At 42.2% G+C, this 288,358-nt stretch overlaps 1 protein-coding gene across 3 annotated transcripts; it reads right to left on the reverse strand.

Moving 5' to 3' along the window:
- Positions 1-5,691: 5,691 nt before the first annotated feature.
- LOC137341719 (tyrosine-protein phosphatase non-receptor type 3-like) lies at positions 5,692-240,020 on the reverse strand. Of its 3 annotated transcripts, none has more exons than XM_068005156.1 (27): positions 239,831-240,020; positions 185,454-185,608; positions 155,959-156,066; positions 155,811-155,853; positions 154,217-154,286; positions 152,677-152,721; positions 143,738-143,790; positions 138,467-138,587; positions 137,859-137,946; positions 134,520-134,608; positions 131,780-131,843; positions 130,467-130,639; positions 128,557-128,691; positions 126,345-126,527; positions 90,053-90,076; positions 89,596-89,836; positions 77,745-77,828; positions 76,235-76,291; positions 71,089-71,245; positions 67,060-67,223; positions 55,812-55,902; positions 55,541-55,602; positions 52,014-52,160; positions 43,179-43,307; positions 18,705-18,856; positions 14,083-14,218; positions 5,692-6,281 (listed from the first exon to the last, which is right to left on the reverse strand). In XM_068005156.1, exons 2-27 carry the CDS (start codon positions 185,589-185,591, stop codon positions 6,192-6,194), a joined length of 2,844 nt encoding a protein of 947 aa, XP_067861257.1. In that variant the 5' UTR covers positions 185,592-185,608; positions 239,831-240,020; the 3' UTR covers positions 5,692-6,191. The 3 variants fall into 3 exon arrangements, with proteins under 3 accessions (XP_067861257.1, XP_067861248.1, XP_067861264.1); XM_068005147.1 differs by having other exon boundaries at positions 239,803-240,020; XM_068005163.1 differs by lacking the exon at positions 90,053-90,076 and having other exon boundaries at positions 239,803-240,020.
- Between the last annotated feature and the right edge of the window lie 48,338 nt (positions 240,021-288,358).

The raw sequence follows: 288,358 nt of genomic DNA on the forward strand, positions 1-288,358 counted from the left end.
AGCTCGAACTATAGGTATAAGATTTTGACCCTGTTAGGCTTTGATGCTCAGATAGATATTTGCATGCTCAACAAGGAAGGATGCAGTGCTGGATCTGGTCTGACGCAGGACAAGTAAGTAACTCAAAAGGTAGGAGAACACTTGGGAAATAGTGACCATAACCTAATTATTTCATATTGAAAATAGATAAAGAAAAAAGGAGTCCAATATAAACACCTGGAAATTAGTTAATTTCAATGGTAAGAAGGGGATCTAGCCCAGATTAACTGGCTGGATAAAAATACCTGATCAAACAGATGGGCAATGAGAAATACTGACTCTCAAGATGGAAAAGGTAAAGGCTAAATACATTCTGACTAGGAGTGAAGAGGGTAAATCAAATCTAAGGGTTCCATTGTTAAGTATGTTAGAGTAAACATGAGATTTAAAGTAGAGGCATATGATAAATATAAGGGGGATAATATAGAACACTGAGAATTCTAACTGTTACAGAAAGGAATCAAAATGACAGATGAGGAAGGCTAAGAGAGAGTATGAAAGAAGACTGACTGTCAATATAATGGGGAAATAATGAGGCTTTTATAAGCATATAAGGAAAAGGACAAAGAAGGAATGGGACCAATTAGATGAAAGGGTTTCTAGTGCTTCAGAAAGTGGAACTGGTAGAGATGCCTAATAAGTATTATGCATCGGTTTTTACAGAGGATTATCTGGATTATCAGAAAGAGATAAATGAGGCACTAAATATAGTTTTCCAAAAATCTTTGTAAATAGTTGTGCCAATGGACTGGAGTTTGACAAATATTACACACCTATTTAAGAAAAGAGGAAAAGGATAAAGCAAGAAATTATAGGACCGTTAGTCTTTACTTGGTGTGGGTAAATTCCTATAAGCCAATTTTCCATTACCAGCAAGGAGTGCTGCCCATTGGCCATGTACGTTGGGAAATTGCAGGCACAGCAGCCACGATTTTCTGCCCATTCATTTTAGTGGTATTAAAGAGAATGTAGCTGCATGGAGAGAGGTGGCTCGCAGACAGAAACAAAGAGTTGGGGTAAATGGGTGTTTTGTGGATTGGCAGTATAAATAGTGGTGGAACCCAGAGATCTAAGAACATAAGAACATAAGAAATAGGAGCAGGAGTAGGCCAATTGGCCCCTCGAGCCTGCTCCGCCATTCAATAAGATCATGGCTGATCTGATCCTAACCTCAAATCACCTCAGATCTGTGCTGGGACCTCTTTTGTTTTCCATTTATTGAAATGATTTGGACATAGGCACAAGAGGAATGATATTTAAGTTTGCTTATGATGCCATATTAGGGGCCATTGTAAACTGCGAGGAACATAAGACATTGCTGCAGGGATAGAGAGGTATTAGTGGAGCGACAGGAAATGTAGAGAAATGTGAAGTAGTATATTTTGGGGAAAGAACTAGGGAAGCAAATATGGCTAAATTATAAGCTTCTTAACATATTGGAGGAACAGAAAGATTTGGGGTTGTATATAGATCTCCAAAGATGGTAGTTCAGGTAGAAAAAGTTACAAAAAGGCTAATGGAAGTCTGGGTTTTATTCATAGAATCATAGAGCACAGAAGGAAGCCATTTGGCCCATCGTGCCAGTGCCAGCTCTCTGAAAGAGCTACCAATTAGTCCCACTCCCCCTGCTCTTTCCCCATAGCCCTGCAAATATTTCTTTTTTTAAGTAGAGATTGAATTCCCTTTTGAAAGTTTCTACTGAATCCGTTTCCACCACCTTTTCAGGCAATGCATTCCAGATCATAACAACTCGCTGAGTAAAGAAATTTCTCATCTCCCCCCTGGCTTTTTTGCAAATTACCTTAATCCATGTCCTCTGGTTACCAACCTTCCGAACATTTGAAACAGTTTCTCCCTACCTATTCTATCAAAACCCCTCATAATTTTGAACACCTCTATTAAATCTCCCCATAACCTTCTTTGCTCTAAGGACAATCCCAGCTTCTCTAGTCTCTCCTCATAACTAGTACCATCCGCAACCCTGGTACCATTCTAGTAAATTTCCTCTGCCTTGACGTCCTTTCTAAAGTGTGGTGCCCAGAATTGGACAATTTTCTAGCTGAGGTGATTTATAAAGGTTTAGCCTAACTTCCTTACATTGGTACTCTATGCCTCTGTTTATAAAGCCAAGGATCCCAGATGCTTTTTTAAAAATTAAAAACAGCTTTCATTGTTTCAAAGGAACAATGGATGCAAAAAAAAGGCAAATGGAATATTGGCCTTTATCACAGGTTGGAATACAACATTGAGGAAGTGATGTTTCAATTGTACATAACAGTGGTCAGACCCCATCTGGAGTACTGTGTTCAGTTTTGGGCACCTAACCTCAGAAAAGATATCCTTGAAGGGGGTACAGTGCAGATTCACCAGAATGATAGCAGAGCTAAGAGTTAAATTAATAGGACAGGTTGCATAAGCTTGGTTTGTATTATAGACCATAGAATTTAGAAGGTTGAGGGGTGATCTAATCGAGAACTTTAAATTGATAAAGGGATTTGATAGGGTAGATACAGCGGAACTATTTCCTCTGGTGAGGGAACAAGATGGCACAATCTTATCATTAGAGCTAGGCCATTTAGGAGTGATATCAGGAAGCCCTTTTTCACACAAACGTAGTGGGAATCTCTTCCCCAAAAGACTAGGGACGCTGGGTCAACTGAAATTTTCAAGACTGAGATCGACAGATTTTTTTTATTATTAGGTAAGGGTATCAAAGGATATGGAGCAAAGGCGGGTAAATGGAATTGAGGTACAGAAGAGCCATGATCTAATTAAAAGGCAGAACAAGGTCGAGGGGCTGAATGGCCTACTCTTGTTCCTATGAAATTATGTTGAATTTTGTTTTCTCTACAGTTGAAGTATTGCATGCAGCTCTGGACCCTCATTATAGGAAGGATGTTAGACTTATGGAAAGGAAATATTGAAGCTCCTGTTTTTTTTTCATGATTAATACTCTGTCCAAAGGTATTGCTACTATTAGGGGGCCTATAAACTACTCCCACAAGTGTTTTCTGCTCCTTATTTTTTCTAATTTCCACCCATATTGATTCTACTTCCTGATCTTCTGAGCCAAGATCCTTTCTCACCACAGTCCTTATGTCATCCTTTATTATTAGGGCTATGCCCCCTCCTTTTCCATTCTGCCTGTCTTTTCTAAATGTCATGTACCCTGGAATATTTAGTTCCCAACCTTGGTCACTTTGCAATCATGTCTCTGTAATGGCTATTAGGTCAAACCCATTTATCTCTATTTGTGCAATTAATTCATCTATCTTGTTACAAATGCTCCATGAATTCAGATAAATAGCCTTCAATTTTGACATTTTACCATTTTTTTCCTGCTTTGACCTTACTTGTTGTTGCATTATTATGGGTGAACTCTCTGTCCCTTCCTGCCACACTATGCTTATCTTCACCCAAGTCACTACACTGTTCTATTGTCTTAATTTTTCTCATTAGATTTCTAAATTTCCCCTCACCTGACCCCTCATTAAAGGGGCCACAGGATCCTGAAGATGGGACTGGTTTGTTAACTGAAGGCCTTGGCTGAGATGGAGGCCTGCAGCAGGTAAGTGATCGGAGGCCTCTACTATGCCCTCTCCCTCCATTAGGAGCATCTGGATCTAAACCTGTTGCTGCCCCAGGCCTACCACCATGGTTCACCTGGTGGTCCCAGAGTGGCAGGAACTGGGGGTGGATAGAAAGGAAATGGATTATGAATCTAAGATCCGCCAGCATTTGCACGTGGCGGGCGGGGAAAGAGTAGTGAGGTGGCAGTAGGCTACAGGATTGTGAAGGAAATTCCACATCTAACTGTGGTTTAAGGGCCAAAGGCAACATTGATTGATATATAAGTTACATATTACAAAGCAAACATGCTGCTCTGTGTATGAATACACTTTCTGAAAAACTTATCACAGCAGCAATTGTGCATTTGCATTTAAACTGTGGGGGTAAATAACACATACGTACTGAAACACAGGAAATATAGATTAAGTATACATAAGGGCAAACTAGTGATTCTGGCATAGTACTGTTTCCCCCAGTGCCCGGTGTAAATAACAAGAACTGCATAAGCTGTATTCCATCAAGTTATAAAACCAGGCATAGAATAATTTGGGGAGTATGGCACAGAACTGAACAGCATTAAAGACTGTGAGTGCTGTGATCTTTTAGAATGTAAATGATGAAATGTGAGTTTGTGTTGATTTATGAAAAGTTGCTCAGTACAGCACATAGTTATATGCCTCTGTACTTAGAATAGTTATTTGGTCAATAAGTCGCAAATGTTTGTCTTAATTGGCACTAATCCTACAGAGAAACCATCATATTTTCATAGCAATACTGCTTTATTCTATTGAACATTCTGGGTATTACTATGTAGAATAATTACAATTTAAGTAATTAAAAAAACACTCAAATGGAATGGAATTTTAAAATAGCTGAAACCATGAAATTAACAGACTACTTTCCTTTAGCAGCTGTGTACATAGTGTTTCATAGAACAGTTTTATGGGGTACGTTATAATCAGCTCCTCTGTATCCCATCCAAATAGTACTGCTCTCCCTTCTTTGGCCCATGAAGGGATGCTTTTCGATGTCAGAAACATTTAACATGTCTGCCATCAATGTTGCTTATGACTGGTCACCAGAAAGTGAGATTCAAATTTGGTAAATACATCTGTACCCCTGAGATGGGGATAGGGGCCTCACCTCTGAATAATGTTCTATTCAAAAGAACCACTGAGAACTGGAGAAATTCTCCCACTGAGAACCTGGTTACAAATGCAACTGGGCTTATAAGGCGAAGTTGTACAAAATTACAGCACTGAGGTGAAGAATTTTCTCAAACTTTGTCATTTTTTGCACATTGCACCACATACAAAATCTCATTGCAACATATTTCCCAATAAAGCTATGTCGCATTGAACTAAATTACAGATTTAGTTCATTCATAATTATCGGTTTTCTTCAGCCTCCCTCAGCCAGCTTTTAAATATTCAAAAATATAATCTACAAAACATTTAATTTAGCCTGAATAAATCTAATAATGTCACGTTTAACAATTTGAATCATCTTACTTTTCATTGTTCTCTCCTTCTGCCGGAAGTCCCGGACACTATGGTTTTGTATTAATTCTGTGGGGTGAGGCTGGTTCCATGACTGTTTCCCTCACCCTGAAAGCATTCAGCCTTCCATTTTGTGGCCTTAAGAACTGATTAAAAAAGAAGTTGTCCTATAAGGACAGACAGGCCTAAATACCAAATCAAAGCTGAGATTCAAAATTTGGATCCTGTACTAATACAGATACCAGGCCACCCTGTTTTGTATGAAGTTTTTTTGAAGGATCAATTGTGCTGCAGTATTACTGTTGTACTACTTAATTACACTTACTTACAATGCATGGTTAATTCATCAAATTTTAATCTAATCAGAAGGGTCAAATATGTAACTACAGTTGCTGTGTAGCTATAGATATCCATACATACATTTATACATTGTCTGTTTTGTATAAAGTTATACTGTACTGTCCTTCTACAGTATAGTTATTGGAAAACTGTAGTACTTTCCATTTCAAAGCTGTTCTGATTACATGGAACAAGATGTATTTAATCTGTGAATGAGATTAAATCAAAGTAATAAATAGTCCTAAATAATCAGACGTTAACTGTTTTTAACCAATATCTATTAGATGATTAAATGAAAACAAAAAGGTAGCAGCATTAACCAGAACCATTAAACATAATGTTTACTGCATTTCTGGCTTTTAAATGAGTCCATTGTTGTATACTGTATGTGTATCATGGATTAAATTTAACTGCTGTCAGCTTTTTAATTTTGAAATGCAGCCTGGTCCTTAGTAGTTTGTTGAAAAGATATTTTGCAATGACAAGGCAGACCAACAACAAACAAAAATTAATAACTTGAAAACATACCTGACAATGTACTAAAAGATAGTGTCTCTTTAACGAAGATATACAAATATATTCCTTATTTAAACATCAGTGTAAAGTGCCAGGCGTCAGGTGTGCTCAATCATCTAGCGGGTTTTCCCCTTAGATTTATGGAGCTGGCCAAGCACTGCGATGTACATTATATTTTCTGATTTGTTTCAATCCATGGAAACTAGTCTGAATTCTCTATCAGCGGTGCTAACTGGCAGCCTGGCATGCTTCCAATGGTCGAATTAAACCTTCCTCATACACACGTAGGATGGCTTCACATACAAATTTGTATTGACTCTGGAAGAAATGAAGTGTTATTTAAAATGTGCTTTCATCAAGTCAAACTAAAACATACAAGTGGATAACTATTAGCTTATTTATAGGAATATTAGAAATGGTTAATAGGAAATGGTTTTACTAATATATACGATTCCTAACATGTTCTTATTGTCCAGTCATTATTACAAACTGAAACATTTATAAAAACAAACTGCAGCATTAAAAACAATTCCATTATTTTAGGATAAGAGACATAAAATGAAAATTTTTTAGACAATCCTATTAAAAGCTATCAAAATGACTCTAGCTATAAGTCTTTCAATTTTCAGTTTTCTGTAGGCAGTGTGCTAACCTAAAAATGGTTGCAAGATACATCTGGTGGATATAAAATGTCCGTAAAAAAGTGAGTAACCATGCGATATTGATGAATGTAAAGGCAAATACAGTGCACATTGCTTTATGTGCTATGCACCATATCCACTTTTTACCACATTATACTAGTCCACTATTCTGGATGCACATTTACTGAATGCATAACGTGCACACCATGTATTCAGAAGACATAACTGAGCTTTCACTACACCAGGCAGGACACTCTTCACATGAATAATATAATGTTGTTAATTATGCAAGGGGAAGAGAGTGCCAAATTGGACTGAACATTCCAGAAATAGCTACAGTTCTATCCAATAGGTTGAGACACCACCATCCTGAAAAGCCCACTTTACGCATGAACTGAGGTTCAATTATCGGGGGTGAAATTCAACTTCAGTGGGGTTACAAAATGAGATGGCAGCGGATCAGCCACCTGTTAAACAGTTAATTGAAAGGAGAAGTGGGCGGGTTGTATAACGGGTGGCTGATCCGCCACACCTCATTTTGCAACGCTGCCGATGTTGAATTTCACCCCCACTGGCTCTGAGGAGAAAAACATGATGCTGGAGACAAAAATAACAAATGTATTTTACTTTACAGTAGAAACACAAATATTATAAACAAATAAAGCATTATTGTTCAGCAGATAACAGTAACTGCTCAATTTTACTGTTGTCACAATCGAAGGTAGTTTGTTGGAATGTAGAAACAATTAGATTTCTCAGTGAAATGTTTACCATCAACTTACTTATGTGCCAGAGATAAACAATGTTAATCAAACAGTATTATCTACATACCACTGTACAGGATACTTGCATATGACGAAGAAGTGCTATTATGCTTTCAGTAAGCAATTGTGCAAAAGTAAAATGATTTGGTATGATCACTGGTCATTCACTGAAATTTTTGAATCACTGTGAAGCGGTTAACAATGACAACAATTTGCATTCACGTAGCACCTTTAACACAAAGAATGTTCCAAGATGCTTCACAGATAGGCACATGGAAGATAGACACTGAGCCAAAAGCATGATCGAAGAGATGGGTTCTGAAAACAATTTTAATGGAGGAGAGAATTTTTTTAAAATATTCGTTCATGGGATATGGGCGTCGCTGGCAAGGTCAGCATTTACTGCCCATCCCTATTTGCCCTTGAGAAGGTAGTGGTGAGCCGCCTTCTTGAACCGCTGCAGTCTATGTGGTGAAGGTTCTCCCACAGTGCTATTAGGTAGGGAGCTCCAGGATTTTGACCCAGCGACGATGAAGGAATGGTGATATATTTCCAAGTTGGGATGGTATGTGACTTGGAGGGGAACGTGCAGGTGGTGTTGTTCCCATATGCCTGCTGCCTTTGTCCTTCTAGGTGGTAGACGTCGCAAGTTTGGGAGGTGCTGTCGAAGAAGCCTTGGCAAGTTGCTGCAGTGCATCCTGTAGATGATACACAATGCAGCCACGGTGCACCTGTGGTGAAGGGAGTGAATGTTTAGGGTGGTGGATGGGGTGCTAATCAAGCAGGCTGCTTTGTCCTGGATGGTGTCGAGCTTCTTGAGTGTTGTTGGAGTTGTACTCATCCAGGCAAGTGGAGAGTGTTCCATCACATTCCTGACTTGTGCCTTGTAGATGGTGGAAAGGCTTTGAGAAGTCAGATGGTAAGATACCCGCCACAGAATACCCAGTGTCTGTCCTGCTCTTGTAGCCACAGTATTTAAGTGGCTGGTCCAGTTAAGTTTCTGGTCAATGGTGACCCCCAGGATGTTGATGGTGGGGGATTTGGCGATGGTAATGCCTTTGAATGTCAAGGGGAGGTGGTTAGACAAACTCTTGTTGGAGATGGTCATTGCCTGGCACTTGTCTGGCACGAATGTTACTTGCCACTTATCAGCCCAAGCCTGGATGTTGTCCAGGTCATGCTGCATGCAGGCACAGACTGCTTCATTATCTAAGGGGTTGCAGAGGGAACTGAACACTCTGCAATCATCAGCGAGCATCCCCATTTCTGACCTTATGATGGAGGGAAGGTTATTGATGAAGCAGCTGAAGATGGTTGGGCCTAGGACACTGCCCTGAGGAACTTCTGCAGCAATGTCCTGGGGCTGAAATGATTGGCCTCCAACAACCACTACCATCTTCCTTTGTGCTAGGTACGACTCCAGCCACTGGAGAGTTTTCCCCCTGATTCCCATTGACTTTAATTTTACTAGGGCTCCTTGGTGACACACTCGGTCAAATGCTGCCTTGATGTCAAGGGCAGTCACTCTCACCTCACCTCTGGAATTCAGCTCTTTTGTCCATGTTTGGACCAAGGCTGTAATGAGGTCTGGAGCAGAGTGGTCTTGGCGGAACCCAAACTGAGCATCGGTGAGCAGGTTATTGGTAAGTGCCGCTTGATAGCACTGTCGACAACACCTTCCATCACTTTGCTGATGATCGAGAGTAGACTGATGGGGCGGTAATTGGCCAGATTGAATTTGTTGGAGGAATGGAAATGAATTCCAGAAAATAAGGCCCAGGCAGCTGAAGGCTATACCACCTACCGTGGAGGTGAAGGAGGGGATGCATAAGAGGCTGGAGTCAGAAGAATGGTGTGTTCGAGGATGAGGACAACTAGATTAGAATGCAGAGATAAGGTGATAGAAGGCCAAGGAGGGACTTAAAGATGGGGACAAGGATTTTAAATTCGAAGTGAGAGTAATGGGGAGCCAGTGTACATTAGCGAAAACAGGGGTGGTGGGTGAGCATAACTGTTGACTAAGATAGATACAGCAGAATTTTGGACAAGATGGAGTTTATGTAAAGAAAGAAAGACTTGCATTTATATAGCACTTTCATGACCTTGGGACATACCAAAGCGCTTTACAATCCATTGAAGTACTATTTAAAGTGTAGTCACTGTTGTAATGTAGGAAACACGCCAGCCAATTTGCACACAGACAGCAGTGTGATGACGACCAGATAATCTGCTTTAATGATGTTGATTGAAGGATAAATATTAGCCAGGACACCGGGGAGAACTCCCCTGCTGTGCCTCAAAATAGTGCCATGAGATCATTTACGTCCACCTGAGAGGGCAGACTGGGCCTCAGTTTAACGTCTCATCCAAAAGATGGCACCTCCAACAGTGCAGTACTCCCTCAATACTGCACTAGAGTGTGAGCCTAGTTTTTGTGCTCAAGTCCCTGGAGTGGGACTTGAACCCACAACCTTCAGACTCAGAAGCAAGGGTGCTACACCACTGAGCCACAGCTGACACCACAGCTGTAGAATGGAGAATTGGAGGACAGTATTAGAGCAGTCAAGTCTGGATGCAACGAAAGCGTGATTTCAGCGGCAGAGTGGCCAATGTTGTGGAGTTCAAAATAAGCGATCAGATGCAGAGAAAATGGGGTCTGAAGCACTGCTCAGGGTCAAACAAGATGCTAAGACTATGGATAGCCTGGTTCAGCCTGACAGAGTGCCTGAGGATAGACTGATAAGGAAGCGGAGTTAGTGGTAAGGGCCGAAGACGATGGCTTTGGTCTTCCCAATGTTGAATTAGTGGAAGGTAAGATGCATCGGAAGGTAAGATGTTGGACAAGCAGTCTTATAGCACAAAGGAGTAAAGGGGTCAAGAGAAGTGGTGGCAAGGGAGAGCTGGGTGTCACCAGTGTACATGTGGAATCTAACCCTACATCTAGAACTGATGTTGCCAAGGGGCAGCATGTAGGTAAAGAAGAGTAGGGACCTAAGGGTGGGGCTTTGGGGACTCAAAGTGATTATGCAGGGGTGGGAAGAGAAGCTATTGCTGGAGATGCTCTGGATATATTCAGATAAAGTGGAATGAAACCAAACGAGAAGTCCCTTGAAGCTGGACAATGGAGGACAGGCTTGGAGCAGGATGGTGGTCCACTGTGTCAAAAGCCTTGGTGAGGTTAAGCAATATGAGGAGGGATAATATACCATGGTCACAGTCATATGATATTGTACGGTCTGGTTGGGATGAAGTGGCACGCTTATTCATTAAAACAAAGACAGATGTTTTGCTTTTAGAGTTGGCATGAAGGCTAGGGAGATGTAGTGATTGAAGTTGTCAAAAGGGAGAGCTTTAATCTGAGGAATTTCCATTGCTGATGGCATGAAAGAATCCTTTAGGTCCTGATCCTCATGAGGCTCACATCCATGTTCCTCAGGCTCCACGGCATCCAGGGCCATCTCCTCCTGAGATTTCAATTCCATTCCTTTCTGAATAGTTAACTTGTGAAGGGCAAGCAACTATGATGTAAAATCTGCTCAGGGGAATACAGCAGAGCTCCTGCACATCTATCAAGCAAGCAAAACCTTCAATTCAAAACCTCTATAGTCCTCTCAATGACCATTCTAATTAATGAATGAGTAATTTGAGGTTGGCACTTGAAGTGTGGCCATGAGTCATGGAAGCAAGTTGTATGCCTAGTCACCCAGAAGCCAAACCGACATACAGCTTCCTGAACACGGCTGGGAGGCTGGACTGCCTCATGACAAAATGGTTGTGACAACTCCCTGCAAAATTTTCACCGATATGGAAAATTCATTGTAGCTGGTCACAAACAACTTGAACATTGAGGGAGTGATATCCCTTTCTCCATTGTGGATTCAAGACACACTTTAGACATTTCAGCACATAATCTAGGTCAACATTTCAGTGCAGTACACCTGTCCCTTGCACAAAAGGTCTTCAGATACCTGTTAAGAAACTCTGACCAGCTCCATGGAGGAGGACAGCTTGTTTTGCACTAATGTGGTGAACTGATTAACCACATACAGCTGGAGGAGGTCACTGAAATGGGGTGAGGCCACAGAGGGATTTAAAGGCTGGAACAAGGATTTTAAAATCAGGTAACAGGGCACAGGTGGTGTAATTTTCTGACTCTGTGTCTCTGGCAGGGAGTTCACCTGGCGAGATTGCTTATTGGAGATTCTGGCATGTGCTGTGCAGGATTTTCCAAACATTATTAAATGCTTGAAAAATTGTGTGCAGTAGATGCAAGAATTTTTGATGTGCACTGTTGTTGGGTGGGCTCCCTGTGAAGGAAAATGATCCCTAGGGAGCCAGTGGAGCATGGCACAGATGAGGGCGATAGGGGCTTGAGAATTTGTGTGGGTGAAGATGTGAGCTCTGGCATTCTGGATAAGTAAGTAACTTTAGGAGGTTGTGCAAGGACAGCATCAGAAAAGTGAAGTTTGGGTGATAAACGATTTGGATAAAGCGTTCGATAACAGTGGAGAGAGGCAGAGGCAGACAATGTCAACCAGCAACAGCTTCAAAAATCCAGCTGGGCTGTTAAAAAAGTGATCAGGGTAGCAACACCAGAATGGAGTGGAGCTGGATTATAATGGCACCACATCTGTGGAGACAGAAAGAACAAAATGCAAACCATTACTTAGAAGCGTAGATATTGGAACTAGAAACAGACAGCTGCTGATACCATTTATAGAAATGATTTACAAATATACATGAACTGCAACTGTGGTTTATTGTATTAGGATTTTCTGTGTGTACATCAGTGACTTTAAAGACTACAGCCCTGAAATTCTGTGGTGATTCTGCTGGTCACTCGCCGTAACTCTGACAGGAGACCAGCAGAACCCCTTGGAAAATGACTTTTCCATGGGTTTCCTGGCTGGGGCACAACTTCCATCCACCCCATAAAAAGCAAATGATGGCTAGGGAAGTAGCCAGGGATGGGCATCCCTAACTGGGAGTTCCTGCTCCTCAGTCAGGACCCAATGTTGTAACGGTGGTTGTTAATTCTTAGTGAGCGAAGGTGTACAGGCCTCAACAAGGGTATTCGTGGTTCCCACTGCGGAGGTCCAGCCAGACAATGGGCTTGGATCCCCAAAAAGATTTATTTTCCCAATATATTTATATCTTTGCTCGGGGGGTGTGGGAGATAGGGCCATTGTCAGGGTCAGGCAAGGCCTAAGCACGGGTGGGTGGGTGTCGGAGTTTCCGGCAGGCACGGTCAGGTGGCTGCAGGAGATGTGCCCAAAGTGGCACATGCACCCACCTGACTCATGCAGGTGAGGTGCCCTCCCACAGATCCTGCAAACTTCAGCACGGTCAATGGTCAAAGGAGTGATCCCAGTGTAAATGCCAGAATTAAGGCTGAGGAAGTTCGGAACCTACTTACTGATATGCTACTTTCATTACATTTATATCGCCGTCTTTTCAAGTATTGTTACAAAACTAGGAAATTGCACTCTAGGAGAAACAGTAACTTAAACTTACCAAACTTTTGGGATGCCAGGGTGGGATGTTTCACACTCCAGGATAAATTTGCTGTCTTGTCTTCTTATAGTTTTTCTTTGGTGGCTGTAAACTTGGTGATGTCCTTTAGATCTGTAGGCACTAAAATCCATTTTTTGGCCAACCTTTTGAATTTGTAAATTCTTTGACAATCCTTTGATGTTTGACAAAATTAGGGAACTTTAACTTTTTTTTTGCTATTATCGTCTATGCGCATGACCTTCCTTCAGGTGCTGGAATGTATGTCACAAAATAAGCATCTTGATAGTTGCAAAAATATTTCACAAAAGTAGATAATTTGGGGTTAAAGAAACAAGCCTGATGTTGTTCTCCTCTGGATTCCATTTTGCTCATTTATTGCCAGTACTTCTTATATCATCTGTTAAGTACCTGACTGAGGCAGTCAGTTTCAACACCTGAACATAGGTTTGAACAATGACAACTGACTTCTGATCAGTTGTCTTAGCTTACCGCTGGTGATAAATTAAGATTTTGATTTGTCAGAATGACAGCATTTTCATTTTATGCGATTGAAAGATGCTGTATGTCTGCAAGTCAGATTATTGGTATCATTCCCGCTAAGTGATTCCCAAAATTACCGTTGTGAATATTAGTCATGCTCCTCACAACAATCTGTTCAACTAATGACAGTTTAGGTTTGCAGTGCAATTCAGCGTTTTAGCTGACAACAGTGGTGCAAGGTTCCATAAACTCTTTTGAACATTACGGTTTGAATAAATAACTGCAGGTAATTTAAGGTGGTGCATCACATTGATGCACTAATGTAGTGCAGTTTAGTGTTGCCTTACAGTGTTAGGATGCAGCTTTATCATTTCCCGGAAGTTTTTGATCTTGGGGAGCAAAAAACAAAAAATGTGCATTTCTTGCACATCTCAAAACAACTGGTTATCATAATTGACAGGGGTAGAGAAGCAGGTTGCCTGCCCGCCCTCTCAGTCAGGGAATGGTACATGGTATAAATGGAGCATAAAAAAGGAAGCAAAAAATAAAAAATGTGTCTGATATATGTATCCGAGGGAAAGGGAAGATAATAAATTAGCCAAAAATTCACAACACAGAGCGCTAGCTTGAAAATTCACTTGAATGTTCCTTCTAGATCCTGAAATTTCATGAAAATAAATATCTTCGTTATTTCTTTCATACTTATCATCCAAATCTTACCGATGTCTGTACCATCATGGCTCGCTGGTCTCTTGTTGTTCTAACAATATCTAGTGGGTACACAGGTTGGCTGTTTTCAATTAAACACATTGCTGTCTCCATGGCAATGAGGACACCAGTTCGGCCAATTCCGGCACTGCAAAGAAATCAACAGAGATGAAATGAAGTGCGGATTAGAGGCAAAATAATGAACACAATCAAGCCTTAAGCATAACAGAGCAATTTATGTAAAACGTGACTGAATGTTTTTATATATGTAGATCACTCAAAGGCTTATAAGACTACATTCACACTACAACCTTCGCATTGGTGCAAAGTGGCTGCAAATTGCACTGATGCTGAAGTTGCATTGTATATACACCATAAGAAAATACCTCCCCCTTAATAGGTAATTTTGGGAGCAGATGCACCATTTGTACATGCATGTGACCAGCGTGGAAGTGGGGGCAGAGGTGTAGAAAATCCCAAGATTTCTCATCTTGTTTTTTTTAATGATTGGGCTGTGCTTGTATTATCGAAGGTTTGCACTGATGGTGTCTGATTAAACACTGAAAAATTATTTTATCTGTCCCAAGCTTTCTCCCAGGAGATTACATGACTAGTGGTGGGCAGGTGGGTACGTGTGCTGGTGGGAATGGGTACCAAATCGTGATGCTCCAGGCATCACGGTTCTTTGGGGCAGACTTGATAAACCAGCTGGCCTTTTCCTGCCTGTCAATTTCGTATGTGTGCCTTGGCCTGTATATTCTGGTGTTGGGGTGCAGTGGGAGTTTCAATCAACTCAGATGCAGCCTGATCTGCCTGGCATTCCTCTGTTGCTTTCTCCCCTTCTTCCTCCAAAAAACACAGATATAGGGGGAAGATATTATGGAACTTGGCACAAGGAGTAGAAAAATTTGCAACACAGTCTTTTCAAATACCTCGGTGGCAACAGGGGAAAAACAAGAAAAGCTTCAGTAATAGTCTAGTAATGCTGTAATCACAATATTCGTGTCTATTAATCAATCTCCCAATGGGGCACAGTGCCAACAACCCTAAGTGCCCAGTTTATATGGGTGGGAGTTAAGGAAGCAGTGTTAAATCATAGAATGATACAGCACAGGAGGCGGCCATTCGGCCCATCGTGCCTGTGCCAGCTCTTTGGAAAAAGCTATTCTTCAATTAGTCCCACTCCCCAGCTCTTTCTCCATAGCCCTGTAAATTTGTTCCCTTCAAGTATTTATCCAATTCCTTTTTGAAAGTTACTATTGAATCTGCTTCCACCACCCTTTCATATCACAACAACTTGCAGCGTAAAAGTTTTTTTTTCTCACGTTGCCTCTGATTCTTTTGCCAATCACCATAAATTACCGATGCTTTTGCCACTTGAAACATTTTCTCCTTATTTACTCTATCAAAACCATTCATGATCTTGAACACCTCTATCAAATCTCCTCTTAACCTCTGCTCTAAGGAGAACGACCCCAACTTCTCCAGTGTCTTCTCATAACCGAAGTCCCTCATCCCTGGTACCATTCTAGTAAATCTCTTCTGCACCCTCTCTAAAGCCTTGACATTCTTCCTAAAGTGTGGTGCCCAGAATTGAACACAATACTCCAGCTGAGGTCTAACCAGTATTTTATAAAGGTTTAGCATAACTTCCCTGCTTTTGTACTTTATGCCTCTATTAATAAAGCACAGGGTCCCATATTTTTTTTAAACAAAAACAGCCGTCTCAACTTGTCCTGCCACCTTCAAAGATTTGTGTACATACACCTCCAGATCTCTCGGTTCCTGCACCCCCTTTAAAATTGTACCATTTAGTTTATATGGTCTCTCCCCATTCTTCCTGCCAAAATATATCACTACACACTTCTCAGCGTTAAATTTCATCTGCCATGTGTTTGCCCATTTCACCAGTTTGTCTATGTCCACCTGAAGTCTGTTACTATCTTCCTCATTGTTTACTACATTTCTGAATTTCATGTCATCTGCAAACTTTGAAATTATACCCTTTATACCCAAGACCAGGTCATTAACATATCAAAAAGAGCAGTGGTCCTAAGACCGACCCCTAGGGAACAACACTGTATACTTCCCTCCAGTCTGAAAAATAACCAATCACTACTTTCTGTCCCCTAGCCAATTTCATATCCACGCTGCCACTGTCCCTTTAATCCCATGGACTTTAATTTTGCTAACAAGTCTATTATGTGGTACTTTATCAAATGCCTTTTGAAAGTTCATATACATATCAGCTGCACTACCCTCATCAACCATCTCTGTTACTTCATCAATGAACTCAATCAAGTTAATTAAACACAATTTGCTTTTAACAAATTCATGCTGACTTTCATTTATTAGCCCATACTTTTCCAAGTGCCAATTTATTTTGTCCTGGATTATTATCTCAAAGTTTCCCCACCACCGTTACACTGACTGACCTGTAATTGCCCGGTTTATCCCTCTCCCCTTCTTTGAACAGGGGTGTAACATTTGCAATCCTCCAGTCCTCTGACACCACTCCCATAGCTAAGGAGGATTGGAAGATTGTGGTCAGAGCCTCTGCAATTTCCACCCTCACTTCCCTCAGTAACTTAGGATGCATCCCATCTAGACCGGGTGACTTTTCTACTTTGAGTACTCCCAATCTTTAAAGATCTCCTCTTCATCTATTTTTATCCTATCCAATATCGCTACTACCTCCTCCTTTACTGCTACAATGGCAGCATCCTCTTTCGTGAAGACAGATGCGAAGTATTCATCTAGTGCCTCAGCCATACTCTCTGCCTCCATAAGATGATTTCCTTTTTGGTCCCTAATCAGCCCGACCCTTCCTTTGACTACACTTTTACTATTTATATGCTTATAAGACTTTTGGGTTCCCTTTTATATTGGCCGCCAATCTATTCTCATACCCTCTCTTTGCCCTTCTTATTCTCTTTTTTAATCTCCTCTGTACTTTCTGTATTCAGCCTGGTTCTCTACCGTATTATGAACCTTACATTTGTCATTAGGCTCCTTTATCTGTTTCATTTTAAACTCTATATATTTAGTCATCCAGTGAGCTCTAGCTTTGGATGCCCTTCTTTTCCCCCTCGTGGGAATGTGTCTACTCTGTACACGGACCATCACCTCCTTGAAGGCTTCCCATTGTTCAATTACTGTTGTGCCTACCAATTTGTGTTTCCAATCTCCTGGGCAAGATCCTTATTTAACTCACTGAAATTAGCTCTCCTCCAGTTAATTATTTTTACACTTGATTGTTCCTTGTCCTTTTCCATAACTACTCTAAACCTGATGATATTATGATCACTGTTCCCTAAATGCTCCCTGACTGAAACATGCTCCACTTGCCCCACTTCATTCCCCAGAACTGCTTCCTTCCTCGTTGGGCTGGAAATACATTGTTCAAGAAAGTTCTCTTGTACCCATTTCAGGAATTCCTCCTCCTCCTTGCCCTTTATACTGTTACTATCCCAGTCTATATTGAGACAATTGAAGTCCATTATCACTACTCTAGTTCTTGCATCTTTCTGTAATTTGCTCCTCTATCTCCTTCCCACAATTTGGTGGCCTATAGTATACATCCAGTAGCATAATAGCTCCTCTATTGTTCTTTGATCAACACTGCCACCCCCTGCCCCTTTTTCTCCTTCTCTATCTTTCCTGAATACCTTCTAGCCAGGAATATTAAGTTCCTAATCCTCCCCTTCTTTGAGCCAGGTCTCTGTTATTGCCACTATATCACTGTCCCATGTGGCGACTTGTGCCTGCAGCTCACCTACCTTATTGACCACGCTACATGAATTTACACAAATGCATTCCAAACCCATCTTAGACTGCTTCTCATTAGATCCCTGAGCGATCCCTCCTATTTCTGAACCATTCTATACTCTAATGCTATTTGTCTCTCCCAGTCCTGTGTATCTTGTTTCTTCTCTCTAATGTTTCATCCCAGTTCCCACCCCCCTGCTAACTTAGTTTAAACCCTCCCTCACAGCACGAGTTAACCTCTCCGCGAGGACATTAGTTCCAGCTCTGTTGATGGAAAAAATTGTGTAGGATGTCATTATGTACGAATGTGCATTCTCTCAGACTGGCGGGTGCATTCTGTACCACTTTAAAAACAAAACTGCAAAATCACAACGGGGGTAAAGTAGATAAGGGTCCAGAGTAATGTTTTCTCCAGTTGGGAATGACCATTTTACACACTGAAAAATTGGAAAATGTACCCGAGGTCTCCTGCATCACTTATCCTTGAAATGGCCAACCAAATCAATGAGATTTTACACCCACATGACGCTAGTTGCAAAAATTCACGCTTAATAGAAGCACTTAAAAACTACATCTCTATTAAACTTAAGAAACTTTAAAACAGCATTACACCAGCCAGCACTAATGTACTATTAAAAGATTTTTGATAAAAGCAATGGGATGTTGGTAATTAGGAAGGAAACCATAACCTGCTGCAGCAGATGTCATCATTCTCAACCTGAGGATAAGGCTTCATTATTGAGGCAGTAGAGGAGGTGTCAAGTATTCCTGCAGATCTACCTTGTAGCTGCAACCAGACTCAGCACGAGAGCCTTTTGTTCCCCAGCGTGCATAATTGTCTTCCCCGCTGAACAGAAAATAAGTACCTGCAATGAACAATAACTGCCTCATTGTCCCTTCCGATTCTTTTCTGTCTCACACAAGTCACAAAGTCAAAGAAATCCGTTGAGTCATCAGGAACACCGTGATCAGGCCATGCTACGTACTGAAGATGACTGACAACACGTTCCAGTCCCGTCTGCAGCATTAGAAAAACACAAAACAGTTCAAATTAATGATATTCTGACCATGTCTGGTAATCCATGAAAGTTATTTATGACTTATAAATACATAAGGAGCAAGAGAATAACTAAGGAAAGAGTAGAGCCTATTAGAAACCAAAAAACTAACCTATGTGTGGAGGTGGAAGATGTGGGTACAGTTCTTAATGAATACTTTGCGGCTGCCTTTACAAGAGAGGGGGACAATGCAGAGATTATGGTTAAGGAGGAGAAGTGTGAAATACTGGATGGGATAAACATAGTGAGAGTGGAAGTAGATAAATCGCCAGACCTGGATGAAATGTATCCCAGACTGTTAAGAAAAGCACGGGAGGAAATAGCTAAGGCTCTGACCATCATTTTCCAATCCTCCCTGGCTACAGGTGTGGTGCTGGAGGATTGGAGGACTGCTAATGTTGTACCATTGTTTAAAAAGGGAGAAAGGGATAGACCCAGTAATTTATAGGTCAATCAGTCTAACCTCGTGTGGGCAAATTATTGGAATCAATTCTGAGGGACAGCATAAATCGTCATTTAGAAAGGCAAGGGTTAATCAAGGACAGTCAGCATGGATTTGTTACAGGAAGGTCGTGTCTGACTAACTTGATTGAATTTTTTGAGGAGGTAACAAGGAGGGTCGATGAGGGCAACATGTTTGATATAGTGTACATGGATTTTAGCAAGGCTTTTGACAAGGTCCCACATGGCAGGCTGGTCAAAGAAGTAAAAGCCCATGGGATCCAAGGGAAAGTGACTAGTTGGATCCAAAATTGGCTCAGTGGCGGGAAGCAAAGGTCGATGGGTGTTTTTGCGACTGGAAGGCTGTTCTCAGTGGGGTTCCGCAGGGCTCAATACTAGGTCCCTTGCTTTTTGTGGTATATATTAATGATTTGGACTTGAATGTAGGGGGCATGATCAAGAAGTTTGCAGATGATACAAAAATTGGCCCTGTGGTTGATAGTGAGGAGGAAAGCTGTAGACTGCAGGAAGATATCAATGGGCTGATTAGGTGGGCAGAAAAGTGGCAAATGGAATTCAATCTGGAGAAGTGTGAGGTAATGCATTTGGGGAGGACAAATAAGGCAAGGGAATACACAATAAATGAGAGGATACTGAGAGGTGTAGAGGAAGTGAGGGACCTTGGAGTGTATGTCCACAGATCCCAGAAGATAACAGGACAGGTAGATAAGGTGGATAAAGCAGGCATACGGGATACTTTCCTTTATTAGCCGAGGCACAGAGTATAAGAACAGGGAGGTTATGCTAGAACTGTATAAAACAATGATTAGGTCACAGCTTGAGTACAACGTACAGTTCTGGTCATCACATTACAGGAAAGATGTGATTGCACCAGAGAGGGTACAGAGGAGATTCATGAGGATGTTACCAGGGCTGGAGAATTTTAGCTATGAGAAAAGATTGGATAGGCTGGGGTTGTTTTCTTTGGAACAAAAGAGGCTGACGGGAGATTTAATTGCGGAGTATAAAATTATGAGGGGCCTAGATAGAGTGGATAGGGAGGACCTATTTCCTTACCGGGGGGTCAGTGGCCGGGGGCATAGATTTAAAGTAATTGGTAGAAAGATTAGAGGGGAGCTGAGGAGAAATTTTCTCATCCAGGGGGTGGTGGGGGTCTGGAACTCACTGCCTGAAAGGGTCATAGAGGCAGAAACTGTCAACTCATTAAAAGGTACTTGGATGTGCACTTGAAGTGCCGTAATCTACAGGGCTACAGACCAAGTGCTGGAAAGTGGGATTAAGCTGGTTAGCTCTTTTTCGGCCAGCACGAACATGATGGGCCAAATGGCCTCCTGCGCCTATCTTTCTATGATTCTATGACTCCTGACTATCCGCCTCAGGTCAAGGTCTTAAATAAAAACAGAAAATGCTGGAAATATGCAGTTGATCTGTCAGCAACTGAAAAGAGAAAAGACGTTAATATTTCGGGTGGGACGCTTAGTCAGACCTGGTCAAAGGCTTGATAAAAGAAAAAGAAAAATCTTTATAACATATCCTTGGATTACTGAACTGTATAAGTATAACACATCCACATTATTGCAACAGGGTTTGTCCCTGAAATTGTTGTGTCCTGCTTTGCTGGCACAAGTTGTGGAGCAGAATCCTTCCATCTGCCCATGCCGAAAGATGTACACCCAATTTAAATTGTGGGGACAGGGCCACTTGCATGGCTGGGGTAGGTGCATCGTGCCTGCAAGGGCGTTTATGTGAAGCCCACCCCTAACTGCCGGTCAAATGTTGTTCTGACGGCAGAGAGGAGGCTGTGGTAGGACTTGATGAAAATCTTTTTACATCTTCTGCTTTCCAATGGAACAAACTGGTCTCTTGGGACGGCAATTAATCCCCTCTGGGATCGATTCCCTTTCTCTTGTAAAGATTGGGGCCTTCATGAGGACTTCAGGGAAACGCATGCCAGCTCCCAAATACCTAGATTTCCCGGGGCAGAAATAATCTTTCCTGCTCTCCCAAACCCAGGAATTTTGGGGCACTTGTCTCCAGGTTTAGGATAAGCAAGAACAGTGCAACAGAATGTTTCCTGGCAACATTCACAAAATAGGAAAAAAATAGCTCAACTTGATAGAAAGCATTGTAGAATGGTTTTCACCTGCACAAAAATAATGATTTCAAAAACAGAATGTATTACAAAATGGTTGATGCAATAGGGAGTTGAGATGCATTGAGATGATTATTGAAGGAAGCATGCAATCCATCTTCAGTTCAAAACAATTCATTATTAGAATCCAAATAAAGGATTACAGTGCACAAATCACTTATTCTCCTAATCCTTCGGAGATAGCAGAATTAATTACTTGGATTATTTCACACTTGTGCAGAAAAAAAAGCTTTCAGTGGTGATTTTTGTACTGCAAGCAAATAAAATGTTCTCAGCACAATCACCATGTCATAACTACACTTAGAAACTGCAGTTGAATCAATTATAGGTGCAATTTATAAGGCTGAGCTAATACATCAGAATTATAAAAGAACGGTCTACCTTAAATGCCTGATGCAATGAAATTCTAAGCTGCAGTGAATTAACTTTCCGCACACAAGTTATTGAAAGGATGAGATCACTTCAATAATATTTCTTGCACATTGTTTTCATAGGATGGATTTTATGTCCTGCAGTTGCCTGATTTTGTGCGATAGCATAGTGATCAGGAGTACAAGACTCCTCTCAAGACATCACCTCTCGGATGCCTCCTTACCAGGCTGAAAAGCCTATGTCTATCTAGTCCAATGGTGGAGTGACGGAAATCGGGCACATGAAACACTTTCCTGACATTTGCTCTCAATTGCCTTTCTCTCCTTTGCTGCATTTTACCAGGAGTGTCTGAAGGTCGGCGTCATTAATATTTTGGGGTTTTCTTTTCCAAATCCTTTCAATGGGTGCCTGTCTGCTCCTCCAGTAGAAAGCATTCTTCACAAACACCACAAAACCTTAGATAAACCATCTATGACAGTCAACTCAGGCTTGTATAAGGTTCTCCAGCCTTCTACTGGAATCTTCAGCCACCACTTGTTATGTAAAGGCTGCACCAGTAGTTTCCAACTCCCCACAACTCTGCTGCGTCACACCAGAGTTGCGCTACAGGAAAATTAGAGGATACTTAAGGAGTTGAGTCCAACAACAACTTGCATCTATATAGCGCCTTTAACGTAGTAAAATGTCTCATGACGCTTCACAGGAGCGTTAACAAGCCACATGGTGAGATATTAGGTCAGGTGACCAAAAGCTTGGTCAAAGAGGTAGGTTTTAAGGAGGGTCTTAAAGAACGAGAGGGAGCTAGAGAGCCAGAGAGGTTTAGGGAGGGAATTCCAGTGCTTTGGGCGTAGGCAGCTGAAGGCACAGCCGCCAATGGTAGAGCAATTAAAATCAGGGATGCGCAAGAGGCCAGAACTGGAGGAGCACAGAGATCTCGGAGAGTTGTAGGAGGTAACAAAGATAGGGAGGGGTAAGGCCATGAAAGGATTTGAACACGAGGCTGAGAGTTTTAAAATCGAGGCGTTGCCGGACCGGGAGCCAATGTCGGTCAGCGAGCACAGAGGTGATGGGTGAACGGGGCTTGGTGCAAGTTAGGATATGGGCAGCAGAGTTCTGGATGAACTCAAGTTTATGGAGGGTGGAATATGGAAGGCTAGCCAGGACAGCATTGGAATAGTCAAGTCTAGAGGTAACAAAGGCATGGATGAGGGTTTCAGCAGATGAGCTGAGGCAGGGGCAGAGGTGGGTGAAAATACGGAAGTGGAAGGAGTCGGTCTTGGTGATGGAGTGGATGTGGGGTCAGAAGCTCATTTCAGTATCAAATAGGACTCCAAGGCTGCAAATGGTCTGATTCAGCCTCAGACAGTGACCAGGGATAGGGATGCAGTCGGATGCAGAGTTTGTGGCGGGGACCAAAGAAAATGGCTTCAGTTTTCCCAATATTTGGTTGGAGGAAATTTCTACTCATCCAGTATTGGATGTCAGACAAGCAGTGCAACAAATCAGAGGCAGTGGAGGGGTCGAGATAGGTGGTGGTGAGGTAAAACTGGATGGCGTCAGCATACACGTGGAACCTTATGTTGTGTTTCAGATGATGTCGCCGATGGTCAACATGTAGATGAGAAATAGGAGGAGGCCATGGAGAGATCCTTGGGGGACTCCAGAGGTAACGGTGCGAGAGCATGAAGAGAAGCCACTGCAGGTGATTCTCTAGCTGCGACTGGATAAATAGGAATGGAACCAGGCGAGGGCAGTCGCACTCACCTGGACAACAGGCGTTGGAGGAGGATGTTGTGGTCAACCGTGTCAAAGGCTACAGACAGGTCAAGAAGGATGAGGAGGAATAGTTTATACAAGGTGAGGGCGCATAGGGTTGGGGGTAATATATTAGCATGGATAGAGGATTGGTTAACGGACAGAAAACAGAGAGTAGGAATAAACATTCTTGGGTGGGCAGTCTATAACTAGTGGGGTGCCGCAAGGATCAGTGCTTGGGCCTGAGCTATTTACAATCTATATTGATGACGGGACCGAATGTAATGCATCCAAGTTTGCTGATGATTCAAAGCTAGGTGGGAAAGTAAGCTGTGAGGAGGACACAGAGTCTGCAAAAGGATATGGACAGGTTAAGTGAGTGGGCAAGGAGGTGGCAGATGGAGTATAATGTGGGGAAATGTGAGGTTATTCACTTTGGTAGGAAGAATAGAAAAACAGAATTTTTTTAAATGGTGAAAAACTATTAAATGTTTGTGTTCAGAGGGATTTGAGTGTCCTTGTACATGAAACACAAAGTTAGCATGCAGGTACAGCAAGCAATTAGGAAGGCAAATGGTTTGTTGGCCTTTATTGCAAGGGGGGTAGAGTACAAGAGTAAGGAAGTCTTGCTGCAATTGTACACGGCTTTAGTGAGACCACACCTGGAGTACTGTGTACAGTTTTGGTCTCCTTATCTAAGGAAGGGTATACTTGTCTCAGAGGCGGTGCAACAAAGGTTCACTAGATTGATTCTTGGGATAAGAGGGTTGTCCTATGAGGAGAGATTGAGTAAAATGGGCCTATACTCTCTGGAGTTTAGAAGAATGAGAGGTGATCTCATTGAAACATACAAGATTCTGAGGGCCTGAGAGTAGATGCTGAGAGGCTGTTCCTCCTGGTTGAAGAGTCTAGAACTAGGGGCCATAGTCTCAGGATAAGGGTTTGGCCATTTAAGATTGAGATGAAGAGGAATTTCTTCACTCAGAGGGTTGTGAATCTTTGGAATTCTTCACCTCAGAGGGTTGTGGATGCTCAGTCGTTGAGTATATTCAAGAATGCGATCGATAGATTTTTGGATACCAAGGGAATCAAGGGATATGGAGATTGGGCGGGAAAGTGGAGTTAAGGTCGAACATCAGCCATGATTTTATTGAATGGCAGAGCAGGATCGAGGGGCCATATGGCCTACTGCTGCTCCGATTTCTTAAGTTCTTACCACGGACACAGTCACATAGGTTGTCATTTGTGATTTCGATAAGGGCCATTTCAGTACTGTGGGAGGGGCGGAAACCTGAATGAAGGGGATCAAACAGAGTTGCGGGAAAGATGGGCATGGATGTGGGAGGCAACTATACGTTTAAAGACTTGAGAGGAAAGAGAGGTTGGAGATGGGCGGTAGTTTGCAGGAACAGAGGGGTCAAGGGTAGGTTTTTTGAGGAGAGGGTGATGGTGGGGAGGGGAACGGTACTCGACGAGAGGGAACTGTTAACAATATCAGCTAACATGGGGCCAAGAAAGGATATTGGTTGGCCGCAGTTTGGTGGGTCACATGGACAAAATGAGCTCGGAGAGGGCATGAGGGGAGATAGGAGAGAAGCTAGAGAAAGATGTGAGTTCAAGGCTAGGGCAGGGGAGAATCTTAGGGGAAGTTTGGCTTGGTGGGCTAGGGGAAGGGAGGGAAGTGACAGATGGTCTCAATCTTAGTGACAAAAGTCCATGAGCTCCTCGTACATTTTGTTGGAGGTGAAAGTGGAGGGGATAGGGGAGAGGTGTTTAAGAAGAGGGTTTCTAATTGAGAAGGGAAGCTGGGGGTTTTCTTTGCATTCCAGGATGATCCTGGAATAGTGAGCAGTTTTGGCAGAGGAGAGCAGGAATCAATTGTGCTTAATGTGGTCCAGCCAGATCTGGCGATGTATGGCTGATCCACTTGTCTGCCATAAATGTTCAAGTCTACGTCACTTGGACATTTAAAAAAAAAAATTTGTTCGTGGGATGTGAACATTGCTGGCATGGCCAGCATTTATTGCCCATCCCTAACTACCCTTGAGAAGGTGATGGTGAGCCGCCTTCTTGAACTGCTGCAGTCTGTGTGAAGGTTCTCTCGCAGTGCTGTTTGGTAGGGAGTTCCAAGATTTTGACCCAGCGATGATGAAGGAACGGCAATATATTTCCAAGTCAGGATGGTGTGTGACTTGGAGGGGAACGTGCAGGTGGTGTCGTTCCCACGTGCCTACTGCTCTTATCCTTCTAGGTGGTAGAGGTCGCGGGTTTGGGAGGTGCTGTCGAAGAAGCCTTGGCGAGTTGCTGCAGTGCATCGGTAGTGAAGGGAGTGAATGTTTAGGGTGGTGGATGGGGTGCCAATCAAGTGGGCTGCTTTGTCCTGGATTGTGTTGAGCTTCTTGAGTGTTGTTGGAGCTGCACTCATCCAGGCAAGTGGAGAGTATTCCATCATACTCCTGACTTGTGCCTTGTAGATGGTGGAAAGGCTTTGGGGAGTCAGGAGGTGAGTCACTTGCCGCTGAATACCCAGCCTCTGACCTGCTCTTGTAGCCACAGTATTTATATGGCTGGTCCAGTTAAGTTTCTGGTCAATGGTGACACCCAGGATGTTGATGGTGGGGGATTCAACGATGGTAGTGTCGTTGAATGTCTTGCTGGAGATATGATATGGAGATGCCGGTGATGGACTGGGGTTGACAATTGTAAACAATTTTACAACACCAAGTTATAGTCCAACGATTTTATTTGAAATTTACAAGCTTTCGGAGGCTTCCTCCTTCCTCAGGTAAATGTCAGGAACTCCTCGAAGCCTACGCATTTATAAATCACAGAACAATACATGGTGATTACAGATAGTCTTTGCAACTGCCCGTTGCCAAGGCAATCACAGAGTTCAGACAGAAAGGTGTTACCTACAGAGCCCCCGAATATACAGTCAACAAAAAAAAACAGAAAAAAAAGAGGCAGAAACATCCAGAAGGCAGAGAAAGCCAGCAAATGACCAGTTATATTAAAAACAGATAGCTTTTGTTCGCTGGTGGGGTTACACGTAGCGTGACATGAACCCAAGATCCCGGTTGAGGCCGTCCTCATGGGTGCGGAACTTGGCGATCAATTTCTGCTCGACGATTTTGCGTTGTCGTGTGTCTCGAAGGCCGTCTTGGAGTACGCTTACCCGAAGGTCGGTGGCTGAATGTCCCTGACTGCTGAAGTGTTCCCCGACTGGGAGGGAACCCTCCTGTTTGGCGATTGTTGCGCGGTGTCCGTTCATCCGTTGTCACAGCGTCTGCATGGTCTCGCCAATGTACCATGCTCTGGGGCATCCTTTCCTGCAACGTATGAGGTAGACAACGTTGGCCGAGTCACAGGAGTATGAACCATGCACCTGGTGGGTGGTGTCCTCTCGTGTGATGGTGGTATCTGTGTCGATGATCTGGCATGTCTTGCAGAGGTTACCGTGGCAGGGTTGTGTGGTGTCGTGGACGCTGTTCTCCTGAAAGCTGGGTAATTTGCTGCGAACGAAAGTCTGTTTGAGGTTGGGTGGCTGTTTAAAGGCGAGTAGTGGAGGTGTGGGGATGGCCATAGCGAGGTGTTCGTCATCATTGATGACATGTTGAAAGCTGCGGAGAACATGGCGTAGTTTCTCCGCTCCGGGGAAGTACTGGACGACGAAGGGTACTCTGTTGGTTGCGTCCCGTGATAGTCTTCTGATGAGGTCTATGCGATTTTTCGCTGTGGCCCGTCGAAACTGTCGATCGATGAGTCGAGCGTCATATCCCGTTCTTACTAGGGCGTCTTTCAGCGTCTGTAGGTGTCCATCGCATTCCTCCTTGTCTGAGCAGACCCTGTGTATTCGCAGGGCCTGTCCATAGGGGATGGCCTCTTTGACGTGGTTAGGGTGGAAGCTGGAAAAGTGGAGCATTGTGAGGTTGTCCGTGGGCTTGCGGTAGAGTGAGGTGCTGAGGTGCCTGTCTTTGATGGAGATTCGTGTGTCCAAGAAAGAAACTGATTCTGAGGAGTAGTCCATGGTGAGCTTGATGGTGGGATGGAACTTGTTGATGTTATAGTGTAGTCTCTTTAGTGATTCTTCGCCGTGGGTCCATAGAAAGAAAATGTCGTCGATGTATCTGGTGTATAGCGTTGGTTGGAGGTCCTGTGCATTGAAGAAGTCCTGCTCGAACTTGTGCATGAAAATGTTGGCGTATTGGGGTGTGAATTTGGTCCCCATGGCTGTTCCGTGTGTTTGGGTAAAGAACTGGTTATCGAAGGTGAAGACATTGTGATCCAGGATGAAGCGGATGAGTTGTAGGATGGCGTCTGGAGATTGGCTGTTGTTGGTGTTGAGTATTGATGCTGTCGCAGCGATGCCGTCATCGTGGGGGATACTGGTGTAGAGTGCCGAGACGTCCACCGTGGTGAGAAGTGTTCCTGGTTCAACTGGTCCGTGGGTGCTGAGTTTTTGCAGGAAGTCTGTAGTGTCGCGACAGAAGCTGGGGGTTCCCTGTACGATGGGTTTCAGGATGCCCTCGATGTATCCAGAGAGGTTCTCACACAGGGTTCCGTTGCCTGATACGATAGGACGTCCGGGTGTGTTGGCTTTGTGTATCTTTGGGAGGCAGTAGAAGTCTCCCACGCGGGAAGTACGTGGGATGAGAGTGCGTAGGATGCTTTGAAGGTCTGGATCGAAGGTCGTGATCAGTTTGTTGAGCTGGTGGGTGTGTTCTTTGGTCGGATCTGCGGGTAACCGTCTGTAGTGTTCCTGGTTGTCCAGTTGTCGGTATGCTTCTTTGCAATAGTCCGTTCTGTTCTGTATGACTATGGCTCCTCCTTTGTCCGCTGGTTTGATGACGATGTTGCGGTTGGTCTTGAGAGCGTTGATGGCGTTTGCGTTGTGCTCGGGTGACATTCTGGACTGTCTTCTGAGTGCGCCTGATGAATCTGGCATTGACGCATTTCCTGACAGTTTGGGCATGTCAAGCTGAGGGCAGCGACCCTCCGGAGGAGTCCAGTTGCCTTCCGGATGTTTCTGCCTCTCTGTTTTTTTTTCTGTTTGTTTTTTTTTGTTGACTGTATATTCGGGGGCTCTGTCGGTAACACCTCTCTGTCTGAACACTGTGATTGCCTTGGCAACGGGCAGTTGCAAAGACTATCTGTAATCACCATGTATTGTTCTGTGATTTATAAATGCGTAGGCTTCGAGGAGTTCCTGACATTTACCTGAGGAAGGAGGAAGCCTCCGAAAGCTTGTAAATTTCAAATAAAATCGTTGGAATATAACTTGGTGTTGTAAAATTGTTTACAATTGCTGGAGATAGTCATTGCCTGGCACTTGTCTGGCACGAATGTTACTTGCCACTTATCAGCCCAAGCTTGGATGTTGTCTTGCTACATGCGGGCACGGACTGCTTCATTATCTGTGGGGTTGCGAATGGAACTGAACACTGTGCAATCATCAGCGAACATCCCCATTTCTGACCTTATGATGGAGGGAAGGTCATTGATGAAGCAGCTGAAGATGGTTCGGCCTAGGACACTGCCCTGAGGAACTCCTGCAGCATTGTCCTGGGGCTGAGATGATTGACCTCCAACAACCACTACCACCTTCCTTTGTGCTAGGTACAACTCCAGCCACTAGAGAGTTTTCTCACTGATTCCCATTGACTTCAATTTTACTAGGGCTCCTTGGTGCCACACTCGGTCAAATGCTGCCTTGATGTCAAGGGCAGTCACTCTCACCACACTTCTGGAATTCAGCTCTTTTGTCCATCTTTGGACCAAGTCTGTAATGAGGTCTGGAGCCGAGTGATCCTGGCGGAACCCAAAATGAGCATCGGTGAGCAGGTTATTGGTGAGTAAGTGCCGCTTGATAGCACTGTCGATGACACCTTCCATCACTTTGCTGATGATTGAGAATAGACTGATGGGGCGGTAATTGGCCGGATTGGATTTGTCCTGCTTTTTGTGGACAGGACATATCTGGGCAATTTTCCACTTTGTCGAGTATATGCCAGTGTTGTAGCTGTACTGGAACAGTGTGGCTAGAGGCGCGGTTAGTTCTGGAGCACAAGTCTTCAGCACCACAGCCGGGGTGTTGTCGGGGCCCATAACCTTTGTTGTATCCAGTGCACTCAGCCATTTCTTAATATCACGTGGAGTGAATCGAATTGGCTGAAGACTGGCTTCTGTGATGGTGGGAATATCAGGAGGAGGCGGAGATGGATCATCCACTCGGCACTTCTGTTGAAGATGGTTGCAAATGCTTCAGCCTGGTCTTTTGCATTCACGTGCTGGACTCTGCCATCATCGAGGATGGGGATGTTTACAGAGCCACCTCCTCCCGTTAGTTGTTGAATTGTCCACCACCATTCACAACTGGATGTGGCAGGACTGCACAGCTTTGATCTGATCCGTTGCTTGTGGAATCGCTTAGCTCTGTCTATTACATGTTGCTTCCGCTGTTTAGCATGCATGTAGTCCTGAGTTGTAGCTTCACCAGGTTGGCACCTCATTTTTAGGTACGCCTGGTGCTGCTCCTGGCATGCTGTTCTGCACTCCTCATTGAACCAGGGTTGATCCCTTGGCTTGTTGGTAATGGTAGAGTGAGGAATATGCCGGGCCACGAGGTTACAGATTGTGCTGGAATACAAATCTGCTGCTGCCCCACAGCACCTCATGGATGCCCAGTTTTGAGCTGCTAGATCTGTGCTGAATCTATCCCATTTAGCACGGTGGTAGTGCCACACAACACGTTGGATGTTGTCCTCAGTGTGAAGACAGGACGTCGTCTCCACAAGGACTGTGCGGTGGTCACTCCTACCAATACTGTCATGAACAGATGCATCTGCGACAGGTAGATTGGTGAGGACGAGGTCAAGTAGGTTTCTCCCTCCTGTTGGTTCGCTCACTATCTGCCACAGGCCCAGTCTGGCAGCTATGTCCTTCAGGACTCGACCAGCTCGGTCTGTAGTGGTGCTACCGAGCCACTCATGGTGATGGACATTGAAGTTCCCCCCCCACCCCACACAAAAGTACATTCTGTGCCCTTGCTACCCTCAGTGCTTCCTCCAAGTGGTGCTCAACATGATTCATCAGCTGAGAGAGGGCGGTGGTGGTAATCAGCAGGAAGTTTCCTTGCCCATAGTTTGACCTGATGCCATGATATTTGATAGGGTCTGGAGTCTATGTTGAGGACTCCCAGGGCCACTCCCTCCTTACTGTATCACTGTACTGCCACCTCTGGTGGGTCTGCCCTGCCAGTGGGACAGGACATACCTGGGGATGGTGATGGAAGAGTCTGGGATGTTGGCTGAAAGGTATGATTCTGTGAGTATGACTATGTCAGGCTGTTGCTTGACTAGTCTGTGGGACAGCTCTCCCAATTTTGGCACAAGTCCCCAGATGTTAGTGAGGACGACTTTGCAGGGTCGACTGGGTTTGGTTTGCCTTTGTCGTGTCCGGAGCCTGGTGGTCCTTTGCCGGGTGGTCCATCAGTTTTATTTTTATTATGACTTTTCGTAGCGAGATTGTACACTGAGTGGCTTACGAGGCCATTTCTGAGGGCGATTAAGACTCAACCACATCTGGAGTAACATATAGGCCAGACGGCAGGTTTCCTTCCCTAAGGGCCTGAGTGATCCAGATGGGTTTTTATGACAATCCAGTAGTTTTATGGCCACCATTACTGATACTAGTTTTTTTATTCCAGATTTTATTTAATTAATTGAATTTAAATTCCCCAGCTGCCGTGGCGGGATTTGAACTCATGACTTCGGATTATTAGTCCAGACCTCTGGATTACTAGTCCAGTAATATAACCACTATGCTACTGTGCCTGGGAGTGGAGATGAGGGCTGTACCATAAAGCACAAGCAGGGTGAGGGAGCATTGGTTTTAATGGGGATAAGGGCATTACAGGGGAAGGTGAAGGTGTGATTGAGCAAATCGGAAGCTGCAGAAATGTTACGGTGAATGGAGGGCCAAAGGCTAGTTGGGAATTTGAAAGTGCCGTTCTAAGAGACTTGGGAGAAGAGTTATCTCCAGGCACAGAAGTGGGGATGGGAGGAGGAAAGGGGATGTGAGTGGAGATGGCCATATCTCTGATTGACACAATGGGAGTAAGAGGCTATGTGAGATGGCAAGGTCAAGGGGGTGGCTGTGAACATGTGAAAGGGAGTTTATATGGAGTGAGAGATTAAGGGAGAATAGGAGGGCATAATGAATTGAGATGGAGCTTGAGTCCACTATTTGCAGCAGGGCTTGGGCTGCATCTCTGAGATGCAAAACTGGCAAAAATAGCACTATATTTTTGGGGCCATGGTCTTTTCTGGCCTTGAGATTTTCTGTTCTCACGAGACTCCTGCAGTCTTCATTATTCCACTGAGATGTTAACATACAGACTTCCATCAAGTCAACTGAACACCACCTTCTGAGGAATGCTGGAGTACCAGCAAGCAGCATTGCGGTTGATGTACAGCATCATCCTGGGGATGGCACCTCCTTTAAGGATCCCTCTCATACCCAGTCAGAAAGCGGTGTATTAAGTCTTAAATATTACATCACTGCATCAGGTATTTCCTGTGGACATCTGTATGTGTTTTAAGATTTCCAGTTATGTAGCGACTGCAACATTATTTGATTTCCACAGTGCTGATAACCAAAAATTTTTCCACTGTTGTAAAAGTTTTCAGTATTGTTTGGAATAAAATTTCTACACGCATCTAGTTTTCATTTCATTTCTCTTTTTCTTAACCATGATGTGCTTTTTTCCCCATTTCACATAAAAATTGCACATAGCCCCAACTTGGCAATGTAGCTGCGTAAAATGTATTGACTCCTGGGCTCCTCTGAGACCCTCCGTTCAACAGTGAACACTAATTTACATACAATAGGATGATTTCAGTTATTTATAGTTTTTTTCTCAAAGTTACTTTTCCTTTTACATAGAATGTAGAGCACAGAAATAGGCCATTCAGCCCAATTGTTCTATGCCAGTGTTTATGCTCCACACAAGCCTCTTCCCAACCTACTTCATCTCACCCGATCAACATAATCTTCTATTTCTTTCTCTGTCATGTAATTATCTAGCTGCCTCTTGAATGCATCTATGCTACTCGCCTCAACTACTCCATGTGGTATCAAGTTCCACATTCTCACCATTCTCTGGGCTATAATGTTTCAAAAATTAATTTGCAAAAATTAGTAATATTACAAAAGAGCAAAGTTTCCAACTAAAAAATGTTTTGGTTCATTTTATATGGCAATATCAGATTGTTGTGCATTATTCTTATACATGACACAGTGATGCCTTTGTGTATATTGAACCAGTCACCTAAATGGTACCTAATTAATTTGTTGATCAACAAATTTTTAATGCATAAATTTAAGGCATCTTTAACAGTGAAGTGTCACCAAATCTCAAAATATTGCCTCTTTCTAGAATTTAATGACATTAGTACATAAGGTCTACTCCAGCATCTAATTTTGTCCTAAAATAGGTGATAATCATTATATTTGACCCTTAACCACAAATTACGATTATTCGATGATTCCATATGTATCCAAATTACATGAATATGAGATTTATTCTTCCACATGGAATTTTTTTTTTAACATCCATGAATAGCAGCTTCATTATGACTTTACAACAAAGATGTGCCCTTGTCTGAAATAAAATACATAACTACTAATTGCAGTACTCTATAAAGATGTATTTATGATCAGATAACACCATATATGTCCATTTTGTAGTGACTAATGCAGTTTGCAAGTTTTGCACATATTCACCTAATATTGATGGGTATTTTCCAGTTAAGGAAATGACAGTCTATCACAGGTTATAGCTTTCATGAGCTAACAATAAAACCAAGTTTCAGACTATTATCAGCAGCTGTCACCATCACATACATGCAAATAGAGCTATTGACACTGCTGCAGGTTAATTATAAATTACCAAATCACTCCTGTAATTTAATATTAACTGCCACATATTTGAAGATATTGATGCTCTTTCAAAACATAAGTGTACATTTATAGATTGCAGAGAGGCAAGTACTAACAGGCTCTTTAAAGCTCACTGCTCTCATTTTGTACTGAGTAATGGAATTCCAATTATACCTGAACATTTTAGATTCGAAATATACTTCCATCTATGCAATCATCAGCCATGGGGATTCTATGTGCTAAAAAGGAATTTTTTCTCATTTTCTGAATACTTTGAAATTCAACATTAGCTTATTGTGAAGCAATTAGATGAGCAAAATATGAAAATATGTCAATGTGAAAGTACAACGATCAAGAATCATGCCAGCTGAATCAGAATAATTTAGTTCACTCTGTCCATCGACAAGACTTCAGGTGGAGAGAGTTTGACAGAGCAAGGAAGTCTAATACTAGTTGCATTAGTGCACTTCAGTTATTAATCTTATAAATCTTTCGTATTTTTTCTTTCCTTTTCTTTGTCTTTTCCCCTTGTTCCTTTTACCCCTCTGAGCAGCGCTACAACAAAAGCATCTATGGCCGCACAATAGGACATTTCTAAACTCCTAAAACAGGTGGAGGACTTAAAATATTTATTGGATTTTGCTGACTTCTTCTGTAAGTTTGCAGGTAAGTTACTTTCCTCAGTTGCTGCATCTAATACATTTACTACACCTGATCCTGGTTATTCCCCCATTGATTTTCTATACAGAGTGAATTGGACAGTTCCCAGGCGCTGAAGATACTTTGCGGATTAGCAGCACTTAATCAGATATTTCCACCTCTTAACCTCCAACAACTATACAACAAACCAAAAAGGACTACTGAAACTGCTGGTAACTCAAAGCTAAATGAAGCAAGAAGGTGGGTAATTGTGCCTTGCTTGTTAGTGACTCCATAGTCAGATATACAGGTAGTGTATTGTGCAGAGGTAAGTCATTCACCAAGGCAGTTGCGTGCTTTCCAGGAGCTAAGATTAAGGAGATAGATAGCAGGGTTGATGCCTTGATGAAGTGGGGGTGGTAAGGAAATTGTGATGGCTTTGCATGTAGGTACAAATATCATGGATAGAAACCTATCTTCTTAAAGCAGAATTACCACAAAATGATCAGTAAATTTAAGGATGAAGGTGTCAGAGTTGTGGTCTCTGGTTGTTACCTGATATTGCATCAGAAACTAACAGCAGGATCACTAGCTTCAAAGATTGGCTGGAGGCTCTGAACAAAAAGGAGAAACTGCTACTTGTGGACAACTGGAGAATATTTGCTGGAAAGATTAATCCTTTAAACAATTTGGAGCTGAAAGATTGATCCTGAATGTAGAAAGAACAATTGGGAGATATTTAAACTACTTGGAATTTGGGGTAATAAATGGACTCTGTGGAGACTTAGACCTGGGGATCAGCTGCTGATAGTAAAATCTTATCTAGTTCTAATCACAGAGAACAAGGTAATTTATATAAGTGAATCTAAATTCTTAAGACGCTTCTATGTAAATACTAGAAGTATTAGAAATGAAATGTTGGAGTGGCAGGCATATGCCTTTACCAGGAGATAGATATTATAAGTATCTCTGAAACGTGGTCTTAATGGTAATTTTGAAATTCAGCTGAAAGGATGGAGGGGATTCCAAAAGGATAATAGGTCAAAAAATAGCAGACAAAACCATCTATTAAAAAAATAGTTGCAATTGAGGAGGAGGCTACTGGTCAACAGAAAGGATCTGAAGGTGCAGCTGGAAACTAAGAAGACTATACATAGGTTGTACAAGGCACAGTACAGCTGCACTGGGGAGTTTTGAGTCTAGTTCTGATCCCTACACATATCGACGCACTTCATGGAAGAGGACACAAATAACTTCCCAGAAATGCTAGGGAATCAAGGGACTAGTGAGAAGGAGGAATTAAAAGGAAATTAGTATTAGTAAAATAAGTGCTGGAGAAATTAATGGGACTGAAAGACGATAAATCCCCAGGGCCTGATAATCTGCATCCCAGAGTAATAAAAGAGGTAGCCATGGAAATAGTGGATGCATTGGTTGTCATCTTCCAAAATTCTATAGATTATGGAACAGTTCCTGCAGATTGAAGGGTGGCAAATGTAACCCCACTATTTAAAAAGGAGGGAGAGAAAAGAGGGAACTACAGACCGGTTAGCCTAACATCAGTAGTAGGGAAAATGCTAGAGTCTATTATAAAGGATGTGATAACAGGACACTTAGAAAATATCAAGGGATTAGACAAAGTCAACATGGATTTATGAAAGGGAAATCATGTTTGACAAACCTGCTGGAGTTTTTTGAGGATGTAACTGGTAGGATAGATAAGGGAGAACCAGTGGATGTGGTTTATTTGGATTTTCAGAAGGCCTTTGATAAAGTTCCACATAAGAGGTTAGTGTGCAAAATTAAAGCACATGGGATTGGCAGTGAAAATAGGTTAACAGACAGGAAACAGAGAGTAGGAATAAATGGGTCTTTTTCAGGGTGGCAGGCAGTGACTAGTGGGGTACCGCAGGGATCAGTGCTTGGGCCCCAGCTATTCACAATATATAATCAATGCTTTGGATGAAGGAACCAAATGTAATATTTCCAAGTTTGCTGACGACACAAAACTAGGTGGGATTGTGAGTTGTGAGGAGGATGCAAAGAGGCTTCAAGGTGATTTAGACAAGTTGAGCGAGTGAGCAAATGCATGGCAGATGCAGTATAACGTGGATAAATGTGAAGTTATCCATTTCGGAAGGAAAAACAGAAAGGCAGAGTATTATTTAAATGGTGATAGATTGGGAAATGTTGATGTTCAAAGGGACCTGGGTGTCCTTGAACACCAGTCACTGAAAGCAAACATGTAGGTGCAGCAAGCAGTTAGGAAGGCAAATGGTATGTTGGCCTTTATTGCAAGAGGATTTGAGTACAGGAGCAAGGATGTCTTCCTGCAGTTATACCGGGCCATGGTGAGACCACACCTGGAGTAGTGTGCGTAGTTTTGGTCTCCTTACCTAAGAAAGGATATACTTGCCATAGAGGGAGTGCAGTGAAGTTTCACCAGACTGACTCCTGGGATGGCAGGACTGTCGTATGAGTATGGCTCGGCCTGTATTCACTTGAATTTAGAAGGAATGAGAGGGGATCTGATTGAAACACACAAAATTCTGACAGGGCTAGACAGACTAGATGCAGGGAGGGTGTTTCCTGTGGCTGGGGGGGGGGGGGGGTCCAGAACGAGGGGTCACAGTCTCAGGATACAGGGTAGGACATTTGGGACTGAGATGAGGAGAAATTTCTTCACTCAGAGGGTGGTGAACCTGTAGAATTCTCTACCACAGAAGGCTGTGGAGGCCAAGTCACTGAATATATTTAAGAAGGGGCTAGATAGATTTCTAGACACAAAAGGCATCAAGGGGTATGGGGAGAGCGCAGGAATGGTGTATTGAGATAGTGGATCAGCCATGATCATATTGAATGGTTGAGCAGGCTCGAAGTGCCTACTCCTGCTCCTATTTTCTATAGGAAGGTGATTAAAATAATACTAGTCTTAGGGCTCTTAGTTATCAGCATAAGCTCACGCAGTTGGGCCTATTTTACTTTTAGATAAAATGTAAGCTTACAGGAGATATGATTGAGATTGTTGGAAAGATGAAGGAGTTAAGATTCTGTCCAGTTAGATAGGTTATTTGCAATTGGAGAACTCAGAGGCACGTATACAAAATACAAACGCAAGGAGTGAGATTAAATATGAGCAAGTTTTTTTTCTCCAGAGAGTTATTGTACTCTGGAAGATTACTGAAGCATGCCATGAGTCTGGACTCCCAGCAGTTCTTCAAATAAGAATTGGACAAGTTCCGGAGAGAGGACATTTCAAATTATAAAGGGTAAGTTATAAGTTAGTTAGTTGAAATTAGAAGGACTTATGGACTACCACAGTATCCTGGCCTTCTGCTTGATTGCCTTAGAGGTTGGAGAGGAATTTCCCAGTTTTTTTTAAATTAGTCCCAGATTGTGTGTCTTTTTTTTTGCCTTTTCCCAAAAGATTGAGAGATTGGGGCTGGGGGTCACTGGTGTTTGTGACTGCACCATGTCTGGATATGGTAAGAAGCATAATGATCTTTTCCCGTAGAAGAAAAAGAGTAGTCAAGGGTAATGTGGTCCTTTTAAAAACAGAAGCGGGTAACATGGCAAATTAAAATAAGGAAATGGCAGACTTGTTGAATAATTACTTTGTGTCAAGTCTTCACATTAGAGGAAGAGGATAATACCTGACATTCCAGGGAAACTAATAATGAATCAAAGGCTGGAACTCACGAAAGTTAACCTAAGCAGGAAAACAGTATTAGAAAAAAATTATGGCACTAAAGACAAATTTCCAGGACCTTTCAATTCTGGGCACCATACTTTAGGATGGATGTCAAGGCCTTAGAGAGGATGCAGAAGAGATTTACTAGAATGGTACCAGGGATGAGGGACTTCAATTATGTACAGAGACTGGAGAAGCTGGGGTTGTTCTCCTTAGAGCAGAGGAGGTTAAGCGGAGATTTGATAGAAAATAATGAATGGTTTTGATGGAGTAAATAAGGAGAAATTATTTCCAGTGGCAAAAGGGTCGATAACCAGAGGACACAGATTTAAGGTGATTGGCAAAAGAACCAGAGGCGATATGAGGACTTCTTTTTTACGCAGTGAGTTATTTTGATCTGGTATGCACTGCTTGAAATTGTGGTGGAAGCAGGTTCAATAATAACTTTCAAAAGCGAAATGGATAAATACCTGAAGGGGAAAAAAATGACAGGGCTATGCAAAAGGAGCATGGAGTGGGACTAATTGGATAGCTCTTTCAAAGAGCAGGCAGAATGGGCTAAATGGTCTCCTTCTGTGATGTATCATTATATGATTCTATGACCTGATGATTTCCACCGCAGGATATTAAAGGAATTAGGTGAGGAAATTGCAATGCTTTAGCATAATCTTCCAAAGCTTTCTCGATACAGGAATTGTCCCTTTAGAATGGAAAATTGCAAATGTAACACCATTATTTAAGAAAGGTGTGAGACAGAAACCAGGAAATTATAGACCTGTTAATCTAATATCTGTTGTGGGGAAGTTATTGAAATCTATAATTAAGGGGAGGGTGACTGAGCACTTAGAGAAATTTGAACTGATGACAGAGCCAACATGCATTTGCGAAGGGTAGGTCATGTCTAACGAACCTAACTGAATTTTTTGAGGAAGTAACTGAAGTAGTAGACAGGGGAGAATGTCTATGGGTGTAGTTATGTGGACTTCCAGAAGGCATTCGATAAGGGTCCACAGAAGAGACTGTTAGCTAAAATTAAAGCTCATGGAATTGAAAGCAAATTATTGACCTGGTTAGGAGATTGGTTGGCGGTAGAGAATAGGGATAATGGGTACGTACTCGAATTGAAAGGAAGTGACTAATGGTGTCGCACAAGGATTTATGCTGGGGCCTCATCTATTCACTATATTTATTAATGACTTTAGATGACACAATAGAGAGCCATATATCCAAGTTTACCGATGACACACAGATCTGTGGCATTGTAAGTAGTATAGACGGGAGCATAATATTACAAAGAGAAATGGACAGATTCATTGATTCGGCAAAGCTGTGACAGATGGATTTCAACGCAGTTAAGTGTGAGATCATCTAGTTTGGACCAAAATAGGATAGATCTGAGTATTTTTTTAAAAAGCTAGGCAAAGTGGAGGTCAAGAGATTTAGGGTCCATGTACACAGATCACTAAAATGTAATGATCAGGTACAAAAAATAATCAAAAAGGCTAATGGAACGTTAGCTTTTATATCTAAAGGGCTAGACTATAAAGGGGAGGAAGTTTTGCTACAGCTATACAAAGCCCTGGTTAGACCATATCTGGAGTACTGTGTACAGTTCTGGACACCACACCTTAGAAAGGACATATTGGCCTTGGAAGGAGTGCAGCGCCAATTTACCAGTATGTTACCTGGGCTCTAAGAGGTCAATTATGAGGAGAGATTACATAAACAAGGCTCATGTTCCCTGGAATATAGAAGGTTAAAGGGTGATATGATTGAGGTTTTAGGATTTTGAAAGGAATTGATACGGTAGGTTGAGAGAGACTTATTCCGCTGGTTGGTTGGGGGGGTATTGGGGAGGAGGGGGTGGGGAAGAGTCTAGGGTGAGGAGACTTAACCTTAAAAGGCCATTCAGGAGAGAAGTTAGGAATGCAAAGGGTGGTAGAAGTATGGAACTCTCTCCCACAAAAAGCAGTAGCTTCTAGCTCAATTAATAATTTTAACTCTGAAATCGATAAGATTTTTTCTAGCCAAGGGTATTAAGGGATATGGAGTCATGTCAGGTAAATGGAGTTAGCATACAGAGCAGCCATGATCTCAATGAATGGCAGAACAGGCTCGAGGGGCTGAAAGGAACATAGGAACAGGAGTGGGCCAAATAGTGGCACAAGAGGAAGGGAAAAAGTTAGCACAAAATCAAGGGTACCAAATTGGAAAAGGGCAGATTTTAGAATGATGAGCAATGAGCTAACTGAGGTGAGATGGGGAAAAAAAATCTGGCACACAGGACTGCAGATCAACAATGGAAGATTTTTAAAAAGGAGATTTCAATGTACAGAATAAATATTTACCATTTAAAAAAACCCACTTCAAGTGTCAGAATACCACAGAAAGAAACAAATTAAAATTGAAAATGAGGGTATGTAGGGCTAACAGGTATAATAAGAAAATAAGGAAAAAGTTGAAGAAAGGGATAAAGGCGGCAAATAGGGAGTATGAGGAGAAAATCTCAAAAGAGATCACGTATTCTACAAATAGCTCAGTAGAAAGAGAACTGTTAAATGTGAGATGGGACCCTTGAGAGATGAAGGTAGTGAGTTAGAAGATAAGCATTGTTACATTTGCTACCTTCCAATCCACTGGGACCGTTCAAGAATCCAGGGAATTTAGGAAGATCACGACCAGTGCATCCACTATCTCTGCAGCCACCTCTTTCAGAACCCTAGGATGTAGGCAGTCAGGTCCAGGGGATTTAATAGGCTTTTAGTCCCTCGGGTAGTGAGTTAGTAGAAGATAAGCAGCAATTGGCAGGGATACTTACCAAGTACTTTGCTTCAATATTTACAAAAGAGAAAGATATTGGGAGGAGCTAAATCCTGAACTGGTTAAATGTGAGAGGAGATAAAATTACTGCTTAATATTTTACCATCAATGTGAAGTGAAACCACTTTGCCTCAAAGCTATGACTGTCGTGTAAATGCAGCCTTAAACTCAACAACAGCAAATTAACTTTTCTGATATTTTGATTCATGAAGAACATCTATCGATCTAGAGTATAAAAAATTGTTGAGTTTTTGAAGCTGTTGCTATCTGCCAATCTAACCAAGTTGTTTACTTCTGGTGGTCCATAAAATATGCAAACTGTGTTTGCAACATCGCTAGTCTGCCAGGAATTGGCTGGTATTACTGAGTATTGTTACTGTTTGTTACAAGCTTCTTCCAGTGTTTAAAATAACAAGAACTTACTCAAATTACATTTTAGCAAATTTTTCTATTTGATTTCATTTAATTTATTACTTTGCTTATTTATCCCATTTACCTTCCATTTCATTTTGGGCTGCAGGGCTCTGCAATTGCTTGGTGTTATCATGTCAAAGTTCAACCCATTTCATTTTAAAATTTCTTCATCCAAATTTTTCCATTTATGTCTCTTTTTACATCAAGTCTTTTTCTGTCTTTTTAAGGTCAGCAATCCTGATCTATTTTACATATGATGCAAAAACAACTGCAGCCTTTTCAAAAATATTCTCTTTCATGATACACACTACTGGTCCCTACTAGTATTCTCAAATATTCCAAACCAATATTTATCTCATGTTTTTCAAGAACAGTGGCACAGGAGGCAAACTATTTCATTTCAATTCCTTTTTCCTTCTAGGATCAGACTGTGGAAACTGCTTGATATGATTGCAGTGGGTACCCAATCCTCAACTGGTTTTAATCTAATTTTTATTCATCTTTTTGATTATTTTTAAAAAATTACTTTGCTTGCTCTAATCTGATTTTGTAAAAGACATCCATCTCACAGTGTTTTTAAATGGAGAGATTTAAGAAAAATATTTACATTTTATAGGTGTAGCAACTTAAGGAAGCACAACATTAATTCATTTATCCTTTTAATTCAAGACCTTTTTCTGAATTAGAACTTGGATAATTCCATTTCATTTTTATTTATCTTTTTAAGAGAGGCAAGATTGAAGTTCAATTTATTTAAATCTTTTCTTTGGTTTGTGTTTTGCAGTTATTCCCAAATCTCCCTAGCCTAAACCATATGCATTAGAAACTTGGGGGTGGGGGGGGGGGGGGCGCGATGTTAATCCTATCCACCCAGCTGAAACTGGGCTGTTGGGCAGTTAAAATAGCCCAAGTTACTTACCCGCCAAAAGGCTGCTAGGAACTTGCCATTCCAAATTTAATCTGCTCTACTGAGTAGGCAGCAAGCACACCCACCCAAAGCCAGCGAGTTCCTTCTTTTCTTATGTACGTATGTTACATATTACATATGGGTCCTGATGATGTCAATTTTAACTGGTAGCCTGTAGCTTTACCGCCAGATGAAGACAGCAGGAATAGGAGCCGGGGCCAGAACAGGCACAAATTGGTAAATTGTTTTACTTTCCTTGTGGGACTACGAGGAACAGGAGTTTTTCTCTGAGCTCCACAATGAAATTAGGCCACCCCTGTTGCGGACTCCCTCTTCCCGAACCCGAGATTCCCGTAAGATGGTCCTGGAAGCTGATCCTGCCACCTATCTTGTGTCGGCAGGCAGCCTCCGGCCCATGCAGTTTTCTGCCGCTACCTGACGGTTCTGGATATGAAGTCAGCCGGTGGGATTTAAATGAAGCCTAGGTGTTAAAATAGCCTCACTTCTGGAGCACTGGGTCACCCCACTACCCATCCGAAGTTAAAATCGGGGCCTATACTGATGAAAAATTTGTTCAAATTGTACAAACAGTTGGTACTTTTTAAGTGAGTGAAAGGCACTCAGTCATCTAGACGAAAGAAACAAAAGATGGTTACTTCTGAGTCAATGCTAGAAGGAACTCAGTGAAATGAACTGTATAATTCCCTGTGCTGCTGGTAAGGGGGCCATTACTTGGCAACAGAACAGCCACTTCAGCAATACATTGTTTCCAAAACAATCACATTTCTTTTTAAAGGTCAACATAATTAAATCACATGTACTTCAATACTCTAATACAAAAATATGGTTTGTAAGACAACTCTTATGACAAGATCTCTTAGCTTTCAATCTGCGGAAGGGCACAAACCCAAAACACCATAACCTGTCTTTTCTCCACAGATTTTGACTGACCTGCTGTGTATTTCTGGAATTTCCTGTTTTTATTTACAATTTTGAGCATTTGCAGTTTTTCCTTTTATCCTATGACAACACTGGATTTAGCAAAGGGATAAGCAATGCATTCTGAAATAAACACAGTTGTAGGCAAAAGACAGCGTTTTTTTTCACAATCTAGGAATAAGTGACTCCTACCTCTAAATTAGTAAGTGTCATTTCTCTGAAAACATAGGCAATGCTACAATCCTCTGAGTGACATGTGACCTGAAAGCTGCCATATTTGCATACTTCTGGTGGATCTGGCCAATACTGGTGGCATTTCACCTGTGACATAAAAGCAAACCAAAAACAAAGGTCATCTAAAAAAACAAGAGTGAAGAAGCTCTCAAAAATAATCTGAAATAAATTAAAAATGATAAATTAAATTGAGATGTAATAATACATAATAACATTTATTCCTAATTATTAAAAATACCAGAAAACATTAAAACAGAACATGTAATAAGAAATAAAACATTATAATCTCTTGTGGTTACAGTTAATCTTAGTGGTCAACTACAGATTACATGATTAATCTTCAGAAATGTCACAATTATTAATCCATTTATCTGATCATCGTTCATCAAAAACATGGAGTGCATCAATAGCTGGTGTCTACTTCAGCCAAACAAAGTTTTCATACAACATCCACGCTTATCAAGGACAGCTGGCTATATCGGGCAAATGGTACTAACCATTTGTCATCACCATAGGCATCAATTACAAAGGCGCCGCATAAAACGTATTAAGCACGCTGGCTATTTCATGCAGTTGAGTACTTACCGATTTAAAGATACCACTGATTTCAGGCAAAGTCAGATCTTCAAGCAGCTGCAAACAGCTGATTAAAGCTGCCCAAAGTCTCCACTTTCCAACTGCCTCCAGTAGTTGTTAAGTTCATGCGAACAGCTGATGGAGACTTTGGGCAGCTTCATTCAGATGGTTTTACCATCCATTGGACACTGCGGGCAAATTGCGTTAGCACGAGTGGGACTGCATATTATAAATCCTATTTGTGGCATTAACTTCCTGTTTACACCAAGCTTACTTTCTGTGTCATATAGGTTTTCTTTTATAAAAACATAAGAACATAAGAAATAGGAGCAGGAGCAGGCCAATCGGCGCCTCGAGCCTGCTCCGCCATTCAATAAGATCATGGCTGATCTGATCCTAACCTCAAATCTAAATTCATGTCCAATTTCCTGCCCGCTCCCCATAACCCCTAATTCCCTTTACTTCTAGGAAACTGTCTATTTCTGTTTTAAATTTATTTAAGTTTATTTATTAAGTTATTTATTAAATATGAGAAGGTTTACAATCGAAAAACCTTACACCTACATTTTAAAATGAAAAAACTATCAACTTTTCACTGTCACAGTATGAACAATCATAATGCTTTTGAAAAAATTCTGATCTATTTTTTCCTCAGTAACTAAAATTTCTAATGCCCAAAATAACATTTTAAACAAAATTTAAAAAAATCTAAATAAATTACATATTTCACAATAACATGATTAAATTTACCCATTGAATAGCCTTTTTTGTCATGTAATACCTTCATTACAGTTTATACTTCAAGGTCACAACCTGTCTCAAAAGCCTGGGCATGGACTAGATGGCTCTGTAGCTGTTCCAGCACACTCCCATTTTAACTTCAGCAGTAGTATGCTGGAATGTCCAGAAAATAGGCCAAGATCCCGATGTCGGGTCCTCACCTAATGCTGAAGTTTTCTCAATTGCCTGAGAACCCTATTCATGAGCCTGAGGAGTGAAAATTAGTCAGTTTTCCTGGTAATGCTACTTGGCATAACACCCTTGTTCTTACTAAACCTCTAATCCACTAAGAAACATCATGGGAGACCTTCTAATATAAGTAAATGATAAAGATGCCATGGAGTAGTGAGGTATCAGTTCATATCCATGATAGCTCCACATGCTAAGTTATTGTTTGTGCCCATGGCACCATAAGGAAAAGCTATATGCATGGGAATGTGGGGGGAAAACAGATTAACCAACAATCAAGGATGATATAATTCCCAGGGCTTTTCTGGTAGCTTGTTTAAAAATAGCATTGGCGGAGTCTTGAGAGTAAAACAAAACCGGAGCCAGGGAGAAATTTCAAGGTTGTATTTTCACCATGGGATTGGGTGAGTTTTGAATTGTTTAAGCTTCGCTCTTGTGGTTTAGGATTTCTTCTGGACTTCTGGGTGTAATCTTAACTTTTATCATCAGGCGAAAAATGGGCGATAGCGAATCGGCAGCATGGAAAAGAAAATCAGATGAGGTGTAAAGCTGATTCGTTATTACCCGTTTGTCGTCCGGTGATAAAAGTTAAAATCACCCCTCTGTGTTTTAATCATTATTCTCAATATAATACAGAAACATTATAAACCAGTTTTTCAAAAAGGTAAAGATTCCCAATGCAACATTGTTTTTATTTTTTAATCCTGTTGCAACCTTTTTCCTGTAATCTTAGATGTTCCTTGTGATGTGAAGCTGCACACGGCTAAATCTGAACTCAAACTCATGTGGGTGGGGGTAGATGGCATGTATTTTAAATATGTTGCATACAGACAGTAACTGGGCCTTCAAGTTTGTAATTACAAGATATTGTGTACCAGTGATTACAATCAAATTCTGTCACTGGGTTGACAGTTCATGGTTTATACATACCCCAAAATGTATGGTTTGTGAGAGGCTGTATTTATTCCCTCCCTATTATCAAAATATTCAGGTCCTAAAAACATGTAGATTCCTTTACTGCTGTAATATCTTATTTCAACCACTACATGATGCTAGTAACCCACGTAGATAATCTCACACGTCTCGTGGTAGAAGCAAAACTTCAATGTTACACATTTCCTTGATATATTTTGCTGGCCCTGATTTCCTTTCCCTCTCTCCTCAAAAGATGAACAGATCTTATGCCCAGAATGGCAGTATTTTGAATTTCTCTTTCAAGAATTTCTTCTTGTAAGATTAGAATACAACCTTGAAATTGTTCCCCAGCCTCTCTATTGCTTTTGATTTCTAGCTTCCCCCAATGCCATTTTCAACCAGCTACTGGAAAAGGCCTGGGAATGACATTCTGATGGCTTTCTGCTTGATTTCTCCATCCACTCTTGTGCAACTGTATCTCTATGGCAGCATGGCTATAAACAGGAACTTGGCATGTAAGAACATTTACATTTTGGGGTTTATCAGTTAATCAGTCCAATATCTAGGTACATTTAGTAAAACCCACAAATATTTACCACTATATTCTACCTTACTGGAAAATATCAGTCTACCAAGTGAGCACCTTGTCTTCTGTAAGTAGATGAATGTACACCATCCGTCCAAGGCTTTGGTGACAAACCAATAAAACAAATTTATTTAATATTAAGCAGGTAAATGAATAGTAATCAGTACAAACAGTACATTTAGTAGTTAGAACCTTTACTATTCTCAAAGTGTCAAAACAACTAAGTCGCTTCTTCTGCTCAAGATAACTTTGATCCTTGAAACAGACACTGAATTCCTACATGGCAAATCATTACCATTGAGCCTCTGCCTAGCTCAGTACCTCTGCCGGGTTCAAAGTGACCGCTTGCTGGCGTAAAGTCAGGTATATAATTACTGAAACAAGGTTTCATTAAATAAATTGAATCCCTCATAACTACATTGGATTTACTGCCTCTAATAGTATTCAGAGTCATTGCCTGTGGATCAACCATGGACCTCCTGTAGGTCAGTAGAGTTAAAACAAATAGCTTGATCATTTAAACATTGACATAATCAAGCTACAGCTATTACTATCCAAGTAGAATGATGACAATGAAATCACACAGACCAAGGCCCTCCTGTACGATACGAGAACTCTTCCTTGTCCTGCGGTGCAAAAATTAGCCAGACTGTATTGTGTATTCCTGTAGCTTAGAGAAGCTATTTCCTCTGGTGGGGGAATCCAGGATAGGGGGGTAGAATCTTAAAATTAGAGCTAAGCCATTCAGAAGTGAAATCAGGAAGCACTTTTTCACTAAGGGTAGTGAAAGTGTGGAAATCTCTCCCACAAAAAGCTGGGGATGCTAGGTCAATTGAAATTTTCAGGACTAAGAGTGACAGATTTTGATTAGGTAAGGGTATCAAGGGATATGGATCAAAGACGGGTAAATGGAGTTGAGGTACAGATCAGCCATGATTTAGTTGAATGGCGGAACAGGCGCGAGGGGCTGAATCGCCTACTCCTGTTCCTAGGAATCAATATGAACCTTGTGTGTGGCTTGACCAGCAAGACAGAATCTGACAACTAATCAAAGACAAAAATGTTTAATTTTGTCACAGTGGATGGGAACCAATGCTCCCTTACTCCACACAGCAAAGTGGGCACTTCAGTTCTAAAACATTTGAATTAACAGATAACATTGAACTAAGAGTAGACTATATATTATATTTCAAATGCTTGAGTATGTGCATTAATTCCCTGTTGTAAAAACATTACCAAAAAGCATGACAATTTTAAAAATACAATTGAAATCGGAAGGTAAATATTTCCAATGAGGATTTTCGTTTGTGAATAGTTGCCTGTCATGAAGCAGTAGCAGGTTCTGGCCACTACTATGTGGCAGGAGTTTCTCAACTTTATCTTGCTTTTCTCTTTGCAGGTAAGGGTTTAAATTTTTCATTTTTAAACTTTTTATATTTTAAACTTACATCATTGGTCACTTCCAAGCCTCATGTTTTGGACCAGCTGCTGCTTCCTATTTGTTCTCCACTGCCTCTCCTGGCCTTCCCCAGAGCTGCTGTTCTTCATCTCCTGCCCCATTCTTATTGCTTCCAGTGCCCTGCTGAATTTAAATGATTGTCCCAGCCTTTCTTTTCTCCTCCCCATGCTCCCTGCTCTGCCTCCTACTTAACAAATCTCTCCACTTCCTCCACATCCCATTCCCTCCCACCTATTTGCCACCCTCAATTTGAAACAGATATTGGGCCCCATGCCCCGCCTCCTCCAAGTCCAAGGCCCTCCCACTGTTCGCCCCCTGCTTGTACAGGCCATTTCGGACACCAGACACATCACCAGCATGGGAGACATATCTGAGCCATAAGTTAGAGTGGCCTCAATTTGAAATTGGTATTGGGCCCTGTTCCTCCGGCATTTTCTTCAGCCCTTTTAGTCACACCCCTCCCTCTCTGTATTTTTTCTTCGTTCTATTGATCATTTCAGCCATCAGACAGACCACTGTCTCAGCAAAGAGGCCTGTGCCACAAAAAAAAGTCACTTCACACAAAGAAAATTCTCAGAGGAAAAATGAATGTCAAAAACACATATACACACAAAAAAACTGAACACAAACAGATTAAGGCCAAAACAGATGGGGACAGATTTACCTAAAAAAGATACCTACAGTGACAAAGAAATGCAGATACAAAGAAGGCTGAGACACTGACAAACTCAAAAATGGAAACACATGAAGGACACAGAAAGCGACAGAACAGTATCAGAGACACAGACGGTAAACTGATCATGTGCACATCACTGCAAAAAGACACATTGACAACACACAGACAAGACACAAAACAGTCCTTACTCAAGTCCCTCTGATTTACCATGAGCAACACTATGGGGAATCCACTAGTGCCCATGTTTGTGTGTGCATTTATGTGAGTGTGCATGTAAGCATGCGAGCATGCCTTTAACAGAGTGAAATGTTCCACGGTGCTTTACAAAGTGGGAGTTAAGAGCAGAACTATAGAGAAGAAGCATGGGAGATATATAGAGGCATGATTGTGAGGTAGAAAAATGTAACAAGTCAGGAGGGTTTAGGAAAAAAAATCAACACTGTGGGGACAAGATGGCTAAAGGCTCTGCAATGAATGATGACATGGTATGTGTTGAATCTATTACTTCCAGGTCTCTTGCAGCCTCTTCCCTATCCAGTTGAACATTATTCATGAATTCCATCCCCATTTTATTTTCCTTCCAAAATGTTAACATCTTCACTTATCTGTATTGAACTTAACCTGCCATTGTTCTGCTGACTTGCAAATTTTGTCTCTGTCCTTCATCAGACTTGACTGCCCCTTCTCCAGCTTAGTATCATCTTTAAAACTCCCAAGGGAGAGGCTGAAGGAGTTCAGGGAGTAATTCAACATTTACCATATTGGCATTCATTGCCGAGCCTTCAAACACCTCACCCCACGCTCTGGAATTTTCTTCCTACTTCTTTGTACTTATAGGATAGGTGGAGGCAACTGAGTTCTCAAAATACTGAAGAACAGAATATTTTGGGGCAGCAAATTTAAAATTGTACATACTTCTTCCAAATGATGTCCCCCAATTGATATAATTTAATCAAAAGAAATTATAGGAGAAAAAAAGGACACATGGATTTACCATATTCAATAGGCAAACCACATCACCACTTCCTCTAAAACTACCTCAATAGTTACTCTCCTCTCCCCCTCAGATGCGCCTACCCTCTAACCACCTTCTCCAATTCTCTATCTCTAATCTCCTCCCCAGTTTAGATGGGCCTTCTTTCCTCACTCCCCACTCAATTCATGCTGGCACCTTTCATCCCCGTCACTATGATTTACATTGAAGATTATTATACATCTAAGATTTGTGACTGAGCTATAAACCATTATAAAACCAAATTACTATTCTAGTTCTTCACATTATGTGCAGAACCAGGGAAATGCAATGTAATCATAAAGTATTAATAGTGTGTTAGCATGTTTACAATTGGCCAGCAGTGATTTCCATGGAGACGGCTAATTATACTAGTGTAAGCAAACCCAGAACAATCAGCAGGAAGGAAATGGGATCACGGGTATCATTCTTAATGCCACTTCACTTTAGTTGCACAGGTTAAAGGCCACTCACTTATTTTGGTTTTAATATAATGTCTTATCTGTTAATAATAACACTTGTCACCGTGGGCTTCCACTTTGTATCAGATGGCCCAGGGAATATTTTCCAACGTAAGTATTCTAAAATAAAGAAAATCTCCTTTACAAGGAACAAAATAGTATGTATTTTGAAGCACTCTTGCTACTGAAAACTATAAATCTGGAATGCACATGTGAAAACAAATCCTATTGGTGAAGTTAGCTCTAGAAATGAAATTCTCTGTGCTTGAGCTTGTGAAAAAAAGAGCACCACATAGCAAAGTTAATGTGGAATCTAAGTTTAAACAACACTTCTACTCCCATTTTGGCAGTTTTGCAATTATACTACTTCTGAAATGTAAGATTCTAATGCAGTATAATCTATCAATTTAAAATTGTGTGCCTGGTGCACATTATCGGGCAGAAGGTATCTTTGGTGCATGGGAAAAATCCACAAGGTGTGAAGCATGGCAATTCACTTTTAGCGAATGCAAATTCTATACCACTATCTAGTAAAAAAAATTCCATTCACTAAAAAGCAACCAGGAATCATCAAACAAGCAATCCAATCTCTTGGAAAAGCTTTTGAAAGTCCTTTGAGCATCCTACCCATCACTATATACATCAAAAAAAAGCATTTCTAAAATAATGGCCACAATTTTGCTGTCATAATAAAGATGAGGCTAATAGCACTCACTGTTATCTACGCGCAAATGCTATAGCAACTTCAGGCGCCGGGCAGTTGCGTGCTTAAACTCAAAAATCCGAAAATTGCTGTCCGAATTGCGCCAATCTGCCGTTAGCTTTGCAAAAACGGCATTTCATTGTCTGCCTCACCATTGAAATGCATTGAACAGCGTGAAGTTGCTGTATTTGTGGGTAGAGACGAACTAAATTCGCCACAGTCATTTAAGTGAAGTCATTTCAAGTCAAAGTACCGTTTTCACAACACAAGTGTTAATTACTGCCAGTCAATTTCTCTGGCACTATTACAAGTGTGCAGTCTCATTCCTTCAGGTTTTAATTGTCGTTGATTTAAAAAAATGTAAAATGTAACTTTTTAAAAAAAACTTCTCCTTTCTGTCTCACTTTTCTCTCTCAACCAATCATTTTTCCCCCTCTCTATTTCTCTTTCTGTACTTGATTTGAGAGTGAATTCACCCACTCTAATTTACACTTCCTTCTCAGTCCTTGCGCTGTAATTTCACAATCCTTCAATCTGATTGGTTAAGGAGATACACAGTTGCTTGCCCTGTTCACTCAAATCCCAGATGCCTGTTTCCCTCGCTGCAACGTTATCAGCTCGTACTTTCAGCAACTTGCCACGCAAAACCTTTAAAAACCTGAATATGCATGAGCAAGTCTAACTACCGGCAAACACCGTTAGATGCCCTGCTGCAGTAAAATCTGGGCCAATAAAACATTCTACAACCTGTCCATGCCAGCAGTGGAGCCTTACAATTACTCAATGTTTACTTTAGCTAGTTAAACCATCTTTCTAATGGAGCTGCTTCCAGCAGATTCTTGGAATAGGTACATTGATTTTCTTTTCCCACCAACTTTTCCCCTCCTCTTTTCTTTCCCTTCTTGCTCGAGGATGATTCCATGAGTGCTGGTTGCTCTGATACCTTGCCCAAATGGCCATTAATTGAGTCTGCAACTTGAAAGGGAGTATCAGGAGGAATTCTGCCACAGGAGTTCTCATTTGATGACCAGACATGTGAAATTCCAGCAATTTACTGCACAATTGGGAGCAAGAATCCTGACTTACATTTCACTCCTAACACAGGGTGCTGATGCCAATTATAGCTCCCCCCTACTGCTGCTTTGGCTGATAGCAATTAACCTAGCGTAGACTAGGGATCAAACCTGGGACTTTCCTGTTCTGTCTAGCTCAGCTACTCACTCAATAAACATGCTGAATGATTGGGAAAGCCTTTAGACTTACAGCTGAACAAAATGACTGAGATCCCATTAATAAATGTCTTCCATAATTGATTTGAATAACACTCCTTGATTTGGATGTCATATGAATGTCAATCATCTTGAATAGTCATGATCTCACTAGAATAACATCTTTCTATTTTACGACTTCAAATGTGAAAATGTCGAAGCACTTACCCGTCCCCGTTCTGTCAGTGTTGTTAGCATGACAATTAAAGACGATCCTTGCTCCCACACAGTTTGCCAAAAATGTGGACAGGTATGCGGAAGTGGACCTTGGGAAGCTATGTACTTATTTAAGATACTGGTACAGCAGATTTCCATCTGCAGAGGAAGCAAAAATAAAGCCTTAGAGCAATGCAGTTTATGTTAGTACAGTTATCAACTTTTCCCATTCTAATAGTTCACACATTAAACTTGGTAAGTTTGACATTTTTCCATTTTAAAGCTAAAACTGAAAATAGTGGAAATTATTTTTTTCCCAAAAATTGTTCCCTTCCATTTTTTAATGCCTTGCCAGAGACTGAGCCTTCAGTAGTAAGTGTTGGAAGTGGAATGGAGATAGAGAAAGCTGCTACAAGGTCCTCTTCCTCCCTCAGAGCCATTACCATTGCTCTCCGGGCCTACAGCCATCCTCTCCATGGCAGCCCTGGGAAGTGGCAGTAACACAAGTGGATGGGAGGGAAACCGTGCCCTGCCTGCCCCCACAACCATTTACAAGCAGTGGGCGAGGAAAGCTTAGCTAGCAGCAGTCCTGGTGGGATAGGGATGTTCCAGTTCACCGTCCGCATCTTCTGTCATTCTCTGCTACGATGAATTCCCCCATGTAGTACATAGCTGAGCAAATAAGTGAGCCAATGTCATTGCCTTATATGTGCTTAATTAATTACATCCTAGGCTTCAAATGTCATCTCCTGTTTCTGTGCCACTTAGGGTTACATACGATGTTGTCCAGGGGCTCTGGTGTAATGGGAGACCATTCTTGGATCCTGGGCTTAAAGTGCAGAACAATTAAAATGAGCATGAATATTGAGCACTTGAGTGAAGGCTATGTGCTCAACAAAGTTAAAGTTGAACTGCAAATAATGCCACGGTGATAGGACACAGGCTGCCCGTTACATGCTAAATTCTGTACCTCAGCCAAACTGCTTAGGGAAATTAGAAGAAGGAAGGTTTGAAAGAATAAAGTATTATTTATGGCACCCTCATACATTTCCTTACACTACTACTCAATGAACAGCAGTATTATTAAATTGAATGTCTTCTTGGTAGCAGTATGATACTTGCTGCAGATGTCATCTGAATGAAGTGAGAAAAAATAATTAATAACATTGGTGGAGGAGCAAAGAGAAAGAAAACCAAAAGGTTCTATACTGAGACCTGTATGCTTGCTAAGTGAATGGTGTTGCAAAGGTGGTTACAACCCTCCAAGATCTCTGCGTCCCTCCAATTCTTGCCTCTTGCGCACCCCGATTTTAATCGCTCCTCCATTGGCGGCTGTGCCTTCAGCTGCCTAGGCCCTAAGCTCTGGAATCCCATCCCTAAACCTCTCCGCGCTCCCCTCCTTTAAGGCGGTCCTTAAAACCTACCTCTTTGACCAAGCTTTTGGTCACCTGTTCCAATATTCCCTTATGTGGCTCAGTGTCAAATTTTGTTTGAAAATCACTGTGAAGCGCCTTGGGATATTTTACTACGTTAAAGGCATTATATAAATGCAAGTTGCTGCTGTTATAAAATACCATTCCATAATTATTCATTGCCTGCTGCTGAAGTATAGATCTAAGATAACAGAATAATAGTAATAGACTACAAGAGGACATAGACAGGCTGGTGGAATGGGCAGACACATGGCAGATTAAATTTAACACCAAGAAGTGCGAAGTGATACATTTCGGCAGGAAGAATGAGGAGAGGCAATATAAACTAAATGATACAATTCTCAAGGGGGTGCAGGAACAGAGGGACCTGGGGGTATATGTGTACAAATCTTTGAAGGTGGCAGGGCAATTAAAAAGCATACGGGATCCTGGGCTTTATAAATGGAGGCACAGAGTGCAAAAGCAAGGAAGTAATGTTGAACTTTTATAAAACACTCGTTCGGCCACAACTGGAGTGTTGTGTCCAATTCTGTGCACTGCACTTTAGGAAAAATGTGAAGGCCTTCGAGAGGTTGCAGAAGAAGTTTACTAGAATGGTTCCAGGGATGGGGGACTTCAGTTACACGGAATGACTGGAGAAGCTGGGGTTGCTCTCCTTAGAGCAGAGAAGGAGAAGAGAAGATTTGATAGGAGTGTTCAAAATCATGAAGGGTTTAGATAAAGTAAATAAAGAGAAACTGTTCCCACTGGCGGACAGGTCGAGAACCCAGAGGACACAGATTTAAGATGATCAGCAAAAGAACCAAAGGCGACATGAGGAAAAACTTTTTTACGCAGTGAGTAGTTATAATCTGGAATGCGCTGCCTGAAAAGATGATGGAAGCAGATTCAATCGTGGCTTTCAAAAAGGAAATGGATAAATACTCGAAGGGAAAAAAAACTTGCAGGGCCACGGGGAAAGAGCAGGGTGGCGGGACTAAAACTGGATTGCTCTTACAGTCGGCATGGGCTCAATGGGCCAAATGGCCGCCTCCTGTGCTGTAACCATTCTACGCTTCAAATTCTTTGAAGAAAGGTTATTATAGGTGTTAGCTGAATTACAGACACAGTGATGCCTATAAAGATATACAGACAAGGAAACACCATCAATAATGTAGTTCAGACCTCAAAAAACAGAATTTAATCCAAGTGCACATAATATTCAAAATCCTTTCCCAAAATTTACGCTAAAAAACAAATGACTTGTTGGTCACGCACCCGAGTAACATTAAGGATCACTGGCATGAGAAATCTTGACATATCTCCAACCCTATTGAAAATTATTAGACTTTAGCATTAATTTCTTCTAGTGATTAGAATGGTAAACTGTACCTTACCCCAGAGCAGACTTTGATCCTTTTTCTTACGGGTACACCCAAAAGATAATTTTGGAGACTATCATTTCAGATGCATTCATTCATACAGTCATATCCATATCTTTGCTGACCTATCCCTATTTATAATTCAGGCAATATCATAAAGAGGATTTTTTTTTATTCCAAGGACTCTTGCAATTTCTTAAATTGGCCCATAGGATTATGCAAGAAAAAAATTCCTCTGGTTTTCTCTCTGGAAAGGATCTCCTTGTTGTAGTGCATTTAATAAAGGAATTCAGAAGAACAAAAGATTGTAACTGCTCTCTATACTCTGTGCTTATGCTGTCAGTGCTTCAGTGCTACATGCCACCTATATTGAATTATCTTTGTACAAGGTCTGATAGGTCAGTTTGACTGCATACTGGCAGGCAGGTCATGAGTTAGTCCCTCCATGCTGATTGATGTAGTGGACTACTAGATTATTGTCAACTCATACGCATACTGATTTGACCTGTATTTAAGACTGGGAATGTTCCAGAGTCAACCTTACAACCTCAATTCCAGACGGATGGTATGTCACATGGACTATTCCTACTCTACCATTGCCCTGGAAGAGATAAGCTCATGCAACATGCACCAAGACTGGGGCCTTCCTGGGCTGTACGACTCAGTACCACTAAATGATACTTTTACTCACACAGCTAGCTATCAGTACGTTTTGTTCAATCACATCAAGAACTTTAATACTCACATTTACATAATTGGCATTAATATAATCTTCTGATCCATCCAATACAACTCTTGTAACATCATCTGTACAAAAGGAAAAAAGATGAAATCCAAGATTTCCAAGAAGTGGTTCTCAAACTTTTTTTCTTTGATATTTAATTGCAATCAAGAAAATTCAGATTTAGGGTTGAGTGTTTTGTTTCTAGTTCACTGAAAAATAAAGCAATGACTTTCGAGTTTTACGAGCAAATGCAATATTATCTACACAAATAAGCCAAGCATACAGCACTCACATGGCAATACATCTTTGTATCTGTTTTTGTCCATATTTTGTGGCATCTTTGCACATGTGATAGCTAATCCAGGTTTTTTCCTGTACAGTTGCTAGAAAATTAAGATGAAAAGTATTAGCACCCACTTGACTGCTTTTATTTGTTCTTTTTCCAATATTAAGCTTGCTGATAGGTTCAGCATTTTTCCTACTGTGGATCCTTCATTTTTTTCCCAACCTTTCAGTATAAGACACAACGGTGTTGCCCTCAGGGATGCCCTTTTACCATGCTTTGAAGAGGAAGAAAAGGCTGAGGAGAAGCAATGCATAGGCACCTTGTTCTGAGCCTCCCCTTTCATCATAAGTTGCAGTCCTGGCTCTTCTATAGGCAGATATCTCCCCACAGGCTAGACCTGTCTGTATCATCTTACTGACAAACATTAAAATCCTTTTACCCTACCATGTTGCTGACTGCCTTGTGGTTTGTCATGTTCAGACTAAACGTGTTAAGTCTTAGACAGCAAAGCTCCTATCCCACTGCAAATCAATCCAACAAATTGGATAATTAATAAATGCTTATATTTACAAGGAATGTCTATTACTAAGACTGGTCTGTTATCAGGGTCAAATTAGCACTGTGAAAGCCCAATCATCCGCATCTATCAGACAGTTTCAAGCTAGTGTAAGGAAAAGGTTAATTAGACTGCACTGCAGTCTATTAATGTTACACTACTATTGATTTCTCTTTATATTGTAGTAATGTTAGCCCTTGCCTGGAGGTCAATTTAAAGTACTATTGGGCCATTGAACCAGGGCTGACCCTGCAGCAATGGTCAGTTTCAAGATGAAGTAATAAGACGCTTAATTAAAGACCACCACTGAATCATTTGATAACAGTGTGGAAAAATAGTTTGTTCTGCAAAGGAAAACATTTGGGTATACATCACCCTTTTTAATTGGGGTTTCTGTAGAAGCAGGATTTTGACTGGTAAGAAATGGTACTGAATCAAAGACAGACTTATAATTGAAGTTTTCACTTAATGGAATAGCAATTATATGTAACAAGAGTGAAACTATCGATAAGGTAACAAGGTAAGGAAGCTGTACCCGTCTGCAGAAAAAAAGAACCTGTTAAGTAAAGAAAACTGAAGTTATTGATAAGGGATAAGTCAATTAAATTCTCCTTACATGGAGTGTATTTTAACTTTTATATAATTATGTAATGCAGAATTGTGTGGATTGTCACGTGGAGTGAATAAGAGAAATGTATCAAAGTTGGCTGCTTGTAATGAGTATTTGGATTCGTAAAGGCTTAAGATACTCAGCTCAGAATTGTAACAAGTTTAAATCCCCAAACAACCATCATTAGGTCTGGTTGTAAGTACTACCTTTAGGTGTATGTTTAAGTACTATTGCATGTGCTGTATACATAATTTTCATTACTTAGCACCTTACTGATTGGAGGAGTAAATTATAAATAAGAACCCCTCCTCAAAGATTGGCAGTCAAATCTGTAATTGAACAGTGGGCAACCTTTAAAGAGGAGATGGTTCGGGGACAGTCTAGGCACATTCCCACGAGGCTGAAAGGTAGGGCAACTAAAGCCAGAGCTCCCTGGATGACAAAAGAGATTGTAAGATGAAATGGAAAAAAGGGGCGTATGACAGATGTCAGGTTGATAACACAAGTGAGAACCAGATAGAATATAGAAAGTTCAGAGGGGAAGTGAAAAAGGAAATAAGAGGGGCAAAGAGAGAGTATGAGATTAGACTGGCGGCCAACATAAAAAGGAAATCCAAAAGTCTTCGACAGGCATGTAAACAGTAAACAGGTAGTAAGAGGAGGGTGGGGCCAATTAGGGACCATAAAGGAGAGCTACTCGTGGAGGCAGAGGAGATGACCGAGGTACTAAATGAGTTCTTTGCATCCGTCTTTACCAAGGAAGAAGATGCTGCCAGAGTCTCAGTAAAGGAAGATATAGTTGAGATACTGGATGGGCTAAAAATTGATAAAGAAGAGGTACTTGAAAGGCTAGCTGTACTTAAAGTAGATAAGTCACCTGGTCCGGATGGGTTGCATCCTAGGTTGCTGAGGGAAGTAAGGGTGGAAATTGCGGAGGTACTGGCCATAATCTTCCAAACATCCGTAGATACTGGGGTGGTGCCAGAGGACTGGAGAATTGCAAATGTTCACCTTGTTCAAAAAAGGGTGCAAGGATAAACCCAGCAACTATAGGCCAGTCAGTTTAACCTCACTTTTAGAAACGATAATCTAGGACAGAATTAACAGTCCCTTGGACGAGGGTGGGTTGATTAGGGAAAGCCAGCATGGATTTGTTAAACGTAAATCGTGTTTAACTAACCTGATAAGAGTTTTTTGATGAGGTAACGGAGAGGGTAGATGAAGACATTGCAGTTGATGTGGTGTATATGGACTTTCAATAAGTGTTTGATAAAGTGCCGCATGGTAAGCTTATCATTAAAACTGCGGCCCATGGAATAAGGGGGCAGTAGCAATATTGATACAGAATTAGCTAAGGGACAGGATACAGAGTAGCGGTGAACGGTTGTTTTCCGGACGGGAGGAAGGTGTACAGTGGTGTTCCCCAGGGGTCAGTGCTGGACCACTGCTTTTCTTGATATATATTAATGGCTTGGACTTGGGTGCACAGGGCACAATTTCAAAATTTGTAGATGACACAAAACTTGGAAGGGTAGTGAACAGTTAGAAGGATAGTGATAAATTTCAAGAGGTTACAGACAGACTGGTCGAATGGGTGGACACAGGGCAGATGAAAATTAACGCAGAAAAATGCAAAGTGATACATTTCGGTAGGAAGAATGAGGAGAGGCAATATAAACTAGAGGGCACAATAGGAGAGGCAATATAAACTAGAGGGCACAATTCTAGAAAGGGTACAGGAACAGAGAGATCTGGGGGTATATGCGCACAAATCGTTGAAGGTGGCAGGCCAGGTTGAGAAAGCAGTTAAAAAAGCATGCGGGATCCTGGGCTTTATAAATAGAGGCAGAGAGTACAAAAATATGGCAGTCACGATGAACCTTTATAAAACACTGGTTCGGCCACAACTGGAATAGTGTGTCCAGTTCTGGGCACCGCACTTTAGGAAAGATGTCAAGGCCTTAGAGAGGGTGCAGAAGAGATTTACTATAATGATTCCAGGGATAAGGGACTTCAGTAGCTGGGGTTGTTCTCTTTGGAAGAGAGACGGTTGCGAGGAGATTTGATAGAGGTATTCAAAATCATGAAAGGTCTAGACAGAGTAGATAGAGAGAAACTGTTCCCATTGGCGGAAGGGTCAAGAACCAGAGGACATAGATTTAAGGTGATTGGCAAAAGAACCAAAGGTGACATGAGGAAACATTTTTCTTACACAGCGAGTGGTTAGGATCTGGAATGCACTACCTGAGGGTGTGGTGGAGGCAGATTCAATCATGGCCTTCAAAAGGGAACTGGATAAGTACTTGAAAAGAAAAAATTTGCAGGGCTACAGGGATAGGGCAGTGGAGTGGGACTAGCTGAATTGCTCATGCATAGAGCCAGCATGGACTCGATGGGCCGAATGTCCTCCTTCCGTGCTGTAACCTTTCCATAATTCTATGATAACACTAGCATGGATATCAGCCAGATGGCCAAATTCTCACAACAGTCTACCATTAATGTGTCAGACGTGCAAAAACTGGCATTTATATAGTAATTTTTACATAGAAAATCATCCCAAGGTGCTGCCCAGAGGCATAAACAGACAAAGCTAGATGTCCAACCAAGGGAGGAGATATTAGGAGGGCAGACGACAAGGAGGATCTTAAAGTAGAGCACGGAGGTGGAAAGGCAGAGGGGCTTAGGGAGGAAATTCTAGAGCGTGGGGCCCAGATGTCTGAAGACACGATCACTGCTGGTGGGGGAGTCTGGGACAAGGGGACATAATCTTAAAATCAGAGCCAGGCCATTGAGGAGAGAAGTTAGGAAACACTTCTTCACTCAAACGGTGGCAGAAGTGTGGAACTCTCTCCCACAAAAAGCAGTAGATGCTAGCTCAATTAATAATTTTAAATGAGAGAGCAATAGATTTTTGCTCACCAAGGGTATTAAGGGATATGGAGCCAAGGCGGGTAAATGGAGTTAGCCTACAGATTAGCCATGATCTCACTGAATGGCAGAACAGACTTGAGGGGCTGAATGGCCTACTGCTGTTCACCTGAACCATGCTGGAGCCAGAGTTCTAGCGAATCGAATAACTAGGGAAGTAGATAGGGCTTTAAATTAAGGCGGGGTGGGGGGAGGGTCCCGGTGGAGAGAAATCTAGAATGCTAAAGAGAAAAGACAAGGAAGCAGAGCAGTAAAGTGATTGGGGTAAGGATAATCAGATTGTGCCAGGAAGGGACAGAGCGTACGAACAACAGAGTGCACTAACAAAAAGGGTAAGAAAGGTTAAGAAAAAACGGTAATTAGACAATTAGGGCCATAGTACAAAAAAATGTTAAGATGTCTAAAAATGTTAAAAAAACAAATCTAAAGGTACTGTATCTGAATGCATGAAGCACTCGTAATAAGGTAGACGAATTAACAGTGCAAATAGATGTAAACAGATATGATATAATTGCAATTACAGGGACATGGCTGCAGGGTGACCAAGGCTGGGAGCTGAATATCCAAGGGTATTCGATATTTAGGAAGGACAGGCAAAAAGGAAAAGGAGGTTGGGGTGGCGTTGTCAGTGAAGGATGAAATCAGAGCAATAGTGAGAAAGGATATTGGCTCAGAAAATCAAGTTGTAGAATCAGTCTGGGTGGAGTTAAGAAGCACCAAGGGGCAGAAAACACTGGTGGGAGTTGTCTATAGGCCAACAAACAGTACTGGTGATGGAGGGGATGGGATCAAACAGGAAATTAGAGATGCATGTTACAAGGGTACTACAGTAATCATGGGTGACTTTAATCTACATATAGACTGGCCAAACCAAATTAGCAATAATACTGTGGAGGATGAATTCCTGGAGTTTGGTTTTTTAGACCAGTACGTTGAGGAGCCAACCAGGGAACAGGTTATCCTAGATTGGGTATTGTGCAATGAGAAGGGGTTAATTAATAATCTTGTTGTGCAGGGTCCTTTAGGGAAGAGTGACCATAACATGATGGAATTCTTCATTAAGATGGAAAATGAAGTAGTCCAATCCGAAACTAGGGTCCTAAATCTAAACAAAGGAAACTACGAAGGTATGAGGAGTGAGTTGGCTATGATAGATCGAGAAGCTTCATTAAAAGGCATGAAGGTGGATAGGCAATGGCTAACATTTAAGGAACGAATGCATGAATTGCAACAGTTATACATTCCTTTCTGGCGCAAAAACACAAAAGGAAAAGCGGCCCAACCATGGCTAACAAAAGAAATTAAGGATAGTATTAGATCCAAAGAGGAGTCATATAAAGTTGCCAGAAAACGTAGCAAGCCTGAGGATTGGGAACAGTTTAGAATTCAACAAGAAAGGACCAAGAGATTGATTACGAGTGTAAACTTGCAAGGAACATAAAAGTGGACTGTAAAAGCTTCTACAAGTATGTAAAAAGAAAAATATTAGCGAAGACAAATGTAGGACCCTTACAGTCAGAAACGGGAGAATTTATAATGGGGAACAAGGAAATGGCAGAGCAATTAAACAAATACTTTGGTTCTGTCTTCATGGAAGAGGACACAAATAACTTCCCAGTAATTCTAGGGAACCATGGGACTAGTGAGAAGGAGGAATTAAAGGAAATTAGTATTAGTACAAAAAGTGCTGGAGAAATTAATGGGACTGAAAGACGATAAATCCCCAAGGCCTGATAATCTGCATCCCAGAGTACTAAAAGAGGTAGCCATGGAAATAGTGGATGCATTAGTTGTCATCTTCCAAAATTCTATAGATTATGGAACAGTTCCTGCAGATTGGAGGGTAGCAAATGTAACCCCACTATTTAAAAAAGGAGGGAGAGAAAACAGGGAACTACAGACCAGTTAGCCTAACATCAGTAGTAGGGAAAATGCTAGAGTCTATTATAAAGGATGTGATAACAGGACACTTAGAAAATATCAACAGGATTAGACAAGGTCAAAATAGATTTCTAAAAGGGAAATAGTGTATGAGAAACCTACTGGAGTTTTTTTTGAGGATGTAACTGGTAGAATATTTCAGGGAGAACCAGTGGATGTGGTTTATTTGGATTTTCAGAAGGCCTTTGATAAAGTCCCACATAAGAGGTTAGTGTGCAAAATTAAAGCACATGGGATTGGTGGTGATATACTGGCATGGATTGAAAATTGGTTAACAGACAGGAAAAAGAGTGTAGGAATAAATGGGTCTTTTTCAGGGAGACAGACAGTGAATAGTGGGGAACTGCAGGGATCAGTGCTTGGGCCCCAGCTATTCACAATATATATCAATGCTTTGGATGAGGGAACCAAATGTAATATTTCGAAGTTTGCTGATGACACAAAAACTAGCTGGGATCGTGAGTTGTGAGGAGGATGCAAAGAGGCTTCAAGGTGATTTAGACAAGTTGAGCGAGTGAGCAAATGCATGGCAGATGCAGTATAACGTGGATAAATGTGAAGTTATCCACTTCGGAAGGAAAAACAGAAAGGCAGCGCATTATTTAAATGGTGATAGATTGGGAAATGTTGATGTACAAAGGGACCTGGGTGGCCTTGTGCACCAGTCACTGAAAGCAAACCTGCAGGTGCAGCAAGCAGTTAGGAAGGAAAATGGTATGTTGGCCTTTATTGCAAGAGGCTTTGAGTACAGGAGCAAGGATGTCTTACTGCAGTTATACAGGGCCTTGGTGAGACCACACCTGGAGTAGTGTGCGCAGTTTTGGTCTCCTTACCTAAGAAAGGACATACTTGCCATCGAGGGAGTGCAGCGAAGGTTCACCAGACTGATTCCTGGGATGGCAGGGCTGTCGTATGAGGAGAGATTGGGTCGACTAGGCCTGTATTCACTAGAGTTTCGAAGAATGAAAGGGGATCTCATTGAAACATAAAATTCTGACAGGGCTAAACAGACTGGTTGCAGGGAGGATGTTTCCCCTGGCTGGAGGGTCCAGAACGAGGGGTCACAGTCTCAGGATACGGGGTAGGACATTTAGGACTGAGATGAGGAGAAATTTCTTCACTCAGAGGGTGGTGAACCTGTGGAATCCTCTACCACAGAAGGCTGTGGAGGCCAGGTCACTGAATATATTTAAGGAGCTGGATAGATTTCTAGACACAAAAGGCATCAAGGGGTATGGGGAGAGAGCGGGAATGTGGTATTGAGATAGAGGATCAGCCATGATCATTCTGAATGGCGGAGCAGGCTCGAAGGGCCGAATGGCCTACTCCTGCTCCTAGTTTCTATGTTTCCTATGTTCCTAATGGTGGGACAAAGGGAGGGGGGCTGCACAAGAAGGAGGGAAAAAGTGAGCACAAAATCAAAGGTGCCAGATTGGAAAAGGGCAAATTTTAGAATGATGAGAAATGTGTTAACTGAGGTGAGATGGGGAAAAAAAATTGGCACACAGGACTACAGATCAACAATGGGAGATTTTAAAAAGGAGATTCCAATGTACAGAATAAATATTTACCATTTAAAAAAAACACTTCAAGTTTCAGAATACTACAGATAGAAACAAATTAAAATTGAAGATGAGGATATGTAGGGCTTACAGGTATGATAATAAGAAAATAAGGAAAAAGGTGAAGAAAGGGACAAAGAAGGCAAAGGGGGAGTATGAAGAGAAAATCTCAAAGAATATCACGAAGAACAGTGAAGTAATTCGACAAATAGCTCAGTAAAAAGACAACTGTAAAGTGTGAGATGGGACCCTTGAGAGATGAGGGTACATATGAAATAGGAGCAGCAGTGAACCATACAGCCTACTCCGCCATTCAATCAGATCATGGCTGATCTTCAACATCAACTCCACTTTTCCGCCCGATCCCCATATCCCTTGATTCCCATAGGGTCCAAAAATCTATCAATCTTGATACACCTGAAACACCGACATTTAATAGTTTCTCATCCTTTAAAAAAAATTCTGTTTTTCTATTCTACCTACCAAAGTGAATAACTTCAAATTCCCCACATTATACTCCATCTGCCAACTTATTGCCCACTCACTTAAACTGTCTATATCCCATTGCAGACTGTGTCCTCCTCTCAGCTTACTTACCCACCTAGCTTTGTGTAGTCAGCAAATTTGGATACATTATCCTCTGTCCCTTCATCTAAGTCATTAATATAGATTGCAAATAGCTGAGGCCCCAGCATTGATCCTTGCAGCATCCCACTAGTAACAGCCTGCCAACTTGAAAATAACCCGTTTATTCGTACTCTGTTTTCTGTCCGTTAACCAATCCTCTATCCATGCTAATATATTACCCCCAACCCAATGAGCCCATATCTTGAGTAACAACCTTTTGTGTGGCACCTTATCGAATGCCTTTTGAAAATCCAAATATACAACATCCACTGGTTCCCCTTTATCTACCCAGCTAGTTACACCCTCAAAAAACTGATACATTTGTCAAACACGATTTGCCTTTCATAAAACCATGTTGACTCTGCCTAATCACGTTATGATTTTCTAAGTGTCCTATTACAACGTCCTGAATAATGGATTCCAGCATTTTCCAGACTACTGATGTCAGGCTAACTGGTCTGTAGTTCCCAGTTTTCTCTCTCCCTCCTTTCTTGAATAGCGGTGTTACGTTTGCTACCTTCCAATCCACTGGGGTCATTCTAGAATCTAAGGAATTTTGGAAGATCACAACCAATGTACCCACTATATCTGCAGCCACCTCTTTCAGAACCCTAGGATGTAGGCCATCAAGTCCAGGGGATTTATTGGCTTTTAGTCCCTAGGGTAGTGAGTTAGTAGAAGATAAGCAACAATTGGCAGGGATACTTACCAAGTACTTTGCTTCAGTATTTATAAAAGTAAAAGGTATTGGGAGGAGCTAAATCCTGAACTGGTTAAAAGTGAGAGGAGAGGTGTTTAAAATTGTGATAGGATGGGACAGAGTAGATAGAAACAGATTGTTACCAGTGATTGAGGAGTTTAGAACAAGGGGACATGGATTAAAATTAAATGTAAGAGATTTAAATATAAGAGTAAAATTAACTCTTTTTGTTTTTACACAGAGGCTTGTGAGGCTGTGGAATTAGTAATTGAAGCAGAGAACATATCAGCATTTAGGAATAGATTAAATTGGTGGTTGAAGGATAGGGGAATAAAAAGATATGGGAACAGAGCAGGCACAAGGGATTAGGACTACTGGGCTTGTTTGGATGAACAGCCTGTTTCCATATTGTAATTTCTATGCAATTCTATGTGAAGTACAACATACTGTTGGCTTTGTTGATTGCTGCTCTGTGTTTATTGAGCACATTTAGCAGAGACTACCAAGACTCTTGGGTCTCTTTCAGCTTCATCCTTAGCTATTTCAACACTATTCACGTAGTGCACTTGTTGCCTATTTTTCCTTCTTGTGTAGTGCTTTACACTCGTCTGCATTAAATTTCATCTGAAATTGATCTGCTGACTTGCATATCTGTCCAACTCATTGTTATTTCTGGGCTGCCTCTTCCAAGTTCATTGTTCCTCCTAGTTTGGTAACATCCGCAAATTTGACCACTTTGCATTGAGTTTCCGAATCCAAGTCATCTACGTAAATTAGTAACTGTAGTGATTCCAACTCCGAGCCCTGCGGCACCCCTATCAGTACTTCCACCCACTCTGACAAAACTCCTCTAGCAAGTATTTGTTGTTCCCTACCCTTCAGTCATTCCATGGGTATACATATCTTACAACAGATTTGCCTCCTTTCATGTGCCCCATTGTCTGCCTATTCCTGATTTCTGGTTCATGTGTGCCTCTCTGGGAACCTGTGCTCATACCTACCTGTTGACTGCCTTCTACCATATGATCTTCTCAGCTGGGATCCTATTTCCTCCCTGACCCCCCACCAGTCTAGCTTAAATTATTTTTTATTGCTACCTCAATGTTTTTTGCAAGTCTCTTGGTTCCTATTTGGTTTAGGTATGGCAGTATGACAGGCAGATGTTGATATTATAAAATGATGACAGAGTTTGCCCATTATTAATATTGACACAAAATGCATCAATGAATTAATGGAGCAGCTAGCACTATTAAGGTAATATTCAATGGAGTAGTGAGTACACCAACAGATTAATAAATGAATGGAGCAACAGACATCAGTGAATTGATAAATTCATAGAGCAGCAAGTCCACAAATAAATTCATGGGTGAATGCTCACTTTAAACCAGTAATGTTCAATGTAGTTCTAATCTCATTGTTCTTTTTCAGGTGTATGACTTCTATTAATTTTAAACACATAAAAGCTGCAAAATTAGCACTTACATAAATGAACCTCATCAGATCTCATCAAAAATGTTCAATAATTTGTTTGATATTTCATCTAGCAGAACAAATCACCTGCATTATATACCTCTCACCACCTCAGGAAAAGAACTTTACAGCCAAAGAATGTACATGTACACTTTGAATTAAATTCCCCTCCCCCCATGATGAATGTATGCCTTTATGTAAAAGTCTTAAGACTGCAGTGATCAAGGCCAGGGCATCATTAGCACTGTCTAGGTCACTAATCATAGGTACATAGTCCCCTTGACTGAGACTCCCCCACCAACAGAAAAAGTTTCTCTCTATCAATTCCTTTCAAAATCCTAAAAATTCAATCAAACCACTCATTAACCTTCTATTTTCCAGAGAACAAGCCTAGTTTATATAATCTTTCCTCAGAATTTAACCCATGGAGCCCTGGTAACATTCTGGTGAATTTGTGCTGCACTCCTTCCAAGGCCAATATATCCTTTCTATGGTGCGGTGCCCAGAACTGTACACAGTACTCCAGATGTGGTCCAACAAGGGCTTTGTAAAGCTGTGGCAAAACTGCCCCCTTTTTATAGTCCAGCCCTCTAGATCAGATCAGCTAGAAGACTTTCTTCAGCCATTTTAGAATATTCCACTTCAAGAGTCACTCCACCTAACAACCTGACCAAGTCATAACTATGACTGGTGAAATCCAGATACAGCAGCCATAGTCAAACAGGAATGAGTAGAGGGAATATAAACAAAAAAAGGTCACTTACCAGGCTTTCATTTGACTTTACAGGCATGAAAATACATATATTGTATACAATGCAACTAGAAAATTATTTGAGTCAACACAGAATGAATAAACTTACATCAAACTGATTAAGTATAGCCCCACTTTCAAGTCCTTTTCGAAGCTGAATCATGGATTCTTCCAATGAATCACCATATTCAGGATATGAGGAATGTATGGAATTAGTGGGAAAATATTGGAAGTCTGTTTCATCTACCTTGTCCTCCAGATGACAGCATGCAACTTGAAAATTAAAAGTGATATAAACAAAGGTTTTTCATTAACAAATTTGCAATAAGCTGCTTACTTAATTTACAATTCATAATGTTTGTATTATTTATCTTAAATAAGAAATTAAGTAAATATGCAATGTAAATAGAGCACCTTGTGACAAGCAGTGATTTAATAAAATATCAAATGACTATGGAGTGCCTAGGAGGTTTATCGTTGGGAGGGGTGGAGATAAGAAAGAGAAATGGGAACTGATTCTCGTCTCACTATCGCCCCGTTTACACCTGTAAATGGATATCCAAATAGGAATCAACTGATATCAGAAACACCCAATGGCATTTTTGTCTCAATCAGCCACTACTACTTCCTCAACCTGCCCACAAACCATGGGCAGTACAGGTTGGGAGGTGGCCATGTACAGCAGTATTTAAAGGGATCCTTAGCTGCAGTCAAGGATAATTAGAACTACATCTGGCACTATTTTTTTTTTCAGTCTCAAGTGTTTTGAACCTTAACACCTACACAATTTCATCTCCTTGCTGCTACAATTTCTTTGCTGCTAAAATCTTCAACTCTTTCACTGCTGATGCTTCCAGCTTTAATGTGCTGCTGCAGTCCTACATTCAACATCTGCCTTGACGGATTTCCTGCCCTCCCAATGAGCTTCCCTGTTGTATTTAAATAAGCTTCGAACACTAAAATTGATCAGGTCTACTACTGACGTCATGGGCCGATGTAACAGTCACTTGCCCAATGTGTGCCAGAGACGAAAATCAACCCCACCATTTCCACAAGCAAGTTCGACTGCTTTCAATGGCCAATTAAAACGCGATACAAAAAAAATTACACGTGGCCATGTGCAACCTATGTCAAACTTTTAGTTATGCACGATGACTACCTTGATTAATAACTGTCAGAGGACAAAATATTGACTGACAAAAATCACGTCTTCTGTAATTTGTTTTCCTCCATAATGATTGTAAGTATATTTACAACAGAAACTCATCATGTAGTACATTCTGTCACAGCAGACCTATGACATAACGTTAATCATTATTGTTCTCTCATTAACAGAGTTTAGACAAGCAAATAGTTGCCAGAGGCAGAAAATGAAGTGTAGAAATGCAGTAGTAATAGTGGTTTCCATAGTTAGGGGAATAGACAGGCACTTTTCTAGTTGCAATTGTAAGTATGAAATGGTGTGTTGCCTCCCGGATGCCTTGATAAAGAATAAAATGGAGTAGGCGCAAGAGATTTTGGAGATGTAAGGGGAACAGACAAAAATAATGATTCATGTTTGAACCAATGACGTAGGAAGAAGTGGAAGTTGGGACCTGCAAGAGGGAGTTTCAGGAATTAGGGGACAAATTAATGAGCTGAGTTTCAAGGATGGGAATCTCAGGGTTACTTTCCTCTGCCCCTCACTAGTCAATATAAGAATATTAAGATAAGGGAGGCATAATGTGGTTGAAGAGATGGTGTGGGAGGGTAGGGTTCAAATTCCTGGGACATTGGGACCAGTTCTGGGAAAGGAATGTCCTGCTCAGGACAGATAAGCTTCATCTGGACAGAGTGGGACAATGTCCTCACTGGGAGAGTAACTAGTGCTGTGGGGAGGGTTTATATATGACAGAGAGAAGGGGAAAAACAGGAAGAGGAAGCAGAAAACAAAGCAAAAGGGACAAGTGGTGTAGGAAGGATAATAGACTAAAACAGGAAAATAATAAAGAACAGATCAGAAGAAGGAGGAATTAAAAAGAGTAAGTTCGTCAAACATACAAAAGCGCAAAGTATTCTGAATAAAATTGGTGAGCTGGAGGCACAAATTACTATGGGGATAAAATATAAGAGCATTATCAGAGATGCGGTTCAAGCTAGAACACGACTGGGAGATAAACATTCCTGGTTACAACTCATTAAGAAGGGATAGAATACAGTAGGAAAGATGAGTAGCGGTATTAATCAAAGACTCCATTACAGCACTAGAATGTAAGGATGATGTAGGATACAGTGAAAAAGCTGAATCTGGGAGCCAGCCAATTTCACACCCTCTCACAACTACGAGCTACAGCAGCTCACTGGCAGCAGTCAAATGAGGCCTGAACTATAAAATGATCTAAAATCACTCCCAAGGAATTAGAAAGGAACAGGTACTCTATTGGGAGTTTATTACAGATGTTTACGGTACAAACTTGACATATTCTCACAAGTAATCCTCGCAGAGGATTGTTAGAACATAGAATGTCCTACCAGAAACAATGGTGGGTGCAGAATCCGTAACAATAGCTTTTAAAAGGTAAGAAAAATAACATTAAACAACATGGGGAAAGAGCAGGAGAATGGGGCTAAGTGAGTACCTCTTTAAGAGAGCTGGTGCAGGCCAAATAAGAGCCAAATAGCCTCTTTGTCCTGTCAAATTCCACAATTCTGTGCAACCATCAAAATCCCACTGCCTTGACTGTTTTTAAAAGGCTGCCAAAGACAGCAGGAGCTTTGGTACGGTCACCAAACCAAGAGTCTAAATGTTGAGGTCACATTGTTTAATTATAATATATTGCAGGCATTTATGAAATGCAGTTCTATAAACAAAAGAAAACACTCAATCCAGAAATGAAAACACGCTTATAGAATTGACAATTTTTTTTTATGGTTGTGGAAAGACTGAACATGTCAGTAAATAAAATATAAAATTAACTGCAACAAGCCTGTGTGTGGATCAAACTTAATTGAAAGCTGTGTTAGGAATGCTAGCAGGAAGGGTTTATTAAAAAAATCCATTTTATGTTCAGGACTCCATTTTGTGGTTTAAAGAAAATTTTTGCAGAATTTGTTGAAAAAGGCGATTTGTTGAAAAAGCTCAAATCTCCAAGGCTGTACCAACTGTTGTCATATAAGGTAGCCCTGTGCTGTTCTAATCTTCTAATTGATACATCGATATGTTTACCTTTTCCTTACATGCAAGAACAGCTTTTGTTATGAGATCCAGTCTCAAACGCTGAGCTGATGTAAGTTAGTGTAAACCAAGAGTGAAGGTTATGGAGGAGGTATGATGTAATGGTATTTCAACTGAGGATAAAAAGCAGCACCATTATAAGGAAATGATGGAAGACCTGGAGGCTATTCAACCTGTAACTGAACTCAGCAACTGTGACGTGAGGTCTCCAGCAGCCTTCGCATCATCATGTGTGTTGTCTGTTGAGTATAGTTCCCTCTAATAAAATTTATAAACTGCATCTAGAACCCTAATTCCTGACACAGACAACAGGTCGTAGTCTCTCAGCAGTCTTAACACTCTGGAATCCCAGAAAACAGAAAAAAAATGCATTTATACTTTCTATGTAAGTAGCAACTTATGTTGCCACAGTACTAACAACAACTTGCATTTATATAGTGCCTTTAACGTAGTAAAACACTCCAAGCCACTTCACAGGAGCATTATCAAATAATATGGAAAGACTCAATCCCCATATCACTGAATTCCTAATCTCAGTTAAGTTATTAGGAGGAGCCAAGTGCAGACCAGACATTTCTGCACAAACAGGCAGGGTAAAATTAGAGGGAGCGTGGTCCTCTGGCACACCTTCTGGTGACTGGTTCAGACTGGGCACCGGTCAAAACTGGCATTAGATCATACACGCTTGGTACAAAGCTAGGGAAGGATAAAATGAGAAATTATATAAAAAAACTGAAGGACCAGACTGGTATCCACATCCATTATTTGTGTAAGCTGCTCTACTGTATTAAAAACGAACAAAAAAGCATTCTTGTTGTAGGAAATGTAAAAACACGGCCTGCGTTTTTTATTTTTACATTATACATCAATTGCAATAAAGTTAACATTTTCTATCAATGACAAAGCCTCTCAACTATTGGTTACCTTTTCGTTTGACCAGCAGTATAAGTTCTCTGGAGTGTGACTCTCTGCTTGCTTTTATGAACATAACAACCTGGTCATGAGTATGTTCAGAGATGTCTCTGCCATTAATCAACAAGATTTGATCCCCTTCATTCAGTTTGGGCGTACAAATGTCAGCCTACACAACAAATGTCAAAATATTTAAACAAAAACAAACAAGATTTTATGATGAGAGCAAAAAAAAATCTAATTATGTTTATTATGTGAAAAGAAAATTTCATTGATTATTTGGTGCAAGAGCAGCCTCCTGTCATAGTTTCTTTTTCAGCATATACAGTATGTCCCCTACTGTAAATGTTTCATTATTAAAGAAAAATCTGCTCTCAATGTTCAAATACTAACAAGCCGTTCTCGGCTTTCTCTGGGAATCAGACTGACTTTTGTTACAAACTTCCTTTTTATACAGCTAGAAATTATAATTTTCTATTTCTGTGAGTAAATAACCAAACCTTCTAGATTAGCTCAAGCATGAGAAATTCTTAGTATTTATATGCAGATCAACTCTTAGCAAGCTGACCTAATTTCCTGTAAATTGTTTAAGCACGAGAGGAAAACTGTATAGACATTCGGCCAGGGTTTGCTGAGAGCAGCGAATGAATGGTGTCAGCCATTTGTTAGGAAGTCTATGGGCAGGTGCAAGTCTATGAGCTTTTGCATGGCAAGTTCCTGAAAATTAGAAATCCAAAAAGCACGGTGCCCCTAACCGGGCATTTGGGACCTGTGTGAACAGTGCAAGCAGCTCTGTATCTCCTTAACCAATCAGATTGAAGCATCGTTAATAACTGCACAGTGTCAGAACCAGTTAGAATAGTGAATTCAATGTCAAAACAGGTACAGAAAGTGAAAGAGGATAAGGAAGATTGAATTAAGCGACAGATGAAGGAGACAAAGAAAAAGGTTTTTAAAAAATTTACTTTTTTTTTGAATGCCCAACAATTAAAACCTGAAGGAACGAGGCACCACACTTGTAAAAGTTAATTTTCAGTGCCAGAGAGGTTGTTTGGCAGTAATTAAGACTTACCACGCTGTTAAAAGGGTACTTAGACTTGAAATAACGTGACAACTTTTTTTTAAAAACATAGAATTACATAGAATGTACAGTACAGAAACAGGCCATTCGGCCCAACAGGTCCATGCTTCCTTCCTCCCACACAAGCTTCCTTCCTCCCTACTTCATCTAATCCTATCAGCATACCCTTCTATTCCTTTCTCCCTCAGGTGTTTATCTCGCTTCCCCTTAAATGCATCTATGCTAGTCGCCTCTATGCTATGCTACCCCTTATGGTAGCGAGTTCCACATTCCAACCACTCTCTGGGTAAAGACGTTTCTCCTGAATTCCCCATTGGATTTATTACTGATTATCTTATATTTATGGTCCCTAGTTCTGGTCTCCCCCACAAGTGGAAACATCATCTCTATGTCTACCCTATCAAGCTCTTTCATAATCTTAAAGACCTCTATCAGGTCACGCCTCAGTCTTCTCTTTTCTAGAGAAAAGAGCCCCAGCCTGCTGAATCTTGCTGATAGCAGAAGTGAGAGGTTGTACCTATCATCCTAGTAAATCTTTTTTGCACCTTCTCCAGTGCCTCTATATCCTTTTTATAATATGGAGGCTAGAACTGTTCTCAGTACTCCAAGTGTGATCTAACCAAGATTCTAAACAAGTTTAACATAACTTCTCTGCTTTTCAATTCTATCCCTCTAGAAATGGACCCGGTGCTTGGTTTGCTTTTTTTCTCTGGCTTTATTAACCTGCGTGGCTACTTTTCGTGATTTGTGTATCTGTACCCCATTTAGGCTCTTGTTATCCAAGCAGTATGTCGTCCCCTTATTCTTCCTACCAAAATGTAATACCTCACAATTATCTATATTGGAATTCATTTGCCAATTACACACCCATGCTGCAAGTTTATTAATGTCTTCCTGTATTTTGTCACTGTTGTACTCAGTATTAACTACACCCCCCAATTTGATGTTGTCTGCAAATTTTGAAATTGTACTTCCGATCCCCGAATCCAAATCGTTTATGTAAATGGTGAACAACAGTAATCCCAGCACCAATCCTTGTGGAACACCACTTCCCACCTTTTGCCAGTCAGAGCAACAACCTTTAATCCCTACTCTCTGTTTTCTGTTTTGTAGCCAGCTTGCTATCCATTCTGCTTCTTATCCCCTGACTCCACATGCTTTGACCTTAGCCATAAGTCTACCATGTGGTACCTTATCTAAGGCCTTTTGAAAATCCAAATATATTACATCCACTGCATTACCCTTGTTAATCCTTTGTTACTTTTTCAAAGAATTCAATAAGGTTGGTCATGCATGACCTTTTTTTTTATTCGTTCACGGGATGTGGGCGTCGCTGGCAAGGCCAGCATTTATTGCCCATCCCTAATTGCCCTCGAGAAGGTGGTGGTGAGCCGCCTTCTTGAACCGCTGCAGTCCGTGTGGTGACGGTTCTCCCACAGTGCTGTTAGGAAGGGAGTTCCAGGATTTTGACCCAGCGACAATGAAGGAACGGCGATATATTTCCAAGTCGGGATGGTGTGTGACTTGGAGGGGAACGTGCAGGTGGTGTTGTTCCCATGCGCCTGCTGCCCTTGTCCTTCTAGGTGGTAGAGGTCGCGGGTTTGGGAGGTGCTGTCGAAGAAGCCTTGGCGAGTTGCTGCAGTGCATCCTGTGGATGGTGCACACTGCAGCCACAGTGCGCCGGTGGTGAAGGGAGTGAATGTTTAGGGTGGTGGATGGGGTGCCAATCAAGCGGGCTGCTTTATCTTGGATGGTGTCGAGCTTCTTGAGTGTTGTTGGAGCTGCACTCATCCAGGCAAGTGGAGAGTATTTCATCACACTCCTGACTATTCTTTATTATATATTTTTGGTTTCGAGATGTTTTTCTGTTACATCTTTGAGTAAAGATTCCATTATCTTTCCTACCACCAACGTTAAGCTAACTGGTCTATAGTGCCCTGGGCTTGTTCTATCTCCATTTTTAAATATAGGAATCACATTAGCTGTCCGCCAGTCCTCTGGCACTATTCCCTTTTCGAATGAATTTTTATTTTTTTATATATATGTAATAGTGCCTCTGTTTTCTCTTCCCTAACTTCTTTTAATATGCGCGGATGCAATCCATCCGGACCAGGGGTTTTATCCTCTCTAAGTTTGATTAGTTTATTATCTCCCCCCTTTCTATCTTAAATGTCTTTCCATCCTTTTTTGATCTCTTCTTCTAATGTCATGCCTACCATGTTAGTATCCCTGGTAAATACTGAGGCAAAATAACTATTCAATATTTCTGCCATTTCGCTATTACCTGGTGAGTTTAGCTCGTATCTATCAGGTATGTACAGGAACTTCACACCGTTCAATACATTTGAACGGGGAGCCAGACAGCGAGATGTAATTTTCGCGCAGCTTTTGGAGGAGGATTGCATCTCGTACAGCAACTTCTGGATGTCTGCATTTAACAGTGCATGTGCAGTCACCGGACGTTACTGTCCAATTTGCACAAGAATAAAGATGAGGGCTGTTAGCCGCACTCTGTTATCTTTACAGCAAAATTCGGCTCATTGGTCAATAATGGAAGAAAACTCCTTCAGCAGCAACTGTAAGAGTTTTCCTTACCAGTTTCCTCATATTTATTTCTTTGTTAAAGTTAGCCCAGGGAAGAAAATATGGTCCTCAGCCCCAAGAGGATATTCCCATGTCCTGAAGTGGTTATCAGACCTTGAAAAAAAAAACATTAACTCTCCCTGCTTCCTCTGTCTTATTCCCAAAATCACACTCTTAAATTTAATCTTCTCATCTCCCTGTCCACACGTTTAATTTCTCAGCTTTATTCTACTCTTCTGCATCCTCTACTCCTTCACTGGTTGTCAGGAGGTCTACGCTCATTGGAAATTTCCGCAGAAAAGGGTGCCTACCGTGGGTGCAGCCATTGTAACATGCTACACCATTGTAACATGCAAGGGCCTGGCAGAGTGCAGCCACCTGATTGCTAAAGGCCTGAACCAGTTATTAGCACTTTGGGAAACTTTGCTATCAATAGGTAAAAATCTTGGCAAAGCTATACTATCAGTTTGTAATTGAATGGATGCCTTTACCATGCAGGTATACTGAGGGAAGTGCCACCAAGCCCACCCACACACCACATGGCAAGATAATTGGACTCTGCCAGGCCCTTGCATGTTACAATGGTGACAGCCTCTTTTTCTGTCCTTTCCTTCACTCCATTGATATTAAACAGTATTCAACATTACTTACAGGCTTAGAAAGACTCACAATATACCCCAGATACCCAAACTATACCCAGATATACTTACTGCTTCCTCTTCTTGAGGATGTATGCAAAACTGATGGCATTTCCTGGAACCTCAGTTCTGTCCACTTGCATCTACAGTCATCCCTCCCTCATCTATGATTTCTTACTGAAACCTTTTCTGATTCTTCCCATTCCAACTTCATTAACACTTTCTACTCCAACTTATCTAAAGGAGGAGAATGTGCTTGCTGGTTATCGCAGCTGCATTGAATCATCTGACTTTGATCTCCTGTGCCTAAAATGATCTGTCCCTCACATTTAATTCATCTGCTGTCCTTATCACTCAATCTTGATAACTCTTCTAGAAATGTACATCTTTTAGTCCATCAAAATCAAATTTATGAATTGCCTTCTTGGTGACTTCAATGTTCACCATCAGCAATGGCTCCATTTCTCCTCTTCTATCAAACTGATATTAGTGCAGCGCATTTTCCTATATTCAATTATTTCAAACAACTTGCAAATCAGACTATCGATATCCTGATAACTCCAACTATCACCTGCAACCCCAACACTGCATCACTGCTGGGTTCTTCTGATGACTGTCTCACATCTGCCTCCTGTAGAATATCTTGCGAAAAAGAAAATGATATTCTGTAAACCAGTCCAGTCTCGTGTGGCACTATGGAGATTATTTTCAGAGTACGCACTGGCTGGACTTATTGGAAGATCAAAGGCAACTTGGATGGTCTCAGTGTTCTTCTCTGCTTTTCCCTGGTCCAACGGTTGCTCTCATTCTTTCAAACCTCTATGTCAGTGAAGTTACTGAGAAAGGTTTTACTCACAGGTGATCCTGGGCTTACTCTTGACACAATGAGGGGCATCTTCTGATCAACTCCACCCTGCAAGTAAAAAGAAGTGAGGAATGTGGAGGGGAAAAGTGAGAAGCTTTAAGAATATTATATGCACAAAGCAAGATTTCAAAATATTCCATTTTCTGTTCAGATTTTACAAGTGAAATTGGTTGGTTTTAGTTATTGTATAATTAAAAAGAATTTTTAACCATCACACTTTCATAGGTTTTTCTTGCTCTTTAAAATATTTGTTTAAAAGAGCACTGCTGGCATCAATATAGAAGTAGTTGGATGGAGTAGTTCAGTCCTAGCATATGAATGAGATAATTGAATTAGTAATGCACAATTGAAATTAAGAGTTAATGATTATATCTATTGGAGTTTATTCAACTCCTTCACATTTGGTGGGCTCTGCTATAATCCGTCAAAGCAAGTTCCATCAGAACTTATTGATTCAACAAAAATATTCAAATAAATTAACAAAAAGAAACAAAATAATATTGAAGTTGTTTATTATTTGTGTTCATTTTAAAATCAAATTGTTACAATGGTACAAGCACTTGAGCTTCAATGCACTGTGCCACAACGCAGCATGATTCTGGTTAGTCTAGGGCCACAGTAAGTCGTGCAATCAGTGAATTACACTGGGCATAGGACAGGTAATTTGCACAATGTGGGGGATGAATGAGTCATTTTCATTCACTCTTGGGCACTCCCTCGCAGCCAGATACAGAGCAATGCTGGTAAAGGTACAGGACCAGATTACAACTATTCTCTTGCCTTACAAAACAAGAAAAGCAGGAAAACAAAGTTCATCTTAACCCACCCCCCAAACAAAAATATAATGACAATACTCATTCTGTAACAAAAACTATTATTCAGGGTGGCTCTGGGTGACGTTACTTGGTGAACTGACATACCAGATATGAATTCATATCGGCAATTCTCCACAACGGGAACTCCAATCTTAGCTAAACCATCCGGGAGAGGCTGCAAGCGACTTCCCAAAATGGGAGAATAAATTGGAAGTCATATTAATCCACACTACAATCTGTTGTTTATAGAGGACTAAAACGGTTACCTCCGATCCCCTTTAGTTAGGGAATAGTGTGATGTGCAGATCACCCAAACGGTAGGAAAAAGAAGTATTTTTGCAAATAAAATGCCACACCGTAATTTTTCTGCATATAATGCACATTACTTTGCATTGCAAAACAACCTGAATAAAAAGATTCATAAGGCTAGAATCATTGAGAAACCGCAAGCTACATCTAATAGGACTCTAAAACCAGTGGCGAGGATTTCTGTGGAGAGAATTCTACAGGAGGCTAGTTTGGTTCTTATAATTGGATAATGATAATTAAGAGCTCCTCAGTTTCAACACTCATGAGTGATGAAGCCATTTCATTCTGTATCCTGAAATGTTATTTTTGCATTACGAGCTTTGTTTCTGTATTTGTATTACAGAAAAATACGGTAAGGTCAAATTTATGCCACTTACCTTTAAATTGAAGCCAAACTTTCCTTCTTCATCAGGTATCATTCGAACCCAAAGCAAGCCATTATCACTGTTCACCACATCACTCTGGGAAGTAAGAACAAGTCAACTTTACTATGCACTTTGCAGGATTCAGTGAGAGATACAAATACAGTCTCTCAATTTGCACACTACATAATTATTCAGATCATGCCTTGAGATTCTGTTCCACCTGTAAAACTGCAAAACTCAATTGAGTGTGCTCATTTCAACAAATGTAAAGTGGGCTACACTATACAGAACAGTTGCAGTTCTACTCATCATCCCTTTAATCCTAACCTGCACATACACCATTTGTATGGAACACCTACATAAATCACTTACATCTCAGTGATACATCATCCACAGTATAATGACCTATACCATACCTATGATAGCAGTGAACAAATAAAACAAACATCTGAGGGATCTGAACAGATGAAGTTTTCCTGCTTTCATTTCAGATTGTTTAATCGTGGTCCAGTCATGATTTTTTTAAAAATTTACCATAAACTCCTTTGTTTCTTTCCCTTTCTCTGGTGCTTTTAAACAACACACCAGAAACATAAGAGGGCAGAAGGGGGGCTTATTCAGCGTCCTCTGTCATCCTCACTCAGAACAGTCATTAAGAGGTGCCAACAATGGCGTAGGCAAAAATCTTTCTGATTTTTCTTCCTCTTAATGTTAAGGTCCATAGCTGAGATTGGAAATTTGGTTGTGTGAACTGAACTTACATCACACTGCTCTGTGGCACTGTGCACTGCTGTTCTAATACTGGTACTTGGTCTCATATCAAACCTTAAAAGGAGAAGCTGTGACAACAATCTTTCAATTTTTTAAAAAAATGGTGAGAAACTATTAAATGTTGGTGTTGAGAGATTTGGGTGTCCTTGTTCAAGAAATAAAGTTAGCATGCAGGTAAAGCAAGCAATTAGGAAGGCAAATGAAATGTTGGCCTTTATTGCAAGGAGGCTGGAGTACAAGAGTAAGGAAGTCTTCCTACAATTATACAGGGCTTTGGTGAGACCACATCTGGTGCGCTGTGTACAGTTTTGGTCTCCTTATCTAAGGAAGGATATACTTGCCTTAGAGGTGGCGCAACGGAGGTTCACGAGATTGATTCCTGGGATGAGAGGGTTGTCCTATGAGGAGAGATCGAGTAGAATGGGCCTATTCTCTCTGGAATTTAGAAGAATGAGAGGTGATCTCGTTGAAACAAAGATTCTGAGGGGGCTTGACAGGGTAGATGCTGAGAGGTTGTTTCTCCTGGCTGGAGTGTCTAGAACTAGGGGGCATAGTCGCAGGATAAGGGGTTAGTCATTTAAGACTGAGATGAGGAGAAATTTCTTTACTCAGAGGGTTGTGAATCTTTGGAATTCTCTACATCAGAGGGCTGTGGATGCTGAGTCATTGAGTAAATTCAAAGCTGAGAGAGATAGATTTTTGGACTCTAGGGGAATCAAGGTCAGAAAGTGGAGTTGAGGTCGAAGATCAGCCATGATCTTATTGAACGGTGGAGCAGACCCGAGGGGCCGTATGGTCTACTTCTGCTCCTATTTCTTATGTTCCTTTGTTCTTCGATCCTCCTTGGATATGGGAGTGGTGCCAGAGGTTTGGAGGATTGCAAATGTTACACCCCTATTCAAAAAAGGGGAAATGGATAAACCTGGTAATGTCAGTGGTGGGAAAACTACTAAAGACCATTGTCAAGGATAAAATTAATTTTCACTTGGAGAAGCACGGGTTAATAAAGGACAGCCAGCACAGATTTGTTAAAGGCAAATCGTGTCTGACTAAACTGGTTGAGTTCTTTGATGAAGTATCAGAGGGTTGATGACGGTAGTGCGGTAGATGTTGTATACATGGACTTTCAAAAGGCATTTGATAAAGTACTATATAACAGATTCATTCAGGAAATAGAAACATGTGGGATTAGAGAGACGGTGGTAACTTGGATATGTAGTGTAGAATGAGGAGTGTAGAAGAGCATGCCAGGAGCAGCACCAGGCGTACCTAAAAATGAGGTACCAACCTGGTGAAGCTACAACTCAGGACTACATGCATGCTAAACAGCGGAAGCAACATGCTATAGACAGAGCTAAGCGATTCCACAACCAACGGATCATATCAAAGCTCTGCAGTCCTGCCACATCCAGTCGTGAATGGTGGTGGACAATTAAACTAACAGGAGGAGGAGGCTCTGCAAACATCCCCATCCTCAATGATGGCGGAGTCCAGCACGTGAGTGCAAAAGACAAAGCTGAAGCGTTTGCAACCATCTTCAGCCAGAAGTGCCAAGTGGATGATCCATCTCGGCCTCCTCCCGATATCCCCACCGTCACAGAAGCCAGTTTTCGGCCAATTCGATTCACTCCACGTGATATCAAGAAACAGCTGAGTGCACTAGATACAGCAAAGGCTATGGGCCCCGACAACATCCCAGCTGTAGTGCTGAAGACTTGTGCTCCAGAACTAGCTGCGCCTCTAGCCAAGCTGTTCCAGTACAGCTACAACACTGGCATCTACCCGACAATGTGGAAAATTGCCCAGGTATGTCCTGTCCACAAAAAGCAGGACAAATCCAATCCGGCCAATTACCGCTCCATCAGTCTATTCTCAATCATCAGCAAAGTGATGGAAGGTGTCGTTGACAGTGCTATCAAGCGGCACTTACTCACCAATAACCTGCTCACCGATGCTCAGTTTGGGTTCCGCCAGGACCACTCGGCTCCAGACCTCATTACAGCCTTGGTCCAAACATGGACAAAAGGGTTGAATTCCAGAGGTGAGGTGAGAGTGACTGCCCTTGACATCAAGGCAGCATTTGACCGAGTGTGGCACCAAGGAGCCCAAGTAAAATTGAAGTCAATGGGAATCGGGGGGGAAAACTCTCCAGTGGCTGGAGTTGTACCGAGCACAAAGGAAGATGGTAGTGGTTGTTGGAGGCCAATCATCTCTGCCCCAGGACATTGTTGCAGGAGTTCCTCAAGGCAGTGTCCAAGGCCCAACCATCTTCAGCTGCTTCATCAATGACCTTCCCTCCATCATAAGGTCAGAAATGGGGATGTTCGCTGATGACTGCATAGTGTTCAGTTCCATTCGCAACCCCTCAAATAATGAAGCAGTCCGAGCCTGCATGCAGCAAGACCTGGACAACATCCAGGCTTGGGCTCATAAGTGGCAAGTAACATTCGCGCTAGATAAGTGCCAGGCAATGACCATCTCCAACAAGAGACAGTCTAACCACCTCCCCTTGACATTCAACGGTATTACCATTGCTGAATCCCCCACCATCAACATCCTGGGGGTCACCATTGACCAGAAACTTAACTGGACCAGCCATATAAATACTGTAGCTACGAGAGCAGGTCAGAGGCTGGGTATTCTGCGGCGAGTGACTCACCTCCTGACTCCCCAAAGCCTTTCCACCATCTACAAGGCACAAGTCAGGAGTGTGATGGAATACTCTCCACTAGCTTGGATGAGTGCAGCTCCAACAACACTCAAGAAGCTCGACACCATCCAAGATAAAGCAGCCCGCTTGATTGGCACCCCATCCACCACTCTAAACATTCACTCCCTTCACCACCGGCGCACTGTGGCTGCAGTGTGTACCATCCACAGGATGCACTGCAGCAACTCGCCAAGGCTTCTTCGACAGCACCTCCCAAACCCGCGACCTCTACCACCTAGAAGCACAAGAGCAGCAGGCGCATGGGAACAACACCACCTGCACGTTCCCCTCCAAGTCACACACCATCCCGACTTGGAAATATATCGCCGTTCCTTCATTGTCGCTGGGTCAAAATCCTGGAACTCCCTTCCTAACAGCACTGTGGGAGAACCGTCACCACACGGACTGCAGCGGTTCAAGAAGGCGGCTCACCACCACCTTCTCGAGGGCAATTAGGGATGGGCAATAAATGCTGGCCTCGCCAGCGACGCCCACATCCCGTGAACGAATAAAAAAAAACGTAACTGGAGGCAGAGAGTAGTGGTGAACAGATGTTTTTCTGACTGGAGAGAAATATGCAGCGAGGTCCCCCTGGGATCGGTATAAGGACCATTGCTTTTCTTGCTTTATATAAATGAACCTGAACTTGGGCATAGGGAATATAATTTTGATGTTTGCGATGATAAAAAAACTTGGCAATGCAATAACTAGTGAGGAGGATAGTAAAATATTTCAGGAGGACATAGACAAACTGGTGAAATGGGCAGACACATGGCTGGTACAATTTAATGCTGATAAGTGATGCACTTTGGTGGGGGGGGTGGGAACAACATGGAGAGGCAGTATAATCTAAATGGTACTATTTTGAGGGGGGTGCAAGAGCAGAGGGACCTGGGGTGCATATTCACAAATCTTTTAAGGTGACATGGCAAGTTGATGAGGCATTTAAGAAAGTGTATGGGATACTGGCTTTATAAACAGGGGCACTGATACAAAAACAAGGAGGACATGCTAAACCTTTACAAATCACTGGTTAGGCCTCAGCTGGAGTATTGTGTACAATTCTGAGCACCACACTTTAGGAAGGATGTCAAGGCCTTGGTGAGGGTACAGAGGAGGTTTACCAGGATGATACCAGAGATGAGGGACTTCAGTTATGTGGAGAGATTGGAGAAGCTGGGATTGTTCTCCTTACAGCTGAGAAAGTTAAGGGGAGACCTAATAGAGGTAATCAAAATTATGAGGGGTTTTGATAGAGCAAGTAGCGAGAAACTCTTTCCTCTGGCAAGTGGGTCGGTAACCAGAGGTCATAGATTTAAAATAACTGGCAAAAGAACTGGAGGGGAAATGAGGAGAAATGTTTTCTGAGGGTTGTTAAAATCTGGAATGCACTATATGAAAGGGTGGTGGAAGCAGATTCCATAGGAACTTTCAAAAGGCAATTGGGGGTATGTACATGAAGAGGACTAATTTGAAGGGTCATAGGGAAAAAGCTGGAGTGTCGGACTAAATTGGACAGCTCTTTCAAAGACCCGACACAGGCATGACAGGCTGAATGGCCTCCTTCTGTGCTGTAAGGTTCTATTATTCTAACTAATGTTCCAAACATAGCAACTGTTTAACAGACTCAACATTAATTGAAGTGAATTTTAGCTTGTTTGTGGCAGATTATAGCAGAACCTCAGCAGATTTGTGTTCTGAAAGGTCAAATGAAATTTATTTCCTGGTATCCTCATTTGTTGAAGATGAGCAGTGTTGTTTGTGGGGGTAAAGTTGAATAATCCAGTTGCATGATTGGGCTGTCTCTATTACAGACAACTGCTGTAACATTCTATAGGCCTGCAGGCTGATTAGCTAGGACAGTAAAGTATTGGTTCCTAACACTGCCATAATTGCACGTGGCATCTCTGCATCGTTGTCAACCATTTGCGTTTTCAGAGAACGGATGATTCGAGTGTCCGTCCGCGCAGTGCTTTAAATCTTTGCGCTTATTGGGGACTGTGAAAACTGCCCCACATGTGCATGTACAGAAGAGATATACTGCAATGATTTGTGGGGTGGTATTACAAACTAAAGACTACAGCAATGACACAGATAAGGCAAGTGTGGGAGGCAAGCAATGTGCACAAGGAACGTGCACAAGAGAAATTTACAAGGGCTTTCACAACTGTCTAGTATTTGCATTCTCTGACACAGTATTGCAAGCATAGTGACAGTAAAAAATATTTCTACCAAAAGATACAGCACATTGGTTTGTGCCACTGTTAAGTAAGCAACATTGTAACTTTTTACTTTAAGTTACTTGTATATTAAACATTCTCTGTAAGATAGTTACGTAACATACAGAAAAAACAACAAATTTTCTTATTACAAACTCTAGTCACATCTGGCTGTACTTTGGATTGGATGGGTATTGAAAGGATTTGAAAATAAATACAATCAGAGGGGACTATGGATTCCACTACTCGTCATAGATGCCAACGATTCACATTTTGTGCAGGCAGCCAGCAGTGTGTAGCCTGTGCAGTGTCTGCGTGTCCACGTTTACTTACCAAAATTCAGTTTTTTACTGCTTGGGTCAGATAGAGTATCTTTAGCAAGGAAATTCTGGCTTAAGAAATGGTCTATTTGCTATACTATGAAGATATGGATAAAATTCCCTCAGGGCAGGAAGTTCTCCAGATATTTTGCAAACTGAACAGTTTTTTGTTGGAAACACCAACACGTGCTGGACCTCGGGTTCTTTAACAAATTCAACTGAAAGGAACAATTCATGATGGTAAAGTTACCACAAACCAGTCGCACGGCACACATAGAAAGTTGGCGGGTTGCTGAGATATTAGTGTTTTTACATTTCTTTCCTGTGTTTATGGAGCTTTCTTTTCTCTTGCACACACTGTTTTTGTCCTTCCCAACCAAAATAAATAGTACCCTCAAAAAAGCTCAAGATTTGTATTGTCTTCACGATCAAATTTACTGAAATAATCTGTTTAACTGTGAATAGAGGCAAGTGGGTCTATCAGTGTCAGAAACAAAGTAGTGATGAACTCCAAAGAGGTGCTGACTTTAGTATCAATAGCTCTTTTCAAGCAATCCCGTAGGTGGTTTTTATTTTCTACATCACGTCAACCATTTCACTTATGGCATATATGTCTTAACCAACCTACTTAGATGGCCTGAAAATAACACCCTTGTATTGTATACATTCTTATGTATCTCCATCATCATATTGACATGGCACTATTTGAAGAGTAGCAGGTTCTCCATGTATCCTTAAGAACATTACTCTCTCAAGTTAAAGAGAACATTCCTTGGTGAGTGCTTTAACTGGCTTTTTAAAAAAAACTTCTTTCACTGCACTGCCAGGGTTTGAAAATAAAATAGGGAGTGGGGTGATGAGTTTTACTTAATTAAAAAGTTGCACTGAGATTCCCATACTGAGGATTTTAATCCAGTGTTTGGTGTTGACGGTTGGCCTTTTTGCGTGTGTATGTGGTACCAGTTATACTCTAACTTTGGAAATTTTCTCAGTTTGTTCATATGTTGATGGTGGAGGTCTCTTACCTTCCCATTTAGTAAATGGGGAGAATGCCTCCGCTGTCCTTATTAGAATGATCAACATCCACTGAGAAATGTGAGGACAAGTCAAAAGAAGTCATTCCTTAAACTGCGTAATGTGATGAGTGCTGATCATTGAAACCCAGGAGACTGAAAACCACAAGGCTTATCCTTAAATGATAGAGGACTAAGGTGTGAGGAAAGACTGAAAAGGCTCTTTTACTCTGCCACGTTCTTTGGATGGGTGTGGGGTTGAGGGAGGGTGTTAAGGAGAAGACAGTGAGAGCATTGGAGGGGGAAGGTGCAATCCTGCAAGGGAATTGAGGGAATGAAGTGGTTACTACAAATAGAAATGTTTTTACTTTATAGATATATTGATTTAAACTGCAACACAGAATAAAAATGTAGGACATTTAGATTTTGCATATTAGCTATAATTACTGCTTCATAATTATACTGTATGTAATGCAAGGTGGTCAATTTGAAGGAAGCAACAGGTTAAATAATTTAATAATGTGGTGCACAAAGTATAAATAATTTTGATTTTGCATTTCTGGTGGAATTAGTACCCTATACATAATTATTTGCAAAGTGTCTAAGTAATGCATTTAGAAGATATTAGATTTTAATCATATCGATCCATTATATATGAAATTGGTATGTGGGGTGTGCGCTTAATCAAAAGCTTTCACTGGACCCTTTCCCCTATGGGCAAACCCATAGTATGTTACAGCACAGAAGGAGGCCATTTGGCCTATCGTGCCTGTGCCTGCTCTTTGAAAGAGCTATCCAATTAGTCCCCCTCCCCTGCTCTTTCTTCTTAGCCCTGCAAATTCTTTCCCTTCCCTTTTGAAAGTTATTATTGAATCTGCTTTCACCATCCATTCAGACATTGTATTCCAGATCATAACAACTCCCTGCGTAAAAATAATGTTTTTTCATGTCGCCTGTGATTCTTTTGCCAATCACCTTAAATCTATGTCCTCTGGTTACCAACCCTTCTGCCACTGGAAACAGTTTCTCCTTATTTACTCTATCAAAATCATTCATGATTTTGAATACCTCTATCAAATCTCCCCTTAACATTCTTTGCTCTAAGGAGAACCACCCAGTTTCTCCAGTCTCTCCACATAACTGAAGTCTCATCCCTGGTACCATTTGAGTGAATCTCTTCTGCACCCTCTCTAAGGTCTTGACATCCTCCCTCAAGTGTGGTGCCCAGATTGAACACAATACCCCAGCTGAGAAGGTTTAGCATAACTTCCTTGCTTTTGCACTCTATACCTCTATTAATAAAGCTCAGGATCCCATTTTTTATTTTAAAACAGCCTTCTCAACTTGTCCTGCCACCTTCAAAGATTTGTGTACATACACCCCCAGGTGTCTCTGTTCCTGTGCCCCCTTTAAAATTGTACCATTTAGTTTATATTGCCTCGCCTCATTCTTCCTACAAAAATGTATCACTTCATACTTCTCTGTGTTCAATTTCATCTGCCATGTGGCTGCCCATTTCACTAGTCTGTATGAAGTCTGTTACTATCCTCCACATTGTTTAATACATTTGAGTTTTGTGTCATCTGCAAACTTTGAAATTATACCCTGTACAGGTCATTAATATAAAAGAGCAGTGGTCCTGATACTGATCACTGGTACCACTGTATACTTCCCACCAGTCTGAAAAAACAACCGTTCACCACTACTCCCTGCTTTCTGTCCCCTAGGCAATTTTGTAAGTATCCCTTAATCCCATGGGCTTTAATTTTTCTAATAAGTCTATTATGTGGCACCTTATCAAATGCCTTTGAAAGTCCATATACACAACATGAACCGCACTACCCTCATCAACCCTCTCTGTTACTTCATCAAGATGTGGAGATGCCGGTGATGGACTGGGGTTGACAATTGTAAACAATTTTACAACACCAAGTTATAGTCCAACAATTTTATTTTTAATCCCACAAGCTTTCGGAGGCTTCCCCCTTCCTCAGGTGGTGTGGAAATGACATTTTCGAATCCTTCGCATTTTAAAATCACAGAACAATGCCTGGTGATTACTGCCCGTTGCCAAGGCAATCACAGTGAGCAGACAGAAAGGTGTCACCTAAAAAGGCCACCGAATATACAAACCCCCCAAAAAAAGAGAGAGATAAGGAAGACAGTCAATGACCCGTTATATTAAAAACAGATAACATTTGTTCGCTGGTGGGGTTACGTGTAGTGTGACATGAACCCAAGATCCCGGTTGAGGCCATCCTCATGGGTGCGGAACTTGGCTATCAATTTCTGCTCGACGATTTTGCGTTGTCGTGTGTCTCGAAGGCCGCCTTGGAGTATGCTTACCCGAAGGTCGGTGGCTGAATGTCCATGACTGCTGAAGTGTTCCCCGACAGGGAGAGAACCCTCCTGTTTGGCGATTGTTGCGCGGTGTCCGTTCATCCGTTGTCGCAGCGTCTGCATGGTCTCGCCAATGTACCATGCTCTGGGGCATCCTTTCCTGCAACGTATGAGGTAGACAACATTGGCCGAGTCACAGGAGTATGAACCGTGCACCTGGTGGGTGGTGTCCTCTCGTGTGATGGTGGTATCTGTGTCGATGATCTGGCATGTCTTGCAGAGGTTACCGTGGAAGGGTTGTGTGGTGTCGTGGACGCCAATGTACTGCTCAGACGAGGAGGAACGCGATGGACACCTACAGACGCTGAAAGACGCCTTAGTAAGAACGGGATTATGATGCTCGATGTTGGTAACCAGAGGACATGATGCTCGACTCATCGATCGACAGTTCCGACGGGCCACAGCGAAAAATCGCGTAGACCTCCTCAGAAGACTAACACGGGACGCAACCAACAGAGTACCCTTCATCGTCCAGTACTTCCCCGGAGCGGAGAAACTACGCCATGTTCTCCGCAGCCTTCAACATGTCATCAATGATGACGAACACCTCGCTATGGCCATCCCCACACCTCCACTACTCGCCTTTAAACAGCCACCTAACCTCAAACAAACCATCGTTCGCAGCAAATTACCCAGCCTTCAGGAGAACAGCGTCCACGACACCACACCACCCTTCCACGGTAACCTCTGCAAGACATGCCAGATCATCGACACAGATACCACCATCACAGGAGAGGACACCACCCACCAGGTGCACGGTTCATACTCCTGTGACTCGGCCAACGTTGTCTACCTCATACGTTGCAGGAAAGGATGCCCCAGAGCATGGTACATTGGCGAGACCATGCAGACGCTGCGACAACGGATGAACGGACACCGCGCAACAATCGCCAAACAGGAGGGTTCTCTCCCTGTCGGGGAACACTTCAGCAGTCATGGACATTCAGCCACCGACCTTCGGGTAAGCATACTCCAAGGCGGCCTTCGAGACACACGACAACGCAAAATCGTCGAGCAGAAATTGATAGCCAAGTTCCGCACCCATGAGGACGGCCTCAACCGGGATCTTGGGTTCATGTCACACTACACGTAACCCCACCAGCGAACAAATGTTATCTGTTTTTAATATAACGGGTCATTGACTGTCTTCCTTATCTCTCTCTCTCTTTCTTTTTTTTGGGGGGTTTGTATATTCGGTGGCCTTTTTAGGTGACACCTTTCTGTCTGCTCACTGTGATTGCCTTGGCAACGGGCAGTAATCACCAGGCATTGTTCTGTGATTTTAAAATGCGAAGGATTCGAAAATGTCATTTCCACACCACCTGAGGAAGGGGGAAGCCTCCGAAAGCTTGTGGGATTAAAAATAAAATTGTTGGACTATAACTTGGTGTTGTAAAATTGTTTACAATTTACTTCATCAAAGAACTCAATCAAATTAGTCAAACACAATTTTCCTTAAACAAATCTGTGCTGACTTTCATTTATTAGCCCATACTTTTCCAAGTGCCAATTTACTGCCTGTAGTACCGGTCACACCTGTTGGGGCATTGTGATAGGAATTTTCAATTTTAAGTGTGCTGCACTTTGCCTGCCACAGATTCACCCAGTCTACACAGTAGTGAGAGTATAGTTAAAAAAGTATTAATTATTTATTTTAGTTTCTTCTTAGCTGCTTTTACATAATTTGTACAATCCTTCCTGATATGTATTGTACTTACATTGTCGTTGAACACTAGAGGGCCCCCTGATGGGAAACTTAACCGTAATAAAGCTGTTAAAATTAATTCTCTTCAAATAAATTGAGTTAAAAGAATCTCAAAAATCCTGGTATAGTATGAGGGAAGACAGTTTTCAGTTTGTACAGAGATAATTTTCCTAATACACATTGGGATCCAACTGCAAGCAGAGGTTTTTTGAGAAAGGCTGAGGCTTTCATGTAAAAACTTTAATAAAGGTAATACAAGACACAAAAGACAAATTGATGGGTAAATATAATAATGTTATTTTCAAATATGTAATTTTTAATGTTTCTTTTTTGTTTAAAATTTTATTTTAGACATTAGAAATGTTAGTTACTATGAAAAATAGCAGTTTAATTGGTTCACTTTTGTTTTTTTTTTATTTGCAGTTCTTCTGACCAGTCATTCAGAATTTTTAATTGGTTGCTTGTGATTTTAGGCCAATCTGTATCCTCTATAGGCACAGAAATGCAAACTCATCATTTTGCCATGCCTATCCATGCTCTACAATGACAAAAGCAACATTTGAAATGAAAAATAAATAGACCAACAGAGGCTACTGGAATGAAGAATGAACATTCATGTTGCTGCAAGTCTGCTTTTTCCCACCAACTTTAACTGCTGTGTAAACTGATATAATGATAGATTACATTTTGTTTTTAAAATGAAAGCTACATTTAGTTTTGCAAACCTGGTCATCACAGTAATATTGGCAGGGGGCCATTTCACCCTCGTTTGTTCTAGGTACCATAAATTCATAGGTCTCGAGAAACTGCAAATCAACACCGTCCAGTGGGTGAGAAACAGACACAGATAGGTGATCATCACTTGGTACATTAGTGTCTACGCCATTCACTGAATGTGTTAGTGATCGCCGTTGTCTTTTGATGGAATGAGAGAACTGTTGTTGCATTTCACTCCCTGCGACTGACCTGCAAACAGGTTAAATTAAAGTAAGACTCATGGGATAGAGGTGTCACATTTAGGTTAAAGGTAAACATAAGAAAACAAGCCTAAAGCCCACAAGAAACATTTTTCTCAAATTCCTGATTTTTTTTGTAATACACAGCATATAGCACATTATAATTGATAGTAATATACAAAAATACTAATTTTTGCTTGGGTGTTGGAAGAAATAGCAAACTTACTTTGGTGATTGTTGTTCCTCTGACCTGTAAAAGAGGAACTTGAAAATCACTCAACTCTAGACTTTGATAGGGACATATATCTTCACTTTTAATTTGTGCACATATAAATTTATCTACATTGTATTTGTGAAAGCAGACACATACTAGTTTTCTTAACCCCAAAAAGAGATTCTGGTTAGAAGCAGGAAGCATGAGATATTAATCCAATTTTACAGATGAAATTCTGTTTTAATACTGTATTTACATTACTTAAAATAAATTAATACTGTTCTAGTTTACTCATCCCTCTCAATGTTCCTTTCAATTTTGGCAGGGATATCAGAGACCTATTATACCAAAGGTGCTTAACAAAATGGGTTTTAGCATACATGTAAAAGTTATACTTCTGTTTAAAGGAAACAACTGATAGGAAAAGTTAAAAGAGGGCACTTGAGACTTTGTAAATTACAATCAGAGATTAGTTAAGAGCTTGTCAGCCCTCTTAGCGTTCTATATTGCAACTTAATTGATCCACAAATAAAATCTAGTGCAACATTAAAATTTATTCCAAAATAATTTCACTGCCCACAAACAGTGATTTGCTCAATGAAACTAAGAGATGCAACAAGTCCATTTATAGAATGTTGTTATATATTGGATAGATATCTCAGAGCACTTCACAGCGCAAAAAAGAAAATGGGCACCAAACAGGAGAGAACAGGGATTGCACCACTGGCATAAAGTGGTATTATGGAACAGTACCAAAAAGCAGGTGAACAGGAAGGTTTCTGGAAGAATTTTGAAACTAAGGAGGGAGGAAGTAACACTTGAGGGATTTTGGGACAACATGGGCGTGGTGGTTGAAAGAGCAGCCAATAAATGATGAAGCAGAGGGGATAAGGAACAAGGAGTATACAAGTGTCAGGAGATTCAACTGGGAACATGGTACTGAAAATAGAGTGGGCAAATGGGCAACGATTTTGAAATTGATTTGAAGTGGCATGGGAAGCTAGTGGAGCTCAGTGAGGACTGGGATGCTGGAACTGCAGGGATTTCATTTTTTTTTTTATTTGTTCATGGGATGTGGGCATCGCTGGCAAGGCCAGCATTTATTGCCCATCCTTAATTGCCCTTGAGAAGGTGGTGGTGAGCCACCTTCTTTAACCGCTGCAGTCCGTATGGTGAAGGTTCTCCTACAGTGCTGTTAGGTAGGGAGTTCCAGGATTTTGACCCAGCGACGATGAAGGAACGGCAATATATTTTCAAGTCGGGATGGTGGGTTCCCACGTGCCTGCTGCCCTTGTCCTTCTAGATGGTAGAGGTCGCAGATTTGGGAGGTGCTGTCGAAAGGAGGTTGGTAAAGATGCAGACAACATTCTGAATGGGTTGCAGTTTGAACATAAGAACATAATAGAAGCAGGAGTAGGCCACATGGCCCCTCGAGCCTGCTCCGCCATTCAACAAGATCATGGCTGATCTTCAACCTCAACTCTAGTTTCCTGCCCAATCCCCATATCCCTTGATTCCCCGAGAGTCCAGAAATCTGTCTATCTCAGCTTTGAATATATTCAATGACTCAGCATCCATAGCCCTCGGAGGTAGAGAATTCCAATGATTGACATCCGAGTGAAGAAATTCCTCCTCATCACAGTCTTAAATGGCCGACCCCTTATCCTGCGACTACGCCCCCTAGTTTTAGACTCTCCAGCCAGGGGAAACAACCTGTCAGCATCTACCCTGTCAAGCCCCCTCAATCTTATATGTTTCAATTAGATCACCTCTCATTCTTCTAAATTCCAAAGAGTATAGGCCCATTCTACTCAACCTCACCTTATAGGACAACCCTCTCATCCCAGGAATTAATCTCGTGAACCTTCGCTGCACCGCCTCTAAGGCAAGTATATCCTTCCTTAGATAAGGAGGCCAAAACTGTACACAGTACTCTAGCTGAGGTACTGAGCCCTGTACAACTGTCGTAAGACTTCCTTACTTTTGTACTCCAACCTCCAATCAAGGCCAACATTCCATTTGCTTTCCTAATTGCTTGCTGTATCTGCATGCTAACTTTTTGTGTTTATTGTACGAGGACACCCAGATCTCTCTGAACACCAACATTTAATAGTTTCTCACCATTTAAAAAATATTCTGTTTTTCTATTCTTCCTACCAAAGTGAATAACCACACATTTCCCCACATTACAAGGTTGCATCTGCCACCTTCTTGCCCACTCACTTAACCTGTCTATATCCCTTTGCAGGCTCTGTCCTCCTCACAGCTTACTTTCCCACCTACCTTTGTATAGTCAGCAAACTTGGATACATTACACTTGGTCCCTTCATCTGTCATTGACAGATTGTAAATAGCTGAGGCCCATGCATCGATCCTTGCAGTACCCCACTAGTTACAGCCTGCCAGCCTGAAAATGACCCGTTTATCCCTACTCTGTTGTTTTCTAGCCATGAACCAATCCACTATCCATGCTAATATGTTATTTCCAACCCCATGAGCCCTTATCTCGTGTAACAAGCTTTTACGTGGCACCTTATCGAATGCCTTTTGAAAATCCAAATATACGACATCCACTGGTTCCCCTTTATCTACCCTGCTAGTTACATCCTCAAAAAACTCAAATTTGTCAAACACGATTTCCCTTTCATAAAACCATGTTGATTCTGCCTAATCATATTATGATTTTCTAAGTGCCCTGTTACACTTCTTTAATAATGGATTCCAGCATTTTCCCCGACAACTGATGTCAGGCTAACTGGCCTGTAGTTCCCTGTTTTCTCTCTCCCTCCCTTCTTGAATAGCGGGGTCACATTTGCTACCTTCCAATCCGCTGGGACCAGTCTAGAATCTAGGGAATTTTGGAAGATCATAACCAATGCACTATCTCTGCAGCCACCTCTTTTAGAACCCTCGGCTGTAGGCTATCAGATCCAGGGGATTTATCAGCTTTTAGTCCCATTAGTTTCTCAAGTACTTTTTCTCGACTGATATTAATTACTTTAAGTTCCTCACTCTCATTAGACCCTTGGTTCCCCACTATTTCTGGTATGTTTTTTGTGTCTTCTACTGTTGAAAACAGATACAAAATATTTGTTTAACGCATCTGCTATTTCCTGATTCCCCATTACAATTTTTCCTGTTTTAGCCTCTAGGGCACCATTTACTTTTGCTACTCTCTTCCTTTTTACATACTTGAAGAAGCTCTTACAATCCATTTTTATATTTCTTACTACTTTACTTTCATATTCTATTTTCTCTCTTTTTATCAATTTTTTGGTCGTCCTTTGCTGTTTTCTAAAACTCTCCCAATCCTTAGGCTTACTACTCTTCTGGGAAACATTATAGGCTTTTTCTTTTAATGTAATACTATTCTTAACTTCTTTAGGTAGCCATGGGTGGATCACTTTTCCCATGGAGTTTTTATTTCTCAGTGGAATATATATTTGTTGAGAATATTGAAATATTTCTTCAAATGTTCACCACTCCTTTTCAACCTTTAATTAATTTATTTGTGGGGGTGGAAGAGGGGCAGCTGGCTAGAAGAACATTAGACAAGTTAATCATCATGGTAATAAAGGCATGGACTAGAGCCTTGGTGACAATGGGGGAGAGGTAGAGGCAGAGACGAGGTATGGTTTCAAGGTGGATGGAGGTTGCCATGGCAAAATGTGATATGGAAAAGAAAGGTCAGTTAGGACCAAGCAGCATGCCGAGGTTCCCACCTGCAGATTTACTCAGCGATGGCAGTTGGAAAGGTTGATGGAGTTAACAGGAGAGGCTGATAAGAGTAAAAATGGATGGCTTTAGTTTTGTCTACATTAAGCTGTTGGAAATTCTGATTCATCCAAGACTTAATGTTGGGCAGACATCTGAAGAGTTGAGTAATAGCCTTGGAATCAAAAGAAACAGGAAGGTAAAGTAGGGTGTCATAAGCCTACATATGGAACCTGATCCTGTGCTTCTTGACAGTGTCATTAAGGGGTAAGCATATCGATGAATAGAAGGGGACCAAGGACGGAGCCCTGGGATATAGTGAGGGAGACCATGCAGACAAGAGGGGAAAAATCATTGGAAGATATATTAAGGTGGATTTTCCCCCGGGCAGACTTTAGACAGCTGGCCGGTGGAATGTGCGGCTGGCCAGCTGGCCTGTAGTTCCAGTGTGAGGTGGGTTGTGACCAGAGACCAAGTGCCCCAGGGCAGCTGACAGGCTCTGGGCCACAAGGTCAGTAAGAAGAGCACCTCTCCTCCTCCTGGCCCCACAAAAAAAAAGAAACTTGCCTTTCGGATCCTCTTTGGCCGGGTCACCAGCTGATGCTGGTCGGAGCATGTATAACGCACGCTCTGCCCAGCATGGACCAAAAATGGCAATCGAGGTCCTATGTACGTCGTAGGCCCCCAATCAGCATTTTAATTGGGCCTACCTTCTGACGCAGAGGGCCGCATTGGCTGCCGCGTGGTACACCCAGCAGAACATTGCCGTGGACACAACGATGGCAATGAGGCACAGTAGGTCATTGCCCACCATTTTCAGGGCTTTATCACCCTGTTTCAGTCAGGCAGGAGGCCTGAAAATTCAGCCCATAATGTCGTCATTGGGATAAGTGTGAATGGAACTAGAGACACAAAATTGGAATACTGAGAATAAATGTTGTGCAGAGAATAGAATGGTTAACTGCGTCAAAGGCAGTGGACAGGTTAAGAACAATGAAGAGGGGCAATGAGCCACATTCACAGTCATAAAAAATGCCATTATTGACTGACCACAGCAGTCTTTGTGCTGCAAGGGGGATTGAAATCAGATTGCAGGGTATTAAACAGGGAGTATTGCGAAAGGAGTGAGGAGTTGCGCAGCAATAGTTTCTCTGATTTTCTGAGGCAAATACTCAATTTGGAAAAAAATTCAACTTATTCAACACCTAACTTACTATTTAACAAGCAGCAAATGATCAGAGACATAGCTATTTAGATTCCACAATTCTGCAACTGTGAACTTTCCTAAAGGATTTAAAATCTTAAAAAAACTTTTCCCTTATCTGAGCGCTTCAATTTTCTTTAAATTGAGTCACTCCAATCTTAGGAGTCATTCATATTTTATTTTTGACAGACGCTCAAATTCTCCTCCAAATGCATTTTTCATCGATCTCAGATTGATCGTTAATTAGAGCAATTTGTCGTTGTGGAGAGTTTCATTTTGGAAAAGGAACACGTTCAGGGAAATCTATCCCATCCCATGAACTGTCGACTGAAGGTGATACATAAGTAGAGGTAGAGACAGGCGATGTTTTGAAGGTCGTAGAAGATTGTTTTGGTGATAGAATGAACGTGGGGACGGTGATGTGCAGCTATGGAAAAGAAAGGAGTCAAATCATCACAGTGATGCTGAAGGTTATCCATAGCACAGAGCAGGAAGGTTGAAAGCTGACAAAGGAGAGAAAATATACACAAGGAACATATTTGGCCACATGCAGCTTTTGTTTTCAGGCAAAGGAATATCTAGAGGACACATAATAAATACTGCCTTGATCTAATTCCTTCTTTTTATGTCAGTTGTACAATAGTCTGAAGTTAACAGAAAAATTTGAACAATCAGATCGAAATGCAGTATCCAAAAAAAGTCACTTTCAATTGGTGCAGAATCTGTAAGTTACTTCCTAGATTTCACTTATCATGGTATCCCAGGAAAACAGAAAAGGAGACTTTGTTGTAGCTGTATAAAGTAAACAAAGCTGTACTAAATGTAATTTGAAAGGCTGGCTGCAGTCAATACTAATTTGTGTAAACAGAATATCAAACCATTTACATTGGGTTATATTGTGTAAACTGGTCAAATCTAATTTGCAGTACTATCTACTGCATCCAAGAGTAAAAGTAAAATGAAAAACAATATGCTGCTAGCAACTTATGATAAAAGAATACAAGCCCACTTTTTCAACCAGTCTGATGAATCAAGCAAGCCTATAATTCTGAAGCTGTAGGCAGTCTACCATTGTAAAGAGCTATAATATGATGAGTTGTAGAACACCCCTACTTATTAGCTGTCAGCATAATTGCTATTTTGCACAACTAGTTCTGAAGCCCAAGTCCGTCCAAGGCGAGAATATTGCTCTCATGTCTGGAAGGCTCTTTTTAACATCATCTCACGCTCCTGGACAACTCATTGCTGTGACTAATGATCCCACTCTCACCTCCAACCTCCACTTCTGTCACAACTTTTCTCACTTCTAATTAATTGATAGTACTACAATGGTCAGTATTCCTTTGAACTTTTTTCTTACTTCTATCCTCCAAATATATGCACTCTTCCTCCTCCCTGTGTTAAATTAAATTTCATTCCATTAGCTTCTATTCCAACACTCTTCCCAGAACTGAAATCTACAGAACTCCTCGCCTCTTGGTCCTCCATTTCTCTTTAGGCCCAAGTTTGGTGTCATCTATCTGCTATTCCATGATTTACCTATTATTTTTTACAATCTTGCTGGTGTCCCTTCCATCTTGGTTTCTTAATTTAAAAAAATATTTCACAGACACTTTTAGTTTCACTTTCTTGGATGTGACATGTCACCTGCAGTTCGAAAAACACATTTCTATAAGTTAATTTTCAAAAAGTATTCTCAGCCCATGTACAGTTTAAATGCTTAGCCAGTTACTTCACAAAGGCTTTCTTTTGTCAACTAATGGTCTGATGAGATTGATTGGCAGCTCCACTAGATTTATAAAACATAACGAGAAGACACTCTGAAGTTCACGTAACTAACACGTAAATACAAAACTTGTGATAACAGTGACCTACCTGAGGATTGCCGACAACTTTTAAAAGTTGTTATACATTATTGAAATTAAATTTATCTTTACATACAATGCGAGTAATTCAAACCAGAGTCGAGTGAGGAGTGACTTTTAAATAAAAATTTATACGGGATTATTTTTTGACCATGCTCCCAGTGCAGAGCCTCCAGAAGCGTACATCAGAAATTTGGGAGCTGAAGAATATGATTTTTCTGTATTGCAGTGTGAAACTTGGAAACATAGAAAATAGGAGCAAGAGTAGGCCATTCGGCCCTTTGGGCCTGCTCCGCCATTCAAAATGATCATGGCTGATCGTCTAACTCAGTACCCTGTTCCTGCTTTTTCCCCATATCCCTTGATCCCTTTAGCATTAAGAAATATATCTATCTCCTTCTTGAATACATCTAATGACTTGGCCTCCACTGCCTTCTGTGGTAGAGAATTCCACAGGTTCACCACCCTCTGAGTGAAGAAATTTCTCCTCATCTCGGTTCTAAATGGCATACCCCGTATCCTGAGACTGTGACCCCTGGTTCTGGACTCCCCAGCCATCGGGAACATCCTCCCGGCATCTAGTCTGTCTAGTCCGGTTAGAATTTTATATGTTTCAATGAGATCACCTCTCATTCTTCTAAACTCGAGTGAATATAGGCCTAGTCGGCCCAATCTCTCCTCACACGTCTGTCCTGCCATCCCTGGAATCAGTCTGGTAAACCTTTGATGCACTCCCTCCATGGCAAGGACATCCTTCCGCAGATAAGGAGACCAAAACTGCACACAATACTCCAGATGTGGTCCCACCAAGGCCATCTTCTTGCCCACTCACCCAACTTGTCTAAATCACATTGGAGCCTCTTTGCATCCTCCTCACAGCTCATATTCCACCCCAGCTTTGTCATCTGCAAACTTGGAAATGTTAATTTAGTTCCCTTATCCAAATCATTGATATATATTGTGAATAGCTGGGGCCCAAGCACTGATCCCTGCGGTACCCTACTAGTCACTGCCTGCCACCTGGAAAAAGACCTGTTTATTCCTACTCTCTGTTTCTTGTCTGTCAACCAATTCTCAATCCATGCCAGTATATTCCCCCCAATTCAATGTGCTTTAATTTTGCACACTAACCTCTTGTGTGGGACCTTATCAAAAGCCTTCTGAAAATACAAATACACCACATCCACTGGCTCTCCCCTATCTATTCTACTAGTTACATCCTCAAAAAAAACTCCAGTAGATTTGTTAAGCATGATTTCCCTTTCATAAACCCATGCTGACTTTGTCCAATCCAGTTAATGCCTTCCAAGTGTTCTGATATCACATCTTTTACAATAGACTCTAGCATTTTCCCCACTACTGATGTTAGGCTAACTGGTCTGTAATTACCTGTTTTTTCTTTCCCTCCTTTTTTAAATAGTGGGGTTATATTTGCCACCCTCCAATCTGTAGGAACTGTTCCAGAGTCTACAGAATTTTGGAAGATGATCACCAATGCATCCACTATTTCCAGGGCCACCTCCTTTAGTACTCTGGGATGTAGATTATCAGGCCCTGGGGGTTTGTCAGCCTTTAGCCCCGTTAATTTCCCCAGCACTTTTTTTTTTACTAATACTGGTTTCCTTCAGTTCCTCCCTCTCACTAGACCCTTGGTTCCCTAACATTTCTGGGAGGTTATTTGTGTCCTCCTTTGTGAAGACAGACCAAAGTATGTGTTTAATTGTTCTGCCATTTCTTTGTTCCCCATTATAATTTCCCCCATTTCTGACTGTAAGGGACCGACATTTGACTTCACTAATCTTTTTCTCTTGACATATTCATAGAAGCTTTTACAGTCAGTTTATGTTCCCTGCTAGTTTACTCTCATACTCTACTTTTCCCCTCTTAATCAATCTCTTTGTCCTTCTTTGCTGAATTCTAAACTGCTCCTGATCCTCAGACTTTTTCTCCTCTTTGGATCGAATAGTATCCCTAATTTCTTTTGTTAGCCACAGTTGAGCCACCTTTCCTGTTTTATTTTTGCACCAGGCAGGAATGAATAATTGTTGTAATTCCTGCACACATTCTTTAAATATTAGCCATTGCCTGTCCACAGTCATCCCTTTTAGTAAAGTTCCCCAATCTATCATAGCTAACTCGCACCTCATACTTTCGTAATTTCCTTTATTTAGATTCAGGACCCTAGCTTCAGATTCAACGACTTCTCTCTCCATCTTAATGAGGAATTTTATCATGTTATGGTCGCTCTTCCCTAAGGGACCCTGCACAACAAGATTGTTAATTAATCCTTTCTCATTGCACAATACCCAGTCTAGGATCTAGTTGGTTCTTCAACGTATTGGTCTAGAAAACCATCACGTACACACTCCAGGAATTCCTCCCCCACAGTATTATTGCTAATTTGGTTTGACCAATCTATATATAGATTAAAGTCACCCATGATTATAGTTGTACCCTTCTTGCATGCGACTCTAATTTCCTGTTTAATGCCCTCCCCTACATCTCCACTACTGTTTGGGGGCCTATAGACAACCCCCACCAACGTTTTCTGCCCCTTGGTGTTTCTTAGCTCCACCCATACAGATTCCACATCGTGATTTTCCGAGCCAATATCTTGCCTCACTATTGCATTGATTTCCTCCTTTACTAACAACGCTACCCCACCTCCTTTCCCTTTTTGCCTGTCCCTCCTAAATATTGAACAACCCTGGATGTTCAGTTCCCATCCTTGGTCACCCTGCAGCCATGTCTCCGTAATCAGAACTATATCATAACTGTTAATATCTATCTGTGCTGTTAATTCATCTAGCTTATTGCGAATGTTCCACGCATTAAGACACAATGCCTTTAGACTTGTCTTTAAGACTGCTAGTCATCTTAGTTTTATTTTACATTATGGCCCTATTTGTTTTTCACCCTTGTTTTCTACTCCTTCCACTATTGCTTCTTCCCTTCTGTCTTGTTTCTATCCTTGTTTCCCCCTCCTCTGTCTCCCTGCTCAGGTTCCCATTCTCCTGCCATTCTAGTTTAAACCTTCCCCAACAGCACTAGCAAACATCCTTGCGAGGACATTGGTCCTGATCCTGCTCGGGTGTAACCCGTCCCGCTTGTACAGGTCACACCTTCCCCAGAACCGGTCCCAATGTCCCAGGAATCTAAATCCCTCCCTCCTACACCATCCCTGCAACCACGCATTCATCTGGTCTATTCTCCTGTTCCTATACTCATTAGCACGTGGCACTGGTAGTAATCCTGAGATCACTACCTTTGAGGTCCTGCTTTTTAATTTATATCCTAACTCCGTAAATTCACCTTGGAAGCCCTCAACCCTTTTTTTTAAACCTATGTCGTTGGTACCGATATGGACCACGACTACTGGCTGTTCACCCTCCTACTCCAGAATGTCCTGCAGCCGCTCCGTGACATCCTTGACCCTAGCACCAGGGAGGCAACATACCATCCTGGAGTCACGTTTGCGGCCGCAGAAACGCCTATCCGTTCCCCTTACAATTGAATCCCCTATCAATATAGCCCTGCCACTCTTATTCCTCCCCTCCTGTTCAGCAGAGCCAGCTGAGGTGCCACAAACTTGGCTCTTGCTGTTTTCCTATGATAAGCCATCTCCCCCAACAGTATCCAAAGCGGTATGTCTGTTTGAGAGGGAGATGGCCCCAAGGGACTCCTGCTCTACCTGCCTAGTCCTTTTACTCTGCCTGGCGGTTACCCATTTCCTTTCTGCCTGCGTAATCTTTACCTGTGGTATGACCACCTCACTGATAGTGCTAGCCACGATAATCTCAGCATCGCGGATGCTCCACAGTGAATCCACCCGCAGCTCCAGTTCCGAAATGCGGTTAGTCAGTATCTGCAGCTGGACACACTTCCTGCACACATGGTCGCCAGGGACACCTATAGTGTCCACGACTTCCCACAGTGCAGGCGGAGCATATCACGGGTGTGCGCTCCGCTGCCATGACTTGCCTTAGATTTACACTGCGTTCACCTCTCGGACTCTCTTCCCGTTCTCGGGTCTCTCCTTTTCCACTGCGTTCACCTCTCGGACTCTCCTCCCGCTCTCGGACTCTCCTTTCGCTCTCGGCAGAAGACCAAAATGCTACTAAATGCTGGATTGTAGCTTTGATCCTGATAGCAGCTATTTTGCTGCGGGGAAACCAAGTCCACACAAGGAAGGCGAGTACATGAGAGCAACAAGAACAAAATCCACAAACACAATGGGAATGTCATTCCTGCACAGCTTCAGGTCAAGTGTGCCTTCCCTTTGTATGGTTGACGCACATCTGAGGGAAACCTATGAGCTTATCCTTAAAACACAGCCCAATTAGGGACTGTGGTTAAATTGTCTGTAATAAATTTCGATCTACCCCGACTGTAATAGAATGAATGCAGCAGCAAAGCCCACAATTTGAAATTTGAACACGGAACATAATTTGGGAGAATCAATAAATACAAAGGCTGATTTAATGAGGCCCTGCTGGTGTGCAGAGGCTGGAATATCAAGCCTGACATCATGCAGCGCCCAATTTGGCTTCTGACATTCATAGGTCTCATTTCAATTACTTAAACAGGTCTCACGCTGAATGGCCTGACAGTGAGCAAAACTCCTTGCACAACATAACTCACCCATATAAACTGGAGAAAACAGCCTGGAGCTCAGCCTGTTCAAGACTACTTTTTAAAAAGGGAGAAGGCAGTTTATTTCTTTGCATGGCAAGGCAATGCAGATGGCACCCTGTGGGCAACCAAGCTCTTCATATCAACCCCATAGCCTGCATGAACAGAAAAGCTCTGCAATCATATTGTTCAGGTGGTATCTGACTACAGAAACATTTTGCATGTCAGTGGCTGTTATTCAAGAGGCAGACATGATTGTCTTTGTGTGTGGCATTCCATGATGTCTGAATTGCTTGAAGAAGAAACACTAAGGTGGATGACACTCAGAAGAATGGAGCTATCATCTATACACATGACTGCTTATCCCATTGAGAAACTCTAACAAAGAAGCACCTTAGTCTAGACACTGTCACCTGTTCACTGTTCCTTGGCTGCCATCTCCAAGAAAACTGTACCATACAGCCTAGACAGAATGGAACAGTGCAGTTTGCAATAGGGCAGTGGTCAAAAATTATATCTCAGAGGTTGCAGCAGTTCCCAACTTAGGTTTGTTCCCTGACTGAGTGTCAATTTGTTTCGCTGAGTCAGAAGTCTGTAGGTTGAAGCCTCACTCCAGGACTTGAGCATGTAATCCAGGCTGCCTTTTCTGGTGGAAAAGAGATCCCATGAAAAACAGTGACTTCTCCTGGTGTCCTAGCCAACTTTCATCCCTTAAACAATATCACTAAAAAAGAACAATTATTTCATTTGCTGTTTGTGGGACCTTGCTGGGCACAAATTGGCATCTATATTTGCCTTCAAAGCAACAGCAACTGTACTTTAAAGTAATTCATTGGCTGTGAAGTACTTTAGGATGTGAAACATGTTATATAAATGCTAGTTCTTTCTTACAGCCCCAGAAGAAACATAAATAAAATTGAGTACACTTACATTTGCCTTCCTCCTGATACAAGCAAACTGCCAGTGCCATTGGCTCACTCACTTTTGACGTACTTGAAAATTAGGGCTATAGTAGGTGCTGGAAAGTGTGGTAGGACAACTGGTGATCGTAATCTTTTGTTTTAGGGAAACTCTGACGAGGGAAGATTTACTTTAAAAAAGAATTCTTAAAGTTAATTCACAAAACCTACCTACTGGCCTTGAGCTGAGCATTCCACTCCATTACAGTTTAGAAGCATTTTTAAATAAGATTCTGCAGCTCACAGCCAAAAGCCACTGGGAGGAAACTAGAATTCTGTGAAGACGCAGGATTGGCTAACCTTTCTAACTGAAGCAAGCCAATAAAAGGAAAAGAATGACATCAATACACACATTAAATAGCTGGAATGAGTTGAATGACCTTTCAATCACCCCCATCGGTTTCCTGCCAGAGATAGTAGCATTGAAGAATAGATTTAACAAGCAATTTGTCAAAGTTTAGAGATAGGCTCATCAATTACCTTGGGACTGTGTAAAACACACAGTTCATGTGATTAACAGATAGATTCAGTTTGGGTCCATGCAATATTCCAGTTTCCTATGGAACCACCTCACCAACTCCAATTTGTGGAGGGGGAGTGAAAGGCATCACAATTCCCTGACCTAAATGGAAATGGGATACAGGCTTCAGCAGGGGACCCAATCATGCCCAGAGTACTGCATGCAATTAGGCAAGGCTGATAAATGACCAGTGACTGGGTCTTTACAGATTAGCATCTGAGCAGTGTGCTCTTGCATGACAGGTATTTCACATTACAAGTATAAAGACATTAGAAAGAGTACATTAATTTGTGTAAGATCCAAACTCAAGTTCCAGCTTGATACAAGAGGTGGTTTATCCAATTTTAGTTTCCATAGTGCCCTTATGAACCCGAAGGATGTTCTCGCAAACCTGAAGCAAGAGGATCATGAAGCTGGGATGGCAGCCACATGGACATGAATGGATCTAGGTTTCAACCATAAGCGAACAAGAGCTCTCTAAAATGCATATTAAAAATGGTATGTACTCTCAATTTTTATGGTATTTCACCTGTAGATGGCACTGTATGCATAATGTTATGTGAAGTCGATTGCAATGGAGCCGGATTTAACATTACAAGATACCTGAAAAGCAAACACACAACTCTCTGCCTATTAGGTTCTTCCCCACCCCACTCAACAGATTTCATCACCCCCCAAGGAACATGTTATTCACCCACAATCAAATCTCACTGAGCAAGACTATAGACTTCATCCCTCCCATTCCCAATGAGTCAGAAAATGGGCTAAGCTCCCACTGCACTGAGCAAGTTTTTAAGTCTTCAACTTCCCCCCCCAAGCAAGATTTTGGCCCTAACTCACCCCACCCCCACTGAGCGTGTTACTAGCCTTCAAAACAACCCCCTCCACAGAACAAGAATTCAGGCCCATTCCCCGATGGCTGCGTTTCTCATTGCAACCAACTCACTGGATGTCAATCCCTTCCCCCACCTCATCAGGTGCAGTTGCCCCTCACGGGCTACCCCAACCCTGCTTTACACTGACCGTCCCCAAAAGCATTTTCTATCCCCAGCATCCAGTTTCCTGATGGCTGGCTGTTCCATTCCTCCATCCTCCTACTCTTGCCGATCTGAATTTGCATTCTCTCTTCCCCCCCCCCCCCTTGTTCATGGTAACTCCAGGGTAAACTGGCACCATCTCGCCAACTCCAATTTGTGGAGGGAGAGTGAAAGGCATCACAATTCCCTGACCTAAATGGAAATGGGATACAGCCTTCAGCAGGGGACCCAAGCGCGTCCAGTGTACTCCATGCTATGCATGTTGAAATAGGCACGGCTGATAAATGATTTACCGATTAACATCTGAGCGATTCAATAGCATGCTCTTTCATGACACTACAAATGGCTTAGCATGCTTGATTAGGGAGATAAAAATCAGTCAGGGTTCCAATTCCTGATTTCTATCCAGCCACCTGTTTCAAGTGCGTATGTTGGGTCGAGACAGGGTTGGACTTGTTTGTGATGCTCCCATAGTCAAATAGCCTGGAATTTTTCTTTTCACCAATTTTCTCCCCATTACTCCCCTGAAGATATTAAATTTAAAACAGAAATAGACAGTTTCCTAGAAGTAAAGGGAATTAGGGGTTACGGGGAGCGGGCAGGAAATTGGACATGAATTTAGATTTGAGGTTAGGATCAGATCAGCCATGATCTTATTGAATGGCGGAGCAGGCTCGAGGGGCCGATTGGCCTATTCCTGCTCCTATTTCTTATGTTCTTATGTTAGTTCCTTAATAGTCCTCTCAAGGCTTACACATGAAAAATAGCCACTTGGTTGAAATTTACAAACTACATTAATGACTTAGATGAAGAGACAGAGTGTAATGCATCCAAGTTTGCTGACGATACAAAGCTAGGTGGGAAAGTAAGCTGTGAGGAGGACACAAAGTCTGCAATGGGATATAGACAGATTAAGTGAGTGGGCAAGAAGGTGGCAGGTGAGGAAATGTGAGGTTATTCACTTTGGCAGGAAGAACAGAAAAACAGAATATTTTTTAAATGGTGAGAAACTATTAAGTGTTGGTGTTCAGAAAGACTTAGGTGCCCTTGTACAAGAAACACAAAAAATTAGTATGCAGGTACAGCAGGCAATCAGGAAAGCAAATGGCATGTTGGCCTTTACTGCAAGGGGGTTGGAGTACAAGAGCAAGGAAGTCTTACTACAATCGTACAGGGCTTTAGTGAGACCTCACCTGGGGTACTGCATACAGTTTTGGTCTCCTTATCTAAGCAACGATATACTTGCCTTGTAGTGGTAACTGGGGACTTCAACTATCCTGATATAGACTGGGACAACAATAATAATAAGGGGCAAAGAGGGGGAGGAATTTTTGAAATGTGTTAGAATCATAGAAAGGTTACAGCACGGAAGGAGGCCATTTGGCCCATCGAGTCCGCACCAGCTCTATGCAAGAGCAATCCGGCTAGTCCCACTACCCCGCCCTTTACCCGTAACTTTCTTGACCAGTACGTTTCCGGCCCAACGAGGAAGGAGGCATTGCTGGACTCGGTTCTAGGGGGATGAGGCGAGCCAAGTGGAGCAGCGATCATAGAATCATAAGGTTTAGCATAGCTATGGAAAAGGACACTGACCACTCTAAAGTAAAAATACTCAATTGGACGAGGGCCAATTTCAATGGGATGAGAACAGATCTGGCCCAGGTAAACTGGAATCAAAGATTGGTAGACAAATCTGTAATTGAACAGTGGGCGACCTTTAAAGAGGACATGGTTCGGGTACAGTCTAGGCACATTCCCACGAGGCAGAAAGGTAAGGCAACTAAAGCCAGAGCTCCCTGGATGACAAAAGAGATAGTGAGTAAAATGAAACGGAAAAAAGGGGCAAATGACAGATGTCAGGTTGATAACACAAGTGAGAACCAGGCAGAATATAGAAAGCTGAGAGGAAGTGAGACAGGAAATAAGAGGGGCAAAGAAAGAATATGAGAATAGACTGGCAGCCAACAAAAAAGGGGACCCAAAAGTCTTTTATAGGCATGTAAATAGTAAACAAGTAATAAGAGGAGGGGTGGGGCCGATTAGGGAACAGAAAGGAAAGCTACTCATGGAGGCAGTGGGGATGGCTGAGGTACTAAATGAGCACTTTGCATCTGTCTTTACCAAGGAAGAAGATGCTGCCAGAGTTTCAGTAAAGGAAGATATAGTTGAGATACTGAATGGGCTAAAAATTGATAAAAAGGAGGCACTTGAAAGGCTAGCTGTACTTAAAGTAGATAAGTCACCCAGTCTGGATGGGATGCATCCTAGGTTGCTGAGGGAAGCAAGGGTGGAAATTGCGGAGGTACTGGCCATAATCTTTCAAACATCCGTAGATACGGCGGTGGTGCCAGAGGACTGCAGAACTGAAAATGTTACACCCTTGTTCAAAAAAGGGCGTAAGGATAAACTCAGCAACTATAGGCTGGTCAGTTTAACCTCTGTGGTGGGGAACCTTTTAGAGATGATAATCCGGGACAGAATTAACAGTCACTTGTACGAGTGTAGATTGATTAGGGAAAGCCAGCATGGATTTGTTAAAGGCAAATCGTGTTTAACTAACTTGATCGAGTTTTTTGATGAGGTAACAGAGAGGGTAGATGAGAGCAATTTAGTTGATGTGGTGCATATGGATTTTCAAAAGGCGTTTGATAAAGTGCTGCATGATAGGCTTGGCATCAAGATTGCGGCCCATGGAATAAAGGGGGCAGTAACAACATGGCTACGGGACAGGAAACAGTAGTGGTGAACGGTTGTTTTTCAGACTGGAGGGAAGCATACAGTGATGTTCCCCAGGGGTCAGTACTGGAACCACTGCTTTTCTTGATACATATTAATGACTTGGACTTGGGTGTACAGGTCAGTTTCAAAATCTTCAGATGACACAAAAGTTGGAAGGGTAGTGAACAGTGAGGAGGATAGTGATATACTTCAAGAGAATATAAACAGGCTGATGGCATGGGTGGACACGTGGCAGATGAAATTTAACGCAGAAAAATGCAAGGTGATACATTTCGGTAGGAAGAACGGGGACAGGAAATATAAACTAGAGGGCACAATTCTAAAAGGGGTACAGGAAGAGAGAGATCTGGGGGTATATGTGCACAAATCGTTGACGGTGGCAGGGCAGGTTGAGAAAGCAGTTAAAAAAGCATACGGGATCCTGGGGCTTTATAAATAGAGGGATAGAATATAAAAGTAAGGAAGTTATGTTGCACCTTTATAAAACACTGGTTCGGCCACAACTGGAGTATTGTGTCCAGTTCTGGGCTCCGCACTTCAGGAAAGATGTGAAGGCCTTAGAGAGGGTGCAGAAGAGATTTACTAGAATGATTCTAGGGATGAGGGACTTTAGTTATGTGAATAGACTGAAGAAGCTGGGGTTGTTCACCTTGGAACAGAGAAGGTTGCGAGGAGATTTGATAGAGGTATTCAAAATCATGAAGGGTCTAGACAGACTAGATAGAGAAAAACTGTTCCCATTGGTGGAAAGTTCAAGAACCAGATGGCATAGATTTAAGGTGGTTGGCAGAAGAACCAAAGGTGACATGACAAAATTACTTTTTTATACAGCGAGTGGTTAGGATCTGGAATGCACTGCCCCGGTGCAGATTCAATCATGGCCTTCAAAAGGGAACTGGATAAGTATTTGAAAGGAAAATATTTGGAGGGCAATGGGGATATGGCTGGGGCGTGGGACTAGCGGGAGAGCTGAGCTAAGCGAGGTCGGAAGCAGATAAACTGAGACCAGCGGTGGCGTTCCAGAGGTGACGTCACCAGTGAAAAAGTGACACGGGCGCAGGTGAGACAGCTGATTGGTAAGTAGGTTCAGGTGAGTATTTCTTCTATTCCACAGTGCAGTAACTAAAGTAAAAAGAATGGGAAGGTCTGCAGGTCTTATAGCAAGTAGTGTTTTTTTAGTGATTCAAGTCCCTAGTGCAGTTAACATTCTCTAAATTAAGAGTAATTTAAAGGAGCAAACTCCTTAAGGGAGTAACTAACGAGCTTAATCTAAGGCAAGTCATGGCAGCAGAGCTCGCACCCGTGATATGCTCCTCCTGCACTATGTGGGAAGTCACGCACACTACCGGTGTCCCTGGCGACCATGTGTGCAGGAAGTGTGTCCAGCTGCAGCCACTGGCTAACCGCATTTCGGAGCTGCAGGTGGATTCACTGTGGAGCATCCGCGATGCTGAGATTATCATGGATACCACGTTCAGTGAGGTGGTCACACCACAGGTAAAGATTACGCAGGCAGAAAGGAAATGGGTGACCACCAAGCAGAGTAAAAGGACTAGGCAGGTAGAGCAGGAGTCCCCTGGGGCCATCTCCCTCTCAGATATACTGCTTTGGATACCGTTGGGGGAGATGGCTTATCAGGGGAAAACAGCAAGAGCCAAGTTCGTGGCACCACGGGTGGCTATGCTGCACAGAAGGGGAGGAATAAGAGTGGCAGGGCTATATTGATAGGGGATTCAATTGTAAGGGGAACAGATAGGCATTTCTGCGGCCACAAACGTGACTCCAGGATGGTATGTTGCCTCCCTGATGCTAGGGTCAAGGGTGTCACGGAGCGGCTGCAGGGCATTTTGGAGGGGGAGGGTGAACAGCCAGTAGTCATGGTCCATATCGGTACCAACAACATAGGTTTAAAAAAAAAAGGGATGAGGTCTTGCAAGGTGAATTTAAGGAGTTAGGAGATAAGTTAAAAAGCAGGACCTCAAAGGTAGTGATCTCAGGATTACTACCAGTGCCACGTGGTAGTGAGTATAGGAACAGCAGAGTAGACCAGATGAATGCGTGGTTGCAGGGATGGTGTAGGAGGGAGGGATTTAGATTCCTGGGACATTGGGACCGGTTCTGGGGAAGGTGGGACCTGTACAAGCGGGATGGGTTACACCCGAGCAGGACCGGGACCGATGTCCTTGCGGGGGTGTTTGCTAGTGCTGTTGGGGAAGGTTTAAACTAGAATGGCAGGTGGATGGGAACCTGAGCAGGAAGACAGAGGAGGGGGAAACAAGGATAGAAACAACAGACAGAAAGGGAAGAAGCAATAGTGGAAGGCAGAGAAAACAAGGGTGAAAAACAAATAGGGCCATAGTGCAAAATAAAACTAAGATGACTAGCAATCGTAAAAAGACAAGTCTAAAGGCATTGTGTCTTAATGCATGGAGCATTCGCAATAAGCTAGATGAATTAACAGCATACATGGATATTAACGGTTATGATGTAGTTGCGATTACGGAGACATGGCTGCAGGGTGACCAAGGATGGGAACTGAACGTCCGGGGGCATTCAATATTTAGGAGGGACAGGCAAAAAGCGAAAGGAGGTGGGGTAGCTTTGTTGATAAAGGAGGAAATCAATGCAATAGTAAGGAAGGATAGTGGCTCGGAAAATCACGATGTGGAATCTGTATGGGTGGAGCTAAGGAACACCAAAGGGCAGAAAACATTGATCGGGGTTGTCTATAGGCCCCCGAACAGTAGTGGAAATGTAGGGGAGGGCATTAAACAAGAAATTAGAGATGCATGCACGAAGGGTACAACTATAATCATAGGTGACTTTAATCTACATATAGATTGGTCAAACCAAATTAGCAATAATACTGTGGGGGAGGAATTCTGGAGTGTGTACATGATGGTTTTCTAGACCAATATGTTGAGGAACCAACTAGAGAACAGGCGATCCTAGACTGGGTATTGTGCAATGAGAAAGGATTAATTAACAATCTTGTTGTGCGGGGTCCCTTAGGGAAGAGCGACCATAACATGATAGAATTCCTCATTAAGATGGAGTGAAGTCGTTGAATCTGAAGCTGGGGTCCTGAATCTAAATAAAGGAAATTACGAAAGTATGAGGTGTGAGTTGGCTAGGATAGATTGGGGAACTTTATTAAAAGGAATGACGGTGGATAAGCAATGGCTAATATTTAAAGAATGTGTGCAGGAATTACAACAATTATTCATTCCTATCTGGCCCAAAAATAAAACAGGAAAGGTAGCTCAACCGTGGCTTACAAAAGAAATTAGGGATGGTATTCGATCCAAAGAGGCGACATACAAAATTGCCAGAAAAAGCGGCAAGCCCGAGGATTGGGAGCAGTTTAGAATTCGGCAAAGGAGGACAAAGAGATTGATTAAGAGGGGAAAAATAGAGTATGAGAATAAACTAGCAGGGAACATAAAAACTGACTGTAGAAGCTTCTATAAATATGTCAAGAGAAAAAGATTAGTTAAGACAAATGTTGGTCCCTTACAGTCAGAAATGGGGGAAATTATAATGTGGAACAAAAATGGCAGAACAATTAAACACATACTTTGGTTCTGTCTTCACAAAGGAGGACACAAATAACCACCCAGAAATGTTAGGGAACCAAGGGTCTAGTGAGAGGGAGGAACTGAAGAAAACCAGTATTAGTAAAAAAAAAAGTGCTAGGGAAATTAATGGAGCTAAAGGCTGACAAATCCCCAGGGCCTGATAATCTACATCCCAGAGTACTAAAGGAGGTGGCCCTGGAAATAGTGGATGTATTGGTGATCATCTTCCAAAATTCTATAGATTCTAACAGTTCCTACAGATTGGAGGGTGGCAAATGTATCTCCACTATTTAAAAAAGGAGGGAAAGAAAAAACAGGTAATTACAGACCAGTTAGCCTAACATCAGTAGTGGGGAAAATGCTAGAGTCTATTATAAAAAATGTGATAACAGAACACTTGAAGGGCGTTTTCGGGATTGGACAAAGTCAGCATGGGTTTATGAAAGGGAAAGCATGCTTAACAAATCTAGTGGAGTTTTTTGAGGATGTAACTAGAATAGATAGGGAAGAACCAGTGGATGTGGTGTATTTGGATTTTCAGAAGGCTTTTGATAAGGTCCCACACAAGAGGTTAGTGCGCAAAATTAAAGCACATGGGATTGGAGGGAATATACTGGCATGGATTGAGATTTGGTTGACAGACAGGAAACAGTGAGTAGGAATAACCAGGTCTTTTTCCGGGTGGCAGGCAGTGACTAGTAGGGTACCGCAGGGATCAGTGCTTGGGCCCCAGCTATTCACAATATATATCAATGATTTGGATGAGGGAACTGAATGTAACATTTCCAAGTTTGCAGATGACACAAAGCTGGGTTGGAATGTGAGCGGTGAGGAGGATGCGAAGAGGCTCCAATGTGATTTAGACAAGTTGGGTGAGTGGGCAAGAACATGGCAGATGCAGTATAACATGGATAAACGTGAGGTTATCCACTTTGGTTGTAAAAACAGAAAGGCAGATTATCTGAATGGTGATAGATTGGGAAAAGGGGAGGTGCAACGAGACCAGTCGCTGAAAGCGAGCATTCAGGTGCAGCAAGCAGTTAGGAAGGCGAATGGTATGTTGGCCTTCATTGCAAGAGGATTTGAGTACAGGAGCAGGGATATCTTACTGCAGTTATACAGGGCCTTGGTGAGACCACATCTGGAGTGTTGTGTGCAGTTTTGGTCTCCTTATCTGAGCAATGTCCTTGCCATGGAGGGAGTGCAACAAAGGTTTACCAGACTGACTCCTGGGATGGCAGGACTAACGTATGAGAAGAGATTCGGTCAACTAGGCCTATATTCACAAGAGTTTAGAAGAATGAGAGGTGATTTCATCGAAACATATAAAATTCTAACCGGACTAGACAGACTAGATGCCGGGAGGATGTTCCCGATGGCTGGGGCGTCCAGAACTAGGGGTCACAGTCTCAGGATATGGGGTATCCCATTTAGAACCGAGATGAGGAGAAATTTCTTCACTCGGAGGGTGGCGAACCTGTGGAATTCTCTACCATAGAAGGCAGTGGAGGCCAAGTCATTAGATGTATAGATACATTTCTTAATGCTAAAGGGATCAAGGGATATGGGGAAAAAGTGGGAACAGGATACTGAGTTAGACGATCAGCCATGATCATTTTAAATGGTGGAGCAGGCCCGAAGGGCCGAATGGCCTACTCTTGCTCCTATTTTCTATGGTTCACACTGCAATACAGAAAAATTATACGCTTCAGCTCCCAAATTTCTGATGTGCGCTTCTGGTGCAGGAGGCTCTGCACTGGAAGCATGGTCAAAAAATAATCCCGTATGAATTTTTATTTAAAAGTTACTCCTCACTCGACTCTGGTTTGAATTACTCGCATTGTATGTAAAGATAAATTTAATTTCAATAATGTATAACAACTTTTAAAAGTTGTAGGCAATCCTTAGGTAGGTTACTGTTATCACAACAAGTTTTGTATTTATAGAGGTTAGTTAAGTGAACTTCAGAGTGTCATCTCGTTATGTTTTATAAATCTAGTGGAGCTGCCAATCAATCTGATCAGACCATTAGTTGACAAAAGAAAGCCTTTGTGAAGTAACTGGCTAAGCATTTAAACTGTATATGTGCCGAGAATACTTCTTGAAAATTAACTTTTGGACCTGGTCCAATTATCCCTTGGTCTCTAAACCATCTTCATTTGATAACTGCACTTGGTCTTGACTCACCATGTGTAACTTCATGGCAGACTGACTATTATAACAAGACTTTTATTTTTGATCTTAATTTTCCTTTTATTGCACTTTACCATTCATGTTTCATTCACATGATGCCTGGAATTTGTTGCAAACCTTTGAGTCACTAAAGGAGGTGATTTGTATTTGTTGGATATGAATCTGCACCTTTAAACAGAGTTTTTTTTCTGAAGTCTTCTCCCCAATTAAATTCTGGAGTTTCATCTGTATGGTACATAATTTTTTTTTTGGGAGTGGAAGAAAGAAACCAAAGCTGCTGTTGGCATAAGGAAACTATATGTGCAGAAACCAGCTCAGCGATGAGGAAGGTGACGTTGCTTAGAGCAAAGATTTAAAATATAATTTGGGGTTTAAAGCACAACAGAAAGAAAAAACAAAGGCTTCATATAACTTCATTACACCATTTCTCTAAACACTGATATCCACATATTCTGTGTAAGACACAAACAAATCTGGCAATTTAATAGGGGATACTGTATTAAATCTAAAACTTTCTAAATAACATTGTATGTAACAAATTTATATCCTACATTACTTTTTAGAATTTATATTTGAAGATTATTTTGTACAACATTTATGTTTTTGTTTTGAAAAAACCAGAGCGCTTCAAATACATTGGTATTCTCCCCCTGGGACACAAGTTCATAAATAAACTGAATCAAATAAGGTTTTTCCAGCATAGAATTTTGAAGTAATTATACTCCTAAGTTCTAAATAGATCATATGGAACAGCTAATAATTTTACAAATGTTTTTACATATGGAGTTGCTCCTGCAAACTAGAGAATCTGAACGTTGTCTTGTCAGAGGTTTAATTTTATAATACCTGCCTACAGCTACAGATTGCAATAATCCCTCATGAGTCTGTAAATCTTAGAAGCATATTAGTAACAGTACAGGCTAAATTAACACCGATTTATCAAATGATCCAAAGAATATTTGCACCCAATAGAAAAGACCCCCCTGATAAGGAAAGTAGATTTATCATCTCTCATAATCCACAAGAATATGAGAATAGGACAATCCTCAAGTTAAGGGAAGGACATAGAGCAACTATTGTGCTCAATTTACAGCTTGACTTACAATAGCTGATTACCAGCACAAAGCTGCTCATCACAGAATCCTTGCCAAAAGCCTCAAGAACATCCGTGCTCTGGTATTAAAGCTTTTTTGGACTTCCATGAACAAATCTATACAGCATGCATTGAAGTTAGGAATAATGAAACTCAGTGTACAATACAAGACTTCAACAACAGAATGTTAAATATGTAAAAATAGAAGTCAATAAACACATTTGAACTGTTCTAACCTTTTCCTAAAATTCAGAAATACATAACAGGTGGACTTATATAATTTTGAAGCAGAAATCTTTTTTCTTGTCCTTCTAGGCTGTTAAATGACACTGATTTTATATAGAGTTTAGTGGAGTGTTTGTGTTGTCAGTTCCCAACATGTAGGTCTCACAAAGCACATGGCAACTGAAGGTAAACTTCGATTCATTAAGAAAGCCCTTTTTTTTTTAAACAGGGTCTTCCCAGCTGCTGGCATTGAGGAATCTGGCAAGTTTGCTCTGGGGTTCCTGTTGGCTGCGCAAGGAGTCGGCAGCACCATCACCCCAGTAAACTAAAGATAAAAGCAGCATTATTGCAGACTACTGAGACACATAGTCTCAGTACTTATGAGCAGCTTTAGTCCTTCAGTAGCAAAATAAGCAATGGTTATTGACCCAGTGATGGAACAGAGCAAACATACATAACATTTTAACCAGCAGCACTCATTTCTAGGAACTTAATTCTTAGGCAAGATTTCCTTTAAAGCTTAATAAAGACCAATGCAAAACTTGGCAATTTCCTTCCAATTCTTTAGAACTCTCTGTGCCTCATACATTTCCTTGGTGCAGAGTGCAGGTCAGTGATTGGTTCCTGCAGTTGGAGAACTAACACTTACTTTATTATAAAAATAAATACCGTGAATTCTGTTTCTCGTGAAGGAGGTTCCACAAATTTTAGCCTGTTTCTAGAAATCAAATTCAAGAAATTTCAAAGAAATGATGAGGTTAGTAAGTTTAGGTTCCTGCAATTCTGCCATGTAAAGGCATTAATGTGAAAATATATAGTTATGATGAACTCTTGATACCTCTACATGGGACTAAATTTAATGCACTTCATTTCCATGCTGATGTAAAATGTAATTGTGTATTATGCTTCAAATAATCCATCCTACTTGGTGTTGCAATGTAATTTCGTGTCCTCAAATATTAATGGGTTAATTATCAAGGATTTCTATAAATATATTTACAGCAAATAAATGAAAAAGAACAGTGAGGCCATTTAAAGATCCCAGGGTTTCATGTTAACAAGAGACCAAGGGATTGCAAATATAACGAATGAATTATTTCTTGTGTTCATAAGAACATAAGAAATAGGAGCAAGAGTAGGTCATATGGCCCTTCAAGCCCGCTCCACCATTCAATAAGATCATGGCTGATCTTCTACCTCCACTTTCCCGCCCTATCCCCATATCCCTTGATTCCCTTAGTGTCCAAAAATCAACCAATCAGACTTGAACACACTCAACGACTGAACATCCACAACCCTCTGGGTAGAGACTTCCAAAGATTCACAACCCTCAGTGAAGAAATTTTTCTAGAATCTAGGGAATTCTGGATGATCAAAACCAATGCATCCACTATCTCTGCAGCCACCTCTTTTAAAACTCTAGAATGTAGGCCATCAGGTCCAGGGGATTTGTTGGCTTTTAGTCCCATTAATTTCTCCAATACTTTTACTTTACTAATCTTCATTACTTTAAGCTCCTCACTCTCATTGGACCCTTGGTTCCCCACTATTGCTGATCTGTTTCTTGTGTCTGCTACTGTGAAGACAGATACAAAATATTTGTTTAACGTCTACCATTTCCTTATTCCCTATTATCATTTCTCCTGTCTCTGCCTCTAAGGGACCCATGTTTACTTTTGCTAATCTCTTCCTTTTTACATACTTGTAGAAGCTCTTACAATCTGTTTCTATATTTCTTGCTAGTTTACTCTCATATTCCACTTTCTCCCTTTTCATCAATTTCTTGGTCTTCCTTTGCTGAGTTCTAAAACCCTCAGGCTTACTATTCTTTTTGGCAACATTGTAAGCCTCTTTTACTCAAATGCTATCCTTAACTTCTCTAGTCAGCCACAAGTGGATCACTTTTCCCGTGGAGTTTTTAATCCTCAAGGGAATGTATATTCATTGAGAATTATGAATTATTTCTTTAAATGTTCGCCATTGCTTATCTACTGTCATATCTTTTAATCTAATCTCCCAATCTACCTTAACCAACCCATCCTCCCTTTCTTGAATTTGCTTCCTTCCAATCCACAAGGACCATTCTAGAATCTAGACCGCTGAAGACAAGTAATTGTCTTTGTTTAAATTTAAGACCCTAGTTTCTGACTTAACTACATCACTCTCAAACCCCTCAAATAACAAAGCAATCCGTGCCCACATGCAGCAAGACCTGGACAACATCCAGGCTTGGGCTCATAAGTGGCAAGTAACATTCGTGCCAGACAAGTGTCAGGTAGTGACCATCTCCAACAAGAGATTCTAACCACCTCCCCATGGCATTCAACAGCATTGCCATCGCCAAATCCCCCACCATCAACATCCTGGGGGTCACATTGACCAGAGTGACTCACCTCCTGATTCCCAAAGCCGTCTACCATCTACAAGGCACAAGTCAGGAGTGTGATGGAATACTCTCCACTTGCCTGGATGAGTGCACCTCCAACACTCAAGAACCTCGACACCATCCAAGAAAAAGCAGCCCACTTGATTGCCACCCTAAACATTCACTCCCTTCACCACCGGTGCACCGTGGCTGCAGCGTGTACAGTCTACAGGATGCACTGCAGCAACTTGCCAAGGCTTCGTCGACAGTACCTCCCAAACCCACGACCTCTACCACCTAGAAGGACAAGGGCAGCAGGCCCATGTGAACACCACCACCCTCCAAGTCACACACCATCCTGACTTGGAAACATATCACTGTTCCTTCATCGTCGCTGGGGCAAAATCCTGGAACTCCCTACCTAACAGCACTGTGTGAGAATCTTCACCACACGGACTGCAGCAGTTCAAGAAGGCGGCTCACCACCACCTTCTCAAGGGCAATTAGGGATGGGCAATAAATGCTGGCCTTGCCAGTGACACCCACATCCCATGAATGAGTTTTAAAAAAAACTCTATGAAATTCTATCATATTATGATCACTCATCCTCAGAGGATCCTTAACTATAAGATTACTAATAAACCTTGTCTTATTATACAATACTAGATCTAAAATAGCCTATTCCCAAGTTGGTTCCTTAACATATTGTTCTAGGAAACTGTCTCGAATGCATTCCATGAACTCGTCCTCCAAACTACTTTTGCCAATTTGGTTTGCCCAGTCTATATGAAGATTGAAGTCCCCCATGATTATTGCATTAGCCTTGTTACATGCTCCTTTAATTTGCTGATTTATACTCTGTCCAACACCATATCTACTGTTGGGGGCCTATAAACTACTCCAACCAGTATTTCCCGCCCCATGTTATTTCTTAGCTCCACCCATACTGATTCTACATCCTGATTTTTTGAACTAAGATCCTTTCTCACTTTATCTTATCCTTTATTATCAGGGCTACCCACCCTCCTCTTCCATTTTGTCTATCTTTTCTAAAAGTCAAGTACCCTGAAATATTTAGTTCCCAGCCTTGGTAACACTGCAATGATGTCTCTGAATTGGCTACTAGATCAAACCCATTTATCTCTATTTGTGCCATTAATTCATCTATCTTGTTACGAATGCTTCGTGCATTCAGATGTAGCGCCTTTAATTTTAACTTTTAACTATTTTCCCCTGACTTGACCTTAGTCACTAATGCCCTATAACCTTTGTTAAACTCACTATCCCTTCCTGACACTCTGCTTTTGTTTTTACCCAAATCGCTATTCTGCTCTACAGCCTTGACTTATCTCTTTAGACTTAAAAATATACACTTACCTGAACCCTCCCCCTTATTAGTTTAAAGCCCTATCTACCGCCCTCATTATTCGATTCGCCAGGACACTGATCCCAGCCCAGTTTAAGTGGACTCCGTCCCAACGGAACAGTTCCCTCTTTCCCCAGAACTGGTGCGAGTGCCCCATGAACTGAAACCCCTGCTTCCCACACCACTCTTTCAGCTACGCATTTAACCATCTAATCTGTTTGTCCCTATACCAATTTGGGCATGGCTTAGGTAAAAATCCAGAGATTACCACCTTTGCGGTTCTGCTTTTTAATTTGGACCCTCACTCCTCAAACTCCTTCAGCAGAACCTCATTCCTAGTTCTACCTATGTGGTTGGTTCCTACATGGACCACAGCAACTGGATTCCCCCTGCACCCCCCACCCTTTGACTTTAGAACCAGCAGACATGAGCTCTTTGAACAAGGACAATGCATAGATAGAGTCACTGAATATCTTTAAGGCTGAGTTAGATAGATTCCTGATTAACAAGGGAGTCAAAGGTTATAGTAGGTAGTCAGGAAAGTAGGATTGAGGTCACAATCAGATCAGCCATGATCTTATCAAATGGCAGAGCAGGCACGAGGGGCCAAATGGCCTACTCCTGCTCTTATTTGTATAGGTTAGATTTAACTACTTTATGCAGAGGGTGATGAATGTGTGTAATGGACTGCCCTGGGAGGCAGATAGTGTGGAAAATTTAAGGGAGAATTGGATAGTATTTGAGTGAGTGGAAATACAGAGATATTAATTTTTGGGACCAGCCAGATAGGGGAGCCTTTTCTGGTCCCATATTTTCCTATGTTCTTAAAATTACTGCACTGAATTTAAAACTAAATGATGGACTATCACCATTTTTATTGCTGTATTTCAGGTGCAGCTTAGCCAGTGCAATGCTAAGTATGTGTATTTCCTGTAGAAATTAAAATATGTTGGTGGTATCTCAGAGACCATAAGAGTAATTCCATAATGTCACCTGGGAATGTGGGTCAGAGACAGGGTTACATTACAACCCAGTTCTCCGGCCCATAGTAACTGTGACCGCAGATCCTGCTGGGAGTCCAGGATTGTGGAATTACCCCACATACTATTTGCTCCCCCATCCAAAGCATTGGTGGAGAGCATGACTTGTGGTGTTTGTCATTTAGTATTAGTACAAAGGATATCACATTTCACTCTTAGTTTTTAAGACTGTGGGTATGCTGCGCTATTTGTCTTAAACCACTTCTGCAGAGTGTGAGAATTATAGTCAGCAGGACTCCTGTTACATTTCCTAGCTGCGAATCTCATACTGCTTGCTGTTCTGCACGTGCAATGTTTTGAGAACGTGGACAGGAGCATCGGCTTTCTCAAAAATGTTCAAGTACAAAGTGGCCAGAAGGTCCACTGGATCATCTGAACACTTTTTAAACCTGGCCTGAACCACATTAGTGTTATAATCCATAAGCGTCAAGCCTGCCCTAGGAGGCTGCACATCCACGCAAAAGTGGCAGTATAACTGCACCCTTACTATATATTCATAAAGACATTCATCAATAAGCACCCTTCCTGCAGGCCAATTTGGCACTCAATGCCTAGGAGTGGGCAGGAACAAGGGGAGGGCCCACTCACATCCAGGTCCTCAGTACAATGGAGCAGGAAGCTCTGGACATTCAGGGCACAGGCCTCACTCAGCATCAGAGATGGAAAAGTGGCAGTTGCAGATCAGCAGGGTCTGTCATTTGTTCTCTTCTCTTCTATTTGTACTTGATGTGCATCTCTTTCAGGGAGCTTCTAAAATTGTTAATGCCTCGCCACCCCCACATGTATGAGGGTCCCTAACCTGCGCAGTACTACCAATCATTGCAGAGTCAGGCCCTTCAGATGAAGACGAGCTGAGCCAGCTTCGCCAGCTAACACCATCACCCCTTCAGACTTCAGCTCACACCTGCTCAAGAGGTCAGCACCCCGGGTGGGAACGATAGTGAGTTAGAGGGGCCTGCACAGGATGAAGTATTCATCACAAATAATGAGGAGCTGGTAGTGGTGGAAAGGACATCAATAACAGTTATGATTAAAGTATCTTCATTACAACAGCAACATTCCACTTGCCATGCTGAAGCCACAGGGGCAGCACAACACAAGAGCACTAGAGTTAGGAGAAGTGCATAAGAGAGACACAATTGGGGAGCACCTGGGTGAATATTAATTTCAGTAGTCTTTTTGTTCACTTCATTAAAGAAAATCAGAAGTTTGTCACTGTCAATTTGTGCAGATTGGTTCTTTTAGAACTGCAGGGCCTTCATGTTGAGGTGTGTTTGTATGTCTCATACAGTGATACAATTTGTCTGGATAGGTGGGAGGATTGGGCTAGATGTAAGGGAAGAATGGTGTTGGTGGGTTTCGGGGAGATGCAGTTCAACGGAATTGCCAGTTGATCACTTGTTATCAGATTGTTCGTACTACGAGTTGCTGGTCTGCAGGCTCCCCTTCTTCCAGCTCCTCCTCGTCAGTCCTGCAAGGCTTCCCGTTGCTCCATATCCAGGATCTGTCCACCGTCAACAGTAAGATTATGCAGAACGCCATCATTATACGCGACACTCTCAGTGGACTGTATTACAGTGCTCCTCCTGACTGATCCAAGCATCTGATGCGCTGCTTAAATATTCCAAAGACCGGCTCGATAATAGCAGGAGTACTTCCATGGCTATTGTTGTAGTATTGTTCAGCAGGAGACTGCGAACATCGAAGTGGTGTCATCAGCCATGTACATACAGCATAGCCCTTGTCGCAAAGGAGCCATTCATCCACGTTAGGCTTGCTTGAAAAGTGCAGGCACTGTAGACTGTCGCAGCTGGCTCCTGCTGTCCAAGGCAGAGTTAAGGAAATGGCCAGCCATTCTGAAGATGACTTCTGTAACCTGCTTGATGCAAGAGTGCACAGCTCTTGGGCTGACATGGGCCATGTAACCTGCTGCAGCCTAGAACAACCCAGTGGCTTAAGAATTTAGAGCAGTCATGATCTTTACGGCCACAGGCAACACATGGCCACCCCTCAGTGTGGGGTCCAGGTCTGGCTGCAGCAAATGACACAAGGCTGCGACAGCATCCCGGCTGAACCAAAGCTTTCTAACACATTATTCCTTGGTGAAATTGTGGTATGTTATGTGGTTTCTATAGACCCTGTTGTAAAGATATTGGCGCCGTCGTTGACCCCCCTCCATCATACAGCTTGCTGCTATCTGTCCCAATGCTCCTATTGCTCATGTTCCTCTTCCTGTTAAACAGTAAATGGGTAGTAAGAGGAGGGGTGGGATCAATTAGGGACCAAAAAGGAGATCTATGCTTGGAGGCAGAGGGCATGGCTGAGGTACGAAATGAGTACTTAGCATCTGTGTTTACCAAGGAAGAAAATGCTGCTAATGTCACAGTAAGAGAGGAGGTAGTTGAGATACTGGATGGGCTAAAAATTGACAAAGAGGAGGTACCAGAAAGGCTAGCTGTACTTAAAGTAGATAAGTCACCCGGTCCAGATGGATCCTAGGTCGCTGAGGGAAGTAAGGGTGGAAATTGCAGAGGTGCTAGCCACAATCTTCCAATTATCCTTAGATACGGGGGTGGTGCCAGAGGACTGGAGAATTGCAAATGTTACACCCTTGTTCAAAAAAGGGTGTAAGCATAAATCCAGCAACTACAGTCTAGTCAGTTTAACCTCGGTAGTGGGGAAACTTTTAGAAATGATAATCCGGGACAAAATTAACAGTCACTTGGACAAGTGTGGATTAATTAAGGAAAGCTAGCACGGATTTGTTAAAGGCAAATCATGTTCAACCAACTTGATTGAGTTTTTTGATGAGGTGTATATGGACTTCCGAAAGGCGTTTGATAAAATGCCGCATAATAGGCTTGTCATCAAAGTTGAAGCCAATGAAATAAAAGGGGCAATGGCAACAAGGATACGAAATTGGCTAAGTAACAGGAGACAGAGTAGTGGTGACCTGTTGTTTTTTGGACTGGAGAGAGGTGTACAGTGGTGTCCCCCAGGGGTCAGTACTAGGACCATTGCTTTTCTTGATATATATTAATGACTTGGACTTGGGTGTACAGGTCACAATTTCCAAATTTGCAGAGGACATAAAACTTGGAAGGGTAGTGACAGTGAGGAGGATAGTGATGCACATCAAGAGGTTATGGACAGGCTGGTGGAATGGACGAACACGTGGCAAATGAAATTCAATGCAGAAAAGTGCAGAGAGATACATTTTGGTAGGAAGAACTAGGAGAGGCAATATAAACTAAAGGGTACAATTCCAAAAGGGGTGCAGGAACAGAGCGATCTGGGGGTATATGTGCACAAATCGTTGAAGGTGGCAGGACAGGTTGAGAAAGCAGTAAAGAAAGCATACGGGATCCTGGGCTTTATAAATAGAGGCAGAGTACAAAAGTAAGGAGGTTACGGTGAATCTTTATAAAACGCTGGTTCCGCCACAACTGGATTAGTGTGTCCAATTCTGGGCACCGCACTTTAGGAAGGATGTGAAGGCCTTACAGAGGGTGCAGAAGAAATTTACTAGGATGATTCCAGGGATGAGGGACTTCAGTTACGTGGATAGACTGGAGAAGCTGAGCTTGTTCTCCTTAGAGCACAGAAGGTTGAGAGGAGATTTGATAGAGGTATTCAAAATCACGAAGGGTAAAGACAGAGCAGATTGAGAAACTGTTCCCATTGGCGGAAGGGTCAAGAATCAGAGGACACAGATTTAAGGTGATCGGCAAAAGAACCAAAAGGTGATATGAGAAAAAACGTTTTTACACAGCAAGTGGTTGTGATCTGGAATGCACTGCCTGAGGGGGTGGTGGAGGCAGATTTAATCGTGGCTTTCAAAAGGGAACTGGATAAGTACTTGAAGGGATAAAATTTGCAAGGCTACGGGGATAGGGTGGGGAGTGGAGCTAGCTGGATTGCTCTTGCAGAGAGCTGGCACGGGCTCGATAGGCCGAATAGCCTCCTTCCGTGCTGTAACCATTCTATGATTCCTCCACCACACAGATAGGAGTTGCCAGAACTACTCCAATGCTCAAAATGACTCAGTTGGTTAAGAAGAAGAAAAAAGTTTTCTCCTTCCAAATTTATAACTTTGCAATAACCAGTGCTTATTTACAAGTGTACTGAATGATGCAGCAAACATCAGTGAGTTCCCTTTTAAAAATCCCTGGTTTGTTTCCTCTACCGCGCACTTTCCTGAGCGGGTCCGGTCCTTCAGCAAGCGGCTGCCCCACTTTTTCCTGTAAAGATTGAAGCTGGTCCTATCTGCAAAATAGGACCCCTATTTAAATACAGCACTGTTCAGTTAGATACCGGCGGACGCATGGATGGCTTGGGTCCTTCCAATCAAATATGGCAGCGGAAGCAACAGAGGGGCTACTGCACTGCCAATTTCAGTCTCTAAGTGCCCCACTATGTCAGCAAGCATAGGGGCCAGGAAGGGGATTTGAGTTGAAAGGGATCTCAGATGAGATGAACTTTGAGGGTGGATGGGTGAGGGGAGTTACAAACAGGGATGATTGAAGACAAACAAATTGCTTGAAGATTTTTTTGGAAGTCAACAACCTCCGAAATTTCCCTGCTCCGAAATGTTTTTGAGGCTGAAGTCATGTTTTAATATAAAAAGTTGGAACTACATTAATGAGTGTTTTATAAGGTAATTTATGTTTATTGAAGATTGTATAAATTGGCAAACTCGCAATTCCTGCATTACTGGTGCATACTGGGAGCACATATCACTAAACTGCACATCCCCAGCCTGTGATTTTTCATCCAAATAATTTTAAGAAACAAACTTTATGCTTAAATGCTTCAAGGCAGGAACACAGATAGGAACTGACTGATTTTGGGAAAAGTTATGATAGGGTAGCTGAGGGGGCAACATGTGGCAGGATGGGGAGGGGTGGGCAGTGTTGATTGAGGCTTAGTGGCCCTATTTTCTTCCCCGACAAGGCTGTTAAACACTGCTCCCCAAATTCCAGCAACCCCTAAAGATCCAAAACTCCCTCCCCAGTCCTGCTGGACCCCAGGACTCCCTTAGACTTCCTCCATCCCACTCCTAGATCCTGGAACCACTTTCAGTGCTCACAAACACATAGATTGCATTGCCATTACTCGCTGATCCCAGAAGTGCTCCAATGCTCCCAGACCATGTGATCTCTCTCCGTGATCAACTTTGGCCCACTGTTCCTAGAACCTTCCTCTCCAGTGTTCGTGTAACTATGGAACCTTGCTCCCCATACTCCCAGATTTTGGGAACCCTCCTAAAAATACTGCTAGGCCCTGTGACCCCATCCCAATATTACCAAACCCTGGGCTCCGTGGCCCAACCTCACTGCTAATTAAAGAATCTTACAGCACAGAAGGAGGCCATTCGACCCATTGCGTCTGTGTCAGCTCTTTGAAAGAGTTATCTAATTAGTCCAGTCCCAGCTCTTTCCCCATTGCCCTGTAAATGTTTCCCTTTCAAGGATATAGCCAATTCCTTTTTGAAGATTACTGACTGAATCTGCTTCCACCAGCCTTTCACACGGTGAATTCCAGATCATAACAACTTGCTGCATAAAAAAAATTCTTCTTCTCATCTCCCCTCTGGTTCTTTTGCCAATTATCTTAAATCGGTCTCCTCTGGTTACTGACCCTCCTGTCACTGGAAACAGTTTCTCCTTATTCATAAATTTGAACACCTCTACTAAATCTCCCTAACCTTCTCTGCTCCAAGGAGAACAATCTCAGTTTCTCCAGTGTCTCCATATAACTGAAGTCCCTCATCCCTGCTATCATTCTAGCAAATCTCCTCTGCACCCTCTCTAAGGCTTTGACATCCTTCCTGAAGTGTGGTGCCCTGAACTGAACACAATACTCCAGTGATTTGTAAAGGTTTAGCATAACTACTTGCTTTTGTACTCTATGTCTCTATTTATAAAGCCCAGGATCCCATATGCTTTTTTAAAGTTGTCCTGCCACCTTCAAAGATTTGTGTATGTGAACCCCTAGGACCCTCTGTTCCTGTACCCCCTTTAAAATTGTACCATTTATTTTATATTGCCCCTCCTCGTTCTTCCTTCCAAAATGCATCACTTCACACTTCTCTGTATTAAATGTTGTCTGCTGCTATCCTCCTCACCGTTTATTGCATTTCCAAATTTTATGTCATCTGCAAACTTTGAAATTATGCCCCTTATACTCGCCCAGGTTATTAATATATATCAAGAAGAGCAGTGGTCGTAATACCCATCCCCTGGGGAACATCATTGTATACTTTCCTCCAATCTGAAAAACAACCATTCACCATTACTCTCTGCTTTCCATCTCAGCCAATTTTGTATCCACACTATCACTGCTCCTTTAATCCCATGGGCTTCAATTTTGCTAACAAGTCTATTGTGTGAAACTTCATCAAACACCTTCTGAAAGTCCAAATACACAATGTCAACCGCACTACCCTCATCAACCCTCTCCTTTACTTAATCAAAGAACGCATATCAATGTCAGACATGATTTGCCTTTAACAAATCCATGCTGGTTGGCATTTATTAACCCATGTTTTTCAAGTGACATAAAATTTTGTACCGGGTTATGGTCTGTAGAAGTTTCCCCACCACCATTAGGCTGACTAGCCTGTACTTACCGGTTTTATCCCTCTCTTTTTTGAACAGGGGTGTAACATTTGGAACCCTCCAGTCTTCTAGCACCACTCCCATATCTAAGGAGAATTGAAAGATTGTGGCCAGAGCCACCGCTATTTCCACCCTTTCTTCCCTCAGCAACCTAGGATACATCCCATCTGGACTTGCTAACTTTTCTACTTTGAGCAACGCCAACTAACTTATTTAATTTTATCCTATCCAATTTCTCTTCCCCTTCCTCCTTTACTGTGACATTGGCAGCATCCACTTCTTTTGTGAAGATAGATGCAAAGTTCTCATTTAGTACCTTCGCCATGCCCTCTGCCTCCGCAAGATGATTTTCTTTTTGGTTCCTAATTGGCCCCACCCTTCCTTTGACTACCCTGTCACTCTTTATATATTTATTGAAGACTTCGGTGTTTCCTTTTCTCATACACTCTCTCTGCTCTTATTTCCTTTTTCATTTCTTCTCTGCACTTTCTGTATTCTGCTTGATTCTCTACTGTATTTTGAACCCAACATGGATCATAAGCCTCCTTTTTCTGTTTCATTTTAATCTCAATATCTTTAGTCACCCAGGGAATTCTATCCCTTCCTTTCCCCCTCATGGGAATATGGTTAATCTGTACCCGAACTATCTCCTCCTTGAAGGCCTCTCATTGCCCATTTACTGTTTTACCTGCCAATTTTTGTTTCCAATCCACCTGAGCCAGATCCCTTCTCAACTTAGAAAACATTTGAGGTTCTAAGCACTAAAGATCCTGCAGCTTACAAAGCTATCCAAGCTGAATTGACTGAATAAAAAGGCCAATTTAAATACTCTCAAAATTCAAAAGTGGATCATTTTGGAGAAAGGCTTCTGAATTGTTGGAGGAGATGTTGGTCAAATAATTAAATCGAAAAGGCGTATTGTGATGAAAATGTATAAAGATGAAATTGAAACGCCTTATTTGGACTGAAGACTTTCCATGGTTGGTTACAAAGAGCATAAAAAATTGTCCTGATGCTGAAAATATTTAAGATTGGCAGATATTCCTCATAGATTCATGAGGAAAAATATATCATAACCCTGTAATATATGGTTTCCCCATTTCTAAACAAACAGCTAATTTTGTACTATTTGATCAAACTCATAAATCACATACCAGCTGTGCGATGCACGTTTTGGGCAGGATTCCATATCATTTTTATTTGCAATGGCTGGAATGTTCACCTTGTAGTTATAAAACACCTCTTCACTTTCTGTGATATATGCCATCTCAGTTGCAAGGTTATCTACGGAAGAATGGCGTGGCTTTTGAGCATCATGTCTTAATCTTGGACTTGGCCTATTGGTAATGCAAACAACCAAAAGCGGTGAAACTTTTATTAGTTCAAGCAGATCACTTATCATAACTTTAAGTACACAATTAAATTTATGCTAAGTACTTAGAGAAGATCTCTGAAATACTGAATTTAATACATAGATAGGAAAAAAAACACAACACAAGAGTTACTACGTCCCCTACTTCGGAGTAAGCAAGGACAGGATCAGCGGCCAGTATGTCTGTTGAAAACAGGTGTACCAGGCCACCAAATGGCGGAAGTAAGGTTCTCCTGTGTGTCCAGGCCAGGACATACAATTTTATTTGGAAAAATATTTAAGTACAGCCTCCTTAGATTTTCCAACCTGCATTCTTCACACCACTGGTAAAATGGGGCTGTAGTGTAATTAGAAACTAAATTCTGAACGAAGGTTTAGTTAAGTTGAATCCAGCTGCTACTCTCCTGTTGTGACTCTCAAAGTTGATGCAACTGTTTTGATTACTAAGATAACCATAATGGCCCAGAAATTGCTTGAAGCGGCGAACCAACAGTATTTACACTAACCCATTGACATACCGTGGTTTTTACTGCCTGCACTTCCTCTAATAGGAAGCGGTGAAGAGTGTTAGCTCCAGCAAAGCACGAAGATCACTCTCTCCCCTCGACCAATCAGATTGCAGCATTTTTGACAAGCAGTGAACGATTACTGCAGTAAAATTCAGGAAGTGAAAGGTACAACACGAGAATCATTTGTAAGAACAGTTATAGACAGTGAAGAAAGAGAGTAAGAAATAATCAAATTAAAGAGACAGAAAGAAAAAGTAAAAAAAAAATTATTTTTTTTAAATGACCAAAATCTATTAAAATAAGGAGTAATGAGACTCTACATTTTAAAATGTTGATTTTTAATTGTTTGGCAGTCATTAAGACTTACCGCACTATTAAAATTCAGTTTAGACCTGGTATTTTTAAGCATACTTATTTTGTGGTGATATTAGATACTTTCCAGTTGGACAGATAAGCAAGTTGGCGCTGGTTCACTGATCCACTGATTCCAACCGGCGACATCCCTTCAATTCGATGCGGTCATATCGCTGGCGAACCAGGAGGAGCAAGTTCCGGATTTCCGCATTTGCCTGCGCAAGCGCGAATGCCGGAACTTGCTCCTCGATTTTGCACTAACAACAGAGCGCTGTTGAACTCACCGTTCTTTTTTAAGCAATTTCTGACCCATTATCTTTGCTTTCATACAGTTAGAAAAATAAAGTACTGTTAGAGATACAATTCTGTGGTAGGTTAACTTCTTGATATTTCTGGAAAGCCAAGAATTAAATGGTTTTCAAGCAACGCTCTACTTTACTCAGGGTGTTGATAGAATATTTAATTCATCTTATTCAGGTTGGTTTAATCTAGGACAACTCAAAGTGAGCTAAATAATGCTTCAGACAAGCATAAAACAGTAAATTCTAATACATATGTTTCCCTTTGCTGAGGACATCTAAATGTCAGAATTTCTAGCTAATTGTCCTCGTCTTAGTGGGTGCTTGACTGTGGGATTTGAGTTTACCAATCTTCATGTGGGCTCGGATCCAAGACATGACATTCCTACATCCAATACGTCCAATGCTACAGTTTCTGCCGTTCAAATTTGTACAACTTAATTTGATTGTAAGAGCAATTCTTCCGCATCTGTTCTTAGTTTCCCTATGGTAGTTACCATCCTAGCTGAGAGGGAAGACAGCGGTCTAGCTCCTAGAACTCAGCCAATGCTACTCTATAACCAGCTGTTGGGAGCTGTGCAAGGGTGGAATGGGACAACTGTACCTCTGATATTCCTTTTCTTTTGGGAAAAATGTGGCCTCCACTTGGCACATATCCACAGTGACAAAGCTGAGATTGGTACCTGTGAGTGTCCTGTCACTCTGTGGCACAGCATGTTGAAACTCCTCTGTGTTACACTGTTGTGATGTCCTCTTAATTCCAGTTCCAAACATTAAGCATATTTAGCAGTTTACTACAATGTGATAAAAGCATTTCTGTAAAGCTGTTTACCAATCAGGTGTAGATGGTGGAGAGCGAGAAGGAAGGCTTCTGGTTTCCAACTGTTCTACTGATACAGACTTTCTTAATATTGGATTCCAGACCATCCCACCAATGACACGACGACAGGACTGATTGTTGATAGTCCTGTGGCAAACAAAGAGACCGACCTTAAACATTGTGATTCTTCCATTTTTTTTAAGTCATCAAGATGAAGAATACTAATGCTGGGGATTCAAAACCTTTTCCAATTTTGTTATCAAGTTGGGTGCAACACAGCCACATACAAAGTAAAGGGAGCTTTAATCTTGTCTAAAAAATGTGCCGTAACAAGTCTTAGAATACCCTCGACTGCACTAGGTGAATTTATTCCACTTCCTGCGCCAACCATCCTGTGGTATTTGAGTCACGCTGCCAGTTTAGATAAGAGAAAAGTGTTCTCTCTGGGAAGTAGGTTGAGAGTGCCCAGAACTCCATTTACATAGTACCCTTGCAGTTAGCAAGGAAAGAGTCATTGATTCCATCAGATGTGAATTGGAACCCAGGTGCCAGAAATGAAAAGTCAACATGCCAAACCGCCATATAACAGAAACCCATAAAGATAATTCTTCAACTATTGGAGAAAAGCATTATAAATATCAAAACTGGCAACCATTAAATGTCCTTCTATATGGCAGATGTTCTAACATTTTACCTGACTTGAAGGAGAGGACATGGAATCAAAGAATTTTACAGCAAAGGGCCAATGGCCTATTGTGCCTGTGCCAGCTCTCTGCAATAGCTATCCACTAAGTCCCATTCTCTGTCCTTTCTTGTTATCCCTTTTCCCCAAACATGTATCCACTTTCCTTTTAAAAATTATAATTTAAGCTTCCACCACCATTCCTTGTACAACACTCCACTGTCCTAACAACCTTTTGCATTAAAAATATTCCAGCCTGCATTTTGTGATAATCTTTAAATTATGCCCCCTAGTACCAACCCACTGACCAGTGAAAATAGTTGTTCTTAATTTACGTAATCATATTTTAAACACCTCCACACAGGTTCACATTTCTCTTCACCTTTGTTCTACCGAAAAGACCTTTAGTTTGTCTAATCTCTCTTCACAACTGAAGTAATCATCATACTTGGTATCATTGTAGTAAATCTTTTCTGTACCCTCTCCATGACATTCTTCCTAAAATAGGGTATCCAAAATTGGACACAACATTTTAACTATGGCCTAAAAATGACTTGTATAGGTTTAGAATTAACCTTTTGCTCTTTTTTTTTTAACAGTTTTATCAACTTATGCATCTGAACTCCTAAGTATCTCTGCCCTTATGTTCCTTTTAAAGCCTGTTCTCTCTACATCAATTTGCAGTATACTACAACGCAGTATATTTTAAAATCAAATAATTTGAAAGAAAAATTGTATACACAGGTTCACATTTCTAAAGCTTACTTTTTAAAAAAAATATTGCAATGGTAAATCTTTGTTCAAATTCTAAATTGTGCACTTTGTTGCTGTGGGTGTGTTGAACTATACTTCTGTCTCTTACAGCAGACTTTATTAAATGAGGCCCAAAACTGCTTCAATATTTGTTTAATCATTATAGCTTGCAATCAGGATAAATGCATAAATTAGGCAAAAAACTTACTTTGTGAAAATAGAAGGATTATTTCTATTAGCTGTCAGTGTTTGTTTATGCCTCATGTGACAGCTAATTAATCGGTAGTACTCATTGTGCAATACTCAGAGTGGACTATGTTACCTGAGATAGGAGGTTTACTGCTTCATGAAAAGAATGGTACAAACTTAATATGTCACTACATATTAATATGTTATATTATATTAATGTTATATTGATATAAGTGAACAACTACTTAGTAACACAGGCACATAGTACACCTTAACAGAACTATGAAAACAAACAAACCTGTTCTGGTTTCTGTGGCCAAGTGTAAAATAATCTGTGAGTATTTTTTTCTCTCGAGGCAGTGGCTTCTTTGCTTGAAAGAATGTGTGATGCTCTACGCAAGATTTCCAAAGGATTTTACATGCTCTATAATTAAGCATATTAAATCCAACAACACTTTCTTGAGATTCATTCTGTCAATGAAATAAACAAATTAGTAAAGTTAAGTATCTTTAATAAGTCTCATATCAGTGCTCATGACTGTAAAAAGTAGGGTTGAACCAAACAAAATTCTAAGGTAGATCATATGACCCCTGTTTCTGCATAAAATGCTGCCAGATGCACATCTCTATTCGCCTAATCAGCACTTTTATAAAATTATAACCCACACAAGCACCTCTAAAGACTGTTACTTGATTATCTTGCATTGCATATAGTTGTGATGACTGCCACATTATGGACTATTTTATTAAAATTCAGGTCTTTAAAGCCTTTTTATAGAAGGCTGAAAACAGTGTCATATGACTCTCAGAATTGATGAGGTACTAGTTAGTTGAATTGATACACTTCCAAGGACCAATCACAATGCACCAAACAATGTTTGCAGAGATGTATAGACCTGGTATGCCCACACCCCCACCCAGTGCTGTCAGTCCAATGCTCCTCTTCCCTCACTGACAAGGTACCAGAAATCCACCAGTGAGCCAAACCCCAGTACCACCCCAGTTCTGCCAAATGTCAGGATCCCCATCACAGTTCCGCCAAATCTGTTTCCCCTTTCAATGTTGTGCCAGACTAAAAGATCCATCCCATGCTACCAAACCTACCACCCTAGTTTGCCAAAGCCCAGGGTTGCTCCCAGTGCAGTTAAACCCCACTCCTACCCAGAACTACTAAATACCAGATGTCAAACGCTAACGGGTGCACTTGCTGTGTAGTCTCAGCTTTAAAATTGGGACGGGATTAAAAAAAATGTAAATCAATTTTTATAAACATATAAAAGGCCGCTCATTTTATATACATATAAAAGGCTGCTCATTTATGCTTCTCACATTATAATAGACAGAATTGGGGAATTCAAGTCCCAAAGCATCAGCAAAAATTCTCGAATACCATTGAATACAAATGGAATTTGACATTCACTCACTGCAATTAGTGGCCCTGCCATCATCACCTACATGGTATAAGAACCCCTATCGTTATACAACAGCATATCCTTCAACACTCTAGGCAACACCTCATGAGATCGGTTATTTGACGTGAAAATCTATAAGCTACACATACATTCACTGTGACGACGATACACAGCCTTCTTTTCAGTGTGTAATACTTACAGGTTTTTGCCTTAGCTGAATGAAAAAACGTTTCCTCTTGAAAGAAATCTTCGTTATATTTACCCTGAAAGAACATTCTAATTACATCTCAAGTTGAAAAAAAATGTCTGGAGTCATGTATATTCAAAATTGAACGTTTTAGATGGCAGAACATAATATACAATAAAGTGTTTATAATACTTGCAAGCAGAAATATTCCTACACACAACGGGGTAGATCTTGACTTTGTTCTACACAGCAGACCTGGGGGGCTAATAAAAGGCGCGGAGAGCGCGGACCTGAGCAGCAAATAAAAGGAGCGGGGAGAGCAGACCTGAGGAGTCAATAAAAGGAGCGGGGAGAGCGGACCTGAGTGGCCAATAAAATGCAGGGTGATAGCGGACCTGAGCGGTGAAATCAAACAAAAAATCAAGACAAGACAAATAGTGACATCAAAGAGGAGTGCCGAGAGTAAGTCAGTGTAAGTATTCAGTTTATTGATAAGGGTCTTTAGTGATTATTGTGTTTAGTGGTGGTTAGTCTGTCAGTGTTATTTAAAAGGCCTTAAAACTAAAGTTAAAAAGAGCTGGAAACTAGTTTAAAGCAGATAAAATAATTAGTTTTTAAAAAACTAAAAATAAACCAAGTCAATTAATTACATAAAAGCTTTGATTAAGTGAATATATAAAACAAGGTTAGATAGGGATGACAGGGCAGGTGGTGTGTCGTAACTGCAGCCTATGAGAGTTGGTGGAGACCAGAGTAATTCCAGGCAACCACATCTGCAGTAAGCGTCCGCAACTCGAGGAACTTCGATTCAGAGCTGTTGAGCTGGAGTCCGAGGTGCAGACATGGTGATGCACCAGGAAGGGGGAGAGTTATCTGGACACTTTGATCCAGGAGGCAATCACACCCCTTAGGTTAGGTAATGGTTTAGATTTGGTCAGTGGTCAGGCACAGGAGGATGTGACTGCGAGTCAGGCAGGTATGGGGACCCAGGATGCAGTGATGGAAGAGTCACAGCACTTGTCCGACAGGGATGAGGTACTTGCAACCTGTGTGGAGGAGAACAAAGACTGCAGGGAGGATGGGCAAACTGACCACGGCGCCGTGATACAGAAGGCCATTCAAGTGGGGGGAGTGAAAAGGAATGTTCTAGTGGTAGGGGATAGTATAGTCGGGGGATGGATACTGTTCTCTGCAGCCACGACCGGGAGTCCCGAAGGCTGTGTTGCCTGCCTGGTGCCAGGGTTAAGGATATCTCCTCGCGGCTGGAGAAGGGGGAGGATCCAGTTGTCATGGTCCCCGTAAGAACCAACGACATAGGTAGAGAACCAGGTATGAGGTTCTGCTGAGGGAGTTTGAGGAGCTAGGGTCTAAATAATAAACAGAACCTCAAAGGGCATATTCTCTGGATTACTAACTGAGCCATGCCCAAATTGGCATAGGGTCAAACAGATCAAAGTGTTAAATGTGAGGCTTAAGGAGTGGTGTGGGAGACAGGGGTTTCAATTCATGGGACACTGGCACCAGTACTGGGGAAAGAGGGTGCTGTTCCGTTGAGACAGGCTCCACTTCAACTGAACTGGGACCAGTGTCCCGGCAAATCAGATAACTAGGGCGGTAGATAGGACTTTAAACTAAAAAAGGGGGTTGGGGGGGAAAGAGGGTTCATGTAAGAGTAAATTTATAAATCTAAAGAGAAAAGTCAAGACCATAGAGCAGTATAGCAATTTGGGAAAAGAAACAGAGTGTGTCAGGAAGAGACAGAGAGTTCAATGGTAGTAGTGCATCAGTGAACAAGGTCAAATCAGAGAAAAATAGAAAAAAGTTAAAATTAAAGGCGCTTTATCTGAAGCATTCGTTAACAAGATAGATGAACTAATGGCACAAAAAGATAAATGGGTTTGATCTAGTAGCGATTACCGAGCCGTGGTTGTAAGGTGACCAAGGTTGGGAACTAAATATTCCAGGGTACTTTAGAAAAGACAGACAAAATGGAAAAGGAGGGGTTGTAGCCCTGATAATAAAGGATGACATAAAGACAGTAGTGAGAAAGGATCTTGGCTCCGAAGATCAGGAAGTAAAATCAGTATGGGTGGAGCTAAGAAATAACAAGGGGCAGAGAACACTGGTGGGAGTAATTTATAGGCTCCCTAACAGTAGTTATACCGTTGGACAGAGTATTAATCAAAAAATAAGAGGAGCTCGTAAAAAAAGGTAATGCAATAATCGTAGGGGACTTGAATCTTCACATAGACTGGACAAATCAAATTGGTCGAAGTAGTTTGGAGGACGAGACAGTTTCCTCGAACAATACATCATGGAACCAACCAGGGAACAGCCTATTTTAGATTTTGTCTTGTGTAACGAGATAGGGTTGATTAGTAATCTCATAGCAGCTCTAAATTTTTTTTAAAAATTAAGCCACACTGAGGGAAGCCATATGTAACAAAATTGTATGTGTTTATAAAGAACAGGTTCACAATTTTGTTAGAGGAAATTTTGCCCCAATATGCCATAAATCACTTACAAACACAAAATAAATGCTCCAACAAATGCAAAAAGTAATGGTCATCAGGTCTCTTTCCTCCCCCTCAGGGGAAAAAAAATAAAAACATTAAACATTCTCTTGGAAGAAATATTTCTTAGGCCATTCTAAGAAGATATTGTATTCATAGAAACAAATAAATGTCAGCAACTTCAGGACTATACATACCATATCAGCTAACAAGACAAGTCAATAACTAATAATCTTTACCAGGGATAAAAACTGATCCGAGCCATATTTCGATAGACACCCAGCCCTCCAGAGGATATCCCAATCTTTATCTCTAAATTGCCTTGATCCTAAAATAAATAAATCAATAAATCAGGACAATTTGCTTGGGTCAATTAGGAAGACAATATTTTGAGTAGATGCATCAAAGAGGAATGGAGAGATCTGAGTAGAGTGTGACCATTTTCAAGAGGAACTCCATTTCTTAAATAGGACAACACTTATGGAATCTGCTAGTTTGGTTCAAATTTATTGAGGCATTTTTTTTAAATTATAGGGGTGATGGGTGAGCGTGACTTGGTGCAGGTCAGGATACGGCAGCAGAATTTTGGATGAGTTGAAGTTTATGGAAGATGGAGGATGGAAGGCCAAGCCAGGACAGCATTGGAATAGTCGATACTTGCTTAAAGACTGCTTAATCTTCAAGGGTCATCGACCTGAAATGATAACTCTGTTTCTTGCTTCACAGATACTGCCTGACTTGCTGAGTATTCCCAGCATTTTCTGTTTTTATATCAGATTTCCGCAGTAATTTTGCTTTTGATTGGAATAGTCGAGTCTGGAGGTGACAAAGGCAAGGATGAGAGCTTCAGCAGCAGATGGGTTGAGGCAGGGCGGTGACTGCCAATGTTATAGAGGTGGAATTGGGCAGTCATTATGAGCACAATGGAATCAATTAACAGGAGTAAACTTAAGGATCATCTGTACAACAATATCCTAGTTAATAGCTGTCAGCATGGATCTAGAAGGGGAAGATCAACCTCCTCGATCTCTAAGGAAGTGACAACTGAAGTGATTTATAGTAAGCTCTATGACCTGATGTACCATGACATCGAATAACCTTTTGATAAAGTCCCACACGAAAGGCTATTAATTAAACTCAAAACTGTGGATATTTGTTTAAACCGTGGGAATTGATAAGAAACTGGATAAACAGTTGGAAACAATGTATACTCATTGGTGGAATAATGTCACAGCGGAGGGAAATACTGACTGGGATGGCTCAGGGTTCAGTACTGGGACCACTACTGTTTCTAATTTACATAAATGACCTGGATTCACAAACTCAATGCAAAGTGGTCAAATTTCCAGATCATACCAAACTAGGAAGGACAGTGGAATCAGAGGAGGCAGCTCAGAAATTACAGCATAAGTTGGACAAAATATTAAGTAAGCAGAATAATGGCAGATTAAATTTAATGTTGACGCGTGTAAAGTACTACACATAGGAAGGAAAAATAGATGATACGTATACTTCATAAATGGTGTTGAAATAGCTACGGATGAAACCAAAAGAGACCTCGGAGTCATAGTCGATTCAACACTAAACATGATTAATCAATGCAGAGCAGCAATCAACAAAGACAATAAAATGTTGAACAATATAGCCAAAACAGTAAAATATAAGTCAGATGAGATAGCGATCAAACTTTATAATACTCTGGTCAACCTGCACCTTAAAAATTGCATCCAGTTCTGGTTGCCAAGAAATAAGGGAGACACTCAAGCGTTGGAGGCAGTGTAGAGAAAAACTACTAGGCTGAACCCCAGTCTGGGGACTGAGTTATGATGAATCACTGGTGAACCCTGGGCTTTTCAGCCTTGAAAGGAGGTATCTGAGAGGTGATGTGGCAATTTACCACTTTCACCTCCTCTTCTGAAATACCAGCAGATAGGCTAGTATATATATTTTTTTAATTCGTTCACGGGATGTGGGCGTCGCTGGCAAGGCCGGCATTTATTGCCCATCCCTAATTGCTCTCGAGAAGGTGGTGGTGAGCCGCCTTCTTGAACCGCTGCAGTCCGTGTGGTGACGGTTCTCCCACAGTGCTGTTAGGAAGGGAGTTCCAGGATTTTGACCCAGCGACAATGAAGGAACGGCGATATATTTCCAAGTCGGGATGGGGTGTGACTTGGAGGGGAACGTGCAGGTGGTGTTGTTCCCATGCGCCTGCTGCTCTTGTCCTTCTAGGTGGTAGAGGTCGCGGGTTTGGGAGGTGCTGTCGAAGAAGCCTTGGCGAGTTGCTACAGTGCATCCTGTGGATGGTGTATACTGCAGCCACTGTGCGCCGGTGGTGAAGGGAGTGAATGTTTAGGGTGGTGGATGGGGTGCCAATCAAGCGGGCTGCTTTATCTTGGATCAAGGGTCTCTGCTGGCTATAAGGTTCTAGTTTGCCTCATTGTGCACAGGAGCATGGCTCTTACTGACTCTCAAATAAATCAATAGAGGATGCTGAATGAAGAATGGAGAAGTTTTCTATTTCCTAGCTTTTAAGATCTCTCATCTTCAGGAACAAAATATTTAGAAGTAAAAATCTAGAAAAAACTCAATCAAACCATTCCTCTATTTAATTAGATCTGCAGGAAGCAGCCTTGAGCTGTATTAACAAACCAAGGACCAATAAATGACACTATAAATTTTCAGGTTTGGTACACAGCAGAGAGAACTGCTGTAAACAATGAAGAAAAAAGAACTAAAGGCACAGTCCAAAAAGAGGCACACATACTGTGGAGCAGAGGGAAGGTCACCTGAGTTTGCAGGGCAAAAAACAATTTAAGGGACAGTGCCAGTCGATGATTTCCCACTATGGGATAATGACAATATCCCATTTGTACGTGGAAGTTGACCAAATGAGAAAGAAACCACATTTTTGGTCAGTTTCATTTATTCCAGATTTTATATGGACAGAGGCAAACTCTATGCTCAAATTTACTGTTGCAAGTTAATAGTAGCACATGCTGGTATTTCTCCCTCCCATTGGTGAAATTATCCCATTCATGATATGGGTCAGTTCCACCACCAGCAGGGAAAAAATACAATGGAAAAATACAGTCGTCATCACTTGCTTGCTCACCTTTCAAACAGTTTCTTCACACTTATATTAATGGATCTCCTGTGTCTTTGCTGTTAGGTACTCTCTGGACTGGAGTACAGTTGTGTTGTTTAGCTACTAACCTGCTCTGTGCTTTTAAGGCCACTGCTCTGAATAAGCAAATGGTAATTTGGCATGGTTAAAAAAACGTTTTTCAAAAAGTATATTAAACCATATCAGATAGCCATATTTTTCTCCCTCATGTAGGTGAAACCCTCTGTCAGAAAATGAGGGAGATCTAGCAACAAGAGGGGAAACTCAAGACTGCATTCTAATTTAGCTCTGCAACATAACTTTTGAGTTATCTATAGAGAGAAAACAGACTTTGAGGTCTTAGTATCATTACCAGCTGGAAAATGGCAAAACTTTCCCAACACTTTCAACCTCTTCTTTTCCAACTAAATGGAATAACAAATACAATATTGATCATTTGCAATGACAGGCTTACCCTTGCATTGTGCAATTCCACGCCATAAAATTCAAGGGTTTTTGCTCTATTTAAATAACCAAGTTCTGCTTCAGATTGTTTAAGATCTCTAGACAGAAATGAATTAAAATTTAAGGTCAGAATGGGAAGAAATGAAAACTATTGCATGGTAGTTCAAAAATATCAACAGATTTTTAATAGTACAAAATTAATTTTACTGTGTCAAAGACATATATACAAAACTTTGTATTACTTAAATTACTGATCTAGGATTTAGGTTGCAATTACATCTCAGCAGCAGCAGAAAAACATATTCCAAAAACATTTTGCCATGTCTCACCTCATTCACTACTAAATATCATTTGATGATGTCACATCCACTACAGTTACTGGGCCTAGGAAGACTAAGTTGTGGTGTTAACATCACTATCACCAGCTGAACAGGGTAAAATGTATCCAAAGTGAAGGACATTGCAATGGTATTATGTAGTGAATGAGCAACAATTGTATAAAATTCTTAAGAATTACAAATAAAGAAAACTAAATTAGAAAATAGTTTGCTTAGTACTATCAAAATTTATAATGAGTTATTTAATTCCAATCCCATAACAAAAGCACTTTGGTTCTACCTGTGTTGTTTGTGCAAAGACATCACTTTGGTTAGAAACTCTTGGTTCTGATCAGGTATAAAGTGGAAGTTTTCTACATAGCCAGGACGATGCACAGAAGGATTGTATTCTCCAAGCTCAGCTGTAAGATTCATCGTTAATACACATTTTAACAGATACCATTCTATTGTCCTGCTCACTTTTTAAGCAGTACGGCCTAGGTTTTCTGGTCATATCCCATTCATTTTAAAGGGCTACCATCATCATTACAATTGGAAAACCTAGGCCTATATATCAACTTTACTGGGTTTTTTTTTAAAACCAATTTAAATAACATTTCTGCACGTATGAACTTTATTCACTCTAAATTACACCATTTTGTATTAAATGGCAGATGATTTTTAGTTTCTTTATATAAAATCAAATCCACCAAAATATTTTGGTTGATTTCACTATTCTATACAACAAAGTGTTTCTTCTGAATCAAGCATGACTTTTCTTAATACTTCAAAATGTACTGCAGTCCAATTCCTATTCTAATAGAGCCTTGCATAATGTAGACCATCTATTAAACTCATCTGACAATACTGCCAATGTGTTTTCAAACTTGTAAGTAAAAGATAACTTGAAATGAAGTGTCGTTGAAAGAATTTCATACCATGTTAGGCATACTCCAGCTAGATAAGAAAATTTAATTAGATTTGCTAGTAATATTCTCAAATCTGCTAAATATTCACTTTCTTTGCCATACAAAAACACTTACAAGGTAAATCACTTGCAGATGATCTCTACTGTGGACACTGTCATCAAGTCTACTTCACCAAAATATTGTGTTACACTGGGCAATTAATTTGCTAACACCTAGCAATCCCTCTCCGTGTCTCTAATTGGCATGAAGGTGACTGGAAGGAACTGGCACATAATCTGGCAGCCATTTTAGGTTCTTCTGACTGTCTCACACCTTGCAACAAATCACACTTTATGAATTAGTTCTTTTGTGTTCCGGACTGTGGGTTAGATTTTCATCCATTAATAGTCAATGGACAGAAAATCTAGTCTATAATAAATCAACCACTGGAATAATCTTCAAAAATTCTTTTGTTTTTTCCTTGATTCACTATTGCATCTGGTGCTTTCACTCCTTCTACCTGTGTCTAACTGAAGATTTCATACCTCATTCTTTCCCTTCCATCATAAATTTACATCTTAGTTCAATCATCCCATTGTTCACTGTTTCTTGTAAAAGTTCTGGTTATCGCATCTAGCATCTTAAACTGTCTGAAACAACCTTATTGAAACTTCTGTGGATCCAAAGTGAAACAAAGCTTCAACTGCTGCAATCCTGCCTCTTCAGAAGCTGTTCCTTTCAGTCTTTGCCACAGCTCTCTCTTGTAACTTCTGTCAATCCTTCTTTTATTTCATCCTGATGGTGCAGCTGATAGCTCCCCTGAAGAGAAAGCTGAAGTTTTGGATGGCTTTTCTCCTCCAACTCTAACCTCTATGACCATGATAAAGAATCTCCTTCCGTTATTCCATTCTATTTCACTATTTAGACTATCATTTTATCCCAACAGGTCTATCAAATCCTCTTTTCTCTGGACCCTAATAAAACTTCTGGTCCTGACAGCACCCATCCCATTGTCCTCAATGTGTGTCCCCAAACTTACTCCTGTCCCAAGAAGTTTCTCCAATCTCTCTTACTCCAGTCTACCTTTCCTTCTCTACTGAAATGTGTTCACTTTTACCCTATTCCTAAAAAAGGTGATTTATTTTACCCTTCAAATTACTGTGCTCCTGCTCTTATTTTGGTACTTTCTAAAATTATGCAAACTATTAACTATCCCCTTAAAAGTTTTGGCCAAATCCTTGATCCCCAATATTTTTCACAGCATTGTCATTGCACTGATGTTCTGGCTACTTATGTTATCCACCTTTAGAACTCTGATGAATATCCTGTCATTGCATTGGGCTTTGTTCTGTCTAGGATCTAGCATCACGTATTTCTAAGTTACCATTAATCTCCCATCAAAGCTATGTTCATGGTTATCTAGTTTCCAATCATCACTATTTGTGTTGCAGTTGATGGCTCATTCACTGATTTTTAAAAAAATTAACTCAAAGGTTCCCCAGAACTATTCCCTCACTCCCACTGCTTTTTCATATCAGTGAACATTTCCACTCATCATCTGACCATATCCACTTTTTTTTAAACCAGTAATTTTATTCTACATTCATGAAATTTCTTCAGCCCACACAATTTAAGCGTTAATAACTTCTAGGTATTTTGTAGTGTAATCATATGTTTAGACACTCCTTATATCACTAAATAAGACAACTTCAATCACGTTTCTTTGTGTCTCCCATGTCTAACCAACAAGGACCTTCAAAGACTAACCATATCCTTTCCCCATCTATCAACATTCTTGCTCTCAGTATCTCTTACCTTCAAATAAAATTCCCATATCTCCTCCATTGTGAAAGCTGTCTCCAAACTTGGCTTTATTTTTGACACCAAACAAATCATTTCTCAACAACTCAATGCTGTATCAAATCCAAGTCTGTCCAAGACTTGACTACTGCTCCCAAATATGGGAAGCTCTTCTAGCATCTCTTCTATTCCTGCACAGAATAAAATAAAATGGTTGTTGTCTGATAGGCAATCCCTCTTTCACATCTAGCCTCCAATTTTTAAGTTGCAACCTGTCTTTTTCTCTCAATGGTCAGTGCTGTTCTGAATTTTCCACTCTTGTGCCTACTACACTTCAAATGTGCTAACCTACCTTCTATTCATCTTTAGAAAACTCTGTGTTGAAACCAAGACTCAGCACATAGTTTCCTGCTTTAAATTCTTTCCAAGCACCTCAAAACTGTGAAATGCATTACCTCCCTAATTCTTTACTTCTTTAGACAATTTTCATAGTTTTAAAATAAGAGCTTGGCACCATCTGAACACTACTTCCTGATTTACCTCATCTCTTGTGCTGTTTTTAACCTTGGTGTTGCCCTGGATTATGCTCATCTTGATTTCTCAATTTAAAAAAATGATTGGACTATTACTGTGTCGGGCAACATGCATTTATGCTGATACCCACTACTGGCACAATATGTACCTTAAATCATATTCTTTTTTCATAGGAAAGATTTGTCAACACTACTAGCAAGTCTATTTTGTTGAAATTTCAATATTTGCACAAAGTATTGCTTGAAAATTCTTAAAGGTACTTTACACTGTTAATCGCGTGCACGTTGGCGTTAACACGATATTACCATCTAAAAGCGGTGGACATCCCTAACATCGCCTGTCTCTGCTCCTGCCTCAGCTCATCTACTGCTGAAACCTTCATCCATGCCTTTGTTAGCTCTGGACTTGACTATTCCAATACTCTCCTGGCTGGCCTCCCACCTTCCACCCTCCGTAAACTTGAACTCATCCAAAACTCTGCTGTCTGTATCCTAACTTGCATCAAATCCCGTTCACCCCTGTGCTCACTGACCTACATAGGCTCCTGGTCCGGCAACACCTTGATTTTAAAATTCTCATCCTCGTTTTTAAATCCCTCCATCGCCCCGCCCTCCCTATCTCTGTAACCTCCTCCAGCCGTACAACCCTCTGCGCTCCTCCAATTCTGGCCTCTTGCGCATCCCTGATTTTCATCGCTCCACCACTGGCGGCTGTGCCTTCAGCTGCCTAGGCCCTGAGCCCTGGAATTCTCTCCTTACATAACATAAGAAATAGGAGCAGGAGTAGGCCAATCGGCCCCTCGAGCCTGCTCCGCCATTCAATAAGATCATGGCTGATCTGATCCTAACCTCAAATCTAAATTCATGTCCAATTTCCTGCCCGCTCCCCGGAACCCCTAATTCCCTTTACTTCTAGGAAACTGTCTATTTCTGTTTTAAATTTATTTAATGATGTAGCTTCCACAGCTTCCTGGGGCAGCAAATTCCACAGACCCACCACCCTCTGAGTGAAGAAGTTTCTCCTCATCTCAGTTTTGAAAGAGCAGCCCCTTATTCTAAGATTATGCCCCCTCGTTCTAGTTTCACCCATCCTTGGGAACATCCTTACCGCATCCACTCGATCAAGCCCCTTCACAATCTTATATGTTTCAATAAGATCGCCTCTCATTCTTCTGAACTCCAATGAGTAGAGTCCCAATCTACTCAACCTCTCCTCATACGTCCGCCCCCTCATCCCCGGGATTAACCGAGTGAACCTTCTTTGTACTGCCTCGAGAGCAAGTATGTCTTTTCTTAAGTGTGGACACCAAAACTGTATGCAGTATTCCAGGTGCGGTCTCACCAATACCTTATATAACTGCAGCAATACCTCCCTGTTTTTATATTCTATCCCCCTAGCAATAAAAGCCAACATTCCGTTGGCCTTCTTGATCACCTGCTGCACCTGCATACTAACCTTTTGATTTTCTTGCACTAGGAGCCCCAGATCCCTTTGTCCTGCAGTACTTTCCAGTTTCTCGCCATTAAGATAATAACTTGCTCTCCGAAACCTCCTTAAACCTCTCTGCCTCATTACCTCTCTCCTCAAGACACTCCTTAAAACTACCTCTTTGACCAAGCTTTTGGTCACCTATCCTAATATTTCTATGTGATTCGGTGTCAAATTTTGTTTGATAATGCTCCTGTGAAATGCCGTGGGACATTTTACGACGTTATCGGCACTAAATAAATGCAAGCTGTTGTTGTTGGACAGTAAAACCAAAAATGTAAGTAACCCAACATATTTTTTAAAAACAGACAATCTCCATTTAGCAACTGCCTCTCCTACATGTTAGCAGTTGCATCCAGAATCTCATCACTAAGGTAATCACACTTTTACAAGGTGCGAATGGCTGAATGAAACTGCTTGAAGACTTGACTTTGGCTGAAATCAGCCCAGCCTCTTAAATGGGTAAGTACAAGATAAGTACTTAGTGAACTGCCTGAAATAGTCAGCATATTAATATATTATAAACAGTGTGCCTTTATAATTGACTCCTACAATAATAGCAAATGGTTAGCACTATTGGGCAGATATAGGCGGCTGCCCATGCTAAGCATGGATGGTTTAAGAGGTGGGGACTGTACATCCATTCTAAAAGTCTGTAAATTTACAGATTTGAAACTTCAAGCAAAGTTCAAGGAAGATCTTGGAGAAAAGATCTAAAGCAAACATACTGATGGTACATTTTCAAAACACACTTCACAAAAATAAATCAAAACTTTCCACTGAATCTCACTGAAAGAAAATAAAATTGAAAAAGTTATATGTGTTATAATTTCACCACTTACACTGGACTGCATAGGAAGCAAGTACGACTGCTTTATTATGAGGACAAGATAACCTGGAAAACATACAAACTTGAGTTTATATAGTCAGAAAAATGTGATCCATAATTAATCCAGACTGCAATACACATCCATTTGCAAAACATATTTCACTAAACAAGTTGAAAATAGATTCTTAACAAGTACTTCTCATCCTTGGTGAATAGTTTGATTATGCAGTGTTACATGTTCACCCAGTTCTTACAGAAATATCCTTTCGTATCTGCAAGTATTTACATTTTAACTGAACAAATGGAAATGTAATTTCAGGAATTCGCACACAAGTTTCTTTTTAAATTGTTGACCAATGAAAGCTTCAGAAAGTTATTCATCAGCAACACAGAATGCATCTTTTAGTCATCCAATCAAACTCAAGGCCACCTGGCAGTTGAGGGGATTGAAAGCCCCAAGGCATAGACCTAGAGGTGACTCAATAAGGGAGGATGTGGAAATCTTTCTCCTTCTCCTACACCTTTGAAGCATCTTGTGCAGCTTTCTAAGGCTCCACTACAAGGGAAGACTTGTAGTGGAGCCTTAGAGAGCTGCACAAGATGCAGCTAAGGATTGAAATAAGCACGGCTCTGGCTACAAGGTTCTGACTCCCAGTATTAGCACCAGAAGCTGTTTCTAAGTGACCTGGGAAGCAGGAAATCTCAAACGCAAACACCATGTGTCCCTAGAGTTGCTGACCAGCACTGGCGGCATAGGATCCCAACTGAATGTTACCATTGGTGACCAAATTGCCCTGGCAATGGATCAGAAAAAGTGCATAGCAGCTGTTATCTTAGGTGGCAAGGGAGGTGGGTATGGCCCCAATGAATCTCAGAAGTGCTTGGAGAACACCAACAGTTTGTACTTTGATAGTATCTTTAACGTAGTGAAACATCCCAAAGGACTTCACAAAACCAAAGAGGAATGGATACTAATCGGGAGTTAAAAGAGTTAGGAAAGGTGACCAAGGAGGCCAGGGAGATGGGGTTTGAACAGACTTTTGAAAATGGAATGCAGGAGGGCTATAAGAAGAGAATTAGACTACAGGACTGTGATAGCTCAAGAATATGCCGTGATGCTGGAGCAGAAGGGAGGGGCAGTGGGCAACTGACCCTGACTGATGTACTGCGGACAACGATTGAGCAGGACAGTAGATCAGTCCCACTTACACTTACTGCACATATACATTTGTATTATTGCTTCTACTTTTTGGACTTGATTCTGATGTGCTTAAGCTGAAAACCTTAGTTAAATCCTACATAACATACCTTGTCAAGTTTTGACAGCAAGCAATAGGAATTTCAGTTATGTCTATGAGAGAGCATATATACCTGGCTACACTTAGTACTGTGCTTAAAATAAAAAAAACTGGAATTTGTAAAAGCAATAAGAGAAACAAAGAAATACATGAGCAAACTTGAAAAATACTAGTTCTAAGAATGACTACATCCTTTTTTGACTACATCCTTTATATTGCACAGGAATAACATCTTCCATGAACCCGCGCAATCGGGCAGCATAATAGAATATAATGGTTTCTTTTTTATCCCCCATTCCATTAAAAAGTATCCCTTGATGTATTTAAGAGTGGTAACCTGGTGCAGTTTTGTTAATACAGCTGAAAATGGGTTTACCACCAAAAATATGCATTTTTAGTACGGGCATCCAGTCTCCATCTGTGAATAATCTGATTTAAAATCTTTGAAAATGATTTTAAAAAACTACACTGAACCATTTAATAGTTTAGTTAGTGTATATTAATTGGTTTATTGGTAAATTAAATATCTTTTTATATGAAAATAACTATTAAAACGTGCCGACTGGTGCATGTGCGCCTAGGAAAAGGAACACAATTTGAAGAGCCTACCCGAACCGGCAGAATCTCGGAATTTAGACCCGGGGGCATGGCCAGTTTTTGGCAAATAATCTTGAACCAGTGTAAAAGATCACAGAAAACACAAGCATTAGTCGTTTTGAGCTTAACTCACGTACGTTTAAAATTCTGCGATCTTTTGCGCTGATTCAGGCGATATAAATAGCAGAAATAAGCGGAAACTCGACCCCCACCTGTTCTGACATAATTGACATAAAAACTTCTTAAAGGACTGTCTTCATTTGTGATTTTCCCCATGAACAGTCCAGGCTTGCTCCTGCAGTGTGTCATGCATTAAAAGAATGACAAATCAAGAATGGATTCATAAATAAATTTGGAAAAATCATAAGACATCAGAACATAAGAAATAGGAGCAGGAGTAGGAGTAGGCCATACGGCCCCTCGAGTCTGCTCCACCATTCATTAAGATCATGGCTGATCTTCTATCTCAACTCCACTTTCCTGCCCTATCCCCATAACCCTTGATTCCCTTAGTATACAAATATCCATCGATCTCAGTCTTGAATATACTCAACAGCTGAGCATCCACAGCCCTCTGGGTAGAGAATTCCAAAAATTCACAACCCTCAATGAAGAAATGTTTCCTCATCTCAGTCCTAAATGGCCGACCCCTTATCCTGAGACTATGACCTCTAGTTCTCGACTCTGCAGCCTGGGGAAAACAGCCTTTCAGCATCTACCCCGTTAAGCCCGCTAAAAATGTTATACTTTTCAATGCGATCACCTCTCATTCTTCTAAACCCTAGAGAACATAGGCCCATTCCACTCAATCTCTCCTCATAGGACAACCCTCTCACCATAGGAATCAATCCAGTGAACCTTCGTTGCACCCCTTCTAAGGCAAGTATATCCTTCCTTAGGTAAGGGGATCAAAACTGTACGCAGTACTCCAGGTGTGGTCTCACCAGAGCCCTATATAATTGCAGGAAGACCTCCTTACTCTTATACTCCAACCCCCTTGCAATAAAGGCCAGCATACTATTTGCCTTCCTAATTGCTTGCTCTACCTGCATGTTAACTTTCTGTGATTCATGTACAAGGACACCCAAATCCCTCTGACTACTGACGTTTCTTAGTGTCTCACCTTTTAAAAAATATTCTGCTTTCCTATTCTTCCTACCAAAGTGGATAATTTCACATTTCCCCACATTATACTCCATCTGCCACCTTCTTGCCCATTTGCTTAACCTGTCTGTATCCCTTTGCAGCCTCTGTGTCCTCCTCACAGCTTACTTTCCCACCTAGCTTTGTATCGCCAGCAAACTTGGATACATTACATTCGATCCCCTCATCTAAGACATTGATATAGATTGTAAACCGTTTTTTTTTCATTCATGGGATATGGACATCGCTGGCAAGGCCAGCATTTATTACCCATCCCTAATTGCCCTCGAGAAGGTGGTGATGAGGCCCAAGCACTGATCCTTGTGGCACCCCACTAGTTACAACCTGCCAACCCGAAAATGTCCCGTTTATTCCTACTCTGATTTCTGTCCTTTAATCAATCTTCAAATCCATGCTAATAAATTACCCCAAATCCCACGAGCCCTAATTTTGTGTAACACCTTATTGAATGCCTTTGAAAATCCAAATATACTACATCCACTGGTTTTCCTTTATCTACCCTGCTGGTTACATCCTCAAAAAACTTTAATAGGTTTGTCAAACATGATTTCCCTTTCATAATATCGTTAGGCAGTCAACATGGTTTTATGATTTTCTAAGTGCCCTTTACTACATCCTTAATAATAGATTCTAACATTTTCCCTACTAGATATCAGGCTAACTAGCCTATAGTTCCCTGTTTTCTCTCTCCCTCCTTTCTTGAATCAGTTTTGTATAGTAAAGTACCCAAGTTCTAAGTCAAGCTGAACAAACCTGACACAAATTAATAAAACCGCCATCTCAGACTCCTCATAAATCTCATACAGAAAAGTGGCAACTGCTTTCATCCTATTATGCAGAAATTTTCATCCTACCTATCCTGCCTGCTGTATAGCTACCAGGAAAAAATATGCATAGAAATGGTATCACAAGTTTTAGGTCCTGAGAAGGAATAGTTAGAGTAGAAGGCAGTTGCGGATTCTTTCTTTCAATGCAGTGAAGATGCAGGGAGGAGAAAGAGTCAGAAAAACAGCATATTTGGAGTTGATGAGGAAGAAGACAGTTCAGAGTTCAGTAAGACCACAGAGTTATCAATAAAACAGAGATACAAGAATGATTAGAGAAGTTTGGAGGCAAAATCTGAGATAAGGATGGCCTATTACCTGGCAACGCTTTTTTACATTAAGTTCAGGATATGAGGAAGAAATTAGAAAAGCAGTGGTAGCACTCCTGCTTTCGAGTCATTAAAGGCAGGCATTGGTTCAAGGCCCACTCCACAAACATGAGCCATAATCTAGGCTGACGCTTTAGAGCAGTACTAAAGTAGTGCTGCATTGTCAAAGGAGCCATCTTTCAGATGAGATATTAAACCAAGGCCCCAACTGCCTGTTCAAGTTGCCATAAAATATCCCACAGCACTACCCTAAGAAGAGCAGGGCATTTCTCCTGGTGTCATAGCCAACATATTTCCTCAACCAACACCACCAAAACAGATTATCTCACTGCTGTTTGTAGTGCCTTGCTGTGCACAAATTGGCTGCTGGATTTGCAATGTAATTCCTTGGCTATGAGGAAGCAAAATGCATTATATAAGTGCAAGTTCTTCCTTTCTTCCAAGGTCAAAAAGGACAAAAGTGAAAACATCAAAGATAAGGGGAAAATTGCTGAGCAGGAGGGTGGAAGTGACTAATCATTTTGTCTACTAACCACTGGAAAATGCAAATTGGAAATATAGGATAAATCATGTGAGGCCCAATGCTACTTGGAGGGCCTCATTATCTGTAGACATGGATCAGAAAAGCAGGCGCTCAACCTGGTGCATCCGATGATCCATGAGGCAATTTGGGCACAAAGATCGAGGCCGTGCCAAATTTTAGATTTTTGGTTGAGGATCCAGCCTCAGTGCATCCTGGCCTATAAAAACTAGGCACATGGGGTCCTCGGGAGCTCAATGACTGAATCAGGCTTCTTAAAGCAATTAGGTAAGTTTGCAATCATTTTTTTGGGGTGGGGTTGTAATTCTATCTTCCCTTTGCTGCATTTGGTCCATGCATTAGTTGGTTTTGAATTTTTTTCTCTGCTAATTCTCTCTTCGCTTTGATGTGGCGCATTATAAATAGGTGAGGATGGGTTTGAACATGCTGCATATTTCAGATGAGGAAGGGGAGTTTGTGAGGGGCCAACAAATGCTGGTGTAACAATCTCTGAGGTGTTCGGGACATACTTGTTACTACCCCAAGAACTTTACCTCAATGTGTTAGAGGAGTCTAGTTTTCAACACCTCTGCTTTACAAGACAGGCTGAGCTGCATCATCTGCTGCACAATGACCTGCACACATCTGGAAGTTTATTTCAGTATGATGCTTTCATGCCACTGCATCCTTCCAAGCCACCCCAGGAAACATCTGTCATATCAGCCATTCTGCAGTGCACAGAACTATCCGGGAAGTGGGAACCACAATGTTTACAAGCATAAACACTGTAATCACTAGTCCCATGGAAAGAAATCAACAGTTGGACTGGACGCATAGCTTTTACCAAGGTTCCCTTGCGTGTGGTACCGAGTACCAATGTGGGCTTGATGGCGCTTCATAGCAACACTGTGGCATTCATGAAGAGAAAATGGTTACGCTCAATGTTCAGATGGTATATTATCACAGAAACATCACTATGTTATCCAGAAAGCAATTGTGATGTCTTTATTGTGCGCATTTACGGTGCCTGCATTACTTCAAGAAACACTGGGCAGATGGTTCTTAAAAGAATGCAACTATCGTTTGAAACAATGTTTGTTGACCCTAGAGAAACCCCAGCAGCAGTGGAGCACCTCGGCCTGGATGCCTCAGCGCAGCTTGCTGTTCCTTGACTACCACATCCACCTTCCAGAAAAGTGTGGGCATGCAGTAAAAGGGCAATGATGGCACATAGTGCTTGAAATGATACCTACCTGAGGGTGCAAAAGTTTTGAACATAGGTTTGTGCCTTGATTGATGGGCCCCAAGATAAATTTAAAGCAAACTCCCCTTTGCCTATCTCCTAATCCCAGTAAATTTCCTCATTTGCCACCAGGCATGAGGAAACTGCAATGGCTTGGTTGGTGACCTTCCTTCATTCAACTGGCATCTGTACTTTTACTGGAAGGTGGCCAAATAGGGCCACCCTCCTTTGGTAAACATTCTACAGCAGGACCTCCAAGTCTAAAGTATCAAAAAATAGCAGTGCTACCACAAGACTCCACTACATCATTGCAAACAACTGTTTAAGCTTTCTGTCACCATTATAACTTGCCCTTCGATGATGTGCTATAGCCTTTTGGGAGCTGTTGGCTCACTGGATTTTGTGCTACAAACCAAGCTGTCTGGCAAGCTTTTTTTAAAAAATTCGTTCATGGGATGTGGGCATTGTTGGCAAGGCCAGCATTTATTGTCCATTCCTAATTGCCCTAGAGAAGGTGCTGGTGAGCCGCCTTCTTGAACCGCTGCAGTCCGTGTGGTGAAGGTTCTCCCACAGTGCTATTAGGTAGGGAGTTCCAGGATTTTGACCCAGTGACAATGAAGGAATGGCGATATATTTCCAAGTCGGGATGGTGTGTGACTTGGAGGGGAACGTGCAGGTGGTGTTGTTCCCATATGCCTGCTGCCCTTTTCCTTCTAGGTGGTAGAGGTCGTGGGTTTTGGAGGTGCTGTCGAAGCAGCCTTGGCGGGTTGCTGCAGTGCATCCTGTGGATGGTACAAACTGCAGCCACTGTGCGCCAGTGGTGGAGGGAATGAACGTTTAGGGTGGTGGATGGGGTGCCAATCAAGAGGGCTGCTTTGTCCTGGATGGTGTCGAGCTTCTTGAGTGTTGTTGGAGCTGCACTCATCCAGGCAAGTGGAGAGTATTCCATCACACTCCTGACTTGTGCCTTGTAGATGGTGGAAAGGCTTTGGGGAGTCAGGTGAGTCACTCGCCACAGAATACCCAGCCCCTGACCTGCTCTTATAGCCACGGTATTTATGTGGCTGGTCCAGTTAAGTTTCTGGTCAACGGTGACCCCCAGGATGTTGTTGGTGGGGGATTCCGTAATCGTAATGCTGTTGAATGTCAAGGGGAGGTGGTTAGATTCTCTCTTGTTGGAGATGGTCATTGCCTGGCGCAAATGTTACTTACCACTCATCAGCCCAAGCCTGGATGTTGTCCAGGTCTTGCTGCACGCGGACATGATGGGTTGCAAATGGAACTGAACATCCCCATTTCTGACCTTATGATGGAGGGTAGGTCATTGATGAAGCAGCTGAAGATGGTTGGGCCTAGGACACTGCCCTGAGGAACTCCTGCAGCAATGTCCTGGGGCTGAGATGATTGGCCTCCAACAACCACTACCATCTTCCTTTGTGCTCGGTATGACTCCAGCCACTGGAGAGCTTTCCCTGATTCCCATTGACTTCAATTTTACGAGGGCTCCTTGGTGCCACACTCGGTCAAATGCTGCCTTGATGTCAAGGGCAGTTACTCTCACCTCACCTCTTGAATTCAGCTCTTTTGTCCATCTTTGGACCAAGGCTGTAATGAGGTCTAGAGCAGTGTGGTCCTGGCGGAACCCAAACTGAGCATCGGTGAGCAGGTTATTAAGTAAGTGCCGCTTGATAACACTGTCGACGACACCTTCCATCACTTTGCTGATGATTGAGAGTAGACTGATGGGGTGGTAATTGGCCAGATTTGATTTGTCCTGCTTTTTGTGGACAGGACATACCTGGGCAATTTTCCACATTGTCAGGTAGATGCCAGTGTTGTAGCTGTACTGGAACAGTTTGGCTAGAGGCGCGGCAAGTTCTGGAGCACAAGTCTTCAGCACTACAGCCGGGATGTTGTTGGGGCCCATAGGCTTTGTTGTATTCAGTGCACTCAGCCGTTTCTTGATATCACATGGAGTGAATCGAATTGGCTGAAGACTGGCTTCTGTGATGGTGGGGATATCGGGAGGGGGCAGAGGTAGATCATCTACTCAGCACTTCTGGCTGAAGATGGTTTTCCTGCGCTTGTAGCCTATTCAAAATAGGGGCAGACTTTACATTGCTAAATTTAAATCAGCCCATCCTGAGCTATGGGCACAGTTGTACCATTAGATCAGTACAAGCCCATTTTTGCCAGGATTGTAAAATCAGGGCTAATATGTGACTTTCAATCAGTCCAGTGGTAGTATTTTCTACTAAGCAGGGTATAAATCTAGGTGTTGCTGGCACCTAAATTGCAGGAGTACTCCATTTGACTGCAATATTTTCATGGACAGGCCTTCAGAATGGCAAAACTTCAGAGCAAAATCATGGATGATCACGACAAAATATTCTCCCTTTTCTAACTCTTCATGTACTACTATATATTCCATTATTTTTACCCACATGAAATTTCATCGGATATTCTTTCACCCATTCATCTAGCTTTTTCAGACTTTTTTCACTGCTACTAAATTCTCCAGCATTGGTTACATTGTTTGGTGTCATCAGTACATTTTGTTTAAAAACTTATTACTTAACCATAAGAGATCAGGTATCGAGTATTTTTTTTAAATTTTAAATTGACAAAAGAGTTGTTTTTGTGCTGTTTCCACAATGTTCCAGAACAGAGCAACAATTCAGTAACATGTATGCACAAATAAACTTTTGCAGAAATATCCTCATTATGCCATTAAGGTAATTATGCTATACAAGTGTATAATGGACAGAATCAGGCTTTAGGTTCATATTTACACAATTTGACAACTACTTCATCCACAGTGGATACCAGTCATTAATATTCAATCAAACTGTTCTTACAAACTCTTCATTATGGAAATGTTATCCAGTGCAGGAGAAATTAATATGGATAAAAGCGTTTTGCCTGTCCAATGCTACAGCTAGAAGAGTATATTTTGCATACAAAACACGGTATTTACCTTCCATCAATAAATTCCTTCTTCAGTTGTAAAAAATACAAGTGCCTGGAAAGCAGACCAAGATATTAAATATCAGTGCATAATTTAAGTACAGACGGCATTTGCAAAATAAATAGTACTAATGTCTTTATACACTCCGCTCTGTAAATGTATGAGCTGGTATAATAATTTTCATGCTACGCAGCTAGTAACAACATTCTGAAACAAATGTACCAACTGTAATATTCAATTAAAATATAAATAATTCTGAATTTACATTACATTTTCTTTAAAAGATTTCTTGCCTGCCAGATGAACTAGCTCCATCAGTTGTTGCCACTGACACATAATGCTATTGGGAACATAACTAACGTAAACAGTAGTGATTTCAACACTCTTTCTTGTTGCAGAAACAATGGAGGTGCCTGTATTTTTCTCCCAAACATCTGTAAATGCACAATATTGTTCCTTGTAACAATGAGCTAACCACGGACTCAGGCAACGGCACACCTTACCCCATCACAAAATAGAGACACTAGAGCTCGAGTTTTCATAATTTAAAAGGCAATCAGAGCATTTCACCAACTTATGTAGTTCTCAGTAAATAACTGGATCTTACAAACACATCTATATATTTATTAGAGTCAAAGTCCTGTGGTGTTGCTCATGGAGAGGCCATATCAAGAATCAGACTCAAGGCACACATGGGCAAAGCCCTCAAAGACACTGAGGGGCAGACTTCGCACACGAGCAAAGCCCAGGACATAGTGGATAGATGTCCAAGGGAAAGTATAGAGAACAGAACTTAAGTCCAAAAAATCCGACAAAGTATAGGCTACTGGCGGCAAAACTGTGTGTTTCTAGCAGGAAATAGGTAATGTTATGGGTGATTTTAAAGTTTTTTTTGCAAATTATTTAAGTTTTTATATGCTTTCTATATTATAAATTGTATTTTTAAAAACTTTCCCTAATCCATTGGCTCAAGAAAAAGTTGTTCGAGTAATCTGATTGTTCAGTTTTGCGGTATTTGCTGGTTTGTCAATTATAACTGAGAAAAATTGAGGGATTTGATTGCTTAATTTTCTGCCACTGGGCAGGAAGGGATGGAAATCTGCATGTTGCACAGTGAAGATGCAGTGGCGGAAGAAATCTGCCCACAGCGGGAGTGCATGAAAACCTGCCAGGCACTTTTTAGGGACTTGAAGTCAAGGGTAGGCCACTCAATCCAATTTTCACATCATAACTGCTCTAGGACCATCTGAAAATAGGCGGATTCCTGACAAAAATCAAGCCCGTTGTTGTGAGTCATTTCTGCTTTTTTAACCATGGAAGTAACTACACCATGGCACGTGTTAGATGCAAGCCTTCATATTATATATTCAACTATGTGGTTTAAAACAGAACAGAACTTTCAAAATATTCATATTTTGTGGACAGTGCAATAGCTAACTGAATAAATATTATTTACCAATTACTGCAAATACATTTTTTGAAGAATTTCTGTACATGCACAATACTAAAGTATTCTGCGATAAGTAGTACTTACATGCACACAGCCTACCTTGTCTGTTCTTGCTGCAGAGCATTAGGATCTGTTACAAAAAATCTCACTCGGAAATTTAGTGCACCTCCTGAAATATTTTGGGTGGAAAAAGACACATTTAAATGATTAAACTTTTTTTTAAAAAAAGAATTTACAATTTGTGCTGGGAAATGGAACTCCTCACACTTCAAGCACCTAATATCTACATCAAGTACTCTCAAGTCAGGTGTAGCACAGCCAGATGCAAAGTAAAGCTCCCTCTACTCTGCTGCAAAAACATGCCATAGCCCTAACCTCAGAACAGCTTCTCTACTGTATCAGAACATTTTTCCCCCATTGCCCATATCAGTCTTTGAGTGACACTGCCAGCTAGTGCCCAATTAAGGACACTTTTTGTTTAGGCCCACAGTTACTAGGAATGAATTGAGATTCATTTCAAATTGGACTCTTAGAGCCAGCAGCCCAAGGAGACTTTTATCCCATCAATCTGGACTGGATTTGAATCGAGGTCCCAGAGGTGCAAGGCCAGTGTCTAACCATTGGGCCATCTAATTTTTAACAACATTTCTTGCAGATAATGCCTATACTGCTACTAGATGCTATAGGGTAGAGCTGCTTCTCCTCCCTGGGAGTGCGGGAGGCTGGAATTTCCATTGGGGGGCAGTGCATTACAACACGCCTACTGGCATGGGCACCCATCCCTAATCTTTAAATGATTCCATCCCTGGGATTTGGAATAAGGTTACGATGGGGACAAAGCAGTTAGATAGAAGTTCCGCCCATCATATTTCTGGCAGTGCAATATCACCGCCATAATTGCTACCCTTACCTATGCAATAAACTGACCAAGATTGTGAGGAAAATACAAATGAATTTTGCCACCTTATTGGACAAATACTGTATTCACAAGACAGACTTTTTTCCCCCCCTTTTTACACCATGGTTTGCTTTATAGAACGGGAAGCTGCTTGGTTCAATCCCTGGTCTGTTCTGAGCTCGCAACAGCGTTTGGGGCATACCAATTGTCTTCAGCATTCCTGTCAATCAGAGTTTCTGATTGTTATCCAGTGATTTCTGATATGTCCACATGTGGATATCAGACAAGAACAGGATCATACTTGACTGTGACACTTCCTCAATCAAACGTCCCAACACTCAATAACTATCTCGGCTCACAGATAAATAGCCATATGTGTGCGGTTCCAGAGGCATGGAACTACATACCCCAACAATATCTTCAGGAGAGGAGGGCAAGGGAGAAAACAATCCTTTTATTTGAAGTGTTGCAATGCGAGCAGTTTCCCTCATGATAGTTTCAAGTTAGCACCATGCCATCAGGAGAGGTCATGATTGGAGGGCCAAGCACTCTGAGTTGGGAGGGAACCCATTTTACTTAAAAAAAAAGTTTTGTACATTCTGAACAATCATTGTCCGTTTATGAAGGCACACATTCTTTCATATTTACATACAATTCTACACTAGACATTAAGCTTATTTGCATTATTTCTATTCTTATTTTAAGGAAGCAATTAAAACTGAGTGGCTAACTGAATTCAATGGAGCAGTTTTGGGAGGTTAATAACATTCAGTTACAGTAAGTCACTACGCTTACCTTTAAGTTGTTTCCTGATAGGTTTGCTAGGTTCAAGCCACCTCTGTGCATGAAATATTAGTAAATCCATGTTAGATTTTACGATCAAGTTAGTAATGAAACGCATGCATAAAAGAAAGTGTTCATCTTTTAATAATAAAATACTCACAGGAGACTCTATCGAATCATCTATAAACTGTAAAGCAAAATATTCCTTTTCAATTAAGTCCAAGTGTTTATAGGCCATATCCAACAGAACTTGACCAGCATCTTGTTTCTGCAAAACAAAACATGACACACAATAACTGCTATTTTACAATTAGAGTATATCACCCTGAGATTGTACAATCTAAGCACCAGGTTCCCACAAATCATTCCTTCTGAATTTTTTCCTGTCCACCATTTTTTCCTCAGAAACTGAATTTTCTAATATCCATAATAAAGTTTAAATAAAATGAAAGAAAATATAAAAATTACATATTTTACAACAACAATTACCACTGAATAGTCTTTTGTGTCTTTTAATGACTTCATTAAAGTTTTTATTCCTCTCCCAAAAGCTTAGACTTGGATTTATTTTTAATTCGGTATTTAGGGTGAATTTAATTGAAAACACATTATAAGTACCTGCAGAACCTGTTACTCCTGATAGGTGTGATTGGGCTTTTCAATGGTAAAGGTGTCACACTGTATAACACACATTAGCTACAATTCATCGTGAGAATATATTACTTTTTGCAATTGCACAATCTGGCCACTGAGTTTCCACAAAGCACTTAAAACGATTTCTTAATTTTTTTCCGTAATGATTAATGAACATTTCTAACACCCAATTGTATCTGAAAATTGCAATCGGGATCCTACAACCAGGGTAGGACCTCAGTTTGCATATTTAAGTGGGCTCCTGCCTGTTACAGGTGGGTGAGCTGCTTACCTATTTACAGATCCGCCAGAAAATTGCATCAGGCAGGCTTTGGGAATCAATGGGATAGCCAAGGTGCCCTGCCGTAAAAATCGCCCCCTTCAGGTCAATATTATTGTAATTTTTAACAAAGACACTTCGAATTTTTACGCCAACTAATTGTCCACCTATGTTTTGTTGACATAAGATAATTGCTAATTCTTTACATATGTGAGACAGATCCTAATTGCTAACACCAATAAGTATAATCATGTATAAATGCGTAGGCTTCAAGGAGATCTTGAAACATTTGCCTGAGGAAGGAGAAAATCTCCGAAAGCTTGTGAATTTAAAATAAAATTGCTGGACTATAACTTGGTGTTGTAAAATTGTTTACAATTGTCAACCCCAGTCCATCACCGGCATCTCCACATCATAACACCAATAAGGCAGAGAGAGAGATAAATAGATTTGTTTTCTTCATACATTTGCTCTTGGGATGTGGGCAACAAGTCTTACTACAATTGTACAGGGCTTTGGCGAGAGCTCACTTTGTTTTATTCGTTCATGGGATGTGGGCGTCGCTAGCGAGGCCAGCATTTATTGCCCATCCCTAATTGCCCTCGAGAAGGTGGTGGTGAGCCGCCTTCTTGAACCGCTGCAGTCCGTGTGGAGTCCTGCGTACAGTTTTGGTCTCCTTAGCCAAGGAAGGATATACTTGCCTTAGAGGCGGTGCAATGGAGATTCACTAGATTAATTCCTGGATGAGAGGATTGTCCTATGAAGAGAGGTTGAGTAGAATGGGCCTATACTCTCTGGAGTTTAGAAAAATGAGAGGTGATCTCATTGAAACATATAATTCTGAGGGGGCTTGACAGGGTAGAAGCTGAGAGGTTGTTTCCCCTAGCTGGAGAGTCTAGAACTAGAGGGCATAGTCTCAAGATAAGGGGTCAGCTATTTAAGACTGAGATGAGGAGGAATTTCTTCACTCAGAGTTGTGAATCTTTGGAATTCTCTACCCCAGGGGGCTGTGGATGCTGAGTCATTGAGTATATTCAAGGCTGAGATAGATAGATTGTTGGACTCTAGAGGAATTAAGGGATATGGGCAGGAAAGTGGAATTGAGGTTGAAGATCAGCCATGATCTGATTGGGTGGTGGAACAGGCTCGAGGGGTCGTATAGCCTACTCCTGCTCCTATTTCTTATGTTCTTTTGTTCTAACAAGTATTTATTACCCATCCCTCCTTGACCCGAGGGCACGGTGTCAACCAAAATGTGGCAGCAAAATTACATGTAGGCCAGATCAGGTAGAGGTGGCAGGTTGTCTTCTCTAATGGATATCAATGAACCAGTTGGGTTTGGACGACAATGGTCAATGACATGGTAATTTTCTGGAGCTAGTCAACAAATTAGCAGACTTATTTAATTTAATTTCACAATTTTCCATGTTGGGATTTGAATTCACCACCCCTGGGATGCTAGTCTAGTACCATAACCACTTTGCTACCAAATCCTAAAAAATAAAACTTGATTTAAAAGCTGTGAATTTAACCTTTAAAAAGTGACCAGACCAAAATTACATTAATTGATCAGAGTCAAAATGAAAATGCAGATTTTAATTACGCAATTTGAGTGATATAGTCTAATTATAAGGGGTATAACCTCTTCCAGGGTTTGCCAGTGATCAGCTGTACAATCACATCACATACAGGAATACAACACTAACATACTTAGCTGTTCTCCAAACTGCTGGTGGGAGCAGCATGACAAGCTTGCATTTTAAGAAAAATTAACAGTCTATTGCTGTACCATACTGATGCCACGGCTGAGTACCTTCGTTGGGTTTCTGTGAAAGGTGCCACATGAAGACATACTTCCAGATAAGGAGAAAGAATTGGGGGAAGAGTCATCCTGCATAATTACCACGTATCTTGTGGTTGTAGCAACTCAACTAATTGGTGAGACCAGCTAACACAACATATAGCGTGGTAACAAATTTACCCATTGACCCATGGGAAAGTTGAGGATGCTTCCTTCATAAGACCATAAGAGATAGGAGCAGGAGTAGGCCATTCGGCCCCTTGAGCCTGCTCCGCCATTTAATGAGATCATGGCTAATCTCATTTTTACCTCAACTACACTTTCCTGCCTTTTCCCCATATCCTTTGACTCCCTTGCTGATCAAAAATGTGTCTAACTCAGCCTTGAATGTATTCAATGACTCAGCCTCCACAGCTTTTTGGGATAAAGAATTACAACCCTCTGGGAGAAGAAATACCTCCTTGCGGAACGTTGATATCCACAATTCGTCTTTTATTTTGTTTGGTTGGGTGGGGGGGGGGTGGAAATCAGAAGGCATCTCTGCAAGATTTTCTCAGATTCCACCAACAGGGGCTTCGTCATCTCCTGGATAGGCAGTGGGAACTGTGCAACGTTGCCTGAAACAATCATTGACCAAGAAGAATCCAGAGGTTCTCAATTTCCTCCAAATTAAAGCCAAAAATAAATTCTTTGGATTTCTGACAGTGCAGGACAGTGGACACAGACAAGACATCAGGGCCAATTTCCTCGCTAGACACTCGCTGGGTTGCCAATATGCACCGTGTATCAGGTGCACTATGCCTGTGAGGGGAGAAGTGCATACAATCTTTATGGCCCGGGCCATTAGTATGTCGCAGGCAAACTATCTGTAATGGGACTGAGAAGTGGAAACAGGAGCGTAGCTGCAGACCTCAGAAGCCAGCATTTTCACTACTGGCGCTTGGCATTCTGGCTGCTGCTGGAGAGCAGCATCCAGAAGGCCCTGAGATCTGAACACTAATTTGGTGGTGGGGGGAGCGGAAAACTGACAACTTAAATGTACCTAAACAGAAGTTGTGGCTTCTTCAATCCGAGGGTGCTTCTGGCACCTTGTAGACTTTCAGGTCTACAGTGGGTCCAAGCGCAAACCCTAATCAGGTTTTCGGGCGCCTTTCCATTTGTGCACCTCACAGACAGTTAGAGGAAAGTAATGTAGGAGGGCAGGAATGCCCCCATCCCAACTTATTAGCATCATAACGCTTGGCCTACATCTACTGCTTATGTCCACTATGGAAGCCCCAGAAATCTCAGAGCAGTATATGGAGCAGAGACATGACACAACAGGCCCCCAACCCCAATTTCCTTTTTTCTGCGCCTGACAACTGAGCACTCCCTAGCCGCAATGAAGAAGAAAATCTTCCCTGAGATCTTTGACAGCCTCAGAGTGGACAAGGAGCATATCCAAGGCAATGAGAAAGACTTAAAATATTGCCTAAATCCGGAATCATCACTTTCCAGGTTCAGAACCTTACCTTCTGTAAGAGGTGTATGGCAATGTACTGTAGTTCAATGCCTCAGCATTGAGTGCCTTGAGAAACTATGATGCTGATTGCACTCACTTAGGAATGCCTGAGGGTACACAGCGTCACTGTGCATCAAACTTGTTTTACGGGCAACATCAAATATCATCAGTTGGTTAGTATCATAAATTGGGATCAACCTGGTTGGTCATGTCTATCAGTAATGCTTTGACATTACACATGCCAGTCCAAGACGTTGCTGATGAACCTGGTACATGGATGGAGCTCCTAAATCAAAATAATTCAGACTCAACACTGTAGTGGATCTTTTCATTCAGGAACTGAAGTCTCTCTCTCTTTCTCTGTACATGATGGGTATCCAATGCAAATTTGGCTCAAGATTATATCATGCCTCATTGATATAATATATAGCATATTTATTATACCTATGAGATCACAAGATAATTATGGATGATGAAGTACATTCAGCCCATCTTAATTTATCCATCTAAAAAGACCATAAAGTCCTCTTACTGGAGAATTCAATTGTTTCTTGAATGATTCCCGGATTATTGCCTCCACTACTGTACCTGGAAGTCCACTCTGATCATTCTTTGTATTAAGAAGAACTTCCAGATATCAACCCTAAATTCACCTTTTAGCAGTTTGAATCTGTGTCCCTTTGTCCCACTCTTACAATTTAATTTAAGGTAATATGGCAGATTTACATTTTCCATTCCTTTAACTTTCTTATCTACCTCTCACTAAGATCACTCCTAAACATCTCCTACCAGGCTGAAAAGCCCACGTTTCTTCAGATAATTCTCATGACACTACGGATCAGCCTTGTGGGTCTTCTCTGCACTGCCTCCAGCACTGGAATATCTTCCTTGTGCCTGGACAACCAGAACTAGACACAGTATTCAAGATGTAGTCTGACCAGAGCACTGTAAAGTTTAATCATAACTTTACTGTTTTAGTTGTATATTTCAACATTTTATTGAATTTGTTGACTGTTTTGCTAAGCGTTGAGCCTAAGACTCCAAAGTCTCTCAACTTCATCCTTAGCCTTTCAACACTATTCATGGAATACATGTGCCACCCACTTTTCCCTCCTATGTGCGGTACTCGACACTTGTCTACATTAAATTTCATCTACCATTGTTCTGGCCCCATGGACAATTTGTTCTGTTGGAACACTTCATACACAATTACCACCTGGATTTCAAAGTCAATGAGTGATTGAAACATTATATCATCATCCTTGTGCAAAAATAGTGGGTGCAATCATTTTTGCACAGAAAAAAAATTAACGAGTGATGGCATCTGAAAGTCGTGATAATATCATGATATAGGAAGGGATCATAAGGCCAATGATAGACATTAAATATCCTAAAGGGACAATGATCCTTGAATTTTTTTCCCCTCTAGTCAGTCTAACAATATGTTGGGAGTGAAGATTACAGTTTAATACTTCACCTATAGAGGACTATCAAAGACTTCTACAGCATTCCTGAGCAACAGTGCTCTAAATTCCTGATTAGTCTTTTCTTGTGGATCAATAACTCTTCCAACCCAAATATAAACACACAAGCATACAAAGAAAATGCACAAAAATGACTAAACTGATTCTACACTTTTTCTACATATGTTTTCTTAACATGCCTACAGGAATTTTGACAAGACTTATTTGAGCCTGTGATGGGAAGGTTGAATGTTATTGCAAAAGTAGACAACTCTGAAGTCTGTCACAGCCAGTCAGTCTCCAGGGCATACCACCTGAATAACGAAGCAGAATCATCTTGAACCTTTCCTTCTCGAGGAATTGAGATCCAGAATGGGACAGTATGCTCCCACCTTTGGTGAACCCCTTAGTATAGTGAATGAAATGTGACCTCATCCTTATCTGAATTTCTCAAATCACTGTAGATGACTGTATCGCAGTTTACACCCAGTGTAAACGATAACTAAGGGTCCCTCAGGTGGTGAAATCAGGTGGGCAGGATTTTGCTGATTGTCTCCCAGGTCCATGCATCCATGATGATTCTCTCTCAAATGTCTTGAATAATTACAGATGGCTATCCATCTGGGTCTTTTGCCAACCAGGAGTAAGGGCTCACTGCTGAGTCTGTCGGATGGGATCTGTCTCAGAGGGGCTTTTCAACAAGTACCTTGTGGGCATAAGCCAAGCATGAAATAATGGGCTTGATAGCATGAGAATCTAGTATACTTGCCACAGGCAAAGATTGTTCTTATTCTTGGTGAATCCTGTACAATAGTGAGAGGATCCTTACCAGTGTCAAATCTGGGATTATAAAGGTTTTGTCAATGGCATTCAGCTTTTCTGCTTGCTTAACAAAGAAATCTTTCCCATTGAAGAATCAGCTGCTGCAGTTCCTGTGGGAACCCCGACAAAAGCAAACAGCTGAAGCAAGATCACAATGGCAATTGAGTGTCCTCTTACATCAAGAGCATCCACTGCAGCCTGTGTGAAGCAGTGCCTCGACCAGCAGAAGGGATTGCTCCTTGAAACACCAATGAGCAATCATAGTGACAACATGGAACTGGAATACCTGCTGGTAAGAAAACCCAGCCCAGTGTCAGGTTGGGGAGCAGAATTGAGCAGCACAAACAGACCTGGTAGCAGCACAAGAGAGTCAGGGAGGCATGCGAGCAGGTGAAAAGAGCACTGTACAGTGGCCTGAACCCAGGTAACCAAAGGGGCCGAGAAGAGGCCAAGAACAGCCCGCAAGCAGGCTACTAGCAGGATTCATAACTTTAAACACCAAGCCACAGAACAGTGCCAGCCAGCGGGGGTGAAAACTTTGAAGACCATGCCACAAAGCAGTATGTACTAGCAGGGTGAGAATAGCCTAAGAACAGGGAAAGTTCAAAATAAGGGGCCAAAAAAATTAACGTATCACTATTTTTAAAAAAAGTTTAATTTACTGGCCTTATTGAAAATATGCCCCAACCTTTACCTTTCTGTGCAGGCCTCGAAAGTTCCAGAGGGTAAGGATACTTGATTACTGTACACGTACCAAGGTGAAAACTAGCAGCCAATGTGTTAGCAGTTAGGGTGCTACTAATGTTATTAACATTTTACATTCAAACCCTCTACCACAGCACTACACCTAGAGGTGTAACAGGTATTGTAGGTAAATGCAGGCACTTCTATAATGTGATTATCCATAGGATCAGATTGACATAGGAGTTTTCAATGCGTTTGAAATTGAATGCTACGACCGCCTATCATTTATAATTGAGATACATGTTTATTTGATTGGCAGCTCTTATGAGATTAGTAGATACTTCAATTTTATTTATCCCAATCATTTTTGAAAAATATTTCACAGCCCACCTTGTTCAAATTGGGTACTTTGAAGCATTGTGAGAAAAATGAAGCATTTTTGTCAGTTTATTGATCAGTTTCGTTATTGTTGGCCACAGTGCTCACAGGGTTAATATTGATTTTTGTTGGCTGCTTTGCAAGGGACAGGAATACAGATTATGGTTTGGCAGGCCAAAGGCAATTAATATCTTTGAGAGTTTTGATTTCTGTTAAACAAAGGGGAGTTTAATATATGCTAGTATTGATTGAATGTAGAATCACTGGTATCAATCTGTTGAATAATGTCTTTGATAGCTGGCTGGACAAGATATTAATGATCAGCCATCAAAGGTAATTCAAAATACAGATCAATAAATTAGCTTTTCTATGCAATTCTATGTTCTGGGTGATTGATGTTTATTCTGAGGTAGTGGTTTTGACTCACATCTGTGTTTGAGTTTGTCAGAGGGACAGGGCCAATGATCTTTATATTTCTTTTTGACAGACAGTTCTACGGCCAGGTGCTTGCAATCAGAGGTTTGGTAACTGGTATCCAAATAGTCAGTCAGTCTATTACTAGCAAGGACTAGGCTATTGTTTTGCCATGTAAGATGTGAGTGGCCATGTTCAAGTCAATTTGATAACTTTTTGTTGTTTTGATATTTCTAGGAGGATAATAAAGTTTATAAATTACTGTCAATATACTGTTCAAAAAAATGCTGCTTTATTTGTTCCCTGTTAAATAAATTATCTGTTGGTTTGTAACCTGAGCCTCAGTCAGACAGAACATATAATCCAATTTGCCTACCCAAAGCAAGGAGAATCACATGATGACATTTGACATGGATTGGCTATTTGACCCCTACAGATGTCACTACTGCTTACCTAGATAGAGGCTGTGAAGCCTGTCAATCAGATGCCATCTGGGACCTAATAGGTTTTAGAAAAAGGGAGCAACTCCTGGGAGTGTGGAGCTGGACCTACTATTGCAGGCCATCTACAGCAAGAGATGAAGATATTACATGAAAATAGTTTGGTTCACAGATAGTGTCCTCTGCAGTCGCAAATGAGAGTCAAGAGGGTATACTGCCTACCTGGAGCAACTGGAGAGGAACTGAGAAAGGGAGGGGAAGGATCCAGTTGTCGTGGTCCATGTCTGCATCAATGACATAAGAAAGAACAAGGAGAAGATTCTGCTAAGGGAATATCAGAAACTAGGAACTAAATTAAAAAGCTGGACCTCATGGGTGGTAATCTCTGGATTATTACCCGAGCCACATGTTAATTGGCATAGGGATAGGCAGATCAGAAAGGTGAATGCATGGCTGAAAGACTGGTATGGGAAGGAGGGGTTCCATTTCATGGGACACTGGTATCACTACTGGGACAGGAAGGTGCTGTACCGCTGAAACGGGCTCCATCTGAACCAGAATGGTATCAGAGTCCTAGCGGAAAGCATAATGCTTTAAACTAGCAAGATGGGGAGAGGGATCTGGTCGCAATAACAAAATCTTCAAGATAAAAGAAACAGGGGATGAATGTAAAGGTCAGACCAGGGTGAGGAATAAAGATAACAAATGGTCAAGGAACAAAAACAGACGTGTAAAAGGACTGTTAAAAATGAAGTAAACGGAACTACTATTAAAGATGAACTAAACTGCCTGAACAGCGTCCAAAATAAAACAGGAGAACTAGAGACGATAATCTGTAATGAGGAACCAGACATAGTAGGAATAACTGAAACATGGTTACATAAAGAACAGGACTTGCAACTAAATATTACAGGTTATAACAATCAGAAAGGATAGGGAAGGAAGGAGGGGAGGATGGTTGTACTAATTAGAGATAACAATGGCAGAAGAAAGGGACATAACTAACAGAAGGATAGAAACAGAATCCATATGAATTGAAATAAAAGATAAGGTATCGATCACACTAACAGGGTATATTACAGACCACCTAATAGCAGAAAAGAGGTGGAGGAAGAAATACGTAAGCAAATCCGCAAAATGAGTAAAGGACAGAATATTAATCATGGGAGATTTTAACTACCTCCAAATAAACTGGAAAGAGGTAGGTAAAGGGGTACAGGGAATGGAGTTTTTACAGTATGCGCAGGACTCCTTTCTTACAGAGTATGTAAAAAGCCCAAGAGAGGAACCACTGCTGGATCTAGTAATGGGAAATGAACCAAAACTGATGAGAACTAATTGTAGGGCAACATCTAGGCAATAATGATCACAACATAATAAGGTTTAAGATAAAAATTGAAAAGGACATAGGTAAGACAAAGGGCAAAGTGATAAATTGGAAAAAAGCTCATTTTCAAGAGGGTGAGAATGACCCAATGACCATTTCCAACAAGAGAGAGTCCAACCACCTCCACTTGACATTCAACAGCATTACCATCGCCAAATCCCCCACCATCAACATCCTGGGGGTCACCATTGACCAGAAACATAAATACTGTGGCTACAAGAGCAGGTCAGAGGCTTGGTATTCTGCGGCAAATGACTCACCTCCTGACTCCCCAAAGCCTTTTCATCATCTACAAGGCACAAGTCAGGAGTGTGATGGAATACTCTCCACTTGCCTGGATGAGTGCAGCTTCAACAACACTCAAGAAGCTCGACACCATCCAGGACAAAGCAGCCTGCTTGATTGGCGCCCCATCCACCACCCTAATGATTCACTCCCGTCACCACCGGGGTACTGTGACTGCAGTGTGTGTCACCCACAGGATGCACTGCAGCAACTCGCCAAGACTTTTTCGACAGCACCTCCCAAACCTGCAACCTCTACCACCTAGAAGGACAAGGGCAGCAGGCACATGGGAACAACACCACCTGCACGTTCCCCGAAAAGTCACACAACATCCCGACTTGGAAATATATCGCCGTTCCTTCATCATTGCTAGGTCAAAATCCTGGAGCTCTCTACCTAACAGCACTGTGGGAGTTCAAGGCGGCAGCTCACCACCACCTTCTCAAGGGCAATTAGGGATGGGCAATAAAAGCTGGCCTTGCCAGCGACGCCCACATCCCATGAATGAATAAAAAAACTAGGGAAAATAAACTGGAAGAAATTACTGAAAGAAATGGAACAGCAGGGGGAAATATTTAAAACGGTGATCAAAGAGTCCAAGAGAAATATATCCCATTAAAAAAGCAAGAACAAACTAGCCAGTAATGACATTAATTAAGAAATAAGGGCAAAATTGAAACCGAAGAAAACAGCATACACTAAGTACATAAACCACAAAGGAGAGGATAACAAAGGGAACACAAAAAGGCTAGGAAAGAAGTCAAAAAAAATCAGGACAGCAAAGAGGAACTACAAAATTAAATTATCAAGGAATATAAAAAGTGAAGTATTTTACAGACACAAATAACAAAAGAAAAATCAGGATAGAGATAGGGTCACTAAGAGATACACACAATAAACACACAGGTAAGGACAGCAAAATGGCAGAAATATTAAATAATTACTTTACCTCAGTATTTACCAGGGAGATGAACATGGTGGGCATGATCATTAGAAAAGGAGATCAAAATAGATATAAAGGCATTTAAGATAGAAAGGGGGGAGATAATTGATTAACTAATCAAATTTAGAGAGGATAAAATCCCTCATCTAGACAGATTGCATCCACGCATATTAAAAGAAGTTAGGGAAGAGACAGCAGAGGCATTACATATATGCAAACATTCATTAGAAAAGGGAGTAGTGCCAGAGGACTGGCGGAGAGCTAATGTGATTCCTATATTTAAAAAGGGAGATAGAACCAGAACAGGGAACTATAGAACAAGTAGCTTAACGTTGGTGGTGGAAACAAGATAATGGAATCCTTACTCAATGATGTAATAGACAAACATCTAGCAACCGAAAATATAATAAAGAATAGTCAGCGCGGATTTCAAAAAGGAAGGTCATGCTTAACCAATCTTTGAAGAAGTAACAGAAAGGGTGGACAAGGGTAATGCAGATGTAATATATTTGCTTTTTCAAAAGGCCTTCAACAAGGTACCGCATAGTAGACTCACAACGAAGGTCAGAGCATGTAGAGTCAGGGGACAAGGAGCAGAATGGATAGCAAGCTGGCTACAAAACAGAAAACAGAGAGTAGGGGTTAAAGGTAATTGCTTAGACTGGCAAAAGGTAGGAAGTGGTGTTCCACAAGGATCGGTGCTGGGACCACGGTTGTTCACCATTTACATAAATGGTGGACTCTGGAATCGGAATTGCAAATTCAAAATTTGCGGAAGACACCAAATTGGGGGTATAGTTAATACCGAGGAGGACTGCGACAAAATGCAGGAAGACATTAATAAACCTGAAGAATGGGTGTGTAATTGGCAAAAGAATTTCAATATAGCTAAGTCTGAGGTATTACATTTTGGTAGGAAGAATGAGGGGGCCACATACTGCTCGGATAATAAGATTCTAAATGGGGTAGAGGAGCAGAGGGATCTGGGGTACAGATACACAAATCACAAAGTAGCCATGCAGGTTAATAAGGCCATAAAAAAAAGCAAACCAAGTACTGGGGTTCATTTCTAAAGGGATAGAATTGAAAAGCAGCGAAGTGACGATAAACTTATTTAGAACCTTTGTTAGACCACACTTGGGAGTACTGTGAACAAGTTCTGGTCTCTATATTATAAAAAGGATATAGAGGCACTGGAGAAGGTGCAAAAAAGATTTACTAGAATGATACCAGAACTGAGATGTTATACCTATCAGGAAAGACTGAGTTGGCTGGGGCTCTTTTCACTAGAAAAAAGACTGATGGGTGACTTGATAGAGATCTTTAAGATTATAAAAGGGCAGACGCAGAGAAGATGTTTCCAATTGCGGGGGAGACCAGAACTAGGGGCCATAAATAGAAGAAAGTCACTAGTAAATCAATAGGGAATGCAGGAGAAACATCTTTACCCAGAGAATGGTTAGAATGTGGAACTCACTACTACAAGGAATAGCTGAGGCGATTCGCATTGATGCATTTAAGGGGAAGCTAAATAAACACATGAGGGAGAAAGGAATAGGAGGATATGCTGATAGGGTTAGATAAAGTAGGGAGGGAGGAGGCCTGTGGGGAGCACAAATACTGGCATGGACCTGTTGGGTCATATGACCTGTTTTTGTGCTGTACATTCTATGTAACAATCCTAGGCTATCCATCAAGCAGCTACAAGTTTTAGATGCATTTGATATTTTAGAGACATGAGAAATTTCTGATGCAATTGAGTACTTGTAATGACTTCTCTCCAGGACATTGGTTGGCTCGGATAACCTCTCATTATCTCAGCATACTTGCATTTCGGTTTATGCATTGTCCTTTCTCCAGTCAATTTTAAAACATATTTTATCTTAAGGGCATATAAAAAATACAGAAACTGTTCATGATGTTTAAGGTTTCATCATACTTGAGGTGATATTTGCTTTATTCTTTTCACCGAAAGGAGCAATGAAAGGCCAGTATCCCAAACGCACAAACTAAAAGCTGCCATCATCTTCAAAACTTATGTTTGAAATGCAGTTTTTCCACATGGTTAACAATTAAGGGATACTTACTGTTACTAGTACAGTAAAATCTTAAATACTTTGACAGCGCACACACTATATGCATAAAAAATCTTTGAAATAATTTATATATCTTTGAAATATCAAAACAATCTGTATTTCCCTCACGTAAATAACAGGAAACAATTTGAAAGAGTTAGTACTGTAAATAGAAACTTTGTTAATTTATTTCCTGGCTGCTACATCTTTCCATTTGTTGACTAGCAACAATGACACATAAGCATCTGTCTCTTCCTGCAGTTCCATCTATTCAAGATATGATAAACAGCAGATATTGCTCATCATCACCTTCATTTTCCTGCACAGTGTTTATAGATTCTTGAATATGCTGAATGGTTTCACCATCACTTAAGATTTACATCTCTGATCACTTACAACCCCCTACCCCTATTCATCAATAGATTACCAGTTTTCATTGTCTTCACTGAATATAAGTTGCCAAGAAATTTCTTGGAAAACTTTGCTTTACATTTTCATTTGTTATCAGAGTCCATCACTCACTGCTCATGGGCAGGACTCTTGTGCTTTTTAAAGCTGAGCTTCTTCCATTAAATGCTTTTGCTGACATAGGTACAGCATCCTTCAATGAAAGACGCTTTACAATATCAGAAATTTTCTTTGAATCATTCTCATTGAGGAATTTTCTCTGAAAGGTACACTTACAGATGTGTTCTATGCATTCCAAAGATCCTTGATCTGGTGGTTGAAAAACACTTGCTGCATTGACTGGTAGAAAAATGACTTGAATCTCTGCATCTTTTGATGCAAGGTTATTTGCAGAAGAATGGGCTGGTACATTATCCCAATAACAGAAGAATGTTATAAATATTATTCCTATAGTACGTTTCATGAGAAAATACAAATTTTTCACAATTTAGGGAAGACGTGGTAAGGAACAGGGAGAGGGTCCATGTTTACATTTTCAAACCATCCGAGTGAAGCAGAAGCATGAATTTAAAATATGACAGCTGAAAACAGCATTAGCACAAGCCAATTCAAGTTTTTAACCAATCACTGATAGATAAATGAGCTGCCACCACAGACCAATTTCATCAGCATTTAAAGAAATCATCAACCACTAAGTAAATGAATGTTTTTTTTTGAGGAGGAGGGTGAGGGGAACCATTAAGCCTATTCTCACTAAATTGCTGACCATGCAACTTCCCTTCCTGGCCCCTATACTGGATGATGTTGTAAACTGTTCCCTCTCCTCTGGTACTGTCCCCCTCCCTTTCAAATTTGCCATCATCGCCCCCCTCCTCAAAAATCCCACCCTTACCCCTTCTGCCTTTACAAACTACCACCTCATCTCCAACCTCCCTGTCCTCTCCAAAGTCCAAGAATGTGTTGTCGCCTCCCAAATCGGTGCCCATCTTTCCCGCAACTCCATGCTTGAACCTCTCCAATCAGGATTCCGCCCCGCCACAGCATTCAAACAGCTTTTATCAAAGTCACAAATGACATCCTATGTGACTGTGTCCATGGTGCACTATCCCTCCTCATCCGTCTTGCCCGGTCTTCATTCTTTGACAGGGTTGACCACACCATGCTCCTCCAATGCCTCTCCTCCGTTGTCCAGCTGAGGAACTGTTCTCACCTGGTTCCGTTCTTATCCATCCAGTTGTAGCCAGAGAATCTCCTGAAATGGTTTCTCTTCCCGCTCCCACACAGTTACCTCTGGAGTCACCCAATGATCCATCCTTGGCCCCCTACTTCTCATCTACATGCTGCCACTCAGTGACATCTAAAAACAATATAAGATTCCACATGTACGCTGACGACACCCAACTCTACCTCACCACCACCTCTCTCAACCCCTCCACTGCCTCTGATTTGTCATGCTGCTTGCCAGACATTGGATGATCAAAACTTTCCTCCAATTAAATATTGGGAATGCCATTGTCTTCAGCCCCCATCATAATCTCCGTTCCCTAGCCAATGATTCCATCCCTCTCCCTGGTCACTGTCTGAGGCTAAACCAGGCCATTCGCAACCTCTACATCCTATTTGACCCTGAGCTGAGCTCCCAACCCCATATCCTCTCCATCACCAAGACCACCTCCTTCTACCTCTAATATCGCCCGCCTTCGGCCCCATCTCAGCCCATCTGCTGCTGAAACCCTCATCCATGATTTTGTTACCTCCCGACTCGACTATTCCAATGCTCTCCTGGCCAACCTCCCATCTTCCACCCTCCATAAACTTGAGCTCATCAAAAACTCTGCTGCCTGTATCTTAACTCAAGTTCCATTCGCCCATCACCCCTATGCTCGCTGACCTGCACTGGCTCCCTGTCCAGCAACTCCTCAAATTTGAAATTCTCATTCCTGTGTTCAAAAGCCTCCATGGCCTCGCCCTTCCCTATCTCTGTAACCTCCTCCAGCCCTACAACCTTCCGAGAAAATAACCCTCTGCGTTTCCCCAATTCTGGCCTCTTGTGCATCCCCAATTTCCTTCGCCCCACCATTGGCGGCCGTGCCTTCAGCTGTGCAGGCCCGAAGCACTGAAATTCCCTCCCTTAACCCCTCTATCTCTCTACTACTCTCTTGTCCTTTACGACACTCCTTAATACCTACCTCTTTGACAAGCTTTTGATCACCTATCCTAATATCGCCTTATGTGGCGCGGTGTCAAATTTTGTCTGATAACACTCCAATGAAGTGTCTTATAGGAACAGGAGTAGGCCATTTAGCCCCTTGAGCCTGTTCCACCATTCAGTGAGATCATGGTTGATCTGTGACGTAACTCCATATACCCACCTTAGCCAAAAGTATTAAGGGATATGGGGCGAAGAAAAATCTATCACTCAGATTTAAAATTAACAATTGAGCTAGCATCAACTGCCCTTTGTGGAAGAGAGTTCCAAACTTCTACCACCCTTTGCGTGTAGAAGTGTTTCCTAACTTCACTCCTGAAAGCCCTGGTTCGAATTTTTAGGCTATATCCCCTAGTCCTAGACTCCCCAAACAGCGGAAATAGTTTCTCTCGATTAACCCTATCAGTTCCCCTTAATATCTTGAAAACTTCGATCAAATCACCCCTTAATCTTCTAAATTCCAGTGAATACAACCCTAGTTTGTGTAATTTCTCCTCGTAATTTAACCCTTGGATTCCAGGTATCTTGGGATGTTTTACTATTTTAAAAGGCCTAATATAAATGTAAGTTGTTGCTGTTGACAATAATATTCCTCCTGTAGTAAGGTGATTAGAACTGCTTTCAGTACGTTTCAAGTAAGATGTGACCAGTTTGTTATAGGACAATACAATTTATTTTGATTGGTACATTTTCTCTGATAATGCAACATGGTATTTATTTGCCATTTTTACAGCTCTGCTGACCTTATCACGTGATTTATCAGCTACAATACTCAGCTCTCTCTCTCCTGATCATCATACTGTACCACTGTTCCATTTAACATACATTCTTATGATTCCAATATGATCTTTGGCACCCGTAGTATTACTGCACATCCAGTGCCAGCACTGGCATTAAGAGGCACTGAGGCCTTCTAGGTGCTTGATGTGCACTGCATATCATAATGCACCTTGCATTATGGGGCACTGAGATCCTGTGCACCTATGTGCTAGGCTAATTATAGGCCCGAACTTCATGCAAATTGATTAGCACTCCAGATGCTCAGCGCCCATTTACCTCTTCCTATATGTTGGATCCTTTAGCTTCAGTAGGAGTGACTTGTTGCCACCAGCTGCTGTGTTTGTTTGCAGCTTTTTCTGTGCTTTGATGTTTTCCTATTATGCTAACTTGTTCAGCTGTTTTACAAGAACATGCAGCCAGTTTCTTAAAACAGTACCTCGGTGCCTTCTAACCTTTTTGGAAATTTGAACTGGTCCCCATTTAAGGCTGAATAGCAGTCCTTTAAAAGCTGTTGTATCGAATATATCGCCCTGGCCTTTATGGACTCCAGCACATCACACCTGCCATGCTAATATTTGCACTGAGCTGACCTTGCATTATAGGGTGTGATCAGTTCAGTTCAGTGCAGGTATGCACAGTGCCCAAGACTGGCTGTCCTACCATCAAAACACAGACTGCATTGTTGGCTCTGTAGTTCCTTGCTTCCTTACAATTCCTTTTTACACTTGTGAAGTTTGAACAGCTTCTGCCACCTACTGGCCCAGTTGCCTAAAAGATCCATGTCCTTATGAATCTGGTTGCATTGTGGCACGATATTGGCTCTATCACCTATTTTGGCATCACTCTTCATTGCATTTATATATATAAAAACTCTATTGTCACTCAAGATGTTGTTTGCAATCTTCCATTCAACATTTCTCTTAGCTTTTTTTTACATCTTCAATAAATTTTGATAACTTCTTCAAAGGATTTACTTGATTTGAATCAGCTAAGAATACTTCCCTTTAAGACTTATTTCTCTGATTTGGTAATTCTGGAACTGCCAGCCAGTATTAGCTTTAAATGATTCAAGATTTTTCTCTGGGTCCTAAAAATAATAAACATGCCAGAGACTGGGGCACCAGGTTTCATTCATTGGGCAGGCAGTTTTGTTAAGTTTGTCATTATCAATTGTGCACAGAATGCATATTTTGTTAGCCTTCAAAGCAGAATCTGACAAATTGTCTCAGTTTCTCTCCAGTATAGCAGATGTCTGCTACAGTAGATTTGCTAAGCCCTTCATCAGCAAAAACAGATATTTCTTTCACTTTTTAACATAGTCAATGATAGTATTTTTTGTCTTCTGAGAATTTCTCTATAGTTTTTAGATTCTGATGCCAAGTACAATATTTTTTTTTTTAAAAAACATCCCCAGGTAGCATTTCTGCACGTTGCCAGTTTCCTTTTCCCAGCCAGGACTAGCTACAAAGCATACAGCAACCACAGTGGAAAAGTTGCGAATGGCAGGATGGAAGCAAAGTCCAGGGCTTCTGAATATTTGTAGAACTTGACAGCATCATTTATGCACTGTTCAAAGCTTTCACTCTGACAGCCACTTATTCCATGATTTATCACTTTCCTACATTTGCCCTTATGCATGAAGAATTCCTTGTGTTCTGTTCTGCTAGCTAAGGGTGGAGGTATTGTACCGACTGGAATTGCCTATCATTTGCTGTGTCTCTTCCAGGTTGAGTGGGAAGGACTCAAGACTACCAAGCAGTGAGTATTTTTATGGTTATATCCTCAAGCCATTTTGTATGATAGCATTCGTTTGATATCTGCTATTATTGGCCTCAAAAGTAGTAATCTCCAGATTACTCCCGGTGCCAAGTGCTAGTGAGCATAGAAATAGGAGAAGGATAGAGCAGATGAATGCGTGGCTGGAGAGATGGTGCAGGAGGGAGGGCTTTAGATTCCTGGGGCATTGGGACCAGTTCTGGGGAAGGTGGGACCTGTACAGGCCGGACAGGTTGCACCTCAACGGAGCTGGAACCAATGTCCTCACGGGGAGGCTCGCCAGTGCTGTGGGGGAGGGTTTAAATGAATTTGGCAGGGGGATGGGCACCAGGGTGTAGCAATGGAAAGGAGAAACAAGGGGCACAAAGGATCAGGGGAGAAAAATAGCACCAAAGCAAGTAATAGTACAGTATTAGGTGGGATCAGACTAAGAGAGTAAAAGAAAGTCTAAGACTGGTTTGCAGTGCACGTGTGTAAACGCACAAAGCGTGGTAAACAAGGTTGGTGAGCTGAAGGCGCAAATAGCCACATGGGAATACAATGTGGCGATAATGGAAACCTGGCTCAAAAAAGTGATTTGGTACTAAATATTCCTGGATACAAGGTGTTCAGGAAAAATAGAGAAGGAAAGAAAGGAGGTGGGCTGGCAGTATTGATTAAGGAGAACATTGCAGTACTGAAGAGAGGGGATGTCCTGGAGGGGTCAAGGACAGAATGTATTTGTTTAGAGTTAAGAAATAAAAGAGGTGCCATTATACTACTGGGTGTATTCTACAGGCTACCAACTAGTGGGAAGGATATAGAGAAGCAAATTTGCAGGGAAATTACAGTGAGGTGCAAAAGCTATAGAGTTGTGATAACTGGGGACTTCAACTATCCTAATATGGACTGAGATAACAATAATAATAAGGGGCACAGAGTGGGAGAAATTTTTGAAATGTGTCCAGGCTAATTTTCCTAACCAGTACATTTCCAGCCCAACAAGGAAGGAGGCCTCGCTGAACTTGGTTCTAGGGAATGAGGTGGGCCAAGTGGAGCAAGTGTCAGTGGGAGAGCATTTAGGGAGCAGCGATCATAGTATCATAAGGTTTAGAATAGTGATGGAAAAGGACACAAACCACTCTAAAGTAAAAATACTCAATCGGAGAAGGGCGAATTTCAATGGGATGAGAACAGATCTGGCCCGAGTAAATTGGAATCAAAGATTGGCAGGAGAAACTGTAATTGAACAGTGGGCGGCCTTTAAGGAGGAGATGGTTCGGGTACAGTCTAGGCACATTCCCACGAGGCTGAAAGGTAGGGCAACTAAAGCCAGAGCTCCCTGGATGACAAAGGAGATAGTGAGTAGGATGAAATGGAAAAAGGGCTTTCGATAGATGTCAGGTTGATAACACAAGTGAGAACCAAGCAGAATATAGAAAGTTCAGAGGGGAAGTGCAAAAGGAAATAAGAGCGCAAAGAGAGAGTATGAGAATAGACTGGCGGCCAACATAAAAGGGAACCCAAAAGGCTTCTACAGGCATGTAAACAGTAAACGGGTAGTAAGAGGGGGGTGGGGCCGATTAGGGGCCATAAAGGATATCTATTCATGGAGGCAGTGGGGATGGCCGAGGTACTAATTGAGCACTTTGCATCTGTCTTTACCAAGGAAGAAGATGCTGCCAGAGTCTCAGTAAAGGAAGATATATTTGAGATACTGGATAGGTTAAAAATTGATAAAGATGAAGTACTTGAAAGGCTAGCTGTACTTAAAGTAGATAAGTCACTCAGTCCAGATGGGATGCATCCTAGGCTGCTGAGGGAAGTAAGGGTGGAAATTGCGGAGGTACCGGCCATAATCTTCCAAACATCCGTAGGTACAGGGGTGGTGCCAGAGGACTGGAGAATTGCAAATGTTACACCCTTGTTCAAAAAAGGGTGTAAGGATAAACAGGCCAGTCAGTTTAACCTCAGTGATGGGGAAACTTTTAGAAACGATAATCCGGGACAGAATTAACAGTCACTTGGACGAGCGTGGATTGATTAGGGAAAGCCAGCACGGATTTGTTAAAGACAAATCGTGTTTAACTAACCTGATAGAGTTTTTTGATGATGTAAGAGAGGGTAGATGAGGGCAATGCGGTATATATGGATTTTCAAAAGGTGTTTGATAAAGTGCCGCACGTTAGGGTTATCATCAAGATTGCGGCCCATGGAATAAAGGGGGCAGCAGCAAAATGGATACAGAATTGGCTAAGGGAGAGGAAACAGAGAGTAGTGGTGAACGGTTGTTTTTCGGACTGGAGGGAGGTGTACAGTGGTGTTCCCCCAGGGGTCAGTGCTGGATCACAGCTTTTCTTGATATATATTAATGACTTGGACTTGGGTGTACAGGGCACAATTTCAAAATTTGCAGATGACACAAAACTTGGAAAGGTAGTAAACAGTGAAGAGGATAATGATAGATTTCAAGAGGATATAGACAGGCTGGTGGAACGGGCAGACACGTGGCAGATGAAATTTAACGCAGAAAAATGCGATGATACATTTCGGTAGGAAGAACGAGGAGAGGCAATATAAACTAGAGGGCACAATTCTAAAAGGGGTACAGGAACAGAGAGATCTGGGTTTATATGTGCACAAATCATTGAAGGTGGCAGGGCAGATTCAGAAAGTGGTTAAAAAAGCATAAGAGATCCTGGGCTTTAAAAAGAGGCGTAGAGCACAGAAGTACGGAAGTCATGATAAACCTTTATAAAGCACTGGTTCAGCTGCAACTGGAGTATAGTGTCCAGTTCTGGGCACTGCACTTCAGGAAAGATATAAAGGCCGTAGAGAGGGTGCAGAAAAGATTTACTAGAATGATGCCTGGGATGAGTGGTTTTATGAGTGGATAGACTGGAGAAGCTGGGTTTGTTCTCCTTGGAACAGAAACGGTTGCGAGGAGATTTGATAGAGGTATTCAAAAATCATGAAGGGTCTAGTCAGACTAGATAGAGAGAAACTGTTCCCATTGGCGGAAGGGTCAAGGACCAGAGGACGTAGATTTAAGGTGATTGGCAAAAGAGCCAAAGGTAACATGAGGAAAATCTTTTTTACACAGCGAGTGGTTAGGATCTGCCATGCACTGCCCGAGGGGGTGGTGGAGGAACATTCAATCATGGCCTTCAAAAGGGAACTGGAAAAGTACTTGAAAGGAAAAAATTTGCAGGGCTACGGGGCAAGGGCAAGGGAGTGGGACTAGCTGGATTGCTCTTGCATAGAGCTGGCGCAGGCTCGATGGGCCGAATAGCCTCCTTCTGTGCTGTAACCTTTCGATGATTCTATGATTAGCAATAGGTTATTGTGTTCCACATGGGTAGGTCAGAAGCCCTTAGGCTACAATTGGCGCGTGGCTTTTACACATCTCTTCTCTTCCACTGCTTAGTGGTATCCAAATATTGAGATAACATTTACAACCTTGCCTGTGCTAATGTCAAAAAATGATTGTATCTATAACAGAGTTAAGTTACTGATGTATTGACAATACATTATTGCACGTTAGTATATGGCTTTTTCTCTTGTGATTTTTTTTTTAAACATTTTTGTACAGTGACCAATAAAGTGAAATACCTGGGATTCAACGCATTTGATAACTGAGGATCTCCTGAGGAATAATCTTAGGTGCTACAGATGCACAATGTAGATAGCACATGCCCAGCATTTGATTATGTTTTGTCTCCACAATGGACCAACATACGAACGTGATCGGCAGGAAAAGACCAGCTGGTCCATTAAGCCTGCCCCACACTCATGATGCCTGAGGATCATAACTAGACACTTCCTACCCCTCTTTCACACCCAACCACCACCCCCCCCCCCCCCCCCACCGCCATGTAATCTCCTGGGAGGGGCAAAAAACCCAGAAAATAAACCTAGGGTCAATAAGGGGGGGAAAAAAAACGCTGGAAAATTCCCCTCTGGCAATCGAAACCAGTCCAGATCACATTGACCAGGCGTACATTAACTGTTATTCTACTTACCTTTTATATGATGCGATCCCTGCCCCAGCCAAGGACTGGTTCGGCTCCCTCTTGAAGGCATGCAGAGTAGGCACACCACACAACCAGCAATGCATTCCAGAGGCTCAATACTCTCTGGGAAAAGAACCACGCCTAACATCTAGCCTATTTCCACTCTTATGTAGTTTAAATGCATGTTTCCCTGGTTCTCCTCAATCTGCCAAACTGAAATGATCAATAGACACGCAATTCAGTCCTTTTATTATTTTATATACCTCGAGCAGGTCACCTCCAAGCCTACTCTGCTCTAAAGTAAATCGACCCAGCTCTTTAAGGCTGAGTGACTACGGTTCTTTAAGCTAGGAATCATTCTTGTAGCTCACCTAACCTTTTCCAAGGTCACTATATCACCCATCATGTGAGGAGACCAAAACTGGGCGCAGTACTCCAGATGTGGCCTAACCAACGACCTGTATAATGACAGAATAGCATCCTTTGATTTGTACTGAATGGTTCTATTAGTACAACTGAATACCGTTTGTTTTGGCCATGGCTTCTCTGCAACCTTCAGTGATCTGTTCACAATAACATCTAAGTATTTTTCTCTCAACTGCTTTCAGTATCATTCCCTGTAAATGATAAGTATATTCTGTGTTGGTCCCAACACCGCATTTGTCTAGGGTAAATGCCATTGGCCCATTACCCTAGCACTCAATCTTTTTGCAGAAGATTGTACTCCTCTAGCCTTAACCCTTGCACAAATTTTAGTTCCCCAGCTCGGATGTGTCCCCTTTTTTGAAAATTGGAACGACATATGTTACCTTCCAATCTAAGGGAACGATCCCTGACTCAACTGAGGTATTGAAGATACGGGTAAGGAGCTCAAAGAGCACCTGTCCCATCTCTTTAAACACCCTTGGGTGGATGTGATCTGGGCCTGGAGCCCTATCTATTTTTAGATTACCTATTCTATCTAAGATGGCATCTCTATTTTAATATTTATAACGTTTTTTAGACAGGGAATCCCACAGCTGGAACAAGGGCATCATCCACAGGCATATAAACTGATGTGAAAGAATAATTTAACAGCTCGATTACCTGGGAATCTGTCCTGAACTGTCTTTCAGTGGCACTATACAATCATTAATGGTCTTCTGACTCCTGACACAGCCGAAAAAGCTTTTGCTATTACTGCCACAATTGTGCACCATCTTCTTTTCCGGAGATCTCTTAGCTACTTTAATGGCTGCTTTCATCTCCCTCAATTGCATGTGATATTTGTCTATTTACCTTATGTTTGTACAGTCTGCTTAAATCTAATTTGTCTGTGCACATTTCTTGTTAGCCATAATAGTTTTATTTTGCCATGTGCCCTTCTTTTAACCACTGGGACATTCATGGCTTCATTTTGTTTTAGATTGGGTTTTCAGTATTTGTATGCCTACCTAGCAGGGTTGTCCAGTCCACTTTTGCCAAATGTACCAGTGACGTATTATTTAAAAAAGTAACCTCAGATGCCAAATCAGTAACTTAAAGAAATAATTTCAACTGCACTAAATGGAACGTGATCACACTCCCAGTTTGGAAAACAGCCATACAAACCATGAAGGCTGGTTTGATGAAGAAACTCAGACTTGGGATGACAACTGTTAGAACATCTTATCAGTAGGCCAGGTATGAGAATATGTGCTCATACATGCAGGGCTGGTGGCCACCAGAGAAGCCAGCAGCTGTTGCTGAAGCTCTGCAACTCCAAATGGTGGAACCACCATTCCATGGGATCAGGTGCATGTCAATATTGTGGTCAGGAGAACAGTGGCAATGCACTCACAAATTTTGTGGTGAGTTGTACTGCCGATCATGCCACTCATGAGAGGATCTTACTACTTGTTGCAAACCTTACAAGAGCTCAAGCCTGTGCTCATTAATGGTTGAATGACCAACTGGCGACTATCACTGCGAGAACTGGGCATCCATGAGGCACTGTGGGCCATCAGCAGCGGCAGAATTGTATTCCAGCACAATCTGTAACCTCATAGCCTGGCATATTCCTCAATCTACCATTACCAACATGCCAGGGGATCAACCCTGGTTCAATGAGGTGTGTAGAAGAGCATGCCAGGAGCAGCACCAGGCGTACCGAAAAATGAGGTGCCAAACTAGTGAAGCTACAACTCAGGACTACATGCATGCTAAACAGCGGAAGCAACATGCTATAGACAGAGCTAAGCGATTCCACAACCAACGGATCAGATCAAAGCTCTGCAGTCCTGCCACATCCAGTCGTGAATGGTGGTGGACAATTAAACAACTAACGGGAGGAGGAGGCTCTGCAAACATCCCCATCCTCAATGATGGTGGAGTCCAGCACCTGAGTGCAAAAGACAAGGCTGAAGCATTTGCAACCATCTTCAGCCAGAAGTGCCGAGTGGATGATCCATCTCTGCCTCCTCCCGATATCCCCACCATCACAAAAGCCAGTCTTCAGCCAATTCGATTCACTCCACATGATATCAAGAAACGGCTGAATGCACTGGATACAACAAAGGCTATGGGCCCCGACAACATCCTGGCTGTAGTGCTGAAGACTCGTGTTCCAGAACTAGCTGCGCCTTTAGCCAAGCTATTCCAGTACAGCTACAACACTGGCATCTACCCGACAATGTGGAAAATTGCCCAGGGATGTCCTGTCCACAAAAAGCAGGACAAATCCAATCCGGCCAATAACCGCCCCATCAGTCCACTGTCAATCATCAAAGTGATGGAAGGTGTCTTCGACAGTGCGATCAAATGAAACTTACAACCAATAACCTGCTCACCGATGCTCAGTTTGGGTTCCGTCAGGACCACTCAGCTCCAGACCTCATTACAGCCTTGGTCCAAAGATGGATTAAAAGAGCTGAATTCCAGAGGTGAGGTGAGAGTGACTGCCCTTGACATCAAGGCAGCATTTGACCGAGTGTGGCACCAAGGAGCCCTAGTAAAATCGAAGACAATGGGAAACTCTCCAGTGGCTGGAGTCATACCTAGCACAAAGGAAGATGGTAGCGGTTGTTGGAGGCCAATCATCTCAGCCCCAGGGCATTGCTGCAGGCGTTCCTCAGGGCAGTGTCCTAGGCCCAACCATCTTCAGCTGCTTCATCAATGACCTTCTCTTCATCATAAGGTCAGAAATGGGGATGTTCGCTGATGATTGCAGTGTTCAGTTCCATTCGCAACCCCTCAAATAATGAAGCAGTCCGAGCCCGCACGCAGCAAGACCTGGACAACATCCAGGCTTGGGCTCATAAGTGGCAAGTAACATTCGCGCCAGACAAGTGCCAGGCAATGACCATCTCCAACAAGGGAGAGTCTAACCACCTCCCCTTGACATTCAACGGCATTACCGTCGCCGAATCCCCCACCATCAACATCCTGGGGGTAACCATTGACCAGAAACTTAACTGGACCAGCCATATAAATACTGTAGCTACGAGAGCAGGTCAGAGGCTGGGTATTCTGCGGCGAGTGACTCACCTCCTGACTCCCCAAAGCCTTTCCACCATCTACAAGGCACAAGTCAGGAGTGTGATGGAATACTCTCCACTTGCCTGGATGAGTGCAGCTCCAACAACACTCAAGAAGCTCGACACCATCCAGGACAAAGCAGCCCGCTTGATTGGCACCCCATCCACCACCCTAAACATTCACTCCCTTCACCACTGGCACACAGTGGCTGCAGTGTGTACCATTCACAGGATGCACTGCAGCAACTCGCCAAGGCTTCTTTGACAGTACCTCCCAAACCCGCGACCTCTACCATCTAGAAGGACAAGAGCAGCAGGTACATAGGAACACCACCTGCACGTTCCCACACACCATCCCGACTTGGAAATATAACGCCGTTCCTTCATCGTCGCTGGGTCAAAATCTTGGAACTCCCTTCCTATCAGCACCGTGGGAGAACCTTCACCATACGGACAGTGGCAGTTCAAGGCGGCGGCTCACCGCCACCTTCTCAAGAGCAATTAGGGATGGGCAATAAATGCCGGCCGTGCCAGCGACGCCCACATCCCATGAACGAATAAAAAAAACTGTAGGCAATTAATGTCTCTTTGGGGTTAAGCCGGCTCCAAGCTGGCATGACTGGAGATGGTAGTACAACCAAGTTAACCCACTAAAGCAAACTAAGTAGTCCAATACCTAAGACAGGTCTGCAGTACTGCAGGGCACTGATAATTAATTAGCCTGCTTGGCTCACTAATAGAAACTGGAAGGACAGACAGGTCTTTCAGAGCTAGCATGACTGAAGTTGCCATGTAGTTCCTACCAGCATGCTGAAGGCCGATGCCTGTCATGTAGCGCTAGAGAACCCTGAAGACCAAAGCCCTAATGGGATGCATGGTCCTAGCCAAAAGCTGCTCTCCGACTACCTGAAGGTGCTGGGGATCTGGTTCCCGGGGGGAGGGCGGGGGCCCAGGCCTGCACCAAAAACTGGGAATAGCGGGTTGCCAAGGCCAAACAAAAGCTTGGCATATGGGTGGGACACTCCCTCTCCATAACTGGCAGGAACCTGATAAGGTGCAAGGTACTCACTGTGTTTCTCTATGTGGCCAGGGTCTGGCCCATTCCCCACAACTCCGCTGTCACAGTCGAGCTATCTTCCACTTTGTTTGGAGGTCCAAGGTAGAAAGCGTCCGCAGGGTCACCATGTACAAGTCCCCAGACAAGGAGGGTGAGAGGGCGAGGGAAGAGAGCATCCCCAATGCTGCTCTGATCCTGATGGCCACCTTTGTGTGTGGCTGCCTCAGGGTGCGTGTGGAGCCCCAGTACACAAACACCAAGTGTCACTACTTGCTGAACTTCTAACTATCCAACACACTGAGAATACTGGGCATGACCACGCTGGTGCAGGAGATCTCGTCCTGCTGGACCTTACCCACCTGTTCCAGGTGGAGAAGTTCCTGAGGAGGAACCCTTCGACCTCAAGACTGTCAGACAGTGGTCAACGCGGAACTTTCCGAGAGTCCTGCAAGGAAAGGAGAGGGTGGATCCAATCGGGCATTTCCCCGACCAGATGGTCGATGCCATTTGGCAGAACGTCATGTTGCCAGAACTGACCAACAGGCACCAGGATGTAGCCTGGATTGTGATGAGAAGGGCCCACCCAGTACTGTCCTTCCAACACTCACAGAATCTCAGCGCCACCGTGAGCTGCCCTTGAGGCTGCGGTGGAAAGGAGACTGTCATGGAAAGGAGACTGTCATCCACCTCCTGATGGACTACCCCTTCGCGCAGAGCGTGCGGAGAGACGCGTTGGTATCTGTCCCGGTTCATCCCCAACAGTTCGGTAACACAGGACGCCGTGCTCTACGGGCTGTTCCCCAGGACGCACACAGTGACAGATATCACCTGCGGCTGGAAGACCATCAATTCGGTGAAGGATGCCCTTTGGTCCACCCGAAAGCTGCTGGTCTTCCAGCTGAAGGAGCTGTCCACGACAGAGTGTTGCCGACTGGCACACTCCAAGGTCCAGAAGTACATGGTGCGGGACACACTGAAGTGAGGTGCAACCTACGCAAAGGCGCTAAGGGGAAAGGCCACTGTCTAAGGCCATCCACTTTGCATTGTACACCATGAATAAGAAATGTACTGTGTTTGAATTGTAACATTGGGATCGTGTTGTGTATGGTCTGTATTGTATTGGTTTGGAATTGTGATATTTACATAGAATTTAAAGATACACACAGTTCAATGAAATAAAGTGTATAAGCTAAGCAAAGCAAAGCAGTGTGAATAAGCATACTTGGATGTCCCCATACCTTGCTTTGCCAATCTGCTTCCTGGACTTAATTGGGTGCATTCCAATTTGTACAAATAGGAACCTACAGGCAGCCAAAGATTTTTCAGTATCTTGAATGGAGACACCTGGCTTCCCCCCCAAACTTTCCGACTGGAAAGTTTGCATGTGTGGAGGTCTGGTGAGGACAGAGTTGGGGTCAGCTGCATACTTGTCAATCAGACTATTCATCTGGTATTGAAAGGGTGGCTGCCATTAAAATTGGAAAAAAAATTCGGTCACCCCTGCCCTTTGGAACTCTGGCACCCCTGCCCCATTATAGTTAGGCCATTCAGGGTTGATGTCAGGAAGCACTTCTTCACACAAAGGGTAGTGGAAATCTGGAACTCTCCCTCAAAAAGCTGTTGAGGCTAAGTCATTGTTTTGAAATTTTCAGAGATTGATAGATTTTTGATAGGTAAGGGTATTAAGGGTTACGGAACAAAGGTGAGTAGATGGAGTTAAGGTACAGATCATCCATCATCTAATTGAATGGTGGAACAGGCTCGAGGGGCTGAATGGTATTTCCCTGATCCTATGTTCTCTGTGTCTCGTACCCCACTCCCCCACCCCCCGAATAAACAATTGGCTGGTGCAGAATGGGCAGTCAGTGGCTCATTACTAGCTGCTGGCATCAGACAATATGGCCCTGATGGCCTGGCACATCATAACAGGCGCACGTAGAGTACCATAAAATTGTGAAAGTGAGCAGACCTTGCGTTATCTGGTGGGATCAATTTATTTGTGGACACACAGCGCCTGCGTGCCGCACAGACCGAATTATCAACCCCATGTGACAACACTGGCTAGGGCTATAGTAATCAGCTGATCTCAATTTTCCTAGATTACACTTTAAAATAACATAGCGTAGCACAATTATGACCGTTAGCATCCTAGAACATGATCCAAAAGTGCTTCAGAAATTTCTGTTTCACTACATTTTATGCATAGACTCCTGTTAACACAAAATAAAGGGAATTTCACCCATGATACAGTTTCATAGATTTATCCACAGAAATAGAAGTGAACAATGTGTTCACCTATCTTAGTTACAAAGTTAAAAAGCAGTTGAACACATGACATTAGGTATAGGGCACTGCACATTGGATTCTGGGGCAGTGTGTTGGAGCCAAGAATTTAAATTGGAGCCAAGATAAAATGCCATCACTTGACAAATGACACCTTTGGGGAGGGATTGTGAGGGAAAGAGGAGTCTTGGTGAAAGCAGTATGGCTGAAATGGATTCAGATTTGATGGCTGTATGTTATGATTTTTGCACTGCATATTTGCTACAATGTCAATGAATTTGCCATGTAATTCTTACGATGACAAGACTGAGAGATGTTGTGAATTCAGGCAGCAGAAATGGGATGCTCATGCTGAATACAAATTTACAATAATTAAATGTGTGCGCCACTGTACACATAACAAGCCAAAAGATTACTCCTCATTCTCTTTAGTAAAATCTAATGCAGATCAGTCAACATGAGTATTTTACATAGCTTTTTCATTGTTACAATACTATGATAAATAAGTCAACAGATTTAGTGGCTACAAACGTAAAGGGTAAAAACTTACATTGACTTTGAAGCTCTGCAAACTGCCATCCAGGAAGTGGACATTGCAGACGACCTCTGACCGATGTTTGTCTCTTGGTATCTCAAAAGCACGTATGTGGTTTGTCCTCCCACCCAGCACACGAAATCGTGATGTCATCACTATCCCTCCAACACCTAAAAATAAATATTAAGATAAACCTAAGAGTACAACTTAAACATGAGTTCCAACCAAGTAATCGGTTCAGAATTAACTTCTATAGGCAGCAATTCTATTTGCACTGAATAGTCCTTAGAAATGTGAGGCTCGTCATCAATAAGTACCACCTTATTGACAATATAAATGAACTCTGAGCTGTTATTGATGCTATCTCCATCCTCTACTGAAGGGGTTGAGAAAAATATTTACAGCACACCTAGGGCAAGACACCTGTTGCAAAACAAATGTCCGACTCAAAGTTAAAATTGTTATAATTCTCACTGCAAGGTTACAGGAATGAATGCTAGAGAATTGTTGTGAATATTTAGTAGTCAATCTCCCATGGCATTGCATAGGGGAAGTCAAAACCAAGCGTCATCTTCAGGTGAAGTGGGGTTAGAGGGTGGGAAATCGTTAAACCAGGGCACGTCGACATAATTCAGTTTTTGAAGTCATACTTTCTGACCTATTTTTATATTTCTGTTGGTCTTGACTCCCCAGGAAATTGACTAAGTGCAGTATTCAGGTCAAGCAGGGTTAGAGGGCAAGGGCCTGATTGGATCACGGTAGGGGAAGGAGCAAATGGAAGAGGCAGGATGGGCAAGAAAATGAGGATGGGGTGATGGGAAAGGATGGAGAGGGGCAGGGGAACAGAGAGTGGTTGGGAAGTGAATGGGTACATGAGTTGCCAGAGGAAGGATAAGAGGGGAAAAAAAAGGACTGGGGAAAGAAGGGGGAGGGGAGAAGGGGAAGTTCACTCCCCCATGATGAAAGTATGAGAACAGGAAGTGTAAGCAAATATAACATTTTTAAATGATGTGGGCAGATTTATATCAAAAGGGCATAACTCCATTTTGCACTTCCACAACAAAGTAAATAGCTCAACATTACTTTTTTTTAAACCATAAGATATTACCATCGCCAAATCCCCCACCATCAACATCCTGGGGGTCACCATTGACCAGAAACTTAACTGGACCAGCCATATAAATACTGTGGCTACAAGATCAGGTCAGAGGCTGGGTATTCTGCGGCGAGTGACTCACCACCTGACTCCCCAAAGCCTTTCCACCATCTACAAGGCACAAGTCAGGAGTGTGATGGAATACTCTCCGCTTGCCTGGATGAGTGCAGCTCCAACAACACTCAAGAAGCTCGACACCATCCAGGACAAAGCAGCCCTCTTGATTGGCACCCCATCCACCACCCTAAACATTCACTCCCTTCACCACCAGTGCACAGTGGCTGCAGTGTGTACCATCCACAGGATGCACTGCAGCAACTCGCCAAGGCTTCTTCGACAGCACCTCCCAAACCCGCGGCCTCTACCACCTAGAAGGACAAGATCAGCAGGCACATGGGAACAACACCACCTGCACGTTCCCCTCCAAGTCACACACCATCCCGACTTGGAAATATATCGCCGTTCCTTCATCGTCGCTGGGTCAAAATCCTGGAACTCCCTTCCTAACAGCACTGTGGGAGAACCTTCACCACACGGACTGCAGCGGTTCAAGGTGGCAGCTCATCACCACCTTCTCAAGGGCAATAAGGGATGGCCAATAAATGCTGGCCTCGCCAGCGATGCCCACGTCCCATGAACAAATAAAAAAAATTACAAAATTGCCCATGACACCAGGATCGTCTGGGGAGGAGTAGCCTTAGTGATTAGAGATGAAATCAATTCAATGATAAAGGAGGATGTAACGAGAGGTAAGCAGCCAACAGAGACCTTATGGGTTGAATTGAGAAATAGGAAAGGATCTAAGACTATAGTGGGAGATGTGTATAGGACCCCTGGCAGCAGCTCTGAAGTGCTCGATTGTATAAATGCAGAGATTAGACAAGCGTGTTACAAAGGCATAGTGGTCTTAATGATGGACTTTAACCTTCACAGATTGGGGAAAGCAGACTAGCAACTGTCAGAAAGCTAGTGAATTTCTTGAGTGTGTCCGGGATAGTTTTCTACAGCAGTATGTCCTTGAGGCAACAAGGGGACTAGATTTAGTAATGAGTAATGAACCAGATTTAGTTAACAGCTTAACTGTGCGAGAATATCTATTCAATAGCAATCATAATATGATAGAGTTCAATGTAGTGTTTGAAAGGGAAAAAAGTGAATCAGCTGCTAAGATTCTAGACTTGGGTACGGCTGACTTCAATGGGATGAGACAGAGACTGTCCACAGTAAACTGGGCAAATCTGTTAATGGGTAAAATGACTGATGATCAGTGGGAAATGTTTAAAGAAACATTTAACGAGATACAGAACCGGTTTATACCCCTGAGGGGCAAGAACTCTACTTGCCAAAAAAACAGCCATGGACAACTGAAGAGGTAAGGGACGGTATAAGACATAAGGAAAGGGCATACAAAAAGGCAAAAAATGGCACAGATCCTGGCGAATTGGAAAGATACAAAGATCAACATAGGGTCACAAAACATAAGAGCTACAAAAAGAGAGTATGAAAAGAAACTTGCAAGGGATATCAAAACCAATACGAAGAACTTTTAGAGTTATATTAGGAAAAAGAGGGTGGTCAGGAGCAGTATTGGCCCCTTAAAAACTGAAAGTGGGGATATTGTCATTGACAATGGGGAAATGGCAGACATGTTGAATAATTACTTTGCGTCAGTATTTACAGTAGAAAAAGAGGATAGCATGCCGGAAATCCCAAGAAAACTAATATTGAATCAGGGACAGGGACTCGATAAAATTAACATAAGTAAAGCAACAGTAATGAAGAAAATAATAGCACTAAAGAGTGACAAATCCCCAGGACCAGATGGTTTCCATCCCAGGGTTTTAAAGGAAGTCGGTGAGCACATTGCAGATGCCCTAACTATAATCTTTCAAAGTTCTTTAGATTCAGGAACTATCCCTCTAGATTGGAAAATTGCACATCACTCCGCTTTTTAAGAAAGGAGAGAGAAGAAAACCGGGGAATTATAGACCAGATAGCCTAACATCTGTTGTGGGGAAAATGCTGGAGTCTATAATTAAGGATAAGATGACTGAACACCGAGAATTTTCAGTTAATCAGAGAGAGCCAGCATGGATTTGTGAAAGGTAGGTCGTGCCTGACAAACCTGATTGAATTTTTTGAAGAGGTGACTAAAGTAGTAGACAGGGGAATGTCAATGGATGTTATTTATGTGGACTTCCAGAAGGCATTTGATAAGGTCCCACATAAGAGACTGTTAGCCAAAATAGAAGCCCATAGAATAGAGGGAAAAGTACGGACTTGGTTAGGAAATTGGCTAAGTGAAAGGTGACAGAGAGTAGGGATAATGGGTAGGTACTCACATTGGCAGGATGTGACTAGTGGAGTCCCGCAGGGATCTGTCTTGGGGCCTCAATTATTCACAATATTTATTAACGACTTAGATGAAGGCATAGAAAGTCTCATATCTAAGTTTGCCGATGACACAAAGATTGGTGGCATTGTAAGTAGTGTAGATGAAAACATAAAATTACAAAGGGATATTGATAGATTAGGTGAATGGGCAAAACTGTGGCAGGTGGAATTCCGTGTAGACAATTGTGAGGTCGTCCACTTTGGATCAAAAAAGGATCAAACAGGGTACTATCTAAATGGTAAAAAGTTAAACACAGTGGATGTCCAAAGGCACCTAGGGGTTCAGGTACATAGATCACTGAAGTGTCATGAACAGGTGCAGAAAATAATCAAGAAGGCTAATGGAATGCTGGCCTTTATATCTCGAGTACAAGGGGGCAGAAGTTATGCTGCAGCTATACAAAATCCTGGTTAGTCCGTACCTGGAGTACTGTGAGCAGTTCTGGGCACCGCACCTTCGGAAGGACATATTGGCCTTGGATGGAGTGCAGCGTAGGTTTACTGGAATGATACCCGGACTTCAGGGATTAAGTTACAAGGAGAGATTACACAAATTGGGGTTGTATTCTCTAGAGTTTCGAAGGTTAAGGGGTGATCTGATCGAAGTTTATAAGATATTAAGGGGAACGGATAGGGTGGATAGAGAGAAACTATTTCCGCTGGTTGGGGATTCTCGGAGTAGGGGGCACAATCTAAAAATTAGAGCCAGACCTTCCAGGAGTGAGATTAGAAAACATTTCCACACACAAAGGGTGGTAGAAGTTTGGAACACTCTTCCGCAAACAGCAATTGATACTAGCTCAATTGCTAAATTTAAATGTCAGATGGATAGCTTTTTGGCAACCAAAGGTATTAAGGGATATGGGCCAAAGGCAGGTATATGGAGCTAGATCACAGGTCAGCCATGATCTTATCAAATGGCAGACTAGGCACGAAGGGCTGAATGGCCTACTCCTGTTCCTATGTTTGGCTTCTTTTCTCCTCTACCAACCCTCTACTAAACCCCTCGACCCAGCTTCTCTCCATTCTCACTTCTAACAAACGAGAGGAGCTCACGGACTTCTTTGTCACTAAGATGGAGGCTGCTCCCCCCTTTCCCTTGCCCACTAAGCATAATCTGTCTTAGGCTCTCATATGCCTGCGCCCCAAAAATACATCTCTCTAGAATCTCTCCCATCTTACCACCCCCCCCCCCCCAACCCCACACCCATGCTAGCCAACAGTGTAAATGGTTCTCTCTCCTCAGGTATTGTACCCCTCCCTGTCAAAAGAAAGAAATAGTATTTACATAGTGCCTTTCATGACCGTAGGATGCCCTAAAACGCTTTACAGCCAATGAAGTTCTTTTGAAGTATAGTCACGGTTATAATGCAGGGAACTACCATCATCACCCCTTCCTCAAAGAAATTCCCCTCAACCACCCTGTCCTTGCAAATTACTGCCCCAGCTCCAATCTCCCTTTCCTCTCCAAAGTTCTTAAACATGCTGTTGCCTTCCAAATCAGTTCCTGCAACTCCTATTTGAATTTCCCCAATCAGGTTCCCTAACCAAAATCAAAAATGACATCCTTTGTGACTGAGTGTGACCGTGGTGCATTATTCCTTCTTGACCTCTCTGCAGGTCGACCACACCATTCTCCTCCATCACGCCTGCTCTGCTGTCCAGCTCAGTGGGACTGACCTTGCTTGGTTTCACCTCTTCACTATCCAATCGTAGCCAGAGCATCGCCAGCGATGGGTTTTTCTTCCTATCCCTGCAATTGTTACCTCAGGCGTCCTCCAATGATTTATCCTTGTTCCCCCACCTCTTCCTCATCTACGTGCTGCCCCTGGCGATATCATCTGCAGACATGCAGTCAGCTTCCACGTATAAAATAACGACACCTTCTTAACTACCTTTCTTACCTCTCCACTACCTCTCTTATCCCCTTCACTGCATAATATTGCCAGACTGCTTTTGGCAATATCCACACTCCATAAACTTTAACTTATCCTAAATTCTGCTGCCCATATCCTATCTCGCACCAAGTTCCGCTCACCCATTACCCCTGTCCTTGTTGTCCCACACTTGCTCCTGGTCCCTCGAAACCTCATGTTTAAAATTCTAATCCTCGTCTTTAAATCCTTTCAAGGACTCATCTGTCCTCATCTCTGTAATCTCCTCCAGCCCTACAACCACTCCCCATGAATTCTCCTTTCCTAATGACTGGCCTCTTGTACCTACCCACACCCTGGGCCCACCATTGCCAGCCATGCCTTCAACTACACAGGCTCCACACCCTGGAATTTCCTCCCTGAACTGCTCCACCTCTCCACCCTTCCCTCCTTCTTTAAGACTTTCCTTAAAACAAACCTTTTGAACACAAGAACTTGCATTTACATTCTCCAGGTAGCGCCTTGTGTAATCCTAGAGTTTTCTCATTAGCTGTAGAAAAGCATCTGCTTATAACCAAAAATGATCCTGTGATGTCTTTGCAAGATTTGTAAAAAAAGTTACTAAATGGAAAGAAATGTAGCCAGGATTTTATCGTGGTCACATAGCATATCTGGACTTCACAAAATACGGTGTGAAAAAGAAATCCATCTACTTAAATGTAATTCGAGAAACAATTAAGCGACTGGTGTCATTTTACTATCTTCAAGAAATATAAGAATGGATTGTAAGAGCTTCTACAAGTATGTAAAAAGGCAGAGTTCCAAAAGTAAACGCTGGTCCCCTAGAGGCTGAGACAGCAGAAATTATAATGGAGAATCAGGAAATGGCAGATGCGTTAAATAAATATTTTGTATCTGTCTTCATAGTAGACGACACAAAAAGCATACCAGAAATAGTGCGGAACCAAAGGTCTAATGAGAGTGAGGAACAGAAAGTAATTAAAATCAGTAGGGAAAAAGTACTGGAGAAACTAATGGGACTAAAAGCCAATAAATCCCCTGGTCCTGATGGCCTACATCCTAGGGTCCTAAAAGAGATGGCTGCAGAGATAGTGGATGCATTGGTTGTGATCTTCCAAAATTCCCTAGATTCTAGAACGGTCAGTCCCAGCGGATTGGAAGGTAGCAAATGTAACCCCGCTATTCAAGAAAGGGGGGGGGGAAATAAAAGAGAGAAAACAGGGAACTACAGGCCAGTTAGCCTGACATCAGTCGTCAGGAAAATGCTGGAATCCATTATTAAGGAAGTGATAACAGGGCACTTAGAACATCATAATATGATTAGGCAGAGTCAACATGGTTTTATGAAAGGGAAATTGTGTTTGACAAATTTAGAGTTTTTTTGAAGATGTAACTCGCAGGGTAGATAAAGGGGAACCAGGAGATGTAGTATATTTGGATTTTCAAAAGGCATTCGATAAGGGGTCACATAAAAGGTTGTTACGCAAAGTAAGGGCTCATGGGGTTGTGGTAACATATTAGCATGAACAGAGGATTGGTTAATGGACAGAAACAGAGAGTAGGGATAAACGGGTCATTTTCAGGTTGGCAGGCTGTAACTAGTGGGGTACTGCAAGGATCGGTGCTCGGGCCTCATCTATTTAAAATCTATATTAATGACTTGGATGAAGGGACCGAGTGTAATGTATCCAAGTTTGCTGACAATACAAAGCTAGGTAGGAAAGTAAGCAGTGAGGAGGACACAGAGTCTGCAAAGGGATATCGACAGGTTAAGTGAGTGGGCAAGAGGGGGCAGATGGAGTAAAATGTAGGGAAATGTGAGGTTATTCACTTTGGTAGGAAGAATAGAAAAACAGGATATTTTTTCAAATGGCGAGAAACTATTAAATATTGGTGTCCAGAGAGGCTTGAGTGTCCTGGTACAAGAAACACAAAAAGTTAGCATGCAAGTACAGCAAGCAATTAGGAAAGCAAATGACACGCTGACCTTCAATGCAAGGAAGTTGGAATACAAGAGTAAGGAAGTATTGCTGCAATTGTACAGGGCTTTGGCGAGACCTCACATGGAGTACTGTGTACAGTTTTGGTCTCCTTATCTAAGGAAGGATATACTTGCCTTAGAGGCGGTGCAACGGAGGTTCACTAGGTTAATTCCTGGGATGAGAGGGTTGTCCTATGAGAAGTTGAGTAGAATGGGCCTACACGCTCTGGAGTTTAGAAGAATGAGAGGTGATCTCATTGAAACATACAAGATTCTGAGGGGGCTTAACAGGGTAGATGCTGAGAGGTTGTTTCCCCATGGCTGGAGTGCCTAGAACAAGAGGGCATAGTCGCAGGATAAAGAGTCGGCCATTTAAGACTGAGATGAGGAGGAATTTCTTCACTCAAAGGGTTGTGAATCTTTGGAATTCTCTACCCCAGAGGGCTGTGGATGCTGAGTCATTGAGTATATTCAAGGCTTAGATAGATAGATTTTTGGACTCTAGGAGAATCAAGGGATATGGGGTTTGGGCAGGAAAGTGGAGTTGAGGTTGAAGATCAGCCATGATCTGATTGAATGGCGGAGCAGGCTCGAGGGGCCGTACGGCCTGCTCCTATTTCTTATTTTTTTCCAATAAAATGAGAACATAAGGGCAGAGCAGGATGGTGGTCTCGTCAGCCAAGTCCAGTGCCACATACTAGGCTTAGTCATCACCAATTGCTTAATCCAGGTCTTCATGTGAGGGGCTGGGGCACAGTGCCATGAGGCCACCTCCCTCTCCAGGGCAGTCAGGGGCTGGGGCACAGTGCCATGAGGCCACCTCCCTCTCCAGGGCAGTCAGTGGCAGTGACTTATCCTAACTGTCGTAAAGCCACTTCAAAACTTAATTCTGAAAGTTGCACATAAGCTTGAGGAAGTCCTTCCATTGCATGCATAGGAGTACTGAACCATAAGAAGGACTACTAGACACGTCATATATGCCACAAACTTAAATGGCATTTGGCATTCTGCTGTCATTGAAGATGAGAAAGATCAAATGCACTTCACCCTTTTTAGACAATGCGGGACTGTACCTACACTGAAGTGGATGTCCATCAAGACCGGTCGGCACCGATATGAACATCTGGGACAGATGCCCCTTCTAATTTCCAATCAACATCTTCGAGGACCCCTCTTGAACTGCACAAGCTCATAACACAACACCTAAGGGCATCTATCATCCTATTGGCTCAGAGTCTGATCACTTAAGGGTTCCTGAGATCTTCACTGAATGAACCAATAAGATCTCATATTATATTTCTAATTTTATCTCATTATATTTCTGATTTCTAAGAGCTTGATATTATATTTCTAATAATAGATGTTTAACAATAAGACATTCTGAATATTTCCATTTCCAGAATGTAACTATTCCTAATCCCCAACTGCCCATTTAGTCTGTCTATATCCCTTTGTAACTTGAACAGCAGATCAAGACGTAACAATTAATCACTTTTCTTCTCTATGGACAAATGCCTTTGTTTACCATCTCCTGGTAGCAGCACAGCTAATATCGAGTCACTGCATGGGGAAATCAGAGATCCTATTTCCATGTAGTACAACGTGTTCGAGCAACACTCTACCCAACATTTTATAGATTAAAGTAACAATCTGAAATGTTGTTACTTAATGTTGTTTTTGACATTGAAGTTGCATGCTAATCCACTGAATTTGACATCTTTGTGGAAAACAGGCACCTGAACTAGAATTGCCAGAGACCAATAGTTAGTCTCATTCCTGAAGCTAATTCCATGTAAGGTAATGAAGATATGGATTCAGCAGCAGCAAGAGTATGGTAGGGGCATAATGGGGTGGGACAATGTTCTGGAGGTAAAAGGTGGCGGTCCTGCTAACAGGTTGGATGATAAGTTGAAAAGTTCACCGAAGTGTGAGCACAACTCCGAGGTTTCACACCACCAAATTCAACCAGGGAGGCTAATGGAATTGAAGTCGGAGACTTATAGGTGTCCAGGCTAGCTGCACCTTTTACTGGTGCTGAGCTACAAAACAGTGACTCATCCAGTGATAATACAGCGACAGTCCTTGAATCAATGATGTTGGTAGAGAATGAGAGCATATGGAAGCTGACTCTATACTTTTGGACAGTGCTGCTGAGGGGGTAATATGAATAGAAGGGAACCAAGGATGGAGCCATGTGCACACATGAAGATGACCATGCAGAAACAGGAGGACGGACCATTTGAGATGTAGTAACTGTGTTGAAACAGCATGGTGCCATACAGGTGAGCCAGTGTAGGATTGTCAGCAGTGTTCAGAAGTGCATGTTTCAGTAAAACAGGGTTCTAAGACGCACTCCCAAATATTCTTCATCAAATGCACTGTTGCCGCTTCTGATCTCCCTCTCCCTAAAATTCACACTCCCTTGCAGCAAGTGATGCATGGAACACACAGAGTGTGCACATTCAAGGTTCTGCTCATCGTGAATGCCGTCTGAAGTATGGATCAGGCATTCATTGGCATGGAATTATAGCACTGACTTGCACCCATGTTGAAATGTTTGTCCCCCTCATTTGAACAGAATTGTATAATGAGCAGCATCTGTTTTATTTTTAAGCAATATGAACCTCCTTGTAGGAGGTACTATGATCTAAAAAATGCCTGGAAAGATCCCAGAAGGATAGGGCTGTGCAATTTTGAAAAGTTTGCTATATTTCTATCTCATCCTAATTTTTTTCTGCGAATAGTAATTGCGGAGTAACAATAGCTTTGCATAAAGAAACATATGTACACTCATACATTGCAAATGCTCAATGCTTAAAAAACTGAAAATTGCAAGCTAGCACCTGCCTTGCCCTTAAAAGCAAACATTGCAAGGAAAAACCAAAGCCAGTAAATCTATTAAAAGCACAAAGTACCAACAGCAAGTTAAAAAACAACCTCACAGAATTTATATAGAATCATACCACATACATCTTTATCTACAGTGAACATAATATTCTCATGTACATGACTAAACCAGATTGCAACAAACCTGTTTTCCAGAAGAAATGTAGCCAGGCTCAAAGAGATCAAGTATCTTTCTGACTACGCCACAATTTAGCACATACTTTCACATTCTCTCAGTTTCCTGTTCACATGACTAGAAAGATTGCTTTACTGTAGGTACACAAACTTGAAATGACTTTGCAGCCACTGCCAGATGGATCAAATCCAATTGTTATGCAGTCAGTGTACAAAATTCCTGTAGCAACACCTACTTTTACTTGTTGATCCTTCATCTGCAACTCTGGTTTCCAGAGTTCCTGGTGAACTTTTCAGGAGCCAGAAAACGAAAACAACTTCAGTAAATCCATTTAGTTAATTTTGTAGTACTGCATTTTGCACAACACTGAAAACCAACATGAAAACATTTATCCAGCATCAAATTAATCCAAATAGTTATATAATTTCACAAGCAGAAATCCAGAGGTTTTTCTATGTCCAATACAGAGGAAGATCAGCATTTCAGATTGCAAGGATGCATCACCATGATATTTTGGGAAGGCAAATCAGAGGGCAACGAAAGATACCCAAAAGCATTTTAAGAATATGGTAATAGTAGAAGGAGGGACGCTGATAGGATAAAGTAAGTAGAACTATTACAGATGATCTAGATATGGCAGATATATTGAATAGATTCATCACATCAGTTTTTATACAAGTGGATTGTAGATAAATGAAATAGGGATAAGTACATATGGAAGGACTGAATATCCACAAGGCTCCTAGGTCAGATAGGATACATTGTGGAATAGTCACAAAATTAAAGGATGAATTTAGTGTTGCTTTGGCAGATATTTTTCAGAGCGCCATCATAGGATTGGAGGCAACCAAATACAGTTCTAATGTTAAAAAAGGAGTACAGCATGAACCTGGGGAAAAATGCTCAAGAACATTCTATAGGATGTCATAAATGAACATTTCAAGAGTACAGGTGTTAAGAGATCACTCAGAATGTTTCAAGAATCGGTCATGCTGTACAAACCTACCGGAATTTTTTGAGGAGGCAATTGAGGTCGTGAGTGAGGTTAATCCAGTAAATGTGGTTACGTAGAATCTACAGAACAGAAATAGGCCATTAGGCCCAACTGGTTCAGTTAGCTTGCCAGTGTTTATACAAGCCTCCTACCACATTAATTACTTCTTCCCACCCAGCTCCTGTATTCATATATGCCTTCTTCCTCCCCTTAAATGTATTAAAACTATCTATTTCGACCACTCCATGTGGCAGTTAGCTCCACACTCTCACCATTTTGTGTAAAGAAATTCTTCCAAAATTCTTTATTTGATCTGTTAGTGGCCATCTTACATTTATGCTTTCCTGTTCTGGACTCACCTACAAGTGGGAACAGTTTCTCCACATCCACCCTCAAACCCAGTCATAATTTTAAAAGACCTCTATCAGCTCTTAGTCTTCTCTTTTCAGTGGAAAAAGTGCTCCAGCCTCCTCAATCTTTCTTGATAATTGCATCCTCTCAATTCTGGTAACAGCCTTGTAAATCTTTTCTGCAGTTTCTTCAGTATCCTGTCTGTAGTATGGAGACCAGAACTATACAAAGTACTCCAAGTGTGGTCTACTCAAAGTTCTATATAAATTTAACATGACCTCTTATTTGGATTTTCAAAAGGTTTTCACAAAGGCACTCATGTGAAACTAATAATGAAGATTAAGCCTCATGGAATAGATGGCAAATTATCGAGATGAGAATTGGTTTACTAATAGAAAATAGAGGGTAATGAAATGGATACGTGTCAGCTTTGGCTCAGTGGTACCACTCTCGCCCAAGTCAGGAGATTGTGGGTTCAAGTCCCACTCCAGAGCTTTGAGCACACAATCTAGGCTGGTACTTCAGTGCAGTACTAAGGGAGTGCTGCATTGTCATAGGTACCGTTTTTCAGATGAGATGTTAAACAGAAGACCGGTCTGTCCTCTCAGTTGGACAAACGGTCCCATGGCATTATTTGAGGAAGACCAGGGGAGTTCTCCTGGTGGCCTGGCCAACAATTATCCCTCAACTAACACCTAAAACAGATTATCTAATCATTTATTTCATTGCTGCTTGTGAGCACTTGTTCTGCGCAAATTGGCTGTCGCGTTTCCTACATTTCCCTAAATTTGCTGATAACACATATCTATGTGGTTAGGTAACGAGTAGAAAGATTACCTTCAGAGAGAATTAGATCAACTATGTAGATGCTCTGAGATATGAAGATTTATTTTAATCAAATAAATGTCAGGAAAGGGATATAGGACGAGATGACAGTAAGCATATGTATAACATAAAAGGGTATCCACTAGTAGAGGCTGAAGAATCATCAAACAGGCCATAATCTTCCAATCATCCTTAGATACGGGGGTGGTGCCAGAGGACTGGAGAATTGCAAATGTTACACCCTTGTTCAAAAAAGGTTGCAAGGATAAACCCAGCAACTACCGGTCGGTCAATTTAGCCGCGGTGGTGGGGAAGCTTTTAGAAATGATAATCCGGGACTAAATTGTCACTTGGACAAGTGTGGATTAATTAAAGAAAGCGAGCACGGATTTGTTAAAGGCAAATTGTGTTTAATTAACTTGTTTGAGTTTTTTGATGAGATAACAGAGGGTTGATGAGGGCAATGTGGTTGGTGTTGTGTATATGGACTTCCAAAAGGCGTTTGATAAAGTGCCACATAATAGGTTTGTCATCAAAGTTGAAGCACATGGAATAAAAGGGGCAGTGGCAGCATGGAAACAAACTTGGCTAAGTAACAGGAATCAGAGAGTAGTGGCGAACGATTGTTTTTCAGACTGGAGGGAAGTATACAATGGTGTTCCCCAGGGGTCGGTACTAGGACCATTGTTTTTTTTTTGATATATATTAATCACTTGGACTTGGGTGCGCAAGGCACAATTTCAAAATCTGCAGATGACACAAAACTTGAAAGGATAGTTAACAGCGAGGAGGATAGTGATAGACTTCAAGAGCATTTAGACAGGCTGGTGGAATGGGCGGACACTTGGCAGATGAAATTCAACGCAGAAAAATGCGAAGTGATACATTTCGGTAGGAAGAATGAGGAGAGGCAATATAAACTAGAGGTCACAATTCTAAAAAGGGTACAGGAACAGAGTGATCTGGGGGTATATGTGCACAAATCATTAAAGGTGGCAGGGCAGGTTGAGAAAGCGGTTAAAAAAGCATGCAGGATCCTGGGCTTTATAAATAGAGGCATAGAGTACAAAAGTATGGAAGTTATAATGAACCTTTATAAAACACTGGTTCGGCCACAACTGGAGTATTGTGTCCAGTTCTCCTTTAAAAGCCACGATTGAATCTGCCTCCACCACCCCCTCAGGCCAGATCCAACCGCTCGCTGTGTAAAAAAGTTTTTTCTCATGTCCTCTTTGGTTCTTTTGCCAATCACCTCAAATCTATGCTCTCTGGTTCTTGACCCCTCTGCCAGTGGGAACAGTTTCTCTATCTACTCTGTCCAGACCTGTCATGATTTTGAATATCTCGATCAAATCTCCTCTCAACCTTCTCTGCTTTAAGGAGAACCACCCCAGCTTCTCCAGCCTATGCTCGTAATTGAAGCTCCTCATCCCTGGAATCATTCTAATAACAATTTAAATTAGTTTATTAACTAGACTAATAAAACTATAAATTGCATATATACCTGGAGTGAAAAAAATTGCAGGGCTATGGGGATAGGGCAAGAGAGTGGGATTAGTTGGATTGCTCTTGCAGAGAGCCGGCACAGACTCGAAGAGCCGAATGGCCTCCTTTCGTGCTGTAACGATTCTGTGATTGAGCACAGGAGGCCAGTCGGCCCATCATGCCTGTGCCGGCTTTTTGAAAGAGCTATCCAATTAGTCCCACTCACCTACTCTTTCCCTGTAGTGCTGTAATTTTTTCCTTTTCAAGTATATATCCAATTCCCCTTTGAAAGTTACTGTTGAATCAGCTTCCATCACCTTTTCAGGCAGTGCATTCTAGATCATAACAACACACTGCGTAAAAACATTCCTCCTCATCTCTGCTCTATTTCTTTTGCCAATTACCGTTAATCTGTGTTCTCTGGTTTCCGACCCACCTGCCAGTGGAAACAGTTTCTCCTTATTAACTCTATCAAAACCCTTCATAATTTTGAACACCTCTATTAAATCTCCCCTTAACATTCTCTGCTCTAAGGAAAACAATCCTAAACAATATAGTCTCTCCACATAACTGAAGTCCTTCATCCTTGGTACCATTCTAGTAAATCTCCTCTCCAAGGCCTTGACATACTTCCTAAAATGTGCTGCTCAGAATTGGACACAATACTTCAGGTGAGGCCTAACCAGTGATTTATAAAAGGTTTAGTGTAACTTCTTTGCCACAATGCCTCTATAAAGCCCAGGATCCCGTATGCTTTTTTTTAAAAAAAAGACCAGCCTTATCAACTTGTCCTGCAACTTTTCAAAGATTGCTGTGTGAATATCCCTGGGTGTCTCTGTTCCTGCACCCCGTTTAAAATTGTACCATTTAGTTTTTATTGCCTCTCCTCATTCTTCCTTCCAAAATGCAGCACTTCGCACTTCTCCACATTAAATTTCATCTGCCATGTTTCTGCCTAACAAGAAAGGGATTTGAGCATGATCACTATTGATGCCATGAAAACATCTGTTCAGTAAATCAAATCAAGTTTGGGATGCATCTGAAGAGTGCTAGATTACAATTTATATCGTAATTTCACATTCAACGCTGCGGTCAATTCTGGAGAACGGCATGCAGTTTAGGTCTTTCTATCTCAAGAAGTATAAAAATGCATTAGAAAGGGTTCAGAAGAAAATGACAAAGATGGTTGCAGGCCTTGAAGAAAGGCACAAAAGACTGAGGGAGACAATAACAGGTTTTTAAATAATAAGTAGAAATAAGGTTAAAGTAAGGAAACTATTTAACTTGAACAATGAGAATAGCACTGAAGGAAACTGGTGCAAAATTCACAAGCCTCAAGCAAAGTTAAAGATTAGACCACCTCCACCAACACACACATACAGGTAAGTGAGCATATCACATATAATAGAATTTCATAGAATTTACACCACAGAAACAGGCCATTCAGCCAGTGTTAATGCTCCGCACGAGCCTTTTCCTGCCATAGGAACAGGAGTAAGCCATTCAGCCCCTCGAGCCTGTTCCACCATTCAATGAGATCATGGTTGATCTGTATCCTAACTCCATCCACCTGCCTTGGCTCCATATCCCTTAATACCCTTGGCTAGCAAAAATTTTCGATCTCAGACTTCAAATTAATTGAGCTAGCATCTACTGTTTTTTGTGGGAGAGTTCCACACTTCTACCATGCTTTCCGTGAAAAAGTGTTGCCTAACTTCTCCCCTGAATGGTCTGGCTCTGAGTTTAAGGTTACGTCCCCTTGTCCTAGACTCCCTCACCAGCGGAAAAAGTTTCTCTCTATCTACCCTAGCAATTCCTTTCAAAATCCTAAAAACCTCAATCAAATCAACCCTAACCTCCTATATTCCAGAGAATACAAGCCTAGTTTATGTAATCTCTCCCCATAATCTAACCCTTGGAGCCTTGGTAACATTCTGGTGAATCTGCGCTGCATTCCTTCCAAGGCCAATATATCCTTTCTAAAGTGCAGTGCCCAGAACTGTACACAGTACTTCAGATGTATTCTAACCAGGGCTTTATATAGCTGTAGCAAAACTTCCTTCACAAGAAAACAAGAAATAGGAGCAGGAGTAGGCCATATGGCCCCTCAAGCCTGCTCCGCTGTTCAATAAGATCATGGCTGATTTTCAACCTCAACTCCACTTTCCCGCTCGACCTGTCTCAGCCTCTAAGGGACCAACGTTTACTTTTGCTTTTTACATACTTGTAGAAGCTCCTATAATCTGTTTTTATATTTCTTGCTCGTTTACTCTCATTCTATTTTCTCCCTTATCAATTTTTTGGTTATCCTTTGCCGGTTTCTAAAACTCTCCCAATCCTCAGGCTTACATCTTACAGCTCCACTTTATACTCTAGCCTTCTAGTTATAAAGGCTAACATTTCATTAGCCTTTTTGATTATTTTTTTGTACCAGACTTCGACATTTTAGTGACCTGTGTACATGGATCCTTAAATCTCTGTGCACCTCCAGTGATCCGAGCTTTTCACCATATAAAATTCTCTAATCTATCCCTTTTTGGTTCAAATTTACTTCATCTCACCCTATCAACATATCCTCCTTTTCCTTTCTCCCTCATGTCTTATCTAGCTTCCCCTTATATGAAACACACTCCCAGAGAAGGTAGCCAACAACTTTAAATGGAGTCTTATATTCAATAGAGAGCTAAAAAGTGAGAGATAGAGAAAAAGGAAAGAAAAAAAAGGAAGAGAAAGTAAGAGAGAGCGAGAATAAAAAAGAACTTGCATTCATATAGCACCTTTAATGTAGTAAAATGTCCCAAGAGTGTTTTCAAACAAAATTTGACACCAAGCCACAAAAAGAGGTATTAGGACAGGTCACCAAAAACTTGGACAAAGAGGTAGGTTTTAAGGAGAGTATTAAAAGGAGAGGGAGGTAGAGACGCAGAGAGACTTAAGGAGGGAATTCCAGAATTTAGGGCCCAGGCAGCTGAAGGCGCGGCCACCAATGGTGGATCGACTAAAATCAGGGATGCACAAGAGGCAAGAATTGGAGGAGCACAGAGATCTAGAAGGTTGTAGGGCTGGAGGAGGTTACAGAGATAGGGATGAACGAGGCCATGGAGGGATTTGAAAACAAGGATGAGAATTTTAAAATCGAGGCGTTCCTGGACCAGGAGCCAAATGTAGGTCAGCGAACACAGGGGTGATGGGAGAACGGGACTTGGTGCAAATTCAGATATGGGCAGCAGAGTTTTGGATAAGCTCAAGTTTATGGAGGGTGCAAGATGGGAGGCCAGCCAGGAGAGCATTGGAATAGTCAATTCTAGAGGTAACAAAGGCATGGATGAGGGTTGATGATGCAGATGAGGAAGCAGGGGCGGAGATGGGCAATGTTGCAGAGGTGGAAGTAGACAGTCTTGGTGATGGAGTGGCTACGTGGTCGGAAGCTCGTCTCAGGGTCAAAGAGGACACCAAGGTTGCAAACAGTCTGGTTCAGCCTCAGACAATGGCCAGGGAGAGGGATGGAGTCAGTGGCTAGAGAACGGATAAAGTATGTGAGAGTGAATGAGGGAGAGCGAAGAGCGCGCGAGTGGGAGAGAAAAGGCAAAAAGAAAGGCGAGGGCCACAGAAACACCAGAATTAAACAGTGGGAAAAAAATGGATTACACAGAATGTACAGCACAGAAATAGGCCATTGAGCCCAATTAGTCTGTGCCAGTGTTTAAGCTCCACGAGCCTCCTCCTACCCTATCAGCATAACCTTCTATTCCTTTCTCCTTCATGTATTTATATAGCTTCCCCTTAAATGCATCTATCTATGCTATTCACCTCAACTATTTATGGTAGCGAGTTCCACATTCTTACCATTCTTTGGGTAAAGACGTTTCTCCTGAATTCCCTATTTGACTTATTGAATATCTCATTAAATGGCCCCTAGTTTTGGTCTCCCTGACAAGTCTCCGCTTCTTTATGTTTACCTTCTCAAACCCTTCCATAATTTTTAAGACCTATTAGGTCAGCCTTTTTCTAGAGAAAAGAGTCCCAGCCAGTTCCTGATAAGCCTTTCCTGATAACTATATCCTCTCAGTTCTGGTATCTGGGAAAGCCAGCACGGATTTGTGAAAGGCAAATCGTGTTTAACTAACTTGACAAGAATTTTTTGATGAGGTAACAGAGAGGGTAGATGAGGGCAATGCAGTTGATGTGGTGTATATGGAATTCCAAAAGGTGTTTGATAAAGTGCTGCCTGGTAGGCTTGTCATCAAGATTGTGGCCCATGGAATAAAGGGGGCAGTAGCAAAATGGATACAGAATTGGCTAAGGGACAGGGAACAGAGAGTAGTGGTGGACGGTTGTTTCTCAGACTGGAGGGAGGTGTACAGTGGTGCTCCCCAGGGGTCGGTGCTGGAATCACTGCTTTTCTTGATAAATATTAATGACTTGGACTTGGGTGTACAGGGCACAATTTCAAAATTTGCAGATGACACAAAACTTGGAAGGGTAGTAAACAGTGAGGAGGATAGTGATCGACTTCAAGAGGATATAGACAGGCTGGTGGAATGGGCAGACACTTGGCATATGAAATTTAATACAGAAAAACGCGAAGTGACACATTTTGGTGGGAAGAACGAGGAGAGGCAATAGAGGGCACAACTCTAAAGGGGGTACAGGAACAGAGAGATCTGGGGGTATATGTGCACAAATCATTGAAGGTGGCAGGGTAGGTTGAGAAAGCGGTTAAAAAAAGCATATGGTATCTTGGGCTTTATAAATAGAGGCAGAGAGTACAAAAGTATGGAAGTAATGATGAACCTTTATAAAGCACTGGTTCGGCCACAACTGGAGTATAGTGTCCAGTTCTGGGGACCGCACTTTAGGAAAGATGTGAAGGCCTTAGAGAAGGTGCAGAAGAGATTTACTAGAATGATTCCCGGGATGAGGGGTTTTAGTTACATGGATAGACTGGAGAAGCTGGGTTTGTTCTCCTCGGAACAGAGAGGGTTGCGAGAAGATTTAATAGAGGTATTCAAAATCATGAGTCTAGACAGAGTAGATAGAGAGAAACTGTTCCCATTGGCAGAAGGGTCAAGCACCAGAGGACGTAGATTTAAGGTGATTGGCAAAAGAGCCAAAGGTGACATGAGGAAAAACTTTTTTACACAGCGAGTGGTTAGGATCTGCCATGCACTGCCCGAAGGGGTGATGGAGGCAGATTCAATCATGGCCTTCAAAAGGGAACTGGATAAGTACTTGAAAGGAAAAAATGTGAAGGGCTACGGGTATAGGGACTAGCTGCATTGCTCTTGCATAAAGCCGGCGTGGACTCAATGGCCCGAATAGCCTCCTTCCGTGCTGTGACCTTTCTATGATTCTATCACCCTTTTGAATCTTTTTTGCACCTTCTCCAGTGCACAAGAACGTAAGAAATAGGAGGAGTAGGCCATACGGCCCCTCGAGCCTGCTCCACCATTCAATAAGATCATGGCTGATCTTCGACCTCAACTCCACTTTCCCGCCCGATCCCCATGTCCCTTGATTCCTTTAGAGTCTAAAAATCTATCAGCCTCAGTCTTAAATATATTCAATGACTCAGCATCCACAGCCCCCTGGGGTAGAGAATTCCAAAGATTCACAACCCTCTTAGTGATGCAATTCCTCCTCATCTCAGTCTTAAATGGCCGACCCCTTATCCTGAGACTATGCCCCCTAGTTCTAGACTCTCCAGCCAAGGGAAACAGTCTCACAGCATCTATCCTGTCAAGCCCTCTCAGAATCTTATATATTTCAATGAGATCTTATTCTTCTAAACTCTGGAGAGAGTATAGGCCCATTCTACTCATCCCAGGAATCAATCTAATGAATCTTTGTTGCACCATCTCTAAGGCAAGTATATCCTTCCTTAGGTAAGGAGACCAAAACTGTACACAGTACAATTGCAGCAAGACTTCCTTACTCTTGTACTCCAACCCCCTTGCAATAAAGGCCAACATACCATTTGCCTTCCTAATTGCTTGCTGTACCCGCATGTTAACTTTGCGTTTCGTGTACAAGGACACCCAAATCCCTCTGAACACCAACATTTAATAGTTTCTCTATTTTAAAAAAATATTCTGTTTTCCTATTCTTCCTACCAAAGAGAATAACCTCACATTTCTTCACATTACACTCCGCCTGCCACCTTCTTGCCCACTCACTTAGCCTGTCTATATCCCTTTGCTGACTCTGTCCTCCTCACAGCTTACTTTCCTAGCTTTGCATCATCAGCAAACTTGGATACATTACACTCGGTCCCTTCATCTAACTCCTTAATATAGATTGTAAACAGCTGAGGCCCAAGCACTATTCCTTGTGGCACCCCACTAGTTACAGCCTGCCAACCTGAAAATAGCCCGTTTATTCCTACTCTCTGGTTAACGGACAGAAAACAATCCTCAATCCATACTAATATTACGCCCCACCCCATGAGCCCTTACCTTGTGTAACAAGCTTTTGTGTAGCACCTTATCGAGTGCCTTTTGAAAATCCAAATATATTACATCCACTGGTTCCTCTTTATCTACCCTGCTAGTTACACCCTCAAAAAACTCTAATAAATTTGTCAAACACAATTTCCCTTTCATAAAACCATGTTAATTCTGCCTAATCATATTATGATTTTCTAAGTGCCCTGTTACCACGTCCTTAATAGATTCTAGCATATTCCTGACGACTGATGTAAGGCCAACTGGCCTGTAATTCAGTTTTCTCTCTCCTTCCTTTCTTGAATAGCTGGGTTATATTTGCTACCTTCCAATCCACTGGGACCGTTCTAGAATCTAGGGATTTTTGGAAGATCACAACCAATGCATCCACTATCTCTGCAGCCACCTCTTTTAGAACCCTAGGATGTAGGCCATCAGGTCCAGGGGATGTCAGCTTTTAGTCCCATTAATTTCTCCAGTACTTTTTCTTTACTAATCTTAATTAAGTTCCTCACTCTCATTGGACCCTTGGTTCCCCACTATTTCTGGTATTTTTTTGTGTCTTCTGTGACAACAGATACAATATTTGTTTAACATCTATGCCATTTCCTTATTCCCCATTTTAATTTCTCCTGTCTCTGTCTCTAAGGGACCCATGTTTACTTTCGCTACTCTCTTCCTTTTTACATACTCGTAGAAGCTTTTACAATCTCTTTTTGTGTTTCTTGCTAGTTTACTCTCATATTCTATCTTCTCCCAGTTATCAGTTTTTGGTCATCCATTGCTGGTTTCTAAAACTCTCCCAATCCTCAGGCTTACTACTCTTCTTGGCAACATTATAAGGCTCTTCTTTTAATCTAATACTCTGCTTAACTTCTTTAGCGAGGCTCTATAATGCCTCTATATCATTTTTATAATATGGAGCCAGAACTGTGTACAGTAGTCTAAGCAGTTACATATTTTTTATCCAAGACCAAGAGCATGCAGGATTAACTTTTACAACAACACTGTTTATACACTATTCCTGTATAATGCTGTTATAATATATATATATATGCATTTCATTTTAAGGATAATTAAACATTTTTAATAAAGTACAAAACTCAACACAAAGAGGCTGACTTCCCATTTTTCATGGTTGGTGCAAAAGCTCATTAAATTACCCTAGGCTTAATGGAGGTGTGTTTTATCATTGTATGTTCAGCTTGGCAAAGAAACCAGTCTGTCTCCAGTGTTGTGTAGTTGAATCAGTTAAGGCACTAGTTTTGCACATGAACTCCCACGCCAATATGAACAGAGGTAGCTCAGAGGGTTGAGAATCTTTCACAGTTTGAGAGTCTCTCTTTATTAAACTTGGTGGAAGATAGAAATCCCCACTTTTGTGACACTTAAAAAAAGGGGAGCACAAGGCAATGCTTTTTTCTGGTAATAGCTTTTACCAAGAGGATATAATTCTCTGATAAATTTAATGTGAATTTGTTTTAGAGCTGGGGTTCATTACAAATTGATTTTCTTTCCCAACATAAATGTGTACATACCTCTAGCTTAAAAATTAACTGAATGTTAGCTTGAAACTATAGGAAATAAATAGAATTAGAACATTTAAAATGAATTAGATAATGAGCCCTAATTACAATTTATCTTCCCACCATGTTCCCAATGAATAGTTGGGAATTGTGCATTGTCCTTAAAGAGTCCTTTGAGTACAAAGGTGTATTAAATCAAAGTGTTAACTTATCTACTTTGAGTGTTCCTGGAAAATGTACCATCTATTCTAACTATATTGTATTAACCATTTGAGTGCTACCTTTGCACATTTTCATGGTGGTGCCTTTGCACCTTCAGCAGGTTTATACACTTAAAATTTGATTTCTGTACTTTTTTAAAAAAAAACGAAATGCAGGCACAAAATATGGACCTCCCCATGAATAAAAGTAATGTAAATTACATTCATGAGTATTTTTTTTTAAACAAATCTGTACTTTGATCCAAGCCTGTAGGATTTTGAAGCACTGAAGCTAAAATCGATATTTTTAAACATATACAGTTAACAATTAATATACCACTTTGGAAAGAACCTGATAAATAGGAGTGAGGTAATGAAAGGTGGTCTATACATCAAAACACAATCATACAAAGCAAAAGCTTAGAAAAGAGATGTAATTGCACAGAAGAAGCAAGATGCTACAGCAGTAAGGAATCGGAGTTTTGCTTGAGCTGAAATTTATGGAGGGTGGAGGATAGGCAGCTGGCCAGGACAGTATTGGTATAGTCATAGCTGGAGGTGACAAAGCATGGATGAGAGTTTCAGCAGCAGATGGGCTGAGGTAGGGGCAGAGAGAGGTGATGTTACGGAGGTGGAAGTAGGCGAATTTTGTGATGAAGATATGGAGTCGGAAGCTCACCTTGGGAGCAAATAGGACGCTGAGGTTTTTGACATCAGTGATTACTCAGCGTCTGGTGGAGAAGGAGGCAAAGAATTACTAGTTCCGATTCAGAATTCTTTTCAGTCATTGCTTTCAATTACATTTCCCTCAGTTATTTCTACACAGCCATGCCATCCCAAGTCTACCTCTCCACTACATCTCTCGACCTTTCCACTGCCGATGTTGTCCAACATCCAGGTCTTGGGAGGGGCACAATCTAAAGCTGAACTTTTGAGACGATCAAAGCCATTGTCTTTGGCCTCTGCCACAAACTTCTTACCCTTGCCAATGATGACAGCCCCCTCTCGAGCCAAATACGCCCAAGCTCTGGAATTCTCTTCCTAAACCCCTTCACCTGCCTCTCCTCCTTTAAGACAGGCTTTAAAAACCATCTTTGACCAAGCTTATGATCTACCCCTCCTAATATCTCCTTTTTTCAGAATCCATTTTTTGATTACACCTCCGAAGTGCTTTGGGATGTTCTTCTACGTTAAAGACGTTACATAAATGCAAGTTGTTGTTTGTGCTCTGAGTACAACTGCATGAAAGGCTATTTGAGGATTGCAATGGAGGGGATCTGAAAAGTGTTGGCTTGGCTCAGCTAAGCTAATAGTATTTCCACCTGTTAGCAGGCTTGGAGTTCAAGCTCCACTCCAGGATATACGCACATAACCTAGGCTGCCAATCAAACAACTTGCATTTATATTATGCCTTTAAATTTTTGGATGAGCTGAACTTTACCAGGGCATGGAGGATGGGAGGCCGGCCAGGAGAAGGTTGGAATAGTTCAGTTGGTAGGTCACAAAAGCATAGTTGAAGGTTTCAGCAGAAGATGGGCTGAGGTGGGGCAGAAGCCAGGTGGAGGTTGGCCGATTTTACGGAGGTGGAAGTAGGCAGTTTTTATGATTAAGAGGATATGGGGTCAGAAGCTCAAGGTCAAATAAGACGCAGACTGTCAACAGTCTGGTTCAGCCCGAGACAATGACCAAGGAGGTGGTGGAATCTGAGGCAGGGACTTCATTTTTTCCAATGTTTAGCTAAAGGAAATTTCAGGTCATTCAAGACTGAACGTCAGACATGCGGTCTGAAAAAACTGAAGTAGCGGAGGGGACAAGGGAGAGGGCGGAAAGGTAGATCTGGGTGTCATCAGCGTACATGTGAAACCTGACCCCACTTTTGCAGAAGATGTTGCTAAGGGGCAGCATGCAGATGAGGATGGGGTGGAACTAAGGATAGATCCTATGGGCACACCGGCAGTAACAGTACAGGGGCAGGAAGAGAAATCATTGCTGAAGATGCTCTGGCTACAATTGGATAGTTAAGAGTGGAACCAAGCAAGGGTAGTCCCACCACGCTGGACAGGAAAATGTGGTCAACCTCATCAAAGGATACAGAGAAATCGAGGGGGCATAACGCACCATGCTGACAATCATAGTCCCAATCTTTGTAACAAAGAAGTCCATGATCTCCTCGCACTTGTTAGAGGCAAGGGTGGTGGGGGCAGGGAAAGAGGGGTTTAAGGAGGCAGTTGATGGAGGAGAAAATCAGCCAGGGTTATCCTTGCTCTCCAGGATGATCTTGGAGTAGGGGGCAGTTTTAAAAGGAGAGTGAGGCCTTATAGCACTTGATGTGGTCCAGCCAGATCTGGTGATTGATAGCAAAACCAGTTGGACTTGAGGGAGCAAAACTGGAAACTGTACCAAGGGGAATGACCAGGATGAGAGACCGCGAAGGTTTTTCTGGAGACAAGGGCATCAAAGGTGGCAGCGAAGGAGTAGTTGAGAACGTAAATAGCTGCAGAAGTATTGTGGTGATTGGAGGATCAAAGATTAGGCAGGTCGGAGTTTGCAAGTGCAGTTGTAAGTGACTTGAGGGAGAATATCTTGGGGAGGCGCTTGGACGGGGGACGGTAGACAATGAGAATTTTAGAGGGGCAAGGGAGTGGAACAAGATGAGTTGCTCAAAAGGAGGAGAAAATACCAGAAGAGTAGAGAGAGATCAAGGTACGACATGGTATGATACTACCACCATGTCTGATTGGGCAGGGTAGGTGGTGGAAAATATAGCCAGGTAGGGATACTTCGGTAAAGGGCAAGATGTCGCTATGCAAGAGCCAAGTTTCAATCAAAGCCAGGATGTCACTACAATCATCCACAAAAATGGTTGTGGATAGCAAGGGTCTTGTTTTCAAGTGAACAGATATTCTGGAGGATATTGTGGAGAATAGGCAGCGATTATCGATCTGCTGGTAGAGTTCAAGGGGACAGTGGTAGGTGGGATGGGAAGCAGGTTGGTGAGGTTACTTCTCAGCGGCGCGCTGGGCATGTGGTTGGCGAGAGAGCAGTTGGGGTTGCTGTTCATAAGGAGGCATAATGACTGCCTTGATGGGCACTTTGGAGAATGTCAACAAAGGCACAGTGGGTAGGTGCGTGTTTATTTAAGGGGGGGATTCAAGCCTGGGACACCACGAAACTAGGAAGGCAAAGAAGTAGAGATGATATGGGGTAGACATTGGAGGGGCAAAGTACATAAGAGGGGAGAAATGGAATGGCATAACTGGGTGATAGGAAGGATAGGAAACAGAAGAGAAGGAGCCAAGAGAAAAAAGATAAAAGTAATGGGCACGTGCGAATGGACACAGAGGGAATTGCATAGGCATGGTAGTGATTAGGAGAGACACGTCCTGGTCATAAGCAGAGGACAGGGAAGAGACGATACTGAAGAATTCAAATTGAAGTCTGAGGTCCTGCGGTGAGATGAAGTTGACTTGTAGACATTATGGAGTTAGCTTGGAGCATTCACAATCCAGTGTCCAGGTTCGGAGACAGTTGCAGAGACGGAATGGATAAGGAACTGTTTCGAGGGGCAGAGTATTAGCCGATGGAGGTTGTCCAGTGGAACCAGAGGAATAAGGAGTTGACCGTGAGCCAGCATAGCTATATCCAGAGGTTCAGTGAAGTTGCATACTGGCCTACGGGGGTGTTAATAGCGCGTACCAGAAAATCTGATATACCAGAGGAGTAAGGAGCAGAGCAAGTGAAACCAATGACCAAGGGCAGTTAACTCAAGGGGGCCGGGGTAGGGTGAAAGGTAAATCCGTGCAATCACTGCAGATGAGGGAGCTGGTCTGAGGAACAGCTGTAGGCAGGTGAGGAACACACAAGATCAGGAGCAGTAGAAGCTCAAGGAGCCGGTATCAACCAGTCCAGCGAAGGGTGACATAAGAGTTCTAAACGATGATTGGAGTCACCCACTATGGGGAACAAGCAGAAAGCAAAGAGCAGTCAGCAGCAAGGGAGCAGAATCCAGAGCAGGATGGGAACCAGATCAAAGCAAGCACGTCATAAAGTGAAAAAATTCCCAGCAGAGGAGAAAAGTGAGCCTGAAGAAACAAGCCAGCTACAGGAATAGAGGCAGTCCAGTAAAGAATGAAGATTCAGTAGAAAATGGTGGTGAAGGAGGTCACAGTAAAGCCAAGCAGCCAACAGAGAAATGGAAATCAGCCTAGAAAAAAAAAAATCAGATTGCTGTCCATGACGCAACGCACCAGCAGTGCATTCAAGTACAGTCCGAAGGCTCAGCAGGCAACAGTAGCATGTGGGGGGATGAGTACTATACGCTGAAACAGGTCACCTCAAACTTTAAGAGATTGAGCAGAAGAACAGAAGGCAAGGTATAAGTATAGTCCAGCAGAGCTGTGCAGTACTGATGGCAGAGGAGTCTCTAATGTGAGCAGAGTTCCAGCTGTTGAAAAGAGCACAGGTAGTGATACAGAATAAGCAGGGTCAGGTTTCGACCATGTGCTCTGTACAGGTAGCTTTAAGTTGAACTTGTCGATTGAGCTAAAATGTTCACTATTAGGGACAAAGGAACTTAAGAAATGGAGGAGAGGAGATGGGGGAAAAGGCAATGGATAGCCATGGAGCGAATTACAAATGAGAACAGCTCAGTAGGGAGCTGCCAGCCTGGGTGTCTTTTTCTCTAATCTTCAATGCAAAACTGAGGAAATACTACATCGACACAGAGGTGCCTTCCTTCTGATAAGATGTTAAAACAAGGCCCGTCTGTTCTGATGGTTCAAGTGGACATTAAAGATCCCGTGGCACTATTCAATAACGAGCAGAGAGCTCTGCTGTCCTAGCCAACATTCTCCCTCAACCAACTCTACCAAAAACAGACTGGTTATTCATCTTGCAAAAGGAGTATGATATTCTGCAGTTACTGTATTTATAATGAAGTAATTAAGTGTTTTGTGACATTTCTGATAGACTGAATCTATTCTATAATTGCAAGCTTTTTTCTTTAAATGGTCATGGACTGCACTACAACTACTTGGCACAAGTATCCATATAAAAACTCAAATATTAGCAGTTTAATTTGAAGAGCACAAATACAATAGAAGCTTTACACCAATTAAGCTCTCTTGCCCCATTTTCACACTATGGGAAGTGTAGAATTTAGAGTTCAGCACTGACTTGCATTAAAATGTTATAGAACCTTGCAGCACAGAAAGGGGCCATTCAGCCCGTCATGCCTGTACCTGCTCTTTGAAACAGCTGTCTAATTTAGTCCCACAACCCAGCTTTTTCCCCATAACCCTGCAAATTAGTCCTCTTCAAGTACATGTCCAATTGCCTTTTGAAAGTTCCTATGGAAACCAATTCCATCACCCTTTCAGGTAGTGCTTTCCAGATCTTAACAACCCTCTGTGAAAAAAAATCTAATTTCCCCTCTCGTTCTTTTGCCAATTATTTTAAATCTCTGATCTCTGGTTACCGACCCACTTGCCAGAGGAAATAGTTTCTCCCTACCTGCTCTATCAAAACCCCTCATAATTTTGAATACATCTATTAGGTCTCCCTTTAACCTTCTCTGCTCTGAGAACAATCCCAGCTTCTCCAATCTCCACATAACTGAAGTCCTTCATCTCTGGTGTCTTCTCTGAACCCTCACCAAGGCCTTGACATCCCCAAGTGTGGTGCCCAGAATTGTATGCAATACTCCAGCTGACGCCTAACCAGTGATGTGTAAAGGTTTAGCATGACTTCCTTGTTTTTGTATTCAATGCCTCTATTTACAAAGCCAAGTATCCCATACGCTTTCTTAACCACCTTATCAACGATTTGTGAATATGCACCACAGGTCCCTCTACTCTTGCACCCCTCTCTAAATAGTACCATTTAGATTATACTGCCTCTCCATGTCGATCCTCCCAAAGTGCAGCACTTCACACTTATCCGCATTAAATTGCATTTGTCATGTGTCTGCCCATTTCACCAGTTTGTCACTATCCTCCTCACTATTTGCTACGTTGCCAAGTTTTATATCATCTGCAAACTTCAAAATTGTACTCCCCATACTCAACTCCAGGTCATTTATATACAAAAAGAAAAACAACAGTGCTAATACCAATCCCTGAGACATCTCACTGCATATTTCTCTCCAGTCAGAAAATCATCTGTTCACCACTACACTATGCCTCCTATACCTTAGCCAATTTCGTACCCAAGTTACCACCGTCCCTTTAATCCCTTCTATTTTCCAAATAAGTCTGTTATGTGGTACTTTATCAAATATCTTTTGAAAGTCCATATATACATCTACTGCACTACCTTCATCAACCCTCTCCAATACTTCAAAGATAATGTTAGTCAGACACGATTTGCCTTTAATAAAGCCGTGCAGACTGTCCCTTCTTAACTCATGCTTCTCCAAGTGAGAATTAATTTTGTCCTTGACAATGGTCTCTAGAAGTTTTCCCACCACTGATGTTAGACTGATTTGCCTGGAGTTACCAGGTTTATCCCTCACCTCTTTTTTGAATAGGGGGGTAACATTTGTAATCCTCCAGTCCCCTGACACCACTCCCATATCCAAGGAGGTTTGAAAGATTGTGGTCAGAGCTTCTGTTATCTCCACCCTTGCTTCCCTCAGCAACCTAGGATGCATCCCATCTGGACCGGGTGACTTGTTAACTTTGAGTGATACTAACCTATTTAGCACATCCTTTCTATCTATTTTTATCCTATCCAATATCTCTACTACCCCCTCCTTTATTGCAACCTTAAACTTCATCCTCTTCTTTGTGAAGACAGATGCAAAGTAATCATCAGTACCTCAGCCTTCAGAAGATTTCCTTCTTTGTCCCTGATCGGCCTCACCATTCCTTTAACTATCCTTTTACTTTTTATATGTTTATAGAAGATTTTTGGGTTCCCTTTTATGTTATCTGGTAATCTTCTCTCAATCTTTCTTTGCCCTTCTTATATCTTTTTCAATTCCCCCCTGCACTGTCTGTATTCTGCCTAGTTTTCCACTGTATTCTGTACCTGACTTGTCACAATCCTTTTTCTGTTTTATTTTAACATCTATTTCCTTTGTTATCCAGGAAGCTCTATCTTTGGATGCCCTATCTTTCCTCCTTATGGGAATATGCTTGGTTTCTGACTGAACTATCTCCACCCTGAAGGCCTGCCATTGCTCCTTCACTGTTTTCTTAGTCAATCTTTGTTTCCAGTCCACCTGTCCTAGATCCCTTCTCAAATAATTGAAATTGGCTCTCTTCCAATTGGATATTGTCACCGGTGATTCTTCTTTGCCCCTTTCTGTAGCTACTTTAAATCGAATTATATGATGATCACTATTACCCAATGTTCTCCCACTGAAACACACCCCACTTGCCCAACTTCAGTCCCCAGAACTAGATCCAGCACTCCTTCCTTCCTCGTTGGGCTCGAAAGATATTGATTAATAAAGTTCTCCTGTACACATTTTAGGAATTCTTCACCTTCCTTGCCCTTTATATTGCTTTTTCCCCAGTCTATATTAGGGTAATTGAAGTCCCCTACTATTACTGCTCTATTATTTTTACATGTCTCTGAAATTTACCTAAAGATTTTCTCCTATTGCCTTCTCACTATTTGTGAGTCTATAGTAAACACCCAGCAATGTAACAGCTCCTTTTCTGTTTCTTAAATCTAACTAAATAGATGGTCAACAGTATGCTGTTCTTTCAGGGGGCAATATTCTTAGATTTATCATAATTTCACGCAATGCTCAACAATGAGTATGGGAACCAAATGCTATAGGTGACTTCTATAAAAATGTTTAGACCAGAATCAAATTACAATTTATAAACAAAAACTGCTGCTTCCATTGATTCTCATTGTATTGATGTGAATGAAAAAAAATGTCAAATCCTAGAATTCTCTCCGTCTTTACATGTCTCATATCATTTTTCCTTCAACGTATTAAATGTAGGAAAGACCAAGCATTGATTAACTTGATCCCAAACTCCTAAACTTAGTTTTCTTCAGAGAAACTCCATTGTTTAAAATAAACATGACTGTATAATAATTTTCTGAATCATCTGTTGAGTTTTGTGAAGAGCAATCAATATAATGATGGTAACTTTTAAAGCTGACTAAAATTAAAGATACCAGTGTCATCTGTAATAAAAATGCACTCCTACTACTTTTGTATACATTACGATGTAAGTTTCAGTTGAGAATTCAATGAGAAAGGTACCAGGACTACTGAAAAGCCCTTACTTCAGAAACCCATTGCTTGCTTTGCAGTGAATATTTAAAATGATTTCCTGTCCAATCTTTCTTGAACTCCCTGCCTAGAACAGGCTGACTTTCATTGCCTGAAGAACACCTTCACACATTGGTCTAGTTCTTCAGTGCCAACTGCATGAATTGTCAACACTACTGAAGAGGCATTCCTCATTAATGCAATCTGAACTTTAAAAAAAACTATGCTGAGGGCCAGTACTAATCATCATTTAGAAAGGCACAGATTAATCAAGGACAGTCAGCATGGATTTGTTAAGGGAAGGTCGTGTCTGACTGACTTGATTGAATTTTTTGAGGAGGTAACAAAGAGGGTCGATGAGGGTAGTATGTTTGATGTAGCCTACATGGATTTTAGCAAGACTTTTGATAAGGACCCACATGGTAGACTGGTCAGAAAAGTAAAAGCTTATGGGATCCAAGGGAAAATGGCAAGTTGGATCCAAAATTGGCTCAGTGGCAGGAAGCAAAGGGTAACGATCGACGGTGCTTTTGTGACTGGAAGGCTGTTTCCAGCAGGGTTCCGCAGGGCTCAGTGCTAGGTCCCTTGCTTTTTGTGGTATATATCAATGATTTAGACTTAAATATAGGGGGCATGATTAAGAAGTTTGCAGATGATAGAAAAATTGGCCATGTGGTTGATAGTGAGGAGGAAAGCTGTAGACTGCAGGAAGATATCAATGGACTGGTTAAGTGGGCAGAAAAGTGGCAAATGGAATTCAATCCGGAGAAGTGTGAGGTAATGCATTTGGGAAGGGCAAACAAGGCAAGGGAATACACAATAAATGGGAGAATACTGAGAGGTGCAAAGGAAGAGAGGGACCTTGGAGTGCATGTCCACGGATCCCTGAAGGTAGGACAGGTAGGTAAGGTGGTTAAGAAGGCATACGGGATACTTTCCTTTATTCGGAGAGGTATAGAATATAAGGACAGGGAGGTTATGCTGGCACTGTACAAAACAATAGTTAGGCCACAGCTTGAGTGCTGCGTACAGTTCTGGTCATCACATTACAGTAAAGATGTGATAGCACTAGAGAAAGTACAGAGGAGATTTACAAGAATGTTGACAGCACTGGAAAATTTTAGCTACGAGGAAAGATTGGATAGACTGGGGTTGTTTTCTTTGCAATAGAGGAGGCTGAGGGGAGATTTAATTGAGGTATATAAAATTATGAGGGGCCTAAATAGAGTGGATAGGAAGGACCTATTTCCCTTAGCAGAGGGGTCAAAAACCAGGACATAGATTTAAAGTAATTGGCAGAAGGGTTAGAGGGGAGCTGATGAGAATTTATTTCACCCAGAGGATGGTGGGAGTCTGGAACTCACTGCCTGAAAGGGTGACCATAAGAGATAGGAGCAGTAGGCGGCCATTCGGCCCCTCAAGCCTGCTCTGCCATTCAATGAGATCATGGCTGATCTGATTTTTACCTTAACTCCACTTTCCCGCCTTTTCCCCATATCCTTTGACTCCCTTGCTGATCAAAAATTTGTATAACTCAGCCTTGAATGTATTCAATGACTCAGCCGCCACAGCTTTCTGGGGTGAAGAATTCCAAAGATTCATGACCCTCTGGGAGAAGAAATTCCTCCTCATTTCAGTCTTAAATGAGTGACCCCTTATTCTGAGACTATGCCCCCTAGTTTTAGATTCCCCCATGAGGGGCAACATCCTCTCAGCATCTTGTGCGTTTCAATAAGATCTCGTCTCATTCTTCTAAACTCCAATGAGTATACATCCAACCTGTTCAATCTTTCCTCATAAGACAACCCTTCCATACCCGGAATCAACCTAGTGAACCTTCTCTGAACTGCCTCCAATGCAAGTATGTCCTTCCTTAAATAAGGGCACCAGAACTGTACACAGTACTCCAGGTGCGGTCTCACCAGCACCCTGTACAGCTGTAGCATGACTTCCCTGCTTTTATACTCTATCCCCCTAGAAATAAAGGCCAATATTCAGTTTGCCTTCCGGATTACCTGCTGCACCTGTATGTTGACTTTTTCTGTTTCATGTACGGGGACACCCAGATCCCTCTGCACCGCAGCATTTTGTAGTATGGTGGTAGAGGCAGAAACTCTCATCACATTAAAAAGTACTTGGATATGCACTTGAAGTGCCATAACCTACAAGGCTACGGACCAAGTGCTGAAAAGTGGGATTAGGCATGATAGCTCTTTCTCGGCCGGCACAGACACGATGGGCCGAATGGCCTCCTCCTGTGCCATAAATTTCTATGACTTTATGCTTTCATTCTTATTTAAAACAAAGAACATTGCATCCTCATCACTCCACAGAATGATGTTTTTTTTTTAAATTGAAATTTATAATTGCCAGGATTTGTTCTAATGTAGGAGTGTCCAATCTGCAGCCCAAGGTTCGCATGTAGCTTGAAGTTTGGTGCTTGGAATTGGTTGTTCCTAGTGGTGGATAAATCCCAAATCAGAACACCAAGATCTGTTTGTAAAAGCAACCATAGATATCTGCAAATTAATAGGAATATATGGATTTTAACTTGGTATGTGGCCCCAGGCTCTATTATGGACTGATGTGGCCCATAAAGACAAAAAGTTTGGAACCCCTCCTCCAGTGCATCCCAAACACAGCCTATACCACTTCCATCCAGAGCAGTTGTTGTGGTAAGATATGAGAGTGAGCCAGTCCCATCTGCCAATGTCGCATGTGAAATTATTCGAGCAGGAAAGCAAAGTTCAAGTCTGTTCATTGCAGCCACACTGAAAAAAAGTTAATAAGATAGCAGGAAATTTGAGAAGTATATTTATTAGAGAAAAAACAGAAAAGTTTTACTTTTTTTTTTAAATTGCAGATTGTTGGTGACAAAATCATTAGTAATTCTGTTTCCCCTTCCCAGCAATACCAATTGAAGAATAGTGCATTTTTTCCTGCATCCTTTGTGGATACTCACAAAACATTCCAAACTTTAGCCAAAAGGGTGGACAGGCAACTGGTTCTCAACCCTTTATCAATGCTGCTTTGTAACCAATTGCTTGCTGTGCAGTAAATATTTGAAGTGACTTGCTGTCCAATCTTTCCAACTTCCTCCCTCTAGCATAGCAGAGCCCCCACTCACTTTAGGAGTGAAAACTCCTCATAACTGTCCGCATTCACAAATCTCAACGGAATCTGTATATATATTATTTTATAAATTTTCTAACCCCCTACATTTAAGAATAGTATTGCTGAAAAAGGATGTAAAACAATTTTGTGGCAATCTTACAATTCCACTATAACATTACATTCCTTAAGTCTTGCACCCATTATTCTGCACTCTGAATTATTTGCATACCTGTGCGATCAACTCACTTAGCAGCTCTTTTCTTTCCTAGAGGCAAGAAATCAAATAAAACTTGTATATTATCCAAAATAAGATGGTCAAGAAATGAATTGCAGACACATAAGGGAGACCTGAGTCTCAACTGTAGAAATACAGGGGCCTGTCAGTGCGAACAGCACGGTGAGCGGATACACAGTGTGAACTGAGTTTGGTGAGTGTGGGAGTTCGGTGAAGTGGGGGAAGGAGGTGCTGCTTTGCCTTGCTTTTCCTAACTTTTTCCCAGAGCGGCAGTGGACCTGAGAGTAGAAGTCTGAGATTGGGGAATAAAAAGCAGCAGCAGACCTGCAACAAGAGACAACTACTGTGCGACGTCACAGGTGAGGCAGGAGAGTCCGAGAGGTGAGCACAGTATAAAAGGAGACACCGAGAGCGGGAGGAGAGTCGGAGAGTCTAAGGGCAAATCATGGCAGCAGACCTCGCACCCGTGATATGCTCCTCCTGCACTATGTGGGAAGTCATGGACACAACCAGTGTCCCTGGCGACCATGTGTGCAGGAAGTGTGACCAGCTGCAGCTACTGGCTAACCGTCTTTCGGAGCTGGAGCTGCGGGTGGACTCACTGTGGAGCATCCGCGATGCTGAGACTATCGTGGATAGCACGTTCAGTGAGGTGGTCACGCCGCAGGTAAAGAGTACGCAGGCAGAAAGGAAATGGGTGACCGCCAGGCAGAGTAAAAGGACTAGGCAGGTAGAGCAGGAGTCCCCTGGGGCCGTCTCCCTCTCAAACAGATATTCTGCTTTAGATACTGTTGGAGGAGATGGCTTATCAGGGGAATGCAGCAAGAGCCAGGTCCGGGGCACCACGGGTGGCTCTGCTGCACAGGAGGGGAGGAAGAGGAGTGGCAGGGCTGTAGTGATAGGGGATTCCATTGTAAGGGGTACAGATAGGCGTTTCTGCGGCCGCAAACGTGACTCCAGGATGGTATGTTGCCTCCCTGGTGCTAGGGTCAAGGATGTCACGGAGCAGCTGCAGGGCATTCTGGAGGGGGAGGATGAACAGCCAGTAGTCGTGGTCCATATTGGTACCAACGACATAGGTAAAAAAAGGGATGAGGTCCTGCAAGGTGAATTTAAGGAGTTAGGAGATAAATTAAAAAGCAGGACTTCAAAGGTAGTGATCTCAGGATTACGACCGGTGCCACGTGCGAGTGAGTATAGGAACAGGAGAATAGACAGGATGAATGCGTGGCTGCAGGGATGGTGAAGGAGGGAGGGATTTAGATTCCTGGGACATTGGGACCGGTTCTGGGGAAGGTGGGACCTGTACAAGCGTGACGGGTTACACCCGAGCAGGACCGGGACCAATGTTCTCATGGGGGTGTTTGCTAGTGCTGTTGGGGAAGGTTTAAACTAGAGTGGCAGGGGGATAGGAACCTGAGCGGGGAATCAGAAGGGAATAAAATTGAGAGCAGCAAGAGAGGGGAAGACCCAGGGGAAATCTACAATACAAATAGTACAAACAGTTGTTCAAGAACAAGTGAAAGGGAAAAGCGTAGAGCAGCGGAAAGAAAGTGTACTTTAGGCACGACAGAAAAAATAAAAACTAGAAGGCGTAAGGCAATTAACCCAGCATCAAAGCTGTGGCAGGGGGTTGGGAACCTGAGCAGGGAGACAGGAAGGGACAGAAGGTATGGAGTAAAAGGTAAAGTGTTAAAAAAGGAAAAAGCAGGAACTAAGTGTCACAAAACATATTTGAAAGTTCTTTATCTGAATGCACGTAGCATTCGTAACAAAATGGACGAGTTAACGGCACAAATAACTACGTATGGGTATGATCTTGTGGCCATTACAGAAACATGGCTGCAGGGTGACAACGACTGGGAATTAAATATGCCAGGTTATTTAACAATCAGGAAGGACAGGCAGGAAGGAAGGGGAGGTGGGGTGGCTATGTTAGTAAAGGAAGGAATCACTGTAATACAGAGAAATGATATTGGGATAAAGGATCAGGATAATTAAACAGTTTGGGTAGAGATAAGGAATAATAAGGGGAAAAAAACACTAGTGGGTGTAGTATATAGGCCTCCTAATAGTTGCAACTCTGCTGGAAGAAGTATTAATCAGGAAATAGTCAGGGCATGTAATAAGGGAACAGCTATAATTATGGGGGATTTTAACTATCATATTAACTGGACAAATCAAATTGGGCAGGGCAGCCTTGAGGAAGAGTTTATTGAGTGTATTAGGGATGAATTTCTTGAGCAGTATGTAACTGATCCTACAAGGGGGCAAGCAACCTTGGACCTGGTCCTGTGTAATGAGCCAGGATTAATTAATAATGTCCTAGTTAAGGATCCCCTTGGAATGAGTGACCATAACATGGTTACATTCCATATCCAATTAGAGGGTGAGAAGGTTGGTTCTCAAACAAGCGCACTGAGCTTGAATAAAGGAGACTATGATGGTATGAGAGCGGAATTGATTAAAGTGGACTGGGAAAATAGATTAAAGGGTAAGACGGTACATGAGCAGTGGTGTTCATTCAAGGAGTTATTTTACAACTTTCAAAAAAAATATTCCAGAGGAAAAAAGGGTGTAAAAGAAATGACAGCCATCCGTGGCTAAGTAAAGAAATTAAGGACAGTATCCGACTAAAAACAAGGACATATAAGGTAGCCAAACTTAGTGGGAGGATAGAAGATTGGGAAGTCTTCAAAAGGCAGCAAAACATAACTAAAGGATTGATTAAGAAAGGGAAGATAGATTATGAAAATAAATTAGCAAAAAATATGAAAACAGATAGAAAGAGTTTCTATAGTTATATAAAAAGAAAAAGGGTGGCTAAGGCAAACGTAGGTCCCTAAGAGGATGAGACCGGGAAATTAATGGTGGGAAACATGGAAATGGCAAAAATGCTGAACAAATATTTTGTTTCAGTCTTTACGGTAGAGGACACTAAGAATATTCCAACACTGGACAAACAGGGGGCTCGAGGGGGGGAGGAGCTAAATACGATTAAAATCACTAAGGAATTGGTACTCCGTAAAATAATGGTACTCAAGGCGGATAAATCCCCTGGACCTGATGGCTTACATCCGAGGGTCTTGAGGGAAGTGGCAGTAGGGATTGTGGATGCTTTGGTAATAATTTTCCAAAATTCTCTGGACTCGACAAAGGTCCCGGCAGATTGGAAAACTGCTAATGTAACACCCTTATTTAAAAAGGGTAGTAGGCAGAAGGCTGGAAATTATAGACCAGTTAGCCTAACATCTGTGGTGGGTAAAATTTTGGAATCTATTATCAAGGAGACAGCAGCGGAACATTTGGATAAACATAATTTAATAGGACAAAGTCAGCATGGCTTTACGAAGGGGAAGTCATGTCTGACAAATTTGCTTGAGTTCTTTGAGGACATAACGTACAGGGTGGATAAAGGGGAACCAGTGGACGTAGTGTATTTAGACTTCCAGAAGGCATTCGACAAGGTGCCACATAAAAGATTATTGCTCAAGATAAAGAATCACTGGATTGGGGGTAATATTCTGGCATGGGTGGAGGATTGGTTATCTAACAGGAAGCAGAGAGTTGGGATAAACGGTTCATTCTCGGACTGGCAACCAGTAGCCAGTGGTGTTCCGCAGGGGTCGATACTGGGTCCCCAACTCTTTACAATCTATATTAACGATTTGGAGGAGGGGACCGAGTGTAACATATCAAAGTTTGCAGATGGTACAAAGATGGGAGGGAAAGTGGAGAGTGAGGAGGACATAAAAAAACCTACAGGGAGATATAGACAGGCTGGGTGAGTGGGCAGAGATTTGGCAGATGCAATACAATATTGGAAAATGTGAGGTTATGCACTTTGGCAGGAAAAATCAGAGAGCAAGTTATTATCTTAAAGGCGAGAAACTGGAAAGTACTGCAGTACAAAGGGATCTGGGGGTCCTAGTGCAAGATCAAAAAGTTAGTATGCAGGTGCAGCAGGTGATCAAGAAGGCCAACGGAATGTTGGCTTTTATTGCTAGGGGGATAGAATATAAAAACAGGGAGGTATTGCTGCAGTTATATAAGGTATTGGTGAGACCGCACCTGGAATACTGCATACAGTTTTGGTGTCCACACTTAAGAAAAGACATACTTGCTCTCGAGGCAGTACAAAGAAGGTTCACTCGGTTAATCCCGGGGATGAGGGGGCGGACATATGAGGAGAGGTTGAGTAGATTGGGACTCTACTCATTGGAGTTCAGAAGAATGAGGGGCGATCTTATTGAAACATATAAGATTGTGAAGGGGCTTGATCGGGTGGATGCGGTAAGGATGTTCCCAAGGATGGGTGAAACTAGAACGAGGGGGCATAATCTTAGAATAAGGGGCTGCTCTTTCAAAACTGAGATGAGGAGAAACTTCTTCACTCAGAGGGTAGTAGGTCTGTGGAATTTGCTGGCACAGGAAGCTGTGGAAGCTACATCATTAAATAAATTTAAAACGGAAATAGACAGTTTCCTAGAAGTAAAGGGAATTAGGGGTTACGGGGAGCGGGCAGGAAATTGGACATGAATTTAGATTTGAGGTTAGGATCAGATCAGCCATGATCTTATTGAATGGCGGAGCAGGCTCGAGGGGCCGATTGGCCTACTCCTGCTCCTATTTCTTATGTTTTTATTGGTTCTCGGCATTTTTAACAGTACTCATAAATGCACCACTTGTACAGTACCAACAAAACCAACATCAAATCACAAATATCCAATTTGCCCAGTGCTATTCACTTATCTCATAACATATTTATTCAGTCTGTTAAATGATACCCAGAAGTCTGGCATATAAACAAATTTTCAGGAAACACAAAATGTTCAGCCTGCTTGGCAACATGCAAAGCACCCATCCCTTAGGTCATGGCTGAAAAGAACGTGCTTCCAACTGTATGTATAACAACTTGCATTTAAATAACACCTTTAACATAGTAAAATGTCCCAAGGCGCTTCACAGGAGCGTTATCAAACAAAATTTGACACCGAGCCACATAGGGAGATATTCATAGAATCATAGAAATTTATGGCACGGAAGGAGGCCATTCGGCCCATCGTGTCTGTGCTGGCCAAAATAGAGCTCTCCAGCCTAATCCCACTTTCCAGCTCTTAGTCTGTAGCCTTGTAGGTTACGGCACTTCAAATGCATATCCAAGTATTTTTTAAAACGCGTTAAGGTTTCTGCCTCTACCACCCTTTCAGGTAGTGAGTTCCAGACCCCCACCACCCTCTGGATGAAGAAAATTCTCAACTCCCCTCTAATCCTTCGACCAATACTTCAAATCTATGTCCTCTGGTTATTGACCTCTCTGCTAAGAGAAATAGGTCCTTCCTATTTACTTTATCTAGGCCCCTCATAATTTTATACACCTCAATTAAATCTCCCCTCAGTCTTCTCTGTTCCGAGGAAAACAACCCCAGCCTATACAATCTTTCCTCATAGCTAAAATTCTCCAGTCCTGTCCACATCCTCGTAAATCTCCTCTGTACCCTCTCTAGTGCAATCACATCCTTCCTATGACATGGTGACCAGAACTGTACGCAATACTATAGCTGTTTTATACAGTTCTAGCATAACCTCCCTGCTTTTATATTCAATGCCTCAGCTAATAAAGGAAAGTATCCCATATGCTTTCTTAACCACCTTATCAACCTGTCCTGCTACCTTCAGGGATCTATGGACATTTTCTTTTTATTCATTCATGGGATGTGGGCTTCAATGGCAAGGCCAGCATTTATTGCTCATCCCTAATTGCCCTCGAGAAGGTGGTGGTGAGCCGCCTTCTTGAACCGCTGCAGTCCGTGTGAAGGTTCTCCCACAGCGCTGTTAGGTGGGGAGTTCCAGGATTTTGACCCAGCGACGATGAAGGAACGGTGATATATTTTTCCAAGTCGGGATGGTGTGAGACTTCCCTTAACAAATCCAAGCTGACTGTCCTTGATTAATCCGTGCCTTTCTAAATGACGATTAATACTGTCCCTCAGAATTTTTTCCAATAATTTGCCTACCGTCGAGATTAGGTTGACTGGCCTATAATTACTCAGTCTATCCCTTTCGCCCTTTTTAAACAACAGTACAATGTTAGCAGTCCACCAGTCCTCCTGCACCACGCCTGTAGCCAGAGAGGATTGGAAAATGATGGTCAGAGCCTCCGCTATTTCCTCCCTTACTTCTCTTAACAGCCTGGGATACATTTCATCCGAGCCTGGCAATTTATTTACTTTCAATGATGCTAAACTCCTTAATATTTCCTCTCACTATGTTTATCCCATCCAATATTTCACACTTCTCCTCCTTATCTACAACATCTGCATCATCCCCCCTCTTTTGTGAAGACAAGCAAAATATTCATTACGAACCATACCCACGTCTTCCACCTCCACACATAGGTTACTTTTTTGGTTTCTAATAGGCCCTACTCTTTCCTTAGTTATCCTCTTGCTCCTTATGTATTTATAAAACATCTAAGGGTTTTCCTTGATTTTACTTGCCAATATTTTTTCATGGCTTCTCTTCACTTTCCTAATTTCCTTTTTAATTTCACCCCTGCACTTTCTATACTCCTCTAGACTTTATGCAGTATTGAGCTCTCGGTATCTGACGTAAGCTTCCCTTTTTTGCCTTATCCTACCCTGTATGTTCCTTGACATCCAGGGGCTCTCGATTTGGGAGTCCCACCCTTTTTCTTTGAACATATTAGGACAAGTGACCAAAAGCTTGGTCAAATAGGTAGGTTTTAAGAAGCATCTTAAAAGGAGGAGAGGCGGTTAGATTTAGGGAGGGAATTCCAGAGCTTAAGGCCTAGGCAGCTGAAGGCACGGCCGCCAATGGTGGAGCAATTAAAATCAGGGATGCGCAAGAGGCCAGAATTGGAGAAGCGCAGAGATCTCGGAGATGTATGTTCCTTCATTGTTGCTGGGTCAAAATCCTGGAACTCCCTTCCTAACAGCACTGTGGGAGAACCGTCACCACACGGACTGCAGCGGCTCAAGGCGGCGGCTCACCACCACCTTCTCGAAAGCAATTAGGGATGGGCAATAAATGCTGGCCTCGCCAGTGATGCCCACATCCCGTGAACGAATAAAAAAAAGTATTCATAGTAGCAAATGGAATAATGAGTCCATTTAGTAGAATCGTGCTTTTTTTAAAAAAAACATTTCTTCAGAGCGCCTTACTTCAATGCAGCTCAATGTAAGGGCTTCGCCACATACTAGTCAAAAGGCTGCCAGTCATATAGCTTTGTCAGTTCTTTCCAGGAACATGTGTAAGTCAAGCAAAAATAGTCACTTCACTCCAATGGAAGCAAATCTTGCATTCCAACAGAATGCAGAATGCATTAGGTGTGGTAAAAAGTTCTCAATAAGCTTAAATGAGCCAAGGGCTTCCAAAGACCTTTTTTGAACCATTCTACCAAAAGGATTCATATATATAGGACATACTTCTTACAAGTAGAGGCAGATTCCTCTTCAGCTATGATTAATGCGCTTTATTAACAATGCTGTTGACAATGCCCTGCCCTTTGGCTTGACTGACTTCCTCAACTGCACGATCAAAGGAAACCCAACTACTTATATTGCTTCCTTGATCATTTGTGCTGGGAAAAAACAACTTGAAACAAAATAATAAATTCATCACAAAGCAGTGTAGCAAAGAAATACGCCACAGATAACCAAAACAACCGTTTGCTGGTTGTACTCCATGGAACCTCCACTTGTAGTGCAGGAGAGCTAATGCAAAACTCTACTGCTCGTATCCTGACCCACACCAAGTCCCATTCACCCATCACCCCTGTGCTTCCTGAACTACTTTGGTTCCTGGTCCAGCAACACTTCAAATATAAAATTCTTATCCTTGAAGCCCATGGGATTAAAGGGACAATGACAGCGTGGATACAAAATTGGCTATGGGACAGAAAGCAGAGAGTAGTGGTGAACGGTTGTTTTTCAGACTGGAGGGAAGTATACAGTGGTGTTCCCCAGGGGTCAGTATTAGGACCACTGCTCTTTTTGATATATATTAATGACCTGGACTTGGGTATAATTTCAAAGTTTGCAGATGACAGGAAACTCGGAAATGTAGTAAGCAATGTGGAGGATAGTAACAGACTTCAGGAGGACATAGACAGACTGGTGAAATGGGCAGACACATGGCAGATTAAATTTAATGCAGAGAAGTGAGAAGTGATACATTTTGGTAGGAAGGATGAGGAGAGGCAATATAAACTAAATGATACAATTTTAAAGGGAGTGCAGGAACAGAGAGTTCTGGGGGTGTGCATACACAAATCTTTGATAGTGGCAGGACAAGTTGAGAAAGCTGTTAAAAAAGCATATGGGATCCTTGGCTTTATTAATAGAGGCAGAGGCATAGAGTACAAAAGCAAGGAAGTTATGCTAATCCTTTATAAAACACAGGTTAGGCCTCAGCTGGAGTATTGTGTTCAATTTTGGGCACCACATATTGGAAAGGATGTCAAGGCCTTAGAAAAGGTGCAGAAGAGAATGGTACCAGGGAGGAGGAACTTCAGTTACATGGAGAGACTGGAGAAGCTGAGGTTGTTCTCCTTAGAGTAGAGAACATTAAGGGGAGATTTAATAGAGGTGCTCAAAATCATGAATGGTTTGATAGAGTAAATAAGGAACTGTTTCCAGTGCAGAAAGGTAACCAGAGGACACAGATTTAAAGTGATTGGCAAAAGAACCAGAGGCGACATGAGGAAACATTTTTTTTAAACAACAAGTTGTTATGAATAGAGGCATAGAGTACAAAAGCAAGGAAGTTATGCTAAACCTTTATAAAATACTGGTTAAGCCCCAGCTGGAGTAGTGTGTCCAATTCTGGGCATCACACTTTAGGAAGGATGTCAAGGCCTTAGAGATGGTGCAGAAGAGATTTACTAGAATGGTACCAGGGATGAGGGACTTCAGTTACGTGGAGAGACTGGAGAAACTGTGGTAGTTCTCCTTAGAGCAGAGAAGGTTAAAAGGAGATTTGATAGAGATGTTCAAAATCATTTAGGGTTTTGATAAAGTAAATAAGAAATTGTTTCCACTGGCAAAAGGATTGGTAACCAGAGGACACAGATTTAAGGTAATTGGCAAGAGAACCAGGGGCGACACGAGGGAATAAAAATTTCCACAGAGTGTTATGATCTGGAATGCACTACCTGAAAGAATGGTGGAATGAGGTTCAACAGCAATTTTCAAAAGGGAATCGAATAAATACTTGAAAGGGAAAAATTTGCATGGCTATGGGGAAAGAACAGGGGTGTGGGACTAATTTTACAGCTCTTCCAAAGAGTCGGCACAGGCACAATTGCCCAAATGGCCTCCTTCTGGGCTGTATTATTCTATGTATGATTCTTGTGTTCAAATCCCTCCATGGCCTCATCTCTCCCTACCTCTGTAACCTCCTCCAGCCCTACAACACTCCAAGTTGTGTTCCTCGAACTCTGGCCTCTTGTCCATCCCCAATTTCCTTCGCCCTACCACTGGCGGGCATGCCTTCAGCCATCTGGGCCCTACGATCTGGAATTCCCTCCCTAAACCCCTCTATCTCTCTCTCCTCCTTTAAGATGCTCCTTAAAACCTCTCTCTCACCTGTCCTACTATCTCCTTATGCAGCTCGGTGTCAAATTTTGTCTGATAACACTCCTGTGAAGTGCCTTGGGACCTTTTGCTACATTAAAAGCTCTATATAAATGCAAGTTGTTGTTGAGAAAAAACTAAATATGCATACCGTTGCCAATCCTTCCCTGTAGTTCTTCTCACAACTTACCAGTACCATTTATTCTTGCAGTGTGCTATATCACTTCTCACACAAGTGCAGCACTGCAAGCAAAGTAAAAACTGCAAGAGTAAGCCAGCTATTACAGAGCACAGTGGCCAGCAGCAGTGCCAGCCATTTGTGCTATAGTCTGCATACCTATTACTGACAGAATCCTTGTGCCTCAAATTATCCTACTTCAGACGACCTGTTTTGGTTTTACTTGTCTGAAAACAATCTGGAAGTTGTTACATGTGGACTTTGAAGACCATCAAATCAGGAGCTGGCTCTGAAAATAGAAACCTTTCAAAACCTTGGAGTACTTGATAAAGCCTATCTGGTCTGCACACCAATATAATTGAAACAAATATTCCCAGATTACCTTTGTTGCATGCCACATTAGTTTGGGAGGCAGTATAAACAACTGCCGACGACCTCCCCAATAACCTAAAAGGACAGAAAAATCATAGGTAAGCTATTTAAGGGGATGATGATAGCAGTTTTGAAGGGCATGGGGAAACAATGCTTGAGGAAAGAAGCAAGTTGGTGATGCCAGCAAACATTTAGCAAGGAGTGCTAGTTGAATGGAGAGCTGCTGGCCTCAGAAGGGAGTAGGTGATGGGTCTCAGAGTAAATGAATCTGGTGATGGTTGGGGTGATAGAGAAGTTCAGGATTATCCTTGGCCTCCAGAATTATTCTAGTGCAACAGAAGTTTTCAGCTGCAAAAAGGGAGAGGTAATACAAATTGAGCTGGTTAAGCCAGACCTGTTGGGTGGGCAATCAGACTTTGTGTAAGCAATGTCCACATGAATGTATGCCTCCAAATCGAGATTTTGAAGATGTCTGTTTTACTATGAGTAGCAGCAAAGCTGGGAGACAGTCCAGCATCTGGTGAAAACAAAGGCAAAGCAATTACTGAGCATGGGATCAGAAGCATTGATGTCACAGCTTGTGACAAATTATAAAGGAATGGGGAGTTAGAGAATCATGAGGAAACTAGGGTAGTGTCTCCCCTAGCTCCAAGAGGATAAGGGCAAATGGGATGGCAATGAGTAAGAGAATGTGTGTCGTGAAGATGAGGAAGTGATCAGAAATGTCCATATTGATGATCATAACCTCATATTAGCAAGGTTGAGGGAAAAGCAACGGGAGTGTTTGGGAGAGTTTATGTGCAGGGTGAAGTTGAAGTGACAAGATGAGAGAGGAGGCAGCATGGCAAGTTTAGGTTCTTGTTGAAGTCGATGATAAGGAATAGTGCACAAGTCAGTGAGAACAGTATGGCTGAGATCTTGGAAAGAAAGTAACCGGGAACTTGGGAGGGCAGCACACCACGAGAACCTCAAAAGGAGGGTCATGAGTAGTAGTAGTAGTAGTATGGTGTTCAAATGTGGAAACAGTGCCACAAGGCTAAGATGGGATCAGAGAGGAGAGCTACACTGTTACCATAACTGTTCAGGCAGGGAACACAGTACAATATGTAGCTGGGTGGTTTGCCTTTGGTGAACGGTGAGGAATGCCAAGTGAGCCATTTTTGGCCAGGATAAGATTACAGATGCAGTCCAAGGGGGACCATATTGTTGAGAGAACAGACATTTTGCAGGAATGCAGGGTGTAGAAAGAGGGGCAAGAAGGTACTTGGAGAAGTTGACACTCAGAATGCAATGAGAAGGCCATTGATGGGTGCTGTGCTGGCCATGGCAGAGGATGCCCAAGTTGCAACAGAGGGAAGCCATGCAGGAATTTGAGCCCATGATGGTGGCAGAAAAGGAGTTCAGCAAGGGACAGCTACAAATGGGATCAAAAAGGACATGTGCAATCAGGCAAGTGGGAGGCAGGAAATTAGAAAGCATAAATGACAAACACCAAGAGGAGATAAGGGAAACAGAAAGGTTAGCAAACCAGAATCAGATTCTGGCCAGAGAGGCAGAGGTGCTTGGATCCACTGTGGCAGCCAATATGCACACATAGGCAGACAGCGTAGCAGCTCTGTCTTAAGTTACCAAATGGTCTACATATGACTATTAAAAAAAAAGCTCTTTACTTTTGAGAATATTGGAGAGAGTGTGGGGCTGCTTGGCTGTGCAGCATTAAGTCCTAGGTTCAATTCCAGTCTGTGCTGAGTTCAGTCAAGGTCAGCAGATGGGACACTAAATCTGAGCTGAGGAAGGAAACATCATTCATGGTTCTCTCTCCCAATTGTTATCCAGTGAAGTCACAAAAATCTGCATATCTGGATTTCAGGTGTGTACTCAATTTAAACGTGTTGAGTCAGTGCCCTTCCCACACTTTTCTGCTGAGGCCTGAGGGAATGCTTTGAATAGGAGCACTCCCCTCACATTTCTCATCATCCTCCATCTTTGCAACAAGATATGTGTTTACCCTTTCATGAAAAAGTCATTTGTATTGGGTGAATTGGCTAGAACAGTGAGCCCCTTGCCTCCAGCACACTAAAACTATGCTGTTGATTGGTTTCAGTACTAGTGCTAGGGTCAAAACACAAAAATAACCCTGCTTGGACTGGTGCTGTAGCAGTGGCAGCAGCCATTTTAACAAAGCTGAGTGTATGCTGAGAAAAGATTTCAATGGCCGAGGACATAACAGTAAGATAGTCCTTGAGGAAGTCTTTTAGAAACATAGGCTGATGCTCTGCTCTTTCTCTTCCTCCAGTTTAATGTTGGCAATACTGAAACTCTTGGGCTTCCTCTAATGGAGCTGGGAAAGCACATCATTTAAGCCTTTTTGTGCCAGTCTACCACACCCTTCTCCACAAAGTACGCACCATTCCTTTCCCTTTCTGAGGGCAGGATTTGGGGTGGGGGGTGGGGGAATGGTAACTGGATTAAACACTAGAAGCCCCCCTACCTGCTGCAAGACTTCATCCCATACACCACATTCACAGACCACAATAAAAATTCTTGTCAGTTTTATTGGTAAAACAATCTCCATGACCACAGCTCCAATCGTGGACAGTCACTAATGCAGAATTGTACAATGTCCTTTATCTGCATATACACAGCAGCCTGAGAAACTGGACTCAAATTGGAACTACAAAATACTCGAGAAAGTAATGATGTGGAGATGCCGGTGATGGACTGGGGTGGACAAACGTAAGGAGTCGCACAACACCAGGTTATAGTTCAACAGCTTTATTTGAAATCACAAGCTTTCGGAGCTTTACTCCTTCGTCAGGTGAAGTGAAGAGTTGCATAAAGGCACAGCATATATAGTCAGAGAACAATGCCTGGTGATAAGTGAGGGCCATATCACATCTTCAGAATATTCCAAAGCACTTCATAGCCAAATAATTATTTAATGAAATGCAGACACTTATGTTGACAAATATGGGAGCCAATTTACACACCGCAAGGTCCCAAAAACAAATTAGATGAGTGGCTGGTTATCCACTTTTGGTGGCATTAAGGAAAGAATGTTGACCAGGACCACAGTGGCATGGGAATTTTTATATCTGCTTGAAATAGCAAATGGGGTCTTGGTTCGACATCTCATCCAAAAGACAATACCTCTGACAACGCAATACTCCCTCAATACTGCACGGAAGTGTCAGTCTAAATTAGGCGCTCAAGTCTTGAGCTGGTGCTTGAACCCACAGCCTTCTGATCAGAGGCAAGAGTGCCAGTAGCTGAGCCAAGCTTACTTACAAATAGAATGGGTGATTGATGTCTCAACATTAAAACACATAAACTGAGCATTATACACATAATACTGAACGAATGTTGAGGAAACATGTTTTTTAAGTTTGAGGTTTATATGTTCAGACCAATCTCATGGAAATAAAAATAATATATGCAGGGACTTTTGTACACTGTCACATGCAACAGTCGGATACAAATTTGAATCCACATTACCCCCCATGCTGAATTTCTTATGTCACAAGAGATGCATTGAGTGGAAGCCAGATACAATCACACTGAAAAGAAAGGATAAGGGGAAAAAAACAAGTTATCTGGGCCATTGTGCAGCATCTCCTAGCAACTGAGGCATGGAGACAGAACAATAAGAAGGCTTACTTCCAAAAAAGTAAAACAGATCCATTCATATTTTAAAAAAATACTAAGAACAGAATGTACATATTTCATGCAGTCAGGAATAACTTGAAACAAAGTTTTTGTCTGTAAATCTGTACACTGCATGTTTTCCAAAAGATGCTTTTAAACACATACAAGTAGTGTAAGTGAAAGTAAATGTGTCAGTTTAGCTCAGTTGGTAACTCTCTTGCCTCAAATGCAAGGTTGTAGGTTCAAGCCCCTCTCCAGGAGCCAAGAATCGAAGAATTGCAGTACTGAGGAAATGTTGCACTTTGGAACAGGTATCTTTTGGATCAGACCTTAAATGCCTGCCTGTTCCACTGGATGTAAAAAAACACTAAAACAAACAGATTGTTGGAGTTTATTCAACATCATTTCAGTAAAGGATAGGTGGCACACCATTTAAAAAGTATAATGCTGATCATGTAGGATAAATAGTTACCGAAAACCAATAGTTCAGATTCAACAAAAATGACCCAAAATAGATTAGTAAATTAAAAGTAAAATAATGAAGAAAAGTGACCGCTACAATTCCTGCAGAGAGAAAAGGCACAGGATTTACCAGGATGAAAATAAGAAAATGCAGAACCAAGTTAGAAGAGTGATCAGAAGGGCAGAGGGAGCTAGAAAAATGCACTGCAGCAGAGGTTAAACATAATTTTAAAAATTCAGCACTATAATAAGAGGGTAGTCAGGGAAGAGGTAAAAATGATAAACAATCCAAATAGAATCAAAAGTGAGGATGAGTACAGAATAATTATTGTGAATGACTACTTCTTCCAAGTACTCACAAGGGAAGACATGAATAACCTATCCAAAGAGGTAACCAAAAGTAAAATCAACAACTTTGATAAAAAATTAGACAAAAGTCATAAACAGGCAAGAAGGACTCAAAACAAATTGCCAGGAATAGATGGTATTTATCCCAGGTTGCTGAAAGAGACTAGGCAGGAGATTTGTAAGGAACTGACAACCATTACAAGGGAGTCATTGGACACTGGAGAGCTACCAGTGAATTGGAAACAGGCCAATGAGGCACCCATATTCAAAAGGGGGGATAAACCCAAATGGCAATGACAGACCCATTAGTGTCACCTCCATGCCATCTATAATAATAGAACCAATCAAAAGCAAACATTTCTGTGTAAATAACCCAGTGAACAGTAACCAACATAGATTCAGAAGGAGAAAATCATGTCTGACCAACTTCCTTGACTTTTTTGAGGAAATAATATTCCACTTGAGCAAAGCCTTCCAAAAGGCATTTGACAAAACCCCACATGAAAAGCTATTAGCCAAATTCAAAGCTGTGGGAATTCAGGGCAAACTAGAATGGATAAGTATCTGGCAGAAGCGCAGAAAGCAATGAGCGCTTGTTAGAGGAGTTACATCAGGGTGCATTGGGAGGGAAGAAGTACTGAGCAGGGTGTCCCAGGGCTCAATGTTGGGATAGCTACTTAAATAATCTGGACTTAAAAACTCAATGTAAAGTGGTGAAAGTTGCAGATATACCAAACTATGGATGGGCAACAGGGCAGAATCAATGGCAGATGAATTTTAATCAAGACAAGTGCTCCACTCAAGATGAAAAAATAAGCAACACATTTACTCCATGAATGGTATTGAAATAGGGAAGTAGAAAGAGATCTGGAAGTGGACTTGACACTAAACATGCTCAACCACCGCAGAACAGCAAACAGAACCAATTGAATGGTAAACTGCACAGCCAATACAGTAGAATACAAATCAGAAGCAGTGACCAAATTGTATAATGGTCTGATCAGACCTCCAGTTCGGGTCACCAACGTAGACATTTGGGCACTGGAGGCAGTGCAGAGAAGAGCCATGAGGCTCATTGCCTACTACCAAAGAGTCTACGGTATGAGGCAAGACTGATGAGACCTGGGATTTCCAGCCTGTTTTAGCCCAGCTCGGAATCAAATAGGACAGAGTCAAACCAGACAGTGTGGCTGGGAAGCGGGATGGAATCAGTGACAAGGGTGCAAAGATTGTGGCAGAGGGCGAAGACAGTGGCTTTGGTTTTCCCAAGGAAGAAATTATGGATCATCCGAGACCGAATGTCAGACAAGCAGTCTGCCAACACAGAGGCAGTGTAGGGATATGTGTGAAATGTGGTGGAGAGGTAGAACTGGGTGTTATCAGTATACAAGGTGGCAGGACAAGTTGATAAGGCTGTGAAAAAAGCATATGGGATCCTTGGCTTTATAAATAGAAGCAGAGTGTACAAAAGCAAGGAAGTTATGCTAAACCTTTATAAATCACAGTTTAGGCCCCTACTGGAGAATTGTGTCCAATTCTGGGCACCACACTTTAGGAAGAATGTCAAGGCCTTGGAGAGGATGCAGAGGAGATTTACTAGAATGGTACCAGGCATGAGGAACTTCAGTTATGTGGGGAGACTAGAAAAGCTGGGATTGTTTTCCTAAGAACAGAGAAAGTTAAGGCTAAATTTAAACCACGTCTGGATGATGTCGTCAAGCGGCATTACGTAGGAGAGGAAAAGGAGGGGGGTCCAAGGATAGATCCTTGGGGTCTCCAGAGGTAATGGTGCAGGGCTATTTCTGGAAATGCTCTGGCTATGATCAGTTAGCTAAGAGTGGAATCAAGAGAGGGCAGTCCCATTGAGCTGGATAACTGAGAAGAAGCATTTGAAGAGAATGGTGTGGTCAATCATGGCAAAGACTGCAGAGAGGTCGAGCAGCAATAATGCATCATAGTCACAGAGGATATTATTTTTGACTTTGATTAAGGCCATTGCAGTGCTGTGGCAGGGGCAGGAATCTGATTGCAGAGATTCAAACATGGAACTGCAGAAAGATGGGCATGGACTTGGCAAGTGACATTATGTTCAAGGACTTGAGAGGAAAGGGAAGTTGGAGATGGAGTAGAAGTTTGCAAGGACAGAAGGGTCGAGGGGGATACTTTGAGGTGATGGTGGTTTTGAAATGGAAGGGAACAGCACCTTAGGAGAGAACAGTTTACAATGTCAGCTTGCATGGGGACCAGAATGGGAAGTTGATTAGTCAGAAGTTTAGTGAAAATGGAGTGAAGGGAGCAGAGGGCAGGTCGCATCAACACCATGAGCTTGGGGAGGGGTGATGAAAGAGAATCTAGAGATATGTGGGTTCAGGGCTAGGACAGAGAAGAGCCTGGGGCAGGTTGCACTTGATAGGCAAGGGAAAGGGAGGGGATGTAACAGAGGCAGCTGAACAGATAGGTCTCAGTTACAAAGAAGTTACAATTGTTGGAGGCAAGGGTAGAGGGGTTTAAGGAGATGCTTGGTAATGGAGAAAAAAAGAGGCCTGGGGTCATCATTGCTATCCGGAACGATCCTGGAATAGTGGGAGATTTCGGCCGGGAAAGGTGGGGGGGGGGGGGGGGGGGGAAAGTGAGGCCTGATCGTGGTTGCTATATTTCAGCCAGATCTGGTCTTGGATAGCTAAGCCAACTGTGCGCACTCAGGTCTGCGTCCCTTAGACTTGTGCGAGCAAAAATGGAGGTCGTACCAGGGAGAGTGTAAAAGTTTTGCTGGGGACAAGGACATCAAACGTGGGAGTAAGAGTGGTTCAGCCAATTGACAGCTGTAGAAGTATTGTGGCGAATGGAAGGCAAAGGCTAGGGAGTTGGGAATTTGAATGATCAGTTGCAAGTGACTTGCGGCTGGGGGGGGGGGGGGATTTTTTTTTTTTACAAGAGGCAGACGCAGAAGGAAGTAGGGCTATGAGTGGTGAGGGATACAAGGAAGTGGTCAGAGATGGCCTAGTCAGTGATTGCCGTGAGCCATGGCTCAGTGGTAGCACTCTCGCCTCTGAGTCAGGAGGTTGTGGGTTCAAGCCCCACTCCATAGACTTGAGCACATAATTCAGGCTGGCACTTCAGTACAGAACTGAGAGAGTGCTGTGCTAGCGGAGGTATTATCTTTCAGATGAAACATCTGCCCTCTCAAGTGGACATAAAAAATCCCATGGCACTTTTCGAACAAAAGCAAGGGAGTTCTCCCAGTGTCCTGGCAAACATTTATCCCTCAACCAACATCACTAAAAAATAGATTTGGTCATTATCTCATTCCTATTTGTAGGACCTTGCAGTGTGCAAATTGGTTGCCATGTCTCCTACATTACAACAGTGACTACACTTTAAAAAAAGTACTTAATTGGCTGTAAAGCACTTTGGGACATCCGGAGGTTATGAAAGGCGCTATATAAATGCAAGCTTTTTCTTTCTTCTTTATTGAGATCATGGAAGTAGAGGGGCCATGGGAGATGGCAAGGTCAAGGGGGTGCAGTGAATATGGGTAGCAGAGTTTATATGAAGAGGTTCAAGGAGGGCAGTGAATTCAGAGGAGAAGGGGCAAGGAGGGCTGAGATGGAGACTGAAATCACCGATGAGTCGTCGCTTGGTGCAAAAGCTGAGATGGGAAAGGAGGGAAGAAACTCAGGGTGGGGCTGATGTTTTGGTAGAGAACAAGGATTTTAGAGTGGTAAGAGGGATGGCAGTAGACAAGGTTCTCAAAGGAAGAGAAGGTGCCAGAAGAAACCAAGGTACGACTTGGTGATAAGGGCTACATCACCACCATGGTGGTTTAGGTGGGGCAGGTGGTGAAAAACGTAGCCACCTGTAAACCAATTTTCAGTCAAAGCCAGGATGTCAATGCAAAAGAACGAACTTGCATTTATATACCAGACTGTAGATGGCAACAGGCTTGTTCATATGTGAATTATATTCCGGAGGGAAGTGTGGTGCAGTGATTGTTGTCCACTGACAGAGTCCAGGGGGCAGTGATGGGAAGGAGGTTGGTGAGCTTATCCCCCATAAGGTACACTGATGAGGTGATCAGAGAGAGGGGAGGATGGGGTAGTTGGGCTTGCTGCATAGACTAGTACAGGAGTGGGGAACAGTGGGAGTGAAACCAGATGATCAAGAGCAGGGATATCCAGGAAGAATAGGTTAGATAGATGAATGAAGCAAAGGCAGGGGGGGGGAAATAAAGGAATATGGCAACAAGGTGGGTACATGGAATCTGATCTATTGCTCGCATTAAGGATAAACAACAGGGATTGTTGGACCGAATAGCCTGTTTCCGTGTTGTCATTTCTATACAATTCATACCCAACAAGCAATTTTTAAAAAATCATTAATTTATTACTTGAGAATTAACTTGAAAAATCTGGATATTTCATACACACCAACATCAAATTAATTTGATATCACAAAAATATGCACTACATTTGTTCTCCACACTGGATCTTTAAGTTTGTGCTTAAAACATACACCTTAGACAAAATACAACAATTAATTAACTTTTCACATCCAAATTATGAAAATATTTTAATGAAAATTCCTAGATTCATGGGTACTTCCAAAAGGGACCCTGCATATGGACTGGCTTATTCTCTCAGTCCCTCCCCTCCCCTATCCCCACCTTCCAAGTGTATTCCAATTAATGTCTTTACATCTTAGACAAGCTACTGTTACCATTTCTCGCTCCTCTATTGCTCTTGTGCCAATAGGCAACCATATTGTCCATTGGCACAAAGCAGGCACATCTGCTCCATGATGACTCCTTGGCATGAGCAGTCTTGCCAGCTCCCATACCACTCATGGGCACAGGCAGGCTGGTCTGTTTCCCTATCACCACTTTTGGGTGCATACTGACTGGTCTGCAACTCAATTATCATGACAGAGTACACACTGACTGGCCTTGATCTCAATAGCACCTAGGCACTGAATAACCTGTGCCTCATTGCTCCTGGACACTGACCCATTCCAGCACCATACATCATACCATGGGTATGAATCTGTTCTGGACCTACACAGAATGACTATTCCATAACCTTCCTGGGCACAAAGCGCCTGATATATTTCACCATCATTCCTGGGCACACAAGTTCTTCTCTATGGTTTCTGGATACATACTAACTGGCTTACACCTCTATCAATCACTGCCTGCCCTGCTCCCCTATGGTTCCTGAGCACAGACTCACTGCCTGCCCTGCTCCCCTATAGTTCCTGAGCACAGACTCACTGCCTGCCCTGCTCCCCTATGGTTCCTGAGCACAGACTCACTGCCTGCCCTGCTCCCCTATGGTTCCTGAGCACAGACTCACTGCCTGCCCTGCTCCCCTATGGTTCCTGAGCACAGACTCACTGCCTGCCCTGCTCCCCTATGGTTCCTGAGCACAGACTCACTGCCTGCCCTGCTCCCCTATGGTTCCTGAGCACAGACTCACTGCCTGCCCTGCTCCCCTATGGTTCCTGAGCACAGACTCACTGCCTGCCCTGCTCCCCAATGGTTCCTGAGCACAGACTCACTGCCTGCCCTGCTCCCCTATGGTTCCTGAGCACAGACTCACTGCCTGCCTTGCTCCCCCTATGGTTCCTGAGCACAGACTCACTGCCTGCCCTGCTCCCCTATGGTTCCTGAGCACAGACTCACTGCCTGCCCTACTCCCCTATGGTTCCTGAGCACAGACTGAATGTCCTGCCCTGCTCCCCAATGGTTCCTGAGCACAGACTCACTGTCCTGCTTCCCTACGGTTGCTGGGTTGGGCTGACTACTAATCACTCTGCTGAACAACACTGCCCGAGTGTCATTCTTTTCAGCCCTTCCCAATTCAGCCCACTCCCTGTAAATATTGACACGATGCTGCGCGCGCCGTCTCTACCTCCACCCGCTGTACCTTGACCACGCACTCTGAAAGTACAGGAACACCAGCCGGCTGTTTAAGTTCAGCGATGGCAGCTCATTCCAGGGAAGCCCCTAACTCCGTACTTCCACATTCAGTCTATCAGTCACTGTCGGTGTCGCTGTTTCTGCTCTCTCTGTAACTCCCCTGACAAAGCTCGGGAGCAGGTGTATAACGTCACTCACTCCGTCTCCCCGGACTCTTTCCTCCCATCAACACCCGGGAGCGCGCAGCTCCTCCCAACCGTCAGCGGCCGCACGAGCCCTGCCAAGAGCTGCGCGCGCACTGTCACTCCAGCGGAGGCGGTATGGCGCATGTGCGTGGAGTTCTGGAAGTTGTAGTCGCTATGTGTAGATGCGAGGATTATCGGAGAATGAAACTTTCTTCAATTTTAATTCAACTTCCAAAATTACCGTACTTCACCAAGACTGTGAGCACCTTAACTTATTTTCTGGCCGCTGCCAATGAACTGGCCATCGTCGTCAAAAAAATGAACATAATTTATAAAGCGCGTTTAAGGTCCTCATAAGAACATTAAAAAAATAGGAGCAGGAGTAGGTCGTACGGCCCCTCGAACCTGCTCTGCCATTCAATATGATCGTGGCTGATCTTCATCCTCAACTCCACGTTCCCGCCCTTGAATATACTCAACCACTGAGCATCCACAGACCTCTGGGGTAGAGAATTCCAAAGATTCACAACCCTCTGAGTGAAGAAATTTCTCATCTCAGTCCTAAATTGCCGACCCCTTATCCTGACACTATGCCCCTAGTTCCAGACTTTCCAGCCAGAGGAAATGCCGCTCAGCATCTACCCAGTCAAGCCCTCTCAGAATCTCGTATGCTTCAGTTAATCAGGGAGAGCCAGCATGGATTTGTGAAAGGTAGGTCGTGCCTGACAAATCTGATTGAATTTTTTGAAGAGGTGACTAAAGTAGTGGACAGGGGAATGTCAATGGATGTTATTTATATGGACTTCCAGAAGGCATTTGATAAGGTCCCACATAAGAGACTGTTAGCTAAGTTAGATGCCCAAGGAATCGAGGGAAAAGTACAGACTTGGTTAGGAAGTTGGCTGAGCGAAAGGCGACAGAGAGTAGGGATAATGGGTAAGTATTCACATTCATAGAATCATAGAAGTTACAACATGGAAACAGGCCCTTCGGCCCAACATGTCCATGTCGCCCAGTTTATACCACTAAGCTAGTCCCAATTTCCTGCACTTGGCCCATATCCCTCTATACCCATCTTACCCATGTAACTGTCCAAATGCTTTTTAAAAGACAAAATTGTACCCGCCTCTACTACTGCCTCTGGCAGCTCGTTCCAGACACTCACCACCCTTTGAGTGAAAAAATTGCCCCTCTGGACCCTTTTGTATCTCTCCCCTCTCACCTTAAATCTATGCCCCCTCGTTATAGACTCCCCTACCTTTGGGAAAAGATTTTGACCAACTACCTTATCTATGCCCCTCATTATTTTATAGACTTCTATAAGATCACCCCTTAACCTCCTACTCTCCAGGGAAAAAAGTCCCAGTCTGTCTAACCTCTCCCTATAAGTCAAACCATCAAGTCCCGGTAGCATCCTAGTAAATCTTTTCTGCACTCTTTCTAGTTTAATAATATCCTTTCTATAATAGGGTGACCAGAACTGTACACAGTACTCCAAGTGTGGCCTCACCAATGCCCTGTACAACTTCAACAAGACATCCCAACTCCTGCATTCAATGTTCTGACCAATGAAACCAAGCATGCCGAATGCCTTCTTCACCACCCTATCCACCTGTGACTCCACTTTCAAGGAGCTATGAACCTGTACTCCTAGATCTCTTTGTTCTATAACTCTCCCCAACGCCCTACCATTAACGGAGTAGGTCCTGGCCCGATTCGATCTACCAAAATGCATCACCTCACATTTATCTAAATTAAACTCCATCTGCCATTCATCGGCCCACTGGCCCAATTTATCAAGATCCCGTTGCAATCCTAGATAACCTTCTTCACTGTCCACAATGCCACCAATCTTGGTGTCATCTGCAAACTTACTAACCATGCCTCCTAAATTCTCATCCAAATCATTAATATAAACAACAAATAACAGCGGACCCAGCACCGATCCCTGAGGCACACCGCTGGTCACAGGCCTCCAGTTTGAAACACAACCCTTTACAACCACCCTCTGTCTTCTGTCGTCAAGCCAATTTTGTATTGGCAGGATGTGACTAGTGGAGTCCCGCAGGGATCTCTCTTGGGGCCTCAATTATTCACAATATTTATTAACGACTTAGATGAAGGCATAGAAAGTCTCATATCTAAGTTTGCCGATGACACAAAGATTGGTGGCAATGTAAGCAGTGTAGATGAAAACATAAAATTACAAAGGGATATTGATAGATTAGGTGAATGGGCAAAACTGTGGCAAATGGAATTCAATGTAGACAAATGTGAGCTCAAAATGTGAGACAAATTTGGATCAAAAAAGGATAGAACAGGGTACTTTCTAAATGGTAAAAAGTTAAAAACAGTGGATGTCCAAAAGGACTTAGGGGTTCAGGAACATAGATCATTGAAGTGTCATGAACAGGTGCAGAAAATAATCAAGAAGGCTAATGGAATGCTGGCCTTTATATCTAGAGGACTGGAGTACAAGGGGGCAGAAGTTATGCTGCAGCGTAGGTTTACTAGAATGATACCCGGACTTCAAGGGTTAAGTTACGAGGAGAGATTACACAAATTGGGGTTGTATTCTCTGGAGTTTCGAAGGTTAAGGGGTGATCTAATCGAAGTTTATAAGATATTAAGGAGAACGGATAGGGTGGATAGAGAGAAACTATTTCCGCTGGTTGGGGCTTCTAGGAGTAGGGGGCACAGTCTAAAAATTAGAGCCAGACCTTTCAGGAGTGAGATTAGAAAACATTTCTACACACAAAGGGTGGTAGAAGTTTGGAACTCTCTTCCACAAACGGCAATTGATACTAGCTCAATTGCTAAATTTAAATCTGAGATAGATAGCTTTTTGGCAACCAAAGGTATTAAGGGATATGGATCAAAGGCAGGTATATGGAGCTAGATCACAGATCAGCCATGATCTTATCAAATGGCGGAGGAGGCACGAAGGACTGAATGGCCTACTCTTGTTCCTATGATCAATGAGATCACATCTCATTCTTCTAAACTCCAGAGAGTATAGGCCCATTCTGCTCAATCTCTCCTCATAGGACAACTCTCTCATCCCAGGAATCAATCTAGTGAACCTCCGTTGTACTGCCTTTAAGGCAAGTATATCCTTCCTTGTATATCCTTGGTAAGGTGACCAAAACTGTACACAGTATTCCAGGTGTGGACTCGCCAAAGCTCTGTACAATTGCAGCAAGACCTTCTTACTCTTGTACTCCAACCCCCTTGCAATAAAGGCCAACATACGATTTGCCATCCTAATTGCTTGCTGTAACTGCCGGATAACTTTCTGTGTTTCATGTACAAGGACACCCAAATCCCTCTGAACACCAACATTTAATAGTTTCTTACCATTTAAAAAATATTCTGTTTTTCTGTTCTTCCTACCAAAGTGAATAACCTCACATTTCCCCAAGTTATTATTGCTGAGTCAAAATCCTGGAACTCCCCACCTAACAGCACTGTGGGAGGACCTTCACCACACGGATTGCAGTGGTTCAAGGGCAATTAGGGATGGGCAATAAATGTTGGCCTTGTCTGCGACGCCCACATCCCATGAATGAATAAAAAAAATTAAACTCCATCTGACACCTTCTTGCCCATTCACTTAACCTGTCTATATCCCTTTGCAGACTCTTTGTGTCCTCCTCACAGCTTACTTTCCCACCTAGCCTTTTATCGTCAGCAAATGTGGATACATTACACTTGATCCCTTCATCTAAATCATTAATATAGATTGCAAATAGCTGAAGCCCCAGCATCGATCCTTGCAGTACACCACTAGTTACAGCCTGCCAAACTGAAAATGACCCATTTATTCCTATTCTCTGTTTTCTGACAATTAACCAATCCTCTATCCATGCTAATATATTACCCCAAACCTCATGAGCCCTTATCTTGTGTAACAACCTTTCGTGTGGCACCTTATTGAGTGCCATTTGAAAATCCATATATACTACATCCACTGGTTCCCCTTTATCTACCCTGCTAGTTACATCCTCAAAAAACTCTAATAAATTTGTCATACACGATTTCCCTTTCATAATACTGCGTTGAGTCCGCCTAATCATATTATGATTTTCTAAGTGCCCTGTTACCACTTCCTTAATAATGGATTCCAGCATTTTCTCGATAACTCGTGTCAGGCTAACTGGTCTCTTGTTCCCTGTTTTCTCTCTCCCTCCTTTTTGAATAGTGGTATTACATTGGCTACCTTCCAATCCACTGGGACCGTTCTAGGATCTAGGGAATTTGGGAAGATCGCAACCAATGCATCCATGAGGTCTCAAAGCGCTTCACAGCCAATGAGTGCATGCAGTAAGTGTTGTGATGCACACAGCAAGGTCCCACAAACAGCAATAAGATAAATGACCAGATAATCTGAAGAGTTAGTCATTTGGCCACTAACTTTCTTATGTGGTATCAGAATTGACAATTCCCAGATTGGGAAGTTTATCCTGTGGCACAGTACATTGGAATTCCACTGTGCTGTCAATTACACGCATTTTTCTTTGTCCCTTCTCAACACCTTTCTCAAAATACAATAATACATTTTAATCACATTGAGAACATAACTGTTCCCAAAGTATAAATTTAAATAGTTCAACAAATGTACTTCAAATGTTTTATTAATCCAATTCCTTGCTATACTGAACAAGATACAGAAAAAGATGTTGATGTTATATCCTCCTCGCAGAACTGCCAGTTGATGTTGCTGAAAACAAAGAAGTAAGAAAATTCCCCCTCCAACACTATCCATAAATCCAAGGAATCTGTATCATCCAACAGGTCAAAAGGAAAATGGAACAAATGCGCAAGAAAGAGAAAAGCAAGCAGTGATGATTATTCCCTCAATTATCATCCCCTCTCCCACAATCCATCTCTGGCAGCCAAACTCCCGCTAATGCCAAAATCTATCTCTAATGTTCCCTCCCTCCTGCTGAGGCAAAAATATATTTAAGGCAATCCCACCCTTGAGGCAAAATCCTCTCTGGCCCCTCGGTCCACTGAGGCAACATTACCACTTCTTCAGGGCTGAGGCAAATTATCCCCCATTCTTCCCCTCTCCCCCTCTTCCATTTGCCCCCCAGCCCAACCTCTCTCTTACCCCTTATCACCTCTTCTTCACCCTTCCTCCCCTCACCTCCACTCTCCCTCTTTTCTGTCACTTCCCCACCTTTGCCCCTCCACTCCCCTGCATTCGCCCCCTCCCCGCCTTCTCCCCTCCCCTCCCCATCTAGCCCTTCCTCTTTTCCCCTCATCTCTTTCTCCTCCATCTCTCCTCTCTATTATCCTCTCTCCTCAGTCCCCTCCTCTACCCCTTCCCTCCCCTATCCTATCCCCCTCTTTCCCTCGTCTCACCACTCCTGTCCTTCCCCTTCCCTTCACCCCCACTTGCCTACATCCCTCACCCTCCCCTTCGCTTCACTCCCGATCCCTTCACCCTGTTCACCCCCTCCCATTCCTTCCCTTCCCCTTCCTTTTCCCTTTCCCTTCCCCTCTCCCCTCCTCCCAATGATAAGTTCAGCTCTGTCCTCTCTTCATGGCTATGTGTTATGGAATTATCCTTTCTGCCGTTTGAACTCTCTCCAAAACATTAATTTTATTTAAAAGCTGGAATGCCTAAAGCTTCACACTATAATTAAAATGTGATTGCCAAAATGAAACGTGGAAAGGGATTTTCTTAACTTTTAAAAAAAAACTTAATTCTTCATTTTCTTGCATTTATGTTAACATGCAGGTATGTGTGTGTAATCCTGATTTTTTTTTTCTCACCTAGCATAAAAGTTTGTGGAAGCAAATCTACATTGTTCATTTACAGAATGCTTTGTTCTGCTTTTAAATAACAACTCAAAGCACTTCACGTGAAAATCTATCTCTAATGTCCCCTCCCCCCTGCAAAGCTTTTCACGTATAACAAATCACTTTGAAGTGAAATGTTATTTGTTATGGAGGTAAACACAATAGCTATTTTCCATACAGCAGGATCCTACAAATAACAAAATGACTGTGGTTGTATTGGTTGAGAGATAAATATTGGCCAGGACATTAGGAAGACTCCCTGCTTTTCTTCGAGTAGTGCAATGGGATCTTTAACATCCACTTGAAATGACAAAAATTTGATTTAACCTATTTTCAGAAGGACAGCACCTTCGACAGTGCAATACTACCTCAGTACTATCCTTTACTATTAGTTTAGAATAACAGTTTGAACTCCTGGTAAGGAGCTCAAATCCACAAACTTCTGACCAAGAGGCTGAGTCAGACTAACATGCTTTCTATAGGAATTGCCATATTTCAGGGAATCCTTTCCTTAATAAGGATGCAGGTAAGGAATTCCTGAAAATGTATAATCTGCTGCTCCATGACCCTCTGTCCTCCAGCACCAATAAGCACTAGACAATTGGCTACTAAGTTTCTCAGAAAAAATATATTTGACAAAATATGTATTTAAAAGAAAAGGGAAAAAAGTAAAAAAATATAGAAATAATAATTTAATATAATGTATGTTATGAAAATAGACAACATAATACACTTGAAAAAGAGGGGGTTAGCAATTCATGCCTTTTTCACAAATAAAATGCACATAGAGTCACATCCATTACTATATATATATATGTGATATATCATGGTAAGTAACTTTTATATCACAAATAAGCAACCAATTAGCAAATGCAGAGTTTTGGTTTCAGTTGAGTTAGAACAGTTTCTGCTATACTAGAATAATGATGCTGTTGAGAGTGAAGTTTTGCAAATAATCATTTTAATTTGGAAGTAATAATATCACTTTTTCTCCAACTCCACTACCCCTTTCTCTCTCACACACACACACAATGTTGTTTCATAAAACATTCTTTGGCTTTTCTCCTTTTTTTCTCCCCACACATAATCTTATTAGATTTTATTTTTTTCAGAAACCATAGTGAATGGCCAAGACGCATAGTGCAGGACATTGCCAAGATTAAAAAGAATAAAAGAAAATAAAAGAATAATAGGGTCTAGATAGGGTAGATAGAGACAAACTGTTCCCATTGGCAGAAGGGTCAAGGACTAGAGGACATAGATTTAAGGTGATTGGCAAAAGAACCAAAGGTGAATGATGATTTTCACTGCTTCAACTTTGGTGGTTGTGCCTTCAGCTACCTAAGCCCTAATCTCTGAAACTTCCTCCCTAAACCTCTTTGCCTCTCCATCTTTCTCTCCTCTTTTAAGGCTTCTTAAAACCTACCTCACCTGTCCTAATATCTCTTTATGTGGCTCAGTGTCGAATTTTGTCTGATAACACTCCTGTGAAGCATCTTGGAATGTTTTTACTACATTAAAAGTGCAATATAGATGCAACTTGTTGTTGATAAATAGTCTACTACATATAGCTCCGATTTTAAATATGGGCCAGTTTTCGGCAGATGAGCAGCGGTGTGATTTAGAAATTCACCTGCTGCTTCAAAAATGAGTCCCAGGGTGTTTTAACTCACGGCCCTAATTTAAAGGCCCCATTAAGGGCAAGCAGTGGTAGAAAATTGCACAACCCAGAGGCCACCTGCTCACAGCAGGTAAGTGGAGGAATCGGCTGCAGGGCTGGCCCACAGGGTTCCTGAGATTTGGAGGAGAAGTTCACTGCAGAGGAGGCCTAAGCTTTCCTTGGGGCCCGGAGTAGCGCTTCTGCTCCTAGCCACATAAGGAAAGGAAAAAAAAAAATTAAACTTACCGATCTTCTTTGCCACTGGGTAGGCCTGACGAGAAACTCACTACCAGTTCTCGCTCCTGCCACCGAGTAAAAATTGCACTCGGGTCCCAATGACGTCATCGGGACCCAACATCCGTATGTCAAAAAGGACCCCGTCGGCTTTGGGCACGTGTTCTTGCCACCTGCTCAGGAGCGTGGGTGAAAATCGGAACCTTTCAGCTCCCGGTGGCTCCACAGCACTTGGGCGATTTTAACTGCCCACCCACCGGGTGGATAGGGTTAAAATTGCCCTCATTCGACAGTAATTGAAATCTTGAATGAACTTGACTTTTTAAAAAATAGAGAGTTGTTGAAATTAAAATAAATGATCTGCATGAAAGAAGAAAGTAATCTTCTTGGATTGATTAAAATGTCTCATGGACTTCTGCTTCCTAGCGATCAATCTGCTTGTCAGAGTAACTAACCAGCACACTCATATCATTAACCCATTAAGCATGCTTCCATCTTATTCTTGTTTTTCAATTTAGGATCTCTCTAATGGAAGGGAGTAGGATTAATTAGTGAATGATTATCTATCAGATAAGATGTATTGACAGGTTTGCTGGAGCTTGACTTTTACTATATTTACATTTATATACATTCAGCTACCTCAGCAGATAATAATCTCTTTGTGACATCAGAGATCAGGCAGTGGTTCTAAAGTGGTACTAGAAGTAATCAGGCAGTAATTTTCTCTACTGGAACTTTTATGTTAATACAAAAGGCACCAGGAGAGCAGAAATGAATCAGAGACCTGTAACGTGTGAGTCATACTCTTCCAACATGCTGTCAGTGATTGTAAGGCTATTTGAAAAGCTAATAGGAAACTCCCTGCACTTTTGCACCTGCAATGACCACTCTGGACCCAGGAAAAATAAAAATATAATTGTAAACAATTTACAACACCAAGTTATAGTCCAATGATTTTATTTGAAATTTACAAGCTTTTGGTGTTGTAAAATTGTTTACAATTGTCAACCCCAGTCCATCACCGGCATCTCCACACCAGGAAAAATAGGCTGTAAGATGCTAAAGGTGTGGAATTTGACTCCTTTATATTGATAGTGTTTTGATGGCAGTGGGAGAACTACATGTGGCCACATATAGCACATTAGCACATCTTAGACTGAAATAATGATTGGTTGAAAATTTTCCTTGTTTGAGAAAATATTTTCAAGCATTATTTATTAATTAAGATAAATCAGCATTGGTCTTTAATGAGTTACATTAGAGGGCAGTAGAAAATAAATTATTACTTTGATAATGTCACAAAACACAAACTATAGCCTTTGCAAAATGGGTAAAAACAGTACTTAATTTTAAAATTAATTTTGTTGAATCTATATAATTACAATTCTTGAATCTAACATGGATCCATCACATGGCAAATGTGTCACACATGCAAAGTGTATGTAACACTGCATGTTGCAGCTGGTTAGCTTTAATATTGTTTATAAAAAGTAACAAATCACTGTTAACTGATCAGTGCTGAGTGCCTGAAATATTATTGAACAGGTAGAAACTTAAAAGTAAATTAAAAGCTTAAGCAACTAGGAAGATCACCAATGAAGAATCAGCACATATCTACAAATAAATAATTAGCAAGGAGGAGAAGGTGACCCAAGCAATTGCTCAAAATATTTTTTTGAAATTATTTAAGCTGCCATCTTGTTATTTTAGTAACCGCAGATTAAGTACTAAAAATAAGATTTTAACACAATCACAATAAAAATAGTTCACAAAAAAGTTAATAAGCTTACTCATATAGCTCCCTTTTTGGTCTTTAAAATCTCTTGAATGTTTTACTCTGGACTGCCATGCTGTCAGAGGACTTGGACTTGAGTTCTGTTTCTTCCTATAGATATCACTGTATGTGGGGCTTCTTTGAATAAAAACGCTCAACCAAGGAGCAGATTACAATGCCTAGAATATGCCACTCTGGTCAAGCACTCTGGGCTACAACTCCCAAAATGCAGCAAAATACTACCTCTCTTGAGTCTATTGAACACTATAACACATTTTGAAACAGAGGGTTTTGGGGTGTTGCTTAACATACAAGGATTATCTTTATGACTAGTCGATCTCCCGTGACATTGGGCTCAATTTTAAACTTAAATTGCATGTGCATTGGGGTGGGGGGGCTGCGAAAATTGCAAAAATGCAGAGCGGGTTCGGAAGCTGGCTCCAACCTGCTGACTTCTGAGTTCCCCACAGATGCGTCAATGTGCGCGCGCCCTTCCTGAATCCGGAAGTCTCGCCGGCAATTAAAACCAGCGGGATGATAGTTAAAGAACCAAATGTACCGAGGTACTTAAGGTACTTTACTTGTGACATATTGGGCCCAATATTAGGAGGGCGGCGGGTTGGCAGCGGGGGGTCGACTGGACGCGTGGGTACCTTGGCTCCCGGGTTTCGCGCTGGAAAGCTGCACAGCGGGCAGACTGCGCATGCGCAGCATAGGCTGTCAGCTGGAGGAGCCCTATTTAAAGGGGCAGTCCTCCACTGACTGATGCTGCAGAAAATAGGCAAAATTACAGCATGGAGCAGGCCAGGGGGAAGGCTGCTCCCAGGTGTAATGATGCCTCACTCCAGGCCCTACTGGTTAGGGTGAGGAGGAGGGGTAGGACAGAGATCTTCTCCCCGGCGGGCGGGAGGAAGTGGCCTGCCTCTGCCACCAAGAAGGCCTGGCTCGAGGTGGCAGAGGAGGTCACCAGCATCAACAACATATGCATACAGTGCAGGAGGCGCTTCAATGACCTAATGGTCAGCCGAAGTGAGTACACTTACTCATTCCCCTACACTCCATCTGCCACATCACCATCCCCACCCCACTTCTCCTTCTGCACCACCAACACTACTCTATCACATCACTCCTCACATCCACTCAAAGCTCATCCTCATCTTACCTGCACTGACTCACCTCGCCAGTACTCATGCCACCACTACCACTCAACCCAATCCTCATACAATCTCATGGCTCTATCTCATACTCACCCTCTCATGCATCTCTTTCACGGCCAGCCTCACTCAACCTGCCACTACCTGTGCTGCAGCCACAGGGCATGCATCACACATGTGCAGTAGGAAGCGTAAGGCAAACGTGTCGTGAGCATCAAGGGGATGCACAAGGGTGTTTGAGGGTTTGTCATGGTTTTTACTTATATTTAATTTCTGATCAACTCACATTACATATTATATTGTCACCACTATTGCCACGTCTTTGCGAATCTTGTCTGGTTTGTGAAATAATGCCCTTTCCCAAGGATCACTATGAAGACCCACAACTGATGCCACCCATTGTGTCACTGCAGAGTGGGTCATAGAGTCATAGAGTCATACAGCACGGATAGAGGCCCTTCGGCCCATCGTGTCCGCGCCGGCCATCAGCCCTGTCTACTCTAATCCCATATTCCAGCATTTGGTCCGTAGCCTTGTATGCTATGGCATTTCAAGTGCTCATCCAAATGCTTCTTGAATGTTGTGAGGGTTCCTGCCTCCACAACCCTTTCAGGCAGTGAGTTCCAGACTCCAACCACCCTCTGGGTGAAAAAGTTCTTTCTCAAATCCCCTCTAAACCTCCCGCCTTTTACCTTGAATCTATGTCCCCTTGTTATGGAACCCTCAACGAAGGGAAAAAGCTCCTTAGTATCCATCCTATCTGTGCCCCTCATAATTTTGTACACCTCAATCATGTCCCCCCTCAGCCTCCTCTGCTCCAAGGAAAACAAACCCAATCTTCCCAGTCTCTCTTCATAGCTGAAGCGCTCTAGCCCTGGTAACATCCTGGTGAATCTCCTCTGCACCCTCTCCAAAGCGATCACATCCTTCCTGTAGTGTGGCGACCAGAACTGCACACAGTACTCCAGCTGTGGCCTAACCAGTGTTTTATACAGCTCCATCATAACCTCCTTGCTCTTATATTCTATGCCTCGGCTAATAAAGGCAAGTATCCCATATGCCTTCTTTACCACCTTATCTACCTGTTCCGCCGCCTTCAGGGATCTGTGAACTTGCACACCAAGATCCCTCTGACCCTCTGTCTTGCCTAGGGTCCTCCCATTCATTGTGTATTCCCTTGCCTTGTTAGTCCCTCCAAAGTGCATCACCTCGCACTTTTCCGGGTTAAATTCCATTTGCCACTGTTCCGCCCATCTGACCAACCCATCTATATCGTCCTGCAGACTGAGGCTATCCTCCTCACTATTTACCACCCTACCAATCTTTGTATCATCAGCGAACTTACTGATCATACCTTTTACATTCATATCCAAGTCATTAATGTAGACCACAAACAGCAAGGGACCCAGCACCGATCCCTGTGGTACCCCACTGGCCACAGGCTTCCAGTCACAAAAACAACCTTCGACCATCACCCTCTGCCTTCTGCCACTAAGCCAGTTTTGTATCCAAAGTGCCAAGGCACCCTGGATTCCATGGGCTCGTACCTTCTTGACCAGTCTCATGTGGGGGACTTTATCGAAGGCCTTACTGAAATCCATGTATACCACATCCACTGCGTTACCCTCATCCACACGCCTAGTCACCCCCTCAAAAAATTCAATCAAATTAGTCAGACATGATCTTCCCTTGACAAAGCCATGTTGACTATCCCTGATTAATCCTTGCTTCTCCAAGTGGAGACTAATTTTGTCCTTCAGAATTTTTTCCAATAATTTTCCTACCACTGATGTTAGGCTCACTGGCCTGTAGTTCCCCGGTTTTTCCCTACTCCCCTTCTTGAATAATGGTATTACATTAGCAGTTCTCCAGTCCTCTGGCACATCCCCTGGTGTAGGTGTATTTGCAGGGCTTTTTTGTGTAGACTTCTGAGAGACGTCAGCGATGTCCCCGGTTGCACCCTGGAAGGACGTGAAGGAGAAGTTGTTGAAGGCAGTAGTGACTTTGACAGCGACAGGTAAGAAGATGGTGCTTGGGCCAGCCGGGAGCAGCTCGGCATGAAGGAGGCTGCAGATGTCCACGACTACATGTCGAGTGTCTCTGAGCCTCCATGTGCACTGCTGCTCAGAGAGGTCCAGGAAGCTGAGCCTCGGTCTGTAGACCCTGTGGCGAGGGTAGTGCCTTCTGCGACGCATCTCTCTCTGCGGTTGCCCTCCCTCCTGCTGTGCAGGTGGATGTGTCACAGCACTGTGTTGTGGAGCTCCACGTGTCAGAGGTGGACGGCATGGCCGGCGAGGCTGGTGATGCTGTTCGTCCTCCGAGGAGGTCATGACTGCAGCTACGGCAGCCCCCATCCGGAAGATGTATGTTTGAGGGGGTCCGCAAGGTAGGTAAATGTGTCTGGACACTGGGGTAAGTGTGCAAGTTTGTGAATTTTATTGTTAGGAGGATGGTGGTGGAGGCCAAACTTTGTCCAAAGTGACAGAGTGGACTCCTGCAATGAGTGAGGGTCTCCCCCCCCACCACCTGTCAAATGGACCTTTGCAGCTGCCACAGGCTGATGGCTGCAACACGTCCATTTCAACTGGGAGTGTTTCCCCCAGTACGGGAAACAGTCCCAGTTGACTTGAAAATCCCACCCCTCCTAAAATATCAGGTCAATCAGGTCTGTAAACCACCTTAAGTACCTAGTTAATTACTTTAAGTGGCATCCCGCCGGCTTTAATTGACGGCGGGAGTCCCACATGCGGGGGCTGCGCGCGCATGTCAGCGCGTGACTGGGGAACCCAGAAGTGGGCGGATTGGAGCCGGGCTCCGGACCCGCCCCGGGAATCCATGATTTTCGGAGCCCCCCCGCCACAAACGCACCTGCTCGGGGGTGGGAAAATAAAGCCCATTAGGTAGTTTGAACGATTTTTAAACTTACCTGGGCGGCTTTCCCACGGCTTCTGATTCACGCCTGATGACCAGGCGTGAAGGGCTGGATCAGGCAAAAATAAACAAAATAAATTAAATAAAAAACCATTGCACAAAGTTAAAACACAAAATCAACCTACCTTTCCACCCTTCTCCGATGTCCCTCTCCGATCTCCCCCTCTCCCCCCCCCGACATTCCCCGATCTGCCTCTCTCCCCCCTGATCTTCCACTCCCCCCCACCCCGATCTTCTGTTCTAGCACGGATAACGTCTCGCTCTCCCTCTTTCTCTTCCCCCCCCACCGCCGGTGTTGCAGCTCCTGTCGGCAACCATCCTGTCAATCAGGCTGGCTGCTGGGCGCGAATCCCGAAAAGAGCTTTAATCACCATCAATTACATCGCAAACGCGTCAGAAAAAGTAAGATTTTTTTATTCGGGTTTGCTACATGCACCTTCAATGGCCACCGCCACCCCCCCACCCCACCGCTGCCAACCCGCCACCATTTCAAAATTGAGCCCATTGTCACAGGGAGTCAAGGCCAAGTCTTGATTATACTTGTAACAGTAGCGGCCCAACATATGAAGTGGGTTAGGATCCAAGGAGTCAGGACCAGATGTAGAATTAGGGATCAGGGTTAATTGGACCAGGGCACACCTATATAACTCAGTCTTTATTTCAAAATGGTACATTCTACTCTTTTTATTTCCATTATATATTCCTATACTCAAATTCATACTGGAAACTGCCTAAGTAAGCTTATCATGCTATTATTACAGGTTCCTGCCTGTGGTTGTGGTGAAGTACCTCCTTTGGGGCGATGGTATGAAAAGTTTACATGAGCAGTTTCCATTATAAATGTGGGCACTGGAATTTATAATGGAAAAGGTTGCGGGAGGTACATTAAGATGCAAGATTTTTTATATATTACTAGTTTCACATATGTGAGAGATTTGCAATGACCTTTTCAACTGTTAATAAATCACAGATGAAGATAATTTGTTGGCTTTAAAATTCAACTGATATTTTTCTGAAAATTGAAGTAACATTAAATGAAGAAAGATGTACTGTCTTTCCCTCTCTTCGTTGTTCCGTCTGATCACAGTCTGCCTGTCTCTCCCTCAGCTTAATGCACTTTCTAAAGTTTATGCAACATAAAAAATGCTAAAACAGTTGTACAATCAGAACTCTGGCATTCTTTTCTCCCTCTTTCACACACACCACTCTGATCTTTAAAGGGTGCTTGATGTAAATTTTTACCTGAGTAAAGCTTTTGAAATTTGTCCTCTTGTTTTTTCTACATTATTTGAAGGAAAGTTACTGAGCAGAAAATGCTAGTACCAAGAAAAATATTCCAACAGTACAATGGACTGTATGATTCTTTTGCATCCTGGGAAATTAGGTACACTGCACATGTTGAGGCTATGCAAGCTAAATGAAGGCATTGGAAGACATAAAAATCAATTCTGTACATAAATTTAATTAGGTTATTGTGAAATATTTAATATTTAGGATTTTTTATTTTGTTTAAACATTTACTTTGTGGATTAGAAATTTCAGTTTCTGAGATAAAAATTGTCAATGAAAATAAATTCAGAAAACATTTCAAGCTAGCTGTGGGAGCCCGGTGGCCAGACTGCGTGATCAGAGGAAGATATACTCTCGCTATAAAATATCAGCTATTGTGTGTCACACAGTATGACACCATTAACATTGTAAAAACATATCATAGCACCATCTATAGAAGTAACAGGTACTTATAATGAGTTTTCAATGATACGTATGCCTCATAGTATCATTGTAGGTACAGCACAGAAGGAGGCCATTCAGCCCATCATGCCTGTGCCAGATCTTTGAAAGAGCTCTCCAATTAGGCCCATTCCCCTGCTCCTTCCCTGTAGCCCTATAATTTTTTTTCCCTTCAAGTATTCATCCAATTCCCTTTTGGAAGTTACTTTTGAGTCTGCTTCCACCACCCTTTCAGGCAGTGCATTCCAGATCATTACAACACGCTGCGTAAAAAAATGTTTCCTCATGTCGCCTCTGGCTGATTTACCGATCACTTTAAATCTGTGTCCTCTGGTTACCGACCCTTCTGCCACTGGAAACAATTTCTCCTAATTTACTCCATCAAAACCATTCATGATCTCCTTGAACACCTCTATCAAATTCCCTCTTAACCTTGTCTGTTCTAAGGAAAACAACCCCAGCTTCTCCAGTCTCTCCACATAACTGAAGTCTCTCATCCCTGGCATCATTCTAGTAAATCTCTTCTGCACCCTCTCTAAAGCCTTGACATCCTTCCTAAAGTGTGGTGCCCAGAATTGAACATAATACTCCAGCAGAGGCCTAACCAATGTTTTACAAAGGTTTAGCATTACTTCCTTTCTTTTGTACTCTATGCCTCTATTAATAAAGCCCAGGATCCCATATGCTTTTTTGATAACTTCCTCAACTTGTCCTGCCACCATCAAAGATTTGTGTATGTGCACCCCCGGGTCTCTCTGTTCCTGCACACCCTTTAAAATTGTACCATTTGATTTATATTGCCTCTCCTCATTCTTCTTTCCAAATTGCATCACTTCACACTTCTCTGTGTTAAATTTCATCTGCCATGTGTCTTCCCATTTCACCAGTCTGTCTTTGTCCTTTTGAGTCTGTTACTATCGTCCACATTGTTTACTACATTTCCGAGTTTCGTGTCATCTGCAAACTTTGAAATTATGCCCTCTTTACCCAAGTCGAGGTAATTTATATCAAAAAGAGCAGTGGTCCTAATACTGACCCCTGGAGACTACCACTGTATACTTCCCTCCAATGTGAAAAACAACCGTTCGCCACTACTCTCTGCTTTCTGTCCCCTAGCCAATTTTGTATCCACGCTGCCACTGTCCCGTTACTCCCATAGACTTTAATTTTACTAACAAGTCTATTATGTGGTACTTTATCAAATGCCTTTTGAAAGTCCATATACACATCAACCGCACTACCTCTTTGTCTATTTTTATCCTATCCATTATCGCTGCTACCTCCTCCTCTACTGCTAAAATGGCAGCATCCTCTTTTTTAATGAAGACCGATGCGAAGTATTCATTTAGTATCTCAGCCATGCCCTCTGCCACCACCAGAAGATCTCCTTTTTTGTCCCTAATCGGTCCCACCCTTCCTTTGACTACCCTTTTACTACTTATACGATTATAAAAGACTTTTGGGTTCCCTTTTATGTTAGCCGCTAATCTCTCTTTGCCCCCTAATGACAACAACTTGCATTTATAAAACGCCTTTAGTAAAACATCCCAAGGCACGTCAGAGGAACGTTATCAAACAAAATTTGACACCAAGCCACATAAGGAGGTATTAGGATAGTTGACCAAAAGCTTGGTCAAAGAGGTAGGTTTTAAGGATCGTCTTAAAGGAGGAGAGAGAAGCGGAGAGGTTTAGGGAGGGAATTCCAGAGCTTAGGGCCTAGGCAGCTGAAGGCACGGCCACCGATGGCAGAGCAATTAAAATCGGGGATACGCAAGAGGCAAAAATTCGAGGAGTGCAGAGATCTCGGAGGGGTGTAGGGCTGGAGGAGGTCACAAAGATAGGGAGGGGCGAGGCTATGGAGGGATTTGAAAACATGGATGAGAATTTTAATAACCGAGGTGTCCTCAGACCGAGAGCCAATGTAGGTCAGCGAACGCAGGGGTGATGGGAGAACGGGACTTGGTGCGAGTTAGGATACGGGCAGCTGAGTTTTGGATGGGCTCAAGTTTATGGAGGGCGGAAGATGGGAGGCTGGCCAGGAGAGCAATGGAATAGTCAAGTCTAGAGGTAACAAAGGCATGGATGAGGGTTTCAGCAGCAGATGAGGAGGCAGGGGCTGAGACGGGTTATGTTACAAAGGTGGAAGTAGGCAGTCCTGGTGATGGAGCGGATATGTGGTCGGAAGCTCATCTCAGGGTCAAATAGGACGCAAAGGTTGCGAACGGTCTGATTCAGCCTCAGACAGTGGCCAGGGAGAGTGATGGAGTCGGTAGCTAGGGAATGGAGTTTGCAGTAGGGACCAAAGTCAATGACTTCGGTCTTCCCAATACTTAGTTGGGAATTTTTTTTTTATTTCCCTTTTTTAGATCTCCTCTGTATTTTCTGTATTCAGCCTGGTTCTCTACTGTATTATGAACCTTACATTTGTCATAAGCCTCCTTTCTCTGTTTCATTTTAATCTCTATTTCTTTAGTCATCCATGGAGCTCTAGGGATGTATCAACTCTGTACCCGAACCAACTCCTCCTCGAAGGCCTCCCATTGTTCAATTACTGTTTTGCCTACCAATTTTTGATTCCAATCCACCTGGCAAGATCACTTTTAAACTCACTGAAATTTGCCCTCCTCCAGTTAAGCATTTTCACATTTGATTGTTCTTGGTCCTTTTCCATAACTATTCTAAACCTAATGATATTATGATCATTGTTCCCCAAATGCTCCCCCACTCAAACATGCACTACCTGCCCCACTTCATTCCCCAGAACTAGATCCAGCACTGTTTCCTTCCTCGTTGGGCTGGAAACACACTGTTCCAGAAAGTTCTCTTGAACACATTTCAGGAATTCCTCCTGCTTTGCCTTTTATACTGTTACTGTTCCAGTCTATAATGGGATAATTGAAGTCCCCCATTATCACTATTCTATAATTCTTGCATCTTTCTGTAATTTGCCTGCAGGTGTTCTCCTCTATCTCCTTCCCACTATTTGGTGGCCTATAGTGTACACCCAGTAGCGTAATAGCTCCTCTATTGTTCCTTAATTCTAACCAAATAGATTCTGTCTTTGACCCCTCAACTACATCATCCCTTTCCAGTGCTATAATAGTTTTTTTGATCAATACTGCAACCCCCCTCCTTTCTTTCCTTCCCTATCTTTCCTGAATACCTTATAGCTAGGGGTATTAAGTACCCAATCCTCCCATTCTTTGAGACAGGTCTCTTTTATTGCCACTATATCATAGGCCCATGTGGCGACTTGAGCCTGCGGCTCACCAACCTTATTTCCATGTACTGAATTTAACATATAACTAGTCATGGTGCTGCAGTTGGTAATTCGGAGAATATAGTCTCTCTTTTACCTGTCTCAGCTCACTGTGTTGCTGTTCCTCTGTCTCTGTTTTGCCTCTTCTGATTCTCTCTCCCTAACTCTTTTTGTTTCTCTCCCTGTTCTCTTCTGTTTCTCTCTCATTTCAGGGAAGGTATTGCGAGGCATGGTGTGGTAGGGAAAGGAGCCACCAATACCTTCAGGCTGCATTTGGGGTGTGGTTACAGGGAAAATGTGGCTCTCAATGGCTCCCTTTCCATCCCCTTTTCCCATCACTGTTGCTTCTCCTCACCCCTTTTGTCCCATTGTGTCCCCTACCCTTCACATTCCCATCTCCTCTCTTTCCTACCTCACCCTCACTCCCATCACCGCACCTATCTCTTCCCGCTTGAAGTATCCGCACATCCCATTGTTTCCTCTCCTCCCACATGCTCCACTGTCACTCACCTTAATCCTCCATCTACTTCCCCTCCTCTGCTACAGGTGCAGCAAACAATTAGGAAGGCAAATGATATGTTGGCCTTTATTACAAGAGGATTTGAGCACAGGAGTAAAGATGTCTTATTGTAATTATATAGGGCCTTGGTGAGACCGCATCTGGAGTATTGTGTACAATTTTGGTCTCCTTACCTAAGAAAGGATATACTTGCCATGGAGGAAATGCAACGAAGGGTCACCAGACTGATTCCTGGGATGGCGGGATATAAGGAGTAGACTAGGCCTGTATTCTCTAGAGTTTAGAAGAATGAGAGGTGATTTCATTGAAACATACAAAATTCTTACAGGGCTCGACAGGGTAGATGCAGGAAGGATGTTTCCCCTGGCTGGGGAGTCTAGAACCAGGGGTCACCGTCTCAGAATAAGGGGTAGGTCATCTAGGACTGAGATGAGGAGAAATTTCTTCACTCAGAGGGTGGTGATTCTTTGGAATTCTCTACCTCCAGAGGGCTGTGGAGGCTCAGTCATCGAGTACAAAACAGAGATCGATGGATTTCTAGATATTAAGGGAATCAAGGGATATGGGGATAGTGCAGGAAAATGGCGTTGAGCTAGAAGATCAGCCATGATCTTGTTGAATGGCGGAGCAGGCTCGAGGGGCCGGATGGCCTACTTCTGCTCCTATTTCTTATGTTCTTATGTTCTTACTTGCCCCCCTGCTCACTGAGTGGTAGCGAGAATCTAGAAGGCCACTCAACCTCAAACTATTCCTCCCCTCCCTTCTTCCTACCTTCCCTTCCTGTTTTCCTCAAAGAATTAAACTAACTTTAAATTGAAGTGTCTCTGTTTCTCCCTCTCTCTATGTCTTTATCTCCCCTCTTTCTCCCATGTTCTCACATCTCCTCTCTAACCATAGTCTCGTTCATCCCCTCAGGTGTATACACTTTCTAAAGTTTGTACAATGCAAAACTAAAGCTACGTAGATGTATTAACAGGCAGTCCTTTTTTTCCAGTTTCTCTCATACAAACTGACACAGACCAAACCTCTCTTTCAAAAAAAAACAATATAAATTTTACCTCAGTAAAGCATTTGAAAATTGTTCTCTTGTTTTCAAAATTGTTTGAAGAAAAGTTAGAATCTAAAGAAAAATGTTTGATCAACAAGCCTTACTGAATGACACTGATACATCCTGGGAAATTAGGTACATTGCATATGTTCAGACTGCACAATCCAAATTCAACTCAGAGTCACAGATCTAAGCAGAAATATCAGTTCTAAGACAAAGGTTTTGGGACAGGCTGAGGCCTTCAAGTAAATACTTTAATGAAGACATTAAAAGACACGAGAGCGGATACATTTAATCATGGCATTACAAAATATGTGATTTGTTTAATTTATTATTTTGTTTAAATTTAAACCTATTGTAAATTAGAAATTTCAGTTACTGAGGAAAACAATGGCACTTGAAAAAAAATCAGAAAGCGTTTTCAATCTATTGGCCAGATTGAACATTTGTTGGTTAATAATTTTGGGCGAATGTAATAGACCAGAATGTAGCTGTGGTAAATTTTACTTTTCAACAGAGAAACATAATAATATAATGTAGCAGGGTGATTGAGGGCTGGTATGTAAGCCAAAGGCTGATGAGGGCTCTGATCCCTGAATAAGGTTATGACCCTTTAAGAAACCTTAACTTTAAGAGGAAGGGTGTGGCCCCTTTAAGAACCTTGCGTTTAAAAGGTAATTGCAACTGGAGTGGGTGGAGATTGTCTTCAGCCAGGTGAGAATAAAAGCATGAGCTGCAAGAGAAGTAGGAAGCTGAAAGAGGTTGGGAGTTGTGTCGGTATTAGTAAATTGAATGTACTTTGTGGTGTTGGTCCATGTTGTGTGAATGATAGAGTTTTTAAAATGCAAATTGTTTGAGGACTACTGTTTATAGGAGCAAGGAGGCTCTGAGATGGTAGAATTGTGTAATGTGGTGTCAGATGTGGGATTGGTGTCTCTAATAGAGAAAGAAAGAGACCAACCCAATGTGGAAGACATGTTTAGAGTGTTCATGCAGGCCATGTTGGCACAGCAAGAGAGGACCACTCAGATCCTTGAGGTCATCTGACTATTGGTGAACCAGGCTGCCCAGATTTGGGTAGAGATTGCTGAACTGAGGTGGCAGTGGGGCCAGATGGAGGGTTAGAGCCTGTCTAATGCTTCAGAAAATGACTCCAGAGGATGCTGTGGCATTTGAAAAGTGTGCTGAGTGGGAGAAATGGCCACAAGACCAATGGGCTGGTATTGTGGCACCCTTCTTGTTGGGTGATGCTCAGAAGGCCTACTTTGACCTGAAGCTGAAGGTGGTGGCCAATTAGCCACAGTTGAAGATGGAGATCCTTGGCAAGGCTGGTGTCACCTTAACTGTGTGGGCTCAGAAGTACAACACCTGGTCCTACCAGGAGGGCAAGGTGCCCTGCACTCAAATGTTTGATTTGATTCATATGGCCAAGTGGTGACTTCAACCTGACTGCAACTCCCCTGCAAGGATCATGGAGTTGCTGGTAATGGACCACTATCTACAACCCCTTCCACCCCCGATCAGGAAGTGGGTAGGTCAAGGCAATCTGGCCAGTGCTCAAGTGTTGATTGTGCTGGTGGAAAAACAACTCACTGCAGAAGAACTGGTCAGATCCCTGACATTCTCCAGGCCAAGCAACCCTGGGTGACCCCTGAGTCCAAAGAATGGGACTGGATCCTGGGCTGATAAAACACAAGAGGGGCAAGCGGGTGCTGAAGAACGGCAAAGGGACTGATAGGTGTGGCCCATGTAACTACAAATGTTGGGGTAAACAGGGAAAATGTACAAGTTACTGATGTGATGTGTGGGGCCATGTAGCAGCACACTGTCCAAATCAGGAGGATGCAATGCAGCCAGCAGGGATTACCCCAGCAGGGTGGTGTAGCTACTATGGAGTCATACCAAGCACAAAGGAAGATGGTAGTGGTTGTTGAAATTAAAAAGGAAATTTGGAAAGCAAAAAGAGGGGCATGAAAAAGTATTGGCAAGTAAAATCAAGGGGAACCCAAAGATGTTTTATAAATACATAAAGAGCAAGAAGATAACCAAGGAAAGAGTAGGGCCTATTAGAGACCAAAAAGGTAACCTGTGTGTGAAGGTGAAAGACATGGGTATGGTTTGTAATGAATACTTTGTGTTTGTCTTCACAAGTGGGGGGTGATGCAGAGATTGTAGTTAAGGAGGAGTGTGAAATATTGGATGGGATAAACACAGAGAGGAAATATTAAGGGCTTTAGCATTTTTGAAAATAGATAAATTGCCAGGCCTGGATGAAATGTATCCCAGGTTGTTAAGAGAAGCAAGGGAGGAAATTACAGAGGCTCTGACCATCAATTTTCAATCCTCTCTGGCTATAAGCATGGTGCCGGAGGATTGGAGGACTGCTAACGTTGTTGTACTGTTGTTTTAAAAAGGGATAGACTGAGTAATTACAGGCCGGTCAGTCTAACCTCGGCGGTGGGCAAATTATTGGAAATAATTCTGAGGGACAGTATTAATTGTCCTTTAGAAAGGCACGAATTAATCAAGGACAGTCAGCTTGGATTTGTTAAGGGAAGGTCATGTCTGACTAACTTGATTGAATTTTTTGAGGGTAGTGTGTTTGATGTAGTCTTCCTGGATTTTAGCAAGACGTTTGATAAAGTCCCACATGGCAGACTAGTCAGAAAAGTAAAATCCCATGGGATCCAAGGGACAGTGGCAAGTTGGATCCAAAATTGGCTCAGTGGCAGGAAGCAAAGGGTCAGGTGTTTTTGTGCCTGGAAGGTTGTTTCCAGTGGGGTTCTGTGAAGCTCAGTACTAGGTCTCTTGCTTTTTGTGGTATAAATCAATGATTTAGACTTAACTGTAGGGGGCATGAATTAAGAAATTTGCAGATGGTACAAAAATTAGCTGTGTGGTTGATAGTGAGGAAGAAAGCTGTAGACTGCAGGAAGATATCAATGGACTGGTCAGGTGGGCAGAAAAGTGGTAAATGAAATCCAATCTGGAGAAGCATGTATTTATAAATGGAAAGCCTTGAGGTGAAGGATAGAATACTACAGCCTGGTCTTTAGTTGTTTCCAAGCTTTTACTCATGGAGATTCCCCTTTTACACACACACACACACACACACTAGCTAAGCTCTCCTATATAAAGGATACAAGAAAGTCCCCAATTGATACCCACCACCTGAATACAATTAACAGTATGAGGGGAGGGCAAATAAGGCAAGAGAACACACAATAAATGGTCGAATACTGAGAAGTGTAGAGGAATAGAGGGACCTTGGCGTGCATATCCATAGATCCCTGAAGGTAGCAGGACAGGTGGATAAGGTGGTTAAGAAGGCATATAGGATACTTTCCTTTATTAGCTGAGGCATAGAATATAAGAGTAGGGAGGTTATGCTAGAACTGTATAAAACACTAGTTAGGCCACAGCTTGAGTAATGCGTACAGTTCTGGTCATCATTACAGGAAAGATGTGATTGCACTAGAGAGGGTACAGAGGAGATTCACGAGGATGTTGCCAGGACTGGAGAATTTTAACTACGAGGAAAGATTGTATAGGCTGGGGATGTTTTCTTTTTAACAAAGGAGGCTGAGAGGAGATTAAGTTGAAGTGTATAACATTATAAGGGGCCCAGATACAGTGGACAGGGAGGACCTATTTCCCTTAGCAGAGAGGTCTATAACCAGGAGGCATAGAATTAAAGTAATTGGTAGAAGGATTAGAGAGGAGTTGAGGAGAAATTTTTTCACCCAGAAGGTGGTGGGGGTCTGGAACTCACTGCCTGATGGGGTGGTAGAGGCAGAAACCCTTTTTACATTTAAAAAGTACTTGGATATGCACTTGAAGTGCCGTAATCTACAAGGCTACGGACCAAGAACTGGAAAGTGGGATTAGGCTGGATAGCTTTTTCAGCTGGCACAGATATGATTGGCCGAATGGTTTCCTTCTGTGCCGTAGGTTTCTATGATTCTATTCTAAGCATTGAGACCTCATGCCTGGTATGCGGCAGCATACTTGAATGACGTCATTATTTATAGTACAGTCTGGGGTTCATATTTCCATAAAATTGAGGCTGTATTAGACAACCTAAGGATATTTGGGCTCATGGCAAACCCAGAGAAATACCCCATAGGGTTGTCAGAGACCAAAAAGCGTAAGTACACTGTAGGGAGTGGGATGGTGAAACCGCAGGTAAACATAAAGTGGAAGCTATAAAAGCTTGGCCTCGACCAGGGATTTAGAAGCAAATCAGGGCCTTTTTGGGTATCATCGGTTACTACCGATGATTGATTGATTGATTGATTCTGGACTTTGCTACTGAAGCCACCCCCCCCCCCCCCAAACCAACCTGACTAAAGCAAAGACACAAAACCTGGTATGATGGAACCTTGAGGTGGAGGCTGCTTTCAGGGACCTGAGCCAAGTGCTGTGTAATATTCCTGTGCTCATGGTCCCAACTTCAGCCAAAAATTAATTTTGCAAACTGATGCCTGAGGTGTGTTTGGGAGCTACACTTTCTCAAATAGTTGAGGGAGAGGAATACCCCGTGCTCTATCTGAGCAGAAAACTGTTGCCTAGGGAGCAACGATACGCTACAGTAGAGAAGCAGTGCCTATCAATTAAATGGATGGTAGAAACCTTAAAGTACTACCTACTGGGTCGCCAGTTTATGCTCGTGACCGATCACTTGCCCCTCAAATGGATGCGGTCTAACAAAGAAAAAAATGCCTGGGTTACCTGGTGGTTTTTGTCACTCCAGCCCTGTTGTGTGGAGGTGCAACACTGAGTGGAAGTAGCTCATGGGAATGCCAGTGCCCTCTCCCGGGCGTACAGCCTCGTGGCACAGACCGCTACAGCTGATGGCTCTATGCTCGGGATGTGCAGCAGGGTGATCGAGGGCCGACATGTCAGCCACAGGCTGATGAGGGGCCTGATCCCTGAATAATTGTATGGCCCTTTAAGAAATGTCACCTTTTATGAGGAAGGATATGATTCCTTTAAAAACCTCTACTTTAAAAGGTAATTGCAACTGGAGTGGGGGAGATTTTCCTCATCTAGGTGAGAATTAAAGGGTGAGGTTCAGGAGAAGTGAGAAGCTGAAAGATGCTGGGAGTGGTGTACGTATTGTTAAATTGAGTGTGCTGTGAACTTATAAAAAGTGTTTGAAATATGGATTGTTTGAGGACTCACGGGAGAAAGGAGGCTATGTGATGGTAGGACTGTGTAACAATAGTCTTATTCCACATTTTGAGCTAATCAATGTCTGGACTGCTCTGTATGTTTGAGCAGATAGCCCTGCATGAGAAATGGAAAAGAAAGTGAAATCTGTGGGAATAGACAACATAACATACATATGAAGTAAAAACAGAAAATGCTGGAAAAGCTCAGCAAGTGAGGCAGCATCTGTGGAGAAAGAAACAGTTCATGTTTCTGGTTGAAGACCTTTGTCAGAACTGGAAGATGCTAAGAGTTACAGTTGTTAAGTAATTACACAGCCAGGGAAAGGTGGGGAAGGAGGGGAGGAAAGAACAAAAGGGAAGGTCTGTGATAGGGTAGAGAGCAGGAGTGATTAAATGACAAAAGGGATGATAAGGCAAAGAATGTGGTAATGGGACAGGTTAAGAAACAAAAGATTGATCAGGAGTAGCTGTAAATGGCAACAGCAGAACCATTACCAGCACATGTTGTCTGAAAAAATGGAAGCAGTGGTTATGATCTGAAGTTATTGAAATTGCATACATAGATCCTTGCAGTAAGTGCTAAGGTGGGGAGGATCTGAAGATCTGGGAATCAACAACAGACTCCCCAGGTGAATGGTTATCAGAAATGGAAAGAATGTACTGGGTGATAAGGTAGTTAGCATTTAGCTCCTCCTCTACCATCTACAAGGGCAGCAGGTGCATGGGAACACCACCACCTGCACGTTCCCCTCCAAGTCACACACCATCCTAACTTGGAAATATATTGCCGTTCCTTCATTGTCGCTGGGTCAAAATCCTGGAAATCCCCACCTAACAGCACTGTGGGAGAACCTTCACCTCACGGACTGCAGTGGTTCAAGAAGGCGGCTCACCACCACCTTCTCAAAGGCAATTAGGGATGGGCAATAAATGCTGGCCTTGCCCATATACCATGAATGAATTTTTAAAAAAAATTAATTTACTGGGGCCATCTGCATGGCCACCAAGGTGTTACCTCAGCAAAAGGGTGCTATCTGGTCAGACTAATGTATTATTGTTCACGTGAAGTCTAAGAAACAAAGGGGAGTTGCAGCCAGTGAGACATGTTGGCTGTCACTTAGCAATGATAAACGGTATAAAGGGAGAGGAACTGCACCTAGGAGCTGAGCTATGGTGATTCCTCCACAGAAGAAAGAAACCTTGTTCGGTGTAGCTCCCAGGGCAGAGATAATACCATTGTGATCACTGTGCTGAATGGTAATGTTGCCTCATAATAGAATGCTTTCATACTGCTATTGTTACCACTGTTACTGCTTTGCTGGTATACTTGAAGTCTGTCACAAATAAAAGTTAAATTGATTTTAATATACATATCTGTAGTAATGTCTGATTTGGCAGGCCTAAACCTAACTTTTATTTAGTGACACGGTACATCATTAGCTAACAATTGGTGTCCATATTCTCTTTGGAACTCCACAAATCGTTAAGAAAAGGAGTGTCACCATAATCTTGTAATTTATAATTCAGTCTTTGTAATTCTCTACCTATTCATCTAAGTGTAAACAGCAAGTAATAATCAGTAAGATTATAATGAGAATCGCCTGAAGGTAAACTGAGACTTTAAATCCAAATTCTAACCATGTCCTGGTTCCTGAGGGAGGGAGACTGAGTTCCCTTCTAGAGCAGCTCATTCAGTTGTTAACCAGTTATGTTCCTATCATTGCCTGAGAACCAGGTGTGTGTACTTTATTTTGTGTTACATTAAACAGTTTGGTATTGTCATGCATGTTATATACTGTAAATTTTTCTTCCTGTGCTAACTCCCTGATTATTATAACATTGGCCTTGTAATATCATTGCCTATTTCATTCTCAAAGTAGTGCATGTGCTTTTTTTACTGTCTCTACATCCGTCCTGTTCCAAATTGATATACTTGTGCCAAATAATCCTGACACTGACCCTACTATGCTCTCTACATCCCCTTTTAACTGGTTACACTTGAATATCCTCCCCACTGGCCATTTTTTTGTTCTGTCAGGGAAGGTCCTCCCATTTCTCATGTTAATCTGTGAACATATAAAGATTTAGATATAGGACTCACATAGCAAATAAGAGATACAACACCAATAATTAACAAATAAAGCTTTAAATCCAAGTGCCCCCAAAATCATCCGCTGGACCTAAGAGCTCCTAGTGCTTGTTTACTGTTATCCATCTCGTGGATAATTTTGACTAAGTGTTCTTTCTTCCTAGCCATCAACTGTATCAATTTCAGTGTTAACTCAGAGGAATCAATTATGAATTTAGGGATCTCCAATTCTATATCTTTTGCTACCTTAACTTTGATTCCCCTGATTGGCACCAATGTGTTTAAACCTATCCTGGTTGTTTCATTAATTGTCTGCAAAAGGTTCGCTTCTGTATAGAACATGTTGAATTTTGGGTAAAAGTTATACAATATGTGACCTTGCTTTCCTGTGCCTAATTAACCATTTCATGTTGCATAGTTGTAAGTGTGACTGAGGACATCTGGGACCCTGTTCTTCACTGCATTTTCATCATGCATTCCACATACTGGTTGCCTCACCTGCAACACATTACATCTGCACACAGAGGTATCCTAAGATCATGCAGCATGAGATATCTGGTATAAGCCATTCTTGTCTTTCTGGGCTGCATATCAAAAAATCCGAAGGTGTTTGATTAGAATTTCTCCCTGCATGGTCCCATTGTTATAGGCAGTTCCCAGGCTGTGGAACATATCATTATCATTAAACACAGGCAGAGACACAGTCATTGCCAAGAGAAAGCAGTGTGCCAGATATTCTTGGCTACGTTTTCCTGACCTTCACTGTTCCTGCACATATTGTTTCTTTCCCACACGTGGGCGAGGTGTTACTACGGTTAAATTACATACATATCAATTCTAAATTGATACCCTCTGGGGCTTCACATTGATGGCTTATATTTAATGCATGTACAGTTCTCTTGCCCTCACTCATTACATGATTCTTGAGCATGGTACTAGATTTTCTGAATTAAATCTGTCCTGAACATCAAATTGGTCATGCTGGGAGCCCCCAAGAATTTTTTTTAACCTACTGGTTAGCTAAGGAGATCATACCTTGCACTGCACTATCTCTCCTGTCTGCCATAGGATGCATTCTGTAGGCCCCTCAGGTCCAGTCAGATTACACGTTCCCATCATTTGCCCATATAACCTTGCCATCAATCTCATCTCTGTTTATTAGCTCCGGAGGCACCTTACTTTCCAATAAGCTATTGGCAGCATTTTCTATTTGACTAATTATATTTCCCCTTAAACCACAGACCATTTCTTTCACAGTTTGGTTCAATGTGTCATTTAATACTTTTGCTTAGTCTATTTAAACCCTTTTTGGACCTCATGAAAATTTTTAGTAATAGCATACATAATTATCTACAGTTAATACTTCCTGCACTGTCAGTTCTTTAATTCCGACTATCATGGATTCATCTATCACATCTGCTTTTTCCCTGATTTGCTCGATATCATGGTGTTATTTCTCGCAATGTTTTGGGGAATTTGGCTTATCACCCAACAAAGTGGGTGGTACTTGCCCAATATTTTGAACAGTTCATGTTGTAATGAGATAGTTATGTTCTTGTACAGTACGTCCCTGAATTTGATTGTCCCTTGTTAGGCACAGGGACCCTGAATTTCCACTTTGGGTGCAAATTACCTCGGCTGGGCTTTATTGCGGCTTTCCGCTAAAATACATTAACATAATCCCAAAAGTAAAATTTTCCATGAATCATCACAATCCGGCAGCTTAATAGAGCGTAATCGTTTTTTCGCAATAAAAAATATTCATTGATGTATTTAAGAGTGGTAACCTGTTGTAGGTGAAAATGGGTTTATCACAAACAATAAGCATTTTTAATGAGTGTCTGGTTCTCCACCTGTGAGTAACCCTGATTTTAAATCACTGAAAATGACTTTTTAAAAAAAAAACTACACTGAAGCATTTACGTACTTCAATTTTTAGAAATGTTTTAAACATGCCTGTTCACCTAAGAAAATGAGCTTAATTTTAAGACCCTCCTTGAACGGGCGCAATTGGTGGAAACTTGCAATCCTTGTCGTTTTGATTGGGGCGTGGCCAGTTTTGTGGGTGGGGCTGGCTTCAGCGCAATGATTTTTGAGCCAGCACAAAATTCTAATTACTCTAGGTGTGAATTACGGCCAGCGTAGATCAAGATTCCATGATGTTTTGTGCTGATTCACTGGATTGCGCTGAAAAAGCCAGTCCAATCTAGCGGAAACTCAGGGGTATGGTTTGGTATAGCATGAACGGGACTATTTTGTAAACAAGCGATGTCCAGGCTGAGTGACATCGAAATGATTATCAATGCCTCACAAATTTCCTCCCTCGTCTTTCTCAACACTCTGGGATAAATTCTATCTATCCCTGATGTTTGTTTTGAGTCCTTTAAACCTGTCTAGCATTTTGAAGTAATTAATTCTGCCTTAGTGAGCTCTGAGGAAGGCATGTTGCTCATGTCTTCCCTAGAGAATATTTGGAGGAAGAATTTATTCAGATTATTTACTATTTTGAGCTTGTCTTCATTTAAGTTCATTTGCATCTATTATGGTACTCACTAGTTCTCTAACTACCCTCTTACCATTGTAGTACCAAAAGAATTTTTTACTGTTATGTTTTGCCTTAACATCTATTTATTTTCCTAGGTTTCTTATCAGCCTTTTGACATGTTTCTGTGTGTTCCTCTATTCTTCCCAGTGATCCTTTTTCCATTTCTCCTGCAGAATTTGTCTCTCTCTTAATTTGTTTATTAATCTAGTTAGGTTTATTCTTAATTAGCCTGAGCTTGATATTAGATATATATCTATCCTATACATTTAGCATTATTACTTGGAAGGCGTTCCACATCCTCTACTGAAGTGTTGTTGATCACTGGCCTCCAATCCATTTAATTGTTTCTTTTATTTGAATCTAGCCCTTTTAAAGTTTTATACCTGGATCCTGGTCTACAGTATTGAATGGGCCTGGAGTCTGGGAGTACTGGGAGAGGCAGGCCTAGGAGAATGTGGCCCAACCGAACCTGACCTGCCCCAGCCCGTCCATCTTTGGAATATTCCCGGTCATCAACCCACCTTACTGCGTGAAGCAAGTCTCTATGAACAAAATCTGCTGTTAATATATTTGCTTATTTAAATGTGCTTTAGTCCAGGATTGAAGCTGATGGCCTGGGATCTCACTAGGGTTTGCCTGATGTGTGGAAAAAGGCCTGGTCCACTTCAGAGGGCCTGGCCTCTAGGAACAGGTCACAAGTCATATCTTTCTCTCTTTTTTTTCTCTCTCCCTACACCGCCCCCCCCCCCACCTCCTTCAGAACAGTTGGAGAATTACCAACTATGCCTATGCAATCTGAGCATATGCAGTTTACAGGACACATTAATAAATTCATCTCTGGATTTTCAAATTATAAGTTTTAATTCTCCATTTCTCTGTTACTTTGGGTTTCAAAATGATTTAAAATCACCTGAACAATTTTGAAATACAGGGAATCTTTCACAGTTTAAACTATCACCAAATTCTATTTTTTTTTTACTGGAGAAAGAATGTAAATCTCAGACAGAGCAGTTTGGTAGCTATTGCAGAAACAAAACAGATTAAATCATTTAATTGTGAAATGTGATTTTTTTTTCCCAACTTTATTATCCTAGAAAGCTTATTTCTGAATCCTTTCTTTAAAAACAAAGGAATTGAATTTTGAAAACTTTTCAGTTAAGCAGAGCAGACTAATTATATCCCTTGTGTTTTAACCTTTGTTTTTGAGAAAGTAACACTCATTTCATGTTATCCAATTGTAAACATTCAAATTAATTATAGCTGTGTTAGTTATGGAATAAGTGCACAGCCAGCAACTACAACAATAAAGTACATTTCATACTGAAAACTGGCTTCAGAGCAGGCCCTGAGCTAATGAGCAGTGGGGAATCATGGGCCAGAACATGTCAACCAAGTTTCTACTGAGCTCTCCTCTCCCATAGTGCTGCCGGCCATCCCCCCTACCCCCCTCCTCTTTCTCTTCCCCCCCCCCCCCCACTTCCAGCCTATAGTTTCAGATCTGGGTCCCCCTATCCCTCAATGAACTTGAATTCCAGAATACCTTTCCCCAGTCCTCCCAATGTCTGGTCATACCCCTTGATGCTACCAAACTTCCATTTCCCCCTTAAATGTTACCAGACCTCAGTTTCCCTCAATGTTTCCAGAATTCAGGTTCTCATTCATGCTGTTGGACCCTACAGTCCCACTTTCATGGATCCCAGTAGCCATTCCCCAGTGCTCATAGACACCCAAAACCACCATCTCTGTGCCCCTAGAATCTGGAATCTACCCTCCCAGTGCTCCCCAACCTCAGGATATCCTTCCCCAGGCTTCTAGATGCTGAGACACCTCTTACAGTGCTCCCACTCTACCTATATTCTTAGCATAGAAATACAGAAAGGGAGGAGCAGGAAAGCCAGTTTAAGAAAGCCTCAGGCATTTGGCAGATGTCTTTAATAATTAAGTCAGTGAAGACTTGTAAGAACTAGACTTAAAGCTTTTTCCAGTGGCTTTCATGCTTTTTTCCTTCATGATTGAATAAGCATGTTTCTAACAGCAATGTGATTAAACTCAGGTACTTATTGAAATATAAACTCCAGACAAACATTGCATAATTTGCCAAATTCCAGAAGTTAATTTCAATTAGGCTGTTGGGCAAGGGGAAAAACTCACCTTAACCTCAAAAAGAATTGTTCAGATGTTAATTATGTTATTGAAACTGTTGAATTCTGCACTTTATAAAATGTAATGCAGTAAATACAAAGTGATAATGCATTCAAGCACCAAATAGTGTCATTTAAGGATTTTTAAAAAGGGTGTGTAAATATAGTAATACTTGTGAAATTGTTTTGAGGTTGTGAAGACCTGTATAAGTCAGTGAAGCTTACCAAAAGCTCTGAAACTGGGCATTTCTAAACACATCCATTCCACTTTAGACATTTATAGTGGAAGGATTAGGAAAGCCTCAGGCTTTGCTAAGCCTGATTATTAGATTATTGAGTTTTTACTGCAGATGTTTTCCTCCGGTTCAGTGTCACAGACCACCCTTGTAAGTGAGCACTTACTCTCCATGACCTGAGGACTCTTTGCTTATTCAATATCTAAGTGAATGTAAGAGTCAAACATATAAGCCTTGATTTTGTATTTTGGACTTACCAGATATATCATGCTCCATATGAATTCCTCTTCTTTGGAAAGTAGAAGAATAAGCAGTCTACCTGACCATGGCTGAGGCTACATTGAACAGCAAACCGATAAGTGAGCAGTATTTCACATGAACAAATTGTTGAAGGTGGCAGGACAAGTTGATTTTTTTTTAAAAAGGATCATTGGCTTCATAAAGAGGCAAAAGCAAGGAAGTCATGCTAAACTTTTATAAATCACCAATTAGGCCTCAGCTCAATCATCAGCAAAGTGATGGAAGGTGTCGTCGACAGTGCTATCAAGCGGCACTTACTCACCAATAACCTGCTCACCGATGCTCAGTTTGGGTTCTGCCAGGACCACTCGGCTCCAGACCTCATTACAGCCTTGGTCCAAACATGGACAAAAGAGCTGAATTCCAGAGGTGAGGTGGGAGTGACTGCCCTTGACATCAAGGCAGCATTTGACCGAGTGTGGCACCAAGGAGCCCTAGTAAAATTGAAGTCAATGGGAATCAGGGGGAAAACTCTCCAGTGGCTGGAGTCATACCTAGCACAAAGGAAGATGGTAGTGGTTGTTGGAGGCCAATCATCTCAGCCCCAGGACATTGCTGCAGGAGTTCCTCAGGGCAGTGTCCTAGGCCCAACCATCTTCAGCTGCTTCATCAATGACCTTCCCTCCATCATAAGGTCAGAAATGGGGATGTTCGCTGATGACTGCACAGTGTTCAGTTCCATTCGCAACCCCTCAAATAATGAAGCAGTCCGAGCCCGCATGCAGCAAGACCTGGACAACATCCAGGCTTGGGCTCATAAGTGGCAAGTAACATTCGCACCAGATAAGTGCCAGGCAATGACCATCTCCAACAAGAGAGAGTCTAACCACCTCCCCTTGACATTCAACGGCATTACCATCGCCGAATCCCCCACCATCAACATCCTGGGGGTCACCATTGACCAGAAACTTAACTGGACCAGCCATATAAATACTGTGGCTACGAGAGCTGGTCAAAGGCTGGGTATTCTGCGGCGAGTGACTCACCTCCTGACTCCCCAAAGCCTTTCCACCATCTACAAGGCACAAGTTAGGAGTGTGATGGAATACTCTCCACTTGCCTGGATGAGTGCAGCTCCAACAACACTCAAGAAGCTCGACACCATCCAAGATAAAGCAGCCCGCTTGATTGGCACCCCATCCACCACCCTAAACATTCACTCCCTTCACCACCGGCGCACTGTGGCTGCAGTGTGTACCATCCACAGGATGCACTGCAGCAACTCGCCAAGGCTTCTTCAACAGCACCTCCCAAACCCGCGACCTCTACCACCTAGAAGGACAAGAGCAGCACCACCAAGAAGGACAAGAACAACACCACCTGCACGTTCCCCTCCAAGTCACACACCATCCCGACTTGGAAATATATCGCCGTTCCTTCATTGTCGCTGGGTCAAAATCCTGGAACTCGCTTCCTAACAGCACTGTGGGGGAACCGTCATCACACGGACTGCAGCGGTTCAAGAAGGCGGCTCACCACCACCTTCTCGAGGGCAATTAGGGATGGGCAATAAATGCTGGCCTCGCCAGCGACGCCCACATCCCGTGAACGAATCAAAAAAAAAAAAATTGTGTCCCATTCTGGGCATCACACTATTGGAAGGATGTAAAGGGAGGGTGCAGAGGAGATTTACTAGAATGTTACCAAGGATGAGGGACTTCAGTTATATGGAGAGACTGGAGAAGCTGGCGTTGTTCTCCTTAAAGCAGAGAAGATTAAGTGGAGATTTAATAGAGCTAAGCGAGATTGGAGGCGGATAAAGGAGGGCCCGAGAGCTGAGCTGAGCGAGATCGGAGGCGGATAGAGGGCCCGAGAGCGGGAGAGCTGAATGAAGTGAGGTCGGAGGCGGATAAACTGAGACCAGCGGTGTTGTTCCAGAGGTGATGTCACCAGTGAAAAAGTGACCTGGCGCAGGGGAGGCAGCTGATTGGTAAGTAGGTTCAGTTGAGTATTTCTTCTATTCCACAGTGCAGTAACTAAAGTAAAAAGAAAGGGAAGGTCTGCAGGTCTTATAGCAGGTAGAGTTTTTTTAGTGAATCAAGGTCCCTAGTGTAGTTAACATTCCCTAAATTAAGAGTAATTTAAAGGTGTAAACTCCTTAAAGGGAGTAACTAACGAGCGTAATCTAGGGCAAGTCATGGCAGCAGAGCTCGGACCCGTGATATGCTCCTCCTGCACTATGTGGGAAGTCATGGACACGACAGGTGTCCCTGCGACCATGTGTGCAGGAAGTGTGTCCAGCTGCAGCCATTGGCTAATCGTATTTCGGAGCTGGAGCTGCGGGTGGATTCAATGTGGAGCATCGGCGATGCTGAGATTATTGTGGATAGCACGTTCAGTGAGGTGGTCACACCGCAGGTAAATATTACGCAGGCAGAAAGGAAATGGTTGATTGCCAGGCAGAGTAAAAGGACTAGGCAGGTCGAGCAGGAGTCCCCTGGGGCCATCTTCCTCTCAAACAGATATTCCACTTTGGATATTGTTGGGGGAGATGGCTTATCAGGGGAATGCAGCAAGAGGGATGGGAATCGATGCAGGAAGTCAGTGGGAAGTAAAGTGGTGACAGAAACAAAAGGCAGTAAGGGAGAGTGTACAAAACATGACCGGACAAATGGTCTGAGAAAGCACGGCAAAGACCAAGGGAAGTCTAGATTAAACTGCATTTATTTCAATGCAAGAAGTCTGATGGGCAAGGCAGATGAACTCAGGGCATGGATGGGTACATGGGACTGGGATGTTATAGCTATTACTGAAACATGGCTAAGGGAGGGGCAGGACTGGCAGCTCAATGTTCCAGGGTACAGATGCTATAGGAAAGATAGAGCAGGAGGTAAGAGAGGAGGGGGAGTTGCGTTCTTGATTAGGGAGAACATCACGGCAGTAGTGAGAGGGGATATATCCGAGGGTTCGCCCACGGAGTCGATATGGGTAGAACTGATAAATAAGAAGGGAGAGATCACGTTGATAGGATTGTACTACAGACCCCCAAATAGTCAACGGGAAATTGAGGAGCAAATATGTAAGGAGATTACAGACAGCTGCAAGAAAAATAGGGTGGTAATAGTAGGGGACTTTAACTTTCCCAACATTGACTGGGACAGCCATAGCATTAGGGGCTTGGAAGGAGAGAAATTTGTTGAGTGTATTCAGGAGGAATTTCTCATTCAGTATGTGGATGGCCCGACTAGAGAGGGGGCAAAACTTGACCTCCTCTTGGGAAATAAGGAAGAGCAGGTGACAGAAGTGTTAGTGAGGGATCACTTTGGGACCAGTGATCATAATTCCATTAGTTTTAAGATAGCTATGGAGAATGATAGGTCTGACCCAAAAGTTAAAATTCTAAATTGGGGAAAGGCCAATTTTGATGGTATTAGACAGGAACTTTCAGAAGTTGATTGGGAGAGTCTGTTGGCAGGCAAAGGGACGTCTGGTAAGTGGGAGTCCTTCAAAAATGTGTTAACCAGGGTTCAGGGTAAGCACATTCCTTATAAAGTGAAGGGCAAGGCTGGTAGAAGTAGGGAACCTTGGATGACTCGGGAGATTGAGGCCCTAGTCAGAAAGAAGAAGGAGGCATATGACATGCATAGGCAGCTGGGATCAAGTGGATCCCTTGAAGAGTATAGAGATTGCCGGAGTAGAGTTAAGAGAGAAATCAGGAGGGCAAAAAGGGGACATGAGATTGCTTTGGCAGATAAGGCAAAGGTGAATCCAAAGAGCTTCTACAAATACATAAAGGGCAAAAGAGTAACTAGGGAGAAAGTAGGGCCTCTGAAGGATCAACAAGGTCATCTATGTGCGGAACCACAAGAGATGGGTGAGATCCTAAATGAATATTTCGCATCGGTATTTACGGTTGAGAAAGGCATGGATGTTAGGGAACTTGGGGAAATAAATAGTGATGTCTTGAGGAGTGTACATATTACAGAGAGGGAGGTGCTGGAAGTCTTAACGCGCATCAAGGTAGATAAATCTCCGGGACCTGATGAAATGTATCCCAGGACGTTATGGGAGGTTCGGGAGGAAATTGCGGGTCCCCTAGCAGAGATATTTGAATCATCCACCGCTACAGGTGAGGTGCCTGAAGATTGGAGGGTAGCAAATGTTGTGCCTTTGTTTAAGAAGGGCGGCAGGGAAAAGCCTGGGAACTACAGACCGGTGAGCCTGACATCTGTAGTGGGTAAGTTGTTAGAGGGTATTCTGAGAGACAGGATCTACGGGCATTTGGAGAGGCAGGGACTGATTAGGAACAGTCAGCATGGTTTTGTGAGAGGAAAATCATGTCTCATGAATTTGATTGAGTTTTTTGAAGGGGTAACCAAGAAGATAGATGAGGGCTGTGCAGTAGACGTGGTCTACATGGACTTTAGCAAAGCCTTTGACAAGGTACCGCATGGTAGGTTGTTACATAAGGTTAAATCTCACGGGATCCAAGGTGAGGTAGCCAATTGGATACAACATTGGCTTGACGACAGAAGACAGAGGGTGGGTGTAGAGGGTTGTTTTTCAAATTGGAGGCCTGTGACCAGCGGTGTGCCTCAGGGATCGGTGCTGGGTCCGCTGTTATTTGTTATTTATATTAATGATTTGGATGAGAATTTAGGAGGCATGGTTCGTAAGTTTGCAGATGACACCAAGATTGGTGGCATCGTGGACAGTGAAGAAGGTTATCTAGGATTGCAACGGGATCTTGATAAATTGGGCCAGTGGGCCGATGAATGGCAGATGGAGTTTAATTTAGATAAATGTGAGGTGATGCATTTTGGTAGATCGAATCGGGCCAGGACCTACTCCGTTAATGGTAGGGCGTTGGGGAGAGTTATAGAACAAAGAGATCTAGGAGTACAGGTTCATAGCTCCTTGAAAGTGGAGTCACAGGTGGATAGGGTGGTGAAGAAGGCATTCAGCTTGCTTGGTTTCATTGGTCAGAACATTGAATACAGGAGTTGGGATGTCTTGTTGAAGTTGTACAAGACATTAGTAAGGCCACACTTGGAATACTGTGTACAGTTCTGGTCACCCTATTATAGAAAGGATATTATTAAACTAGAAAGAGTGCAGAAAAGATTTACTAGGATGCTGCCGGGACTTGATGGTTTGACTTATAGGGAGAGGTTAGATAGACTGGGACTTTTTTCCCTGGAGAGTAGGAGATTGAGGGGTGACCTTATACAAGTCTATAAAATAATGAGGGGCATAGATAAGGTAGATAGTCAAAATCTTTTCCCAAAGGTAGGGGAGTCTATAACGAGGGGATATAGATTTACGGTGAGAGGGGAGAGATACAAAAGGGTCCAGAGGGGCAATTTTTTCACTCAAAGGGTGGTGAGTGTCTGGAACGAGCTGCCAGAGGCAGTAGTAGAGGCGGGTACAATTTTGTCTTTTAAAAAGCATTTGGACAGTTACATGGGTAAGATGGGTATAGAGGGATATGGGCCAAGTGCAGGCAATTGGGACTAGCTTAGTGGTATAAACTGGGCGACATGGACATGTTGGGCCGAAGGGCCTGTTTCCATGTTGTAAACTTCTATGATTCTATGATTCTAAGAGCCAAGACTGGTGACACCACGAGTGACTCAGCTGCACAGGAGGGGAGGAAAAAGAATGGGAGAGCAATAATGATAGGGGATTCCATCGTAAGGGGAACAGGTAGGCGTTTCTGCGGTCGCAGACGTGACTCCAAGATGGTTTGTTGCCTCCCTGGTGATAGGGTCAAGGATGTCACGGAACAGCTGCAAAGCATTCTGAAGGGGGAGGGTGAATAGCCAGAGGTCGTGGCCCATATCTGAACCAATGACATCGGTAAAAAAAGATGAGGTCCGGCAAGCAGAATATAGGGAGTTAGGAAATAAATTAAAAAGCAGGACCTCTAAGGTAGTAATCTCAGGATTACTCCCAGTGCCTCGTGCTAGCGAGAGCAGAAATAGGAGAATAGACCAGATGAATGCGTGGCTTGAGGGATGGTGTAGGAGGGAGGGGTTTAAATTCCTGAGGCATTGGGAGCGATTCTGGGACAGGCAGGACCTGTAAAAGCTGGACGGGTTGCACCCAAGCAGAATCGGGACCAATATCCTCGCGGGGCCATTTGTTAGTTCTGTTGGGGAGGGTTTAAACTATTATGGCAGGGAGATGGGAACCAAAGGGCAGGTATAGATAGGACAAATTCAGACCAGGAAACGGGAAGCAGAAAAGCGGTTGGTGACGTAGTTAGCGACTCAGAAAGGCAAAATAAGCAAAGGTTAAATAGTGTTCAGCACAGGAATTTGACGGAGTTAAAGGGTATATACTTTAAGGGCACAGATAGACACATGGCAGCATGATATCATTTCTATAATGGAAACCTGGCATAAAGAGGACGATAATTGGCAGCTCAATATCCCTGGATATGGAGTTTTCAGGCAGGATAGAGTGGGTGATAAAAAAGGAGCGGGGGGGTATTATTATTGGTTAAAGAATTGAGAAGGGATGGTTTGCTAAATGGATCATCAATCAAGGCCATATGGGTTGAGCTAAGAAATAAAAAAGGGGCAGTCACACTAACAGGAGTGTACTATAGACCCCCTGAATAGTGAAAGGGAGATAGAAGAACACATATGTGGGCAAATTTGAGTGCAAAAATAAGAGGGCAATAATAGTAGGGGACTTCAACTACCCTAACATCAACTGGGATTCAAACAGTGTGAGGGGCACAGAGGGCGCAAAATTCTTGATCGGTGTCCAGGAGAACTTTTTTAGCCAGTATGTGACAAGCCCAACAAGAGGGGATGCAATTCTAGATTTAGTCCTGGGAAATGAAGATGGGCAAGTGGGTGAAGTGACAGTGGGTGACCATATTGGGGATAGTGACCACAATTCAGTTAGTTTTATCATTATTATGGAAAAGGACAGAGTTAAATCAGGAGTAAACATTTTAAATTGGGGGAAGACAAATTTTACAGAACTAAGAGGTGATTTGGCAGAAGTGGACTGGACACAACTACTTGAGGAGAAATCAGTGGCAAGCCAGTAGGAGGCACTAAAAAGTGAAATTCTACGGGTACAATGCAGACACGTCCCCTCAAAGAGAAAGGGTGGCACTGCCAAATCTAGAGCCCCCTGGTTGTCTAGAAGTATACGGGGCAAGATATAGCATAAAAAGAAAGCTTATGACTGTCACAGAAAACTAAATACTGCAGAAAGCCTAAAGGAGTATAGGAAGTACAGGGATGATGGAAATAAGGAAAGCAAAGACTGTTAATCAGTTCATTAAGAACAAGAGGATAGCTAAAGAAAAGGTGGGACCTATCAGGGATGATAAGGGTAACTTGTGTGTAGAAGCAGAGGATGTGGATAGGGTTTTAAATGAATATTTTGCCTCCGTATTCACAAAGGAAAGGGATGATCGGGACGTAGTAGTTAAAGAGGAGAGGTGTGAAATATTGGATAAGGTAAACATTACGAGAGAGGAAGTATTAGAGGGACTGGAATCCTTAAAAGTTGATAAGTTACCGGGGCCGGATGGATTGTTTCCTAGGCTATTGAAGGAATCCAGGGAGGAAATAGCGGATGCTCTGAGGATCATTTTCCAATCCTCACTAAATACAGGGGAGGTACCGGAGGACTGGAAGACTGCAAACATAGTACCATTGTTTAAAAAGGGTACGCTGGAAAGGCTGTACGATTATAGGCCGGTCAGTCTTACCTCGGTGGTGGGCAACTATTAGAATCAATACTAAGAGATAGGATAAACTGTAACTTGGAAAGGCGTGGCTTAATCAGGGATAGTCAGCATGGATTTGTTCAGGGAAGGTCATGCCTTACAAATCTGATTAAATTCTTTGAGGAAGTGACAAGAAGGATTGATGAGGGTAGTGCAGTGGGTGTTTTCTACATGGATTTTAGTAAGGCATTTGACAAGGTCCCACATGGCAGATTGGTCAGAAAGGTAAAAGCCCATGGGATACAGGGAAATGTGGCGAATTGGATCCAAAATTGGCTCAGTAACAGGAAACAAAGGGTAAAAGTCGATGGATGTCTTTGCAAATGGAAATCCGTTTCCAGTGGTGTGCTACGGGGCTCAGTGTTGGTCCTTGCTGTTTGTGGTACATATTAATTATTTGGATTTGAATGTAGGGGGCATAATTGGCAAATTTGCAGATGACACAAAAGTTGGCTGTGTAGTTGATAGTGAAGAGGATAGCTATAGACTCCAAGATGATATCAATGGGTTGGTGGAGTGGGCGGAAAAGTGGTAAATGGAGTTCAACCCAGAGCAGTGTGAAGTAATGCACTTAGGGAGGGCAAACAGTGCTGTATCTTTTCTATGGTTCTAGGTATTCAAAATTATGAAGGGTTTTGATAGAGTAGATAGGGAGAAACTGTTTCCACTGGTGGTGGATTGATAAGCAGAGGACACCAATTTAAGATAATTGGCAAAAGAATAAGGGGAATTAAGGAAAAATGTTTCATGCAGCAAGTTGTTCTGATCTGGAATGCACTACTTGAAAGGGTGGTGGAAGCAGATTCAATTGTAACTTTCAAAAGGGAATTGGATGTATGTGTATGTGTAAAGGAAACATTTGCAACCACACCATCCACCTCCAATGCCTCTCCTGTTATCCAGCTCAGTGGGATTGCCCTACTTTGGTTCACCTCATACCCATCCAATTGTAACCAGAGCATCTCCAGCAAGAAGTCTCTTCCTGCCCCTGCACAGTTATCTCTGGAGTCCGCAAAGGGTATATCCTTGGCTCCCTTGTATTCCTCATCTACATGCTTCTCCTTGGTGACATCATCCCAAGAAACGTATGCTGATGACATCCAGCTCTAACTCTGCAGCACCTTTCTCGACCCCTCCACAGCCTATGTGCTGTTGGCATTTAAATCGCAGAACACAAAGTGAAGAAGATGATACTCTTTTAGAAGTTTTAAACATGCTGCATATTTAAATTAGGAAAAAGAGTTCATGAGGAACCAACAAATGCAGATACAACAACACCTGGAGTATTCTCTGTTTCCATTACTATCCCAGATCCCACATTTATAGATCCCTTCACATTTATCAGGACATATCAGAGGAGACCTGAGTTTGCCATCTCCACTTCACAAGACAGACTGTCACTAAGTTGTACCATCTGCTACCGGATAACCTGCAGACAATATCTGGAGCAGGGATGGCTTTTCTCATAAAAGTGGGGGTTACCATAGCATGCACTTCATACTACCTGATCCCTCCACACCACCCCAGGGGATATCTACCACATCAGAAGTCTAGCAAACACATGTATCAAGTACATGACAAATGCTGTACTTGGCTTCTAATGGAAAGGAGGCATCAGCTGGAGATAGTGCAGAGCTTTCATTGGGTGGCAGGGTTCCTTCGAGACAATTGCAGATCGCAACTATGTGGTCATCAAGCCTCCTCATATCGACTTCATGGCACCAAGTATTTGCATTCAATTAATGTTCTGATGGTATCTGACGAAATAAACAACATTATTCATGTCAGTGGCCATTATCCAGAATACAATCATGATGCCTTTATTATATGGCAGTCCATGGTGTCAGCATTTTTGGAAGGACAGAAAACCCTGGGGGAATGGCTCTTGAGACCAAGGATAACCTCTACATCCCTGGCTACTGGCCCCACAGAGAAACCGCCTTACAGTAGAAGAGTGCCTCAGTTTGCTATTAGAATCATAGAATCTTACAGCACAGAAGGCGGCCATTCGGCCCATTGTGCCTGTTCTAGGTCTGCCACTTCCATCAGTAAAAGTGTTCCATCCAGCTTTGGCACAATAAAAGAAAGTGTACAAAAGGGCAATGGTTATGTACAGTGTTTAAAATAGTACCACCAGAAAGTGCAGAAGTTCCTCACTTAGCTTTCTGCTATGCTTGATGGACACAACAAGAAATATGATCAAAGGCAAGCACACTTATCTCATCACCCCTTCCCTTCTCTCCCAGAATCATGATAGGGTCCCCCTTGTCCTCACCTTCCATATCTGCCACCTCCAGCACGATCCCACCACCAAACACATCTTCGCCTCCCCACCTCCCCTATCAGCATTTTGAAGGGACCGCTCCCTTCGCAACACCCTCGTCCACTCTTCCATCACCCCCAACACCTGCTCTCCTCCCCAGGGCACCTTCCCATCCAAGTGCAGGAGATGCAATACTTGCCCCTTCACCTCCTCTCCTCACCGACCAGGGTCCCAAACACTCCATCCGGGTGAAACAGTGATTTACTTGTACTTCTCTCAATTTAGTATACTGTATTCGCTGCTCACAATGCGGTCTCCTGTACAATGGGGAGACCAAACGCAGATTGGGTGATCGCTTTGCTGAACACATCCTGCTCTGTTCGCAAGTGTGACCCTGACCTTCCGGTCGCTTGCCATTTCAATTACCCATCCCACTCTCACTCTGACCGCTCTGTCCTTGGCCTCTTGCACTGTTCCAAAGAAGCTCATCGTAAGCTCGAGGAACAGCACCTCATCTTTCGTTTAGGCACTTTACAACCTTCCGGACTCAACATTGATTTCAATAACTTCAGATCATAACCACTGCTCCCGTTTTTTTCGATCAGCTAGTGCCGCCAATGGTTCTGATGTTGCCATTTACAGCTACTCCTGACCAATCTTTTGTTTCTTAACTTGTCCCATTACCACCCTCCTTGCCTTGCACCATCATCCCTTTGTCATTTAATCACTCCTGCCCTCCACCCTATCACAGACCTTCCCCTTTTGTTCTTTCCTCCCTCCCCTCGCTCCCCCCTTTCCTAGGCTCTCTATTTGCTTAAAAACTTTAACTCTTAACATCTTCCAGTTCTGATGAAAGATCTTCGACCTGAAACGTTAACTCTGTTTCTTTCTCCACAGATGCTTCCTGACTTGCTGAGCTTTTCCAGCATTTTCTGTTTTTATTTCAGATTTCCAGCATCCGCAGTATTTTGCTTTTGATTTAGAATGAGGCAGCAATGCTGTGGTTATTACTGCTGCCTCATTAATGCTGAACATAAATCACGCAAATTTAAAACAGGTGTCCAGCGTTGCAAGCCAGCGAGGAAAAGACAGAGGTGCATTAAATGGGTCAACTGACAAATTGGTCAGAAACAGGAGGGGCATGCACTCAATGTTTTCCAGTCTAACGTAGCAGGAGTGCTCTTTCTGGCTGCACTGCTCATCTCTCTCCCGTTCGCCTCCCCCCCCGCCCCCTCCCAGGACTTAGCTGCTGGTCAGCTTAGTGTCCAAGCCGGCTGATTTCTGGAAGGCCCCGACCGGCAATATGCATCAGGACGCCTGATTAACGTCGTTGCTCGCTGGCATTTTGGCGATGAGACCCAAGGCCCAATTTTGAGTGGCCCTCTGGTGCATGTTTTTAGGTGTGCCACCCACTTGCAAAACCAATTTCTCCCCAGTCAAGTTTATTATGGGGGACAGCTGAGGTTCATGATGTGCAGTACCAGTATTATTTGGAAGATCGGGGGTTGCTTGATGTGTGCGTTATGATGCCCCACCCCTCCTTTGTCTTTTCACAGTGCTTTTGCTAGTGCTGTTGGGGAGGGATTAAACTAGATTGGCAGGGGGATGGGAACCTGAGCATAGATTCAGAAGGGAGAGAAGCAGAGCTGGAAATGGAATGCAGAAAATTAGTAAGTGAGTTTGGAAGGCAGAGCAAACAAAGGTTAGAAACTAGACAACAGAAGAGTTTGGCAGTGTTTAATGGTATATGCCTCAATGCAAGGAGTATAATGAATAGGACAGATGAGCTAAGGGCACAGATAGACACGTGGAAGTTTGATATCTTAGCTATTACTGAAATACGGCTTAAAGAGGGGCAGGAATGGTAGTTCAGTATTCCTGCTTGCAGGGTTTTCAGACGAGATAGAGAGGGGGATAAAAAAGTAGGGGGTGGCAATATTGGTTAAAGAATTGGTTACGGCTGTGAGGAGGGATGATATGTTCGAAGGTTCATCAAATGAGGCCATATGGGTTGAGCTAAAGAACAAAAAAGGAGCAGTCACACTACTGGGAGTGTACTATAGACCCCCAAGCAGTCAGAGTGAGATAGGAGAACAAATATGTAGGCAAATTCCTGAGAAGTGCAAAAACAACAGGGCAGTAATAGTAAGGGATTTCAACTACCCTAATATTAACTGGGATAAAATCATTACAAAAGGTATAGAGGGTGCAGAATTCTTAAATTGCATTCAGGAAAGCTTTTTTAGCCAGTACATAACAAGCCCAACAAGCGAGGCAGCAGTTCTGGATTTAGTTTTAGGGAATGAAGCTGGGCAGGTGGAAGGAGTATCAGTGGGAGAGTATTTTGCTGGTAGTGATTGTAATTCAGTTAGATTTAGCATAGTTATGGGAAAAGGACAAAGATAGAACAGGAGTAAAAGTTCTAAATTGGGGAAAAGCCAATTTTACTAAGCTGAGATGTGATTTAGCAAAAGTGGACTGGAAACAGCTACTTGAAGGCAAATCAGTGTCAGAGCAGTGGGAGTCATTCAAGGAGGAGATAGTGAGGGGTGCAGAGTAAACATGTTCCCACAAAGGAAAAGGGTGGGACTGCCAAATCTAGAGCCTCCTGAATGACGAGGAGCATACAGGGTAAGATAAGGCAAAAAGGGAAGCTTATGTCAGACACTGAGAGCTCAATACCGCAGAAAGCCTAGAGGAGTATAAAAAGTGCAGGGGTGAAATGAAAAAGGAAATTAGGAAAGTGAAGAGAGGGCATGAAAAAGTACTGGCAAGTAAAATTATGGAAAACCCAAAATGTCTTATAAATACATAAAAAGCAAGAGGATAATTAAGGAAAGAGTGGGGGCTATTAGAGACCTATGTGTGGAGGCGGAAAATGTGGGTATGATTCTTAATGAATACTTTGTGTCTGTCTTCTGTCTTCACAAAAGAGGGGGACGGTGCAGAGATTGTAGTGAAAGAGGAGGAGGAGGAGGAGTGTGAAATATTGGATGGGATGAGTGTAGTGAGAGGAAGTATTAAGGGGTTTAATATCTTTGAAAGTAGATAAATCACCAAGCCTGGATGAAATGTATCCCAGGCTGTTAAGAGAAGCAAGGGAGGAAATAGTGGAGGCTCTGACCATCATTTTCCAATCCTCCCTGGCCATAGGTGTGGTGCCGGAGGATTGGAGGACCGCTAACGTTGTACCATTGTTGAATAAGATAGATCGAGTAATTATAGGCCAGTCAGTCTAACCTTGGTGGGCAAATTATTGGAATCAATTCTGAGGGACAGCATAAATTGTCATTTAGAAAGGCAAGGGTTAATCAAGAATAGTCAGCATGGATTTGTTAAGGGAGTATCGTGTCTGACTAAATTGATTGAATTTTTTGCGCAGGTAACAAGGAGGGTTGATGAAAGTAACACATTTGATGTAGTGTACATGGATTTTTGCAAGACTTTTGATAAGGTCCCACATGGCAGACTGGCCAAAAAAGTAAAAGCCCATGGGATTCAAGGGAAAGTGGCTAGTTGGATCCAAAATTGGCTCAGTGGCAGGAAGCAAAGGGTAATGGTTGATGGGTGTTTTTGCGACTGGAAGGCTGTTTCCATTGGGATCCCGCAGGGCTCAGTACTAGGTCCCTTGCTTTTTTGTGGTATATATTAATGATTTGGATTTGAATGTGGGGGGCTTGATCAACAAGTTTGCAGATGATACAAAAATTGGCTGTGTGGTTGATGGTGAGGAGGAAAGCTGTAGGCTGCAGGAAGATATCAATGGATTGGTCAGGTGGGCAGAAAAGTGCCAAATGGAATTCAATCCAGAGAAGTGTGAAGTAATGCATTTGGGGAGGGCAAACAAGGCAAGGGAATACACTATAAATGGGAGGATACTGAAAGGTGCAGAGGAGCAAAGGAACCTTGGTGTGCATGTCCACAGATCCCTGAAGGTAGCAGGACGGGTAGTTAAAGTGGGAAAAAAGGCGGGATACTTTCCCTCATTAGCCAAGGCATAGAATATAAGAGCAGAGAGGTTATGTTAGAACTATGCTATAAAACATTGGTTAGGCCACAGCTTGAGCACTGCATACAGTTCTGGTCACCACATTACAGGAAAGATGTGATTGCACTAGAGAGGGTACAGAGGAGATTTACGAGGATGTAGCCAGGGCTGGAGAATTTTAGCTATGAGAAAAGGCTGGGGTTGTTTTCTTTGGAACAAAGGAGGCTGAGGGGAGATTTAATTGAGGTGTATAAAATTTTGACGGGACAAGATAGAGTGGATAGGGAGGACCTATTTCCATTAGCAGAGAGGTCAAAAACCAGGGACATATATTTAAAGTAATTGGTAGAAAGTTTAGAAGGGAGTTGAGGAGAATTTTTTTCACCCAGAGGGTGGTGGAGGTCTGGAATTCACTGCCTGAAAGGGTGGTAGAGGCAGAAACCCTAAACTCATTTAAAAAGTACTTGAAGAGCCGTGACCTACATGGCTGCGGACCAAGTGCTGGAAAGTGGGATTAAGCTGGCTAACTCTTTTTTGGCCGGCATGGACACGATGGGCCAAATGACCTCCTTCTGTGCCATAACTTTCCATGATTCTGTGAACACTGTCTTCGCTGTATCTATGAAAACTGTGCCATTATTACTGGGCACTGAACACTTCCATGGATTATGTATTTGAACCCTAGACCTTTCTGTTCATCCACACCGTTCAGTGTCTTTCCATTAAATGTGCACTTCCATTCCTTTTTTTTTCTCCTGAATGTAGTAACACTCACATCTCCACATTAAATCTCATCTACCTGTCTGTCCATTTCACTAATCTAAGTGCTCCTGAAGTCTTTTAGAATCTTTCTTGCTGCATGCCAAACCTCCTAGTTTTGTGTCATCAGCAAATTTTGATATTATGCTTCGTATGCCTAAGTCTAATTGATCTATGTATACTGAGAAGTGAACCCGCCACTGACCTCAGGAGCACAACATCCAACCCTTCTCCAATCTGACGAAAACCCATTAATCTTAATCTTCCTTGTTCATCAACCAACTTTCTATCCATGCTGCTACATACACCTTCTCAAGAGCAATTAGGGATAGGCAATAAATGCTGGCCTTGCCAGCGACGCCCACATCCCACGAACGAATATTAAAAAAAATTCTTCTTATACCATATGCCTGAATTCTTGTAACAAATCTCTTGTGAAACACCTCATCCAACATCTTCTGAAAATCTACATACAATGCATCTACTACATTCCTTTTATCTAGCCGATTCGTCACTTCTTCAAAAACTTTTAAATTTATCAAACATGACTTCCCTTTAACAAATCCATGCTGGCAATCCGTGATTTAACCCATGCATTTCTAAATGCTTACGAATTTCATCTCTAATTCTGAATTCTAAGAGTTTGTCCACAAATGTGGTCAGAGCCTCTGCTATCTCCTCTCTGACTTCCTTTAGCAGCCTAATGTGCATGTTATGTAGTGTTGGTGCATGGCTCAAATACACCTTTACATTATTTTCATGGTCCATTACTGCACAAACACATCTGCTTAAAAACAGCTATATTTTTATTGTCAAAAATGCATTAAAAAGTTATATCTTACCCTTTCACTTATGATTTAAATGATAAATGCAAGTTAATATCAATAGTTTACCAATAAAATTCTTCACTCAGTCTTACCCCCTGACACTGAACGTGATTGTATGAATCTTATTGTGAATCACTCTGTGTTCTTCTCTGAGAAATAAAGGTGCCTTTGCAACTATTTGAAGGCTTGTTCTGAAGAGTCAAAAGATTGTGGGTTCAAGCCTCAC

Source organism: Heptranchias perlo, chromosome 2, assembly GCF_035084215.1.
Source record: "Heptranchias perlo isolate sHepPer1 chromosome 2, sHepPer1.hap1, whole genome shotgun sequence".
In the NCBI taxonomy this organism is placed as follows: Eukaryota; Metazoa; Chordata; class Chondrichthyes; order Hexanchiformes; family Hexanchidae; genus Heptranchias; species Heptranchias perlo.

Excerpts from the sequence above, each read along its gene's own strand:
- LOC137341719 (XM_068005156.1), bottom strand. The coding sequence starts at position 185,591 with ATGACATCACGATTTCGTGTGCTGGGTGGGAGGACAAACCACATACGT. Across the intron at positions 152,722-154,216 it reads CTGCAGCAAGAACAGACAAG|GCACTTGTATTTTTTACAAC; the intron begins GTAGGCTGTGTG and ends TCTGCTTTCCAG. Across the intron at positions 55,603-55,811 it reads ATACAAAGATGTATTGCCAT|ATGATGTTACAAGAGTTGTA; the intron begins GTGAGTGCTGTA and ends CCTTTTGTACAG.